The sequence below is a fragment of the Pleurodeles waltl genome, chromosome 11, assembly GCF_031143425.1.
Source record: "Pleurodeles waltl isolate 20211129_DDA chromosome 11, aPleWal1.hap1.20221129, whole genome shotgun sequence".
Lineage (NCBI taxonomy): Eukaryota > Metazoa > Chordata > Amphibia > Caudata > Salamandridae > Pleurodeles > Pleurodeles waltl.
Window position 1 is genome coordinate 273816390 of NC_090450.1, and position 288358 is coordinate 274104747.

Genomic DNA, 288358 nt, shown 5'->3' on the forward strand with positions numbered 1-288358 from the left:
CGTTTACGCCAGTTAGAGATGAAAGTAGGACTATTTGAACCAGCGAGGATGTGGATCACTAAAAACAATGTGTCCAAGGACTTCTATGATCCAGAGGACCTGCGCTTTTTTCTCGACATCCTACAGACCCGCCCCCTGGATAACGCCACACCGCTCCAACCCCAGAGCTTGTCTATGGCGACTACGACCCAGTCACCACAGGACCCTGCCCGAGAGACTGAAACGGTATGCCATGGACTTTCTACCCAGGGTTAGAGACCTAGAGAGGCTGTCGAAGATTTATGACGTCAGGGGGCAGGTGCTACACGCGGTGACAATGCACACGCTAGTGGCAGACAGAGACACATCTGGCTCCCCCCCTCAAACCCTCCATGGCTCCCACATGAAGGCAGAGACATTTGGTGCACAACAAAAACACTACCACTGGCAACACCAGTACCCTACGTGTGGTATAACTAACTATCCACTGCGTTAACGGACAGATGAGTAGTGTTCATACCTATATTCTGCCTTTCTTGTTCTATGGTCACAATGTACTCTCACAGGTTTACAGGAAACGGCAAGTAGACAACCCTGCTGTCAGGAACCTGTCCAGACTATGCGAACCCTGTATCTCATAGACATGTTGACCCTGTGGATTTCCACGATTTGCCTGAACTCAGTAAGTTACTGAGAGTTGCTGTTGTTTGTTTGATGTTTTTTCAAGCACTACTGTTATACTATTCGAGTGGCTGAGAGACGCCTTTTTCTTCCTTGTTCTCCTCTACTTCCCCCCTCCACTCCCCCTTTTTCCATCCCCCCCTCTGAGACTATTTCACGCGTCTCTGCAGATTCGACTACGACCCCCTCCCCACCCCCCTACACCATTCTTGCTAACGGCCCAACTCCCTTACGGCCGCAATGTTGCCCACTTGTGCTCTGTAGCCACTGCAGGGTATCGGGACCTCCGCCCGGCCCTTGAACCCACCGGGCCCCGAGGAGAGAGAATCCCGACTGCTGGGTCATCAAGATGCACTCCCCCCCCCTTACCATCACCTTACCTTCCTCATCATGACATTCCACGGCCACTACATCCGCACGCCCCACTTCCGTGGCTCACCACTACATCTACAGCATTGACCAGCTGCCATATGTTACACATGCAATAACAGCGCTCTAGCCCTTACTGTGAGCTCTACAACCTGGCACTACTACTGATATACCACTGAATAGAGGGGGCGATGACCTACTTGGAACATCCTGTGCATCCCCTCCCGGCCGGAGGCCCACTGACTGTGGCTAGGGGCTCCGTGTCCTTAGGTTTAGACCCATAGACTACAGTTAACAACTAGCGGGGCTATCGTGCTCTGCCCCCATTCCTCCCTCTTTTGTTTGACCCTCCGGTTAGAGGTTTGTATCATCATCTTCCTGTTTTCTGCATTTGTTTCTAGCACCTCTGTTCTTCCCCCCGCACCTGTCCCCTCTCTTCTCCTCCTCACCCTCTCGACCTACTTTCCTACTTCTCTCTCCCCTGGTATCTCTTTGCTCCCCCCCTTTTTTACCACCTGTTCTCCCCTCCTCCGCTTCACCTCCTACCTCTACCCATTCCCCCACTACCGTCTCACCTCCTACCCAGGTCCGCCCACCATACCAGTTACCAGCACCCTATTATCATCCCCCTCCAATTCCCTTCCCCCCTGTTCCACACTCACTTTACCCAACTCCTTTCAGTTGCCCTCGTACTGACCCTCACCCTCTCTCACACACATACACCGTCCCCTACCGCTGCCCATCTCCACCTCCATTTCTTAACTCTGCCATGGCTGGACCCCCCTCGGCCCACCTACCCCATTACAGATTCTATCCTGGAACATCAACGGCCTGACCCACTTCATAAAGCGCAAGAAGATACTCTCATACCTTCACTCGAAACGGGCAGATATAGATCTGTTACAAGAGACACACCTTGACAGAGCGGAATCTGCTAAACTGCACCGTGACAGGGTAGGAACATCGTTATTCAGTTGCAGCCCCACTCCCCGAGAAATGGAAGGAGGCGTCCCAAGAAAATGTGGCGTCGCGATACTTTTGTGGAAGAGCATACCTCTCACCATCACTAAAACATGGGTGGACCCGGAGGACCGATACGTGTTGGCCAAACTAAAGCTGGGTGACTCGTCAATATGTATGGGTTCCGTCTATGCCCCTACAGGCTTAAATCGACTGTTCTTTCTACAAATCAACCGCCTCTTGTCGGAAATGGGAGCTACCCGATACGTCATAGGGGGAGACTGGAACCTGGCTAGGGACGCAGTACTAGACAGGATTGGCCCCCTAGATGCTGCCAATAATGGTGACAGAGCCCTCCAGTCTGATGTAACGCAGGTTAATGGTTTGTGAGACCACTGGAGATGAATGCACCCTACCGACAGAGAATAAACCTTTCTGTCACCAGTGCATGGTACACAATCCCGACTAGACTATTTTCTAATCTCCCACAGTTTAGTGTCACAAGTCTCGGACGCTCGGATATTGGAAAGTGGACTCTCGGACCACTTCCCAACCCAATTAGCTATCCCAAATGGGCCTAATGTCCCCGGGCCGCAAGCCCTGGAGACTTGCGGTTCACCTCTATCGCTCCCCACAAGGTAAAGTGCAATTACGAGCCCATGCATCCACTTATGTCCAGAATAATTTAGGCTCCACAGACTCTAAGAGGATCGTGTGGGCAGCGGCCAAAGTAACCATATGTGGACAGATGATGAGAGATGCAGCATTGTCAAACAAAGAAAGGAGAGCACAACAAGCTCTGGAAGCTGGTATAAGGCAACTGACGCGGCAATACATGGACCACCCATCCTTCCTCGTGCATAGACATTTGGAACGTGCTCACATGGCCTTAAACGAGCTGTATACCTCCCAAGCCGATTACGCGTTGCAGCGCATACAAAGAAGACATTACGAGCAGGGGGAGAAAGCAGGCAGACTGCTGGCGGCGCAACTCCACCAGAGAACGGCAGCCCTAGCCATACCGGCCTTCACCGCCCACACAGGAACGACACTCACATGTCCTCAGGACATAGTCAACAAATTTGCATCATACTACCAACAACTGTACACCCCCGACATCCACATCCGAACAAATTGAGTCCTTCCTAGCCAGCGTAACACTAACCTCTCTCTCTGAAGAGGGCCGCAACCTTCTGGAAGTGGACATTAGCCGGCTAGAAATAACGCAGGTGGTCATCTCTGACCTCGCCTACCACAAATCACACGGTGAGGATGGATTTCCTGCTGAATTTTATAAGTATGCAGGAGAGGAGATTGTCAATGTCCTCCATGGAGCACTGGATGAGGCCTGCCGGGCTGGCTCCCTGGGTGGGATCTCTAACACGCCACAATAGCAGTCATACCGAAACCAGGTTGAGACCCCCTACTCTGCAGTAGTTATCGACACATCTACCCCCTGAACGGGGATATCAAGATTCTGGCCAGCGTCCTAGCGAACCGGCTGCGCAAAGTCATACCCTCCCTTATACACCATACTCAAGTGGGGTTTGTGCTGGGTCGCACCTCCAGAAATCACCTACGTACCCTCCGCCACACCCTATGGGAGTCTAGAAACACACCAGAAGCTGCACTGGCCCCTTCCCTGGATGCTGAGAAAGCGTTTGACCGCATAGCATGGCCATATTCATTTGCAACCCTGGAGAAATTCGGCTTGGGAAACCAATTCATTTCCAAGGTCCGCCTACTATATGACCACCCCACAGCACGAGTTAATTGCGGGGGATTCCTCTCTGACCCTTTACCCATTCTCAGAGGGACCAAACAGGGATGCCCCCTATCGCCCCTTTTGCTCTTGCTGGCTATGGAGCCGCTTGCAGCTGCTATCCGCGACTCTCCCTCGATACGGGGTCTAACCATACCGGACGAGACCTCCAAAATTTATCTCTACACTGACAACATCCTCATCACCATAGCCAATCTTGAGCGTTCCCTACCTGCTCTACTGGGGATCATTGATGGCTTTGCACCTCTAGCCAGCTACCGAGAAAACTGGGAGAAAAGCGAGGCCCTGCCCCTCTCGCAGGTGACAACAAAGGCTGCTCTCCACAGTTTTCCATTGCGATGGACTCCAAAGCACCTTAAATACCTGGGAGTACTGGTCAACCGAGGCCTGGACCATATGGTGACAGACAACCTTAACCCTTTCATTACGTGAATGAGGCTGGACTTTGACAAGCGGACCCACCTGGACCTTTCCATGTGGGGTAAGGGACAGGCGGTGAGAATGGTCACGGTGCCACGTTTCACCTACGTTTTAGGCCTCCTACCCCTCCAAGTGCCTCTTTCCACATTACGATCCATAGACACATCAATTAGAACCTTTGTGTGGGGCTCTATGCGCCCACGACTCACACCAGCTAAACTAATGGCGTGCCGCTCCCACGGGGAAATGGGACTCCCCTCGTGGAACATTATGCCCTGGCTTTGCACCTGCCTAAATTGGCCAGTCTACTGCCTGGACCGACAGAATCACCACAGTGGGTAACAACGGAGAGAGCGATGCTCAGCGAGGCCTCAGTGGACTATCTCCTCATCCCCCAAAGCCACAAATCCAATCTTGAAGGTGACATGTGGCGGGAGAAGGGCTCACCACCTACTTGGAGTTCACCCTTTCCTGTACGCCAAGGCCCCCCTATGGAACAACAATAGCTTGCGTATAGGGGGAAGGGTTCTTAATTGGCCGCATTGGCGGGACGCTGGCATCGTCCATCTGGCCCAGCTCCTAAAGGATGGAGCGATCAAACCCTTTGCAAAAAGAACAAGTGATGGACGGAATGCTGAACAATGTCAAACATTCACCCCCAGTACAGAGATCTGGGCCTAAATCCATATTTTTTTTGCTGCCCATGCCATTCCAGTTTGGACCCAGCCGTATGCAAATCAGTCTTGACCCTGTTCGCCATGGGAACAGTCCAGCCCGAACTGCCAGGCTAGGTCTTCCCTGGACTAGAAACAAGCATCATCGGACCGGTTTCGGAGTTTTACCCCGCATCAGCCAGGCTAGCTTGAATCCAGAGGCATGGGCATACCCTTCCCACTTAGGGCAACAAATGCAAAAAGAACAAGTGACGGATGGAATGCTGAACAATGTCAAACATTCACCCCCAGTACAGAGATCCGGGCCTAAATCCATCTTTTTATTTGCTGCCCATGCTATTCCAGTTTGGACCCAGCTATATGCAAATCAGTATTGACCCTGTTCCCCATGGAAACAGTCCAGCCCGAACTGCCAGGCTAGGTCTTCCCTGGACCAGAACAAGCATCCTGGGACCAGTTTCGGGGTTTCACCCCTCATCAGCCAGGCTAGCTTGAATCCAGTGGCACGGGAAGCACGGGACCCACGTCTGGGCATACCCTTCCCACTTAGGGCAACAAATGCAAAAAGAACAAGTGATGGACGGAATGCTGAACAATGCCAAACATTCACCCCCAGTACAGAGATCTGGGCCTAAATCCATCTTTTTTTTGCTGTCCATGCCATTCCAGTTTGGACCCAGCCATATGCAAATCAGTCTTGACCCTGTTCCCCATGGGATTGCGATCAAATCCTTTGCCACGCTGCAGGAGGACTTCAATCTCCACCCATGGCAGGAATGGCGCTACTTGCAACTCAAGCACTGCCTGCAGCACAACACGGACATCATTTGCGGGGGACTTCAGCGTTCGCCTCTGGTGACCTATCTTCAAACATGGGGGAAGCACAAAGGTGTTATGGCAGACCTCTATGGGGTCATCATGCGTCATAAATACTCGCAGCCTCTCCTGGAAAACCTACGCCTGCACGCCCGTCTGCGGCGGACCTTTGATGCAGAAGACTGGATAGACTTACTGGAAGCACTCGACAGGGGCATCGGTGAAGCTCGCTTAAAATTCTGCCTCTACAAGATCATCCACAACTGGTACTGGACTCTGGTGAGGTTGCATAGGGCAGGGTTCTTCCCGCATGCGACATGCTGGCTCTGTCCAGAGGCACACTGCGATTTACTCCACATTCTCATAGGATGCCCATCGGTCCAGCCCCTGTGGGAAGCTGTAGGACTCACTCTGCCTACCTCAATGCCGCTTCCAACACCACTACCTCTCTTGTCATAATGTACGATATGGATGTCCTTCCAGCTCTATCACGGCCACTCCAAAGACTGCTGCACATGGCACTAGCCACCGCGAAAATGTGTATCCTCCGTCAATGGAGATCGATGGACCTTCCCACTCTGGAAAAGTGGATTGCGACAATGACTCGCATAGCCACACATGAGAGAATCGTCTATAATCTTCAAGACCAGGCTGCCCTGTTTCATCAGGTGTGGGCTCCTTTTCTTGCAGACCCTCCACCACCTCTGGCCCACCGCTAGCTCCCACTGCTACCTGCCCTCCCCGTCCTTATTCTAGTCACCCCATAATGGCATTCTACCCACCTTCACCCCCCACTAACAAGTACTTTTACACATCTGCTCACCGTCTTCCCACCCCTCCCGCACACCCCTCCTGTCCCACCCCCCTCATAGCACCCCTCTCACCCACCTTCTCCCCTCCACCTTGTCCCCCCCTCCCCCTCTTGTCTCTGTCTCTATCCCCCAGACACCAGCTTCTAGCTTCTAGCCTCTAGATTCTAGCTTCTAGCCTCTACCCCTTCCAACCCCACCTTCCCTTCCCCATACCTATCCTCCTCTATTATCTTTCTCCCACCACGAATGAACGTTTTGTTGTTTAGCTGCTTAGCTTCAAAAATCATTAATACATACACCTCTAGTACCGCAGCCCAGTTGCAACAATACACCACCCCCACACTCACCAACATATGTTGCACCCTAAAGACTTGCCCCTCAGCCCGCATCCCCCCTTTTCCCTCCCCTACCCCTTCTTTCTCCTCCGTCTCCCTTCTGCTATCCCTTTCTAGCTTTTCCATTCATTAGTTATCACTGTCCTTTTAGAGTGCACTGGACTACGATTGACAGTGTTTAGCCCATCCCGTTACACATAAATTGCAGTTTTTACGATCTCCAAATTGCTACTGGGACTCTGTTCCCCCTTCTTTGTTCGGTACCATTTTGCATTATCAAAAAAAAAAAAAATTACAACACAAAAAACAAAAAAACAAAAAATTGCGACTCCGATTAGGGAATCGCAAATAGGTAATCGCAAATAGGGAATACCAATTTGAAATTACCTATTCACATGTATCGTGCATTTCCTAAATGCGAATTTGGCATTTAGGAAATGCAATTACCACAAACTCAAGTTTGGTGGTAAGCATGTGCAAGTTTTTTAAATGACATGTAGCACACACATGCCCCTTGTGTATGTGTACCCTCTACATGTCCACAAATATTTTCTTGGGGTGCATCAAAGGAGACCTTAGGCCCCCAGTACTCTGGGGTTTACATTACCTAATTTGCAAATTCCTAACAGTCATTCGGAAATTTGGTAATGCAAAACCATTTGTACCTATGGGCCTACAGGCCCATAGGGATGAATTGAGTCCCATTCACTAATTGTGATTCAGTAATAGCGATTGCGACTTTTAAGAAATCGCTATTACCGAATCGCAAATTTCATACATCCCATTTTGCATTTCTTAAATAGCGATTTCCTAAAATGCAAACCGGGATGATGATACATCTTGCCCTTTATCTCATGCACACATACAGAGCAATTGGAAGTCTTAACATCACCTGTGAAGCATAAGCAACATATGTATTAGACCTTAAAGCAAAATGTGATGCTGAATAACTCTTCTTAAAGACACTCTCTATTTTACGCTCCACAGCATCTGGAAGAGAAGACTCCTCAAAGGCTAAGAATTATGTGGAATCCATGCTTGCCAAGACAATATCAACCTTTGGCATCTGAGAAAAAATGTACAATAAGGACCATATTTATACTTTTTGACGCAAACCTGCGCTAGCGTAGGTTTGCGTAAAAAAGTTTAACACTGCGGCCTGGTTAGAATCAAAATAATTGACGTTAACTGGGCAGCGGAGGCGTAGGGAAGACTGGGGGTTGCGCGTCAAAGAATGGTGCAAGTCAGGTTAAAGTCAAAAATATTGACTCTAACCTGACTAGCGTCATTTTTTGACGCACAACCCCCATGGAAATCACTCCTGTCTTAGCAAAGACAGGAGTCATGCCCCCCTGCCCAATGGCCATGCCCATCAAAACACTTACAGGGGCTGGAATATCAGAGAACCCTGGTTTAGTAGGGGCAAAATTACTAAGGACACATAGCCTATCAAAAGCCCTTAGAATACTGTCCTGGGATGCCTCTTCATCCAAAGAAATCTGGAGTTCAGCCTAACAAGAAGAAGCCTACTCAGCGTTGCCTTTTAATCTCCATCCCTGATTTTTCAGGTTAACTGGGGTTTTTAAAAAATGAGTGAAATCTGTCTGCTTCTTGTACCAATAAAAGCAGGCAGAGAGAAGGTTGTGATCATTGAAAATATTCCAGTCCACTGAAAAACTATTCTGGGTGGAATATAAGATCCAGAACCAAGACCTTTAAATAATGGAGCGCTGTTTCCTGAATTTACTGCTCTTAAGTTCAAAGGTTAAACAGGTTAAAATCTAAGGCAAGATCATTCATTACATCCCCCTGTACCGAATGTTTAAGGTGAACTTGGTCATCCTTTTCACCCTCCTTACCTGCCAAAGCATATTAGTAACAATCCTTACGGGGTGCAAATTGAAATCTCCAAATATGACCAGTGCAGAATAATTAGGAGGACATGGGTCATAAAAATCATTTAAAAACTTGTCAAGGGTCACCACTACATCACTGGACTCCTTCCAGTATATAACATTGTATACATTAATACAAAGAACTCTAAAATTATTGACGAATAAGAGGAGAACCCCAAGAATACAGGGTGAATTGTTTGTAATTGCTTCCATTTTACAGTTGAAGTTCAATGTGATAAAAGTAACTAAGCCCCCCTTGCCCTCGCATTAGAGGACGGTACTGCATTGATGGTGAACGTGGCCTTACTGTGTAAATGTAGCTTCCCAAACATATCCCAAGTCTTCTGTAAACAAGTAATATCATAAGAGTTAAGAAACGTGGTCCAAGCAAGGCCACCAAATTTCACTTGCACCCCCACAATGTTCCTGCTTAATACCTTAAGCTCATTGGACAGAGTTGTCACGCTTTTAGGACCCTTGCAATTTAAGGCCCCAGTCAGTCTTGATTGTAGAGCCCATGTAGGAGGCTGGCCTGGCTTGTAGTGGGTACCAGAGGTACTTACACCTTGTGCCAGGTCCAGTTATCCCTTATTAGTGTAGAAGAGGTGTTTCTAGCAGCTTAGGCTGATAGAAGGTATCTATGGCAAAGCAGCTAAGACTGAACTAGGAGACATGTAAAGCTCCTACTATACCACTGGTGTCATATGCACAATATCATAAGAAAACACAATACACAGAAGTACTAAAAATAAAGGTACTTTATTTTTATGACAATATGCCAAAAGTATCTCAGTGAGTACCCTCAGTATGAGGATAAGTTATATACACAAGATATATGTACACAAACCAAACTTAGGTAAGTAATAGCAAGAAAAGTAATACGAACAGTGTAGAATTACAATAGATTGCAATAGGAACACATAGGTATAGGGGCAACACAAACCATATACTCCAAAAGTGGAATGCGAACCACGAATGGACCCCAAACCTATGTGAGCTTGTAGAGGGTCGCTGGGACAGTTAGAAAACAGTGATGGTTAGAAAAATAGCCCATCCCAAGACCCTGAAAGGTAGGTGTAAAGTGCACCTACTACCCCCAGAGAGCACAGAAGTTGTGATAGGGGGATTCTGCAGGAAGAACAAACACCAGCAATGCAACAACAGTGGATATCTGGACCTGAGTACCTGTAAGACAAGGGGACCAAGTCCAATAGTCCTGACAGTGTCGAGAGTGGGCAGGAGCCCAGGAAATGCCAGCTGAAGGTGCAAGGAAGCTGCCACCTGTTGGAAGAAGCTTGGAGTTTTGCAAGAAAGAAGAGGACTAGGAACTTCTCCTTTGGAGGATGGATGTCCCACGTTGCGATGAAGCTTGCAGAGGTGTTCCCACGCAGAAAGACTGCAAACAAGCCTTGCTAGCTGCAAGGATTGCATCAGAGGTTTTTGGGTGCTGCTGTAGCCCAGGAGAGACCAGGATGTCGCCACTTGGAGGAGGAGACAGTGGGGGCACCCAGCAAGTCAGGGAGCCCTCACAGAAGCAGGCAGCACCCTCAGAAGTACTAGAAAAGGCACTTGGAAGAGGAGTGAACTGGAGCTCACCCGAAGACACAAAAGGGAGTACCACGACGCCGGAGGACAACTCAGAAGGTTGTGCACTGCAGGATAGAGTGTCGGGGACCCAGGCTTGGCTGTGCATGAAGGAAATCCTGGAAGAGTGCACAGGAGCCGGAGCAGCTGCAAATCATGAGGTACCCAGCAATGCAGTCTAGCATGGGGAGGCAAGGACTTACCTCCACCAAACTTAGACTGAAGAGTCACTGGACTGTGGGAGTGACTTGGACAGAGTTGCTGAGTTCCAGGGACCATGCTCGTCAGGCTGAGAGGGGACCCAGAGGACCAGTGATGCAGTCTTTTGGTGCCTGCGGTTGCAAGGGGAAGATTCCGTCGACCCACAGGAGATTTCTTCAGAGCTCCTGGTGCAGGGAGGAGGCAGGCTACCCCCAGAGCATGCACCACCTGGAAACAGTCGAGAAAGCCGGCAGGATGATGTGATACAAGGTTGCTAGTAGTCATCTTGCTACTTTGTTGCGGTTTTGTAGGCGTCCTGAGCAGTCAGCGGTCGATCCTTTGGTAGAAGGTGAAGAGGGAGATGTAGAGGAACTCTGGTGAGCTCTTGCATTCGTTATCTAAAGAATTCCCCAAAGCAGAGACCCTAAATAGCCATAAAAGGAGGTTTGGCTACCAAGGAAGGACGATTGGCTACGAAGAGAGGTAAGAGCCTCTGACGTCACCTCCTGGCACTGGCCACTCAGAGCAGTCCAGTGTGCCCCCATCACCTCTAACTCCAAGATGGCAGAGGTCTGGGACACACTGGAGGAGCTCTGGGCACCTCCCCTGGGAGGTGCGGGTCAGGGGAGTGGTCACTCCCCTTTCCTTTGTCCAGTTTTGCACCAGAGCAGGGCTGGGGGATCCCTGAACTGATGTAGACTGGCTCATGCAGAGATGGGCACCATTTGTGCCCATCAAAGCATTTCCAGAGGCTGGGGGAGGCTACTCCTCCCCAGCCTTCACACCTATTTCCAAAGGGAGAGGGTGTTACACCCTCTCTCAGAGGAAATCCTTTGTTCTGCCTTCCTGGGCCAGGGCTGCCTGGACCCCAGGAGGGCAAAAACCTGTCTGAGGGGTTGACAGCAGCAGCAGCTGCAGTGGAGACCCCGGAAAGGCAGTTTGGCAGTACCCGGGTACTATGCTAGAGACCCGGGGGATCATGGAATTCTCCCCCCAATGCCATAATTGCATTGGGGTGACCATTCCATGATCTTAGACATGTTACATGGCCATGTTCGGAGTTACCATTGTGACGCTGTACATAGGTAGTGACCTATGTACAGTGCACACGTGTAATGGTGTCCCCGCAATCACAAGTCCGGGGAATTTGCCTTGAACAATGTGAGGGCACCTTGGCTAGTGCCAGGGTGCCCACACACTAAGTAACTTTGCACCCAACCTTCACCAGGTGAAGGTTAGACATATAGGTGACTTATCAGTTACTTAAGTGCAGTGGTAAATGGCTGTGAAATAACGTGGACGTTATTTCACTCAGGCTGCACTGGCAGGCCTGTGTAAGAATTGTCAGAGCTCCCTATGGGTGGCAAAAGAAATGCTGCAGCCCATAGGGGTCTCCTGGAACCCCAATACCCTGGGTACCTCAGTACCATATACTAGGGAATTATATGGGTGTACCAGTATGCAAATGTGAATTGGTAAATTTAGTCACTAGCCTGTTAGTGACAAATTTGGAAAGCAGAGAGAGCATAACCACTGAGGGTCTGGTTAGCAGAGCCTCAGTGAGACAGTTAGGCATCACACAGGGAACACATACAGGACACATACTCATGAGCACTGGGGCCCTTGCTGGCAGGGTCCCAGTGACACATAGACTAAAACAACATATATACAGTGAAATATGGGGGTAACATGCCAGGCAAGAGAGTACTTTCCTACACAACCCCCCCCCCCAAACGAAGGACAATAAGACTAGCCATGACCTGATGAGTCTTCATTGTCTAAGTGGAAATATCTGGAGAGTCCATCTGCATTGGAGTGGGTACTCCACTGTATAATCCATTCCCTGTAGAGATATGGACCACCTCAACAATTTAGGGTTTTCACCTTTCATTTGTTTTAGCCAAAGTAGAGGTTTGTGGTCTGTCTGAACAATAAAGTGAGTGCCAAACAGGTATGGCCTCAACTTCTTCAGTGCCCAGACCACAGCAAAGGCCTCCCTCTCTATGGCAGACCAACGCTTTTCTCTAGGGGTCAACCTTCTGCTGATAAAAGCAACCGGTTGATCCTGGCCCTCAGAATTCAGTTGTGATAAGACTGCCCCTACCCCTAATTCAGATGCATCAATTTGAACAATGAATTTCTTGGAGTAACGTGGGCTTTTTAGGACAGGTGCAGAGCACATGGCCTGTTTGAGCACCTCAAAAGCTTTCTGACAGCTAGCTGTCCATAATACATTTTTAGGCATCTTCTTACTAGTGAGATCATTAAGAGGGGCTGCTATGGAGCCATAGTTTTTAATGAATCTCCTGTAATACCCAGTGAGGCCTAAGAAGGCTCTCTGCCTGGGTTTCAGTTGTAGGGGGAACCCAATCCATAACTGTCTGGCTTTTCCCCTGAAGTGGTGCAATCTGTTCTCCACCTACCAGATGTCCCAGATAAACCACCTTTCCCTGCTCTATCTGGCACTTTGAGGCCTTGATAGTGAGGCCTTCCTTTTGCAGGGCCTCCAAAACTTTCCAAAGGTGGACCAGGTACTCATCCCAGGTGGAGCTAAAGACAGCTACATCATCTAGATATGCTGCACTAAAAGCCTCCAACCCTTGCAGGACTGTGTTCACCAACCTCTGAAAAGTGGCAGGTGAATTTTTATACCCAAAGGGCAGCACTGTAAATTGGTAGTGCCCTCCTATAGTTGAAAATGCAGCTTTAGATTTAGCATCCTCAGCCAATTTGATCTGCCAATACCCTGCAGTCAAATCAAAGGTGCTTAGATACTTGGCAGATGCCAGTGTATCAATGAGCTCATCTGCCCTGGGTATAGGGTGAGCATCAGTTTTTGTTACCTGATTGAGACCTCTGTAGTCTACACAAAACATTATCTCCCCTTTTCCATCTTTTGAGTGAGGCTTTGGTACAAGCACCACAGGACTCGCCCATGGGCTTTCAGAAGGTTCAACCACTCCTAGATCAAGCATTTTCTGCACCTCTTGTTTTATGCAGTCCCTGACATGGTCAGGCTGCCTACAGATGTTACTTTTGACAGGCAAGCTGTCTCCGGTATCAATTGTGTGTTCACACCAGGAAGTTGTTCCTGCCACAATTAAAAAGAGGTCAGAAAACTGTCCAAGGCGATTTATGCAGTTGTCTTTCTGTTCTGCAGTAAGACAGTCTGCCAAAACTACTCCCTCCACTAAAGCATCAGATTCAGTGGTAGAAAAGAGATCAGGGAGAGGGTCACTCTCTTCTTCCTGTCCCTCATCTGTTGCCATGAGCAGGGTGAGATCAGCCCTGTCATAGTAGGGTTTTAGGCGGTTGACATGAATCACCCTAAGGGGACTCCTGGCAGTGCCCAGGTCTACCAGAAAGGTAACCTCACCCTTCTTTTCAACAATGAGATGGGGTCCACTCCATTTGTCCTGGAGTGCTCTTGGGGCCACAGGTTCCAATACCCACACCTTCTGTCCTGGTGGGTACTGAAGCAGAACAGCTTTCTGGTTATGCCATTGCTTCTGGAGACGCTGGCTGGCCTGAAGGTTTTTACTGGCCTTTTTCATGTACTCTGCCATTCTGGATCTTAGGCCAAGTACTTAGTCCACTATGTCCTGTTTGGGAGATTTTAAAGGTTGTTCCAAACCCTCCTTCACAAGTGTTAGTGGACCTCTTACAGGGTGTCCAAAGAGGAGTTCAAAGGGGCTGAAGCCCACTCCTTTCTGGAGTAACTCCCTGTAAGCAAAAAGAAGGCAAGGTAATAGGACATCGCATCTCCTCCTGAGTTTTTCAGGGAGTCCCATTATCATACCTTTGAGAGTTGTATTAAACCTCTCTACCAGTCCATTAGTCTGTGGATGATAAGGAGTGGTGAATTTGTAGGTTACCCCACATTCCTTCCACATTGCTTTCAAGTATGCAGACATGAAGTTGCTACCCCTGTCTGATACAACCTCTTTAGGGAAACCCACCCTGGAAAAGATTCCCAGGAGGGCCTTTGCCACTGCAGGAGCTGTAGTGGTCCTTAGAGGAATTGCTTCAGGATATCTTGTGGCATGGTCCACAACCACCAAGATAAACCTATTGCCTGAAGCTGTAGGAGGGTCAAGGGGACCAACTATGTCAACCCCTACCCTTTCAAAGTGGACCCCAACCACAGGTAGTGGAATAAGGGGAGCCTTTGGTGTGACACCAGTCTTGCCACTGGCTTGGCAGGTCACACAAGACTTGCACAAATCTTTAGTGTCCTCTGACATCCTAGGCCAGTGAAACAGGGGGACAAGCCTTTTCCATGTTTTGATCTGGCCCAAGTGCCCAGCCAAAGGAATGCCACGCGCAGGAGTTAGGAGGACCTCTCTGTACTGCAGGGGAATGACCAATCTCCTGGCTGCTCCAGGTTTTCGGTCCCTTGCCTCGATGTACAAGAGGTTGTCCTCCCAGTAAACTCTATGTGAGTCACTGACATCCCCATTTTGCTGCTTAACAGCTTGCTGTCTGAGACCCTCTAATGTGGGGCAGGTTTGCTGTGCCACACTCAGCTCTTCCCTGGCAGGCCCCCCTCCACCCAAAAGCTCAGCAGTGTCTGCTGCCAGCTCATCTGGTGAAGGTTCTGCACAGGGAGGAAATATTTCTTCCTCAGAAGGAGAATCATCTGTAGAAGGAGGGATAGTGGGTAGGGATTTACCCTTGCTACCCCTAGCTTTAGGGAGCACTTGGTCCATTTTTCCAGGATCCAAGTAACCCTGTCCTTTTTGCTTTTTGGCCTGAGCCCTTGTCAATGCAAAAATATGCCCAGGAATGCCCAGCATTGCTGCATGAGCCTCCAACTCCACTTCTACCCAAGCTGATGTCTCTAAATCGTTCCCTAGTAGACAGTCTACAGGTAAATCTGAGGCAACCACAACTTTCTTTGGACCAGTAACCCCACCCAGTTGAGATTCACAACAGCCATGGGGTGGCTAAGAGTGTTGTTATGAGCGTCTGTCACTTGGTACTGCTGACCAAGTAGGTGTTGTTCAGGGTGCACCAGTTTCTCTATCACCATGGTAACACTGGCACCTGTGTCCCTGTAGGCCTGAACCTCAACACCATTTATTAGGGGTAGCTGCTTGTACTTATCCATATTAAGGGGACAAGCAACCAAGGTGGCCAAATCAATGGCAGCTTCAGAGACTAACACAGCCGCTGTGGTCTCCCTAACAAGACCAACCCCAACTAAATTACAAATAGTGAGCCCAGCTACTCCCTTGGATTGACTATTAGTAGGTTTGCTCCCACCACCACTGCTATTACTAGGGGCACTAGAATTTGCAGTAGGGGTTGTGGTAGTGGGAGGTTTGGTGTTTTTCTTTGGACAACTGACATCAGTTGTCCAATGGCCTTTGACTTTACACAAATAACACCAAGGCTTTTTAGGTTGATTATTGGAAGAGGGTTTGGACCCACCACCCTCACCAGAGGATTTTTGTGGGCCTGATGAAGACTCATTTTTACTTTTGTCCCCACCCTTGTCAGAAGACTTACCATCCTTCTTCTTGCTATCCTTGTTACCCCCCGTATGAACTTTTCTGTTCACTCTTGTTCTGACCCATTTGTCTGCCTTCTTTCCCAATTCCTGGGGAGAGGTCAGATTTGAGTCCACTAGATATTGGTGTTACAAGTCAGACACACAGTTATTCAGAATATGCTCTCTCAGAATAAGATTATACAGGCTTTCATAGTCAGAAACTCTACTGCAATGTAACCACCCCTCCAAGGCCTTCACTGAACAGTCTACAAAGTCTGTCCAGTCTTGTGAGGACTCTTTTCTGGTGTCTCTGAAGTTAATCCTGTATTGTTCAGTGGTTAAGCCAAATCCATAAGCCAAGTGCATCCTTCAAAACTGCAAAATTGTTAGCATCACTTTCTCTAACAGTAAGGAGCCTATCCCTACCCTTTCCAGTGAAAGATAGCCACAATATAGCAGCCCACTGCATTTGAGGGACCACCTGTACCATACAGGCCCTCTCAAGTGCAGCAAACCACTTGTTGATGTCATCCACCTCCTTGTAAGGGGGGACTATCTTGTGCAGATTCCTGGAATCATGCTCTCTAACAGGATTACTATCAGGAATACTGCTGCTGCCACCATGGGGTCCAAACCCCAATCTCTGTCTTTCCTTCTCCGGGTCTAGGGATTCCCTATCTAAGGCCAGCTGTTGCTGTTTAAGCTTCAGCCTGGTCTCTTCAACCCTCAACTTTTTGAGTTCCCTTTCTAACATGTTGTCTTCAGGGTGGGTGGGTTGGGAATGCTTGGACACAGAAGATAAATTGTAAACAACAGAGGGGGATCTGTCCCTAACTGACTGAACCCTAGCAACTTGGCCTCTAGGAATAAAGACTTCCCTACTGTGATGGGAACCTCCATTACTACCAACATTACTGGGTGTCTTGTTAGAGGGCAAATCCTGATCAGAACCCTCCCTACCTCCCTCAAGGAGATCCCCTGAGTCAGATTGGGAACCTTCTATTAACCTCTCAGTTGAAGTGCCTGCTTGGGACTCATCATTCACAATAATCATGTTAAATAGAAATTCTTTGGTAGGGTTCTTTCCTATCACTAAACCTCACTCTAAGCAGAGACTCCTTAGGCTCTTATAATTAAAATTGTCATAAGTAGTATTGACCATTTTAAGAGTAGAATCTTCTGTAGACATGACAGTAAAAGGTTTAGAAGTAGTGAGAAGGAAGAAAACGTTTCAGAACTTTTTAAAGAACAGAGAAAAAAACGTTTTCTAATTTTTTAGAAACTTTTTAGAAGTTTTAGAATACTTTTCAGAACTTTGTAAAAAGTTTAAGAGGAGAAAAGCAAAACTGTTTGGTTAGGTGTACATACACTGAACTGTTTTGTATATTATTCTCTTATGAAAAGTACACAATGACAAAGTGGTAAGTAGTTACAAGTACTTATCCCACCGCTGCACAACCAATGTAGGAGGCTGGCCTGGCTTGTAGTGGGTACCAGAGGTACTTACACCTTGTGCCAGGTCCAGTTATCCCTTATTAGTGTAGAAGAGGTTTTTCTAGCAGCTTAGGCTGATAGAAGGTAGCTATGGCAAAGCAGCTAAGACTGAACTAGGAGACATGTAAAGCTCCTACTATACCACTGGTGTCATATGCACAATATCATAAGAAAACACAATACACAGAAGTACTAAAAATAAAGGTACTTTATTCTTATGACAACATGCCAAAAGTATCTCAGTGAGTACCCTCAGTATGAGGATAAGTTATATACACAATATATATGTACACAAACCAAACTTAGGTAAGTAATAGCAAGAAAAGTAATGCAAACAGTGTAGAATTACAATAGATTGCACTAGGAACACATAGGTATAGGGGCAACACAAACCATATACTCCAAAAGTGGAATGCGAACCACGAATGGACCCCAAACCTATGTGAGCTTGTAGAGGGTCGCTGGGACTGTAAGAAAACAGTGAGTGTTAGAAAAATAGCCCACCCCAAGACCCTGAAAGGTAGGTGTAAAGTGCACCTACTACCCCCAGAGAGCACAGAAGTCGTGATAGGGGGATTCTGCAGGAAGAACAAACACAAGCAATGCAACAACAGTGGATTTCCGGACCTGAGTACCTGTAAGACAAGGGGACCAAGTCCAATAGTCGCGACAGTGTCGAGAGTGGGCAGGAGCCCAGGAAATGCCAGCTGGGGTGCAAGGAAGCTGCCACCTGTTGGAAGAAGCTTGGAGTTCTGCAAGAAAGAAGAGGACTAGGGACTTCTCCTTTGGAGGATGGATGTCCCACGTCGCGATGAAACTTGCAGAGGTGTTCCCACACAGAAAGACTGCAAACAAGCCTTGCTAGCTGCAAGGATCATGGTAGAGGTTGTTGGGTGCTGCTGTGGCACAGGAGGGACCAGGATGTCGCCTCTTGGAGGAGGCACTTGGAAGGAAAGTGAACCGGAGTCCATGCGAAGTCACAAAAGGGAGTCCCATGACGCTGGAGGACAACTCAGAAGGTTGTGCACTGCAGGATAGAGTGTCGGGGACCCAGGCTTGGCTGTGCACGAAGGCAATCCTGGAAGAGTGCACAGGAGCTGGAGCAGCTGCAAATCACGTGGTACCCAGCAATGCAGTCTAGCGTGGGGAGGCAAGGACTTACCTCCACCAAACTTGGACTGAAGAGTCACTGGACTGTGGGAGTGACTTGGACAGAGTTGCTGAGTTCCAGGGACCACGCTCGTCAGGCTGAGAGGGGACCCAGAGGACCAGTGATGCAGTCTTTTGGTGCCTGCGGTTGCAGGGGGAAGATTCAGTCGACCCACAGGAGATTTCTTCAGAGCTCCTGGTGCAGGGAGGAGGCAGGCTACCCCCAGAGCATGCACCACCTGGAAACAGTCGAGAAAGCAGGCAGGATGAGGCGATACAAGGTTGCTAGTAGTCGTCTTGCAACTTTGTTTTGAGGTTTTGCAGGCGTCCTGAGCAGTCAGCGGTCGATCCTTTGGTAGAAGGTGAATAGGGAGATGCAGAGGAACTCTGGTGAGCTCTTGCATTCGTTATCTAAAGAATTCCTCAAAGCAGAGACCCTAAATAGCCAGAAAAGGAGGTTTGGCTAACAAGGAAGGAGGATTGGCTACCAAGAGAGGTAAGAGCCTATCAGAAGGAGCCTCTGATGTCACCTGCTGGCACTGGCTACTCAGAGCAGTCCAGTGTGCCCCCAGCACCTCTAAATCCAAGATGGCAGAGGTATGGGACACACTGGAGGAGCTCTGGGCACCTCCCCTGGGAGGTGCAGGTCGGGGGAGTGGTCACTCCCCTTTCCTTTGTCCAGTTTCGCACCAGAACAGGGCTGGGGATCCCTGAACCGGTGTAGACTGGCTTATGCAGAGATGGGCACCATCTGTGCCCATCAAAGCATTTCCAGAGGCTGGGGGAGGCTCATTTCACTTTTGTTTTCAAGTGAAATGACATCAGAGCGACATGCACGCTGCTCTTAGTTTCAATGAAAACCAAAAACACCCTTGAGAGGTGGGGAACTTATTCCGCACCTCCTGAGCCTGTTTTTGCAGAAAGGCATTCCATCTGGTGCCTGAACCAGAGGGATTTCCTGCTTTCATTTCAAGGACTAAATGGTTCAATCCTCAGCACACAAGCACTGTGGTTGACTTACGGAACAGTTCCGTCCTCAGCACGGAAGGAGTTTAGAAAAACATTGAAAACACAGCTCCCTGCAGCTCAGCACACCCTAAATAGCATGCATGTTGTAAATTTCTTAAGCAGTTTAAATTTTTGTATACAATTAACAATGTGCAGCATGTGGATTTACTTTCAAATTTACATTTGCACATTGACATATTGCTATTGCATTTGAAAAAAATTTGCTGTGACTTATAGAAGTGTGTTTTTCTCACTTTTGATAACTAGGCCTCAATTTAGGCACTGGCACCATCTTGTTCAAAATAGGTATTGTTTCCTGCATATTCACTATCCATCATTTCTGAAGCACACAGTAAAGCTGAGTCACGTTTGTTTCTTTCCATTGACGTTGTTCTTGCTGCTCTTTCTGACATGGTCACAATAAGGTTGCATTTCCCAAGGACCTTACTCTAGCTAACTGTACCTCATTCATTCAAAATATTTTACTGTTGTTCTTGATAAGTTTGTCCTGCCATGTCCTGTATGACCATAGCATAGAGTGGACAGAATCAATATTCATGTCGTAGAATAGTGAGAGTGTAATTTGTTTGCTCATAACCATACAAATTTATTGAGTTTGATTAATTCCTATGCGAGAAAATCACAAATAACCAAGATTTGGGTGGTGGGCCAGAGCTTTCCTGGATGCTATTAGTATGCTGTCTGTTTTTGTACTGATTTTGCTGCTTACTTAGAATTCATTTGGCACTTTTTTATGCATATCCTATTTACTAAGAGCCTTCATGGTAGTGACCTTGTGCATTTGCATTCATGAACTCTGTACTGTATCTTTTGAATTTTTGTAATACAATTTTTAAAATATATTTCTGCCAAATGACTCAATCAATGTCTGTCCTTAAATAATTGACTGTAATTTTCTAGGGGATATATTGCCTCATGAAATTGAGGTTTAACAACATCTCTGATTCATCATCTTGTGGGCATGATGTAAGGTAATATTTTGGGATATAAAATTTAGGGGTTCCCTGCACCCACAACATATTTGGTAGCAGAGGATGGTTGTGAGATAAGATCACCTCATTTCTGTTTTAGGGATCTCTTTTCCCCAGTCCTTAGTTTTAGTGGATTGTCCAATGTGGATTTTTCTGATGGATTACTTGCTGAGTCCCTGACTTAAGGTGATGGTCCTGAGCAAGGAGGATTTCAAGTATAAATACAGTGGAATGATTGCTGTTATTTGGAGTGTTCTGATGTGTTTTTGAAATATTGTAGTTTGTATTGTATAATGGATTGCTATGCTGAATGTGAGGTTTTTGGTTGGACAATGTTGATTATTGGTTAAATTGGTTCTTTGATCACTGTGATACTGATGTACTTGTCTCATTTGTGATTTGCGTCAAAGATGTTTTGGTTTATTATTGGTTCTTTTGGTAAACAGATTAGTCAAAATCCAAGATCTTAAGATATTGTTGAATTTGTCTACAGAAAAGATAGTGTGTGAGGCACCACATTCACACAGATTTGGTATTATTCTGAATTAATCAGTTTTATTTCTAGGGTTTGTGTCTCCAATTAGTTGGTCATTTTTACTCATCCATGCACAGGAGTAAGTACACTATCCAGAGGTGGATTGTCACTGAACATGAGTCTGCTTTAGTGTGAGTTGAGTTGAAAGTGCTCCAGAAGTACTATTTGTGAGATCCTTTCAATTCTAATTTACTGATTTTTTCCCATTTAGGTTGAGCAGACAAGTTTTATTTTGTTTATTTTTGTGCATTCAATGAGAAAAGTTGTGCTATTGTTTTCTCATTCACGCGAAGATGTATGGTGATTGGTTAGTCAGCCGCGAAGTCAAGCTGGATTGCTGAGATGTCATTATAGTGTTGGGTTGTCATTGATTGGCTGCTGTTAAAGTTGCACTGTGATTGATTGACCTTTGGCATAGCCAACTGGGATTGATTGTTACTTGCTTGTGTTGTGCATTTTTTTTTTTTTTTGTGAGCAAGAATAATGGTTGCTGTGTTGAAAAAGCCTAAAGTCCATAGCGCACCTGCTATTGAAAAAATACCTACGTTGGGTTTGTCTGCTTACATAATGTTGACAAATGATGGGCGCTATATGTGGAATCACGATTGGCTTGAATACACTTCTGGTTATAAGGGCTTGCAATTTCCATTAGAAGGTATCCTTAACATTAGAAAGCTAGATTTCTTAAAGCAGACAATGAATAGGAGAAATTCATTACCTAGACCTACACAATTTAGGGTGTTGAATAAATAGGATCTGATGGCCACGGAGAAGGAGAGGAAGAACATGAAAAAGTAGGTGATGGGTGCTTTAGAGAAAGTTGTTTTAAAGCAAGGGGGACAGTCAGGAAAGATCAATAGAGAACAATCATCAGTTCATACTGTATGATTCAATTCTGCTGTGCAGAGTTGTGCTTTGCAAAATAGACTGTGAGATTTATTGCACACCAAATGGTGTTGCAATTGAAACTCGAGATGAAGTCTCAGTGTGCAAAATTGTACCACATGATTCAAGAGTTAAGTTTTTTCTAGTTCTTACTAAAGATGATCTACCTCTCGGTTTAAGACATACTGTCAAAGAAGAGGATTGGGATTTCACACGTAAAGAGATAGGGTTGATAAAATAGGCAAAAGCTATAAAAAATGATAGAACAGGCCATTCTGCAAGAGTTGCTTGGTAGTCCTTGCAACTCTCTGATAATGGACATTTAAAAAACACTAGTGATACTGGGAGAATTAAACAAGATTTGAGGAAAATTAATAAAATAGTGATAAAATAGGGATCCCATGTTGTCCAGTCATACCAAATCCTGCAGTAATAATGTTCTAGTTTCCTGCAGATGCAAATGATATACAGTCATTGATTTATGACAAGAGTTGGTCTCCATTCCTCTGCTTGAGGATGTTCAGTTTCTTTGCACATTTCAGTTCCAGAATAAAGTGTTTGGTTAGTGTTGAATTCCAGAAAGGTCATAGAAAGTCCTGCAATTGTTAGTCAGATTTTAAAGAAAGATTTGGAGAATCTAAAGTTGCCATGTTGCTTGGTCCTGGTTCAATATATTGATTAACTACTTGTGGCTTCAAAGACAAAAGAAGCCTGGAAGCTAGATACTAATGTACTTCTGAATCATCTTGCGGGCAATGATTACAAGGTTTCCCCTACCAAAATGCGGTACTGTAAGAAAAATAAGTGATTTCTCTTAGTCATGACTTTGAAAAGGTGCAAGGAGTGTCTCAAAAAGAATGTGTTTCTGCAGTTCTGAAGATGAGTCCTTCAGTCATCCAGTGGGAGGTGAGAATGTTAGCTCCTATTGTCAGTCTAATCCAAACTTTTCTCTTACTGAAGCCTTTAATACAGCTAACTCACAGTGATATCAAGGATACAGTATCATTTGATGATAAATGTGTAAAGGACTTCTGAGATTTTTTTGAAAAACCTTTATTTTTCATTTTCATGTGAACCAACTTTGCAGCGTTAAAAACAGTAACTACTATATGCAGCTGGCAGGTAAGGGGACCATACCAGACAGAGATGCAAGCATCCCCATTCCAGGCCTTCCAGGATTGAAGAGAAAAATGATGTACCCTCGCCCTTGAAATGCCTGATTACAAGAAGGAGTTCTACCTCTTTTGTCATGAAAAAGACATGTGTGCCCTGTTGGTATTGACCCCCAAAATGGATGATAATGAGGCCTGTGGCTTATCTATGTGCTGTGTTGGATCCACTGACTGTAGCTCTTCATGTTTGTCCGAAATCCGTTTCAGCTGTTTCCATTGCAATTGAACAATGTTAAGGGATTATAATTGGGCATATGCTAATTTTGCATGTTCCTCATTCAGTTGAGATTTTACTGACCTGAACTAAGACTCAACACATGACAAACAGCAGCCTTACCAGGTATGAGCAAATTATACTAGTGTCTGAAAACATCTCTATAAAATGAGATGTGTAATTTCTGAGCCCTGAAACACTGCTTCCTGTCTCAGACAGCAATGAAGACAGACACCTAATTGATGGTAATGATGGTCAGTGGTGGCTCCTTCATTAGGATGGAGAAGAATACCCCCCTTCTGCGAGTGCAGCAAATGTGAAAACTAAAATAGTAATAAGATTTTATTACCATTTTATTTGTTACTGTTGCAGCCCCAGATGAGTGTGAGGGCAGGGTGGGCCATTGCTGCTGACTGGCAGCAGAGAAGAGCAATCGCGGTCACTCAAGTTTGAAGTGTGCATGTCAGGTTGGCCCGCTGTCTTGCGAAAGCAACACCAACATTTGCACTTTAAATGTCTCCTACCTGTTAGACAGTCAGGTGGAGAGCAGACACTGGCCCTAGTGTCTCAAAGAGTAACCTGCCAGCCCACTCCAGCCAATCTTGGTGCTTCTCTTATGCTAGTTAAAAATAATAACAGCACAAAAGCAGCATCTGGATTGGTTGGGCGACTTGGCTCTGGAACCCCACGATGTTAATGTGATGCATGTCAGTGATTTAGTTACTGTTTATATTGCACATGCTTTATTTAATCTTGCATTCCCTAAGAACTTTAGCTATTTCCAGCATGTTGTGGGTTTTTTCCAGTGTAGATTATTCGACTTAGTGTTTTAACACCTACCTTCAGCCTCAACTCAGGAGTTCTCTGTAGCGATTTGTTATGAACACTGTTTATAATGAGTCATGATCAAGAGCTTTGGCACTGAGCCTAAAGGCATTGCTGGTTTCTAATAGTGCCTGTCAGTGGGTCAAAATATTTGCTTCCCTTGCCCAACTTCTTTCAAATGTCACCAGCCACGGCTGGGGAAGATGGTGAGCCAGAACATGATTATGTAAATGTCATAGAATTATTTATCAAATCAAGACCAGACATCAAAGACATTCCTCTTGACATGGCTGATCTCAATTTATATGTGGATGGTTCTTGTCTGAAAGATCATCATGGAGCAATAAAAGCTGCCTATGCAGTTTGTTCCATTTCTGAAATTGTTAAATCATCATACCTGCCTAACCTAACTTCAGCACAAGTGTCAGAGTTGATTGCACTGACAAGAGCCTTTTGCCTTGCAAACTATTTGAATGTAACAATTCAGATAGATAGGCAATATGGTTTTGGAGTAGTGTGTGATTTTGGGAAGTTGTGCTCGCAAAGAAGTTTTATGACATGCTCTGGTGCTCCTACAATCTTGATGTGGGTTGGAAGCAATACAGCAGCCAAAAGTAATTGCAGTGGTCATGTGTGTTGCTCATAAGGATGGAAATGATTTGGTCACTCTAGATAACAAATATGTGGACCAGGTGGAAAAATACTGTGCATTTAAGAATATAACTATGAGATTATATTAGCCGATTTCAATGCAAGAAACAGACCAAAATTAATTTAATGAAAGTTCTGCTGAAAGTGTATTAGCGAAGAGAAGAGTGGCACTCCATTGGGGTGGTTGGACAATACCTACTAAGAGGAAATGGTTGCTAGCTATGACATATTGTAAGTCACAATTGGAACCATATACGAAGTAAATACCAGGACCCTCCAGACCCAAAGATATCTGGGGTCCTTTAACAGCATACCTGCTATCCACACCGGAGGAGGCATAAGAAGTATTACATCTGGGTATTTGATAATACGTTATGGTGCTGCACATCTACTAACAAACGTGCACGTTACAACAAGATAATGAATATGTCTAATATCTAGATGACACTGGTGAAAGAAATGTTAATGACTTGTAAGTTGGTGTTATTGTTTTGTCTGAACATCAATAAAATGCTGTAAAAAAATGTTTGTTGAAAGTGCAGATAGTGTATTTCTTGTTGAGCCCACTACATACTTCATTCAGTGGATTGAAGGAACTCCAATATGAGCTACCAGAGAATAAGAGACAGCAGTGAGAGTAGGCAATCTGCAAAAGAAGTTACAATTATGTTTGGGCTCCTCCTGACTACAAACAGGTTCTTCCTGGCAGTATTCTATATTCAATGGCCTGCTATTTATATGGCCAGACTCATTTAGGAAGTGATTAGATTACTACAATAGATCAAACCAAAATTCAGACATGGTGCAAGAGATCTGGGTCAGAGGTATGTCATTTGTCAGAGCAATAATGAGGGAAAGAGAACTGTGCTTATGAGTCACATTGGCAAATCAAAGGGCCCATTTATGAGACTCCAGACAGAATTAATTGAGATGCCAGGTTACAAAGCTGTTAAATATAGTCTTGTGAATTTCTCCTTGTTCTCGAAATGGGTTGAGTCCTACCTTCCCAGGAGATCTGGCAGTATGACAGCAGCCAGACTCTTGTTAAGGGAACTAATACCATGGTTTGGCTTGTCAACCTTTATTGCGATGGACTGTGGAACTCATTTTAAAAAGGATATTCTTAAATTGATATGTACAGCTCTCTGGATTTGCAGACGGTTTCACTGTAATCATTGTCCACAATGATCTGGCGTTGTGAAGAAGATGAAAGGAACTATCAAAAATAAGTTGGCTAAAGTGTGTGCATCCACTAGTCTGAAATGGCCAGATGCTCTTCCTCTTGTACTGATGAGTATTTGAACAAAGACTAGCCTTGCGCCTCGTGAAGTGCTAATGGGCAGAGCTATGGGATTTGCCCATGCACCTTCAGCAACACTTGTATCTATAACAGACGACATTGTACTTACAAGATTACTGCAAATGTCTGGCTAATGTGGTGAAATCTCTTTTCTCATTGGGTAAATTTGGCAATGGCACCGTCAAAAAAAACTAATTGCCATTCCTTCCAACCAGGTGACTGGATTCTGATGAAGAAGCATGTCCACAAAAACTGCCTTGAGGAACGTTTGAAGGGTCCTTACGAGGTCGTACCTGTGATTAATACTCATGTGATGTGTGCTGGAGACATACAGTGCATCCATGCTGCTCAAACAAGGAGGGTGGGGGTCATGGAAGAAGAGGTGGTGACAATAACCATGGATTCACAGAGACAATCTCAGGTTTGCAGGTTGGATCTGGAGGGGGATGAAGAACATTTTCAAACTGGTTAAGTTGAGAGGTCCTGGAAAAGGTAACAGTGGGCATTTTCAAATTGAGGAACAGAGTGAAGAGCTGTTGCATAGTCATAAGCGGCAGCAAGACAAAATAGTATCTGATCCATCCAGTGAAGGGCTCCAGTTGAAAATTTGAGTCTCAAGAAACCTCAGATCGACAAAGTAGAACACAGTGAGTCGATGTGCTGATGTTGATCCAAGCACAAGTTCATTAGTGAGTGAAGAAAACCGACCAGTAGTCACAAGTGAATGATGCATCCAGGGCATTGAAAAGAATTTGCTAGTGGAAGCACTAGGAGAATGACAGGTTAGAATTTATCACAGATGAACCAGAACTGATTAAATATGATTCAGAGAACAGTGAGAGTGATATGACTGTGCTAAAAGACAAATAAGAAAGGGAATTGCAAACAGAAAGCATGCTTCACCTGAATGGGTGCACTTTGCAACTGTGCCTGGAGAAAAAGAAGAACTAGATACAGAGATTTACAGTCCAGTAAACGGTGGCCAACTTCTCTTTGAACATGAGTTAGAAGAAGCAGAGCCACCCTGATCTTTTGAGAACCTGGCACTGGTGAAATAAGTTCTGAACTCTGCAAAGAAACCATGTGAAGAAATAATGCTTTGAGATTGAGAAAGTAATGCATAAAAGGTTTAGGACTTTATAGTTGTATTTTTTATTTTAAATTATCAGTCAGAAGAAGAAGAAAAGAAAATGTATTAAGGCTTGGAAAAAAGTGATTTTTTAGAGTTCCTAGATTCCACCTCCCCTTTTCATTTTTGTTTTCACCTCAATAAAATGGCATACAGTAAAATAGCTGTAAAATTGTTACCATGATATTGTTGATAATTATATCAATACTCTTAGTTGGACACTGTTGTGCCTTATTTCTCTGGTAGGTTATGTCTCCATTGAGGCTGAACTAACTACAGCACATAATAAGGGTTTCTTTAATACTAGATTCATAGGGAAGGTTTTGTTGGCAGATTTAGTTATAATAATTATTCAAAAATGTTGGGTCAATACATTGCCACAATGGATATTAAGTATTGCATGGTGTGTACTTTTCTTCCTTCTTCACAGGTGAAAGCACTACATGTCTACAGCTACAAGTCTCATATTGTGTGTCTTGCAATGTTTTTCTTAGTATATTTAATATGAAAGAGTTTCCATCACCATAGATTTCAGATTTCAACATTTAGTGAGAAGGCAGCCTCTTTCTAGCATGGATATACCCATTTTTGGCCTGTTTGTCAGTGTTGACAGTGTGTTTTTACTGTCTCACTGGGATCCTTATAGTCAGGGCCCGGTGCTCATAGTTTGTGTCCTACATGTCAGTATGTTTTACTGTTTTGTCAGTATGCTTAACTGTGTCACATGAGTCCTGCTAACCAGAACTCCAGTGCTTATGCTCTCTCTGATTCTAAATTTGTACTTACATACTGGTAACCTAGTATTCCACTCCAAATTGGCATACTGGACCCCCCCTTATAAGTCCCTAGTATATGGTACCTAGGTTCACAGGGCATTGGGGTTCCAGGAGATCCCTATGGGCTGCAGCATTTCTTTTGCCACCCTTATGAAGCTTATACAAACACTTCTTCAGGACTGCCATTGCAGCCTGAGAGAAATAGTGTAAGCACTATTTCAGAGTCATTTTCACTGCACCAGGTCACTTATAAGTCACCTATATATCTAACCTTCAGGCTCGGAAAGTTAGGTGCACAGTACCTGTGTGTGAGGGCACCCCTACACTAGCAGAAGTGTCCCACATTGTCAAGGCCCATTTTCCCAGACTTGGTGAGTGCGGGGATGCCATTATCTACAAATAGGTCAATACATATATGTAGCTTCACTATGATAACTCTGAATATGGCCATGTGAGGTGTCTAGGAACTGGAAATTGTACCCCCAATCTGATTCTGGTATTGGGGGCCAAGTCCATCATGTACCTTGGGGGCTCCACCATGGACCCCCTGTACTGGCAAACCAGCCTTCTGAGGTTTTCACTGCAGCCCCAGCTGCTGCCACCTCACAGACAGGCTTCTGTCCTCCTGGGGCTTGAGCAGCTCCATCCCGGGAAGGTAGAACAATGCATTTGTTTTAGGAGAGGGGTGTTACGCCCTCTCCCTTTGGAAATAGGTGGTACAGGCATGGGAGGGGTATACTCCCAGAGCCTCTGGAAATGCTTTGAAGGTCACAGATGGTGCCCTCCTTGCCTAATCCAGTCTAAGCCAGTTCAGAGACCCCCAGTCCCTGCTCTGGCATGAAAATGGACAAAAGAAAGGGGAGTGACCACTCCCCTGTCCATCACCGCCCCAGGGGTGGTGCCCAGAGCTCCTCTAGAGTGTCCCTAGGTTCTGCCATCTTGTTTTCAGGATGATCAGGGAACTCTGGGAGCATCCGAATGGCCAGTGCCAGCAGGTGAGGTCAGAAACCCCTCCTGATAGGTGGATACCTGGTTAGGTGACCAATCCTCCTCTCAGGGCTATTTAGGGTCTCTCCTCTAGGTGTTTCCTCAGATTCGGTTTTGCAAGACTTCAGCAGGAATCCTCTGCAACCTCTGCTATATCTTCTACCAACAGATCAACCGCAGAACTGCTCCAGGAACTCTACAACTGCAACAAAGTATCCAAGAAGGCTTCTGCAACTCTGTAACTTCAGCTCCTGCCAGCAACTGCAAAGGTTTCCAGGGCGTGCACACTCCAAGGACTGCCTGTCTTTATCCCGCACCAGACGGACAGAAGGAATCTCCTGTGGAGTGACGGAGTAACTTCCCTGCTTCACCAGGCACCTCTCTGCAGCGATAACCGGTTCTCTGGGTCCCCTCTCCTGACGGCGAGTGTGGATCCTGGAACACAGGTGGTGGACCAAAGTGACCCTGACTGTCCAAAGGTCCAACTGTCCAAGTTTGGTGGAGGTAAGAGCTTGCTTCCCCAAGCCAGACAGTACCCCTGTGCACCACTTGTTTTGCAGCTCCTACGGCTTCTGTGTGCTTCTCTGAGGAATCCTTTGTGGACAGTGTAGCCCAGGTCCCCAGCACTCAATCCTGCGATGCTCCGCTGCCTGAGTTCTTCTCCGACGGTGTGGGATCCCTTTGTGTAGTGCTACGATGGCCACAATTTGAAACTCCTTCGTCCCAGTGTTGCCTGGTCTTTAGAGGGCTCTCTGAAGTGTTAAGAGACCCTCTGTCTCCCCAAGTCCCTCCTGGGTCCAGGTAGTGCCTTTTCCCGCCAACTGCGTCTTTTGCGTGTGCCAAGGCTTGTTGGCAGAATCCAATGATGAAAACCAGCCTGCATCCATCCATTCGGCGTGGGACATCTCTTGCACCAAGCAGGAACCTGCAGCTGTCTTATTGGTGCATTTCTGACTTTTTCTTCTAACCGGAGAATCCACTTTTGCACCTTCATCCAGGATAGCAGGGGCTCCTGTTACTCCTAAACTCTTCAGCTGTTCTTGGACTTGGTCTCCTGTCTCTGAAGGTCTTCAGGTCCAGGAATCCATCAGTGGTGTCTTGCAGTCTTGCCTGCTTTTTGTATAATTCTTTATCATGACTTCTAGTGTGTTCTGAGGAAACTTGCTGGACTTTACTTCTGTTTTCCTGGGCTCTGGGGTGGGGTACTTTACATACTTTTGGTGTTTTCTTACACTCCCTTCACCCCTCTACACACTACTCTTGCCTAAGTGGGAAACCGACATTCGCATTCCACTATTTTAGTATATAGTTTGTGTTCCCCCTTGGCCCATTGTAACCTATGGTGATTTTCACTATTTGCACTATTTATGACTGTTTACTTACCTGATTTTGGTTACTAGTGTATATTTTATGTATAATACTTACCTCCTAAGCAAGTATAGCCTCTAAGATATTTTTGGCCTTGTGTACCTTTATTTTTGGTAACACTGAGTATTGTCTTTCTTGTGTGTAAGTACTGGGTGACTACAATGGTACTGTAAGAGCTTTGCATGTCTCCAGGTTAAGCCTTGGCTGCTCTGCCTACAACTACCTCTAGATAGCCTGGCTTCTAGACACTGAAGACATTTTACTAATAAGGGATAACTGAACCTGGTATAAGCTGTAAGTACCTTAGGTACCCACTAAAACAAGGCCAGCCTCCCACAGTAACCTATAGTAAATATTTGAATACTGTTGCACAAACTAGCCATTCCACTAAACAGGCTACTCAGGAGTCTGTGTCAGTTTGAGTAAGCAAGATTGTACATTTGTTAAGAAATATAATGACAGCAGAGTGACAGTTTTGAGAGAGTGGAAAGATGAAAATAGAAACAACAAGCAAATTACTGCTGAGGAAGAATGTAGGTTTAGGTTTTCTAACTGGCATCCAAAACTGAGAATGAAGCCTCGGGGCAAGGAAGGCTTTCTGGTAGTCCTGAAATAAGGACTAGGGGCCAGATGTAGCAAAGGGTTTTACCCATTGTATGTCTATGGGAAAATGTGTTCGTACATATGGCCCTAGGTGTTTTACTCGGTCTTGCACGGGCTCTGGCAGGGAGGCAATGCATCAAGCATTATGATGAGAAGCGGCAATGAGGAGGCAATATCTAACTGTCTCACTTTACACTCCCATATCTGAACTGAGTATTTAATTTTGGGAGGCATTTCATATTTTGTTTAATGTCATCAGTGAGGTCGTGGGTCTTGTAATGTGCGTTTTATTCCACCAATGGCAGTTTTCTCCCATCATATGACTCTTTACTGAGACAGATAAAACTCAGTATCAAAAAAGTCGTTTTGAAGGCCATCTTATAGTGCGTTTTAAGTGGTAGATGGGGGCTCTGTTCTTTGCTTCGAGCCTTCTCCTGTGCATTTCTGCACTGAACTCTTCCTCTCGCGTTTCGCTTCAGACTTTTTCTCACATTTGTGTGCATTCCCAGTGCCGGCTCTCTGCTTACGGGTGTCATCAGGCACAAAAATAGATTATGTTCTGCTCTGTTTAATCACAAGTGACGAATCACTCAGGCGTCACTGCCTCGGAACCGCAAATATAGATTCCGTAAAGCCATTAAGTCAAACACAGAAGGACTTCGAGCTATGCTCGCGCTCAGTCAATGGGAGGCCGAAGGAGGCAGGCGCGGTATGACTGGACTGCCAGATGCCCGAACACGTTACTGCGCATGCTCCGGTTCTGCTTGCCTTCTCTCTGCCGCTGACTTTCATTCATCACTCTTTCTATTCTCCCTCCCTCTTCTCATACAACTATCTCTCTCATTTCCTCGTTTTGTCTCCTCTAATAAAATTCTGCATTATATAAGGATAACCAGAAGTATTCCTGATTTCCTCTGAGCCCAACACCACTCGCCCACCCCCAACACACACGCTTTACAGTCTCTGCACTTCGTTCTATGGACATTCTGTCTGTCTCCGACACGCGCTTTAGTTTAGTTTCTACGTCACGCTTTTCATAATGCTGGTAAAAATATCCAGGCGTTTTCTGCATCTGATACTGATAGCTGCCTATACGCCACAGCCTCCGTTACATGTTACAATTCCACTGTGGTCGGATAGATCTGTGGTTTGAATGTACTCGCTGCAGAGATCTGTGTAACCAGAACCCCACTAATTCACGTCTCTGTAAGAAAGCTCATCGGGTGAATGCAATTGCTTTCGAGATCTTTGGAAATCAGAAGGTCGTTGGGTTCGAAAAACGCTTAAATAGCTCAATTAAGCACGGCGCCTACTGCAGAGATAGTGCATACCGATTAGGTCACCATCTCAGGCTACACGTACACAATCGCAGTAAATGGCTCTATCAATGCACGTTTGCAAAATATCCGTTAAGTCTGTTGATCAGCTTTGAATGTCATTAAGATAGCTCACTGTGTCAATGCACATATATATATATATATATATATATATATATATATATATATATATATATATATATATATATATACATATTAGTAATCAGGTGTTCGCAGGATCGAATCTCAGCAACCGAGCGCAGTAGATCAGTGTGCCGGGTGCCGAGATCAGTGTGTAACTTCAGGTGTCAAGTAGACATTTGCGACGATCCAGTGGATTAATGCGTGTCCTCTGAAGATATGTGGGTGTGTGAGTTTCGGACAAATTTGCTTTGGGTCTCCAAGTCTTGCGACCTCTTCACTAGAAACCCGCTTTTATTATTTCTGTTTGCCTCTCTCATCTCATTATTTCCCCTATTAATCCATAACAAGTATACAGAGACTTCTGCAACCCTCCCTCCATCTCTGCCTCTCTCCCTCTGCGCAAGCCTCCGCCCCTCCCTGTCTCCTTTAAGTGGGATAAGCATTGAGTGCAATGTTCCCTCTGGCACTGGCTCTCTCCTCATCACAGACGGACTCTTCTGTTGAGTACACAGCTGCTCTCAGGCATTAACGCCCGCCCCCCCTCCCCACCTCCATTTCTCTCGCTCTCTCTCTCCCCCTCCCGCCTCTCTTTTCCTCCGCCTCCCTCTTTCTCACATACACGCACAGAGAAGACGTCTATTTTATTTCCCCTCGGAGTACCGCACGTCGCCTTCCTCGGTGGAGCCGTGGAGAGGATGGGCACGCCGGCTGGCGAGCAGGATGCCGTCCGTCACCTGGCCCTCTAGCAGCACCGCCAGCTGCCGGCTCTGAGAGAAACCCGCCAGCACCAACCGAAGCACAGGTACAGCTCGCGCGCTGGTTCCGCGCCTTTTGCCAGGGGCAGCATCTGGTCTGGGCTCTCAGACCACCGCGTTCCGGAAACCCATGGGTTGTGTTCCAATGCGTCCGTGAGGCGGGGACTGTCAGGGTCTGGGGTCTACAGTCCTAGATAGCAGCTGCTTGAGGAGTCATTCAGTAGCAGAATGATGCACAGAGACACCTGCAGCATGTTTGGGTTACTCTTACATATTATTAATGGACAAGAACAGTGGGTGCCTGGATTGCAAGAAAAAAACCAGCACGCTTCACTAAAGGCTACAGAATCGCAAGGGATACAGCAGATGTAATTTTCAAACAATGTATTTATTTATGTACTTATTGATTTATGTATTTACTTATTTTGTTTTCTATAGCGCCCGCACGTCCCTTAAACTCCAATTTGCAGCACTTTGTTAGGCATAATCAATGTACTGTGTTAGTATCCTCTGCGACATTAGGGATACGGTGCCTGAACTGAATAAATCAAGTTCAGCTTTCGGCTATTTTCAAAAGGAAAAAGAGACTCAAGTGCCCTTACTGAGGCAAAGTTGAACTACCTTAACGAGAGTTAAGGGTCATGGAAGATGCCCCTGGTAGTGAACGGGTTAATTGGTGTAGTTTTGAAGATTTGCTCTATGTTTTTGAAGATTCACACATATTTAGTTGAGGCTCGAGCACCTTTGCCCCTCCAGCTCAGCTGTTCTGCGCAATGATCGCATATATGAATGCCTTGCATTCACCCCTAAATATTTTCTGCAGCAATTTATGAATGGTTGGTGGAAATAGTAGATATAATTATATATTCTAGCTTAGTTTCCCGTTCCACTCATACCGTGGTGTGGTGGTGTTGGTTGTGGGGACGGGGGATGCGGGGGTGGGGGAGGGGGGCGTTTGGTGGAGGGGGTTAATAGTGCCGGGGTGCGGGAATGATGTTCGTCTCCCATTCATCTCGACGAATTCCATCGGGCCGAGCCAGCTGGCCATACCACCTCAGCATAGTATGTCGGTTTGCCAATAACAGGGGTCATGGTTTTACATTTTAAGACGCCTATTTGCAACACTTTATAATATGTAAACGTACACCGTATTTTGGATTTTGCAGTGTATTTGTAAAACATTGCTTCACGATCGAATATCTACTTGTTTCCAGTGTTGCTGGATGTATAAATCAATCCTTGGTTTTTCTGTTTGGTATGAATGATAATATGTAGAACTATGCAGCTCTGTGGGGTCCCACGTGACAGATGGTGTGACTTTCCAGTACCTCGATATGTGACGACGGACACTTGACAATGAATAACCTACCTTCCAGTGAATTGTCTATGTTCATTTTTAACTCCTTTTTGTAGCCAATTGCAATGATTTTTATTAATCCTGCAAATAAAATAATCAAACTTAGAACCCACCCTCATTCGCGTCCTATCTAGCCGCGGTCCAGTAAGAAATCTCTTGGGTGGCGGGGGCTTTGCTGTGGGCGTTATTTTACTCAAGATGCAGAACCCAGGGCTCTTTACACCGGGCCGTGCTACGGCTATATGGGAACAGAGAGGAGCTATGTGTAGTGTTAGCACATCACTTGAAGCCAGTATAAACATGTAGTTTACGGAGCCTCTTGCCACACGACCCCTGAACACATACTGACGCCTTCCAAATGTTCTACAGTGTTAATGTCTATTAAGTGCATGTTGATATTAAGACTCTTGGAAGTACCAGAGTCGTAAATGTAATCGTTACAGCTTGCTTCTGCCAGTCTATGTGCCCATCTCACCCCCTCCTGAGCCTAGTGTTTAGAAGCACACGGATGACTATTAGGTTCATTCTTACAGAACTGTCTGGGTATAACAATGCAGGGCTCTCATGGGGTCGGATAGGACGACGCTCTGTGCCCTCGGGGCTCTCATAGAAGCACGTAGACTTGTAATTAGCATCATTGCTGTTTTTATATTCAACGACCACATAGGACATTTGAAGGTTTTTGTTTGCAAAAAAGTGGGGAAACCGTACATTACATACATGGAGGCGGAAATTCAGAGGGGTTGGTAGTCTCAATATGGACAGGTTACAGTCCCAGTGGTTGCGTGGAGGAGGCTGGTTGGACGGGAGTGGGGGCAGTGAAAGAGAGAGAAAGAGTGGGAGACACACTGAGAAAGGGAAAAAGAAAGCTACAGTGAGAGAAAGAGACAGCAAAAGAGAGGGGCAGCGAGAGAGATACATAGATAGAGAGAGAGAGGTGGGGGGGCAGGCAAATATAGAGACAAAATATACAAAGAGGAATAGAGAAGCAGAAAGAGAGGGACAGGGCTAGAGAGAGACTGAAAAAGATAGAGACAGAGTAAATCACAGATAGAGAAATATAAAGAGTGAGGAAGAGTTTGAGGGGTGAGAGCCAGAGTAAGGCAGACACTGACACATGAACAGCGACAGGGAGGGGTTGAAATTGAGATAAATCTACAGAGACAGTACTGGAGTGAAAGAAAGGTATGAGAGAGAAAAATAAAGAAGGATAGCTAGAGAGAGAAAGGCAGAGAGGGAGGGAGAGAGAAGGGCAGTGGGAGAGGGAGCTAGACTGAGAGCGAGAGAGAGAGAGAAAAGGAGAGCGAGAGAGGGAGCTAGACAGAGAGAGAGAGAGACAGAGAGAAGGACATGGAGAGAAGGAGCTAGACTGAGAGAGAGAAAAGGACAGCGCGAGAGGGAGCTAGACTGAGAGAGAGCGAGCGAGAGACAGAGAAGGGCAGCGCGAGAGGGCTAGACTGAGAGAGAGAGAGAGAGAGAGAGAAAGAGAGAGAGAGAGAGCGTCAGCCCATGGCCACAAGGTAGACACAGACTCCACAGTCCAGTGGATGTGCACGGTGAGGGAGAGTCCGCGGTCGCAGTGCAGGCAGCGTCTATGCTCCCTATACTCAGTGGAATTAATGGGGATGGTTTTACAAGTATGGCTGTAAAAACAAATCCCTATTATCCCCGTCGTTGTTTGAGTATTATATGTTTTCTAACCTCGGATTTCAGTTTTGAATAAATGCATTCTGGGGGCAGCAGGTTTTTCTGGTGAAACAGTTATTTCTGGGAAAACGCAGCCTTATATATCATTCCCTAGGTGTTCATAAGGCGTTCCTACTTGTAATAATACACTGTAACATTGCGTCCTGGCTCTAAAATACCTGCTGGAATCGCAAACAATTCATAGCTCAGCTATGTTTTACTTTGAGAGGCACGTTTCATCCCTGAGATTTAACTGACGTGCTTTGAGAGAACTAATTTGCAAGGAGCGGTGAATACTAAAGAATGTCAAACATTTGATGGGTAAAAAAACACGTACAAACAACTTCACAATTGCTCCTGATTATCTGCACTAGAGGTAGATGGACAGCTCTGGCAGGATTCCGCTTCTCTCTCCCCGGACGGGATTTCGAGGATCGAGCTCTTGCATTAACCACCCCCCCCCCCCCCCCCCCCATCACACTAGACCGCCACGAGAGGCCTCGCAGCCTTCAAAACTGGAAGACCACAGGCGGTTTCGGCTGATATCATATACTAACCTACAACCAATCAGGAGGGCTCTGGATGCAGAACTGGTCTGTCCTGACCTCCCACATGTCACAATGACTGCAAAGACTGGTTTCTTGACTGTTACATGAGCAGGGGTGGCCTCTTTGCAATGGTGAAGGAGCGTCGCCTCCCCGGCCAAGCCAGGAGCTGAAAGAAAAAAATGGGGCATATTTCAAGAAAAGTGCTGATGCGCCAGTTTTCTTGCGTCGCTTCGCTCTACTTTACAACACAATTTTGGCACAGTACTTACAATACGGTGGAACACATTAGGCCAATAGAACAACAATTTTGATGATATTACGGCGTTCTTCTGCACTAGCATCAACATTTTTGACGCTAGTGCAGCAAAGTGAAAGGAGGCCTATTGATTAAAATGGGTGAGTCACTTTAACCACTCACTACTTTGAGCAGGCGTTAAAAATGACACCACAAATGCAGATTTGACTGCGCTATTTTTGCGGGCCTCCTAACACCGGAACATTACATTCCGTCATGACTGACGCAGGCATAATATGACCCAAGGGTTGTAAAGTGGCGCAGCAAAAATTGCCTTCTTGAGCCAATTTTGCATTAAAAAAATGACACTTGTGTTGCACAAGGAGGCGCTAGGGGCTTGTAAATCTGACCCAATATTTCTTTATCATTTTATGTTTTAGCTGCGGATACAGCCAGCAGCATGTGAAGGGAGGGACAGGGCCATGGGAGAGGGGAGAGAGGAGAAAGTGCAACTAAGTGTGCATTTGTGTTGGCCAGCCGTCTAAGGCCAGCCAAACCCACGTGTACTTAGGTTTTTCCAGTCCGGTTGTGTTGAGCAGCCGGGCTGGAGAAACTGCACAGACCCCCGAGGGCAGTGTCTGAGTGGCAGTCCAAGCTGCTCAGACCAATGATGCTCCTTTCATGCTAGCGTTAGCATGAAACTAGCGCCAGGATTGCTGGGGAGCCTGTGCTGGTGTCCCAAAGAATGCTGGGACACCAGAAGAAGAGGATCGAGGCTGCAGGTGGTGGCAGCGACAGGAAGATGTATGCTTTTTTAAGATTATTTTTTAATCCCCCCATCCAAGTCCCTCCCCCCACCCACCCTTCTCCTTGAGATTTGCTGCTGCCGCCGCTGACATAAGTTGCTTGGGCCTGTTCACTCTTCTGTCACACTGACCGCCAGGGTTGGACTGGGACAAAAATAGGCCTGGGAACCAAAATAAAAATGACCCACATTAGCAAATAAGGCCAGTTTTGAACTTTTAAAGGCACGCTGTATGAGTATTTTGCAAGGTATGGGACTCTGCAGGCAATGTTTAGTTTAATATTAGGGAAACCAACAGTAAAGAAACAGCCACAAAAAAGGCCCACAAACTGCTAGAAAACTGGCCCACACACTGATCTGTGAGACCAGCCTATCAGGCACTGCCTGATTGTCCTACAGGCTGATCCAAGCCTGCTGACTGGAGTCTGGATCAAGGGTGTCACCAGAAAATCAAAATAGCCCAGCTCAAACTATGCCTATAATTGCACCGAGCATGCCAATTAAGCAAACCTGACCCACCTTAGGATAATTCCCTTCACCCTTTTATCCTCCTTTTATCTGTCCTTCCATCCGTTCAGCCTTCTGTCCAATAATCTATTCCTCTATCCATCCATCCACCCTTTCATCCATCATAAATCTATCCTTTCACCCATGCATCCATCAACATATCCACATATCCAACTTTTCATCCATCCTTTCACTCTTCCTCTGTTGTCTATTCATCTGTTCATCTATTCACCTTTTTAAGTACCGTATCAGTCCTTTCACTCTGTGTTCTATCCAGTCTTTCACACTTCGTCCATTTATTTCATAACTCTTCCTTTCCCCTTTCAATTCTACCTTTCAGTTTTTCTTTCTTATTTCCTTCCTTCCTTTCAACCTTCCTCCGCCTCAAGTTCTTTCTTTCCTCTTACTATCTACCCACCTTGTTTGTCTCATTCCTATTTTTTCTTTCATAACATCCTCTCAAGATCACCTTTTTAATTTAAACCTCTTCCTTCCTTTTCTTCTATTTTCCTCATTTAATTATTTTTAGGTCAAGTCTAGACAGCGCGCATGCGCTGTCTGCAAGACCTGTTGGGTGGAGTATAGGACTTTGTTTCCGCCTACCGCTGCCTGCCACTTACCTTAGGTTTAAGACAGTCTTGCTCTTGTTTTCCTGCCTCCCAACTGATTTGGCAGCGGTACGTCACTTCCTGTGCTTGGCTGAGGAGCTCTGGCCAAATACAGTTTAATTACGCCTGGAATATTTTTCTGTTGCTTGGCCGGACTATTTTTCTTTGTTTCCTGCCTCTTGTGTTTGTCAGTTAGCACTTGCATTCACGCGCATGGTTCGTTTTCCGCGTTTGCCCTCCTCTTGGTCCTTACTTTACATAATCAATAATTACAAGTAGTTATATCTTTCCTGTGTTTTGTAAAAATATTGTGTGGCTTTATATAGCATGAAATCAACCCAGGAATGAATCCTCAGTCGCTCTCCCCGCACAGCGGGAGAACCGCTACTACAATATTCACTGCACTCGGGGAAACTCACCCTATAATGCTTTGCAGGCATTCCTTTTGCAACTCATTTTTGCCCATTACTCAGCCTGGGGTGGTCATAGGACAATAGGATCACCACCAAAACATTAAGAATGGTGTGCTTGTTCTTGAGGGTCACACTAAGTAAGAGGGGCACCAAAATCATAACTTCGTCCACCATTCACTATATGCTTAAGTTTTCTTATATCCAGAGCTTTTCCTTTATTATTCTTATAATAATACTATAAGTATAACTATAACTATAACTGATAGTGGTTTGCGATCAAAAGGCTTTGTTTGTAATCATATTCTGATAGCCTTGTTTATCCTGTGAATGTGTAATGCACTATGTTCTCCAAGGGCTGAAAGATGATAAGTGTCTCAAAGCACTACTAATTCTGTAGGATACACAGGGACATCTAGTCACAACCATTGGTATTCCACCTTCTACTAATTCACAAACACAGATTATTTCTGATAAAGGTTTAATGAATGCACAAACACAGTTTGTTTCCAATAAAGTTTAATGTATAGCATGGCTAAATATTTCAGGCATTTACTGAGGACCTGGTACTTCCCCAGCCCTGGGTTTGGAGGACATTCTGAGCGTCTGACATCAGAAGAAGTTATGGAAGTGATCTGTGGCACTCTACTCTGAGTGCTTTGGCTCCACATGGACATCTAGCCACAGCCAGTGGTACTGCACCTTCTGCTGTTGACTCTACAGGATCATCCAGCCACAGCCCGTTGTACTGCACCTTCTACTGTTGACTCTACAGGGACATCTAGCCACAGCCAGTGGTACTGCACCTTCTGCTGTTGACTCTACAGGGGCATCTAGCCACGACCAGTGGTACTGCATCTTCTGCTATTGACTCTACAGGGACATCTAGTGACGACCTGCAGCACTGCACCCTTGTGCCACTGACTCCACAGTAAAATATTTGAAAGGCCTGCTAGGCGCAAAAATGTGTAATACACTATGGCCCATAGTTATACTTTTTTAGTGCTGCATTTGTGCTGCTTTTTCAGGCAAAAGCGGTCCAAACTTACAAAATACAATTGTATTTTGTAGGTTTACTCCGCTTTTGCGTCAAAAAATGACGCAAATGCGGTGCTAAAAAAGTATAAATAAGGGCCTATGTCCTCAAGGGCCTAATTATATGGTTACGCTGCAATGTTTTTATTGTCATTCTTTTTTCATGTGATAATGCCCCCTTGAAGGTGACTATATGGTTACATGACCGTGTTTCTTCCGAATGCTATTTTTAATGTGTCCTTCTGTAGAGGCTGTTCAGACCATTACAGTCTAATGCCAAGTGTATGAAGAAATGCACAAACAGTTTATTTCTGATTAAGGTTTAATGTGCTACATGGCTAAATATTTATAAGGTCTTAAATGTGAGGTTGTCATTATCATTTACAATGCCAACACTAATGTGAGACCTAGTGCATTGCAAATGCTGTTTGTGTTTACTTTCCTGTGCATGCTAGCCACCCCACACACCTCTCGATCATGCTGTTCCCTAACAGTAGGATTCATGAGAATTTTATGAGCAGAACTGTAGACAGAAGTGGCCTATAAACATGTAATTAAGAGTGTAGTGGACCCAGTTCCCCAGCACACTGTGCTCACTGGCAGCCCGAGTATAAGATTCTTAAGTGGAGTGTTCACTACGCCTCTGGTCTGGAATCTGTCTCTTTCCTATGGTAAACTGGCTGCAGAGGAAGAGCCCTCTGAGGCAGTCCTAATCCGCTGCTTGCTGACTGGGATCAATAATGTTTATCCAGCCATAGAGTCTGGCCTATTTAGGGCTCATCCTTCTTACACTGACTGCAGACACTACCTGAAATCATATGGGCTCCTTCCTCTCACAATGACTGCAGAGCTGGACCTTAATGCTACCACTTTGTTTACAGACCCTAGTCTGTCTCAATCTCTCATGGTTATTTCCCTGTAGAGCTTGACCAGACTTTGCTTTAGCCTTGTTACAAAATACAGCTCATGCTCAGCGTTCATTTACCTTATTACACTGACTGTAGAGAACGTCATGCTTGGGATTTACCATGTTACACTGACTGCAGAGCATATCCTCTCTGAGATTTACATATTTCATTGACTTTAAAGCTTGAATTCTCGGTGCGGTACCTCTTTACCTGACTGCGGAGCATGTTCTCTCAGGGATTTACCATACTACACTGACGTCAGGGCACCCCCTCTCTGTGATTTACCTCGTTACAATAACTGCAGATTATGTCTCATCTGGTATTTGGGGGCATATTTATGCTCAATAAGCCGGATTTGCATCTTTTATTTTTACGTAAATCCGGCGCAAACTTAACTCCATATCTATATTTTTTGGCGCTAGACATATCTAGTGCCAAAATATTGGAGTTAAAGCCATTTTTTGCCTATGAAAAACTACCATGCGTCAATGAGATACAAGGTAGGCATTCCCAGGCAATAAATTATTTAAAGGCCCTGTCGCCTTACTTATCCTGCCGTGCAAAAATGGCGCACGGGAGGTAGGCGGGCCTAAATAATGGCACTCAGCTTGCTTAGCGCCATTATTTAACGCCTGGGTCAGGGCAGGGGTTAGGGGACCTGTGGGCCCATTTCCATGGTGGAACACCATAGAATAAGCCCACAGGTGCCCTCCCCAGGCCCCAGGGACACACCCACCAACACCAAAGGGACAGCGGAGGATGGGGGACTCCATACCAGGTAGGTACAGGTAAGTAAAGGTAAGTATTTACCTTTTTTTCCTTAAAGTGCCACAGGGGGCCCCATACATGGCACTGGGTGCAATGGCCATGCTCAGAGGACCCTTGTCCCCTGTGCTGGCCATTGGGGTGGTTGGCCTGAATCCTGTCTTTTATAAGACAGGAGTCATGTGGTATGGTAGGTTTAGCGTCAATAAATGACACTAGGCTGGTTAGAGTCATCTTTTTTTACTCTAACCAGCCTAACATCATTTTTAAAGCTAAACCCACTACTCCCATACCGCCACCTCCACCCGGCTAACGTCATTCTCATGGAGCCCCCCCTGTCTTGGCCAACCTGCCACACTTGTGTCTCCTCAATTTTCAGTTTTCTATTTGAGCTTTCCCCTTTTTCCCAGTTCCACTTATTGACAAATCCAATAGATCTGCCATAGGCGAAAACGTATTTATTTGCTTTGCCAATGTTTGTTTCTTTCAGTTTGAGCACTCTATAAGCGTGCATGTGCTTCTGGGTTTTTAGCCTGTCATCCTTCTTCCCCCTCCCTCCGCTCAGTGTTATTACTTGCCCATCCAGTACTGTCTGTGTTGTCGCCTCCCCCTCAGCCACTCCATTATTGCTTATCCCCTCACACCATGTCTCATTGTTCCTTGCCCCTTCCCATCCTCTCGTTCTGGGAGAAACAAAAACAAGCTTTGGCAAATCCAACTGGTCTCACCAACATGGAAACTACTGGCTTTGTTAGTGTTTTATGTTGCCATGCTCTACAGCAGCATGGCTGAAAGCAGAGAAAAACAAGCAGAAATGCAATGAGTCTCCTGTTTGCTCGAGTTCGAGCTGTTAACTTTGTGAATTCTTAACTGGACTTTTCTTGCCACTTTAATTGAAAATGAAAAGTAAAACAGTTGACATAACCGAGCCGATTCGAAGCACCACGAACATGAGCGTGAAGGAGAGGCACAATAAGAAAAAGACATTTGCCCGCAATCAAACATATCGGAAATCGTGCAATTATCCATGTAACAGGATTGATGTCCAAGGTGATAACAAAACCGCCTCAAGGAGGGACAAACTTAAAGCATTTACCAATGAAAACAATGGATTTTTGAAAGATTAACCCATGAACGAGTGATAGTGATGGCCCGGCGGTGAGCGTGGTTAAAAGCCCCACGGATAGATTACAAAAGGTCAGAGCACTTGCGCGCTCGACCTAAAACCTGATATGACGTTGCCAGCACTGATTGCTCCATAGCACTTTTTCCTTTACTTTCTGCCATGCTACACAGCAGCTGCACTGCTGTAAAACATGAACAAAAATCTCATTGACAAAGCCAATAGCTCTCGCGTAAGTCACACCGATTGGCTTGTGCCACTCTCCACTTGGGAAAGTGGCGCAGTATACCAGAAACAGCTTCAATCATATGCCACAATGCTTCAGTTTTATGCCACAACTATTTTTCTACAGTGCATCAGATTTTCTTTTGTGCGCACACTTTTCTGACATATATATGTATATGATTTGCTACACACGAGAATTAAAGCTCCTTCCAAGAACCTATTGCAATATTTCACGAGCAGCCCTTCAGTGCTGACTTTAAAACCTATAGCATTTTGGCCCATATGTTTTACGTTTTTTGCTACAACATGCACATCTGTGTTTTTCAAAATTTGGAAGCCCCTCTATGGAAGAAGATAGGTGCGAACACCCTCTATATTGATCACCCTTCACCCCATCGTTATTTCTAATAGTGTTTTAATCTGAAGCCCTAACCCACCACCGCAGGTCACGTCTGTTTTCCTGAGATAACTCGGTAGTCATGGAAATTAAACCAGCTGAAAGCTAAAGGGTTGCTGATGCTTGGTGGTGGCACTTGTGTTTGCTCACGCGCTTGGGGGCTGTGCGCTCAAACACACGGTTTCACAGAAGCAGCAACTAACCCACCATTCCTCATTACCTTACGTGGGTTTGTACTGTGGTTTCCATTACGAAATGAACACAACCGATGCCAAGGACTCTTCAAACCCCCCCCCCCCCCCCCCCACCCCAAGGCACTAATGAGTTAAGGAGTTCGGGTTAATGTATTCCTGTTGAAACAAAGCTGCCAAATAGCCTATCAATAATTAGATTTATTTTATATCTGAGCCTCAGAGCAAAAAAACGCCCCTTGCAACTTTGTGCTGTATTTTAATTCCTCGACTTTTTTCCTAGAAAGACGATGTAGCGCTGTGCGCCTGATGTATCGGGGTGATTTTGCTAGTCTGCGTCTAATTGAATATACGTGAGCAGCTTATGAGTCTTCCTAGATAAAGAATATGATTGGCCAGTTGTATGTGGACATTATAAGTTAACTTGTATCTACGACATCAATGACGTGTTTCCTGTAGGAAAATAAAATCCGTGAGTCCCAACAGCACGAGAACAACCTCCCAGTGGGGACATTAACCCAGTGAGAAGCCTTAAGGTTATCTTGCATGTATCATACTGACTTTATCTCTTGTGCTGGTGTCCAGTGCTTAATTTGTGTTCGAGTTTTCAAGTGGGCGGGACGGGCACTCATTTTTGGGTCACAGATTTATTTTTGATCATCAGGCGCAGAGCAAGATGGAGGAAGGGAGAAAAGGAAGAAAAGAGACAAATAAGAAAGGTAGGAAAACAATGACACATGGTGGGGGGGTAGCATGGATGAAAAGGAACACGTAAGTGTGAGATAGAGAGAAAGAAAGTGTTGGGGAGGAAAGAAAGAGACGAAGTGCGAGCTAAAATTCATCAGCAGTGGGCATTCCGCAGTGCCAGCGGCAGGCTCATAGAAGAACGTTGGGCCTAGTTACTTATTTATTTTTACAGTTCCGTCACTGTCTGTATCTCTTTAGCTTCCAACATGCAGAGACCACTAAAGACAACATCCATCCAACCACATACACTACACGGTGTAGCATGCTAGCCAAGTATGCAAGCGCTTTAGTAAGAGCTACATAAGTGCTGCAATATAGTACATTGTCCTTTATGTAGGTGTTCAGGTAAGCCAAGGAAAAGGGTGCAGCAGTTGCAGACCTCTGCTTCCTAAATCCTATGGAAACAATTTAAGACACTATGGGCCTGATTACAAATTTGGAGGAGGTGTTAATCCGTCCCAAATGTGACGGATATACCACCAGCCGTATTATGAGTTCCATAGGATATAATGGACTCGTAATACATCTGGTGGTATATCCGTCACTTTACCGTCACTTTTGGGACAGATTACCACCTCCTCCAAAGTTGTAATCAGGCCCAATGTGGCCATTGCAATGTTTGTAGTGTTTTCATTTCAGATGAGCTGGTGGTCCTTTAAAACTAGGTCATGTCTGTATAGACCTTGAACAAAAGGCTTGCCATAAAAGGGCACCAGCAATAATAGTAGGCAGTTCCTTTCAGACTGCTGGTTTGAGCATAGCTCTTCAAGTCCGGTGCCTTTCCTGGTCCCAGATCTTGCCCTACAAACCTCTCTAGCATAATCATACTTGCTTGCAGACCCCACAAAATTTGACCATCAGTAATACAATTTCAGTTTATGGGCTGACTTTCTTATGCATGGAAGTGTGAACTCTGTGGCCAAATATATTTTCCTAAAGTCAATCAACAAGGGCAGAACCGAGTTCTCATTGTTAATGCCTTGACTGTTGCTAAAAGTCCCATTGTCTCTTCACTGAGAGAAAAACTTTGTCTAATTGAGGCAATATCTTAAGTCAAGATGCTCATTGTCAGCTCAAGACCAGCCCATATTGGAGGTAACCCAGAGTATCTGAAATGTAGCAGCGGTTCAGTGATGTATGGGAAATAGCTTTAGTGATTTCACATCAGAGTGTGGTGGAAGCCCACCCCCCAAAACCACCATTATCACTGTTTGGTACTCAATGACACACTCATAGGCAGCCTCACGGAAGATGAGGCTACAACGAATCACTGGCTCAGAATTATTCCAGCATTTCAGAAGAGGACAACTGGCAGATTGACACAGATGGCTGTGGTGAGCCTTGCACTGACATAATACTTGTTGTGCCTGATTTGTTGATTCACACATGCATGTGTGTTTGCAAGCGAGGAACAGGGCAAAGGTGTAGCCATATGTATGGAAGACAAGACGTTAGCTGCTCAAGTGAATCATGTCTGTTCATTGTCCAATCACCATTAAGAAAACAAGAGAGAAAGAACGAACAATTTTAAAGGGCTTCTTACCAGTGCAATAAAGAAAGTGATTTTAACGCTCAGCAGGACAGATTATTATATGTGACTAGAGGTTTCCAATTCAAGACTACAGCTCTCCATTTTATTAGAAGGTTCTGTATCATGCTCAGCGAGGGCATTATTCCTACATCCGATGTAAGAAGTGGGATGCATATTAAGGGGCATATTTATACTTTGTTTGCGCCAAATGTGCGTCAAAAATTTTGACGAACATTCGGCGCAAACTGTGTACCATATTTAAGCTTTGACGCCCGAGCCCGCAGACGTCAAAATTCGACCCTGTGAGTCATTTTTTGGATGCGGAAACTGCCTTGCATTAATGACATGCAAGGTAGGTGTTCCTGCCCAAAAAAATTACTTTAAGGCGAGTGCGCCTTATGTATACTCCCGCGTCATTTTGACGTACAGGAGGGGGCGGGCCTTAAAAAACAGAGCACAGCCTGATGTGCGCCGTTTTTTAACACCTGGGTTAGGGCATGCATTTAGGGACCTGTGGGCTCGCTTCCATGGTCTCTGACTGGTTTGCGTCAAAAAGTATAAATATGGGCCCAAATGTTCAGGTAAAGAATTGGCTACATCCCTTAACTGAAGAGAGCATAAATTCATTAAATGATATGAGATACAATATTGGTCAAGAAGCTCCTTTTGTGAACTGGAGGCTACTGGGAGAGGCAGTGCTCGTTGTTTAAGTTAAATGATGACCTTGCCCAACACAATTTGATAAGAGGCCTCCAAATGTTCTCCTAAGGTGGCCACCTCACAGATATACAAAGACTTTGGGTTGAGCAGTTCCTCTGTGACAGTGAGCCACCCTCCACCAGTGTCACCATAGGAGCCCTCTTCAGATCTCTGATTGAGCCAACAATAATGTAAGGGTGCGTCAGAGCTGAAATAAGTTCCTGTAGGAAAGCCTAATGGTCTGATTTAGATGTTGGCGGACAAGTTTTTACTCTATCAGGATGATGGAGTAAAGTACTCTGTCACCCTGCCAAATATTGAGATGTCCGCCAAACCAGTGGACATCTCTCACATTGGCAGGAACCGCAGTCATGGCAGTTCCTGGCAGTGCATTGTAAGTGTGGCGGACAGCTCTGTCAACAGGACGGAGCCGCAGGGCAAAATTATAATGCTTTATTATTTTTCACAGCAAAAACCCTAAGTGGGATTTTGTTTGGGGAAATAAAAAAAATGCCACAATTGCCAGGGGAGTTTTCTTTAGTCTGTTGGGCTATTGTAGGTTTATGTTGTCGTGGGAGATGGAGAAGGTTCCGCCATCGACATAATGAAGGTCCGCCCAACTCTAAATAAAGCATGCTGACCTTCTGTTTGGCGTAGAGGGTACTTTGTCACCCTACACTCTTTTCCAAACTATAAATTAGGTCCTAAGACATGTGCTGCTTTTGCTCACTATTCTGGCTACGGAAAATGGGAGCAGGAGATTCCTGATTTAATTCCTAAGATTGATGTACATGAAAAACATAGGACGAGTGCTTAATTTGTACAGGTAGTTGTAGGAAGTGGGCACCGGCACCCATATTTAGGGAACCAGACTTTTTTCTGTCATCAGATTCTCTAACAGACCAACAATGGAAAAGGCAAAAAAAAGAAAATTAATCAAGGGAAAATAGGGAAACAGTGATAAATGCACAAACCGGGGATAAAAAAGAACCTGCAAGAGTTAGATAAATAGACAAGGAATGAAGGGTGGTCGAAGAGAGAAGCTTGAGGTGAAATTGAGACCATGGTGTTCAGCAACACCTGCATTTGGCAACCCTAAAACTGACATCACTGGTGATTGCTCCTAAGAAAAACTTTGGGCCCCAGAGTCTATATTTTTCATTTATATTATTAGCATTGGACAGACCTCAGGTCATAGGTCACGAGGTATAATGTGAAACCTAATCTTTGCAATATGATCAGGAATGTTTCTTTGCAAAAGCTGTGCTCCTTGTGCAGTATCAAGAGCTGTCATGGCACAATCATTGAACTGGATGGAACAAGCAACTGGGACAAGCAATGTTAGGAAGTTGAACTAGTAGATTCATACTAGTAGATTCATTTCTTCACAACACTAGTGCAATTCCTTTGTTCTTTAGGAATAATGTAAAGTGGTGGTTCTGTCAAAAGTCCACAGTGTGAAGAGCTCATACATTTGGTGGTAGCTGGAGAAGGTACTGCTGCTTGCAAGTAAAGTTAACCATCAAATTATATGCCAGTGAGGGCCTGAGGACTCATGTCTGTGAAGGGGTCATGTTCAAACCATGTTACTACTTTAGAAAAACTAAATTCAAGAAATTGAGCTTGTGGCAAGAATAGATCATTAAGAATTAAAGGACAGAAGAATATTGCGCTAAAAACAAACAAATGTAACCAAGTTCATTTTGAATCTATTTTGACTTCTCAGTCCCATTGTTTCAAATTCTTTCAAATATTCATAGAGTGGGCTTTGGTTCCACCCAGAAGTATGGGACTGATTTGGAGTTTGGTAGGCTCGTTTCCTCCTTTACAAACATGATGGATCTTCCATCACCCTGATTACAAGTAATTATGGCACTTGTAATAAGGCAGATAGATGGGTTACCAGTAACATTCAGAGGCATGACATAGGCCCCTGTAGTCCCTGCGGTGCGGGGGCTGGGCTCCTGGGGGCCCCCCTCAGCACAGTACATTGTGCAGGGGCGGCAGGCCGCTGACTGGGTCCAGATACTTTGCAGGCCCCCCCCCCCCCTCAAGTTTCGTTACGACACTGGCAACATTTGTGACAAATTAACCGCACCACCAAACTTTAAATAAGGCCCTATATTTCTTTCACCTCATGATTTTGGCTTTTTTACTTTGTCATTTTGTCTGCTATAGAGTGCTAAGGTAGCAATGCACAAGGGACTATTTGACATTTCAAAGGTACACTAAAACATACTTTAAGTTCTTTGTTTCTTCATTGCATTGTATGCAGAAAGCAACTGTCATATGATTTGTTTGTTTTTTCACTGCACCGGGCTCTTTTTTAAAACTTACTCCGGACTCAAAATGCCAGCCAGCTATGTTGACTTTGCCAGTGCTTGTTTATGTAACTGCACAGAGTATATTGAAAGGAATCTAAAAGAGGCGTGGCAGATACCAATATTTCCCACTGGTGTAAACTACTGATTTTCTTGGTGAAAGGACCCTCCCTCCTGTCTGGTTCAGAGTGATTTTTTTCTAACTACGTACTCAATAATATCGTGCTGATGCGCGGTGGTTATGTGATTTCCTTTCTGATGCAAATGGATGTGACGGCTGCGCTCATGCAGCGGAAAATGAGGAGAGACAAGAGCGTGAGCCATTTTGGGGTTTACAACCGCACCGACAGCGCGCCAGCCTCGTCTGCTCAGTCAGCCGAAGACAGCGCTGCGGCAGGCCGAAGGATGCAGGGCTCGAACTGTAGTCGGTGGCGTGCACCCTTGTATGGGAAGCAGCGCTTAATTGTGCCGGAAGTGGGAACCGGCACTCATTTTTGCGATACAGGACTTATTTTTTATAATCAGACGAGAAAGAGAGAAAGGAAGAAAAGGGAGAACGGAAGAGGGAACGGCGATAAGTAAATTGACAAGGAGAGAAAGCAGGGATGATAAAAAAAACTGCAAGAGTGAGATAAAGATATGTATGGTTAGGGGAGAAAGAGGTATGAAGTGGAATTAAGACTAGACATTCTTGGTATTGCGCAACTCTAGCATTAGGCATCGTAGCAAGATCCCAAGATCCTTAGAAAACATTGGGCAATTGTGATAGATAGATAGATAGATAGATAGATAGATAGATAGATAGATAGATAGATAGATAGATAGATAGATAGATAGATACTTTTTATTTTACAAATGACTGCCTCAATTCTTATTTCATCTAAGTATTTTGGCCCATATTTATACTTTTTGACGCACAACTGCGCCAATGCAGTTGTGCGTCAAAAATTTTACCGCCAGCTAACGTCATTCCAACGCGCCATGCGGGCGCCTTATTTATGGAATGACGTTAGCCGGCGCTGCGGACTGGTGTGCGTAAAAAAAAATGACTCACACCAGGCAGCGCCGGCGTATGGGAAAATGGGGGGTGTGCGTCAAAAAATGGGGCAAGTCAGGTCTGAGGCAAAATTCAGGCCTCAAACCGGATTTGAGCCATTTTTTTTTGATGCCCAACCTCCATTGACATGACTCCTGTCTTAGCAAAGACAGGAGTCATGCCCCCTTGTCCAATGGCCATGCCCAGGGGACTTATGTCCCCTGGGCATGGTCATTGGTCATAGTGGCATGTAGGGGGGCCCAAATCTGGCCCCCCTATGACACTTAAAAAAAACCGAAAAATAATACTTACCCCAACTTACCTCAACTTCCCTGGGATGGGTCCCTCCATCCTTGGGTGTCCTCCTGGGGTGGGCAAGGGTGGCAGGGGGTGTCCCTGGGGGCAGGGGAGGGCACCTCTGGGCTCCTTCCGAGCCCACAGGTCCCTTAACACCTGCCCTGACCCAGGCGTTAAAAAACGTCGCCCATCAGGCTGTGCGCCGTTTTTTAAGGCCCACTCCCTCCTGTGCGTCAAAATGATGTCAGAGTATAAATATGGGGCACAGGGCTTAAAGTCATTTTTTGGAAGGGAACGCCTACCTTGCATATAATTAACGCAAGGCTGGTTCCCCCTTCCAAAAAATGACGCACATGGTGGAATTTTGACGCCCGCGGGGTCGGACGTTAAAGTATAAATATGGGGCAGGGTTTGCGCCGATTGTGCGTCAACATTTTTGGCAAACATTCGGCGCAAACAGAGTATAAATATGCCCCTCTGTATCTTAAGTTCCACCTTCCTCTGTCAGGCACCACATAACCTAGCAGAATGAAAAAATATCTCCCCAGGCTCCCTTCTTCCACGTTCTTCCCTCTTTCTTACCTGTTGAGCAAAGGGAGGAAAGGCACTGAATACATCCTGTTTTCTTCAGTCGCATTCCACGGATATTGCATGGACATGGTTGAGACAGGTTCATAGATCGAGCTGTAGGAGGCTTCCCAGTCCTTGGCAAGTTCTTAGAGTTGCAGGGCATTCCGGAAGGGCTGAGTCACCGTGATGTTTCTCTGGTACCATAGTAGGTATTGCAGTGACTTGGCTTTCCACTGAGTCCGGAACGAAAATGAAGCATTCTGCAACCGTGAGCTGACATGTGGAAGGCTCGGTGTTCTGGTGATTCCAATCTTATCCTCCTGTCTGACCCAAGCCCTGTGGTATGTGGTGGTATGGTTGGCTATTCATCGGGGTTTGTTCAGGTGTGAGAAAATGAACCGTTCTACCTCTGGAAAAGGCAACAAAAGAGTCACTGTTTGGGTAAACTTTAAAACTTTAAAACAGCACACTCTGGAATTTTTGTTCCTCACTTTCCTTGAGGTCCTTTTCTGAGGGAGAGCCTGTTTTTCATTACTTTAAAGACAACTCCTCGACAAGGAAGGATCTTGAATTCATATTTGGGGATGTTTTCTGATTCAGGATCTGAAGATTTAAAAATATTTGTGAATATGTAAATGAATATTTTAAAACACTATCTCATTTTTGTTATTGAAAAAATTGAGAAATAGATTATTTAATTCGGTCATTAAGTTTAAACACATATAAGGCCCTTGTGAGGGGATATTTGTGGGAAGAAATTTCTTCTGCTCGTTGTCTGCTTGTTCTTTTACAAGGGTTAAGGACAGAAGGTACACTTGACAAAGACACCATTGCACCATTTTTACCAGGGTTCTGTGGAAACTTGGGACAAGAAAAGGGCACACAGATGAGAATTCCTATTCACCTGCAACCACCCCTGTTCAGTTTAAGAATCAAACCATCATTTTTCCCTTGGCTGATGCATTTCATAGCTCCAGAGGCAATACACAGGGACAGCGTGTGCCTGAAATCACTAATCCTACTTCCTAGTTCCCAGGGGCAAAGTCTGGTCTTCCTGTACTATTCAGACTCTCAGAAGACAATCTTCAGATTCCTCTGGGAGAAGGCCAGGCAAGTACCAAATAATGTAGGTACCAACATCTTCTATTTCATCCTCCTCCCTTCCTTCCTAGTAACCACGAGATGTGTGAGTTATTACAAAGAGAAGCAAAGACCTCAGAGAAGGGAGACCTACCAACATGTTTACCCTATCTATATAATTTGGCAAAGTGTGAATTCGCCTTGCATTCTTCCCTAAAGCTCTATCCTATGTGGGCTAATTTGGCAGGACATACTTCTGTTACTTCTGAAGAAATACCAGCGTCTGATTCATTAGAACATACGACATAAGCAGCATTAAAGAAACGTTTTTCTGGCCTGGCCCTTACCATGAGTGCTGCCATCTGTGCTGGCTATATCTCTCTATACCTTATGGATTTTCATTCTGTGGCTTCTACTATCCAGGCATGTGTGGCCTATGCTAAACAATTGTCTGACATGAAAAAATGAAGGTTCTGATATTATCTGTGATATTTTCAAAGCGTTGGCTTTTGCTACTGTTTTCAAGGGGGATACTTATTATCATCAATTTAATCAAATTTTTTAGAAAGACCAGAAGGAATGGCTACTGCGTATGTGTAGGAAATCTGCCTTTTCTGTCCGGTTATCCCCTGATTTTTTTTGTATTTAGCTAGAACCTACATTTTTGCTGCCTTCAGAACTCTGTGGATTTACTCTTGCTAACGAGTAGTAAGGTGCCTGTGCTCCCCTTTAAACATGGTTAGACTGGCTTATTGCTAATAGGAACTTTTAACTTGTCTATAAGTCCCTAAAAGCATAATATCAAATCACACAATACATTTAAAGCACAGTTTTGTACAGCAATGTAAATACACGCATCAGCTATTATAAATGAATAATTACTTATATAAACTAAAACCTAACTGAGCCCCCAAGTAAAATACAATATAAGGGAACTCTTAGTAGATATATCAGGCAAAATACATCACAGCTTCTTCCCTCAAATTTTAACAGAGAAGTCTTTCTTTATCTCCCTTCTCCATTTGTTGTTACTACAGACGCAAGCAAGAACGACTGGAGAGTAATTGGAGGTACCCATATAGTTCAGTAAATGTGGCTTATGTGAGAGAGCCTTCATTCATTGAAAAGGATGGAGATGATGGTTGTTTTATGCCCTCTTTTACTTTGCTCCTCTTTTGAAGGGTTAGGTGGTCTTGGTTCAAACATAAAACTCACTTACCAGAACTTATTTTAGGAATTGGGCCTCTGAGTCTAGCTTTTGTATCTTATCAGATAGTGAGGTGGAAAGAAGCTATCAGCCTCCCATATTTAGGGCAACGTGGTAACAGATATATTAAGCAGAAGTCTTCATTCTTCCCACAATTGTTGCCTAGCTCATCATATCTTCTCCAGGGTATGTGAAAGGCTGGAGGCTCTGCATGTAGCTCTATTTGCCTACTCAAAAATGTTCTGCTTTATCTTTCTGTTCAGATTCCTGGAGGTTGTGTCCAGGGTATGGATGGTGTAAAATCTCCAAGGCCTCCATTTCTTATTTATGCATTACCTCCTTTCCTTTTGGTATCCAAATTACTTGATTCTCTTTGAAGGGAAAGGACAAATCTCATTCGGGTAACTCTTTTTTGGGCCAAGAACAAGGTGGTTCCAGGATCTGGAATCGATTTTCCCTCTACATCCTCATCTTCTGCAGAGTCCTCTACTTTCCCAGTCCTCATGCCATATCCTCATGCCAGTAGATGCATCTACTGTCTTTGCTGTTGAAAAGAATTTAGTTTGGGTAAAGGAACTGGGTGTTTGCTCTTCTGTTGTAGCTTCGCACCAGAAATCTCTTCATTAGTCTACTACACGATTTTGTGATCATCATTCAGCATATTTTAATTCATGGTTTGGTGATAGGTCCATGGACCCCTCTGTGACCCAAAGTGGTGTAGCTTTGACCATAGTTTAGCAGCACAACATAATCAATGTGCACCAATTAAAGCAATAAAATATTCTTATTGGGGTGAAGTGTTCCCAAAATTGAATTGTTCTTTCTTAGTGGTTTCACTCTTCAGCCTCCTCCAACTAGACCAACAGTTCTATCTTGAATCTGTCTCTAGTCTTTAAGGTGATGCGATCTCTCATTTGTGCTTCATGCAGATATTGTCCCTAAACTTCTGCCATGTAAAGCATGTTTTTTGTGGTGCGCATCATTTCAGACTGGAGTTTGGAGAATTAGGATCCTTATGAAAAACACTTCAGTATTTAGACATTATATACGTATTGCACTCTTTGCAGTTAAAGGATCAACTCAATATGGTGATGCAAGTGACACAATACTGTGTGACATTGTTATACTTTTGTCTTTCTGAAGGCATGGGTGACATGTCTCCCCATGGCTGGCTCACTGAATGATGCTCTGAAACACTACAATATGTTGCTTCTATGCTTTTGTCCTTCCTCTGTGTGAATGCCCTTTGCAAGACCCCATCTTGTTCTAGTTGGCTGGCTCACTCTGGGACATCAAGCTGCTGACTCCTCTCACTGCCTTCTTTCCCACCAGCTTTGTTCACTGTTCATGTTCTTGTTCCCTGTTCTCCAGTCACCTCTTGTATCACTGCCTCCTACCCTGTGGCATCTGCATGACCTCTTCTTGATCTCTGATACCTGTAGTTTGTCCTCCTTCTACCCTACCACATGTGCTTGGTGTGAGAGGTGTGACACACACGAGGAGCACTTCCATAGTGATAACTCATCTAGGACATAACATGGGTTGCTGGGGTGCAAGAGGGCCCAAAACCTTTAGGGGTTCCCAAACCTTCATGGGGCCCAATTCAGCAAAAGGCCAATGAATATTTGTAAGATACAGTAGACTCAAGGGGCCATCATCACATTCTGCAGTAAGCTTCCATGATTTTGTGTTTCACCACTGGCCCCACACGCTCTTGCAATAGAAAGAGTGAAATTGTGTGGTGTCTGGCCCATCTCTCACTTATACCAGTGACAGACATTGCACACAGAGTAAGTTTTGATGTGTCAGTGCATACTAGTAGTTTTGAACTTCCAATACCAGGCATGTGTATGTGAATGTACATTTTTGTCAACTGATTTATACTAGTTGATACTGCCCTGAGATCTCTTTTTACCAGCACAAACGCTCTTAAAAATTTACCTGTGGTAGTTTGTGTGGTTTGTAAGGCACTTTTTATCCAAGGAAATTAAATATTTTAAAGATAATTCACAAAAATTAGCAAGACAAATCCTTCTTGCTTGTATGGGCTATTGTGTACAAACACAGAAATATACAAAGAAGAACGCTTGTGCTTGCATGCGTTAGCACATTAAAACAGGGCCTACTGTATTTTCAATGCTTATTTTTCAACAGTCAGAACAAACAAAAGCAGGACCAGCAATACCATTTCACGTTTTAGGTAAGAGTGGGATATGACAACAATCTATTTTGTAAAGCATTCTGAAAAGGCACATGATTTTCAAATAAATAGTGCATAAATGTGTAAACTAGAAAAACTATAGGAGCAGTAAAAATAACTGCAAGATGTGGAACATCCACTGATACAGTTAGAGGCGATAATACGATGTACATTCAAATCCTCATCATAAGTGGTGTATTTTGTGTATATAAACTGCAACTATTATTACACCAATAATGGTCATACATAGGGTATATTACTTAAATTAAAATGTTCCCTGACCCGTGTTGGACTGGGAATATAAAAAAGGTCTGCAAATCAGGTCAGTTTTGAGCTTATAAAGACACACTGTATAAGTGTTTTGCGAGGCATGGAAGACTGAATGGATTTGAGTTTGCTGCTGGCAATGTTTGTCTTAGCATCAGGGAAATAAACAGTAATAAAAACGGGCTTATCAGACCATAAAAGATGCCCCAAAACTGCCAAAATAAGGCCCACACACTGGCCTGTCAGTCCAGCCCATCGGGGACCTCCTGATTGCTCTATAGGCCAGTCCAACCCTGTCCTTGACATTGAATAGTGGATTAAATTTACTACCAACCTCAAAGGTTCTCATTTTACTGAACTCTGTGGAATTAACATTTGAGGTAGATCTCCTGGGATTTAAACCTACAATTACAGGTCATCTTTGTATGGGCCCATTAACTCTGTAAGCTTCCCAAGTTAAATTTAAACTTGTGACGTGCAGTTTACACATTGGTCTTTGTAACAAATGCATACACCGCTGTGAGTAGGTGAATTATTATTAGTTGGGATACAGGGTAGCCCATCACAAGTAATAATGTCACTTTTCCTTTTATGTTCAGTAAAGATTGCAGTAATTTAAAACAGAGCTCAACCTGTGGTTTCTATAGAATAAAGCGGACAGGCTTCACCTAAGAAAATGTGTAAGGCATTTAGAAGTAGCAAAACAGTTAAAAAGCTACAGTGAACATAGCTTTTAGGGAATTGTAAGGGCACGTTTAACATTAAACTTTTACATGTCTTTCTTTTAAATATCAAGTGCCTTGCCTTATGGGCATTGAAGGCCTACTTAGGGGTGACATTAATATTAACAAGGCAGGTTTGGGGCTGGCAAAAGGGTTTGTTTTGACGGGTCGAATTTGCAGTTTAAAAACGCATAGCCAGGTTACCAGTGGGAGCCCTGCAGTCAAGTTTTTAATTTCCACTTTAGTGGTAGCACAATGAGTGATGCAGCCCACTGGTGATATTAAACTTAAAGGCCCTGGGTACACTTTTTGTGTACCAAATACTAGCGACTTAGAGGTACGATAAATATGCTAAATAGGTGTATTTCAATTCAGCATGTTTTTAAGGGTCTGAGCACATGCACTGAGCACTGAACATCGTTGTTCCAGTAAGAAGAGTACAAAAAATGCCGAAAAATCTAGCCAAAAGGGGGAGACCATGCAATAAGGGGCATTCTTCTAGCCCTACTTTTAGTGGGAACATTGTTTATACCTGTAAGTTGCACAGAATGCTCTTTAGCAGGCCTACTAACCCCTGGATTGTCCTTTGAGAATTCATTCCTTTTACCAGTAGGTTAAATATCTCTCCAGTAAGCTCATTCAGGGGCTGACATTTTTACTAGGGTTCAAAGCTAAAATTTGCAGACAACACCCAGCCATCTAGAACTGGCACACTAACAGCACAGTGCTTTGTTACTAGCATTACAGTCGGGGAAGGGCACAATGCATACAGATTTCTGATGTGTTTTCACTCCTCCCCCTGAACCATCTTCCTGCCAGAAGCAACTGACACTCATTTACAGATTGCTGGAGCTATAATTCATACACACATGTGTATCAAGCAAAATGCTTTTTATGTAACATGATTTTTCTATTGATAATACTGCATTACAAATATAGTAATACCACCTTACTACATGGAAAAGCCTGTCTCAGTACTAGCAAAAAAATGGTACTGACTGTTTTAAATTAGTAAAACGTATGCAAACTGCATGCTATTCTCATTTAAACCTCCCTTTCTGGTGCTACCATGGTTAATGGGTGCAGTAATGGAATTGCACATTTGTGTTACTACCACACTTTTTGCCACGTTCTCTAAATGTATGAGTTGAGAAGCAGATACTGCTTGCCCATAGCTCAGTGGTTTAACCTTTTGAAAGATTCAAGGTCGTATGATTTAAGCATGGTGTAGTAGACCTCGCCTACACTCCTTTTAAAGTTGTTAAAAGGAGTGCAACTAATTTGAGAAATCATAGCACTTCTTATTTAAATTGATAAGTAGTAAGAAGTGCTACATTAAAAAGTATGTGTGTTTGCAAATGTGTGTGTGGCCCTCTGAGCATGTGTACCTGTGTGCGCCCTATATCATAAAGGCTGAGGTATTAGATTCAAATTTGCTCTAAGTAATACAGCAACTCTCAGGATATGAGATATACGCCGCGTAACAAGAGATTGTGCTATCTACTGCCAGTCAGTGCGTTCATCTACTGGTTGCTCTGCAAGTAGCAGCTGATGTCGTTAATAGGGAAGAAAACATTACTGTCTCGGGATCTGCATTTAAGGTTTCCTTCCTATTGTTTTTCGTGTTTATTAGTTATACACAAAGTTATTTAAAGTAAAACAGGAAAAAACAGATTAAATCCCTGCGGTGAAATAAAAGCACATTAAATAAGCATTGTCAGTAATGGCAGAGGTCTTTTCCACTCTAAAGCCATTTATGCATGCAATATGCGATCAATTAAGCAGTGTGTGTTCTTCCTTTAAGCAGACAGAGCTATGGTAACTTGGAATTTGACAGATGCACTGTAGTAATACTGGTGGAACATTCAGTTGTTACTAATCTTTTTCAAAATTACATACATTGTGAGGCACGCCGTCCTTTAGGGTCGAGGGGCCACACTCTGAACAAAGGTCAGCCTGACAGACATTCTTCATGTTTGCGCAGACTCCTGGCTGCCTGAGCTTTGCTTGGCTGAGGAGGTCACAGCTCCTATGGGCGTGACCTCCTAGGCTCAGGAAAGGTGCCTCGAGGCCCTCCTTCAGGTGACGAGGAAAGCGTCACCCATTGACTTCGAACTGGACGCTTCAGGTTTAAGCCCCGAAGCGCCCAGGGCGAGTGTCAGTCAGTGAAACTTCGTCACAGGGTGGGGTGGGATCAGCAGTCTCACTGACCCTATCCCACTCTGTGACGAGGCTGGGACTGCTGCCTTCCCTCAGGCAGCAGTCCCAACCCTCCTAGGACCTCTGAGGCTGAAAGTAAGTGTGTGTGTGCATGTTGGAATGTTATGAGTGTTGTTAATGGATGTGCGTGCATGTGTTTGTGAAAGAATGCGTGTGTGTGTGCTTCCCGCCCGCCCCGCTCTCTCCTAACGCTGCCGGCCGCCACTGTACATTGTTGAGTCACATTTATTTTCACTGACAAGTCATGGACATATACAAATCGATGAACCAAAAATTAAAATGTTGTACCCTGAGTTTTTGTGTTACACTAGGTTCAAAAAATACAAAAGATCATTTATCGTCTGCTAAAGAGGAGCCCTGAGTCATGCAGTACCAAAGCCATCACTGTTCCCCCATCACCCACTGCATCAGTTGGTTGCATCAGGAAGCTCTGCTGAATGTTATGATACGTACTACTACTGTCGAGGGACCGAGTCAAGGCCACTTAGCAATAAACAACATATCACATTCTACATATAAAATATGTGTTCATCTGAGTACACACCCATGTGCACATGTATATGTGTGCAAGTAGGAGTATCTTTATGTTGCTGGTGGTATGTGTGTATGTCATGTTACCATGTGTTATTGGCATTCAGATAGCATACAGACTTTGTATGGGCTCCTAGAGGTATCGGCTGCCTGGATGGGCACCTTCACACGGGAGACCGAGTATTCTGGTGATTAAACGTACTGGTTATTGGTTTAAGGCATCTGTGAGTGCCAGTATTTTATGCATGTGAAGGTACATACAGGTGTGCTTGTAAGTATTTAATTGTTGACTAAAGGTTGGCACTAGTGAAGACCGTTTCTCTGATTTGGAAAAGACTTCCCTAAATGGAGTAACCTATCCCTCTCTGGAGTTATGCTAGGAATGTTTAATAATTCAATTTTGCCAGATTGACCTTCGTATTTCAAAATATTATAAATTTTTAAATGTTTTAACATTTCTTTTTCATGGTCCTGAGGTCTTTATAAATTGTTCTTATCATGTACTAAAGTTGAATGATGCATAGGGCTGATAAATAATATGTTAATATTTTGCGATTTGGGTGAATTTTGTATTTGATTGAGGTCGCCGCTGGGTAGTTATAGTTAGGGCCACATTTCCACAGCAAAAACATGTTTTGTTTGCTTATAACTTTGGTGCTGTTTTGAAGAATCTTCACAAAACTTTAAAAAAAAAAATGTTTATCCACCTTCATGTGAAAATTGAATAGTGAGACTGCCAAAATGGCTAATTGGATTTACACCACATTTGACAGTGGTGTAAATCCATTCAGTAGTTTGTGTGAAATTAAGGTTTAAAATGTATAAATACATCAGGCAGTGGTAGAACCGCAAGACTGACAGATCAAAATACAAGATCAGATTGGCTACTTCACATCAACAAAGATATTTGCAGCCATTTAGGCCTCAGGGAGTAAGTGCTTGTGTCCCGAAAAAAACTGTAACATATAGGGTTAGGGATAACCTTACCCTCTGGGTCTTATGTTGGGGTTTCAGAGGGACCCTCATGGGCCCAAAAATGTGTTTTTTGTTTTACCGGTTTTGCAGTAGTACTGTGATGAAATGTTTGGTAGAAAAAAAAGGGTAAGCTCCCGCCCTTTTGGATTTGAATCTCTTTGGGCAGGTCAAGGCCTGGGGGAATGCCACATCATGATTATAAAGGGAGGGGCGTGCAGCACCTCTCCCAGAGCCATTTAATGGTTCAGGTAACCCCATTCTTTAAAAAAAAACATTCATCCACCTCAGTCCATTCCTGGAAAGTTTCTAGGTGATCAATCAAGTGGGAGCCGAGAAAAATGGTGAGAGTCCCAAAACATGTCATCCCCATTAAATTTTACATAGATAAATTGGACACAACTACAGTAAAAACCACTGAACGGAATTACACTAAATTTGGCAGAAAGCTAGATCTTGGTCCAGAAAGCATACTTTTTGTGATTTGGTGCAATCCGATCAGTAGAAATTAAGATTCAATATTTATGTATAGTTCATGCACTGAATGATCAGCAGATCTGACAGATCAAAATATATGATTTAATTGGCTGCCACCAAATCAAGAAAGATGAGGCAAAAGCCATTTTAGGACAGGAGACTGGGTCCTCTGAAAAAAGTTAAGAAATCATACATGGGGTAGGGTAGGTATACTCTGCCATTTAGGCCTGGTGTGGGGATCCAAGGGGATCCCCGCACTCTGGGGCCACAAACTAATTTATGTTTTTTTAATCAGAGCTGTGGATGCAAAGAATATCTGCAGTCCAATAAGAATAAGCCCCATCCCCTAAGGCCTAGGAGTTTGTAGTAGTTTTATTTTAGGGGGTTGGAAAGTGTGGCATCCCCTCTGAGAGCCAATATAAAGGCCCCTGGTATGCCACCCCGAGTGCTGATTGCATAATTACGGGGGTGGGGTGGTAAAACCCTGCTCCCTGAGCCTCTCGATGGCCACAGGGACCAAGCCCCTTCGGCTGGAAAATTATTTTTGAGAAGGTGGACATGTGGCAACCTTTCCTGAGCCTTTGTAGGACTTGAGAACAGCATCCCTTGGGCCAAAGTGTTGTTATAATATGGGGGGCAGTGCGTGCACCCCACAAGCCATTAAAAGTCCTTGGTGACCCCATCCTCTGGGAATTATTGTTTAATTTATTGGCACCCCCCCTTCTCAAAGCCTCACAGAGGCCTCGGGCACACCATTTTCTGGGGCCCAGGGAGTGCATTGGCCCCTCCTCCCCGAGCTTTAGATTGGCTGCAGGGACCCCAACCACAGGGCCAGATCCAAGGACTTTCCTGGGGACCCAATCCCCTAGGACACTGCGGTTCCCTGCCTCAAAAAGAGTGCCGGTATACCATGTCCACACTCTCCCTGGCAAGAAACACAACTTTTCTGACACCAAGACAGAAGCACCGAAAATTGCTGCTCCCACCAAGGCAGGAGCAAATAAATTGAGCCGGCTTCCACTAGCTTCACAATGGGTACTGACTGGGGAGCAGCCATGGGCTCTGGTGGCCTGGGGCTGCCTGCATGGCACCTGCATGGCACCTAACAATAGGGTGTTTTGAGTTCACATAACAGCATACATTTCCCATAATGCACTGTTCGTGGTCTCTTATCTTGTTGCAGAATGCGGCACTGCAAATATGGATGTGAATAATGATTGTGGAGTTCTATTAACGCTATTCAGCATGATTATGATAAAACTCTGCACCGAGATAATAGACCACGAACAGTGCATTATGGGAAATGTATGCTGTTATGTGAAAGTCATGGGATATGTGATTTGAAAGCACCTGATTTGTGAGCATTTTGAAACCACCGACCTATGATTAAGGCATGTTGCCGAAACGCGTCAGGATTCTGGTGTTGCTGCTGTTCAATTTGAATAAAACCTCGGAAGCCAACTGGAACTGAGAATCAGCATCCTGTTTTTGGTGTTGTTATATTGCTGGGACACTCCACCCTTTGCGCTGAGGCCGCCCTGCAGGGTTGGGGGCCCCTGATGGAGGATTTTGTAATTTTTCGTATTGAAATGAAGGGGCATGACCCGCTGGCCTTCGTACAAGTTAGGCATTTATCCTGTTGTATTTATAAAGACGGAGGTCAGAAAGGGATAGGAGAGAGGTATTTGACCCCTCTTTCTGCAGTAACAGACTTCCTTGTGTTCGGTAATACACTGATGGCAAGAGCTTTGATGGAGTGGTGTTATAAAAGCATGCGAATTACACCGAAAAGCATGTGGCTTTTGTACTTTGATATTTGTTGCACTGTAAATATGGATGTGAATATTGATTGTGGAGTCCTTTTAAAGCTATTCAGCATGATTATGATAAAACTCTGCAACAAGATAAGAGACCACGAACAGTGCATTATGGGAAATGTATGCTGTTATGTGAAAGTCACAGGATATGTGATTTGAAAGAACCTGATTTGTGAGCATTTTGAAACCACCTATCTATGATGAAGGCATGTTGCCGAAACGTGTCAGGATTCTGGTGACGCTGCTGTTCAATTTGAATAAAACCTCGGAAGCCAACTGGAACTGGGCCTCAGCATCCTGTATTTGGTGTTGATATATATATATTCATATACATATATCCATTAAAAAAATAAAGGTTACAAGGACGTTATAGTTAGGCTCAGTTTTTTAACATACAAAACCATATAAATTCACCTGTACTAGGTTGAGTTATTTCAAGTAACTATAACTTGCGCCCTTGCCATGCACAGGTATGTGATCAATAATTTTACTGCAGATGTTACAGTGACATTATCAATTCTGTTATCAAAGATGTCTTCAGTGTTCTCATTTGTGGGATAATTAGGAGTGCATGAAAAGGGCGCAAGTTATAGTTACCTTAGGGTGTGCTCAGCGGAGGTTGGCTGCAGTGCCTGGCCTACGACCAGGCCCAGCGGCCGCCCCTTCTCCATGCACCCACAGCCAAGCTGTGCACCGCCTTCGGTCGTGTGCAGCATGAACTTGGATGCAGTCGGTCTTTTTTTTTTGTGGATCCGTGAATCGGGCAAAAAAAATATATTGGGCAATTTTTTGCCCATGAGTTGACCCTAAGGGATCCCTCTATATGTCCTAGGGGGTCAAGTTACCTTTATCCTGACCGCTAGTGTGTTTTTTCACTGATAGTTTCCCACCCCGAGTCAATGCAACAAAAGAAAATGGCAGACGCAACTTTTCTGTGAGGTTGCTTTTCCCTGGGTTTTTCAGATTTGCACCCTGATTTGGCCGGCGGGATCCACAGAAGATCTGAGCCCATATATATATATTTTTTTTGGACCTTAAATTACTCCAAACCACAAAAAGTGTGATCTGCGCAACAGGATCTAGCTTCCTGTTAAATTTGGTATAATTCCGTTCAGCGGTTTGGGCTGTAGGCATTTCTAAAGGTCCCATGGAAAAATAAATGGGGAAAATGTGTTTTGGGACTCCCCCTTTTTCTCGGCCCTCGCTTGACGGATCACCCCATATCTTTCAAGACAGCAGCTGAACTGACCAAAGTATATAATTTAATATAATTTTTTTAAAGTTCGTAAAGATTCGTCAAGTTTCGCCAAAGTTATAGGCAAAACAAAAAATGCCCCGTCTATGGAAACTAGATCCTGACTATACCTACCTAGAGGTGAACGCCCCTAGGTCACAGAGAGAGAGAGAGAGAGATAGAGAGAGATACATGGATACTTATAGATATATATTTATGTCTATATACATATATATGTGTGTGTTTGTGTGCATGTTTTTGTGTGTCTGTGTGTATATATTTATGAATGAAAATTGTGTGTTAATGGCTGTTCACTTTTTTGAATGCTAGTGTGTTCTTATAGATGTATGTATGACAAGATTATGTCACAAAGGTCAAATTAAATCTGAAAAAAACTAGAAGCAGTATATAAAATAATCTCATTATTGCTATACTTAAATCTTTGGAGTGATAGATTACTTTGAGATCGACTTCTGAACTCTGGTGTATCAAAATGTTTTTAATACTACTGATGATCTAACTTTACTAAATTAATTTGCCTTTGGTTTCTTGGTTATCTGAATCATTTCAAATGGCCTGGCAGATGATGATAAAGAATACAGGAGAAATTAGATTCGGTTGTTAGATGTGTTCAGTTGAAACACATGCATGTCATATGCTGCCTACAATGCAATTATGCTTCCTCTATAATCTTATACAAGGTGGAGCAAATTATCACAGAAACATGATACTCAGCTCGCTGAAGATTTATCCCGAATATGCATTTTCTACACAGAAATAAATGAGTTCCTGAAAGAGAACTATTAGTATTCACCCAATCATAGTTGTAATAATGTACTTTAAGTGTGATGCATCCTTTGCTTGACAGGAGCTTATTAAGTTTCTGAAGTCTATTTTTGAGATAGTACAGTGTATGAATCCGTCCTCTTATATCATTATTCATTTAGACCATGTTAAAGAGCTTTTCCTTCTACAGTATATATTATCTAAAGGTACTTAGATGTGGAGCTAAAAATAGAAAATCAAAACTTATCTATAAATACTTATCTCGACCATATACTAAAAGTCAATTTTCTGGGTTCAATATTTTTGTGAGTTCAATTAGAAAACTCATTGTGGCAGAACACTAGTATGGAATCCGCAGAAGAAAGGTAAAAGGCAGCATGACTTATGCTTAATACAAATAATATTGAGCAAAGACAAACACCCAAGCTCTAAGGACTAATAAACAGCTTAGTGTATTCCATTTTTATGGAAGAATGAGTATAAGCAACAAGCAACTTTGTATAGTGTCACATTAGACTGCAAGCACAAAGACAGCCCCATATTGAGTGCTACCCCAGGAATTGCCACTTTAGTATGCAAAGGTGGTGCACCAAAATTATTTACTTAAGGAGTTCGTTCAGAGCCACACATCACCTTGGCTATTTCAGAGCATAAGTTAGAACACCTAGAGAAAAGTCCTGGACACAGTAACTATCTTTCAGTCCCCTTCACATGACTGTTTTTAGGCACTTGTGTTATGAACTACCATTTGATAGCATGACCCCCTTGTTTGCCAAATTTGCTCTTGTTACTTTGATCCAAAATATCCACAAAACAATCTCAGAACGGGTGCAATCTTGGAATGAAGTCCAGCACCTTAAATGGGATCTGAAAAAACCCTTTTCTTGTGTTCTAGACTTCATTTCAAAATGACACTCGTTCTGAGACTATTTTATGGATTTTTTTTATCGGAGTAACGCAGGCAAATTGTGACTAAAATGATAGCTATGCTATTGAATTGTTGTCCCTAACTCTATATAGGGTGTGCCAATAACCAAATGGGAATTTATTTGGACCTCATGGGCTTGCCCCCACGTTTTGATAAATATAACATGCCCAGTTTTCGATAGTGATTGGGAGATGTAGGTAACTTACCTAGCAGTTCTAAGGGTCCAACACATCACAAAAACCATATGAACCAAATGGATGTGAGTTTCCTAGTAACCAAATGCAATGTTTTTTCACCACATTGGGTTGCGTCAGATGGTGAGGTTTTTGTAAAGTAGACCAAAAGAGTCTATTATATATAAAACCTCTTAAGAATTGGTTTTATTGGAAACCTCTCGATAAAAACAGTAACATATTTTGTTTGCTGATCTTAATTGACATCTTGTAGATGTACAGTTATATGGGCTGAGCATGAGAGACTTATTTATGAATTCCTGGTGTATTTATACAGAGTTCATCAAGGTGATTTAACAGAATAAACTTACATGTTAGTGTGTATACTGTTGTAACTAACTGTTATCGTTTTATGGGATGAGTTTTGAATTGATCATCTTTTTCAAATGATTGATTTTATCTTCATAACCATGTAAAGTTTTTTATGAAATGGAACACACTATGTTACTGAGGATGAAAGAATGGAACTGCAATCTCATATGACATGACTGTTTGGTATGTTCTTTCATCATAACTGTGACTAATGGGTTGATGGAATTTTGTGGGTTTGTAGCACCCTTCTTCTTTTAATCAATATGAATTATTCGAGGCATTTAGAATTCATGTGTAGCAATTGTAATTGTGTAATAATTAGGAGAATCACCAGACTCTGGGAAGTATTTCGGATGCTATATATCCGTATGTGTTGGAAGAGTGTTTTGATTCCAATATTGTTTGTCGTATGTTTTTAACATATAATTTGGCATTTGTCTGTGGTGTGTATAGGAGTTTAAATGGACAGCCCTGAAAAAGTTCGAAGTTTTGCAAATTCTTGCTTGATTTGTTTGACGTTACAGGTTAAGGAGGTAGTCCCAGACTTTAGCCACTGTCAGGTTTGGTGATGCAGATAGCTTTAAATGTGGTCCTGGTCTTTGTCTGATGCCAATGTAGTACATCTAGAGCCACCTTAAAATGTTCACATATATAGGTGTAACTTCAGGCACTTTCTGGCTACATGGTTCTGGTGGTTGGTGATTCTTTTGTTTTTGGGGAGGCAGGTATAGATTGCATCATAGTATTAAACCAGGCCCAATAACTGGGAGAAGTTGTAGTTTTCTTGTAGTTGTCTTGAAAGTAGTGTTATTGTGCAAGACAAAGATAAGTTATGACTTGAAGAGGATCCTCAGATTTCTGATTAATGTTTGGTGAGCAAAGGAGGCCCAAGCTTGCAAGCCAGTCTAAAGGGAGAAATGTGGGCTTATCCCCTTGCAGAATTTCGATTTTATACTCTGCTCTTATCAGGCACAGGAAGCTGTCCATCTTCCAGTGATGGGATGATCAAGACATACACCAACACTCACTAGACTTCTGGAGTAGTTGTGAATCTGGTTATCATCAATGTACATTCGGAAAGCACACTGCACCTGTTGCCTATCAAGTACTTTTGCGATGGAAATCCTGTCCTTATGAAAGATCAATGGAGACAGTTGGGATGTCTGTCATACTCCACACTGCTTTATTAGGCAGGATGACCTAGTTCAATGTATTTCTATTTGTTGAATGCATATATGGAGGAGTGAACGTATCCAGTCTAAAGTCAGCCTTGACACTGACTCCACGTCATCAGCCACCAAAGTAAAATGGTGAGGCCAACTGTTTTATAGTCTGCTGAGACATCAGAGAGTGTAAAGGACACAGGCTGGCCTTCATTAAGGGTCAAGAGGATGCCTTTTATGTTGAAGGGTCTGATAATTAGCCGAAGGTTATGCATTGTGTGGTCCTGCTCAACACACTGTTGAATTTGTCTGACTCCTCATTCCATGATTTTATGGTGGTACGGAAATGTAAAGATTGTTTTTGTAGGAATATCCTAAGGGTCAGCCGAAGGTTTGTTAAAAAGGCAGGAGATCATCATGTGTTTCAGTTGGACCGGAAAGTGTCTGTTTCCCATGGAAGTTAGTAATATTCAGAATGTTAGATGCAAGTGTAGGTAAGAGCTTCCTCATTCGTAGTGCTAGGCAAGGTAAACTTAAAAGTTAGAGGCTTTGATTTTCAAAGTTATACTTATTGCATCCTCCTGCATCATGGGTTTAAAACTGTGGAATGACAGAGTTAGGAAAATCAGAGGGAACTGCTAAGGTGAACGTGTTGCATTGCTCATAATTACTTTGTGTAATTTGGGGATCATAGTCTGCTAAAAATATAAAAAAAGATCATAACAGTTTTCTTGGGGTGTATGGCATATTTTTAAGAACCTCTGGCTTAAAGGTTCACTTAAAAATATTAAGGTTTCATAGTTATGTTTGCAAGGGAAGCCTTTTGTTATGCTTTACCACTTTTCTTAACCCCTCATCAGTCACCTGCAGTTGGCCTTGTCTGCTTCTGACGGTGATGTGTGGCATTTGCTTTCCAGTGTTCCGGAAGTCCACATGCAGTTCTTCCATGTCATGGGTGATGCATTTATTGTAGGCTTGTGCCTAAGCTTCAATGCCAACTTGTCAAGTTTTGTTGACATTTCGAGGTAAAAGCTATCTTGAAGAACCCCTTCAAACAAATTGAGTCACTTTTGAGCTGTTGCTTTATAGAGTTGCTCAACCAATTGTCTCTATTGTTTTAGCTTCAAAGACTTAAGCATTGATGAAAATGACTTACCGGATAGCGTTTGCCTCATGCCTGACATGCTATGATCATTAAATGCTATGAAAGCACATCAACATCATATTTAAGTCCTTAAGATTTCAAAGCAGTCGGTCTCGGGTGGTCCTGGCTGGGATGCATCCTAAGATGGCAAACCTCTATTTAATGTGGACCGCTGCCTTGAGCTGAGCCCTAAGTGTTTTCCATATCTTTCTTGGATCCCATTTTCTCTCACACTGAAGGATTGACCAGTGCCTAAAAGATGAAAAAAATGCAGAAGATAGTTTGTCCTGTGTGCAGATGACCTGTGGATTCTTGTTGTCCTTATCAATGAAGGTAATTGTTGTAAGGAACAACATGATGCCGTAGAGATGTAACTCCAAACCTCTATGGAAATACACGGACAGCACATGGCCACTTCTGTAGTCTGTCACAGCTCCTGTCAAACGTCCACGGGCCTTGACAGACTGCCGGAATGGAGACAGTGATAAAATCTGATGTTCTAATACATTACCCAGCTACAGAACATAGCACATCTTGCAGAAGAGCAACGCATATTTGATAATTTACCTACTGCCCTCCAACCTCCGGACACAGAGTTGGATGCTTACACAAAAGCCATCAATAGACTTAAGAGTCATTTTCAAGATGACACCAGTATAATTGTAGAGTGGCATTGAGTCTTCACCAGAAGGCAATCTTAGTTTGAGTCTATCAACACCCTCCTTGCGGAACTAAGAATTTTGGCTTTGCCTTGTGAGTTCAATGGTAATTTGGACAACTATTTTAGAGGTCAGATTGTAGTCAATTGATGCAACAAGCACATTCAAGAGCAAATATTGTGCTGTCGTAATCCCAACTTGCATGAAACATTAGAAATAGCTAGGGGAATCAAAAGGTCCATACAGGCATCCAAAGAGTTGATTTAAAACAAGGAGCAGATGGCAACCAGACAGGTAAGTGCTATAATCACTAAACCCAGGTAAATCTACAGTGTGAAGGACAATGGAAAAATAGGTAAAACAACTAACAATTCCATTGTATGCTGCAGATGTGGCTCTAGCTCTCACTATGCTAACACAAAAACCTGTCCCGCTATTTGTAAAACCTGTCTAATATGAAAAAAACTAAGTCGTTTGCTAGGATATGCAAGCATGCACAGAAAATAGCATTCATCATGGAAGAAGACGTCACAGGGAGTCACAACAGTTCAGTGGAGAAGGACTTAGATCGCAGAGTTGTGCTGTCCATCAAAATGATAGGGTCCAAACGAAAATTGTCCAAGGGTGGAGAACCAGTTTGTGATGTTATTACTGGCAAAGTTGAAACTAAAGTTACAGTGGACTCGGGGTCCCTAATCAGCATTATCACTGATGACTTATATTGGTCGAAATAGAGGTCAGTTTCATTGTTGCCTCCGGACATACGTACTGTGGCATTTGGGGAATGCAGTACTGATCTGTTGAGTTACTTTACTGAAACACTTTCTTTTCAGGATAGACACATCTCTACAAAAATATACGTTGCAAAGAAAGGTTATAATATTTTGGGGTAGGAAAGACAAGGGTGCCTTTGGCATGGTTTTGAGACCAGGCACTGACTGTCCTATTTCTTTAAAGGGTTCCTGTCCTGCATTTATCACGTTTCCAAATTGTTACATAGACATAAAGCTCTTATTGAAAAACGATTAGGCTTAGTCAAAGGTTTTAAACATGAAATTGTTCTGAAAGAAAATGCTGTACTAGTGGTGCATAAGGTTAGAAGCGTTCCTTTGAGTATAAGAAGTCAATTGAAAGATCACTTAGCTTGCCTTTGTTCATAAAAAGTAATAGAACTCATTGATTTCTCCCACTGGATATCACCCATTGCCGTGGCCAAAAAAAAGAATGTGGAGATAAGACTCTGTATTGCACTCAGGTTGCTTAGTAAAAATATCTTAGTGGATTGTTTCCCTGTTAACACGGACAGCACACTGCCACTCCTGTAGTCTGTCACAGCTCCCACCCCACTGCAGAGGGCTGTGATTGACCACCAGAATGGAGACAATTGTAACATTATAATGTTCTAATATACTACCCAGCTACAGAATATAACAGTGACAAATACACGGAGACAGGTACCTCACTGTCTCTTTCAGTTTGGTTTACATAGTACAAAACATTTTAACATGTGGCTCCTCTCTGTCCATTGATGATTAGACAAACAGACACACTCCCAATCTAGCTGTCTGCGTTTCCTATCTCCCAAGAGGCAGACACTTTGAGTGCTATGAGCATCTGCCTTTGTAGCCATTAGAGAATTTCTTTGTTGCGTGTTAGGTCAGTTGACCTTTCTCATTTTCCAACAGAGGGCCCTGCTGCATTGCTTTGTATGAACATCACCATGTTTTGATCTCCCTCCTTATGTAATAGAAAGACTAGCACATAGGGGGTCATTCTGACCCTGGCGGTCACCGACCGCCAGGGCCAACGACCGCGGAAGCACCGCCAACAGGCTGGCGGTGCTTCCTGGGCCATTCTGACCGCGGCGCCGGTTTGCCCCTGGCCCAGGGAATCCTCCATGGCGGCGCTGCTTGCAGCGCCGCAATGGGGATTCCGACCCCCTTCCCGCCATCCTGTTCCTGGCGGTTTTTACCGCCAGGAACAGGATGGCGAGAACGGGTGTCGTGGGGCCACTGGGGGCCCCTGCACTGCCCATGCCACTGGCATGGGCAGTGCAGGGGCCCCCTAACAGGGCCCCATAATGATTTTCAGTGTCTGCTTTGCAGACACTGAAAATCGCGACGGGTGCCACTGCACCCGTCACACCCCAGCAACTCCGCCGGCTCCAGTCGGAGCTGGCTTCATCGTTGCTGGGTCTTTCCCGCTGGGCCGGCGGGCGGCCTTTTGGCGGTCGCCCGCCGGCCCAGCGGGAAAGACAGAATGGCCGCCGTGGTCTTTTGACCGCGGTGCGGTCATTCGGCGGTTCCCGCCAGGCGGGCGGCGGACCGCCATAGTCTTTAATGGCAGTTTAGGGTGAGAGGGTGAGTGGTAGGTCCGATATGTGTGTTTTAGGTAGCTAAGTAAAGCGGTTGCTGCTTTGGACACAGAGATCCTTTTCTTACTTCTTATTCATAATCTGGAATCCTTCTAAAAACACAAGGTGTGCTATTAACCAGCATCAAGGTGCTGTATGGAAACTACAAGTCATGGGTTTCGTATTTTTTCTCAATTGGCTATTATTCTAAGTTTGCAAAGAAGGAGTCATTTGGATGGTAATAAAGTCTTGTTATTACAGACAACCCAACCTTTGTGTTATGTTTTAAATCCTGACTTTGTTGTTCTTCCTTTCGTGTACTCAACATATAATGCCTACAATTATGGACGAAATATGACCCCTACACCTTCCAACCTTCATTGTCTTGTGCATCATTTGCTGTACATTGACTTGCACACTAGTATGATTTATTGTCTCTGTATGTGTGATGTAAAGCACTCTGGTGCCATTTACTGGGATGAGTAGTGATATAAAAGAATTTAAAAATAAATTAATAAGTGCCAACTAAAATAATTACTACTTGTGTAATTAAACATACACAAAGTCACTTCTGGCATTCTTACAGTGTGACCAAATCTCTTCCATGGGGGGTTGAAAAACTTGTCTCCATATCATAGTTTCTCTTAAGTACTTGCGAATTGATAATAAGCCGTAGGCCTTTTTTTCCTTCCAATGCATTAGCATCTAGGTTTTAAGCTCGAAAAGGCACCCTGCCAGGATGATAGTCAAACCTCAAACAAAAGGACAGCTGATGACCCTTTAAATCAGGCCTTTATTTTGAGCCCAACTGGAAGAGAAGATAAGAAAGAGCCCTCACCGCCTCCATATTTCAGCAGGTCAGTTGGAGATAGATCCAGCTCGAAAATAGCTGCCGGAACTGGGATCCGGCAGGATCTCCCTCACTTCCTGCACAGCCTGGAATATAAGGAATGAAATAGTTGTTTTGTGGTCTCAGGTAAACAATATGATCCCAACAGTGGTTTGATGCTTAAACACCAGAGGTACTGACAGTTGTATCCTTGTTTCTGAGCTTTGCAGGTCAGCTGCCAGTGGTATTTGAAAAATATCCTCCTAGGACCCTCCCGAATACACAGAGTTTTACTATCTATGAAAAAGGAGCTAGTGGCTCCTTTTCATTTATGCTTGGATTAATTCTTCACAGAAATTCCTGAAACTTTTGATCCATTTATAATGGGACATTTTGCTTGACAACCCCTGGTCAACTGCCCTAACCATGGTTTCAAAAGTGATGGGTAGGCATCACTTCTGGTTAAATAACTTTCTAGCTTGTCATAAGTGGATGTTATCAAAGCTCCCTTTTCATGGGCCACATATTTGTTGAGCTACACCTAAAAAGGTTAGCAACGCAGACAGTGAAGGACAAGGTTTTGCCACTGCTGTTCACTCTTAGCTCTCTTAGACATTACACTGGCCTACTTGGAGATTTCCAATTCGTCAGACAAACTTTTTCAGGTTACCTAAAAAGGTTCAGGAGTTGAATGTCCAGTTTGTGACGAAGAAGATGCGCTGCTCTTGATCTACCTAACCAGGTCTTTTAATCATGCCAGTTAACTTTTGCATTCTCCAGGTGGTTCTGCAATTCAAGTTGTAGTCCAGATCAAGAACTTTATTGCTGGCTGTAAATAAGCTGTTTCAAACAGGCTGATCTTATCAGTAGTCCAACTAGGGTGCCCAATTGAGTTTTTATAGACTTGAGCAATATTGGAGATGCTCCTAACTCCTTTGACCAGAAGTCCAATAAAGAAATTAGTTATTTTTGAAGGGACCAGGGCCTTCTGACACTGGAGGAAGTAATCTTGCCCCTTGAAAGAGCGAGGATCAGAAATTTACTTCATTACATTCAAGGTCAGCAAAGTTACTGAAGGTCATATGCCAGTAGGGTCCCTGAAAAGTGAATCTGGCACCACAGTATTATTCAGGGTGGAGATAAAGTAGGGATTTGTCACAATGGTAGTGCCAAAGAGTAGGAGGACAACTGCTTTAATACCCCAGTTTTGCTGGAACTCCAAAGCCTATTCTCTTTATTCTTTGCTGTTGTGAATGATTGCTTCTAGTTCAGTGTAACCCTGTTTGGGTTGAAGTCACCATACTATGTTGAAGTTTGCTGGCATTTCTCCTCCATACTTATTTGAGTAAGTGTCCAGTTCATGCATGGTCTCATGAACCATCAGATAAGTACGTTCAAATGCGTGGTCTCATGAACCATCAGATAAGTACATTCAAATGATTTGTTATCTGCTTCTAAATCAAGGATGGCTTCTGGAAGTTTCAGCTGTTCCCTGGAAACTCGTAGTATCCCTATTTGATGCACAGCACAACAGAGTTATGTGCTTCCCTAGCAAATCTTTTAGATTCTATTTTGCCTATCATACGCTTTGATCTCAGCAGGCGCACCAAAGCTTACGGTGCATTGGGCCACAGCTATAGTTTTTTGTGATCCCTTTGACCAGACTACACAGTAACCTGTTGGAGCTGAGGTAATGCAGTGGTGGCCGATGGAAATCAACATGGCCATAGGGGTTGGATCCTGCTGTAGCAGGTCTTCGGCTTCATATGAAATTGTCAGGATCATTCAGCTAGAACAAACTAATGGTCATGCTGTCTACTGTTCAGGTTTCCTCCACTTTTTGAAAGAACAGATGATGGTTTCAAAACAAACTGCTAGAAAAGCTGTATGTGAACAGACCAATGAGCCAATGTTCCCTGGTATATGTGTCCCATCACTTTGGACAGGGGACAACTGTCTTTTCATTAGGCTGGCCTAATTTCACAAGAGGAGAATGTGTAAGGATCTCTGAAATGCTCCTCGAAAGCGGCTCTATTCTCACAGATTTACAGCAGACATAGGACTGCTCTGAAGGCTAAGCATTGTTTCAGGTCTTGATATTGTTAGGTTTGGATGATGCGCCTACTGCTTTTTTCATTAAAGTAGGCAAAGATTCTGTCATTGCTTCCTCTGTAGTTGTATTAATTGTCAAGGTCCTGCTGAAGATCATGTGTGAATGAGCACTTGTCACCTTAATTATCTAACATGGACTGGAAGGCATTGGTTCCGTCTTCTTTTATCAGTGAGAGGAGCAGGATAGATTCTTCCTTGTCCTCCCTTGCTTTTCAAGTGGCCCTGTCTTCTGAGTCCAGTAGTCCCCCTGAGAAATAGTTATTGCCACGCAGCCCTGTTGTTGGCTGTTAGACTTGGCATTTTTGGCGTGGTCCCTCATAACTTTTTGCCTCTGCTTCCCAGGTTGTTTCTGTGTGCTGGACTCTGTTTTTGCTGTTTTGTTTACTCTAGAAACTTTACCACTGCTAACCAGTGCTAAAGTGTAAGTGTTCCCTGTGTAAATTATATGTGTAATTGGTTTTCCATGATTGACAAATTTGATTTACTAGTAAGTCCCTAGTAAAGTGCACTAGATGTGCTGAGGGGCTGTATATCAAATGCTATTAGTGGACCTGCAGCACTGGTTGTGCCTCTCACATGAGTAGCCATGTAAACATGGCTCAGACCTGCAACTGCAGTGTCTGTGTGTGCAGTCTTAAACTGCTCATTCGACCTGGCAAATGTACCCACTTGCCAGGCCTAAACCTTCCCTTTTTCTACATGTAAGGCATCCCTAAGGTAGACCCTAGGTAGCCCCATGTACAGGGTGCAGTGTATGTTAAAGGTGGGACATGTACTGATGTGTTTTACATGTCCTAACAGTGAAATACTGCTAAATTCAGTCTTCACTGTTGCAAGGCCTATCTCTCTCATAGGTTAGCATTCAGGGCCACCTTTAAATAACTTTAAAGGGCAGATTTCCTTTGGGAACAGAGAGAAATATGGAGTTTAGGGTCTCTGAACTCACAAGTTAAAAAATACATCTTTTAGTGAAGTTGTTTTTTTAGATTGTTAGTTTGAAAAGGCCACTTTTAGAAAGTAGGCATTTTCTTGCTTACACCATTCTGTGACTCTGCCTGTTTGTGGATTGCCTGTCTGGGTCAGTTTGACAGTTGTGCTGTTTTTGAATCCCTTCTAGAGAGTGAGACAAAGGGAGCTGGGGTGTAGCCTGCATATCCTGATGAGCCATCTGTGCTAGAGTGGAGGGAGGAGTGGTCACTTACACCTGAATGGGCTGTGCCTGCTGTCCCACAATGCAGTCTCCACCGCCCTGGTGTGTGTCTGGGGCCAGGCCTGGTCAAGGCAGGATCTTGCGAACAACAGAGACTTCCCTTTGAAGTAGGTCTACTTCAAAGGCAGAAAGGGGTATAAGTATTGGACCCAAAACCTCTGAAAATCAGATTACTTCTGGAACGAAGAGGAACCTCTGCCAAGAAGAAGAGCTGGAGGAGGAGTACTGCCCCTTTGCCTGTGACTTTGTTTTGCTGGGTTGGCTTGCAGTAGCTGCTTCTGCCTGAACAAGGACCAAGACTGATTTTTGAGTGACTTCCCATTGGTGAAGAATCTCCAAGGGCTGAAACTGAGCTTGCCTCCTGTTGTTGAAGTCTCAGAGACATCAAAAACCTCTCTGCCAGCACCTGGGCTCTCTGCTGAGACTCCTGCCCCATCAAGTGGTGCCCTAACCTGTCTCTGGGCCCTTGAAAGGTGAAGCTGGTGGAAGCAGACAGAAATCCACGCACAGACCGCCTTGCGGGGAAACTTTTGACGCCCCATCCGCAATGCGGCTAATAAATTACGCCTCCACAACATAGGAATTCGCCACAAAGCCTTAGACTGGCTCACCTCCTTCCTCACCAACCGGACCCAGAGAGTCCGCCTTTCACCCTTCCACTACAACACTACCAAGATCACCTGCGGAGTCCCCCAAGGGTCCTCCCTCAGCCCCACACTGAAGGAGGCTGGCCTGGCTTGTAGTGGGTACCAGAGGTACTTACACCTTGTGCCAGGTCCAGTTATCCCTTATTAGTGTAGAAGAGGTGTTTCTAGCAGCTTAGGCTGATAGAAAGTAGCTATTTCAAGGCAGCTTAGGCTGAACTAGGAGACATGTAAAGCTCCTACTATACCACTGGTGTCATATGCACAATATCATAAGAAAACACAATACAGAGAAGTACTAAAAATAAAGGTACTTTATTTTTATGACAATATGCCAAAAGTATCTCAGTGAGTACCCTCAGTATGACGATAAGTTATATACACAAGATATATGTACACAAACCAAAATTATGCAGGTAATAGCAAGAAAAGTAATGCAAGCAGTGTAAAGTTATAGTAGATTGCAATAGGAGCACATAGGTACAGGGGCAACACAAACCATATACTCCAAAAGTGGAATGCGAACCACGAATGGACCCCAAACCTATGTGAGCTTGTACAGGGTCGCTGGGACTGTAAGAAAACAGTGAGGGTTAGAAAAAATAGCCCACCCCAAGACCCTGAAAGGTAGGTGTAAAGTGCACCTACTACCCCCAGAAAGCAGAGAAGTCGTGATGGGGTATTCCGCAGGAAGAACAAACACCAGCAATGCAACAACAGTGGATTTCTGGACCTGAGTACCTGTAAGACAAGGGGACCAAGTCCAATAGTTGCGACAGTGTCGAAAGTGGGCAGGAGCCCAGGAAATGCTGGCTGAGGGTTACAAGGAAGCTGCCGCCTGTTGGAAGAAGCTTGGAGTTCTGCAAGAAAGAAGAGGACTAGGAAATTCTCCATTGGAGGATGGATGTCCCACGTCGCGATGAAGCTTGCAGAGGTGTTCCCATGCAGAAAGACCGCAAACAAGCCTTGCTAGCTGCAAGGGTCACAGTAAAGGTTTCTGGGTGCTGCTGTGGCCCAGGTGCGACCAGGATGTCGCCACTTGGAGGAGGAGACAGAAGGGGCACCCAGCAAGTCAGGGAGCCCTCACAGAAGCAGGCAGCACCCGCAGAAGTACCTGAGCAGGCACTTGGAAGAAAAGTGAACCGGAGTCCATCCGAAGAAACAAAAGGGAGTCCCACGACGCCGGAGGACAACTCAGAAGGTTGTGCACTGCAGGAAGAAGTGTCGGGGACCCAGGCTTGGCTGTGCACAAAGGAAATCCTGGAAGAGTGCACAGGAGCCGGAGCAGCTGCAAATCACATGGTACCCAGCAATGCAGTCTAGCGTGGGGAGGCAAGGACTTACCTCCACCAAACTTGGACTGAAGAGTCACTGGACTATGGGAGTCACTTGGACAGAGTTGCTGAGTTCCCAGGGACCACGCTCGTCGTGCTGAGAGGGGACCCAGAGGACCAGTGATGCAGTCTTTTGGTGCCTGCGGTAGCAGGGGGAAGATTCCGTCGACCCACAGGAGATTTCTTCAGAGCTCCTGGTGCAGAGAGGAGGCGGGCTACCCCCAGAGCATGCACCACCTGGAAACAGTCCAGAAAGCCGGCAGGATGAAGCGATACAAGGTTGCTAGTAGTTGTCATGCTACTTTGTTGTGGTTTTGCAGGCGTCCTGAGCAGTCAGCGGTCGATCCTTTGGCAGAAGGTGAAGAGGGAGATGCAGAGGAACTCTGGTGAGCTCTTGCATTCGTTATCTGGTGAGATTCCCAAAGCAGAGACCCTAAATAGCCAGAAAAGGAGGTTTGGCTACCTAGGAAGGAGGATTGGCTACCAAGAGAGGTAAGAGCCTATCAGAAGGAGCCTCTGATGTCACCTGCTGGCACTGGCCACTCAGAGCAGTCCTGTGTGCCACAAACACCTCTGTTTCCAAGATGGCAGAGGTCTGGGACACACTGGAGGAGCTCTGGGCACCTCCCCCAGGAGGTGCAGGTCAGGGGAGTGGTCACTCCCCTTTCCTTTGTCCAGTTTCGCTCCAAAGCAGGGCAGGGGGATCCCTAAACTGGTGTAGACTGGCTTATTCAGAGATGGGCACCATCTGTGCCCATCAAAGCATTTCTAGAGGCTGGTGGAGGCTACTCCTCCCCAGCCCTGACACCTATTTCCACAGGGAGAGGGTGTTACACCCTCTCTCAGAGGAAATCCTTTGTTCTGCCTTCCTGGGCCAGGGCTGCCTGGACCCCAGGAGGGCAGAAACCTGTCTGAGGGGTTGGCAGCAGCAGCAGCTGCAGTGGAGACCCCGGAAAGGCAGTATTGGCAGTACCCGGGTTCTGTGCTAGAGACCCGGGGGGTTCATGGAATTGTCCCCCCCAGACAATTCCATGATCTTAGACATGTTACATGGCCATGTTCGGAGTTACCATTGTGACGCTGTACATAGGTAGTGACCTATGTACAGTGCACGCATGTAATGGTGTCCCTGCACTCACAAAGTCCGGGGAATTTGCCCTGAACGATGTGGGGGCACCTTGGCTAGTGCCAGGGTGCCCACACACTAAGTAACTTTGCACCCAACCTTCACCAGGTGAAGGTTAGACATATAGGTGACTTACAAGTTACTTAAGTGCAGTGGTAAATGGCTGTGAAATAACGTGGACGTTATTTCACTCAGGCTGCACTGGCAGGCCTGTGTAAGAATTGTCAGAGCTCCCTATGGGTGGCAAAACAAATGCTGCAGCCCATAGGGATCTCCTGGAACCCCAATACCCTGGGTACCTCTGTACCATATACTAGGGAATTATATGGGTGTACCAGTATGCCAATGTGAATTGGTAAATTTAGTCACTAGCCTGTTAGTGACAAATTTGGAAAGCAGAGAGAGCATAACCACTGAGGTTCTGGTTAGCAGAGCCTCAGTGAGACAGTTAGGCATCACACAGGGAACACACTTAGGCCACAAACTTATGAGCACTGGGGTCCTGGCTAGCAGGGTCCCAGTGACACATAACAAACATACTGACAACATAGGGTTTTCACTATGAGCACTGGGCCCTGGCTAGCAGGATCCCAGTGAGACAGTGAAAACACCCTGACATATACTCACAAACAGTCCATAAGTGGGGGTAACAAGGCTAGAAAGAGGCTACTTTCTCACACACACTCTTCAACATCTAAATGATCCCCCTAGCCAACATCCTCCGAGTACACGGAATCACCATCCTCTCCTATGCAGATGACACCCATCTAATCCTCTCCCTCACCCGCAACCCCACCACCGCCAAAACCAACCTACACGCTGCTCTCCTCGACACCGCCAACTGGATGACCACTAACCACCTCAAGCTCAACTCAAACAAAACCGAGATCATCAACTTCGGCCCCAACAAAACCACATGGGACGACTCCTGGTGGCCCACCGCCCTAGGCCCGCACCCACCCCTGCAAACCACGCACGCAACCCCGGCATCATCCTGTACTCCTCCCTCTCCATGACACAGCAAATCAATATTCTAACCACCTCCTGCTTCCTCACACTCCGCACTCTAAAAAAATCCTTCAAATGGATTCCCCCAGAAACCAGGAAGACAGTCACCCACGCACTCATCAGCAGCAGACTGGACTATGGTAACGCCCTCTACGCCGGCACCACACTCAAACTCAAACGCAAACTCCAGAGAATCCAGAACACAGCCGCACGCCTCGTCCTTGACCTCCCCCGCCACGAACGAATCTCACCACACCTCAAATCCCTTCACTGGCTCCCCATAGACAAGAGAATCACATTCAAGATCCTCATCCATGCACACAAATCCCTTCACAACACCGGCCCAACCTACCTCAACGAAAGAGTAAACTTCCACATTCTCACATGCAACCTCCGATCAGCCGACCTCGCCCTAGCCACAGTCCCCTGCATCCAACGCACCACCACAGGAGGCAGGTCCTTCTCCTACCTCGCCCCCAAAACCTGGAACTCCCTCCCCACCAACCTTTGCAAAACCAAAGACCTCCTGCTCTTCAGAAAGAACCTCAAGACATGGTTGTTCGATCAGTGACCCTCCATGCCCCCCACCCTAATCCCCCCCAGCGCCTTCAGACCCTCACGGGTGAGTAGTGCGCTCAACAAATTTTTTTGATTGATTGATTCAACAATGCACTCCAGGCCTCGCTGCAAAAATCGGCACCCTACCTGCATTGCAGCTGGGCGGTCGACTCATTGCGGCTAGAGAATTAACGCGCAACACGCAACAGGGTTTCCTGACACCGTGGGACCGGATTTCAACGCAACATTGCTTTGCGAGAAAAATAAACGCAAAGCCTGCCCGGACCTGAGGTGTCCATTTGGGAATCGATGCATCACTCTCTTGCGGGAGAGAAGAAATGACGCACGCCGACCCAACCGGAGAGGGAACAATGCACGGTCTCGCTTGCAAGCAAGAAACTGAAGCTTCGCTAGCCTTTTTCGACGCACGCTTACCCGTGCAGCTTTATTTTTTACATTAACCAGGTACTTTGTGTAACAACAGCAATTGCACTGTTTTCTAAGGATTAAGACTGGTATTCTTTTTAAAATTCATATCTTGACTTGTGTATGTTGGATTTTTGTCGTTCTGGTCTTGTTTGATTTAGATAAATATTACCTATTTTTCTAAACTGGTGTGGTGTCCATTTTGTAGTGGTTCACTGTATTACTATGTATGTTGGTACAAATACGTTACACATTGCTTCTGACATTAAGCCTGCCTGCTCGAGCCGAGCTACCAAGGGGGTAATCGGGGATTAACTGAGGGTGATTCTCTTTTACCCTGGCTAGAGTGAGGGTCCTTGCTTGGACAGGGGATAACCTGACTGCCAACCAAAGACCCCATTTCTAACACTGGCCAATTTGAAGCCAGATGTTCACCTTTGGGTGGTATTGTTTGGATGTTGTGAAGGGAAATTCAGGGGACTGCATGGCATTATGTAAAGCCATTTTTATATGATACAGCGCTGTCACACGTTGACCCTCACTTCATGGGATCCTGGAGTATTTTTTTCTCCATTTACAGCACTGCGCTTGGTGCAATATGGGCTATTTAAAAAATGTTGACAGGCTTGGATTTGGTACCCAGTCAGGTGTTAGCTTTATGAACAAGAAAACTATATGTTAATTTGACAGTTTATGATAGTCCAGGAGGGCACAGGGTTACTAGCAGTGTAGTCGAATTATTTTTTATAGAAATTCATCAGTACTAATGAAAGATGTGTTTTTCGCTCGTTCTTTATTTATAGAGAATCTATTGTGCCCTATGGGTTTCCGGCCTGACAGTAATTTGTGAGTAGGGCAGGCACTAAAACGTTCATTCGGAGAGTAAAATGGAAGATCAAATATGTAGGAATTTACCGTTTCTTGAGTTGAAGGAATAAGCTCGCAATATGCTAATTAAAAAGCCTTTCGTCGAAAAATCAACCCCGTTGCTTGCAGGTCACAAATGAACCGCCCCGCAAGCAGGAATGGCCAGACCAGTCCTACCTAAAGCTTCCTCCATTCACTGAGCAATAAAATAACATTTTAGGATATTGAAATCAATAATCGACACAGAACATACTGTCCAAGTCCGAGTAAAGAAGCTAAAAAGCTACCAGGGTTGGTACAGAAGGGCATTTTTTCACCAATTGCGGCACCAGTCTGACTGTGACCACACCAGGGGCTACTCGAGGCAGACTGTAATTTTGAGAGAGCACGGTAGTTGCATAGGAATGAAGGGCCAGATGTAGCAAAGGTTTTTACCCATTCTGTCTCTATGGGAAAAAGTGTTCGTACATATGGCCCGAAATCACATCAATGGCTTCAGCGCCTCGTACCGGATAGAAAGCGCTGCATAAATGCACATATAAAACCCAACAAAAGATTCACAATTTACTTAGCATGCGATTGTGTGAATGCAGAAATAGAGACAGCAGCAATCTAATGGATCTGTCTCCGAAACTGCGAGGAGGATTACGTTTGTGCAGCAGAAGTGTTTTCATCCTGCTCCCTGCGGAGCGAATGCAGAGAGGACATCGCGGGTTTGATTCAGCAGATGATTAGAGTGATTAAGGATTTTCTTCCTGTTCCGCGCGCAGCGCCGTTTCAGAGGATTTCTCCAGCAGGGGGTTTTGTAGCGGCATTAAAATCCCCTCCCCTGGCATTTCTTCCCGCGTTCCTCTTTCTGAGGGCTTTGCATTAATTCGGTTTTACCCTTATCCAGCGTCCTCAGTCATACACTATATTCCCCCCACCAGCCCCCATCCTATCGATATTAAAAACAATATCCTTGTGCTTCTGTTTGGAAGCCTAAATAAATTAGGGGGGCGGGTCTGTTTCATTGAGATAAAACAAGAAGGAAATTCTGGCAGGCTTCGAAGCTCGTCCAAGAACGATGATAATTAAATGAGCATAAGGACAGCTGCAGCTTAAACAATGTGAATTGGCTTTTGGTTCTTTTGATCTTTTGTAAAACAAACAGCATGATCAGAAAGAGCATAGTTATGGCAACACGTTTTTACACCCTAAAGGTCATCACAAGAAAATTATAATCTATCTGCTGTTTTTGTTTACATATTCGGAACCCCAACACCTTATCCATCTGGTTTACATTAAACTTCTAATATCTAATATATTTTTGTAATAAGTTAGTGTTTTGGAGTGTTTAATTTCACACTAGACTCCACGATTATTAACAATTCCTGCATTCATACTATCTCTTTCATATGAAAGAGCAAGGTATGGAGGATTCAAGTGGTTTGTGTGAAGGGTGATAGTATGAACATGCATTATAAGGAATAAAATACCCTCTGCTGTACATTTTAAAGATGTTACCTCAGAGTTCAATGACCTTATAAAAAACTCAACCTGCGGCCTTGTTCCTCGATATAGTCACAGAACTCCTTGATGGCTTGCTTATTCTAAAAATGTATGGCGACGGTACTTTACCCCATAAGGTAGACGAAAGTGAGTGACATTATTGAAGCGTGTTCACACTGTAGATCAATGGCAAAACATCAACATAACATTATAACCTATTGTCAAGGGCTGTACCTATGTTATGTATATTTGTAAAGGGCAAAATCACCCGCAAGGGTATCCTGGTGCGCAGCAGGTGTGAGCGCCCAGCCCTACTAATGTTAGGGTGGTTCATTGAAAATCCAGGTCTTCAGCTTCTTGCTGAATTCAGGAAGTGGGAAGGAGGCTCTGATATAGAGAGGGAGGCTTTTCCACGCTTTAGGAGTGATGTAAAAAGTGCTAGCCCTTCTGCACTGGTTTTGTGAATGTGTAGGATGTGTGAGAGTAGGAGTCCAGTAGAGTGGAGCTGTCTAGGTAGCTGGTGGAAGGAGAAGTGACCATTCAGGTAGGTGGGGCCTCAGTTGTGTAGTGTAGCTCCTTTGCATATGGTGGAGCTCCCATGGGCGTAATTTAATGTGAGTTGTGTGTGGGAGGTTAAGGATGAGTCTGGCTGCTGTGTTCTGGATGGTGTGAGTGTGAGTTTTTGGGTGATACTGTCAGAGAGGGTGTTCCGATAGTCCAACTTGCTGGTGACTAGGGCGTGTGTGACAGTTGTTTTGTGTCATTAAATGATCTTCATCAGCATCCTCAGGGTATGAAAGCAGGATACAGTGACAGTTTGACTTGTGTGGTCATGTCCAGTTTGCTGTTCATGATTACTCAGAGAACCCTGGTCTGGCATGGTTGCTGGGTGTGGGTCGAGTTTGGCTGGTCAACAGATGGAGTCCTGGGGTGAGGTGTTTTTGCTGAAGATCACTATTCCTGTCTTGTTGGTGTTGACCTTCAGACAGTTGGCTTTTATTTAGTTAGCTATTTCAGTCATGCAGGTAGTGAACTTGTTTCTTCTGTTGAGGGTCTTGTCAAGAGGAAGGGTACGAGTTGCATGTCATTGACATAGGAGATGATGTATATACTGTGTGCGTGGATAAGGTTGGTAAGGGGGATCATGTATAAGTTGAAGAGTGTGGAACTGAGCAAACAACCTTGAGTCACTTTGCAGATGAGTTGTGGGCTTCCGAGGAGTAACGTGTCGGGGTGACAGCTTGTGTTCTATGCATTTAGAAGGAGCAGATCTAGTGGAGTGTGGGTCCTTCAATGCCAATCTCATGCAGACGCCTGATGAGGATGGGGTGTATGATGTCAAATGTTGCACAGAGGTCCAGGAGAATAAGGACCACTGTGTCTCCTCTGTCAAGGATCATGAAGATGTTGTTTATGGCAGTGATGAACGCTGTTTTTAACCTATGGTTGGATCTGAGTCCAGATTGCGTTACATCAAACAGCTGGTGGTTATAGGGATAGTTGGTGAGGCATCGTTTAATTCATTTTTCTTGGACACTTGCTGGGTGTGGCAGGAGGGAGATGGGTCTGTAGTTGGAAAGCGTGGCTGGGTGCAGGCATGATTTCTTGAGCAGGGGCATGAAAGGCATGTGTCCTGGAGTCTGGGAATGTGGTGGGAGTCAACAGAGGTATTGAGAATGGGTGATGGTGCTTCATTGATTATTAGTAGTCCTTTGGTGAAGGCTTAGTGTGGGCAAGCATCAGATGGGGCCCCTAGTGGGTAGTCTTCATGGCTGTAGCAATTTTAATGGTCCAAGAGGTCAGGGTTTGTTCTTGGTCCATGATAGGAAATTGAATTTTCACAGTGACAAAGTTCAGTTGCTGTGGAGAGGTGATTTTGTTACAAAGGAATTCTGAGAGCTTGTTGCAGAGCTCTAGTGAGTGAATGATGTTGCTGGAGGTGGCAAAAAGTATGGTGAAATTCTTGATGATGATGAAGAATTCCTTGCTGCTGTTAGCGCTGGTGTCCATGTGATTGCAAGAGCTGTGTCCTTGGTGTTCTGCATCTACTGGTGGTACCATAATAGGGCTGATTTGAAGATGTCTTATCCTGTGGTGTTTTGACTTGTTCTCCATTTGCACTTGAGTTGCTTGCAGTGGCATTTTGTCATCATGAGTTCCTCTGTGTACTGTCGGAAAATGCCTCCTTATGACATGGTTACCCCCCACTTTTTGCCTGGTATCTGATGTGATTTCGACTGAAAGTGCACTGGGTTTCTGCTAACCAGGTCCCCAGTACTAGATCTCTGTCTCAAAACTGCACAGTGGTTTCCTCATTGGGTAAAACCTTTAGCAAACCCCTGTAAGTCTCTAGTAAATTGTACTCCTGGTGTCTAGGGCCTAGGGTGCTAAAGAGGGTTCCTTAGGACTGCAGCACGAATTGTGCCACCCTAAGGGATCCCTCACCTAGCACATAACAGGCTGCCATTGCAGGCTGCGTGTTTTGGTTTAGACAAAAGGGAAAACATAACATGGCACACAGCCTGTGTGCCATGCTCCCTAACAGTGCATGCAATATATGTAAGTCACCCCTCTAACATGTCTTACAGCCCTAAGGCAGGGTGCTTTATATCTCATGTGAGGGCATATCTGCATGAGCAGATATACCCCTGCTATATCTTTGTCGATTCTCAGGCATAGTAATTGACCAGAGAGGCCATTTTAAATACATGTGCTGGTCACTGGTCAATATGAGTTCCCTAGCTACATGATGGCTTCTCAGAAGATTAGGATGTTTGGTATCAAACATCTCATATTGGTGAACCCACACTGATGCCAGTGGTGGATTTACCAATACATGTACCCAGAGGGCATCTTAGAGGTGCCCCCTGAAGCCCTTCCAACCTCTGATGTTCTCGATGACCAGTTTCTGCAGCCTGTCACCTGAGACATCATTCTGGACCCTCAGGGTGAGAGCTCTCTGCTCTCAGGAGGTCCAGAACAAAAGCCTGTTCAGGAAGAGGGTGTAACACCCCCTTCCACAGGATAACTTTCTGGTTAGCCTTCCTAAGGCGGCAAGTCTCAAAGGGCTGCCACCTTTGAAATGTGAATCTGGCTCCCCCAGCAGAAGAGGATGCCACTCCCCTGTCCACAGTCCTGCACAAGTGGGAAAATTAGCTAGTCAGGTAGGTGTGCCACCCCCAGGCTAGTACTACCCCTATGGTGGGATACTGCGCTGTGGACACAATGTTTCAGAAGTAGCCATCGTGGTGATGGTATACTTAGGAATTCTGGGACAGGGTTATACCCACTTCTCACAGGAAGTGCTCATACAGGGTGTGTAGTAACCCCAAGGGTCATTAACCCATTGGCTACTACCCTACACACCCCTAACACCACTACATTTAGTATTTAGGTTTGCTCCTGGTATCAGAGAAGCCAATCCTGTTGCCCTAGGAAGAGAAAGGACACTGAAGAGCCACAAAAGCATAAGAGGAGAGAAGAAGCAGCAGACCTGGTACCAACCCTGACGGTCTGTTTGCTTCCCTCATCAAAAACTTCACCAAAGTCGACTTGTCCTGCAGCTGTTGACTGTAGAAACCTGGGAAGACTGTCTGCCTTCAAAAAAGACTCAAGACCTCCCATAAACAGCAGACCTGTCCTAAAGAATCTCCAAAAGAGAAGACTCTGAGGCCTCTGGAACCAACAAAACCCGACACCCGAAGCCACCACTGCACTGGTCACCTCCGGCCCGAGTTGAATTGGGCTACCAATTCCAACAAGGTTCTCCAGCCCCCCAGAGCTCAAGTCCATTGTGGTTTCACCCCTCCTGGACTATTTTTTAATCCCTGCTTTCTGATCTTTCTCTTCCTTTTTCTTTCTTTCTCTGCTGCCTTTACCAGTGCTTTAAATGGGCCGGTACTCACCGGTACTAAGTACCGGCACTTTTGAATTTCCTGCCCTTGAGTACCGGAACTTCTCCATGGCCAAAGAGAGTACCGGTAGTCACGGGGCAACAAGGCAACCGCAATCAAATCGGTGTCTCAGAAAGAAGCGCAAAAAAGCAGAAAAACAAGTCGGCCCGTTTTCGTGCAGCACTCTGATAATCGAGTGCTAATCTACCCTTAGACTGTGCTAAGCAAGCAGCAGCCCCATGCATTTGATTCATAGCTGCCAGGGAGTCTGGGAGGGGCCCACGTCACACTGTGACTATTAACACAGTGTCCAGTCCGGCTCAATGGAGTCAATAGCACTTTAGGTGTGTGAGTAGAGCCATCTAACAGCCATACATCGTAATTGAGGTAAATCTAAGTGAAGGCTTCCTGCTGTACAGCAGAGTAAACCAGCACTTGTTTGGTGCCATGGTGAGGAAGAAGGTGGTGATAGTAACTCTGTGGCAGAGGGGGTGGGAATCCAGGTTTAGTAATGTGGACAGACATCAGCTTATGTAAGCGTTTCTAAAAACAAAACAATTGCATGCCCCGTGTGCATGCATGAGTGCTTGTAAGTGACTGTGCGTGTTCTTGTATGTGAGTGTTGTCTGCAGTGTTCAGCACAGTAACTCTATAGCTGCCAGCCCGACAAGCCCTGCATTCACACAGTTTGGCTGTGAAGCAAACGTAAAAATGTTCGATTGTAGCAAGTGCAACGTCACTCTCTCTCTCAAGTGCAAATATGTTTTTTTCTGCAGTGCCGCAACACCACTGTACTTTGTTTTTAATAATCCGTTTTCTCTTGGGTTAATGGAGTAGCTGGGAGAGGCAGAGATGGGCACCCAACAAATTAACAAGGAGAGCCCGGTCAGAGCCGAACTAAGAGTCTGGCTTGGCTTTAAGAGAAGTACAGAAGTAGAGCCTTGAAAACATTAACATTTTAAATAAAATTGTAATTTTTAACATGTTTGAGCATTTCACCTTGGTACATAGGCTTATAGCCTACCATTGACAGGAATTTATTAAAATTGATAGTGAAGTTAGAAATGGTTGTGATCCCATCATGATGTCAATCCCACTATTAAAATAAGAAGCAAGTCAATTTTCATGTGTACATTATATATGGCCTGTTTTATTTCCATGAATGAAACAACATTATAGTCTATTAATTCTAACACAAGATGTGATTGTACGGCATACATCGTGAATTCGCGTATTTGAATATATTAGCATGTGTGATAATGAAGAAAAAGGAGGTTTGGTGACATGAAATATTTGCCTAGGATCACACAAATTGGGAAAGTGGGGAAGCTGGGATTGATCCCAGAATTTCTGGTTTCACACCGTGAAACTCAGTCACCAGATGGCTATATTTTAATTTCCCTCATGTTTTACAACAAAGGTCACTGTTTTGTCTTTATAGTTTACATTAAGATTAGAGTTTGAGTGTTAGGCAGATTTTACAGTAGCTAAGGAGCTTTGAAGCAAAGCAGTACCATTTAGGAGCAACTGGGTGATGTCTCCTAGGAGGCAGTGAGACAATAGGTTTTACCATAGATAAACGTTTCCAAAAAAATTTATGGAAAATAGCTTGTGCAAGTTATATGTAATGTAAGTGTTGTACCATGGGAAGCCCACTTCTATTGTGCTATGCAGCCATAGGAAACAAACATATATGGAAAATCCAAAGAAGTTCCCATAATAAGGACCTCTGTTGCCTGCAGAGTTGGGGATGTATTTGCTGACATGTATGCTTGGCTTTTTTTAAAAAGATGATGGTGCTTCCTTTCATTGTAGTGCTCATTTTCATGCCCAGACAATATCGCTAAAGGATTTTTCCCTCAATAACAAAATGAACCATGTCAACATTGGGTGATGCCAAGCTTTCAAAGCTAGGATGTGGTTACATTCATGCAGTGTCGTGAGTAGGCATATCTTTGAAGGCTAAAAGTTGGCTCATGGGATCTGGAACCCGCAGGAGTGAAGGTCGGGCGTAAATTCAGTCATAGACATGTTTTCTTTTTCAATCTGCAAACTAGAAGTAATGTAATAGGAGTTTTCATCAGGCATCCCTTTAAATGTGTACATTTTGTTGTTTAATGTCCCCTAGAAGTTCGTTCAAAACCAAGGTCTCTTTACTGGAATCTACAACTTCTATGAAAAAACATCCATTGCCATACTTTGTCAAGGGTGTGATGCTGATTGGTGTGCAAGAATGAAATTACATTTCATCTTAATGCCAAAAGAGAGAAAATGCCACTGGCTAATGTAAGGGTCATAGAGTGGAGTAACATGCTGAAAGACTACGTGGTTGATGTAAGGTGGTTTGAAGTTTTTGAGCACTGAGTACTATGGGTCTATAATAATGCTATATACAGATAAGGCTGTTTTTAAATAGAATGAGATTATGGAGTCTAATTTTCAAGGTTTCTTTCTTAAAAGTGACCAGTGGCGGCTGCCATGTATTTAGATTGGGGGGGACGGGCAAAATACATGTAGCATTCAAATAATAATAATTAAAAAAAAAAGAAAATGGCACTTACCTTCCTCACTTGCAATAAACGTCCTCCTCGCTCCGGTGTCTTCTCTCCTTGAAGCTCTGGACCCAGGAAAGTACACTACTCAGTCCTGGTGCTGCTTTCATGCTGTTAAGCAGCATGAGAGAAGTGTCAGGATTGGAGGGAGTGGCCTCTCTCAGCATTCTTAAGAGCACTGGAGGCTTGTGCTTTCTCTAACTCAGCGTCTTAAGACCGCTTGGTTAGAGAAGTTTAAAATGCCCATGTCAAACTGGCTGTTGCAAGATTGCTGGCCAATGGGACATGTGCACTTTAAGCATAAGTGCAGAGCTCCCTGCTGCCACTCAGCAGCAATTGCCCTGCCCCGTCCTGAAACTCGGTTCAGGATGGGTTGTTGAAAAATAAAATGGTGATAAATAAACTTTATTACCATTTTATTTTTCAGCTGCTCTGGTGCATTTTTACAGTGGGGTGACGCTCCTCCGCTTTCATGGAGGTGCCGCTCCTGAAAGTGACGATACTATACATTACTCCACATAATGTAAACATTCAAAATGTCCTTCATGTGCCTAGCACAGAAGCAATCTATCCACATGTAAAATTCAAAAGATAATATTAAATGCAACCTGTTGTATAAAAAAAGGACAAATGAAATACTCAAAAGATACCAAAAATGCATCTGTATAATTATGCTCATCTGCACACCAAGAAAATCGCAATCAAATTAAATATGTGCTTCTGGCCACGCCCCTTAGCACCACCCATAGCCCGCCCCCAAGCCCCACCCCTAACCCACAACTCAATTTGGTGAGTACCTGCACTTATTTTTTTCCATTTAAAGCACTGGCCTTTACCTATGTTGCTTTTGGTCATAACCTGGCGAAAAAAAACTTGCACCTAGTCCCCAAAAATGTGTGCCAGTGTCAACCACCTGCAATCATCTACACAAATTAGGTAAGCACTACATCCCAGTAAAAAGCGTTCAAACTGATGGTCTGAATCATGATTAGCATTAACCAAAAAAGTCTTCCTGCTAGAGATATTCCTGATTTTGCACATGCATTTCCTGTACCTAATTTAGAAGAAAAATATTATCTCCTTTAATTCACACGAGACTGGACGTCTTCAGTAAGAAACACGTGCTGCTTCATATACATTTTGTGACGTGATTGGTTAAATAAAATTGCCTCTCTTGCTCTTCGCTGCTATTGGGTGACCTACTTTATCCATCCTCATTCTGTCTCCATGGCACATCCTCAGGCAAAGCAGCTCATTAAGGCAGTAACAAACCAGCCCTTCTCCGGGAATAAAGATTTGCAGTTTATGGAATGCCTGATAATTATTAATTGGTTTCCAAATGTCATGTCTCCTTGGAGAAAGGCTCTTTTTAGCTGAGGCCTGGGCAGTGAGAAAGTGAATTTAGTTTATAATGGTTGTCCACAGTTGGAATCCATCCATCATGTATTACTTTCGACTGTGCCTAGGGCCTGCGAGACTCAGCCAGATGAATTCAAGAACAATTCAATTTTCAATAGTTTCCGGAAAAACAGGCAAGCCAGCTGTGCGCTGAAGGCTTGTTGAGAGCAACCGGTAGGTAGTGTGAGGCGCTGTACTCAATGAGAGCCGCACTTTGATTTACAGTCAGTCTGAGCCTTGGCTCTTCAGAGAGTCCTTGTTTAAACACAGACTATGACCGTTTTATGCATGTATCGAGGACCCTGTTCCAGAGCCCCTTCAGCATGGTGCATAGAACTTTGAATTTAATTCTCAAAGCTGTTGTGAAGCATTGGAGTACTCTAATTGCAGATTTCAAATGATCACAGTTCTTTCGGTTTCTATATTGTCTGTCTGTTATAGTTCCATAATGAGCTTATTTGATAGACTTAAATAGTGGACATTGTAATAGACCATTTGGGCTATGACCAGTAATCTGGTTAGCCCTCCTTAATGATCAGTGTGAATTTGTAGTACACCCTAGTGTGGTAATGCCAATTGGCATTTGGGTTGGTCTACTTTCACAATAGTGTTTATATAAGAGACGAGTGGAAAATGATTACTATATTTATTTTGCTTTAGGCTGAAACCATGACTATTAGTATGGCTGACGACCATGCAAAGAGGATAGTTTTCGTCCAGGTACTTGCAGAGGTTCTGTTAATGTGTCACTGAACCGAACAAGCTTTTCCACATCCAGTGGTAGATGAGGCTCAGGAAATGTGTGATTTTGGCTCCCACCTTCGTTTTCCGTGAAGGGGTGGATCTGAGGGTTATTGATGGGAAGCTGCAGGCAGTGCGTTCAATTAGCTGAACCCATGGAAACATATATATGTTGAAGAGTAGTGTTGATATCAATGTACTCTACAGCACACTTTAGCAGTTTCTGATCAACAAGATGTTTTTTTGGCCCATACCTCCATCAAGCACTCTGATCTGCCTGCTGCCTCACATGCCACTCTGTCCTGCCAGTCAACAGCCCCTGATCCTAGTGTTTTCTCTTTTTTTGCATGTGAGTGTGCCCACCCTGCTTTTACGATAACCATTGCTCCTCTTACCAAAAATATATGTTAAACAAGGGCTTTTGCTCAACCCTCTAAATCTATCAATCTGTTCAAGTGGCATTTTCATTTTACTTCTGCCCTCCAAAGCATGGGGCAGGGGTCAGCATACTTCAGTCATTGGCTCTCTTGCCAACTTATTAAGTGTGTCTTTTGAGCGACAGCATTTTTCCTCATCACATCCATCTGCAAAGGAGCACAGTTCTGTGCTGGGGCGGATGTGCCTGCACCAATGAACCATTCCTTTATTTTTTATTTTATACATTTTTGCCATTGTTTGTATATTGTATACGTCTCAAAATAAATGAATAAATTGCATGCTTGCCAAGGCCAAACTATTTGGCTTTGCAATGGTTGTTCCCTCATGTGCTTCCTTCTTTTTCCTTCCTTCCTGCATCAGTTTCCACTCTTGCTCTATCTCTCTTTTCAATGGTTCACTTGAATACATATATATAATTGGCCTTCAAGTCGGTAAGTGCTGCTGTTAGCAAAAAAAACTGGGGCAGGACGGGGGATAATAACAAAAAAGCATAACTTATCTGTCGCACACCGCCTCGGTGCTCTGCTGCTCCTCTGCTGCTGGTGCACAGGCTCTCAAACTCTCCTGCGCCAATCCAGATGCTGCTGTCATGCTAGTTATACTATTACCCAGCATGAGAGGAGTGCTTGGATTGGTCTGAGCAGCCTGGTGTTGTGCTCCCACAGGGAGTCAGAGCCTGTGCCTGCTGCTCTCTACCCAGCTGTGCAACAGAGCTCGGGTTGGAGTCTGAAGAAATCTAAGTGTGCATGTCGGTTTGGCCGTCCTTAGACAGTCAGCCAAACAGACATAGGCACTTGCAGTGCCCACCCTCTCCTCCATGCTTGCTGCTGTCATCAGGATGGCCCCACCCCCAAGACTCTGCTCCAGCTCCGTGATGAAAAATAAAGTGATATTTATATAATAACACCGTTTTATCGTCATTTTATTTTTCATGTTTGCAATTCCATCTGCTGGCTCTAGCAGTGGGGCAAAGGTCCTCCGCCAAAACAGAGGAGCTGCTGCTGCTGCCAGTGTCTTTGAGACACAATAATTCACAGATATGTAAAAAGGCATGAGCAGATTGATCATGGGTCCAAAAACAAACTATGTGCTAGAGACAGAGCTGTGACTTGAATACATGAAAGCTGACTTCAAGCAGTGCCTTAAGACTACTAGCATCCCACTGTAATCCTTTGAGTTTCTATACCTTTGCTCAGTTGTCTTCTGCTTTTACATTATTTCCCTCTTTGGCTCCACAAGTTCTCCCTCCATTTCTCCCTCTCTTTCTTCTGAGCTGTTGTCTAAATATTTAATAGGGCATGAAGGTAAAAAAATATAGTGGAGTATTGACAGTGTGTCCAAGATCACAGTATATGCTATAAGCATATTTGTGCCATTAATTAATGACAGCAGGCAATATCTGTGTCTTATCTCTTTCCCTGTCTCTCCCTCTTGGCAGTTGCTAGTCTCTTCCACTGCTTCTCACTCTGCCACATCTATCTTTCGCTCCCATCCTATCCCGCAGTAATTGCTGTTTTTGCCTGACACACATTTTTCTCTTCTCAACATTTTCCTTCTTACACCTTTCTATACCTCCTCCGAACTAGGGCACATGAATGTCAATTCAAGAAAATGCTAGGGTTAGAAGTGACACCTCTCCCCTAGAAGCTGCTGTGACGGCACTGTGTTCTCCCCTGGTTCCATCTTCGGCCCCTCAACAGTCTCATATTTGCTGAGGAGGACTTATGGATAAGGCAAAGACTGGAACCTACAGCAGCAAACAGGTTCTGAGAGCCGTGTTACCTGGATGTTTCTGCCTCTGACTTGATGATGCCTGAAAATGGGGATAGCAAGTGTTGTAACAGGTGCGTCAAAGGACAATCCAAGGGTGGTGCCTGTTAGCCCTGGATGCCCTTTAATTTTAGGGACCAGTCAATAAACGTATCCACTTGAGTGCATATCATCCATAGTATATGCTTACTGGTCTATTGGTAACATTAGATTTCCCAATTGCTGGCACCTCTGTAAAATAGGGAGGGGGGGAGTGGCATGGAGTCAGTGGTAAGCAGTGGCCGGACACATAAATTAATGTAATAAATAATATGCAAAGTGGTGGCTGAGGCACTAGAGCACACCTCACTTATCACTTTTGTTGCCAACAACAACCATCAAATTCTAAATGGTGCACAAGTTAAACGAGGATCAGCCACCACTATCTCCTAATAAGGGACAACTAAAGTTGTTCCATCACAGAGGCTTGGTAAAGGGTGACTAGATTGAATGTGAAGCAGGCGCGGCCCGTCCTTTACGGCAGAGGGGCCACGCACTCCCACCTTTTGCCCCTCATAAAGGTTGCCTGTCAGGCTGAACAAAGGTTCAACCTAACAGACACTCTTCATGTTCAGCTTAGGCAACCAGGAGCAAGACATGCGCGATTTGTGCAGACTCCTGGCTGCCTGAACTGAACTTTGCTGGGCTGAAGAGGTCACAGCTCCTATGGGCGTGACCTCCTCAGCTCAGCAAAGGTGCCTCGAGGCATTCCCCCTCGGTGACAAGGGTAAGCATTACCCATTGACTCTGACCTGGACTCTTCAGGTCTATGCCCTGAAGCGCCCAGGGCGACTTTCAATCAATGACACCTCGTCACAAAGTGGGGTGGGGTCAGAAGTCTCTGTGATGAAGTTGGGACTGCTGCCTTCCCTCAAGGCAGCAGTCCCTACCCTCCTGGGTCCTCCGAGCTGTGTGTTTGTTTTTAAATGAATGTTTGGTGCGTGCGTGTATGTTTGAATGTTTATGAGTGTTGTGAATGGATGTGCATGTGTGTGTGAATGAATGAGTGTGAGTGTGCTTCCCGCCCGCCCCCCTTCCTCCTAAAATTGCCGGCCGCCACTGATGTGAAGACTTGTAGGGCTGAGTCATATTCATCCATACAATTTAGAAGACATGTCAGCACTCACAAATGTGATGCCCAATCAATCCAGAACCCTAGCCATATCTTTAAATATCAGACTCTCCAAGTGAAATATGTTTCATGAAGATCAGGTGTAGGAATAGAATCAATAATTTTTTCAGAATTCAGCTTCACATCAAAGATACGTGGATGCCAAGTGTAATTGGGAGAACAATATGGACAGTGTACTTCGGCTTTTTTATAACATTCGGCGCCCCATCATGATTTGCTCTTATATGCGTCGTCCTATTTTCTTGCACTAGAACAGCTTTATTGCTTCCATTCACATATGGTAGGTAGCCCACACTACCCAAAATATGCTCAAGTAGTGGAATCACATCCCACAGTCATCAGTTAAACTATTCCTTGGGTGTTGTTCGTTATGGAACAATAGTTTTGAGACACAAACAGTAGAGAAGTTGAACTGTTGGTTAATTTATAAACAGCAGGAGGGTCTGTGACCCATAATATTCTATTACGCTCAACATATCAGCAATTTATTTCAGCAGATATGCACTTCACACACGACATAAATTGAGGCTAATAATTAAATTATCTGTGTCGTAAATCCACAGGTGATGGTGAGTGCAATACAGAGGAAGATGGCAGGCAGGTAAAATAGTTTCTGCCAAAGGTCACTGTGACTGCACTGCTTACAAGAGGGATGCAGGATCGGATTGGCCTTTGGTAGGACAATCTGACAGTGACAGAAGGGCTGGTCTGAAAGACCCTTGTGTCGGCCATTTTGTGGCTGTTTGTAGGGGGTGTTTAATGGCCTAGTGGGACGTTTTCACTGATGATTTCCCCAATAGTACCACAAACATTGCCTATAGCAAGCACAAATTGATTGTCCCCCATACCTTGCAAAACACTTATACAGCATGTCTTTCTTCCCAAGTTCAAAACTGGCCTATTTGCAAATGTTGGCTACTTTTTAGCTGCCTGATTCTCTAAATAGGGTCACTTTTATTTTTGCTGTCCAGGACTATTTTCTATCGCAGTCCAACCCTGGCGGGATGTGTGTTTATCTGCTGCTAAATGTAATAACTGCTAGATGGTTCTCTAATTCCACAGGGGACACCTAGGTATTTGGGGGTGGTTGGGACTTTCTCCATGCAGCTCGCATTGTCTGCCACAGTGTAAACATCAGCAGACCACGTCGCTGTGAGGGGTGAAGACCCAAAAACACAGGCCAATCTTTGCACAGGTAAAGGCGGGTCTGTTGAAGGACTGCCTGTCGCAGAAGGTCCCCTTTCACTCCACCTTGGATGGGGAACATGGCTAGAGTTTTCATTGTAGGGACAAGATATTTACTCGGCGTTAAGACTGAATATTGCATTTTTGCATTCCGTTGACATCACACCAAAGGTTGTGAAGCTTATTTTAATTTTGAACAGATCCCAAACATATACAATTCAGTATACATCAGTGGCTCCCAAACTTTTGACTTCTGTGGATGCCCACTTTATCATTACTGGAGCCAATGGACCCCCACTGAATCTTTATTGGAATTCGGGGACCTACACTAAGTCATTATTGAAAGCTGGGGACCTTGTCTTTTAATATAATTTAATTTTCAAAGCAATTGTGGACCCCCCGAGGAGGCTTCGCGGACCCCAGGGTCTCTGGGCCACAGGTTGGGAACCAGTGGTATACATATTTAATGTTGAGGCCTCCTGAGCTGGCAAAGTATGACCTGAATACATAGGACAATTCAGGTGAGGCGAGTAAAGGGTAAAGGGAAATGTTTGTTGAAGGGATGTTCCAGAGAGCCTGTGTGAGAATTGCCTTGATTATTTTTTGTAGCTGGGTACAATACAGATGTTTAATGGATAAGTATTCTATGGATAGGCACTCCGTCCAGATTCGAATCTCACTGGAAAGGTTAAAAAGGAGTTTTTTTTCATTCGCACCTTTATACACCCTCACTCGGGGCCGGACTGAGACTTTAACACAGCCCCTGCAAAAATGATAAATGTAGCCCCCATTTGCACTAAAAGAGCGACCACGACGCATTGGGCATTAGGATTTTTCCTTTGAGGATTTTGAAAATGTAAAGCAGAATAGTGTATTTTACCGGAGCAATTTTTGTATTTATATTTGCCATGTTTAATGGCTGATCCGAAAAGGATCAGTTGAAATATTCAAGTAAATATAGTGTGCCAAAGTAGTAACAGCACTATTTCAACAGAGCGCGTAATCATGCAGGCACCTATGCGAAAATAGTCTGCCTGACAAGAACTTGCTGGTACCATTGCGAAATGCTTTCTTCTCATCCATACATCATCAGTCTTTGAAATGGGCTTAATAACGTCATGCAGGCCTGTTATTTTACATAATATTATGCTGCAAGTAACTTTCTAATAGTTTAAAGACCAAACCAATGCAGAAAAGTAAAGCTAAAACGAATCACGCACCCCATAAATGGGAATGGTAAATATATATGTGGAAATCTCTCAATTAATTTTTTTTAGCTAAATACACTTGAAACCTGCTGATCAAATTATTTTACACAGACGCTCCATGTTTCAAGCAATCCAGCATGACTGTCACTTTGTCATCAGCTCTATGAATATGGGTACCTGAAAACCTTGCACAGAATTTTCTGCTAAAATGCCCTTGCCTAAAAACAGCCGCGAAATCCCATAGGGAACATGTATCACAGGCCCACTTTCAATTCAATTTATTGCATTTACAGACTCTTGGCCCTCCCTATTCATTTGCTGTCTTGCCCCCATCTACCACCAGCACAAGAATACAAAGAATGCACATCCAACACTGGATCAGGTATCCACGTGAAAATGTAAAAGCTACTCTGCTTAGCATAGAATCCCAAACACCTTGGCTATCCTTCAGATATCAGACACATTTTTACAGTCTTAACATATGTTTTAGGTAAGGTAACTCACTCCATTTCTGGGCTGACACATCAACTCTTCCACAGACAGCTTCACGTGAATGTTTAAAAACAATTGAAAACGTTCACACTCAAAGGACATCATATGTAATGCAAAAATCCAACACATATTTTTCAGTTTACTGGAAATGGCAAGATTCACGAGAAATGAGTTTGTACATAAGACTCCGACTCGTCTTGGTTAATTGTTTCTAACATTTGTGAACTAATAAATAGAATCGGAAGTTTATAAATTCTCGCAAATATCTCTTCCATTTGTAAAAAAAAAAAAAAAACAGCAAAGTGCATGCACATGATCGGCCCGGTTCAAAGTACCAATGGTGCTGCAATGAAGGCAGCGTGAGGCCTGCAGGTGCTGTGAATGCTGTTCACATGCCACTTGCCTCGTGGCCTGCAGGTGCTGTGAATGCTGTTCACATGCCACTTGCCTCGTGTCTGCATCCAAGCGCAATGGCATAGCTGCCAATGATTCAGATTGCTATGTGTGACATTTTCATAATTTCATTGTAATTATGAGTGACATTTGTAGGACTGTCTTCCGGGCACAATCAAGCAATGAAGACTACAGAAACATGTCAATACCAGAAATGACACCCGTTTGAGCAACGTGAAACTGTAAAAGGTTACCTGCACTACATATCGTCTCACTCTCAGCTAAGCACACTTACTTGACTTGTCAGGGAGGCGACGAGGTGGCGCGCGGCAGTTGGTGGGCCCACTGTGGCCGCAAAGAAATGACTCATGCTGTGGACCGTCGCCGACAAGCCTGACTGCATGTCCTGTGGTAATCGTGATTCTGCTTAGCCCTGATAATCTTGTGCTGCACACACACTGGCAGTGACGCAGGTGTGTTTGGGTCTGGTTTCATTGACTGTCCGCCACAGCTAGCCGCTGCGAGCGAGTTCACGACCAGGATCACATACCGCGTGGTAGCTGTGGCGAGCCGAGCTGCCATAATTGCCCACTGGCCAGCACAACAATCATTGAAGTCCGTGATGAGAAAACTGTGCGGGTCCTGCATGTTCGCGCTGCAGGAGCCTGACCTATCTAAATTCAAACTAAATGCACAACTCAAATTCGGCGGTGTTCGGTGCCCAGGGCACACTGACTCTGACCAGTCCTCCTGACATCAATCAAACTGCCGCGTGGTGCTGGGTAAGTTACATTGTAGTAAGCACCAATGTGCAGCTCAGCTCTAGCAGCTGAGCCAGGGAGCCCCCAAGCCCGCTGGGAGCAGTGCGCACCGCACACTTCCAATCAGATCGTTTGGTGCTTTGTTATATCAGCACTCCCCGATTGATAGCTAAGGAGGTGCTATAATGCATGACAATGCATTTCGGTGCAGTGATGCGAACTCTCACACTCAAATGTGCTAGACTAATGCCTGATGCGTAGTACTTGGCGGGGCTGCAATGGCATAATGTTATGCTGCAGGACTCGGTCCATTTCCGTTGCCATGCTCTTCTCGAATCCCGCTACTTGCTTTGTTGATGCTGAAGTAGCTGTTATGTTAGCGCGTCTGTGCAGACTTCGGCATGATTGCCAAAAACATCTTAAAAAATCAACAGCCAACTTTTACAAGCTGTCACTGGACCGCATAACCAGCCTCTAATGGGCAAAATTGGCATCCATGGACTCGAGCCTCTCCTGGGATTGCCCGCTTGCCCGGTGTGCCTGTACAGTCATGTCCATATTTCAATTTAATGGGGACCATCATAGCCATCTGCGTGCTATATCTGGAAACAACTGATCATGTTTTATGCATTTGTTCTCATGTTTACGACTATTGCGCTAAATACTTTAAATGCATATTTAATGATGAATGTAGCAGATCAGTTATGCAGCTGGTGTAGTCTGCTGCAAGGGCAAGACAAACTGAGCAATACGCATAGTCGTTTAGAGGTTGGTAGAGGCGGAGACCCATCAAACATTGGACAGAAACTTGTCCCACCAAACCCGAGGCACTCAGCCACATTTTAAAGTGAGAGAACTGCTGACTGCATGCTGGTAGAGACTCCTGACGTAATAAAGTTCCATCAATGCACAATCATTGTGGTAGTGACATATTCAGGTTGGCCCTCCAGATGTAGATTTTCCCTCTCCGGGTCTGCTATCCGAAGCATGTAGACCTAGCATGGAAAAGCAACAATGACCCCTAAAGACACGAGGGTCAAAACTCCCTGGATGTCAGGGCCATTGTTTCTTTTTAAGAAACAAACTCCTGAGTTGGCAGGAGGAACTTAGTGGCTCACTTGGCAAAAGTCCTTCCACCATAGTAGCAGAATTACGTTAGTCAAACTATGTCAATTTGATCTCCACCACGGTCTAATTGGCCCTCTAAGGTCCTGGATATGAAAGCCACCAAGTTATGAAAACTTTACTCGTTAGCCCCTACTTCAAGTATTTAGTGGCACTAGGTAAGGAAAAATGCAGTAAGGCATTTGATAAGCTTACATCGCAACTAGATTTGGTTATGCAATTTTTTATTGTTAAATAAGTTAAGACAAAATAAGACAAAATCATTATTTTGGTATGGTCAGATGAATTGATCATTGGTGATTTTAAATTCGGAAAGAGACTTAAATAAAGAAGCTTCATTATTTTATAGGTGAGGACTGGCTGTAATGACTGAAATGAATTAAACATTTCATCAAAGATTTTTATGTGGAAATCCATATTTTATTATTGCATGTGATATTTTCGTATACAATAAACAAATTTGCTACTAACCTAAAAATATTTGTCATTGGAGTTTTCCAGTCCTTCTACCTTTCAAGTCATGCTATTTTCCCCTTATTGAGCCCCTTTTTCAAGCCAGAAACATAGCGGGTCACTGTAATTATGAACAGAGTACTTCTGGTTTCAGGAGGCAGGAATTTAAGGTAAGCTGTCTGATACACGGAGCTGACTTGCACTGATCAGATCTGATAAAAATGTAAGGCAGAATCAGAACTTATCTCTGTTATGTCATGATTTGACTTGCCTGGAAGTCCCTCCTCTTGTAAAAGGTGAATTCTTATTTCGCATTTATGGCTATCATTTGTTCCATTAAAATTCAGAGTTATATTACCAATCAATACTTCTCCCATGGGCCTTATTAAAAAAACAAGGTTTGTTCACAGTGAGACATCTAAGATGTAAAACATATTTGGAACATTGGTCCCCTTAAAACTCAACTCTTCTGAAAATTATATTGTATCGTTATCTGCTGTTAGAACCCTCTGAATATAAAATGTCTCAGGAGTGGGCATGGTGGGTGATTTCAAACTCATTTGTGTTTGACCTGTGGGCCAAACGGAACTTTAAAAAAATTGTGCAAAGTTACCTCCACTAATATATCAGTTTTACATGTCCACAACTTAGATCCATATTTTACTCTTTGTCAGAGATTTAGCATTTTATACTCTCATAGCAACAGTCGGCAATCAATGTTCTATACGTTTAAGGGCTGCAAAGATACCACCATTCATGCATGTTACAGAACATCTTTCCCACAAAATTGACCACGTCTGTCTAAGGCCTCACCTTTACGGACTGTATACACAATATCTTCCTCTATAAGTCACCTGTACCCTCCACTCACAAACCAACTCCACCCACAAACCTTTCCACCCACAATTCCCTATGTCCAAACGTGATTTATAGTTTTTCCCCTTCTTCAAAAAGAACATCAAAACCATCACATACTACTCCAAAATCATCATCCACCTCCAGGACTGTCCACCAAGGATAACATTTACGTTGAATAATGACTTTATGACTAATTATCAGTTGGAGTACTCAAGACGAATGAGTGAATAGTACTGCTGATTCATCGTGTGGAGTCCCACTCATCACTCGTCAACGTGGTGCTGGCATTGTCACTTTACTTATTAGAATCAAAATAAATCCTTCAACAATAATGTTTCAACACAGAAGCACGCCTGGACTGTCAGCGTTTATATTAATGTACAGACTTGCCCAATGCTATAATTACTGCTTGGCAATGAAGTTTCAACTAATGACCACATCTTGGAGTTGGTATCAGGCGATTGCTCATAGCATTACTTCCTAAAATTACCTGACAGGGCATCAAAGATTTAGGCTTTGGGGGAAGAGGACAAAATCTTGATGTGAGTTATGACACAGGGCCTAATTTAAAGTTTGGTGAACGGGGTTACTCCATCACAAATGTGGTGGGTATCCCGTCTGCCGTATTACAAATCCATTATATCCTATGGAACTTGTAATACGGCGGATGGGATGTCCGTCACATCTGTTATGGAGTAACCCATCCGCCAAACTCTAAATCTGGCCAGAGTTTCCAGAAGGCCCAATCAATTTGACCTACAAAGGTAAACTGTTTGCTGTGACAAAAAAAGGGTCCCTCATGGTAGCTGTCTCAAGTAGAAACACTTCCTCAGAGAAAATACATTTAATATATGCGCAACATCAAGACAAATTGCAATAAAGTTGAAAAATAAGGAAGTTCAAAGTTCCAAAAGAAGTTTATTAAAATTACGATACTGTGAAAATAAACATGTTACAAATCAGAAGAAAGCTCATAAGTTATAAAGAGAACAATCGGCCCAATAATAAAGCAATAGAAAAAAGGGGTTCAATGTTATCCTCTTGCAAATTAAGTAACAATAAGACAAAGGGCACCCTTTGCGGCCAGCCCTCCAGTAAACATAGTCAGATAGAAGTTGGTGGTTGGTCCCTCCAAAAGGTTTTGCTTGCACATTTAACAGCTTTTCTGGATGTTGGAAGTCTTTAGTGGGGCAACCTGAAGATTGTGCACCCTAGTTCATCCCACGATTTGCAAATAGAATCTCCTTCCCTGAGCTAGCTCTTGATCTAAGCCTTCTGCTGGGCATGGCTCAATTAAGTCTATTTTTCTTCCAAATGTGGATTTTTGAACATGTTCTATTCTTTCACAAATGTCCCACTTGTGCGGGCCCCACCAGTTTTCGTTCTCGTACTCTGGGTGATTGTATGGCACCAAATTGTATGAGGAAATATTGATCTATAATATAAATCACTTGCCCAACTTTGACTTCCACAGTATTGTCCAGATTAGTAAACAAAGGTAAGTGTATATTTACTCCTCGTCTATGCACCTTACAGAGGGATATATCATCATTAAATGTGGGGTTAAGAATAGAAATGTAGTAATTCTAAACTTACCTACATTCACTTACATTAAGCACTAGTGGATCTTGCTGTTCTACACTCAGTATTTTAGTGGGTGGATATTAAAAACTCAATATTGTGGTGGAACACTATCCTAAGCATTGTTTCACCAGACCTTCCAAGTGCAAGCTAGGCAGTAGCGTCATCATAAGGTCTCAGTGTAGTACAGTCCCACTCCGAAATATTATGCCTTTGGAACACACATCTGCTGAGCTCAGGCAGAAGATATTTCACATTTTATAACCAAGATTGCATGACTTGAACTGTAACCTGGACTTTTCAGGCCTAATTATACATCCAATACGAATTTGGTTTATCAGCATTTTCTACTAAAAGGCTACTAATTTAAGATTACATTGTCATTTTACTGCAGGTTCTGCACCCTGCAGCATAAGCTGTTATAAATAGGCAATCCAAAATCATGTTGCGTTTTAGAAGTAAGTGGGTAAATTAACATTTCACTCTATCTGATAGTACCTGCTCTACACACCTGACAGGGGACCGTTATGTAGGCTGCTGCCTTATCCGGATTGATTCTTATGGGACTTAAGAACTAAACCCCGTCTATTTTTTTAACCAGAGCACACAGAGCTAAGTCTTAGCAGCAGGTTGGAGATTCTGCAGAAGTCAACGTCCTGGTCAAAAATATATTTTCCTACACCTCTATTCCACGAAAAGAAAAATACATTAACATTTACCACTGTTAGCCTTTAGCTTTTAGTGGTAACCCTCATGAATATTTGATATTTTTGACTTCTTTCACCATCGTCTGTATTTAAGGGCTTCTAAACTGTACTGATGAGCTTCATGTGGTGAACAAAATCCTCAGTGCCACAAACCACATTGTACTTTACTACTCCCCAAACCCAATCACAACTAGATTTGTGGTTGCTGTTAAGGAGGAGCCTGCAATAACATACAAAGCACCACTGATTTTGCAGTCATATACATACATAAAATTACAACACTCCATCATGTCACAGTGTAATTTGGTCTATTACAAAGCTTCCTCCCAGTTAAATCTGCCTTAGCATGGCATGTGTTATTTTCACCGTCAACCTGCAAATATGGTGTCTGTCTCACCATCCTTCAGCCAGTTTAACAAATGTAAATATTCTTTCATCCAATAAGCTGCAAGAAATATTTATAAATGCTAATTTGCCTTCCTGTGAATACTTGAACCAATTTCTATCTGTCTGCAGCTTCGCCTCTCATATCACTGTGGGCCGGAGTGTAAGTATGAGCTAAGGTACTTAGCTCCAGCTAGCAACACAGTACAATGTAGACTTTCCAAGTAAACTATGAAGGAAAGTCTTAATTTTATTAAAGACACGGAGGCGAGTATTATGCTTTAATTTAACAGCAGCCACAGTCAAGAAAAATTCCCCAATCCCTGAAGGCTAGCGAACATGCTGCTAGTGGGAAAAAAGAACGATACAATGAACCAATCAGATATGCGTGGCACGTATAGTATACCTAACCTGACTTCAAGCAGCCCTCTTTTCTTGTGCGAAAAAGTCATGAATAAGATTTAAACATTGGGACTATACATGTAATAACACAGATAGCTAAGATTATTGTTAAAAGGTATTAAATCCAGTCCAAAACAAAAAACTTTGCCAGTCATATCTGGAGTTGGAAGAAATGAATCCTTAGGAGTCACAGGGGCAGCCAGGAAATCCCATCTTGGAGAGGAGATGCAACGAAGAAGCTTGTTAGGTGGAAGGTGATGTAGCATTTGTTGAAACTATAGGGTGGGAAAGAGACAAAAAACACAGTTAAAGAAATCACAAGGTGGGATAATACTCACCTCCATGTCTTTAATAAAAATAAGACTTTCCTACATAGTTTACTTGGAAAATCTACATTTTAATGCAAGATCAGGGGCTCTTAGTCTGCATTGTCAAAGCATATCAATTACCACAGAAGATGCTGTATGAATAGGTTTGCAATAGAAAGTGCGAAAAATAACATCATTAGACGAATCAGCTGATCTCAGAATGTCCTCTAAACGGGAACCAGCCCAAAAGGCTTTGGAAGCCATGGCTCCCTGGGAAGAGTGGGCTCCAAATTTAGAAGTATCAATTTCAGCTAGGGACATGACCCATTTAACCCAACGAGCCAGCGTGTGGAAAGAAACTGGTTTGTGGGGTCTTCTGATGAAATGAAGAGTTGGGTGACAGAGGACGTTCTGAGATGGATAGTTCTTTGTTCATAAGATTTTAGACAGTTTCCTACACACAGTTTTGGATGATTGGGGAAGAAAGGGTTAAAATCAGCAGAAATGTTGGTTTGGTACATCTTGTAACTTTAAAAAGAACACCATTAGGGGTGAAATGACGGGACAAGATATCAAGGGCCTTGACATCTGAGAGTCGCTTTATAGAGATTAGACACAATAACATAGTTAATTTAGCAGAGACCATTTTGAGTGATAACGAGTAATTATCCGGCCAAGACAAAAACAACTGTAAAACGAGCTTAACATCCCATAATTCACTATATTTGGGAATAGGAGGATTAGAAAATGTTACTCCCCTTAACAAACGGCATATGAGAGGTTGTTCGCCAACAGGTTTACTATTAATGAAAGGGTGAGTTGAGGAAATAGCTGAACGATAGAGATTGATAGTCCTATAAGAACTAGCCTGAACTAGCCTGAGAGGCAAGAATGTTAGCTATTAGGGTGACATCTGCTGAAAAGGGATTACCAGATATTCCCAGACACCCGCTGGACCAAATTGACCAGGCTGATCTGTTTGCCTTTATTGTGCCTGGAGCCCATTATTTGTTGATATAGGGCAAAGCTTTGATCGAAATTCCTGGATAAGATAGGGAAGACCTGTTACTTTCCAGGCTGAAAGATAAAGGGTGTTGTTGAGCACTAGGTCGTGGGAGAGACCCTGAGGGTTGAGGCGGAATTCGGGAAAGGAAGGGAGAAGGACTGGGAAATCCATTGCTAATTATAATTTGTCGTCAATGACTAGTCTTGAAAGAAGGCATCTGTTGCTAAGGCCTGGGGATCTGGTCTCCAGCTGAAAAATTGAGGAAGTTGGGAGATCAGCCGAGACACAAAGAGATCTATATGAGGAGGACCCCATTTGTGGTAAAGCAAGTTAAACATTAATGGATGGAGTTTCTAAACGCTGGAGTTGAGTAGGTGACGGCAATACCAGTCTGCTACTGAGTTGAGTGTTCCTGGTAGATGTTCCGCCCATACTGAAATTTTATGCCAGAGGCAAAACTCCCCAAAACTTCTGCCAGAGGTCTTGATCTGGTACTGCCAAGATGATTGATGTATCTGATGGCAGTGAGATTGTCCATCCGCAGAAGTACTGAAAACTGAACCTTTTTTTGTTGTAAAGCTTCTGATCGCAAAGGAGCCTGCAAGCATCTCTAAACAATTGATGTGCAATAAAGACTCCAGAGGAGACCATGTGCCTCCAGTCGATATTTGATCACACCTTGCTCCCCAGCCTGTTAGGCTTGCATCGGATTCTAACAAAAGATCTGGGGCTGAGGCAAAGATGGTCTTGCCATTCCAAGCATCTAGGTGATCTAGCCACCATTGAAGTTCTATGCGGGATTCTTGATCTAGGGGGATAGAATCTGAATAAGCAAAACCCTTGCGTAAGTGTCGGATTTTCAATCTTTGAAGGACCCGATAATGAAGGGGTCCTGGAAAAAACACTTGAATCAAAGAGGAAAGTAGACCTACAAGCCTTGCAAGAAACCTCAGGCAGAAAGAGTGGGTTATCTCTGATTTTATGGAGTTTACTTTTGACTAGTTGAAGGGTGCCTTGTGTGGAATTCACAAGAAACCCAAGGAACTCCATGGTTTGAGACTGAATTAGGATAGATTTTTCTTTGTTTATTATAAAGTCCAAGTCTGATAAAAGAGAAGAGGTGTAGGAGATTTGTTTGTGAAGAGTTTGGAGATTTTGGTTCATGAGAAGGATATCGTCCAGATAAATATATAACCTGACATCCTGGGCTCTAAGATATGCGACTACCACGTTTCATTAGTTTGGTAAAACACCAAGGGGCTGAAGAGAGACCAAACGCAAGTCAAGAAAATTGATAAGTTTGGTTTGGCATTGGAATTGGATAAATTTCCTGTGTTTGTGGTGTATAGGGACCGTAAGGTAAGCGTCTTGGAGGTCAAGACGAGCCATCTAATCGTTTTGTAATAAAGCATCCCTGAGATGCAATATCATTTCCATTTTGAAGTGACAATAGACTACGAATTGGTTGAATTGTTTTAGGTTTATGACCGGTCTCATTTTTTTGTTTTTCTTGATGACAAGAAATATGGAACTTAGAAACCCTGATGCATGTCAGTGAGTGAGTTGAATTGCGTGTTTGTGAAGGAGTGTTTGAATTTCTTGAGAAATCAGAGAAGTCATTTCCATAGAGACCTTTAGAGGAGGTGGGAGGGACCTTTGAAAAGGTTTTTCGTAAAGTTCTGTGGAATAGCCCTGGACTGTACTTAAGACCCAAGGATCGGAAGTGAAGATTTTCTAATTGTGAAGAAAGAATCTTAGGTGACCCCCTACAGAAAGATGGCCAAAATCTGGACTTACCTGTGGATTGATAGGACTTGAAATTTTGTTGGTTTTGACCTCTGAAGCCTCTTCCTCTTTGGGGATTGAATTGTGGGCAAAAGTCTTGAGAAGGATTGGAGGAGCCTGTGTAGCCTTGGTATTTGACATAACGACCGGTAAAGTGACTCCTTCCTCTACCAGCCCTGGCAAAAACACGATTATTGAAGACTTTTTTAAGTGACTGCTGAGCTTTGTCCAATGACGCAAAAGTTGTTACATATTTGCCTAATGAAGGAATCACCGAATAATAAACCATCAGCTTTGGGGCCTGGATCCATCACTGCTAGATTAGCTAGCTTAGAGTCTAATTTAAGGAGTAGACCTTTGCATCTCTTGTGAGTCATCACAGAGTTTGCGTACCCTAAGAGGCAAAAGGCTAGTTGAATCCAAAGAGAAGGTTCTTCTGGGTCGAATGTATCATGCTCCAATCTGGCTATCTCTGCCATATCGAAAATGCAGGATAGAGGTCTGACAACATCCAACATTTTGTCTTGACAGATCAACCAAGCTCTGTCCACACCTTTGCTAGGGTCCTTGCCAAATTTAGAAAAGAATGTGATCACAGAAGGATCTATAACAGGGGTAGAAGTGATATGAAGAGGAAGGACAGGCCTTGGATATTCAGAGCAGAGTTTTTGATCGAACTTGTTGATCAAGCGGTAGGCGTAGTTTAGCAATAATATAATCTGCAACGTGATCTGAGGGAAGCCATTCTGTACAGTTGGGGTGATTATTCAGTTTAGAATCAAACAGGGGATTACCTTCTGAATCCAGAATGGGTTTGGAATAAAAAAATTAAAAGGATCCAGAGAGGGAACTAGTTTTTTTTTTTAGAAGGTGGTGCAAACCAAAAATCTGAATTACTCATGCTATCTGCATCTTTCTCTGAATCAGTGTCATCAAGGTCATCGTCAGTATCTTTAATATTTGAAATCACTATCTTTTGGGCCGAAAGTAAGTGTTTTGTTTTGGACTTACTTTTAGTGCCCGGCGTTTTCCCCTCCTGACTAGGAGGCCGGTGAGGAACTTCGTCCTCCATCCTGTGTGAGGAAGACTCCCTGTCCAAAAGTGCAGAATTCAAGTTAGGTTGAGTACTTTGAGAAGCCTCCGTGGCTTTGCACTTTCTGCTTTCCACTGCAGATAGGGCCAGATTGGATTGTGACAGAAAAGATGACACAGTATTTTCAAATTGTTTGGAAACTTTACTTATTGAGGCTGACACAGCTTTCGCGACAGAGGAAAGTATACATTTATTTAGGTTGTTTTTTAAATCCTCTTTGCTATCATTATTTTCTTGTAAAAACAAGGAAAAATCCATTTTAATTATAATGAAATAGAAAAAACTGGTATATACGGGGTTTAAATACAAGGAAGAGAAAGGGAGGAGATTCAAGAACTGAGGGGAGGGGAACAGTATTGAAGTTTCCAAACCGGGCGTGACAGGCCGGTTGAAGTCGCACCCCCTGGACAGAAGAAACTCGGAGCGACATGGGCAAACAAATGGAGGACTGCAGCTACCATGAAGGATAGAGCCACCCAAGCCGTGGTTCCTTCAAAGGAAGCACTCAGTGAAAACTGAGAGCCGCTCGCGACACACGCTTGTGATCGCGGGGGTAAGGAAACGAACGTTAGCGCCGACCAAGATGGTTCGAAGGGGAGGGGGGCCCAAAAGGTCCAAAGGAGTGCAGCCAAAGATAGAAAACCAGCTGCCAGGGGAATGGGAAATATGAAAAATATAAGTAAATGTTTCTATATAGAGTAATATTGAAATAAACATGTAAAGAAGTTGCGTAAGGTATACTTATCTTGACTGCGAGCAGCAAGAAAAGAGGGCTGGTTCCAGCCAAGTTCGGTATACTATACGTGCCACGCATATCTGATTGGTTCATTGTATCATTCTTTTTTCCCAGTGGCAGCATGTTCGACAGCTTTCTGGGTTTGGTGAATTCTTCCTGACTGTGGCTGCTGTTGAATTAAAGCAGGAAAAGAAAGCATAATAAGAGCCTCCAGACTTGACATAAACTTAGTGGCTCTACAGCTATTACAGTCAGCAAATTTGTAATTGCATCTCTAGCCTAGCCTACTAGGGTTACTAGAATGGTGATGTTGGGTTTAGACAAAGCAGTAAGGTTTCACAGTCAGCCTAAAAAGGGCTAGGTTTTCAATCTAAATGAATGACAACCTAAGTCCAGCATTCAGGGTGCATTTAGTATTTCCTTTGGATATTGATAGGCATCCTCACCTTTCGGATTGGTGTATATGGTGAGTATACTTTGACAGAGTGGGAAGATCTTGACGAAAGGCCGAATTGGCACACCATCTTTGGATCTTGAGTGGAGAGCCTAGAGAAATACACCAGCACGTTGCCTAACAGACTCAGTGGGAAGAAACCAATTCTCAGTCTGTAAACATGCTAGCAATGAAAGATGCATGTACAATAGTCCAGGGAAACAAACACGGGCATGCTGCAAAACAAAGAGTTTATCAACTCTTTGAGCCAGGTAGGGAAGACCCCACACTTCACAGCTTTTTTGTGATATTCACCTCTGCGGCCTGTGTCTCAATACCACACAATAGCTGACAGCCTCTGTTTAGAAAATCTTTGAAATAAGCCCCTAGCTTACCAGTGTCAGTCACCAGTGAGGCTGACAACATGGAGAAACGATCTTCACTTTAAAACTATCTACATAGTTCACTAAAGTAACTGTACTGAGATAAGTTATATTTATGTGATGATACTCAGCTGTGAAGTAGAAGCTGTAGTCAATTGCAGAGCTACATAAGGTGATGTTAACAGAATCAAAAAGAAAGGAAAGATTTTTGTGGAGTTTCTTCGTGACTCAGTCAGGATGATAGGCGTTTGTCTGGTTTGTGTAGAACTGGCAACAGTCTCAGACAGCGTGGGAAGAGATGTATCATGAGGCCTTTCTTGTGGATGAAAACTGGAAAATGTCTCTACAGAATCCACTTTTTCTTCCAATTTGGGAGAAATATCTGCCCCCACACCAGGTTTATAGCATCCGGTTCTAAGCAGTGTGAAATGGCAATGCTCCAGTTAGAAAAATAGCCTGCCTACTTCGCCTCCTCTCTTTCTACTGCTTTTCAAAGTCCTCTTTCAATTTATGCAGCCAACTGTTATCAGAACACCACATAATCAGTTGATATTATGCATGCACAGACATTGTCATCAAGAGGCTGTTTTGGAAGCAATCTAGTGTCTGTTTCAGAGCCTTCAGCCAGTCATATGCCTCTGAATAGTCCTCCATATTTCTTCATGTGTCCTTCCATTTTATCCAGTCAAAGACAGGAGGCAAGCCAGAGCCTGAGTTACCCAAAACAACAATGAGCCTGGAGATAAAATGGAGGCACATCCTAATAAAAGACTGCAAATCAAAGTACTTCAGCTCTCTCTAAAATCCAGGGTGCCTTCTTTCTCATCTGCAGCAAAAGGACCTTTCAGAGATTCATCTCAGCTTTGTGACTCAATAATCTGCCTCTTTCTCATCGAAGAAATACCAATCCCCACTTTCTCCTACACCCACATCCACTTTAGGAGCATCACAAGGGGCACCCAAGGAGTTCAGAGAGGAAGAGAGTGTGGTGCAGCCGATTACAGCCGTGATACAAGCACCATGGAAGGAAAAGAACACATAAAAGACGTAAGTAGCAATCGTGCTGCAGCTCGGCCATTTACAGCATGGTTAAGATATACCCCGCAGCCATGATGCACTCAGGCATAATGGTATAATAGTAATCCCCCTACATATAATAAGTACACCTGTAACACATGAGGACTACAACCATCAGCTGTTTCTTATACACCTACACCTAACTACGACCATTGTTTATGTGTCAAACATCTAGAGCTGACCAGGATAATTAATGTATCTATGCATATAGTGGTACTTGCATAACACAAACTTAGCTGGTAATCCATGAAGTGCTGAACCGATGCCAAGAGCCCAAGGTACCTCACAGAACATTAACAATGAGTAAGAGACAGAGTAATTACCTAACAAGAGCCATGATTTCTGAAAAAGGATACGTTTTCCGTCCCCCTTTTGCTGGTGGGTTTGTTGTGGAGAATATTGTTCCAGGTCCTGGGTGCATAGACTGAAGATGGTTAACTTTTGCTTCTTTTCTCTCTGCATTTCTATAGTATGGCATTCTTTTCTCCTAGTACCAGCCTGAACAGCTATTATCTCTGATGAGTATGCAAGGCTTTTCTTTTACACAACCTTGTACATGATGCAACTTGCCTACCTTCATGGGGGCCACTAAGGTTTGTTTACGGTTGGGGTGATGTGGTTGAATTTCTTCACACCTCAATACGGTGAGACACAATGTGTAGAATGCCTTTCAACCATGTTAAATTGGAGTAATGGAGAATGCTGGTCGAGCATTGTCCCCATCCAGGTGGGAAAGGGCAAATGATCGCACTGTGGCTCTCAAGTAAGATTCAGATATGACAAATTTCACTTTTTTCATGTGGGTGAGTTGCTGGCTTGGTTTCTTGGTTTTCATAGTTATGTGCTCCTTGAAAGTGAGGTCAGTGTCGAGAGTGAATACAAGTGATTTAACATTTGCTGGCAGCTGGGGTGTGAGGAAAAACAACAAGTGATGGACGGAATGCTGAACATTGTCAAACATTCACCCCCAGTACAGTGATCTGGGCCTAAATCCATTGTTTTTTTGCTTGCCATGCCATTTCAGTTTGTACCCAGCCATATGCAAATCAGTCTTGACCCTGTTCCCCATGGGAACAGTCCAGCCCGAACTGCTAGGCCTGGTCTTCCCTGGACTGGAACCAAGCATCCTGGGACCGGTTTCGGGGTTTCACCCCTCATCAGCCAGGCTAGCTTGAATCCAGTGGCATGGGAAGCACGGGATGTGAGGCCATTGAGACCAATGTCTGCTGGCCACATTTGAATCGGAGATTGCTTGTCACTATTGGTGAACAGGAGGAATTCAGTTGTACTTGGGTTGGGCCTTAGGGAAGTACTTGACATCTATTTCAGAAATAGCTCGAGGCTGGTTTTAAGTCACAGAATGTTATCTAATGAATAGATTTCAGTTCCATGTCACTAGCGTATTAGTGGATTCCAAATTTTTCATCAGAGAGTAGGGTCCCAAGGGTTTCCATGCAAAAGTTTAAATGAAGGTGGAGATGATCGATCTGTGGGGACTCCAGACTGGACAGGAGCTTCTAGGATCTTGCAGCTCTCTTATATGCCTGTTGAGGTAAAATGTGAATGATTGCAGGAGTGAGTCAGTGAGACCGATGCAAAATTATACAGTATTGATGTTTTGACAGTGCTAAATTCAACTGAGAGGTCAAGTAAGACCAGAAGGTTGTTGAAGTGGTACCTGTCTCTGTGATGCAACATAGTCTGAAGCCGGATTGTAAGATCTGTAAAACGTTGTTTTTGATAATGTGATCCTGTAATTTAACACTTTGGTTTAGTGATGGTTTTGTAATTGGTAAGGATGTCTGCTTCCACAGTGGGGTTTTCTGGCAGGCGAGGATTTGTCCTGTTTAACGGTCATCTGAAAATATTCCTTGATTGACAGACTGAGTGATTGATAATCTTAAAGAGCTATGCTAGGGAATTTGTATGCAGAGTTTTTATGATAGATGAAGGTTGTCTTCATTGGAGGTGGCAATCAGAAATCTATGTCACGATGACCTGTGCTCCCTGTTTTTCAAGAGAGTATGTTGCTTGACCAACACTTTCAATTACAATTCACTTTTACTTATGAAGCCTAGTGTATTTACAACACAAGTGATTTTACAATTGTCAAATAATGGAGCATTATATTTCAAAAATATGTTGGGCTCACTTCATAATGTATGTGGTCATTTAAACGTATAGGGAAGTTTATCATATTATAAAAAGTCATGCAATATATCACCAATACAGATGTTTATCACCTAAAAGTCACATTTGCCAAAAATTCATACATTGAAAATATGACCATAAAAATCTTCCTTCCAACGCAGGTTAATAAACATAGCGGTGCACCCAAAATATTGAACACAAAACCCAGTAGAATTGTTTTGATTTCTTGTGTCTTCTTTATTAAACAAGTTTCCCTTTTTTTGCATAAACATAATTACAGCCAACACGACAATTAAATACATGTGTGTGTGAGAGAATATATATATATATATGCTATATTGACACAACCCACAACCACAACCATACAACATATACACAAAGATGTATACATATAAACATGACTAAAATCAACAATCCATCATCCAATAATGTCCTGATCTTACATTCAATAAATTTTATATTTTGAACAATTTGATTAGATATCAAAAGAAGAGATGAGAACATTTGATCGCGGTCCAATAATTAATATATAGAAAAATGCATAAAGTTAACATCACATACCACATTGATTCAAAAGTAATTAGAATCCTCTGAATATCCACAAAGAACACCATTTGTATAATATAGTCACAGCTGTGTCTCCACTTCTCTTTCTTCTACTACTTTGTTCGCCTACTGTGTGCTTTTCAAAACAACGCATCATGTAACAGTATCACACTGTGCAAGGTGTATTCCCCACCTCAGTCCACATATTCAGGATTGGGTTTATCACATATTGACAACTAATGAGCAAAATACATTACATATATTTGAAACCTATGTTAGGGAAAGTGAATAAGGTTTACAAATCACTATGTCCCCATGAGATATCATACACACAGAGGGGTATCCCTCAACCACCTGAACAGTGCACCATTCATGACCCTCCATGACATAAGATTCACAAAACCTCATTTAATTTCCAAAGTTTCTGTCATTAGAGCAAATGTCTGGTAACCACAACAAAGAGAGAAGAAGAAAGTCGAAAGGATGATCCATATTTGACATTATTTCTCAAGTTCTGATAATGCATATTTGGCAGAAAGGCAAAAAGAAAGAAAAGAGAAAAAGGCTAAGATAATAATCTATGCTTGAGATCGTTCTTCAAGCCCCAAGAGTACACATTGAGAAACACAAAAAACTAATTAAAATACTAATTTGGCTCACCAGGATCCGTGTAGAGCGTCAACAAAGGCACAGAATGTTTTTACAGAAAGAAACGCTGCCATCAAATAGTCTCTCTAAATACTTTGTAACAGAATTAGTGATGTTAAACACTTGGGTAAACCAGGAGTCAAAGGCCGATCAGAAAATGAGCCACTATGTGGTCTCCATTTAAAAGTCTAATGAAAAGCATGAGTATTCTAACATACCACTACAGTTAACCAGTAAAATACACCCAAGGACCAATATTTTACTTATCACGTCTCATTCATATTATATTACAAATTAGGTGTTACAATGGGCGCCATCTTAGTTGTTTACAAGTCCAGCCCGTTGTACAGCCTTACAAGTTTATTGCATACCATGATCTTGTTTGCATTACAATGTGAGTACGATATTCAAACCAAAATAAGTGCCATCTTGGATGTATGTTAACTGAGACAAATCAACAGTGTTCCAAATCGAGGCAGTGAGTTAGACACAATTTCCGAGTATAGCCATTTTATGTATATCACCTCAAATAATGTGTACACAAAACCCACATCTCATTCACCACATTCTTCAGTAATTTTACAATCCGGATACAGTATTTAGAAGGAACAAATATGAAATAAGCGCCATCTTAAGCATGTCTAAGTCAAAACCTGTGCCACAACCTTACACGTTTATCATGTGGCACTACCTCTTTTATATTGCAACACGAGTGTGAGGTATGAGGAGGGAAAAAAGAAGACAAAAGAAAGGAGGGCTCCAGTTTAGGTGTATCTCCATGAGAGCAATTCAACAGCATTACAAAGCTAATTACCTTCTACTTGTCGACCATCATGTCTAATTTAGTCAAATGTTTAACACCTGTTTGCAAAAGTAGTGACAGTAACACCCTATACTGGATTGCAATCTGAGCTACATCATCATTCGGTCGAACGAGTTTTCATTATCTCCAATATCATTTGATGATCTGTCTTTACTATCATGAGTTGAGGTAAACATGTCTCATTATTCAGAATGTTGCAAGAAGACAAACACCTTCAACCTCAATCCTAATTCAAAGATAATAAAATTCACTATCAGTGTTAATGCCTTTTTCTATTGGTTTCAGGTGGCATACCCATTTAGATTCAGTTTGTCTAAGGAGTAATTTCCTAGCTCCACCTCTCACAATTACCAGCATGAGATCAATTCCTCGGCACCACAACTTTGGATCACCCCTGTGTTTTTCATTGTAATGAAGGGTCATATGATATTTGTAATGTTCATTTTTAATGCTCTTGCATGTTCTTGGATCCAAGACTTCAAAGTGAAAACTGTGCTACCAACATAAATTAAGTTACACTCCTCTCAACACAGGTAATGTTAGTGTTCCATTGTAGCATGTGATATTCAGAAGTACTTCTGCTAGTAAAATGTGATCTCAAACTGTCATGAGAAGGGTCTGATTCTAGCCCCCTTATGCCTCCGATTGACATTATTAACAAATAGGTAAATATATAAATAAATATGACTTTTGCCTGATGCTCCGATGAGGAATTCAGATACAGACACCCTATACTGGTATACAACTACAAGTGTGATTGTATGGAATTGTTTGTAATCTTTTTTCCTAATTTGCCCTTCACAATCTGGTATGTGAGAATTTTTCTATATGAGCTTTATTCATGCTGTGAAGCCAATACACACACCTTCCTCTCCCGCCACCCTTCAACCTTTAACTAATCATAATAGAAGGGCAAAAAAACAGCCTTAAGAAAGTGAATGGAGTGAGATTCATGTTCGACCTGTCACTGTCCAGGCAACACACGCTTATGCGTCCAACATACTACATTTCCCCTTAAAACCAGCATCCAAGCAACAACAATCCTCCCCCTCTCAGTGAAATGTGGCGAGCACAATGATCTACATAAGGGCTTAAACACAAGACTGATGAAGAAACTGCAAAACCTTCACAACACTGCAGCCCAACTGGCGCCAGAAAAAAAGAGCAAATGTGATCACATAACCCCAACTTCTAGAAACATCCATTGGCCCCTTTGAAACAAAAATGTTAGTTTCAAAATCCACATTAATGTGCACAAAGCAGAACATGGGGGTAGGACAGTGTTAGTGAAAATGACGCTACTACCTTTGACATTCAATGCAAACACTTTCTTTAATCCCACCTCACACCTGTTGGGAAAACTCCAGCATATGGTGAGGGCCTATATATGGAACGCGGAGAAATCCTGCATGAACAGAAAGTACACATACCTCTTCATAGCGGACAGAGGCCTTGGCATTCCCATCCTCACTCACTACTGCTTAGCCACTCAGCTCTGATACATGGTTGAATGGAAAAGACCTCTTACAGAAAAACAATGGTGCTTTATTGATCAAGCCATCACAGGTGTACACATTTGGAAAATCCTGTGGCTCCCCAAAAAGCAGCACTTCAAGGGAATTTACATTTAACCCACTGCACGGGAGACCATAGCGACATGGGACACGAGGATGAAGGGTCTGTCCACCCCCATTCTCCCTGCTCACATCCATCCTAGGAAATCCTCCATTCCCCCCATCCCAAGCTGTCTCAGACTGACTTGCGTGGCACTTGGCCATTTGCAAGCGAATTGGCAATCTATTCAATAGTGAAGGGCCATTGGACTACCTAAAACTCCACGCCAGTTACAGTCTTCCTGATTTTAAATACTGACGCTACATAGCCATCGGGCACTGGGTTACTCAACCAGTGGCGTGAGAGGGCCCCCCCTGCCAAGTACCTGGAGGGGGCCTCCTCCCCCTGGTCCCAGCCAGGAGCCTGCCTCCTGTGCACAGTGTACTGTGCTCATGGGGCCCACTGCAGCTCGAGCCCCCCGCAGGTGCTGTGGGGACCTTTGTTACACCACTGCACTCAACTGACAGCCCACCCACATGCCTCCATGCTGCTGACGAAATTCGAAAAATGTATGTTTACCAAAATCAACGACAAACACACACTCTCTGGCATTCACAACTTCTTGAACGCAGAGTCTGACCCCAGCAAATCCTCAGCCTCTTATGTCGGTGGGAATTAGAGCTGGATCGTACCTTCACACCCGAGGAATGGTCCAATATCCTACATAGAACCCGCATGTTAGCCTACAGCGCCGCAGGAAAGGAATTCCTATTGAAAATCAAGCACTACTGGTACTACACACCTGCCAGACTGGTGAAGTGGAAGCCCAACACCTCCAACACCTGCTGTTGGAATTGCAGCCAAACAGGCACTCCAATGTCCTAAGCTAAAGAGATACTGGGAGAAAGTACATACAGACATTTATGAAATGTTGTCCACAGAGATACCCTGTTTTCCTGACTATATTCTACTGGGACTGCTGAATCCCATGACCTACCCTCAGTGCTCTGCCAGGGGGAAAGGCATGACTCTAGTCCTTAGTGCTGCCAGACAAGTAATCTTAGCTAAATGGGACACAAATTTCACACCCGCCCACACAGATTAGCTACATAAATCTTGGGACACAGTGACTATGGAGCACAAGGCCTCCCTCGAAAACACACTCCCAAACTTTGACAGCATGTGAGGACCCTGTATACGCTTCCTTGTTCAGGAATTCCTGAGAACTTGCGTGCCCCTAATACCTTCTGATGCTCAGACTGACAGGAGGCGAGGGTCACGGCCACTGAATAGACAAAAACGTATTGAAAGGCCAAAGGAGCACTCATCTATGCCCCCCTACTAGACTCTGGGACCCCAGGCTGCCTACCCACTCATGCTTTAGACGACATGTCCCCCCGCTCCCTCCACAACACCCCACCAAGTTGGAGACCCTTCCTCCTTCTATTCCCTCTCGCTCTCCGTTTACCTTTCTTCCCCTTCTTGCTCCTACCCCTTCTTCCTCCGCCATCCAGCATTAGCTCACCAGCCACGGGGTGTAGGTGAGAGTATGTGTTTTACATAAAACCAAAATAAAGAGATTTAAAGGGCAGAGCGGCACATGGAAGATGTCAGAGAGGTCTAACATGGGACATCAAACACCATGCTTCACCCTGCCAGTTAACAGCCGGTGAACAAGAACTACCTGGCAGTGCTCACGACTGTCTTCTGCAGGATGAAAGGACGATTATTTCTGATGAGAGAGCCCACTCTCTGGATCACTCCATTCTCAGAAATACTTCAAAGACCTTTTCCGCTTGAAAATACAGACACATTGCTGTTACATCAAGCTTTCAAAATCCACAAAGTATGGAACTTCACAGTCCACTCAGGCCTAAGTGCTATCTGCTGTTCATTTCTCAGCTCCTTTGAGTCTTCCTCGATATTCGGAACTACAAAAAGCCTACCTTTGTTTTAAATCAGGCAAATTTGCTTTTTCCTGCTATAAGCCACATATAGATGTAGTTGCAGGTATGTGGCTCTTAGAAATGTTCACCTTCAAAAGCTGCCTGAAATAGGGATATATTTTTTATTTTATTTTACAGTTTTATAAAGTGTGAACTCGACCTGAGGTTTTAAATAAGCACCAATTAAATTGCACAATGTCACATTCATTTTTTTGGCTCAGGGAGAGTAAGTGACTTACCCAGTTGAGCCGACAATGAAACTCGAATCTGGTTCCCCAATTCCAAAGTCAGCAACTCTAGCTGTAACACACAATCTCTCACCTCTCATTTGTCAGAAATGGTAGGTTTATCTGAAAATCAGTGCGTTTTTCATATGATTCACTGTGGCTTCAGTAAGGTCTGGCTGATAGACCATTGAAATGGTGTTGGCCCAGATTGCAAAGGAATACCCTCAGTATACTGCATGCGTCATATCGCAGGACAATAGCATCAAACCCACTTCCTCGACCTAATTACTGCAGTGAGTGTTAGGAATAGGTAAACTGCAACTAAAAAAGTAAATATAAATTTACCATGATGACATAGTTATCGGAAGTGTAGCGCATGTGATGGTACTGTAGGCCAATCAGGGGCGGCTCCTCCATTAGGGCAGAGGAGCGTTGTCCTCCCGCCAGTAGCGACAGCTGCAAAACCTTTTAAAGAAAACGATTATAGACTTTGTTTATTATTGTTTTCTTTCAAAGGGGTGGGACAACCGTGGTGACAAGCAGTGTCCCCCTCACTGCGCATGTATGTTTGGCTGTCCGCCTCAGGCTGGCCAAACTCACATGCGCAGTGTGCTCTCTCCAGCCTGTCAACACAGCCAGCCAGGCTGGAGAGAGCCTGCATAGGTTCCCAGTCTGCCTGGGAGCGCCCTTGCTGGGTGCTCTCAGCCAATCCTGACGCTGCTCTGAGCAGCGCCAGGATTTGCCGCAGGGCAGGCTGGGAGCCTGTGCCTGCTTGCAGCAGGGGAGCAAAGGAGCGGCGTTCTGCGGGAGCGGAGAAGGTGTTTTTTTTTTTAATTTAATAAATTTAAAGTTTAGTCCCCCTTCCCTAACCGCGTGCCACCCGCCCCGTCCAAAGCCCGCGAGCCGCTTCTGAGGCCATTGTTATTGCCTTCAATATGAGATACATTCCTTACAGCAGGGCTATATAGGCCATATGGCAATAACAATGTGAGCAGTTCCTCTACCCTAATTGTTTATCCCACTTGTATTAGTTCCGTCACACTGTAGCAAGGCCTGGGCCTGGTCACAAGGGATCTGGTGGCAGGTGGTCAGAGCATGCGTTCTTCTCAGAATGTACAGCGTGTGTCAGCAACGCCACTAACTATGATCCATTAGCGCATAGCTCTTCCATTCTGGATTGCAAGGCTGTATTTGCTGTACAGCATCTGGGAATTCCCTGAACTAGATGAACAGGAATACAACTCAGAATATGAATGGAGGTGAGAGTCAAGACAGTCTACATTCTTTTCTTTGAAATCTTTTATAGTTGCGTATTATTTGTAATTAATAAAGCATTTTTATTTCAATGCATTTTTGCAGACACCCCTCAGTCACATTGCTATGTCTCTAATGACCACTGTAATCTGTAGGAAAGTAGGAAATTCTAAACGGTAAAATGAACTGGCAGAGGTATCTTCAAGACAATTTCTATTTAAAAATGATATAACACGGTTCTTGTGTTCTACCAAGCAACAATAGTGTCACTTGAATGTAGTGCAGCTCTGCTGAATGTAACCAAAATAACATACAGGAAGCAGTAGGTACTTTCTCCTAATTTCCTTTGGTATATAAACCTTGCATGCACACTCAGCAATTAAACTGATAACAGAAGTTAGTCACTTTTGAAAAAATATAGCTGGTAAAAAATGTCATAGAAATACAATGGTCTTGCTACAAACGTTATTGCAAGATTTTGTTGTTAAAAGTGGGATAGAGTATGTGTATTCCCTCAAAGCCTCCTTTTGTTTTTTGCCTCAAATTCTTTTTTATCCTTAGCAAGCTTTGTGAATATCATAACGGTTATGACATTGTAAAAAATACATCAGTTTTTAGAGGAAGCACCCCTTCATCAGAGACTATTCCACTAAGCCTTATGTGACTGGATAAGGTACATCTGTATGTTGTAGATATTGTGCCTTTTTGTAAATGCTGCTTACTGTGTATTTTTATTGTCCATTATGCATGCCACATTTAACAACTATATTTCCTCACTCATAACGTGTCCTTTGTAAACATAGTTTTTTAAAATTATTGCTCTCTTTATAATTTCATTATTATGTTCATTCAACAAGTATCAAATATGAATGTAAAAATGAAAATCTACATAGTTTATATATGTCAATTGTTAAAGAAAATATGACTTCAGACTTTGCCTCAACACTTACCCTTCATTGAGCTTATATTTACTGCAAAATGTGCCAATATTCTCACATTGACTAGCATTTTCAATTTGTGAGATACAGTTTTCAACACCCTTTGCTACTCTTCAAGACTCTTGAGGTAGCATTCCTTCCGCCACTCTTCCAGAGTCTTCGGATATGGGAGTGTGGTGGTGATAGCATGTCAGAGCCTTGATCAGTAAACTTACAAGGAGACACGCCTAGGTCGATGAACCTTTGGACCACGTTTGGAGACTTCCCAGTACGAGATATTCTCTTGGCATAATCAATCAACAAATCAATATTCAAATCAATAAACTAACCATTAATCAATAAACAATCAATAAGAATCAGTAACTGAACACACCATGACCCTTCAGTCACGAATAACCACAACAAGTTAGTTAAGTGTTAGGATATTTATTTCCCTATTTGTTACAATCTAATATCATGTTTATTAGTCTCAATTGCAATAAGCTTATCAAAACCACTATTATTTAGCAATCAGAACACAACTTAATCAATGCATAGATTATGATCATTTAGTATTTAAACACATCATTAATATGTATCAATTTAGCAGAGTCTCATTAGTACATGATTCAACAAAGCAAGAATTCAGTCATTTGTCTATTTACGTAAAATATTAGTGAACACCTTAACTAACCTCGAATTAGCATAAGCATGTTGGGCTTCATGCAAAACATTTAGTGAACACGAATTTAGAAAAACATCTAACTATGGCCTCTATCAAAAGAGCAGTTGGTACCTAGAAAGGAAAAGCAAACAATTACAATTTTGCATCAGATAGTTATAAATCCAACAGATCAGCAAACAGCGTCAGTCTTAGTCCTCAGGACATTAGTCGATTCATCATCAGCAGAGATAGGACGGGGCAAAGTATCACAATAACATAGCTAAGGAATAGGACCCTTCCCTCATATGGAGAAGAAGTAAGCATCAACCAAGGAATGAATAGAGGATGTTTTAAAGTATCAGGACGAATAAACAGCAAAGTCTCAAAACAATGCCCCCTTCCTCGTGTCGTGCGGTTAAATAAAACTACCTAATTAGTCCATAATTCCTGATTGGATAATAATTGGTGCATCGTTATCTCTGTCCAATAATTTTCCACGCACTTCACCAGAATTTTCCACAAACCACAGTTCTCATGTTACTGATTGGCCCTTGTTATTGACGTCTTCATCGGTTGGAATGTCAGGTAAGAAAAGTTACAGTTTACACTCCAGTCAGTGTCCCCATTGTGTTTTCGTACTCCAGGCAGCCTTGCACCTGTTACGAATTACACTGTTGCATTCAGCAAGAATGTCTCCTTGAGCAAGTCCAGTCTCATGAGAAAGAATTTACTACAGCTGCACACATCTAACTTCTGGAAAAGTACAGCTTCGTGTCCTTCAGGAAAACAGAACATTACACGTTTAGAAAAATACAGTTTAATATGAGACCAGGCAGCTAGGCCCTGACCCTCGCTAAGCTAAGACCTACTGATTTAATAGGCAAACTCCTAATATATGACTTTAATTACGATATGTTAATATAAATTCAAACCATTAGTACAAATTTATTTCAGCATTTATAAGTTTCATTAGTCTTCGCATACATTGGTAGCCACTCCCCGTGGGCACATTTCAAACACGTGCATTATTTCTATGTTAACACATTTTCTATGCAGCTTCATCAGACAATATATTTAAAGCTTTTTGCATGTTAATATTGCTTTTAAAGACAAACTACAACAGTGGTACGCAGTTAGAATTCCTAACATACTCTGCAGCTGAGTTTTATGTGAAGGATGGATGCACAGCTCCCATCTTGACGCCTGAAACAAAGATCAAACCACCCTTGTTTAATGCAGCGAGAAAGACACCATGATTCTTAAGTCCAGAACTAACACAGATGTAAAACCCCTGAAGCGTGAGATTGCCTTTCTCCATAATTCACACCTTTAAAATGTTGAAACACAAAGGGTGACGAGGTGAAGCAGTTTCTTTATTTCCTGCATGGCATTATGACAAGCTCCTGATCTCTGCAGAAGACACTTTAAATGTAAATTTCAGAGACATATTTTGACTTAAATGAAACATTTACATCATTTCCCAGTAAGTGTGTGTTCCCCCGTGGTTACCTCCTATCGTTAATAGCTGAACCTGTAAGGCAGCCCCACCCTTTCCCGAACACCAGGATTAAACATCCAATGGTGTAACACATAATGATAGCGCCCCCTGCAGACTGTGAAGGGTGGGAGGCTGAGTCTCCCTTACCTCACAGATATTCACTGGGTTCCTTTTGGGTTCCAGACTAGCGTGCTTCTCGACAAAAAGCGATTCGATGCCACGTCAGGGGTAGTAAACGCTATATAAATCCAATTACAATACAATTACAATTGGTCTCTAGTTAAATGAGGGGAGGGCGGAGGATTGCAGGCCTGTGAGAGATTGGGGGCCCATGGCAGCAGAGGGATTGTAGTGGTCTGCGTTACACCCTTGAAAATACCCACTCTTCTTCAGGCTCGCATTCCTGCTCTCTTGGACACCCTCAGACAAGAACCTCTTTTATAACATAAAGCACGATGCTTCCATCCTTTTAGATTGTGATTGGAAAAATGGGTAAGTTAAGCATTCACACAGCAAAAGGGTGTCCATGTGAAAAAAGAGCCTCATGATATATGTCTGTAGTAATATGGTTAGTTTGTACTTTCATATATATTTATATTTAGTATCACATTGCTCAGCATAATATTAATGTGACGTTAGGTTTGTGTTGATTTTACTTTAAGGAGCTGCGAGGTCGTGGGTTACGTGGGACGGGTTCTGGAACTCCGGTCACGTAGTTCTGTATTGGACCTTGTTGCAGGAGCCGTTCGCCGCTGCTGAGGTCGTGGGTCCTCGTTGGCTTCCAAATTAAACCTCATCAAGATATTTACATCCTGCTTGGTGTTTCCGACATTTTATTATTCCACTGCTCATCGCGAGGACTTCCAGCACACTACAATGTCATAAATCAAAGCAAAACCTTGCGCCTGTACTGTACAAAAACAATAACTGGCATGTTACTCTAGTTTACGTTGTGGGGTACAAAATAGACCAGTCTTCACCCTCATTCACCAAAGATGCAGATTCTGTTTGTTGTCTCTCTCTCTCTCTCTCTCTCTCTCTCTGCCTCTCTCTCTCTGTCTCTCTCTCTCTCCGTTCATTTCCTATTTTCACAATATCTTTAATTTCAGTTGTCAAACATTCGTGGATGTCCTGCCCAAATGCATGTAATATGAGGGCGCTGAACAATAGCTCCCACAAAGGCTGTGGTTGCTTCCAGCCTTTGAACTGCACAGTGGCGGCCCACCCTTTAGAGCGGAGGGGCCACGCCCCCCCACCTTTTGCCCCTCATGAAGAGTGTCTGTCAGGCTGAACAAAGGTCAGCCTGACAGACACTCTCCATGTTCAGCTCAGGCAGCCAGGAGCAGACATGCGCGATTTGCGCACAATCCTGGCTGCCTGAGCTGAACTTTGCTGGGCTGAGGAGGTTACAGCTCCTATGGGTGTGACCTCCTCGGCTCTGCAAAGGTGCCTCAAGGCCCTCCCCTGGGTGACGAGGAAAGTGTCACCAATTGACACTCTCCCTGTGCGCTTCAGGTTTAAGCCCTGACGTGCCCAGGGTGGGTGTCAATCAGTGACACTTCGTCACAGAGTGGGGTAGGGTCAGAAGTCTCACTGACCCCATCCCACTCTGTGACGAGGCTGAGACTGCTGCCTTCCTTCATTGGCTGACCTAAGGTGTGCGTGCGTGTGTGTGTGTGAAAGAATGAGTGTGTGCGATCTTTTAAAATGAATGTTTGGTGCGTGTGTGCATGTTTGAATGGTATGAGTGTTGTTAATGGATGTGCGTGCGTGTGTGTCTGTGTGTGAGAGAATGAGCGTGTGTGTGTGTCCCGCCCGCCCCCCTCCCTCCTAAAGCTGCCAGCCGCCACTGCAAAAGTATTGTGCTGAGCGCCATGGTGTTGAGGCTAGAGTGCGTGTGGGCGGGGTAAGACCCATGGCCAACAAAAACCACAATGCTCTGTAACTGTTTTGTTGGTTTTTTCACCTTCAGGTAACTGAAAGTACTTATTAGCATTATGAAACCTTGATTGGTTAATGCGGTCACTGCAGAAGTCAGTGTGTGAGTCCAGCAAATTGAAGACTGAATCCTGGTTGGCGCAGTGGGCATAGTGACTTGAATTTATAGTGCTCAGAGTGTCAAGCCTGCGACAAAAACGAAATTACTGTCAATAAGTAGTAACTATTTTAAAATTGCATCATACACAATAAGATATGCCCCACAAAATATGGAAAACGATTTAGTGTTTAAAGATAAAGCAAGTACTTTCCAAATCGATATTCTAGTAACAGGCAATGAGTGTTCCTATTGTACACATTTTTTTATAAGTGCCCACTAAAAGGGCGCACTCCAGAACTAAGCTGGTAACACCCTTACACTGCCTCTCAAAAATTAAATCTTTGTCACAGTGAAGTTTTAAATGATGCTATCAGTTAATGCCTATGCACCCTCCCAAGCAGCCATTAGATTTGCTGATTAACCAGCTGTACACATTTACATCTCTTTCAGGTAGCGGGCACCCTGGCTAAAAGGCGTGCTTCTTGGTTAGTTCTTTGCTCCTCTGGGGGATCTACAGCAGAGGAGCTCCCCACTCATTTAGCTTTCAGTCGTAGGCACCTCAAGATCGGCATCAACCATTCAGGGATTTTAATAAACAGTATGGGAACTGTTCTTGTAAAATGTTAAAGCATGGACACGTCATTGCCATAGATCCTGGCCTGTTCAAACTCTGGTTGCTTCTTTCCCGGTTAGATATTTTAGCTGTTTGATTGGTTCCCAACATACCTATCTGTGGAGATATTTCTCAAGTTCCCAACATTTACGCTGTATACAGTATGTAGGAAAATCCAATTAACTTTCCAGTTTCAAGTACCTTTCCTGTACATGTGACTCAATGATTTCCCAGATACTGGCAAACCATGTTTGCTTTCTTTTGTCAACTGTTATCTTCTACCTTGGACAGGTCACTTGCCAAAAGAGTGTGTGATTTACCCTATGTGTATCAAATGTGCCCTCAGGATGCAAAGGAGAGGCAAGACACATGTTACATCATCTCTATCAGTGAAGAACTATGCTTTGTTTCTGCTCCCTAAATTCACAAAAGAGGATCAGCTTATATGTCTCTTATATGTAAGGAGATGCCTCTATATAAAACAAAGAGGCTGGTGGTTAACACAAAGAAAATTGAAAAGACCCTGGATCAAATGGAATCCCCGGACAGTTTAATAAACTCTCTTAAATGAGGCACTGCTTCACATATGTGTAATCATAAAAGAAACTATTTTTTTACAATCAATGACAAATTTCAACATAACCTATCGCATCGCAGAATGTGAAAGAGACTCCATGATGCAAACACAGCACCTAATATATCTAATGAAGAGAAATTGAAGTAGGAAACATCTTAGCTAAATTCACCTTTGCAATCAATCATGTTTGTTAAGAGAAGGCAGCATAAGAATAACATAAAGCCTATACTGGACCTTTTGTCATCTACCACAAAACTATTTGCACTGGAGCGCTAGATCCTATTACCAAAATTGACAATCCTCTAGTACTTTGACCTAAGTTCATGTCACTCTTACAAACACATCGGTATAAGCACACACTAAACATTGAGTACATCTTCTGTCACACACCATTAACTGTGCCCTGATCCTTCAAATTCTTCAAAGGTGCACCCAATTGTATTCATTTTTGAGTCCAACAGAACATGTTTTATGATTTTTAAAATATTATTTATTCCCTGAATTAATTGACTGCTTATTATGTTTCATCCAAATGTTCATACTGAAGACCCAATTGCATTTTGGGGGAAGCCTTTCATCAGACAACAAAAACCGATCATAAACACAAAAAAGAGCTGTGAAGCTCTAGCATACAAAATAGTTCAATAAAACTGTTAGCAAAACAATCACAAGTGCTTGACCAATATTGATTACGTGAGTCTAAATGCAAACCACTAAAATTGATCACTTCATCAGATATCTAGGGCTGTCGAAAAAAGGAGGCAGAAAGTGGGAGAACTCATCATGAACAGTAGTAAGGTATCCCATCATAAACAGTGAACAGAAGGCTGCAGTAAAGTAGGGGATCACAAAAAAGTGGGAACCCTTGGGAGTAGAGGGAAAAACTGTGGGAAAGTATAAAGAAATTGGAGAAGTAGTTGCGGCATGCACTGTTCCTGTATATCCAATATTTGGATACTATCCCAGTTTTTCACACATTGAAAGCCAAGATAACAATGTAAGATCTGGGCAACAAGCATAAAATCTCATACATCTACAAACCAATAGTTATCAATACACCTGATACTTTGGGGGAATTAAGCAAGGCATGAAAAGCTGCTGTAGGTCCCCTCAATGATTAGAATGGAAAGGATGCTCTGGCAGCACCTAGAGAAATATTGTCTCATCCAATTTAAATACCAATATTGAGTGTATTACACCTGAGAATGGCTCTGGCGCATAAATAATGGAAGTAGGAGGGCAGAGTGATACCCCCCCACCTGCTGGAGTGCAGAAGGTAAATGAGCAACAAAAGAAACATTTACATTTTGATTTTATCTTGTCACATTTGTTCTTCATATAAAGACAGAGGTCAAACGTCAGGCTATGTCTTCTGGCAAATTGCTGTATTCTTTTCACATAGTGAACAGTGTTTACTCTTCTTTACTGCAAAGGTTGTGGGATTTGTGAAGTTAACTATCTGACAATCTTGTTAGGGTACACCTACAACTGGCTTCATAAAACACCACAGGGCTGATGAAAGACCAAATGGCAGGCATGTGAATTGGTATATCTTCCCGTTCCAACGGAACTGAAGAAACTTCTGACTCTCTCTGTGCATCAGAAGCGTGAAATAAGCATTGTTCAAGTCCAATTTCACTAACCACTCTTTCTCTTTGAAAATGTCCCTCAGCATATTTATTCCCTCCATCTTGAAGTGGAATGAGCTGTACGTTTCGTTAAATCTACACCTGCTTCTTTCATCCAACATGCAATAGTAGCATTCAAAATCCCTTTAAATGGTTTCAGACAGGATATAAGCAATTGTTCTTCCCCTGCACATCCTCTTTTCTAATATTCAAGACACATATTCTTTCAGGCATCAAACCACACACAAATACAGAATTGTATTAAAATATGGATAAAATATAGAACTGGACATAGTTTTCCTTTTTTAACAAATCTCAAAAAGTAACCTCTTGTGATTGATAAAATCTTTTAGACATCTCTAAGGCTCTAACATCAGAAACCCTTCTGAACAAAATTAGACATAATAAAGTTGCCAGTTTCCAAGACAGTTCATGAAGTCCTATGGATTGCTCGGCCAAATCTTAAAAAGTTGAAGTACAGTATCAACATCCCACAAAGTCTGATAATTTGACCTCAGAGGTCTTTGGAGCCTAATTTGTTTTGATTACCCTGCATACAAAAGGGAAGGGCTTCTACCAATAGAGATGCCTTAAACTAAACAATGTCTAGCTGCTAATGCTGATCTATAGCAGTTAACAGTCCTATACGACATACCCTCTCGAAACAGTTTTGCTAAAAAAATTGTAACTTCTATTTCATCATCTTGTACAGGATCCAGGTCCCTTTCCAAGCACCAACGTACCCATACTGACAATGCCCTTCTGTTTCTTTTCCTGGTACCTGGTGCATACGGTTCATTAAGTAAATATGTTCCCGAAAGACCTGAGAGTCTTCCAGAGTTTCTGAAATTTCATAACAAAATAGAAACAGAGTTTAGATTAATCGAAGATACTTGAGAAACCTATCTATGAAGTACAAGGTTGCCCACAAAAGCACATGGGGGGGTGGAGTTGCTGGCCACAATGTCATTAGTTCGCTGACTAGTGGTTCTCACTTTTATCATTGAAATGAAGTCAGACCACCAACGCAATAATTCTTATGTGCGCAATTGAGGCAGGAACATGTGAAATGCAATGTATGGACACAAGAGACTTTACTTTGCTTACTTTAATGTTTCTAGCATTGTCCAATCAGTTATTATTAATTATATACTTCTGGAGCCAACCATACTAAAATCTCCTCTAACCTGTACACCATGCATCTATGCTACTTAATGTTGCAAATAAAAAATACATTTATAAAACCCAGAGAAGGCATACCTTGGTTAGTAAACTGAAGGCATTAGTTGGCATCCAGTGGAAGTAGAGGAATGGTGCAGGTAGTTTCTCAATTGGACTGAGCAGGCCCTGAATGGTAACTCATTTAAAAGAAGGAATAGACTGTGAGCTACCTCCTAGAGGTGTGATCACTGCCTTAGAAGGAAGGAGAAACAATCTTATGGTGTGGAGAAAGGAAACAAAAAATGAATATTGGGCGTGATCATGGTGGATGCATGGCACCCAAAAATGAAACAAATAAGGACACCAACTTGGAAACATCTAACAGCCGAAACAGGAGCTTGACATAGGAAGGTGGTGCACAATTAACACAAGGAGTGATGTGAAAAACAGGGGATACAGTAAACTATAGATGAATGGTAAAGGTTGTGAGGAAATACAACCAGGGAATACGTTTGTGACAGATTGAACAAAAATGATACTGGAAGTCAAGTACTCAGAAATACCCACATGTCCACACAAGGAAACAAATAGACATAGGTCAAAGCTGTAGATTTTAGGAAACATGACATTTGAGTTCTATCATTGAGCCCCTTGGGTTGTCAGATAGAAAGTCTATTGATACAGAAGGTCTCTCTTTGTAAAATAATTTTGTTGTATCTGTCTAATCTTGCACTTCTACCTCCTGGAATCCACTTGGGAAGTTTTGTGGCCATGATCATTAAAGTGCTTAGAACTCCTGACTTTTCGGAGTTGTTCCTAATGTTCTTTTTCTGTTTGTATAGTAGTGTCTTGATTTTCCATTCTGTTGTGCCAATATAGATTTGTGTAAAAAAGCATTTCAGAAGATAAATGCATTTGCTGGTATCACAAGTAAAGACATTGAATTATTTTCTGTGCTCAAGCCTTACAGCTCTTTGTTTGGTTTGTGTACTGGGCAGTGCAGGGGCGCAACTAGACTCGAACTTTGGGAGGAGAGGGGTTGGGGGCTATCTTCCAAACTTAATTGAAAAATACTTCTGGGGCCTTCTTTCACTGTTCTGGGCCAATGTGTAATAGTGGGGGGAGGAGGGGTCTCATTTACTTGGACAATATGTGGTGAACAGTGTATTTTAAAGCACACCGGGCCAGCAGGAATGATCTCAGCAAAACTGCTTAATAACATTGACAGGGCGTGCTGGGCTCTACATTAAGGAAAATTATCAAGGATAATTAGCAAGATGTATGGCAAACGTTGCATTTTAAAATATATTGGGCCAGTAGACCTGGCAGGATGTGGAAGTTTTTTCTTGTGTCTGGCATTATCAGTGATTTTTTTAAATTCTAAATCACACGAGGCCAGTAAAATATGGCTTTCAAAATGATTGCAAAATATCTGAGCATCCTTCCCTCAAAGGCGTTTTGGAAAAGTGGTGACAGGTAGCATAGCTTAGCCAAAATAAATTTGAAGTATTTTCATACTGCACTTACATGTATATAATTCCTTTACACTATTTTCAGGATGGGTGTTAGTGTAGGAGAACATTTTCTTGATGTTCTGTGGGAAGGATACCTGCATGAAATAGGAGAGATAGGAAGTGGGATATGTATTCCATGGTATTACATGATAACTCAGGGTGACACCTTATATACAGTATTCCTGGTTTTGGTATGATTTGTCCCTCCAGTTTGAAATCTTACCCACATTTGAAAAGATATTGGATGAAGAAAAATGCATAAAGCACAGAAACCAAGCACAGATTGTGAGTTTCCATGGTGTTGTTACAGCACAGAACTTATACCCAAATTTACAACATACCCATGAACACTGGTTAAAGCAGAATAAAAAATAATAGTACTCTCTGTGAAAATAAGTGGCAGCAGTGCATAAAGTATAATTTGGCTACTAGGTGCAATTATTGTGGAATTTCTACATATGGTTTTACAAATAGGCTTGTGAGTGTTTTCTGTCGATTATTTTGTGAAGCAAAGGGATCATGAAATAGGACCTCTTGGAGAAATGTTCACAAGTAGCATAACAAGTCTTGCAGAAGGAGTGGTGGGGAAAATCAGAAACAAAACCAACAACATTTGTAGACAAATTGGAGCAAACAGTGTGAGGAAAAGAATGAGTTGTAAAGGCATTTTATTTTCAAAGGTAGGGTTTTGAGTAGGAAGCAAGTACTCCAAAACACTAATTACATGTGTTTGTCATTATCCTTTTCATGGACTGTCCGCTAAGCTAATCCTTTCCCTTCAACCACTGTAAATCCTTGTAAAGGATTTGGCTTTCCCAAACATCATGATATTTGTCTTTATAGAAACCAAATTATCTCTCCCTCAACTGAATATGTCTATTAGGAATCTGCAGCATGTAGACACTTTCTTGCTTCTGAGTGGCTTGCTAGAGCCTGCCCTTTAATATATTGAAAAATTCAATGTGTTTTTCTGTCAAGCTCTTATTCCTCTTCCTGTCACCAAACAAGTCTAGCTTCTTCCCTCTCTCATGTTGACCTCCTCTCCTACTTCCCATTATCTCTTTTTCCTTCCTTCTGTGTTGCTCAGGCACTTAATGAAGAATATTTTCTCTTTCCAGTGAGAAACCTGAGTGTTGAGGGATGATCACTCAATTCACAATGTTCCTTCATCATTCCCTCTATTTGGTCTCATCCTCTCTTGGTCTCTCTTTTCTGGTACTCCTGTTTCCTCTCCTCCAGCTTACCACTATTTCCCATTTTACACTCCCATCTCCCCCCTCCTCTCCATCCCACTTTCTCTGCCCTCCCTGTCTCTCTGGGACTCTCCCTTTCTTTTTTGCCTTGGTTTCTCTATCTCTTTCTAGATCTCTCGATCTCACTAGGTTTGTTTTAGGAAGTGTTGAAAGGACATTGTTAGGTAGGGGAAGAGAAGAGCACCAACAGATTAAGAGAAATTAAGTTCTGAGAGGACAGTGTGAGGAAGGGCTATTTGGCAGAGGATAGGGGGGGAACACCGAAAGCAAAAGTGTGGAGTGGGGGACGCGATGAGTGGGGATAGATGAGGGATAGGAAAAGCTGAGGGAAGAGTTGGGTAATGTGATTGTGGGATCAGCCAAGACACCCTCCCTGCTGACCCTGCACCCACGTAGCCCTTCCTCTCACCTCATCCGTCTTCAATTAGCCTGCCTCCTATGAGTATAGGTCTAGACCCTGTCATTTGTTTTCTTCTGCGGAGGTACAAAGTTATCCATTGCTAGTCTTACTGAGAATGATTCTGATATGAGTGTTCATGAAAGAACATGCTGTTGAGGTGCCAAATATTAGGCTTTGGTGCCTTCTTGTGTGTGATGACTTCAGAAAATGTGTCCAGTGTGTCCATTTGCTGTGGGGGTAGAAGGTATGAAGGTAACAGTGTGGTTATCTTGCTGAGGTGGCAATGCTTAGCCAACTATGTGATTCTGGTGTTGTGTTGTGTGTGATAATAAGTGCTTTCAAAAAAGAATCATGGACCTTAGAGTTTACAAGCAAGGTAATGTTTACTGTCCAAGAAAACTACCGAAACTGGAGTACAATATTGTCCCTTTAAAGAAAATTTGGCCAGCAGTGCTAATATAATAATCATACCCAACATTCTTACCTGTAGCTCTATATTTTTTCTTTTTTCTGCCCCTTCCTTTTCTGACGTTTTCTCTCTCCTTTTCTCCCTTTCATACATTTTCTGCATGTCCTCCACATTATATCCTTTTGTTCCTGTATCCCCTCTTTCTCGCACTTACAATTTTGTTTCTTGCCTTTCTGTTTTTACCCTCATTTCCTCCTCTCTCCAACATATTCTGTTTTCTCTCCTTGCCTGCTCTTTTCTGAATACCTTCTTTCTCTTATTTCTTTTTCACTATCCTTAATTCTTCACATCCCATCACTTTCCTCATTCTTCCTCAACGTCGTTCTATCATTTCTATGTAGCTTCAGCTCTTTCTTCCGTCACTCTCTTCTGTCTCTCTTCCTGTTTTCTCTTTCTCTTCTGTTTCCTGGCTCACAATCTCTTTTCTTTCAATCGCCTCCATTTTCTAGGCTAACCATTTTGAATATAACTCGTAGTAGTGCTCTCCAAAGCCCTAATTTGCAATGTTTACCAGTACATCAGAAAAATACGACTTGACCATGTACAATTTTTAAAAGCATTTTATCTGATATATTTAAATTCTTTTGAAACGTTTTCTTTTATTTTTTCGGTCTGGCGTTAGCCAACACCTTTCGATTTTACTAAAATGTGTATATACTGTAGTATACTTACTTGTGGGGGCTTTCAGTCATCTCTCTTCAGCTATTAGTCATTTTTATCTCTTCTGCTCACTATAGCATAGAGCATGAACACTGGGTCAGCGTACTTTAGCCATTGGCTAACTTCACTGCGAGCATCGGCATTGTGCTCTTTCACAGTAGTTCCATTCAGTGCCAGAGACTGCTATGGCGATGTGTGCTTTTGAGACCCAACCATATTAGCTGTTAAACCTTTTTTTAATATAGTGGCTATTGTCCAGCAGCTCACCCAGCAAAAGGTTTCACAAAAAATGACAAAACAAGCATTTGACAAAGGCGTAAGGCTGGTGGCCAATACCATACCTATTCATTTTGCCAATGATTGTTATGTGTTGGACTTTGGTCCTGTTGCAACCTCAAATTCCACAGAAACATGTTTCTTGATTGCACAATTGTGATGACTTGTGCTTTATGTAGCACTTGCTCCAGCAGATTCCTGCTGTCCGTTCACTGATACACATTTTATAAATTTAAGAAGGATGGAAGGCTGTGAAGCCCCTGCTGAAATTAATAACTGTGCCCTATAAGGTAGACACAGATTTCTGCAAAAGTCACAATAGATAACCATATACCCACTCAAGGCCTTTTCAAAACTACAGTAGAGGTACATTTTTTCTCAAACCAGTCTACTACTGGATTCTCGTGTGGCTCTTATACACAAGGCAGGTCCTCACATCCAATTTCTACTCAAGATAGGGGGCCAGCTATATGCAAATATATTAAGCATGTGAAGGGGTGAAGGGGTGAGGCTGAAGCCCTTGTTAGCCCAATGGGTGTTGCGGCCCTGGGGCAGGGCCGAATTTATCACTGGTGGTGACCTCTGCAACAGACTTTTTTGGCACCACCCCATGACCACCTTCCCCACGGATTCCCTCACTACACTTTCAAACAGTGCCCCTCATCTGTCCATAGTCCCGGTCTAAAATACATTTAATCTTGGAAAGCACTACTCATTGTTCACTCATACTCAGTTTTGTGATCTGCATGGTACATGTTCTTTGCAGCAGGCACATTATCCCTCGGCGCACGTTTGTGAGGATTCCAAACTGGCACTGGAAAAAAAAATGATATCTCACCAGCTGTAAGATAAATCCCCAGAGCTATCTAAACATTTTTATTGTTGCTGGAAAGTGATGGATGCACAAGGAAGTTAATGCTTTTACACCAATTAGTTATTTTTAAACACAGCGGCATCCCCAACTAAGCCAGTGCCAGGTGCAGCTTCACCGGTCGCACCACCCTAAAGCCAGTCCTGGTCCTGGGGATAATTTTGGTCTCCCGATAAAGGGTTTCCCCTGAAATACTTTGTTGCCTTCACTATGACATTTTGGCTGTTACATAGCAAGCAATACATTATTTAAAGGAATAAAGACTGTTTCAAAATGATGTGCTCTTTTGGCAGCGGCGGCTGCCGCATAACTCAAGGGGAGGTGTGGGAGGAGGGTGTGGGGGAGTTGGGACAGAGACGAGGTTAATATAAAAGTTAAAAAAGCACTTACCCTGCCTCCGTCCCTGCCGCCTCCTGCCGCATCGCACTCCTCTTCTTCTGGTGTCACAGCATTCACTGGTGGGACACCATCACAGGCTCCCCAGCAATCCTGGTGCTGCTTTCAAGTAAAACCTTGCATAAAAGCAGGGCCAAAATTGGTCTGAGTGGCAGTGACTGCTGCTCAGACACAGCCCTGGGGTGTGTGCAGTTTCTCCAGCCCGGCTGTTAAACACAAAAGGGCTAAAGAAACCTAAGTGAACATGTGTGTTTAGCCAACAAACACACATTCGCAGTTAGGTGCACTCTCCGCTCCATCCTCTACCTCCTGTGGCCCAGCTCCAACCCTCCCTGCACTGTTGGCTGTGCCAGAAGCGGAAAAATAAAATTGGAGTAAACTGTCTTTTTTTTTTTCTGCTTTTGGCACAGCCAGTGGGGTGACGCTTCTTTACTATAGTGAAGAAGCCACCCGTGTCTTTTGGACTCATGGGTTGAATAAAATTGGGAACATATATGAAGAATTTTAAAACTGTGAATTTAATCCACACAGACAGAAACGTGCCGGTGAGCACACAAATGGGCAATCTGCATTGGTATGCACTGTAGTTAAAAACAAAGGCCCTGATTCACAAATTTAATTTTGTAGTAACTGAAGTAGTACAACGGTAGCATTATATACTTGTTACAAAAGCAATTCACAAACCGATTGGAAATGTTCACCTCTCCTGTATTTTCCATGGGGAGATCTCTGCACATGTAAGTTTCCAACTTAGAAGTAAATATGGGAGCAGCTAGTGGAGTGGTGGGGAAAATAGGGAATTTCTACTACAGAGGAGTTTAGAGAGGAGTAAGGTGAAGTTTAGGGAGGTACATTGTAAGGAAATGCCTCCTTGGCATGGTTACCCCCTGGCTTTTTGCCTTTTGTTGATGCCAGTTATGATTGAAAGTGTGCTGGGACCCTGCTAACCAGGCTTCAGCACCAGTGTTCTTTCCCTAAACTGTACCTTTGTTCCCACAATTGGCACAGCCCTGGCACCCAGATAAGTCCATTATAAATGGTACCCCTGGCACCAAGGGCCCTGATGCCAGGGAAGGTCTCTAAGGGCTGCAGCATGTCTTATGCCACCCTGGGGACCCCTCACTCAGCACATGCACACTGCCTCACAGCTTGTGGGTGCTGGTGGGGAGAAAATGACTAAGTCGGCATGGCACTCCCCTCAGGGAGGAGGCACAAAGAGGGTGTAGCCACCCTCCAGGACAGTAGCCGTAAACACACCCCTAAATTCAGTATTTACGGGCGATCCAGAACCAAGGAAATCAGATTCCTGCAACCTACAACAACAAGAAGGACTGCTGACCTGAAAGCCCTGCAGAGACGACAGAGACGACAACTGACTTGGCCCCAGCCCTACCAGCCTGTCACCGGACTCAAAACTCAAAGAACCGGCAGGAACCAGCGACCTCTGAAGACTCAGAGGACTGCCCTGAACCGAAGGACCAAGAAACCTGCGAGAACGGTGGCACTGTTCACAAACAGCAACATTTTTGCAACTTTGAAGCAACTTTTAAAGAAATCACTCTTCCCGCTGGAAGCGTGAGATTTCACCCTCTGCACCCTATGCCCCTGGCTCGAGCTTCAGAGAACCGACACTGCAGAGAGGACTCCCAGGCGACTACGACCTCATGAGTAACCTGAGACGAGCCCCCTGCACCCCTACAGCGATGCCTGCAGAGAAGATCCAGAGGCTCCCCCTGACCGGACTGCCTGGAGCAAAGAACCCGACACCTGGACCAAGCACTGCACCGCAGCCCCCAGACTCGAAAGGAACCGACCTCCAGTGCCCTCTGAATAGCCTAGTCGGTGGCTGGCCCGAGAAGCCCCCCTGTGCCCTGCCTGCATCGCCTAAGTGACCTCCGGGTCCTTCCATTGCTTTGAATAGCAAACCCGATGCCAACTTTGCACACTGCACCAGCTGACCCTGTGCCACTGAGGGTGTGTTTTGTGTGCCTGTTTGTGTCCCCCTCAGTGCTCTACAAAGCCCCACTGGTCTGCTCCCCGAGGACGCAGGTACTTACCTGCCAGCAGACCGGAACCGGAGCACCCCTGTTCTCTGTAGGCACCTATGTGTTTTGGGCCCTCCTTTGACCTCTGCACCTGACCGGCCCTGTGTTGCTGGTGCGGTGACTTTGGGGTTTTCTTGAACCCCAACGGTGGGCTGCCTATGCCCAGGAAACTGAACTTGCAAGTGCTTTACTTACCTCAAGAACCTAACCATACTTACCTCCCCCAGGAACTGTTTATTTTTTTGTAGTGTCCACTTTTAAAATAGAGTATTGTCACTTTAGCCTATACAGTGTGTACTACTGCTTTAATTGAAAGTTCATTACTTACCTGTGTGGAGTACCTTGCATTTTATATATTTACTTCAAATCTTGAATCTTGTGCTACTAAAATAAATTAAGAAAATATATTTTTCTATATAAAAACTATTGGCCTGGAGTTGAGTCTTTGAGTGTCTGTTCTTCATTTATTTCCTGTGTGTGTACAACAAATGCTTAACACTACTCTCTGATATGCCTACTGCTCTACCACACTACAACAAAATAGAGCATTAGAATTATCTAATTTTGCCACTATTGACCTCTAAGGGGAACTCTTGGACCCTGTGCACACTATCTCTCACTTTGAGATAGTATATACAGAGCCAACTTCCTACAGCAAAAGCAAACACCCACTCACAAAATAGTAACACTATTGGGGTCCAGAACTTAGACTTCAAGGTGCTAAACCCTAAGGGTGACAAACAGAAGTAAAGGGACTCTGCCCAGCCTTTGAGTAGCTCTTCTAAACTAATTAATTTTTTTCATACATTTTAAGTTTGCATTATTTCAACATATACATATATGTATTTATGGGCCTTGGTTTGATATATATATATATATATATATATATATATATATATATATATATATATATAATCCACAGTATCTTAAAAATCTAGACACACCTGGACACTGCTAAAGTTGTGACACATAATTTATTGCTGGCGACTCCCAATGCATTTCTGCCCCGCCGGGCCTTGATCACGGATCTGCAATTGTGTGCCATTATATATATATATATATATATATATATATAGATGATAGATAGATAGATAGATAGATAGATAGATAGATAGATAGATAGATAGATAGATAGATAGATAGATAGATAGATAGATAGATTTCCAAGAAAGAAGTACCTCAAACAGATGGTCTCACCAAAGAACGACAATATATTTCCACTACAACTTTTCGGCTTCTGCTTTCCTCAGGTAGTACAAGATGGTTGTGAGATTAACAGAGCCCTTATGGCTAGTAAAGGTGGAAAAGCACCAGGTCCCGACAGCATCCCTGTCGACCTCTTCAAGGCAGATACATCCTTCTGAGGTCTCATGCTGACCCTGGTGTTGGGGGCATGCTGCAGTTCTGGTTTCATGAGTTCCTAGTCAGAGCCACTTATCGTTCCCATTTATAAGAAGGGAGATTGTTCCAATACAGCTTGTTCCATCTCACTCCTTGACTCTCTGGTGAAAGTTATTGGCCAGATCATACTGAACAGGTTAGAAGAGTGGGCAGAAAACAATGACATTTTCTCTGATCTTCAATATGGTTTCCACAGTGGCTTATGGACGATTGAACAGGGACTTATCCCTAACCTTCTAGTGGAAGTATACTTTGATTAAGGAGGGCCATATGTTTATAGCTTTTGTTGATTTATTTGGTGCAGTTGACTGTTTAATGCACAATAAGCTGTGGTCCATTATGACGGAGCTTGGTGTGAACCCACCCATTATATTATTCTTAAGAGAGTTGAATTCGGAGAGTATGGCCAGGTTACGGTACAGAATTAACGGAAAATGTACCTGTTCATTTGGTATAGAGAGGAGTTAGACAGGGTTGTGTCTTGGCCTCAAGGGAAAATGCACCTGTTCATTTGGTATAGAGAGAAGAGTTCGACAGGGTTGTGTCTTGGCCTCTTTTCTGTTTACCCTATATCTTAACAGTTTGGGTAATGTTTTGGTGGAAAATTACAGGGACCTCCCGCAAATTAGTCATAGTCCAATCCCAGCCCTCCTCTACGCAGATGATGCTGTGCTCATGGCCCATACTTTCCTAGGTCTACAATGGTGACTTACCTGCTTTGCCCATCACATGCAGGATTCAGCTCTTACAGTTAATTTGGGTAAAAGATTTACAATTAAGTGTGGGAGGGGAACTCCGAAGTGCAACAATCTCATGATTGGTAGCACAAAGAAAAATGTTACCTCCATATTTTCTTATTTTGGTATTTTATTTGAGAAGTATGGTTCTTTGAAACAGACTATCGACTCTAGGAAGCTATAGTTCCTGAAAGCCACCATAGCACTGTTAGATTTTGCCACCAAACTTGGTAAGAAGCCCTTGATTGACATGTAAACCATCTATAAGGCCATGTGTGTCTCGACTGTTCTGTATGGGATGGGAATTTGGGTAAATAGTAACATTCATCCCCTCCAACTGGCAAATAATGTAATTTTCAGGAATCTCCCTCAGTTCCAAAGAGCTGCTTTTCTTTTGTCTGCCACTCCAAACTAGGAGCCCCTTTTATTTCAGATACAGAAGAATCCAGCCAGGTTGTTTATGGCATAAGATGTGGTTTTGCGATGGCACCTTATTAAATCACAAGGCCATCAGCCATTGTTTTCAATTGTCTTCTCCTTTACAAATTCCTTAGCTGAATTATAGTAAAAGAACTGTCTGGATTAGGGTCCAGCTGAATACTTTGACCATCCTGACACACTACAGTGTTTTAGTAGAAAGGAACTAATGACCAATCAGCTGATCTAAGAATGCCCTCTAGACGGGAACCTGACCAAAAGGCTTCAGAAGCCATAGCTCCTCTGGGAGAATCAGCACCCAAACTGGAGGTAGCAATGCCCACTAAAGACATGATCCATTTGACCCAACGGGTGAGAGTAGGAGAAGAAACTGGTTATAGGGTTTTCTGAAAGAAATTAGTAGTTGGGACAGTGAGGGCGTTCTTAAGTCAGCCGTTTTTTGTTCTTAAACCTTCAAATATTGTCCAACACAAAGTTTGGGATGGTTAGGAAAATAAGGATAGAACATGGTAGGTAGGTTAGTTTTTGTATGTGAATAAAATAACTTTTTGGAGTAAATTATAAGATGAAATATCAAAAGCTCTAACGTCTGAAAGCCTTTTAATTGAAATTAGACATAACAACATAGTCAGTTTAGCAGATTACATTTTTAGAGAAAGAAAGTCATTGCTAGGCCAAGAGAAAAATAATTTTAATACCACGTTTACATCCAATAAAAAATGTATTTTGGAAGAGGAGGATTACAAACTTTTACTCCCTTCAAAAGTCGGCAGAAGAGTGGGTGTTCCCCCACAGGTTTTGCATTATTGTACAGATGTTTGGTTGATATAGATCAATTGTGCGATAAGTCTTACCTTTGCTAACTTCTGCAGCTAGAAAATTGATAATAAAAATCACATCCGCTGAAAAGGAATTAATGTATTTTTCCACCCACCAGCCGAGCCATAAAAATGAAGCTGATTTGTAAGCTTTTGTAGTTCCTGGGGCCCAGGAGTGTCTGATATAGTTTGAAGCTTCTGACGAAATGAGTGGGACTGGTTGAGAATTCCTGAAATTTCCCAAGCTGACAGGGTAAGAAGATTATCTATGATCAAATTGTGAGGGAGACCTAGAGGGTCCAAAAGAAGGTTCGGGAATGGAGAGAGAAGAATCAGAAAGTCTATGGACAACTCTAGAAGGGGTGGGAACCACACTTGGGATTGCCAGAATGGAGCAATGAGTACTAGGACTGCTTGTTGATGTATTACCTATTCTAACAATCTTGATATTTATAAACAGAGGGAAAGCGTAAGTCACTGAAGTTGACCGATCCTGTAAAAAGACATCTGAGACTAATGCTAAAGGATCTGGCCACCAGCTGTAAAATTGAGGAAGTTGGGGATTGAGGTGGGAAGTAGAAAGATTTATATGGAGAGGGCACCGTTCGTGTTGTAGGGACTTGAATACAAAGAGATGACGTTTCCAACCGCTAGATTCTTGAAGATGACGAGAATGTCAGTCTGCTATGGAGTTTAAATTGCTTGGCAAATATTCTGTAGGTACAGAAATTCTGTTTTGGAGACACAATTCCCAAAATCCTTTTGAAACTTCTAACAGTTTGCATTTTGTGCTTCTTAGATGGTTGATATAGCGTACTGCTGAGATGTTGTCCATTCTGAGCAAAATAGAACAACTAATTCTGTTTTTTGCAAGGCTTCTGATTGCAAAGGACCCTGCAAGCATCTCTAAACAGTTGAAGTACAACTTGGACTTCTCTAATGATCATGTACCTCCAGTTGATATTTGACTATACCGGGCACCCCGACCCATGCGGCTTGCATCTGATTCAAACACAAGATGTGGGGCTGATGCAAAGATGGCCTTCTCGTTCCAAGAATCTAAATGGTTTATCCACCATTGGATCTCTAAACGAGATTCTTGATCTAAAGAGATGGTGTCTGAGTAAGCAAGGCCTTTCTGTAAATGTCAGATTTTTAATCTTTGAAGGACCCGGTAGTGTAAGGGACCTGAAAAATGGCTTTGATAGAAGAAGATAGAAGACCTCCAATCCTTGCTAGGGATCTGAGAGAAATAAGCGAACTGCGTAATGTTTGAAGAATCTCAGGTTTTATGGACTTTATTTTTGCTGAGGGAAGATGTAACGAAGCAGAGACTGAGTTTACCAGGAAACCTAAGAACTCTATCTGTTGGGACGGAATGAGAAGGGATTTTTCTCGATTGATTAGAAAAACAAGATCCGATAGCAGAGAACAAGTTACTTGAATTTGAGATTGTAGAGAGGGAAGATTCTGGCTCATGAGTAGGATGTCGTCCAGATATATAATCAGTCTGACTCCTTGTTCTCTGACGGAGGCTACCACCAGTTTCATGAGTTTGGTAAAGCACTATGGTGCTGAAAAAAGACTAAAAGGGAAACAGGTAAAATGAAAGATCTGGTTTAGCCAGTAAAATTGTAAATACTTCCTGAAGTCTGACTGTATAGGGACAATAAGAAATGCATCTTGTTATTTCAAACGAATCATCAAGTCATTTTGGAGCAAGGAATCTCTGAGATGGATAATGGTCTCCATATTAAAATGTTGGGAGACTCCGAAATGATTGAAGTGTTTTAGATTGATAACTGGTTGCATGTTTAGTTTTCCTTTTGTACAGCAAAGACAGAGCTGAGGAAACCTGAACAATCAATATGAGAAGGGACAATTGCTTGTTTTTGAAGAAGAGATTGAATTTCCGCTGAGATGAGATTGGACATTTCTGCGGAAAACTGAGGAGAATGAGGGAAGACTAACTGAAAAGGTTTTGAGTAACATTTCATAGCCTAACCTTGTACAGTGTGTAACACCCATAGGTCTGAGGTTATTAATAGTCATTTTGGGAGAAAGAATCTAAGATAACCCCCTACAGGAGGAAGGCCAAGAGGGGGATGACCTGTGCGATATATCTGGAACTCTTGCTTCCTCTGAGGTGGAAACCTTTTCCTCTTTGGGGGTAGAATTGTGGTCTGCATTCCTGGAAGGAGGAATTGATGGAACCTCGGGAACCTTGATTCTTGTAGCCTCGTCCGGTAAAGCGGTTCCTGCCTCTGCTGGCCCTGGTGAAAACCTGTTGGAAAACACCCTCTTTAAAGACTGTTGTGCCTTATCAAGTGAAGCAAACATGGCCATGTGTTTGCTGAGCTCTTTTATGAAGGTGTCACCTAACAGAAGACCTTCAGCCTTGAGTCCTGGATAGGCCTTTGCCAAGTTCATCAGTTTTGGTAAGAGCTGAATTGGCATTGACAAGTAACAAAAAGCATGTTAGTTCATCCGGATTAATAGGAGTATCCTCAATTCTGGCTGCTTTGGCAAGATCAAAGATATGGGTTAATAGGCCAACAATGTCCAATAGTTTATCCTGGCATGTGGACTATGCCTTGTCCGCACCTTTTCGGGGATTCTTTCCAAACTTAAGGAAAAGGTTAGGAGGGATGGCTCTATGGTTGGAGGGGGTAGTGATTTTTGAAGGAAGGGATGGGAGAGGGCACTCCGACTTGAGTTTGGCTCTTGTCTGTTTGTCTAGAGGGGTGCATAACCTAGATGAAACATATTCTCCAACATGGTCTGCTGGCAGCCACTCAGTGGAGTTAGGGTGATGCATATCACCAGGGTTAAACATTGGAGCTCCGTCTGAATCTGTGACCAAATCAAGTTTTGAGACCGCTTGCGGAGGAAGTTTTATTTTTTGGGGGGGACCAAAGAGATCTCCTTATTTGTTATCAGGATTATCATTATCAGAATCAGTACCTCCCAAATCATTGTCAATGTCTGGAATATTAGTTATTATTATAGGAGAAGCAATATGTTTTGCTTTTGTTTTACACTTGTGAGACCATTTGTTTTGGATATTCCCCTCCTTTAAAGGAGGCCTATGAGGAGCCTCTGTTTTGTGTGAGGGACCCTCACCAATCAATAGTGCCAGTTTGTGGGATTTTTTTGGTTGACGTATAGGGTCATTCTACTATCCCTGCAGAATTGGTCAAAATCGTCTGAGACACAATATTAATCACTGAATTTTCGAAATATTTGGTTAATTTATCCATGGAGGCAGAGACTGCCTATTCAACAGAGACTTGAATAAAGTAATTCAAATTGTTTTTCACAGACTCTCCTTGCTCATTAAATTAATATCCTGCATAAGCAAAGAACTATCAATCTCTATGATATGCAACATAAAGCAGGAGCTCAACTCAATGATAAAGTAAAATTGGCAAAAAAAGGGTTAAAAGAGCAAAAGTAGGGTTAGCTCCACCCATGGGCAGTTACAGAGGGAGTATCAGGCTCAAGGAGAAGGTGGAGACTGAGTAGGGTGGGGACAGGCACTCCCTCAACACTCAACAGTACCCGGGAGACAGGCGAGTTGAATTGAAGGGCAGCAGTGCTTGAAAAAGCACTAACTGTATAGCTAGGTAAGGAAAAAACATTTTATGGACGCTGTGAGGAAAATGAGGCAAACGGTGAAGTTCAAACGCGATGTTCCTCCTGACCGGTATTAAAATGCTACTGAGAAAGAACGCAAGAGATGCGGCCCTCGCATGCAAATAGGTAACGTGCCAACTGGGTGAAAAAAACTGAAAATAGAACGACAAAGCACACTAACTAAACAAAGACAAATACTGTACATCAAATTATATAAATACTTGTATAATATTATGAGTATGGAAAGAAGATATTTATCTTGACTGCGAGCAGCAAGAAAAGAGGGCTGTTCACAGTCAAACTAAGAGTTATGCCATTTATATGTTCGTGATTGGTGGGTTACTTTGGACTACGTTTTTCTTCCCATTGGCCTTGTAACCTTCGCCCCATGGGATTTGTAGACTTCTACATTATCTTAACTGCTGCTATTAAAAATCTGCCAGGAAAAGGAATCATAATCATAATGGGAGCCTCCGGTCTTGAAATAAAATTTCCTCATATTGCATTACTTGCACTAGATAATATTACATTGTATATTTTACATTGTACTTTTAGCTGATTTTTGTATTTTCTTTTAGTTGATTTATGTATACTCATTCTTAAACACAGTGTGATATATTGTACTATTTCATATGCGTTTTTGATTTTTAAAATGAAAATCAAATAAGGCTGATTTGATTCGACTCAACTGTCTCTGTTATGAGTAGTAAGAGTGGAAGTTGTTGCTACCACTGAAACACATTGGATATGACTCTCAAAGATTTTGCTGTGACTTACTTTTGTAGTACTCCTGCTTACTCCTAACAGGAGTAACTAAGGTGTACTCCTGTTTCACTCTTAGAATTCAGTAGTAAGCCTGGGGTACTACAAGCATAAGTCACTTCTACTGCAATAAAATCTTTATGGAGCAGGCCATAGGTATTCCACTGCTTGAAGGAGACAGAAGAAAGATTTGAATTTAGAGACTCAGTTTACTTCACACTTTGTGATTCCTTAAACTCTAATAATCTGAAGGCATTTGAGAGTAGGGTAGGTGTAAATTTCACAATATGCTATAGCGTAATTATGCATAAATACATTAAAATTAAGGGAGACAACATGGAACTACGCAAAGAGCGTAACTCTGCATTTAGCTCTATTAACTTATCACAAAATGTACCTTTGTGTCCAAAATGAACCCAAATATGCCTTTTGCTCTAAAAAAAAGTACTAAATGCAAAAGAACATGAACAGCAACAGCTAGGAGTCTCTTATACTCACTAAATGTATTGTTCCAGTGCTTCTGTGGTATGATTTTTGCCCCCATTACTTTAAATTATGCAAACGCGTGTAATCCGTTATTTTCTGTAATTTTGCATCGCAAAAGTTATGCAGAATTACTCTGATAACTCTGGTGTAATTAAAATGTCACCCAGACCTAGTTCCGTACATATTATTAGGTGAAAACAGTAAATTATGTATCCAGATGACGGATAAACATGTGCAGGTATATATTTTTGATCAGTAAAAGAATGCATCTAGAGCATGGGTACTCACAAACTTTTTCTCGGGGGCCAAAATTGCAGTATGGTTTGCGGCCGAGGGCCGCACTGAAGTGACAGCAGGGGGCGGGGCTTAGAGGGGGCGGGGCTTAGAGGGGGAACAACCACCCCACCCCCTTTTTCAAAACAATGCCCCTACCCCAGTAACACACACAGCGCGCACACATACAGCGCCATCTGCTCTCACCCCTACCCCAGAAACACACACAGCGCGCACACATACGGCGCCATCTGCTCTCACCCCTACCCCAGTAACACACACAGCGCGCACACACACAGCGCCATCTGCTCTCACCCCTACCCCAGTAACACACACTGCGCCATCTGCTCTCACCCCTACCCCAGTAACACACACAGCGCCATCTGCACACAGCGCCATCTGCTCTCACCCCTACCCCAGTAACACACACTGCGCCATCTGCACACAGCGCCATCTGCTCCCACCCCTACCCCAGTAACACACACAGCGCCATCTGCACACAGCGCCATCTGCTCCCACCCCTACCCCAGTAACACACACAGCGCCATCTGCTCCCACCCCTACCCCAGTAACACACACAGCGCCATCTGCACACAGCGCCATCTGCTCTCACCCCTACCTCAGTAACACACACAGCGCCATCTGCTCTCACCCCTACCCCAGTAACACACACTGCGCCATCTGCACACAGCGCCATCTGCTCTCACCCCTACCCCAGTAACACACACTGCGCCATCTGCACACAGCGCCATCTGCTCTCACCCCTACCCCAGTAACACACACTGCGCCATCTGCACACAGCGCCATCTGCTCCCACCCCTACCCCAGTAACACACACAGCGCCATCTGCTCTCACCCCTACCCCAGTAACACACACAGTGCCATCTGCTCTCACCCCTACCCCAGTAACACACACTGCGCCATCTGCACACAGCGCCATCTGCTCTCACCCCACCCCAGTAACACACACACACAGCGCACACACACAGCGCCATCTGCTCTCACCCCTACCCCAGTAACACACACAGCGCGCACACACACAGCGCCATCTGCTCTCACCCCTACCCCAGTAACACACACAGCGCGCACACACAGCGCCATCTGCTCTCACCCCTACCCCAGTAACACACACACACAGCGCACACACACAGCGCAATCTGCTCTCACGCCTACCCCAGTAACACACACTACATTTAAAACAAATAAATAAATAACCAAAGAGCCTTACCTGACTCAAAGCACTGTAAAGATGCCACAAATGTGGAACAGCAGGCAGGCAGGCGGGCAGCAGACGTGGAGCCGGTGACAGGAAGCAGACGACCAAAGCCCCATAAAAGTTAGCTGCAAGCGCTGACTTTTATGGGGCTTTGGCTTCCAGGATCGTCAGGGCAACGCCATAAACAATGGCCGCCGTATGTAAACATAGAGGAGGGCCGCGGGAGCATGCTCCCGCGGCCCTCTTCTATGTTTACATACTGCTGCCATTATGATGTGGCGTTTGGTGTGCGTCTCGCGGGCCGCCAAGCTAGGTCCGTGGGGCCGCTGGCGGCCCGCGGGCCGTACTTTGAGTACCGTTGATCTAGAGTGACGTTTCCCTTCGAACCCGTAACCCACTTTATTGAGAACATCTTAGTATTGTTTCAGGTGAGCCAACAAATTTTGGCACCACTATTGTCAGGCAAAGGAAGCTGGGATTGCTGCTGCTAGCTCATCTCCGCTCTCTCAGTGGTGGTGTATCACTACATCTGCCATACTGTTAATTTTACCGCCAATTCCTTATTTCTTAGTGGACCCTGAGCGCCCAACTCGCAATGGGCTGGACCTTCCCCACCCCCAGAGTTACTGTAGACCAGTACCAGCATTGCTAGCTCCAGGGATGCAGAAAATCCACCCTGTTTACTGAGCCACTCATAATGAGGGTCTGATGTTTGTTTAGTGCGACAGAAAATATCCCATCCCTCACATTATCCTCCTTACACAGAGGAGTATGCCAGCCCCTCATTTGAAATTTGTTTGTGAAATGTCGCCTACCTTGGAATGAGTTACAGGGTTAAAGACAGTACTGAGGGACTAACAACACATTGCAAGGCACAGTTTAAAAATCACAGCTGAGGAAGGCGTGAAGCTGTAAATGTCTATACTTTCTACATTCTGGTGGTCTATGGCCCGCCATTAAAAAGACTGGTTTAATGTTGCCTCCTAGTTTTTGTATTTATTACCATCTGCTTCTATTTACATAATGTGGGAGCGGGAAGCCAAATACAGCAAAATAATAAATAAAGCTGTTAATAAGCACAGCACATTTGCTCAGACAGCCTGTGAAACTCTTATTAAGCACAGAACATGGAACTGTGTAATCCAGTAGATGGTCTGGAACAACACAAAACGGAGTCTCGCTGTTGGGCCCTCTCGCTCTTTCTCCCATGCACAGTTAGTCTTTCTCAAGTGCATTAGGAGTATTTTTTCTATGCATTCTTCGTTTTTCTCCCATGTACTTTAGTTCATTCTCTAGTCATAGTGGATGTTATTTCCTTGCATGACTACCTTTTCTCTGATGTACTCTGGGCCTGTGAAACTCTCTCCCATGCACTCTGGGTGTTGCCCTTTCTCTCTCTACGTCTGCCACTGGTCCCAGGTTTGGTTTTGTAGCATATGTTCAGAGCAGGGTTTGGTTTTGTGGCAGGTGCACAGATCTGGGGCTGGTTTTACAGCATGTGCACAAGTCACACTGTTGGCTTCTGCAACACAAACACAAGCTTGGTGATGGGGTCTACAGCATATATTATAACCTTTTAGCCCGCTTCAGAGGGCTATACTGATTGAAAAGACCCTGAGGGCGAGGGCCTTTAACAACCAGTATTGCCAGAGGTAGAAGGGCTATACGACTATTAAAACATTCCACCCACTAAGGGTAGAATGTTCTAACTTAAAGAGGGAGAAACAAAAAGGCAAACATTGGAATGTTGGAGCAGAAGGCTTATAGCAGCTATTATAAGCCTTCAGCCACTCCATTGTCTTCAGTGGAGCAGTCAACGTATCAATGTTCTAATATGAGATACTCTGCACGTGAATGAATGAGTGAGTTCACACATTGTGAAAGATTGTAAGATGTGAAAGACTGATATCCTGGGAACCTTGAAAGCTTCACTGAGCACATACAGTCCTTCATAAAGCGCAAAAACCTTATCCTGTGTTCTCCATAGACAGAAAATAACTAAACCGTCCCTGACATACTTCAACCAAGCTGTTTACATTGTCATCCTCCTCTCAAGACCGTTCCTGTCTGCACCTTACACCTAATCCTCTAAGAGCTATAGCGGCTCTTTTCTGAGCCCTGCCTGCTTGCAATGTACAAATATTTTCCCTGGCCCAGTTCAATCTGTTTCCTTGCCTCTTCCCACACCACATTCTTTCAAAAGCGGTTCTTCTTCGTCACATTGTCTCATTGTCTCTCAGTTGGCTCTTTTCTTAAATCTCCAGATTTCTCATGAACACGATACAGGCCATTTGAACTCAATTCCTTAGTAATCTTACCCCTGAGCAGATACTCCCTGTCACCATGTACGTTGAGTCTAAGAAGCTAGAAGCAGGAAAATAACCCTTGAGATTAGATAATGCTGCTGGTGCCTTTCATTTGCCCTGAACCTTGCCGTTAGTTAGTGTTTTCTAGTGTACATCCTCTACAGCGCTATCCATGTGGCTAAACTGATGTCACTGTATAGACTTCGCCAGCATCTCAACAGAGCAGACTACTAGGCAGCCTTGGGAAAGGCCTAGAATGCTCGCAGCCTAGGTCTGACAGTCCTCGAACCAAAAATGGACAGGCCATGTCCATCTGGATCCCTTTGCGATGATCCTATCCAGGTGCTAACTATTGTTTTCCATTTGTTCTGTTGTTTCTGTCATCCGGTTATGAATGTATGAGTTTAGTCCCTCAGTAGAATTTATTTACTCCTTTGTGCTATAAAAAAACCTCGGAAAAAATCATTAGATAATACGGTAATATTTAATTTGCCATTATGCTGACGATAGTTGGCCGATAAATATCTTGTTATACATGGGTCTGATAACCTTTTATTGTGAACGGGCTTTTTCAAAATACAGCCATTTACTGTATTTACCACACACTTGTCTTCAGTTTCTGTGATGTAGCCATGTTCACCTGACAAACACCTTTTACCTTACAGGAAACAAAAAGCAAAACCAAAGATCTAGCTTCATTTAAAGTCACAAGTGACTAAAAAATAGCATTTTCACTAAGAGACGCTCAAACCCTGATACCTCTGCCCTCCCCATATCCCCAAGGAAACAGAGAAATGTGTAAGCAGAAGTTCCAAGCTCTCCCTTCCTTCAGTTCAGCAAGTACATTTATAGTAGAGGAAGGGCATGTCCCTGTTGTCTTCTCAGAGTTCTGGGAACATAACAGCTCAGGTTCAGGGAGTAAACCAGTGCTGAGACAGAGGAGACAGAACTCACACAGAAGGACAGGGAGACACTGATGAACACCATACCAGAACTTAACACCGACTGATCACATTCACAAAGGTTTGAGGGAAGGCTCTACGACCGCCCCCTTAGGAGCCCCTGTTCATTGGGATAAACCACAACAATCTGACACTAGTCAGCATGCCAAAACATACAACAATACCAAGAGGACACGGCTGATTGGTTCATTACACCAAAAATGCGTAACATATCCAGAAGACAAAAGTTTCTTTTACTTAGTTACTCATTATAGAATACAGAATTAGTGATAAATATGTTGCCCCTCAGCGTTATATCCTTTGAGTTACATGTTAAAATAATTATCAAGTTTCAAATCGATTACATTCAATCATTCTTTCAGGAAAAATATTCACCTTCGAACTATGGTTAACAATGCACCACTTATGTGGTTTCTAAACACTTGCTGCACATTAAATTAATGATAAAGACTTGAACACCCATATCTCTTATGTACATCACCCACCTAACAATATGTGGCATGGCCTGTATGCCAATGTTTCCTCCACTGATGACTGGGAAAGCTTATTACATTTGAAAAGTTTAATACAATAAAAGAAATACCATCCACAAATCACCAAATATGTATGAATGAATGTATGTATGTATGTATGTATAAAGTATTTCTCTGGTGGGATCCTAGCCAAAAGGCTAGCTAAGTCATGAATAAAGAGCACAGCCAAGGTCTGCAAGTTAACATTTCTTTCTATCCTTAGCAACCTTTACCTCCCGTGACTGGGTAGCACACATGCATGAAAAGCAAAGCAAAATAATGTCAAGCCACAGACATCACCAGGCAATACTCTCAAGCCATATATTGTCAATTAGCTGTACTACCCAATGCAGACATCCTGTTCAGTTATCGCCAGCGACATGATTAATGACCATCTCATCATCTAATGTTGTTATCCTCATAACAGAGTTATGGTGGACAGTTGCTGTCACTCCCAAAGGTTAAGAAAGAACATTTCCAGGAAAGACCGAGACGGGAGTAATACAGCGTTTGATAATTTGAAGTCCCTAGATGGAAAAGGGCATTGGACAATGCTTCCATTCCAGGGCAAGGTAGACAGTGACTCCAGTGCGGGCAGTGTTGGGGGCATGCACTGCGCCAGTGCAAGGAACACTGCAAACAGTTGTGGAAGGTGCAATGAAACCATTGTCATCATGGTGAGACATGTGGATCCAGCTGTCCCTTCCAACTCATTTTAACCCTTAAATACCATGGACAAGGATATGGTATGACATTAGTAATGAGTAGTATGTCTTTGAACTCTGTACTAGGCTGACTGCGTGCTTAGGCGCAGCAGGGTCCAATGGAAGCAGAACACAGGGTTTGGGGAGTTCACTGCATCCCAATTATGACCCTATTTTACTGTAGAATCTGGTGTCACCAGGCCTCACTTTTCTTGCTTGAATAAGGGACCCAAGACATTCTTACCACTCCATAGCATCTTCAAAATGCCCAAAACTATTCTGTACCATTAGCATTCATCTGTGCACTCCGTTTATTAGGTCTCGCATGAGCCAACATCTTTTTAATTTACTTATAGGGGCTTTCAGCAGGTTCTCTTCATCCATTAGTCTGTTGTGCCATTCACAGTTTTTGCTCCACCCACTACAGCATATAGCTTGGGGTAGTGGGTCAGCCCATTCAGCCAATGGGATTACTTCACTGCGAGTGATGACATTCTGCCCTTTCACAAGGAGCACATCCACACAGTGACAGGGACTTCAATGGCAAGGTGTGCTTTTTGAGACCAAAAACTACTTTTGCTTTCAGCTAATGTTTTTATTTAGATTGATGAGGGCCTGTCAGGTTCCTCCACAATAAGGTTTTGACAATACCATGACAAAATAAAACAGGCGTTGCCAAAGCTGAAAGGTTGGCAGCCAGAACCAGAATTACTGACTTTCCAATGATTGTGTGTTTTTAAATAGTTTGCACTTCAATATGCACAGAAAGCAAAGACATAAGATTTTGCCTTTTTCTGTTCATAACAGGACACCAGATAGATGTTTCCAAGGAAAGTACATCTTGGAAAAATAATTTATTTTTACATATTGACAAGTAACATATGGTCCATTCACTGTCCAATGACGAATAGTTAGGGTGGTTAACTGTCTGAGCACTGTCTGCACTTCAACCAAGAAATACGACCAAGCAAAGTTATGTTTTGCTTGGTCAATATTCACTTCATTTATCAAACCCAAAAATACATTTCTAGGTCATTTTCTGTTATGGAGGTTCAATCAATGCCCATATACAATTATTAACAGACTTTAAGGATGTTGGAATTGTATGGTTGTGTGAATGTATAATATGGTCAATCATATTGTAAAATAGTACAAGGCGTGGGAGTGAAGAAAGGTCCGTTCACTTGAAGCTCCCTACGGCGTTTCTTAGTGAAAATGCTACTTTTTTTAGTCACTTGTTGCTTTAAATGAAGCTTGACCTTTGGTTTTGCTTTTGTTTCCTGTCAGGTAAAAGGTGTTTGTCAGGTGGACATGGCTATATCACAGAAACTAAAGAGAAGAGTTGTGTGGTAAATGCAATAAAAGACTGTATTTTGAAAGGCCCGTTCACCATAAGTGACTATCAGACCCGTGTATAACAAGAGATTTATTGGCCAGCTATCGTCAGCATAATGACAAATGAAATATGATGACCGTATTATCTAATCATTTTTCCGAGGTTTTTCTATAGCACAGACGAGGCCATAAATTCTACTGAAGGACTAAACCCATGCATTCATAACTGGATGAGAGAAAATACAGAACAAATGAAGAACAATCGTTAGCACCTGGAGAGGATCGTCGTGAAATGGCCAGAGATCAGAACACTGTCTCTGCTGGCTAAATTTAGCCCACCCGGTGGCTGGCCTTAGGCCAAGATGTGTGCTCAGGCCAAATGGAGAGATCTGCGAAGCAAAGCACGGGCAGCCTCCTTCCTTCCAAAGCGTCCGGGTTTCTGCCCTTGCTTTTATGGAAAGGGAATCCCAATCAGCAACAGAAAAGGAGAATAAATGTAAGCAAATTGTTTTTACTTTTCTTTGGCTGATTCTGCTTCCCTTTACCAAATGCAAGTGGATGAGCGCAACGAGCTCAGCAGAGAAAAGGCGGAGGGAGGATGGAGCCTTTTTTTCACACAAAATATCAGGTCAAAAGCTGCTCCTGCTTCCACAGTGCTCCTATTTTTTGGTGCAGGGGCGTTGGGGGACGACAATAACCTTATTGCCCTCACCTAGAGGGAAATATGGGCAGTTAAATAATCCTGATTGTTCAGACCTCTCACCCGGAGCTCGAGCTTATTACTAGGGGTAATAAACAGTTGTTAGTGCCCAGAGGGGTAGGCAATGATAAATACATGATAACAGAGTGGTGAGAATGAAACGTGAAACAGACACCAGCAGCGGACATTTCGGTAGTGCTAATATCGGCTGTGAACAAGAAGCAGCTCGTCGTAGGGGTCTAGCCTTCATGAAAAATGAGAGAGATGGGTGGCCGGTGTCTCTCCGCAGCCCAGTCTGGGTGACTGCCACGAAGAGTGGTCTTAAACATGGAGGAGAGGCTGTAACCGATATATGCTCCTATCACTTCGCAAAAGGAAGGGCTGTTCAACATTTGTGGGCAAGATGGGCACCCAACAACTAAGTTAGAGGGGTGTGTCCCATAAAGCAGAATCTTACTTGGTGTCTCAAAGTGCTCTTATGTGCTGTAAAGGCAGCTTACTGGAACTTTACAAAATAACAATAAATGTATATGGCTACTTTCCATTCTCCCACCCCACTTCATTTTACTATCAGGCACATTAATTATCTCTTCTTTGCAAAATCCCTGACAAACATCAGCAGCACACATCTTCCATTTCAGTGGCAAACCCAGCCTGTGCAAATGTTTCCCACTCACCTTGGGCTTATTGTGTGATATCAGCTCTTCAAATAGATACTGTGTGAATGGAGTGTATATTGTGCAACCCACAATGCGAGTTGGCAACCCTGGGTAACCTTTTGTTACGAAAGAATCTCAAAAGCAACTGCAGCAAAGAGGTAAAAAAATGAATGTGTTCAGGACAACATGAGGAGCAGATACGAGGACTCATAGGGAGTGTGAGGAGCTAGCAGGGGAGGCATAAGGGTGAGAAGCTGGCATTGATTGACCATAGGAGTAGCTGGCACAGGTTGGACGTGTTAGAAGATGGCACTATGGGCTGTGTGCGAAGCAATCACTGGCAAGAGGACGCCTTAAAGAGGCCATCCAAGATCCCTAAGATTGAACTGAGGCAGGGTAATGATAAAGGGCAAAAGGAACAGAGAACCCACTGTTTAACAGAGATATTGATGGAATGGCTGCTCATTTTTTATTCAGGCAAAAGAAGAAGAAACAAGAACTTTGTATCTCTACAAAGCTCTTTAAATTAGTTAAAATAAAAACGTTACATCCTTGTAAGTGTCACGAATATATGTGTTGTAGGTAAAGCTTAGTGGTAAATCCACTTCCAACCATTCCACCCCTCAAATGCAAAACACCTCAATTAGAAATTTAGAACATCACCCCTTCCAATGTACCTCATGGGACAGGGACAAAATATATTCTACTTGATATCACAGAACAATAAATATGACAATGCTCATACAGCATGCCAGGGACCCTGGGAACAAGTCTCATTTAGAGCATGGAGCATAGCCTGTGAATCACCTCTCTGGGTGCCTCCTTGCAATCTTCCACAAGAGCTTTCTTTCTCAAAACTCTTTTTTTTGTGGGAGTACATGTGTTTTCAATTGTCTCCCTTATGTTAGTTCACAGCAGTAAATGTGCTGTATTTCATTGACAAGGTTTCCTGTCTCCTGTCTTTCTGCATAACTGATTATCTTTATCTCTACCTGTACCAGCCATAAATCTCACATGCCTGTGAGAAACAATGTTCTTTCTACAAGCTTATTTATTTTGGTCAGTGTTCTTTACTAATGGCATAACTTAAATAATCATCTAACTTAAATTCACACCTATACCATAGGTGCTGGAAGTTGGACAGTGGGGGGTGCTGAAGCACCCACAAAATAACCCTGCTGGAGTTCAGAAGTTAATGAGCAACAAACAGTCCTTTACATTTGGTTTTTATCGTCCATTCTCTGTGCATTCAAAAACAGAGGTCAAATGTTAGGCTTTGTCTCCTGAGGGATATTGGTGTTTACTTTTCTTTCTCTGCCACCAAACTGAGAAGATGTATGAGATAATATTTCTGGGTATCTGAGGTTGAAAGGAAAAGCTGTAGGAAGTTATTTTCTTCTAGCACACGCTAAAACATACATGCCAGTAAATGAACTGTACAGATTTTTCAGAATATATTAGAATTAGAAAAGCACAAATGAAGCACTTTTTCGGTCCTTCTGAAGTGTGGTGGAAACAAACATGTTAAGAGGATCAAAACAAACCAATACACTAGGTGATGCTGATTTCACCTAACTGTCTTTTTGGGCTGTGTAGTTGAAGCAGTAAAACTGTATGTCTTTGCAAATGTGATGGTAATTTCAAATGAAAATGTGTTGTCTGTTATGAAAGTGCACTACTACAAAATGCATACTCCACTGTATGTCTCTACTCTTATCCACTTGACTCTACAACACTTTACTCCTCTCTATGGCACTCTACCTCAATCCACTCTGAGACACTATACTCCACTCTGTGCCAATATATGCCCCTCCATTTTACGCCACTCTCCTCCACGCTACGCCACCCTACTTCACAATGCTCATCTATACTCCATTTCGCTCTACATCACTCCACTCCACGTCACTCCATTCCACACCACTCCACTCTACACACCTCCACTCTATGCCACTCTACGTCACTCCACTCTACACCACTCTATTCCACTGTGCTCCATTCTACACCACTCTATGACACTCGACTCTGCAAGATTCCACTCTTCCACACTCCACTCCACTCTGTGCCTCTCCACTCCATGGCACTCCACAGCACTTTACAACACTATACTCAACTCTATGCCACTTTCCACCACACCATTCTGCACCTCTCCACAGCACTCTACTCCATGTCACCCAACAACATACTACTCCATTCCTCTCTATGACACTCTCCTCCACACTACACCACTCTACTCTACAACACTCTGCTCCACTCTACGCCACTCCAGACTACACCACTTAACGCCACTCTACCGTACTCCACTCTACACCACTCCACTCTATGCCACTCCACTCTACGATACTTTACTTCACTTTACGACAGCCTACTCCACTCTAGGCCACACCATTTTATGACAGTCCACTCCACTTTACTCCACTGCCACTCTACTCCATTCCTGACCCTGTACAACACTCCACTGTACTCCACCTCACTTTTGCCACTCCACTCTGTGCTACTCCACTCTATGCCACTTTACTCTACAACACTGAACTCCACTCTGTGCCTTTCTACCCCTCCACTCTATTCCACTCCACTATACAAAGCTCCACTCTAAAAAACTCCACTCTAAGACACTCTCCACTGCTCTACTGTACTCCACTCAACCCTACAACACTCTACGCCACACCATTGTTTGCTGACCCACTCTACGCTTTTCCAGTCAATGCTACTCCACTCTACAACATTTTACTCCACTCTACACCACTCCACTCTATGGCACTCCACTCTACCCTCCTCTCTGTCACTTTACTGTATGGCACTCCACTCTTTGTCATTCTACTCCATTCCACTGTATGCCAATTTGCTGTATTCCACACCACTCCATGCCACTCCAACCTACTCCATTACACTCTATGACCCTCTGCTCCACTCTATTCCACCCCACTCTACTCTATGACACTCTACTCCGCTCCACTCCACTTTATGCCTCTCCGCTATATGTCTTTCTACTCCACTCTACACCACAATACACACTCTATTCTACTCCACTCTATGACACTCTTTGACACTCCACTCTGCAAGATTGCACGCTTTGACACTCCACTCCAGTCTTCACCACTCCACTCTATGCCACCCGACAACACACTACTCCATTTTACTCCACTCCTCTTTATGGCACTCTCCTCCATGCTACACAACTCTACTCTACAACACTCTGCTTCACTCCACAACACTCCAGGCTACACCACTTAATGTCACTCTACTGTACTCCACTCTACGTCACTCCACTTTATGCCACCCACTGTATGAGACTCTACTCCACTCTATGCCACTCCACTTTATGACGGTCCACTTACCTTTACTCCACTCCATGCTACTCTACTCCATTCCACAACCCTGTACAACACTACTCCACTGTACTCCACTACACTTTATGCCACTCCACTCTGTACTACTCCACTCTATGCCACTTTACTCTACAACACTCTACTCCACTCTGTGCCTCTCTACCCATCTTCACTCTATGCCACTCCACTCTACAAAGCTCTACTCCATGTCACTCTAAGACAATCTACACTGCTCTACTCCACTCCACTCTACTCCACTCAAACCTACAACACTCTATGCCACACCGCTGTATGCTACTCTACTCAGCGCTCCTCTAATCTTTGCTACTTAACTCAACAACATTTTACTCCACTCTATGCTACTCCACTCTATGGCAGGCCACTCTACCTACTCTACGCCTCTCTGTGCCGCTTCACTCTATGGCACTCCACTCTTTGACACTCTACTCCACTCCACTTTATGCCAGTTCACTCTACTCCACTGCACTCCATGCCACTCCACTCTACTCAACTCCACTCCATGACACTCTGCCCCACTCTGCTCTACTCTATGACACTCTACTCCACTCCACTTTATGCCTCTCCACTCTATGTTACTCTACTCCTCTCTACGCCACTCAATGCCATTACAGTTTAATCTACCATACAACACTCTGCTCAGCTCTATGCCACTCTACCCCTCTCCTCTCAATGCCTCTCCACTATATGCCACTCTACTCTATGCCATTTGACTCCACTCTACATCACTCTATGCCAATCTACGACTATCTACTCCACTTTATGCCACTCTACTCCAATCTATGGCACTTTAGCCCACTCCACTCCACTCTACTCTATGCCACTCTATACCACTCCATTCTACTCCACTCCACTCTATGCCACTCTACTCCACTCTATGTCACTCTGCTCCACTCTATGCCATGCCACAACATCTACACCACCCTACTTCACTTTATGCCACTCTGCTCTATGATACTCCACTCTACGCCACTCAATGACATTCCACTCTACGCCACTCCACTCTACTCCACTTTATGCCGGTCCACTGTATGTCACTCTATGCCTCTCCACTCTATGACACTCTACTCCACTACGCGACTCCTCGCTAGACATTCTACTCCACTCTATACACTCCTTTCTATGACAATCTATGCCATTCCTCTTTACAACATTCTACTCCAGTCTAGGCCACTCCACTCTATACCACTCCACTCTGTGACATTCCACTCCACTATACACTACTCTGCTCCACTCTACACCACTCCACTCAACTCCACTCTGCATCTCTCACTCTACAACACTCTACTCCTCTCTATGCCACTCCACTCTACAACATTCCACTCCACCCCACTCTATGACACTCTATTCCACTCTGTGACACTCCACTCTACTCTTCATTCTATGACACACCACACCATGCCACTCCATGCCACTTCCTCTACAAGACTAACATTTAGCCATGCTGGTGTACAACATGGCTAAATCATATTGGCAAAGCCAATAGAGATTGCATAGACGAGACCTATTGACTTTGCCAATGCTTGTTGCTTACTGCAGTCACACCAGATGCAATGCACATCCCATTCTTGGCATTTTCAAGGGCAGTCTTTCCATATGACCCATATATCATTATTAGATGCAACTTCTTCTTGGCCTTGGAGCATTGAGCAGAACTTACATTACTAAACGTGCTGAAGATCTGTGTTCCATCCAGCTACACACTTGTCCAATTGGATGCCTTAGAAATTATAAAATCAATTTCTAATTTCAAGTGCTTTCACTATAGTTTTATTTAAAATCAGTGTCTGGCTCAAATAGTTTCTTCCACAAGCACAGCACTGGAGAAGTTTATCAGCACATCTGTATTGCTGACACAGGAGCAAGGTTCACCAAATTATTGGACGGACTCGTGTGAAATTAGCAGTTTCATGGGGAGGTCAAGTAATGAGCTTTCCCTTCAGGATGCCTTTTTATACAAGATTGTACATGGAAAAGGCCCTACTATTGCATAAAAGAACTCAGCCGAACTCATGGTTAATAATTAGGCAACTTATTATTTTTCATTTTGGTGTGGCAGCATCCAACCAGTGGTGGATGCCCAGGCATGCCAGCACTTGAAAACCAAAAGGAGGGACCAAGTCCTAATAAAAACAGAGGGGGGAAATTAATTTTGGCAAAGTGCATCAATTTCACTTCACCTTAGGAAGTGGTGTCACAGCCTTAACGCGACCTTCTTTACAGGCATTGCTGAAGTAAATTGTTACAAATATGCATTTATGTATACATGTAAATATACGGTTGAAAATACAAGTTTTCATAAATTTTCCACATGTAGTGATCTAAGAGGTTTATGATTGTGTTTTTATTGGTTTCTTGAAGAGAACTCCTGACTTTTTGAACGCTATAAACATATTCTCAATATTAGCCCAAATGGAAATGTGAAAGAACATTTAGGATATTCTACTAATGTAAACCACATGCATACTTTCCACCTGGTGAGAAGTTGACCTTTGTAATGAATTAAAATGACATTTAAAACAGGGTGTTAATCTGGTTGGTGCATTTAGGAAGCACAGTTTTCAAATAAGTAAAGTAAATCTTCAGCCTTGATAGTTATAATGCTTTAGTGGTAAATATATGATAAATGAAAGATGTCTTTGAATTGCTGCCTTATTTGTCTCTGACATCCCACCGTCCCCTTTAGAAATGATGGTCACTCTATCACACAACGTCTTACTTAAAGCAAGACCCTGGCAATTCAAAAGCCTTGTGAATGCTAAGCCAATAAACAATTTGCAAGGTCCCGGTAAAACATTTGGACACTTATCATAAATTATTGGTGGGGGCAAGTCACATAAACCCTTCTAACCTGGCTTCTGTGCTTGCTGTTGTGCTGGTCACTGAGTAGAAGTGGTGTGGTGAAACAATGTTAACTTTTAAATACCAGCCAATATCAGCTTGAACAACATTGTCTAGGTACGTAAATGTGGAATTAGAACAGTAACTCTACAATCCCCTTTGTATGTTTACCTAAAAAGTATTAATCAACATCTTGCAGTCTACTTTGTTGCAGGTCAGTATTTTGTATGCAATAGTTTGACATATAACCATAGAGGAGCATCTTTCTCAAACTGCTGTATGTGAATTAATGAAAGAATGAAAATTGAGAAACCACATTGGAGGAAACCAAATCATGGAAAACCAATCTTAAGGGAAGACAACGTTGTGAAATCACAAATAAACTGATAATTAGAAGAAGCATTTAAGGGGAAATAGTTTTAAGGAAATATCCAAAACTACATTAAACATGGATGGTGTTGAGTGGTTAGAAAGGGTTTGTTGAATTCTGGGATGGGAGATGTTTAGGAGTGATGGTGGATCTTTAGGGGTCAGGGATGGTGGAGTTCAGGGATGTTGAGGGTTTTTGGGATCAGAAATGAATGGAGTTTAGGGATAGTGAGAGGTTTTTAGGGTTCATAGATGAGTGGAATTTTGGAGTGGTGAGGAGGTTTTAGGGATTAGGAATGGGTGAAGTAACTGTTTTTTGGAGTTCGCAGAAAGGCAGAGTTTAGGGCTGGTGAGGGTTTTTAAAGTTTAGTTATCTGTAGAACTTATGGGTGAAGAACGGTTTTTAAGGTTCATGAAAGGCATCATCTTTTGGGTGATGAGCAGTTGTAGGGGTCAGGGATGGTTGCTGTTTAGATCTAGAAAGGGTATTAAGGGTTTAGGAATGGGTGGATTTGAGAGGTAGTAAGGGGTTTTTAGTGGTCACAGATGTTTGCTGTTTAGGAGTGGTGAGAGGGTTTATTAGGTTTCATAAGGGGTGTAGTTTATGAGTTGTGGGGGGTTTTAAGGGATCATGTATGAGTGGGGTTAGGAATAAAAAAGAGGTTTGTGGAGTTCATTGGTAGCGAGGAGTCTGAGGGTTCATGAATAGGTGGAGTTTAGGGGTAGAAAAGTCTTTTAACGTTCAGGGATAGATGTACTTCAGTAGTCAAGTAAGGGCGAGGTTTAGGTGTGGGTGTGGTGAGAGGTGTTTAGGCTTGAGGGTTGGGTTGAGTTTAGAGGGGAAAAGGCTTTAAGGGCTCAGGGATTGGTGTAGTTAGGCATGGTAAGGGTTTTTTTAGGGGGTAAGGATATATGATGTTTGGGGGCTGTAACGGATCAGGGATGGATGGTGTTTAGAGTAAGTGAGGGGACAGCAAATTAAAAACATCCAAAGTAATTGTGTGATAGTGTAAAAAATATAAATCCATAACATTGTACCCTGAAGTAAAGCACTATAATAAATACTTCAGACAGAGATGTTGCTGAAAGTATGTCTAGCTGTCATTGCATTAACACCTTAAAAATTAGGATACAAAAGCCAATTTTGAAAAAAGAAAATGTATGAATTGGTTTCCGTGAAATAGTAAATGTCATTTGACCTTCAAGTTTCCATTAAACAGTTGTGGTGAAATTGTTTCTCTGTAATGATATTCCATGAAATTGTTGTTCCATGAATTCACATACAATATTCTCAAACAAATGTGCCTCGTGTAAGTTCCTTTCCTATTATGCCTGGGGTAGGCCAGAGCCTAGAAAGGAACTCTATCCCGATCCCCATTACAATGCTTCTCACCAACTAAGACGAGCCTTGAAATCCACCTCCTCCAGAAATTCCATATTCCCTCTCATAGTGAGTTCAAGCACCCACAGAGAGAAGTCTCCATAAACAGATGTATGTTACAATACTGTAGTTGCAACACTGACCTTCAAAAACATTGACTCCACATTATCAACTACCACTGTATCAACAAGATAGGCCTATTTGGAGTAGTATAAATTAACCGTTCTTAGCTCCACATTGTCTTACTTCGACAACATGATTATAATCAATATTGTGGAGTTGATATTGTTGAAGTTCAATATTTTGAACTCAGTATCGTACACCACATACACATACGCTATCCTGTGCCACAAGCATCTGAATCAATCTTTGAAGATCACTTTTCCGTACTTGGATCTCGTTGAATTTAGCCCTGCCTCTAAGTTAGCCTCAAAGTGACGTGTTTAGTGCCACACAAAGTCCCTTAAATTGCTCCCCTAATTTAAACAGAATAAAAAATAAATATATAGATTTCCCCGTATTCGCCGTGCCTTAGAGTTTATTAAGTTAGATTTGTGATTATTGTTGGAAAGAAACCTTGGGAATATTAGAGTGCTTTACCTAAAATAAATGACTGTGATACAGTAACACATTTACAGTCTTCAGTGACACCAAACAATTAAACTAATGGAAGTGATTCAATAACAGAGATTGGTCCGTAAAATATGAATGAAACATATTTACCCTCTGAAAAGCAAGGAGCCACTCCGAGTTGTGCAGACATCAACTTTCGTAGTCTATTTATTTTCAGAAATTAACACAGTAATCTTTGCTATTCCAAAATGCAGAACCGCAAGTGCCTCCTTCAGGCGAAAAGAAACATTTCATTCATGCTCCAGCGTCATTAAACGCCACCATTCCACAGAAAACAGCAGGTCTTTCAGGCACTGGGCATCAATTATCCTGGAAAAGGCAAGTGAAGGATTTGCTGTCCGCCTCTGTTGATCACTGAGAGAGATTTACAAAGACGCTGCTCTAATCTATTGTAAATGACGGCTGGGGGAATTACTGCTATAGTGCTGAACGGGAGGCCTGGCCGCGGATTGATTGGGCTCGTCTCTAGGGGACTGACTAATGAAGCCAGTTTAGTGAACATCTTCTCGAGCTGAGCCAATCACCACTGAAATGAAAGCCTCAGATCAGCGACGACTTTGGCGAGATTGGAGTCAGGAAGGACATTTCAGACACTAACATCTGATGTCCCCCACTCTGGAGGATCGTCCCGAATGATTTATTAAGGAAACATATTGGCTTAATCCGTGGTTTGCTGATTTAGGAGAAAGCGCTTTGAGGCCAATAGGCAATGTCGTGTCGGCGCTGAGGTATTGTTACCTCTGTGCAAGGGCCTAACACAGCCCACTGCAGCCCACGAGGCACATGGGGCCACCAGTCGTTCAAGGACCCTCATTCAGCCCAAGGCCAAATAATATTTGTGATATGGGAGACCAAGAGATCACTTATCACATTCTACAGGGAAGTCCCATAATTTGCGTTCTGCAATGTTTTCAGCAGTTTATTTTTCTATAGAGATGCTGCACCGGAAGGTATTAATATGCTTTACAGAGAACACTGGCCAGGGTTCAATTGATAGCAGCAAATATTGAGACTTGTAGGGGCGAGCGATTTACACAAAAGTGTTAGCACTAATCTGATGCTGCCCAGGGCTGACAGTGTTGGGTGCGGGAAACACACCTAATGTGCGATTTATGGCCCCAGGAAATATGCAGTAAGGGGGGACAGAATAATGCGGCAGGGCTGATTGTGTGGCAAGAAAAGGTAAATTGTGCTGCATAATGTTTTACATTTTACGCGACCCCCAGCAATCTTGTTCTTCTCGGGACCTTTACTGCCAGCAGGAGTGCCAACACCAGGGCCTGAGGATGCAGCAGTCCCTCTGGCACTTTACATTTTCAGCTAACATGTAGGAAAGAGATATTGTGGTGACTATAATACGGCCTGAAAAGGGGTGATGCCATTAAAGACAAAGTTTTGATGTAGTTTCCCGCAAAGCGGGCAAGTAAGGTCCTCCTTCTAGCACTATCCTGATGAGGCCAAGTTATGCAGGCCGAAACACATCAACACTATTTTGGAGGAGTCTCCAATAAATTAAAAAGGTTACCATAGGAATAATTTGTGGTGTACAGATCCAAGGAGCAGAAGGCGTAGAGGTATTCAGTCTGTGCCCTGCACATAAGGACTACCTCATACTGTTGACTTTGTGCAAAAAACTGCATAAAAGCCAAAGAGATATATACAAACTTTTGGAAGAGCGGGAACAAATTATGTTGTTGGGTCCGCTTTATTGTATGTTTTGATTGTGTATATATTGTGACACATAAATGTGTTCAAATGTGCAGCATAGGTCTGACATATGAATATATTTGAGTATGCTAAGATGTACAATAGTGTTATGCTGTATGCATGGTGAGTCACAAAACTAGTACAGCCAAGAGTATTAAGAAAACAGGTCTTGAGCTTGTGCATAAAGACTTAGATGGACGCCTTTGGCTATTAGTATACCAAGAAACAGGTGAACAGTTCAAGTGTTTGTTGTGAGCATTGTTGTTTTCTAATTGGTTCCCACTTTTTGGCTTCTTTTAATATTGCCTGTATACTGCCCAGGAACTGTGGGATTATTTGGGCGAACCCCATTTGTAGCATAATTACATTTTGTGACAGCATCATCTTTCAGTTTTGTCAGCTAATGCAAATACTGTCTGGGTAAAATAATACGAGCCAAGTACAGCAACAATCAGCAGCTGAAGTTTGTCCAAGTGATCTTTAGAAAAGGTCTGCTAGTACAGGGCACAATATTTGGTCCTTTTTGTAATCTTTGATTCACATGAGCTATATTTGTTTGTAGAAATCTACAAATCATGCAACAAATGTTGGACTACATGGAAATTTCGGCAAACCCATACCTATGCAGAAATTACTGCAGTCGCCGAATCGGATAAGTCAAGTGTTAGTGAGTGAACATCTTGTATTGGATTGACAGAGTGAGCAGTTGATATGCATTGCAGGACTGACCGTGGTAGGTATGACGTGTAGCCCTGTTGGCAATGGTAACTGTACAGTAACAGTGGTGTAAGAAATTGTCTTTCTGCTTCAGCAGGCAGTGTGAGCAGTGGGAATACCGCTAGCAGTGGTAGATCAGGTTAGCTGTCCCTGTAACTCTGCACACCCAGATATTTGCATGCAGTGGCAGATAATAAGGAACAACACAATCTTTTCATCCAAGAAAATCAATTCAGCCCTGGTTGATTGGTTTATTGCCAGGGATGAGGTGCATAGGTAGTTGTGATCCAATGCCACTTACTTTTACTATACAAAACTGCTACTTTATGAAAAGCAGGACATTTCATTTACTCCATGACAGTAAAAATAAGCATGGCCAAAGCAAATAGGTCTGACCTCTTTACATAAATGAAGAACATAGCCTTTTACACATTCCCACACCTTACTCTCTCTTACACATGCCATGCTATCACACACGAACAGACTTTGTGGTGGTTGTAGGGTAAAGGTGGTCATGCTGCTATTAGTGGTCATAGTAGTAGCAGTGGTAGTGTGATGAGGGTGAGAGTGTTTGTAGCAGCAGTGTTTATGTAAGTAGTGGTGGGAACAGTGGTGGTGGTGTTAGTAGAGATGGTGTGGTTTTATTGGTGGTGATGTGATAGCTGTGGATATGCTGGTAGTAGTGGTGTTTGTATCACTGGTGATGGTGGTAGCAGTAGTGATGGTGATGGTGGTAAGAGTGGTGTGAGAGGGAAAGTTGTGGTGGTGGTAGTTGCAATGGAGGTATTCGTAACAATAGTGGTGGTGATGCTGATACTAGCCATGATGATGCTGGTGATTGCAGTGCCAGTCATGGCGAAGAAAGCCCAACATAGCAACAGAGCCAAGGCTGTCCCTCTGAACTACTTTATTTAAATGTTTTGCGATTACACGAGCGCTGGCAAATAGGTCCATTGTCAAACCAGTCCTAACCAAGGTAACTTGATTTTTGTGCAAAGTCAATATGTGTCTTACAAGTGGTACAAACGACATCTAAATGTTATTTATACAATTATATATGCATTGCTACTTATTATATGTGTTGCTTTCACATAGCAAACAATCAGTCTGGAGGCTGCTTCAAAGTGCTAATAAAAATCACAATTATTATAACGCTACCTGAGTCATTAATAACTCTAAAATCAAGTTGAGGAGTCTGAAATATAAATGATACCAAATTACAAATAAATTCATGGAGATCACGGCTGCGGCACAGATATGCTTACTTGTGGATAACTTTAAAGTCTTCATGAACATTGCTAAATAAAATATGTAAAAATGTAATATTCCAAATAGTAGTAGTTATATGACTGACATGGTTCTAGAAACGGGTACACACTTTCTGTAAATGATAGCAATGACTTTACTGCTCAGAGCTGGCAGTGTTACCAGTGGAGATACTGCTCAGAGCCAGTAAGGTTAGCAGTGAGCATACTACTCAGTCTAGCAGTTTTGGCAGAGGTATTACGGTGGCGCAGTGGTTTTCATACTATGGGGTGTACCCCTCTTAGAAGGGAGGTGCAAGTTCACACACACCCAAGGTTGCACGAGTTCTACAACAATAAAAAACAGTCATTCTTTTGTGGGTTTTGTGCAACATGTTGTCTGTTTTCAGCCTATTTTTTAAAGGAGGTAGGCTCTGTACTGTAGTTTGCTCATTTTCAATGTGTACAGTGCCCATTGAAAAAACAAAAACGAGATTGTTAGAGGCATTATGCTTAGAAAGCACTTTACAGCTAGTCTGTTTACAGACTTTTTATTTTTAATCTACAGACTGTTGTCTACAGAAGTTTTATTTTTAATAAATATGATTTACAGTAAACGCATAAAACAGTGTTATAAGTGGGATCATGTCAATGTGTGTACAGGGATCTGAAGTCTGGTTGGGGTTTGAAAGTAGGTAGGGATTTGATGTGGGTTGGATTGCCACCTCTCCAAAGGTAAAGTACCACCATATGATCACGTTTTATGGTTCTGCAAAGGCCTGGGCATGATACTTAAAAGAACTTTACTTACAATCATCTGTATTCATTTTCTACACTGCTTTTTTATCATTATTTACTTTTTCAGTCACGTATTGTTACTTCAGCTCTAGAACACAATTTAATGTGCTTTCTTCCTATGTTTAGTGTTTAACACATGTACTGTTCTGGGAGAAACTACTGGTTTTTGGCAATTTTCTAATTTTTGTACAGTGCATGACATTAAAATACTGGTCATGCAGGTAAAAAAGTCCAGGTGGCAAGCCCTAGATGTGGGGTGCTTTACTGGGGTTCTGGATAGCCTTGAAGAGAAGCACTTGTACAGCTTTCAGTAAGTGGGGCAGGATAGGGCTTAGAGCTGAAGGCTGCTGTGTCAGAATTTCAACAATGGGAATTCAGGACTGGCAGTGATTGAAATGGAAATATAAAAGTGCACGTACGTACTGCCCCACAGTAACTGTTTGCTACTGAGAAGTGATGCTATCCGGCTGTTAAAGGTATTGCACCACTGTTGGGAAGGGTCGGTATGCTCTCTTTCAAATTAAATAAGTCCAGCTAGTCAGTACCTGATAGTCAGAAGGTAGGGGCTGGTTATGTCTCCGAAGAAGATACCTCGGTGGGGAGTTGTAGCTCGAGCTTTCCATGGGAGATGAAGATTTGAGTTTTGAAGATGGGCTCTAAACTGTGTCTTGCAGACTAGTGGTTGAATGGTGCGCTGTAGAGTGTGGCCTGGGTAGAGCTTCTCTGGTAGTGCCTGGGTAGGGCTTTGCAGAAAAAAAGTCGATATTGGGCTTTGTCTAAGTAAAAGCTTTGTAAATTGAGTTTGGATCGGAATTTACAATGACTCCAAAACGTTGCACAGGGTGGCTCAGTATAATAAAGATTGAAGACCACTGGTTGCAGCTCCTATGAGGACAACAACTCTGGAGCCTGCACAGGTGTAGCCCACACAACATGAGTAATACTTGCACACTACGTGCCTCACTGTTATTAAATCTGACCAAGCTCTATTGCATTTTGTTTCATTTAGTGATTAGGGGTTGTAGGTCTCAGGGTATCATTCACCATCCACCATTTTAGGGAATTAACATTTATTTTAAATTACATTAGCTTTTCCACCATGAACTGGAGAATTGAAATGTGTTTTAGTACGAAGACACTGTTTTAGGCATGACTGAAAACAAGCTCTCAGACATTGAATTAAATAGAATATTATGGAAGTGGCATCTATGAGGACAGAGTGCGTTTGAAAATAAAAGCTTAGCCCAACATGGATTGTGTTCCATATGTTCATAAGCCTGTTAAAATGTAATAAACAAAATAATATTTAACACCCATGGAAACTGTGTGCACAATTTTTTATAGCAGCAGCTGTGAACCTTACATTCAGAAAAGATGTCTTTGCTGGTCGTCCAAAAAATATATAGACTTAAATATATATCTAGAACCCGGCTGTGGAGTCAAAATATTTATTTAATCATAAAATGAAGTTATTACTTCAGGGGGAAATGTTCTGCTTTCTAACACTCATATTTCCATTCATACTTTACAGAGAGTTCTGGTCAACATTGTCTCAGCCTTTTTTGCTGAAACAGTGGGACCTCCCCTTCTCTTGCTAATCACAGTACAGTGCCATTGTAAACATGCGCTGGCAATGGTTACATGTCTGACTTGTAACTGAATGTGCCTTAATGATTCCAACCATCACTCACCATTAATCACTCACCCATCGATCCGTGCACTCAATCACTCCTCACCTATGTTTTCTCCGGCTTTCACCCATTCTTGCATTCATCCACTCACCCATACAAACTACCACACACATACACTCCCCAGTCATTGAATGGGCACTTTTACTTATTACTTACATCAACAAAACAAGCATTGGCAAAGCCAATAGCTTTCACTTTTGGTTTTTCGTTGACATTCTATCTTAGTAACTGGATTATACATAATAGAAAAAGGTTATAATAATGTTTGTTTTGAATTCGATAGACCGTTAATAGTTGTTTATGTTGTGATACATGTTGAATTAATATCCCAGGGTTACAAACTCGAAACTTGTACCTTATTTAATATGACATTGTATTCGAGTATAGTAATGTGTAGTTAGTATAGTGACAGAAACACTTAACTTCGGCAATTCCCTTGCCGCTCCTAATCGCCAATGGTGCCTGGATAAGACGCGCGCCACCACGTCTGACATACAAACACAACCTTATTTTTTAATAAGGCAACCGGCACTCCGTGAATGTGCAGATCTAAGGTTTAATACAAACAAACAGGAACGCGTTTCGGCGTCTCCGCCTTTCTCAACCTGTGTGGGCCGCCATTTTTGCCCCATTTAAATACAAGTGCATTTCTTAAAGCAACAAAGTAACAAAAATACTGATAGTTAAACTTATAATATTTACAACATCCATTATTACGCCTAATTGCAAAAACATGTATAAATGCATATATAAATAAATGCCTATGAATTTTACCTCCTATTTTACATGTTTTGTCTATGAAAACCTTTTTCTTATCCAAAAACGAATCTAATCTAAGTAGTGAATAGAAGCAAATATGTAGGCAAAGATAACAAAAAGAAATTGAATTGAAACTCTCATACTAGTTATTAACTAAGCATAATTCAAAGATTAATTGCATACCTTAATCAACGATTTACCAACAACAAAAACAAAGCTATACTATACTATGTAACCATGGAAAAATATTAGAAGAATCGTTAAACATGTTGGAAACACATATAAATACTGCAACGACCATGATATAACACAATATCAATAACTATGTACTAAAACCTGTGGAATATTATGGTACCATTGTTTTCACGACAGTAAAGAAAATATTATTAATTTTTAATTTTTAATTTTTGTGAAATGGTACCATATGTCTCATGCAGAAAAAAATTTGTGTATCAACAGACAGAACATGTGACTAAAAAGGCCTAAATGAAAGAATATACTGAATAAGGAACCCACTTAGTTCAAATGAATATATAATTCTTCACTGGAGTTTAATCCTACTGGCTCTATAGAATCAAGTGTCAAAATATATCTGGATTCCAACTTTCTCAGGTTTTTCTCCCTGTCCCCTCCACGTACATCTTTTTTTATTCCGTCAATTACACTATATTTGATACTTTCCATTCGTCCTGCATGGAACTCATGTACATGTCTAGCAACAGGGTATGAATCGTCTTTGTTGGTTATCGCCCTAAAATGTTGGAGTATTCTTTTGTGCACTTGGAGTTTAGTACTACCAACATATATCTTGGGACAACTGCATTTTAAAATGTAAATGACATATTCACTCCTGCAGTCGTATCTGCCTTTTATGGTGTGAATAGTTCTGTCTCCTGACACTGCACTTGCTGCACCATTCAAATCATGCCCCTTTTAACTGCAAGGTAACCACAATTGTGACTGCCTCTTTACTAGTAATATAGCAATATTTGGTGTTTAGAGGACCTATGACAACTTTTGGCCATGGTGCCACTGCACGTGTTGCACTATTCAAATCATGACCTTAATGCCTGCAAGATAACTGCATTGGTGTCTGCCTGTTTAGAAGTAAAATGAAGTAATAATTTGTATTTAGTGGGGCTCCTAGAGCTTTGGCTCACAGTGCCACTGCACCTGCTGCAGCATTCAAATGATGACTTTAATGCCTGCAAGGTAACTTCACTTGTGACTGCCTGTTTAGTAGTAAAATATATCAAAATTCTGTGTTTAGAGGGGTTCTGACAGCTTGTGGCAGCAGTGCCACTGCACCTGCTGCACCTGCTGCACCGCTCAAATCATGACCCTATTGCCTGCAAAGTAACCTGTTTAGTACTAGAATATAGCAATATTTGGAGTTTAGAGGGGTTCCTAGAGCTTTTGTGCCTGGTGTCACTGCACCTGCTGCACCACTAAAATCATGACCCTATTGCCTGCAAGATAACTGCAATTGTGACTTTCTGTTTAATTGTAAAATATAGGAATATTTGGTGTTTAGAAGGGTTTCTAGAGCTTTTGGCCCCGGTGTCACTGCACCTGCTGCACCATTAAAACCATGACCCTAGTGCCCACGAGAGAACTGCACTTGCGACTGTCTGTTCAGTAGTAAAATATAGCAATATTTGGTGTTTAGAGGCGTTCCAACAACTTTTGTCTCTGGTGCTACTGCACCTACTGCCCCATTCAAATCATGACCCTAGTGCCTGCAAGATAAGTGCACTTGTGACTGCCTGTTTAGTAGTAAAATATTGCAATATGTGCTAAGAGTAGTCATGACAACTTTTGGCTCCGGTGCCACTGCACCTGCTGCACATTTCAAATCATGAGCTTCCTGTCTGTAAGGTAACTACGTTGGTGATTGCCTGTTTAGTAGTAAAATATAGCAATATTAGGTGTAATGAGGGGGGGTTCCTAGAGCTTTTGGCCCAGATGTCACTGCACCTGCTGAATCACTAAAATCATGACCCTAGTGCCTGTAAGACAACTGCACTTGTGACTGCCAGTTTAGTAGTAAAATTCAGCAATAATTTGTTTTTAGAGAGGTTCTTACACCCTGTGACCCAGTGCCACTGCACCTGTTGTACCATTCAAATCATGACCCTAGTGCCTGTAAGATATTTGCACATGTCTTGTTAATAAGTCACTGAGAGAATAACAATTCGAACTAAAATGTTGCCCAGCTATACAAATGACTTTTCTTTAAAAATTAGTGACTGGTAATTTAAGCAACTAACACACAAATAATTTTATTATCTACAACTGTTATTCGTCAGAAATGTAATTACTAAGCAATGTAAAACACTACATAATGATCCCACCTGCTGCTTGCTTTACATCTGCACTCAGTGCTCCATTGCAAGATGTCCGACATGTTTACACACATTTCAGCAAGAACTGACTTGCCGTCAGTTCATCTTTTTGCATACAAACACTAACAAGTAACCAATGACCAACAAATAGAAGGTGTACCTCGGGCATGTTCCAGCAACAGCAAAAGCAGAGCAGAAAAGCAAGAAGTGACCTGGTAGCCAATGAACAGCAAGTACATTCAAGCGACGTTGTAGGGACGTTTGAATGAACAAACAGAAAGTTCAGTTAAGTAAGGGGCGAAGTAGGGGTGGGTTCTAAGTGCCTTTTAAGATTTGTTTTAGTAACAAAAGACTTCAAAAGCACAGCACAAGTGCTGTGCAGGCAAAACCTATAAAAAAGTAGTCTCCTCTAACATGCGCCAAACAGCTGCCCCAGCGACTCTTGATGAAAGTGTGACTCCAGAGCCTGTCCTCTGGGACAATATTTTACCCTTTTTTGGGATGATTAATTGAGTCTTCCTACAATGCAAGTGTGCGTGAGTGTGTGTATCTTGTGTTTCTCAATAAGTTTGCAAATTATAAATCACAAATGGATTCAGATTATATTGTTTAGGGGAAACATCATCCACCGGAGTACCAAACGGTACTTCTGTATTTTTAAGCCTCATTGGATAACATAAAATAAATGTATTCACTTAGGTAATAACCAAGATAATTTTATAGATTAGATCCCTACAATATTAGGAGTTCTACCACCAAGTTGAACACATCCTGATATTTCATCATTCCGGGTAAGGGTCCCAGTGATGAAGCATGCCACAAATAAGTTGTGGGTGAGAGTCTCTTTTACAACCTTTTAGGTCTGCTTTAAACAGGGTCACTGAACTGTTTAGAGTTATTCCCCAACTTTTTTGACATATGAGGGTACCGTACCTTTATTGTTTAAAATGTAACTATCACTTAGCAGTCAGGCCTATTGGTTTTGCTACTAGTTTATGGAGGCTATAAATATGCTGTTGCCAGTGTGAGATTGCTACTTTATGAGGGGCCTGAAAGTGTGTGGCATCTAGTCTATGTAGGGTGTGAGTGCTGTTAGAACGTGGAGGTGAGTGCTGTCTATAGTGTGTGTCTGCTACTCTGTGAGGGTGTGAGTGCTGTCAGTAATGTGTAACTACTGGTCTCTAAGGGATTTTATAGTGCTTATAGTAGTGTAAGACACCTTCTGTGATGAGTGTGGGAATGTGGTCATTAACGCAATACTGCTAGTATGTCAAGGAGGTAAAAATTCTTCCTGTGATCTGTGACTGATGCTCTGCACGTGGTTCTGGTGTTTCCATTTATGTTTGACTGCTATCTGTGAGAGGAGTGGGAGTGTTGTTGGTATCTAGAGCTTTTTGCTTGTCCACCATATGGGCTTTAATACTTTGACTCATTTTTAGGTTGAGATCGCAAGCGCTTTGATCTGTTGTAAGTATTGTGGGCTTTTAACCACACACAGGTCACGATCTTCACTTTCACTCGTTTGTGGGCTTGTCTTTTAAAAATCCCTTTATGTCATTGGTAATTGCTTTGTGTTTGTCTTTCCATGTGGCATTTTTGTTACCACCTTGTAGTCTGACCCTGTTACATGGATAATTGCATGATTGCAGACATACTTCAGCGTGGGTGAACTATTTTTTCTTTTGTCTCTCCTCTTTGTGCTCCATGACTGCCCTGGCCCTCACAGTGCCAACAGTACAAACTCCACCGGAGGAATTGGGGCACTGGTCACATTGTTCACACTGTTACCTAATTAGAGTCATTTCTTTTGGCTCTCCTCTTCACGCTTCATAGCGTTCCCAAAATCACTTATAATTGATGAATGCTTTACCAAAAAAACAGAAATCCGCAACGCGGCTCTCCAGCATAGTGGGAGAGCTGATACTACAATATTCACTGCACTCGAGAAAAGTCGCCCATAATGCTTTGCAGACATTCTTTTTCAAAAATGTTTTTACCAATGACTCTGCCTGTGGTGGTCCTAGGACTATGGGACCACCACCAAAACACTTAGCAAGGCGCACTATTTCTGTTTATGTCATCTCTGGGTCCCCATACTAGGTTAGTGGGGACCCCAAAATAATAACCCGTCCTACCATTCTGTCTGTTTTTAAAGCTTTCATATGGCTTGGACTTTTGTCTTACAGCTTGGAGTTGTTTGTGTTCTAAGGGCCTTAGTATTGCAGTAGATCTGAAAAATATATAACGCATTATGGTTTCTATGGGTTGACTATATGGTTGCAATATATTACTGTGTGCCATTTTATTTCTGTGTAGTTATGTTCTTTAGGAGCTACTTATATGGTTACAGGGCTATATTTCTTACAAATGATATTTGTAGTGTTGTGTTCTCTAGGGCTTCTTCTGACATACAATACAGTAAACATACAACAATATTTAATGCACTTCTCATAATGCTTTGCAGGGTGTTCTTTTGCAAAACTTTTTTGTCCCTAACTCAGCCTGTGGGTGTCATAGGACAAAGGGATCACCTTCAAAATGTTCACCACACCCTGCTTTTTCTGTCTGGATCATCTCTGGGTCCTGGATCCAAAGTAATTACACCTCCCTCCATTCAGAGTCTTTTTAACCTCTCTCGTGGCTCGAACTTTTGTTTTGCAGATGAGACTAGCTTGTATTTTAAGTGTCTTGTTTGTAATATCATTGCTGTAAGTCTGCTAGCCCTGAAAATGTGTAACGTACTATGCCCTCCCGGGGCAAAATATATGGTTAAACTGCAGTACTTTCAGTCATTTTATTTTCCTGTGTTTATGCCCTTCAGGGGCTAACTATATGGTAACACGACTATGTTTCGTACAAATGCTATTTTCATTTTGGCGTCCTCTAGGGGCTGTTCTGAGCATTACAGTCTAATGCCAAACGTTTATTTCTGATAAAGGTTCTTATTGGGTTTATATGATAATTGTATATGTTTTATTCATAATCTCTCCTTATTGTAATTTTAACCATGATTCAGGCCAAAGTAAGATCCTTATTACACTATGACTGTTTGAACACTCTTGATATGTTTGGGTGACCATTCTAGTTTATTTCTCTCGTTACTACTCCAAGGCTGTCTTGTTTTGGAAACTGTGTTAGCCAGCCAGCAACTCTGATGGTGGTATTCTATTGGAATTAGCATGGCATATTTAAATTAGGATGCTATATGGCAACATTTTTACTTTTGGCTGCAGATAGAGGAAGAAGGTAAATGGAAGTGCTTTAGTTATATACCGGCCACTGAAATTATGTGGCAGTAAAAGACCAAATTATGAGGCAGGGTTTACCAATCTATGTGGGAAGAAAAGTCCAGTAATGATTCTACAATGCCAATCCCTTTAACTCAAGCAAATGCAAGACCCATTGTATTGCAAATACTTGTTGTTGAGAAAAACATGTGTGAGAGAGAAAGAAAGAGAGGGAGGGAAAGGTAGAGAATCTTCATAGTTGCTACATTTAATGTGTGTGAAGCTTGCACTGTTACGAGCAATGATGTGTCAGTTCTTGTGTATTAGAAGAGTGTGGAAGGAGAAAAGCCCCCAAGTAAAGTCTGCAGAATGGATTGGGATCTAGGCAGGTAGACCAGTTGAAAGTATCTGGGAAGCAGAAAGGGAGCCCTTGTCAATCATAATATGAAAGTAAGAAATCAGTGGGAGAGACTCAACAACACAAACTCCATCAGCCGCAACTAACCCCTTTCTGTGCAGGAAGAAATCTGAAGTCTGTCTCTTCAGCCCTACGGGAGGGAAGAAGATTGTTGACTGACTGATTTAAGGCCGCCTTACAAAGTGTGTTTTGATGCTCCAGATCTCCTCCATTTCTACCTACACCTGTTCCCTCTGTCTGGGTCTTTTCTGCCCTTGGCTCAAATCAACTTTCATTGGAGTGGGTAAAGTATACTGCTGGTCTCTCAGGTAGATCTCCATGGTCTCAACACTGTTTACACATGGCAGTGCTTCACCAGAAAGGGCTGGGAATAAACTGTTGAACAAACGTTAAAAAATCCAAGGGTGACAAATCTGAGACTATCTTTAGATAACAACCACCCATCTCAGAGAATATGCACAAAAGACTGGCACCGGGCCTGGGTTGCTGATCTGATGTCTGGCCTGCAGCCCTAGGTATAATAATTCCACCTGGTGCCTGCAGACCATTGACAACAAGGAGATTGTTCTATTTGTCTATTCTCTACTTCTAGGAGGTTTTTCTAATGGCTCTCATGTCCACTACTGTTTGCTAAGAAGAATATCACATTAGAATAAATTCCTAGTGCTTCCATTCCTTCAATTCTGACATGTAATACTTAAAGTTTTGTCTTGTTTAAGTTTGCTCATTCAAAGAGCTGAATAGGTTACAAATGCAGTTACTTAGTCAACACATATCTGCTTCTTGAAAGGAGGTGTTAGTACTGTCCCATTAAATGTATGGTCGTCATGGATGTATGAAGGAACAAAACACTTTCCACACATGCTTTTACTGCGTGGTAAGTACAACGCATGGTCATTACCAGCCATGCACTTACCATGAAATGATTTTACCACTGATGTCTTTAACACAAGAATTTTGTAGTAAAGGCATATGCGTGGTAAAAAGTAGAGGTAAGTATAACATACATAATATATATGTGGATATATATATATATATATATATATATATATATATATATATATATATACATATATATATGTGTGTATATAGAGACACACACACCTTTCCACCCAAAAACCCTACCTACCATAAAACCTAAAAATTACCTACCACCCCAAAACACATGCACACCCTAAACCATAAAAATGCCCTTACCACCCCAAACCCATACCCACCCCAAAACCTAAAAATGCCCGTACCACCTCAAATCCCATACCCACCCTTAAACCTAAACACCCTTTACCCCCAAAATCCAATACCCACCCTAAAACCTAAAAATGCCCTTACCACCCAAAAACCCCACCCTAAAACCTAAAAACACCCTTGCCACCCTAAAACCTATACCCACCCTAAAACCTAAAAATGCCCTTATCACCCAAAAACCCATAGCCACCATAAAATCTAAAAATGCCCAGAAAACCCAAAAAAACCATGTCCACCATAAAACCTAAAAATGCCCTTACCACCCCAAAACCCATACCCACTCTAAAACCTGAAAATGCCCTTACAACCCCAAACACCACACCTACCTAAAACCTAAAAATGCCCTTACCACGCCAAAACCTATACCCACCATAAAACCTAAAAATGCCCTTACCACCCAAAAAGCCATACTCACCCTAAAACCTAAAAATGCCCTTACCACCCAAAAAACCATACCCACGCTAAAACCTAAAAATGCCCTTACCGCCTCAAACCCCATACCCACCCTAAAACCTAAAAATGCCCTTACCACCCCAAAATTCATACCTGCCCTAAAACCTGAAATTGCCCTTACAACCCCAAAACCCATATCCACACTAAAACCTAAAAATTCCCTTACCACCCCAAAACCCACACCTACCTAATACCTAAAAATGCCCTTACCACCTCAAAACCAATACCCAACCTTATACCCAAAAACCCCTTACCACTCCAAATCCAATACCCACCCTAAAACCAAAAAATGCCCTTACCACCCAGAGACCCATACCCACCCTAAAACCTAAAACCCCCTTACCACCCCAAAACCTATACCCACCCTAAAACCTAAAAATGTCCTTACCACCCAAAAACCCATAGCCACCATAAAATCTAAAATTGCCATGAAAACCCAAAAACTCATACCCACCCTAAAATCTAAAAATGCCCTTACCACCCCAAAACCCATACCCACTCTAAAACCTAAAAATGCCCTTACCACACCAAAACCTATATCCACCCTAAAACCTAAAAATGCCCTTACTACCCAAAAAGCCATACTCACCCTAAAACCTAAAAATGCCCTTACCACCCCAAACCCATACCCACCCCAAAACCTAAAAATGCCCGTACCACCTCAAATCACATACCCACCCTAAAACCCAAAAATGCCCTTACCACCCAAAAACCCATAGCCACCATAAAATCTAAAAATGCCCTGAAAACCCAAAAACCCAATGCCCACCCTAAAACCCAAAAATGCCCTTACCACCCCAAAACCCATACCCACTCTAAAACCTGAAAATGACCTTACAACCCAAAACCCACACCTACCTAAAACCTAAAAATGCCCTTACCACGCCAAAACCTATACACACCCTAAAACCTAAAAATGCCCTTACCACCCAAAAAGCCACACTCACCCTAAAACCTAAAAATGCCCTTACCACCCAAAAAGCCATACCCACGCTAAAACCCAAAAATGCCCTTACGATCTCAAAACCCATACCCACCCTAAAACCTAAAAAGGCCCTTACCACCCCAAAATCCATACCCGCCCTAAAACCTGAAAATGCTCTTACAACCCTAAAACCCATACCCACACTAAAACCTAAAAATTCCCTTACCACCCCAAAACCCACACCTACCTAAAACCTAAAAATGCCCTTACCACCTCAAATCCCATACCCACCCTTAAACCTAAAAACCCCTTACCACCCCAAATGCCATACCCAACCTAAAACCTAAAAATGCCCTTACCACCCAAAAACCCATACCCACCCTAAAACACCCTTATCACCCCAAAACCTGTACCCACCCTAACACCCTAAAAATGCCCTTACCGCCCAAAAACCCATAGCCACCATAAAATCTAAAAATGCCCTGAAAACCAAAAAACTCATACCCACCCTAAAATCTAAAAATGCCCTTACCACCCCAAAACCCATACTCACTCTAAAACCTAAAAATGCCCTTACCAGGCTAAAACCTGTACCCACCCTAAAACCTAAAAATGCCCTTACTACCCAAAAAGCTATACTCACCCTAAAACGTAAAAATGCCCTTACCACCCAAAAAGCCATACCCACACTAAGACCTAAAAATGCCCTTACCACCTCAAAACCCATACCCACTCTAAAACCTGAAAATGCCCTTACCACCCCAAAAACCATACCCACACTAAAACCTAAACATTCCCTTACCACCCCAAAACCCACACCTACCTAAAACCTAAAAATGCCCTCACCACCACAAATCCTATACCCACTCCAAAACCAACAAATGTCCTTACCGCCCCAAATCTCAAACCCACTCTATAACCTAAAAATGTCCTTACCACTGTAAAACCCATACCCACTCTAAAACCTAAAAATCCCCTTGACACCCTAAAACCCATACCCAAGCTAAAACCTAAAAATCCCCTTACCACCCCAAAAACTATACCCACCCTAAAACCCAAATATGCCCTTACCACCCAGAAACTTATACACGCACTAAAAACTAAAAATGCCCGTACCACCTCAAATCCCATACCCACCCTTAAACCTAAACACCCTTTACCCCCAAATCCAATACCCACCCTAAAACCTAAAAATGCCCTTACCACCCAAAAACCCATACCCACCCTAAAACCTAAAAACACCCTTGCCACCCTAAAACCTATACCCACCCTAAAACCTAAAAATGCCCTTACCACCCAAAAACCCATAGCCACCATAAAATCTAAAAATGCTCAGAAAACCCCAAAACCCATGTCCACCCTAAAACCTAAAAATGCCCTTACCACCCCAAAACCCATACCCACTCTAAAACCTGAAAATGCCCTTACAACCCCAAACACCACACCTACCTAAAACCTACAAATGCCCTTACCACGCCAAAACCTATACCCACCATAAAACCTAAAAATGCCCTTACCACCCAAAAAGCCATACTCACCCTAAAACCTAAAAATGCCCTTACCACCCAAAAAGCCATACCCACGCTAAAACCTAAAAATGCCTTACCGCCTCAAACCCCATACCCAGCCTAAAACCTAAAAATGCCCTTACCACCCCAAAATTCATACCTTCCCTAAAACCTGAAAATACCTTTACAACCCCAAAACCCATACCCACACTAAAACCTAAAAATTCACTTACCACCCCAAAACCCACACCTACCTAATACCTAAAAATGCCCTTACCACCTCAAAACCAATACCCAACCTTAAACCCAAAAACCCCTTACCACCCCAAATCCAATACCCACCCTAAAACCAAAAAATGCCCTTACCACCCAAAGACCCATACCCACCCTAAAACCTAAAACCCCCTTACCACCCCAAAACCTATACCCACCCTAAAACCTAAAAATGCCCTTACCACCCAAAAAACCATAGCCACCATAAAATCTAAAAATGCCATGAAAACCCAAAAACTCATACCCACCCTAAAATCTAAAAATGACCTTACCACCCCAAAACCCATACCCACTCTAAAACCTAAAAATGCCCTTACCGCACCAAAACCTATATCCACCCTAAAGCCTAAAAATGCCCTTACTACCCAAAAAGCCATACTCACCCTAAAACCTAAAAATGCCCTTACCACCCAAAAAGCCATACCCACACTAAAACCTAAAAATGCCCTTACCATCCTAAAACCTATACCCACCCTAAAACCTAAAAATGCCCTTACCACCCAAAAACCCATAGCCACCATAAAATCTAAAAATGCCGTGAAAACCCAAAAACCCAATGCCCACCCTAAAACCCCAAAATGCCCTTACCACCCCAAAACCCATACCCACTCTAAAACCTGAAAATGACCTTACAACCCAAAACCCACACCTACCTAAAACCTAAAAATGCCCTTACCACGCCAAAACCTATACCCACCCTAAAACCTAAAAATGCCCTTACCACCCAAAAAGCCACACTCACCCTAAAACCTAAAAATGCCCTTACCACCCAAAAAGCCATACCCACGCTAAAACCCAAAAATGCCCTTACCACCTCAAAACCCATACCCACCCTAAAACCTAAAAATGCCCTTACCACCCCAAAATCCATACCCGCCCTAAAACCTGAAAATGCTCTTACAACCCTAAAACCCATACCCACACTAAAACCTAAAAATTCCCTTACCACCCCAAAACTCACACCTACCTAAAACCTAAAAATGCCCTTACCACCTCAAATCCCATACCCACCCTTAAACCTAAAAACCCCTTACCACCCCGGATCCAATACCCAACCTAAAACCTAAAAATGCCCTTACCACCCAAAAACCCATTCCCACCCTAAAACACCCTTACCACCCCAAAACCTGTACCCACCCTAAAACCTAAAAATGCCCTTACCGCCCAAAAACCCATAGCCACCATAAAATCTAAAAATGCCCTGAAAACCAAAAAACTCATACCCACCCTAAAATCTAAAAATGCCCTTACCACCCCAAAACCCATACTCACTCTAAAACCTAAAAATACCCTTACCAGGCTAAAACCTGTACCCACCCTAAAACCTAAAAATGCCCTTACTACCCAAAAAGCTATACTCACCCTAAAACCTAAAAATGCCCTTACCACCCAAAAAGCCATACCCACACTAAGACCTAAAAATGCCCTTACCACCTCAAAACCCATACCCACTCTAAAACCTGAAAATGCCCTTACCACCCCAAAAACCATACCAACACTAAAACCTAAACATGCCCTTACCACCCCAAAACCCACACCTACCTAAAACCTAAAAATGCCCTTACCACCACAAATCCTATACCCACTCCAAAACCAACAAATGTCCTTACCGCCCCAAATCTCAAACCCACTATATAACCTAAAAATGTCCTTACCACCGTAAAACCCATACCCACTCTAAAACCTAAAAATCCCCTTGACACCCTAAAACCCATACCCAAGCTAAAACCTAAAAATCCCCTTACCACCCCAAAAACTATACCCACCCTAAAACCCAAATATGCCCTTACCACCCAGAAACTTATACACGCACTAAAACCTAAAAATGCCCGTACCACCTCAAATCCCATACCCACCCTTAAACCTAAACACCCTTTACCCCCAAATCCAATACCCACCCTAAAACCTAAAAATGCCCTTACCACCCAAAAACCCATACCCACCCTAAAACCTAAAAACACCCTTGCCACCCTAAAACCTATACCCACCCTAAAACCTAAAAATGCCCTTACCACCCAAAAACCCATAGCCACCATAAAATCTAAAAATGCCCAGAAAACCCAAAAACCCATGTCCACCCTAAAACCTAAAAAATTCCCTTACCACCCAAAAACCCATACCCACTCTAAAACCTGAAAATGCCCTTACAACCCCAAACACCACACCTACCTAAAACCTAAAAATGCCCTTACCACGCCAAAACCTATACCCACCATAAAACCTAAAAATGCCCTTACCACCCAAAAAGCCATACTCACCCTAAAACCTAAAAATGCCCTTACCACCCAAAAGGCCATACCCACGCGAAAACCTAAAAATGCCCTTACCGCCTCAAACCCCATACCCACCCTAAAACCTAAAAATGCCCTTACCACCCCAAAATTCATACCTGCCCTAAAACCTGAAAATGCCCTTACAACCCCAAAACCCATACCCACACTAAAACCTAAAAATTCCCTTACCACCCCAAAACCCACACCTACCTAATACCTAAAAATGCCCTTACCACCTCAAAACCAATACTCAACCTTAAACCCAAAAACCCCTTACCACCCCAAATCCAATACCCACCCTAAGACCAAAAAATGCCCTTACCACCCAAAGACCCATACCCACCCTAAATCCTAAAACACCCTTACCACCCCAAAACCTATGCCCACCCTAAAACCTCAAAATGCCCTTACCACCCAAAAACCCATAGCCACCATAAAATCTAAAAATGCCATGAAAGCCCAAAAACTCATACCCATCATAAAATCTAAAAATGCCCTTACCACCCCAAAACCCATACCCACTCTAAAACCTAAAAATGCCCTCACGACACCAAAACCTATACCCACCCTAAAACCTAAAAATGCCCTTACTACCCAAAAAGCCATTCTCACCCTAAAAATGCCCTTACCACCCAAAAAGCCATACCCACACTAAAACCTAAAAATGCCCTTACCATCCTAAAACCTATACCCACCATAAAACCTAAAAATGCCCTTACCACCCAAAAACCCATAGCCACCATAAAATCTAAAAATGCCCTGAAAACCCAAAAACCCAATGCCCACCCTAAAACCCAAAAATGCCCTTACCACCCCAAAATCCATACCCACTCTAAAACCTGAAAATGACCTTACAACCCAAAACCCACACCTACCTAAAACCTAAAAATGCCCTTACCACGCCAAAACCTATACCCACCCTAAAACCTCAAAATGCCCTTACCACCCAAAAAGCCACACTCACCCTAAAACCTAAAAATGCCCTTACCACCCAAAAAGCCATACCCACACTAAAACCCCAAAATGCCCTTACCACCTCAAAACCCATACCGACCCTAAAACCTAAAAATGCCCTTACCACCCCAAAATCCATACCCGCCCTAAAACCTGAAAATGCTCTTACAACCCTAAAACCCATACCCACACTAAAACCTAAAAATTCCCTTACCACCCCAAAACCCACACCTACCTAAAACCTAAAAATGCCCTTACCACCTCAAATCCCATACCCACCCTTAAACCTAAAAATCCCCTTACCACCCCAAAAACTATACCCACCCTAAAACCCAAAAATGCCCTTACCACCCAGAAACTTATACACGCACTAAAACCTAAAAATGCCCGTACCACCTCAAATCCCATACCCACCCTTAAACCTAAACACCCTTTACCCCCAAATCCAATACCCACCCTAAAACCTAAAAATGCCCTTACCACCCAAAAACCCATACCCACCCTAAAACCTAAAAACACCCTTGCCACCCTAAAACCTATACCCATCCTAAAACCTAAAAATGCCCTTACCACCCAAAAACCCATAGCCACCATAAAATCTAAAAATGACCAGAAAACCCAAAAACCCATGTCCACCCTAAAACCTGAAAAATTCCCTTATCACCCAAAACCCATACCCACTCTAAAACCTGAAAATGCCCTTACAACCCCAAACACCACACCTACCTAAAACCTACAAATGCCCTTACCACGCCAAAACCTATACCCACCATAAAACCTAAAAATGCCCTTACCACCCAAAAAGCCATACTCACCCTAAAACCTAAAAATGCCCTTACCACCCAAAAAGCCATACCCACGCTAAAACCTAAAAATGCCCTTACCGCCTCAAACCCCATACCCACCCTAAAACCTAAAAATGCCCTTACCACCCCAAAATTCATACCTGCCCTAAAACCTGAAAATGCCCTTACAACCCCAAAACCCATACCCACACTAAAACCAAAAAATTCCCTACCCACACCTACCTAATACCTAAAAATGCCCTTACCACCTCAAAACCAATACTCAACCTTAAACCCAAAAACCCCTTACCACCCCAAATCCAATACCCACCCTAAAACCAAAAAATGCCCTTACCACCCAAAGACCCATACCCACCCTAAATCCTAAAACACCCTTACCACCCCAAAACCTATACCCACCCTAAAACCTAAAAATGCCCTTACCACCCAAAACCCCTTAGCCACTATAAAATCTAAAAATGCCATGAAAACCCAAAAACGCATACCCACCCTAAAATCTAAAAATGCCCTTACCACCCCAAAACCCATTCCCACTCTAAAACCTAAAAATGCCCTCACCACACCAAAACTTATACCCACCCTAAAACCTAAAAATGCCCTTACTACCCAAAAAGCCATACTCACCCTAAAAATGCCCTTACCACCCAAAAAGCCATACCTACACTAAAACCTAAAAATGCCCTTACCATCCTAAAACCTATACCCACCCTAAAACCTAAAAATGCCCTTACCACCCAAAAACCCATAGCCACCATAAAATCTAAAAATGCCCTGAAAACCCAAAAACCCAATGCCCACCCTAAAACCCAAAAATGCCCTTACCACCCCAAAATCCATACCCACTCTAAAACCTGAAAATGACCTTACAACCCAAAACCCACACCTACCTAAAACCTAAAAATGCCCTTACCACGCCAAAACCTATACCCACCCTAAAACCTAAAAATGCCCTTACCACCCAAAAAGCCACACTCACCCTAAAACCTAAAAATGCCCTTACCACCCAAAAAGCCATACCCACGCTAAAACCCAAAAATGCCCTTACCACCTCAAAACCCATACCCACCCTAAAACCTAAAAATGCCCTTACCACCCCAAAATCCATACCCGCCCTAAAACCTGAAAATGCTCTTACAACCCTAAAACCCATACCCACACTAAAACCTAAAAATTCCCTTACCACCCCAAAACCCACACCTACCTAAAACCTAAAAATGCCCTTACCACCTCAAATCCCATACCCACCCTTAAACCTAAAAACCCCTTACCACCCCAAATCCAATACCCAACCTAAAACCTAAAAATGCCCTTACCACCCAAAAACCAATACCCACCCTAAAACACCCTTACCACCCCAAAACCTGTACCCACCCTAAAACCTAAAAATGCCCTTACCGCCCAAAAACCCATAGCCACCATAAAATCTAAAAATGCCCTGAAAACCAAAAAACTCATACCCACCCTAAAATCTAAAAATGCCCTTACCACCCCAAAACCCATACTCACTCTAAAACCTAAAAATACCCTTACCAGGCTAAAACCTGTACCCACCCTAAAACCTAAAAATGCCCTTACTACCCAAAAAGCTATACTCACCCTAAAACCTAAAAATGCCCTTACCACCCAAAAAGCCATACCCACACTAAGACCTAAAAATGCCCTTACCACCTCAAAACCCATACCCACTCTAAAACCTGAAAATGCCCTTACCACCCCAAAAACCATACCCACACTAAAACCTAAACATTCCCTTACCACCCCAAAACCCACACCTACCTAAAACCTAAAAATGCCCTTACCACCACAAATCCTATACCCACTCCAAAACCAACAAATGTCCTTACCGCCCCAAATCTCAAACCCACTCTATAACCTAAAAATGTCCTTACCACCGTAAAACCCATACCCACTCTAAAACCTAAAAATCCCCTTGCCACCCTAAAACCCATACCCAAGCTAAAACCTAAAAATCCCCTTACCACCCCAAAAACTATACCCACCCTAAAACCCAAAAATGCCCTTACCACCCAGAAACTTATAAACGCACTAAAACCTAAAAATGCCCTTAACCCCAAAAAGCCATACCCACCCTAAAACCTAAACATGGCCTTACCAGCCAAAAAGCCATACCCACCCTAAAACCTAAAAATGCCCTTATCACCCCAAAACCCATACCCACCCTAAAACCTAAAAAATCCCTTACCACCCCAAACCCACACCTACCCCAAAACCTAAAAATGCCATCATCACCAGAAATCCCATACTCACCTCAAACACAACAAATATCCCTAACGCCCCAAATCCCATACCCACTTTACAACCTAAAAATATCCTTACCACCCTAAAACCCATACCTACCCCAAAACCTAAAAATGCCCTTATCACCCCAAAACCCATACCCAACCTAAAACCTAAAAATACACTTACCACCCCAAAACCCATGCCCACTCCCAAACCTAAAAATGCTGTTACTACCCAAAAAGCCATAGCCACCATCAAATAAAAAAATGCCCTTACCACCCCAAAAACCCATACCCACCCTAGAACATTAAAATGCCCTTACCACCCTAAAACCCATACCCAACCTAAAATTCCCTTACCACCCCAAAGCCCATACCGAAGCGAAAAATGCCCTTAACACCTCAATACACATACCCAGCCTAAAATATTAAAATTCCCTTACAACCCAAAAAGTCATATCCATCCGAAAACCTAAAAATCCCCTTACCACCCCAAAAACCCATACCGACCCTAAAACCTAAAAATGCCCCTATCACCCCAAAACCCATACCCACCCTTAGAGCTAAAAATTCCCTTACCACCCCCAAATCCCTTACCCACCTAAGACCTAAAAATGCCTTCACCACCAAAGGAGCACCCTGCAACACCAGTGACATTCTAGATTTGCTCACCTCAAATGTCTGTTTATCTAGGAAAGTTTGTAAGCATAGGATTAGCACAGTGCTATCCACGCCGAGCTAGATAGTGACAAAGTCTTTTGCCATTTGAACAGCAAAGTCTTTAAGCATAGGTTTGACACAATGTCAACCTTGCCAAGCTGTAAAATGACAAAAGCCATTTACCACTCCAGGCACAGTATTACAGTTTTGGACTAGTAAAATACCGTCCATGCCAACCTGGTATGAGTGAAAACAACCCCTGACACATGTTTCGCTCTCATTAGAGCTCATCAGAGAGGTTTCGCTTTTTCCAGACACAAGGGAGCACCCAGTATAAGTGAAAACAAATCCCTTTCAGGGTTAGAGTGACGCATAAAGTATGCAAAATAGAATAGTGAACTCTGGGTAGTTCCCAAGCTTAGGTGGAGAGCAGCTCTAGTAAGGAGCATTCTGCAACACCAGCGATACTCCAGATTTACTCACCTCAAATGTCTGTTTATCTAGCAAAGTTTTTAAGCATAGGATCAGCACAGTGCTATCCACACCAAGCTAGATAGTGACAAAGTCTTTTGCCATTTGAGCAGCAAAGTATTTACGCATAGGTTTGAGACAGTGTCAACCTTTCCGAGCTGTAAAATGACAAAAGCCATTTACCTCTCCAGGCACAGCATTACAGCTTTGGACTGGTAAAATACAGTCCAAGCTAACCTGGAATAAGTAAAAGCAACCCCTGACACGTGTTTCGCTCCCATTAGAGCTCATCAGAGAGGTTTAGCTTTGTCCAGACACAAGGGAGCACCCAGTATAGGTCAAAACAAATCTTTTTCAGGGTTAGAGTGACACATAAATTATTAAAAAAGAATAGTGAACTCTGGGTAGTTCCCAAGTTTAGGTGGAGAGCAGCGCTAGTAAGAAGCACCCTGCAACACCAGCGACACTCTAGATTTGCTCACCTAAATGTGCTGCAAACTCTGGGGCATATTTATACTCTGTTTGCACCGAATTAGCGTCATTTTTTTTACTCTAGTTCGGTGCAAAACTAACTCCATATTTATACTTTGGCGCTAGACATGTCTCAGGCCAAGGTGTGCTCCCAGGCCCTAGGGACACCCCCACCCACACCAGAGGGGACAGCAGAGGATGGAGGACCCCATCCCAGGTAAGTATTTTATTGTATTTTTTAAAGTGCCGTAGGGAGCCCTGAAATGGGCCCCCATACATGGCACAGGGTGCAATGGCCATGCCTAGGGGACTCTGGTCCCCTGTGCTGGCCATTGGGGTGGTGGGCATGACTCCTGTCTTTTCTAGGAGTCATGTGGTATGGATAGTTTTGCATCAGAAAATGACTCTCGGCAGGTTAGTCATTTTCTTTTACTCTAACCTGCCTACCGTCATTTTTTGGTGCAAACCCCCCTTCTTCCATTCATTTACTAAAGGGAGTTCAGGTTGGCAAGTAGTCTTACTTGCCTAGTCAGCGTGGCAGGAAACTGCACATGGAGGCTGTAGGAGGCTGGCCTGGCTTGTAGTGGGTACCAGAGGTACTTACACCCTGTGCCAGGTCCAGTTATCCCTTATTAGTGTAGAAGAGGTGTTTCTAGCAGCTTAGGCTGATAGAAGGTAGCTATAGCAGAGCAGCTTAGGCTGAACTAGGAGACATGCAAAGCTCCTACTATACCACTGGTGTCATATGCACAATATCATAAGAAAACACAATACACAGATATACTAAAAATAAAGGTACTTTATTTTTATGATAATATGCCAAAAGTATCTCATAGAGTACCCTCAGTATGAGGATGCCAAATATACACAAGATATATGTACAAAATACCAAAAATATGCAGTAATAGCAAAAGGAAGTAATGCAAGCAGTGTAAAGTTATAATAGATTGCAATAGGAGCACATAGGTATAGGGGCAACACAAACCATATACTCCAAAAGTGGAATGCGAACCACGAATGGACCCCAAACCTATGTGAGCTTGTAGAGGGTCGCTGGGACTGTAAGAAAACAGTGAGGGTTAGAAAAATAGCCCACCCCAAGACCCTGTAAGGTAGGTGTAAAGTGCACCTACAACCCCCAGAGAGCACAGAAGTCGTGATAGGGGGATTCTGCAAGGAAAACCAACACCAGCAATGCAAGAACAGTGGATTTCCGGACCTGAGTACCTGCAAGACAAGGGGACCAAGTCCAAGAGTCGCGACAGTGTCGAGAGTGGGCAGGAGCCCAGGAAATGCCAGCTGAGGGTGCAAGGAAGCTGCCACCGGATGGAAGAAGCTTTGTGTTTTGCAAGAACGAAGAGGACTAGGAACTTCCCCTTTGGAGGATGGATGTCCCACGTCGTGAAGAAGCTTGCAGAGGTGTTCCCACGCAGAAAGATTGCAAACAAGCCTTGCTAGCTGCAAGGGTTGTGGTTAGGGTTTTTGGATGCTGCTGTGGCCCAGGAGGGACCAGGATGTCGCCACTTGGATGAGGAGACAGAGGAGGCACCCAGTAAGTCAGGGAGCCCTCACAGAAGCAGGCAGCACCCGCAGAAGTACCGGATCAGGCACTTAGAAGAGGAGTGAACCAGAGTCCACCCAAAGTCAGAAAAGGGAGTCCCACGACGCCAGAGGACAACTCAGAAGGCTGTGCACTGCAGGTTAGAGTGTCGGAGACCCAGGCTTGGCTGTACAAGAAGGAAATCCTGGAAGAGTCCACAGGAGCAGGAGCAGCTGCAAATCACGCGGTACCCAGCAATGCAGTCTAGCGTGGGGAGGCAAGGACTTACCTCCACCAAACCTGGACTGAAGAGTCACTGGACTGTGGGAGTCACTTGGACAGAGTTGCTGAGTTCCAGGGACTACGCTCATTGTGCTGAGAGGGGACCCAGAGGACTGGTGATGCAGTCTTTTGTTGCCTGCAGTTGCAGGGGGAAGATTCTGTCGACCCACGGGAGATTTCTTCAGAGCTCCTGGTGCAAGAAGGAGGCAGGCTACCCCCAGAGCATGCACCACCAGGAAACAGTTGAGAAAGCCGGCAGGATGAAGGGATACAAGGTTGCAGTACTTGTCTTTGCTACTTTGTTGCGGTTTTGCAGGCGTCCTGAGCAGTCAGCGGTCGATACTTTGGCAGAAGGTGAAGAGAGAGATGCAGAGGAACTCTGGTGAGCTCTTGCATTCGGTATCTGAAGAATTCCCCAAAGCAGAGACCCTAAATAGCCAGAAAAGGAGGTTTGGCTACCTAGGAAGGAGGATAGGCTAGTAAGACAGGTAAGAGCCTATCAGAAGGAGTCTCTGACGTCACTTGCTGGCCCTGGCCACTCAGAGCAGTCCAGTGTGCCAGCACACCTCTGAATCCAAGATGGCAGAGGTCTGGGGCACGCTGGAGGAGCTCTTGGCACCTCCCCTGGGAAGTGCAGGTCAGGGGAGTGGTCACTCCCCTTTCCTTTGTCCAGTTTCGCGCCAGAGCAGGGCTGGGGGATCCCTGAACCGGTGTAGATTGGCTTATGCAGAGATGGGCACCACCAGTGCCCATCAAAGCATTTCCAGAGGCTGGGGGAGGCTACTCCTCCCCAGCCTTCACACCTATTTCCAAAGGGAGAGGGTGTTACACCCCCTCTCAGAGGAAATCCTTTGTTCTGCCTTCCTGGGCCAGGGCTGTCTGGACCCCAGGAGGGCAGAAACCTGTCTGAGGGGTTGGCAGCAGCAACAGCTGCAGTGGAGACCCCGGAAAGGCAGTTTGGCAGTACCCGGGTTCTGTGCTAGAGACCCGGGGGATCATGGAATTGTCTCCCCAATGCCAGAATGGCATTGGGGTGACAATTCCATGATCTTAGACATGTTACATGGCCATGTTCTGAGTTACCATTGTGACGCTATACATACCTATGTATAGTGCACGCGTGAAATGGTGTCCCCACACTCACAAAGTCCCGGGAATTTGCCCTGAACGATGTGGGGGCACCTTGGCTAGTGCCAGGGTGCCCACACACTAAGTAACTTTGCACCCAACCTTCACCAGGTGAAGGTTAGACATATAGGTGACTTATAAGTTACTTATGTGAAGTGTAAAATGGCTGTGAAATAATGTGGGCATTATTTCACTCAGGCTGCAGTGGCAGGCCAGTGTAAGAATTGTCAGAGCTCCCTTTGGGTGGCAAAAGAAATTCTGCAGCCCATAGGGATCTCCTGGAACCCCAATACCCTGGGTACCTCAGTACCATATACTAGGGAATTATAAAGGTGTTCCAGCATGCCAATGTGAATTGGTGAAATTGGTCACTAGCCTGTTAGTGACAATTTATAAAGCAGAGAGAGCATAACCACTGAGGTTCTGGTTAGAAGAGCCTCAGTGAGACAGTTAGGCATCACACAGGGAACACATACATATAGGCCACAAACTTATGAGCACTGGGGTCCTGGCTAGCAGGGTCCCAGTGACACATAACAAACATACTGACAACATAGGGTTTTCACTATGGGCCCTCGCTAGCAGGTTCCCAGTGAGACAGTGAAAACACCCTGACATATACTCACAAACAGGCCAAAAGTGGGGGTAACAAGGCTAGAAAGAGGCTACTTTCTCACAGAGGCCCTGCAGTGGCAGGCCAAAACAAGTTTGAAAGGCTACTTCTGTGGGTGGAGCAATCAGCACTGCAGGCCCACTAGTAGCATTTAATTTACAGGCCCTGAGTATACGTTATATCACTTTACAAGGGACTTACAGGCAAATTAAATAAGCCAAACAGGTGTAAACCAATTATACCAAGTTTTAGAGGGGAGAGCACACGCACTCTAGCACTGATTAGTAGTGGTAAAGTGCCCAGAGTCCTAAAGCCAACAAAAAGAGGGTCACAAAAATAAGAGAAAGGCAAACAGTTTGGGGATAACTCTTGTGGAAGGTCCGTTTCCAACAAGCATGTGTAGGCTTCCCTTCCTCTTCTTGAGTTTGTGCCTTCTCTGGAACATGGATGCATTACTTATCCCTTACTCTGCTTCCTTTGCAAGTGCTACTTTTTTTTTCTTTTTTATTGAAGCACTCCATGATTTTCTTTGTGTTTTCCAGCTGTATTCCTCGTATACTTCTCTCCCCCATGCTCGGGTGTTCCTATCTCTCACTCATGTTCATCTCCCTGACTCCCTACGTTGTTTTCGCCTGTGTGCTTTATCTAGCCAGCTCCATTTTGCTCTTTTTACCTGTTTGCTCCCCCTCACCAGCGCTCCACTGTCCTCTTTCTCTCCGTATCCCTTCCCAGTGCATCCTCCATGTAGATTTTGCAACCCATCCATGCCCCCCTTGTGTTGTTCCCCAACCCCAGTCCCCTGTGGTACTTCTGCCACAGTCATGGGTCCACCATGCTGCTTCCACCTCTATTACTTCTGTCGCCTGTAGTGCTTCTCCTACCTGCTTTAAAAAACGTTTTGTGATTTTTTTTACATTTTTCAGTTACCAATCCAATTTAGATTGGTAACTAGAAAGGTTAAAAAAAGGTTGCACAAGTTGATAAGAACGCACGTTTAGTTGCAAGCCTACTACCAGGTGCAGCCGCTTTTAAAAAGCGTTTTTCATAAAATTCTTCAGCCGTACTGGACAGCATTGGAAATGAGAAGGTTGCTGAATTCGAGGGATACCTAATGTTGACTTCACCGCATTCATGTTTCTTCCACCATGCTACCCTTAATTACCTTTCTTTTTATCACACTTTAGCTGGTTCTTTTTATTACTTGATTTTGAATGTCACTTTTTCCTGTCTTTCTCACTCTCCTCCCTTTTAAAATTGCTGCTTTTCTTTCTTTTTCCATGGATCAAAGTCTGACAATGAAAGATAACTCCCGGGGCTGTATTACAGATAGTGTCCCCGGTTGCAACAGTCATGTGTGTCTGATTTTTGAACCCTTGAGCACTACGGTATTAAAAAATATGCCATAAAGTAGCCCACACATAGCTCCAGCTCTATCCGAAGAGCGCGTGCCCTCATTTGCATGGGGCAGTGACCCCATGTAAATGAGGGAATCACTTTGCCTCGGAACCCACACCATTCTACGGATGTGGGTGTACTGATAGTGTGTCAAAACAAGCTGGTGCACTGTCATTGCACCCCCTGAGGGCAGCCCTCTCATTGGGTGAAAGAGGGGCCCTTGAACCCCCCAGACAACCCACTGCAAGCAAGTGCTGTCACCCACTGCACCTGCCTGCAGGGGGATCTCTGACCACTGTTTGTGTTACATGAGAAACATGGAGTGGCTTTGAAGCAGCCGCTGAACACACCATTAGGACAAACAGTCCCAGATTGTGCCCAGTGCACCCGTTTAAAGGTGCATCATAGCACAACCAAGGACAGTGCGCCCTAGCTGCAATATGGGCCCTGGTCTTAAAAAATGAGTGCCAGTGCCCACCAGAAGCAACTACTTGTATAAAGGGGGTACTTCTGAAGCATCAATGTTTCAAGAAATTGATATGGTACTGAATAAGTCTGGCTGGTGGTGTACGAAGCCAAAAACCATATGACATTGAAGAATAAGCATAGGAGGAATTCTAGAACAAAGGTGAGGCAAGAGAAACGGATACTCGAAGATACGTAGGCTTGCTGCAACTCTCCTGTGTTGTTGTTAGCAGGTGACTACATGCCACGGGATCTTGGAAGTATGCATACAGAGGATGTAGTCTTGTTTTCACTGAAAGGGACCCAGCACACTACATTCGTATGGGTTGGAAAAGCATGCAAATGGCAGTCATCCACTGACCATATTTTAACCATGCTTATTTCAATTCCCTACGAACCACACCCTGTACACTGAAGGATGTCATCCAGCCCCAGTGAGGGGAGGGTGAGAAATATTTCAGGTAAAGGAAGCACTTTTTCACAAACTCTCATTCCTAAAAGCAAATAAAAGTGGAAATCATGCCTTAGCCCTTTGAGTTTTTAAAAATATGCCATCGGCTTCACAAATCTGTTTACAGGACCATTCCTATTTTCCTGTTTCATCTTCTCCTTGCATTCTCAATGACCTCGGTCAGAAGGCAGAGTAATTAGAAAACATCTCTGCCAGTGCTAATTAGCTTGTCTTGCATGAGTGCCTTTTACTGGTTGGCAGATTTGAAATCATGCTCCTTTGTTTTAGAAAAGCAAGGCCTCTGCATATCCTTCATAAATTGTTTTTTGTAGAGTTGGGGGACTGCTCGGGGGGTGGGGGGGTGGGGGGGAGGTGGGGGGCGTACTTTTTTTATCTATGCAGTGCTTGTCATAATATCTCCTACACCTTTACATTGCGAGGTGATTATATATTTAATGGCCAATTAGTGTAATTTCCTTAAACTCTTGCAAGCACTGCTCTCTAACATTGAATTTCTGTTCCTATAGGAACTTTCTCTGGAAATGTATTGCATCCCAAGAATTCTCAAATAAATAAATCAGTTTTTTTTTATAGCGACGAGGTTCTATGGTTTATGATACTGACTTAATTTCGCAACATAAGCTTTTGGGAACAGAAAATGCTGAGGGTGCTGTTTTTCAGTCACATTTCACTGCTGACAACATATTATTTCCGAATAGACTCTTGCAAAGTGTCAGTCTCGCCTAACATAGCCTTCTCGGGCAGCAGTGCGCCCTCTGGCAGGAAACGTTTTGCCAAATGCTGGCACAGCTAATTTACTATTCAAACACAAGTCCTTCAATGTTTTCCCCTAAATAGTCCAAGTGACTTATTTACTGTTCTAACATCGGTTCTGAAATTGTGCGAAATATAAAAAAATCCAATATTGTACAGATTGTCGAAACGTTTTAATTTAGAATCTCAGCACAATTCTGATTCTGATGGAGCAGCCAAGGGGGTGAGTGGGGGGAGAATTAGGAATATCAACTTTCCCCAGCAGTGCCTTCTCGGTGCTTTAGGGTCAGTTAATATGACCACTGAATAGCAGTGCCCATTTGACATCATAGTGCCTCAACTATGAGTCTGAACCAGACATGCACGAATAGTGACATTATGGGGAAAGCAGCTTAATATTTATTTGTAGTCGAAAGTCTTTCTTCTGTCTTGTTTGTGAGGCACAGTGGTGCCTCAGGGAGGGTACTGTGAGATCCATCCTGCTCACGACGAAGCACGTGCCCTGCAAAGAGTAGCCGGTTTTGCTGCAAGGTTATTCCTCCCCCAACCCTTCCACCACCCAACCCACCTCGCCCCGCCCACCCCTGTCAGGTTTCCTGGCGTAGGTTGGCTGGGCTGAGGATACTATCTTGCCCTTTAGCCATATCTACAAGTATTCTATGCAATGATGGTTAAAGCCCAACAAAACAGGTGAGTGTTTTTATTGTTTCCATAATCGCTGCTGGCTTCCTGTCTAATGATATATAATATGATCATTTCACTGCCATAACAAAAAGCAATGACATACCCTATTTAATGTGGACAGGTGGACCTCAGCAGTGTCAAAAATGCCATTATCACATTGCATGCTCACCAACATGTAAATCGCATCCAGCAATACTTCCACTTCAACATTTGTGCCACAATAAATACTAGTCACACTGGACCCAGGATGTTTGTTTCTGGTTCAGGGAGGACCTGACCTGGCATTTCGGGCTGGACTGTTCCCATGGTGAACAGCGACAAGATCGATTTGCATATAGAAGGATCCAAACTGGAATTACATGGTAAGCAAAAAAAACTGATGGATTAAACCTAAATCTGCGACTGAGGGTGAATGTTTGATTGGCTGTGCATTCCGCCCGTTTTTGCATTTCCAAAGATATTAGTCCACTGAATTGAATTATATCATAAATTATAATTGAGTTTTGTTTATTTCTTTATGCTGTGAAGCCAGTGTATAATGCACAAAAGAAAGATTACGTTTTGACATCAAATAAATCAAAAGAGCCTTCCATCTAAAAAACCTGCTTACTTTGCATTATAGGAAGCTGGGTGTATGTAGGTAGTTATATGTGCATTTTTTTGTGTTATCTGCAGACATCCTGCACAACCAGAAGACTTTTAAGTTCAGGGGTGTCCAACCTTCCATCTTTTTGAGGCTGATAAATTGGATATTACTGAGTTAAGGATAGAACATGATATTCATAGTGAAGCAATATTTGCAGCAGGTCCAAGGCTGATTTGCATATGGCTGGTTCCTGTCAGAGGTGGCTTGGTGGTCAAAAGATTATGGATGGAAATGTAGCCTCAGGCCAGAGTACCAGAGGCAGAGATTAATTTAAACTTTGCACTCATTGCTTTCTTCAGTGCCACGCTCTAAGAGCCCAGACCTGGGTCCTGTGCTCGCCCTTTTATAGGACTCAAGCACCCTAATGACCATGTCAAATGAGCCAAAACTGGTTTAGGGTTGCATGTGGTCTTGTTCAAAGGGGTCCTGGCATTTCAGTCTGAGCTGAACTATTCCTACTGGAGCAGGGTCAAGGCTGATTTGCTCATTTCTGCCTGGGTGTGTTATGGTGGGCAAAAAATCATGCACTGGAATGTGGTCCTGGGTAATTGCCACTGGTTGACATTAATTCAAAGATTCCACACAGCATTTTTCTGCTTTTGGCAAAATCTGCAGTTGCAATCACTAAGCAGAATACAACGTTATATATTTGTTAAATGGCATTCAAAGGTTCCATTGATTTTGCTGGAGTTTGTACCTTGGCCTTCTGAGTGCATGTGGGACTATTTGTGTCTTCCTGGCCTTCAGATGTTTTGCCCTCTGTTCCACTCCTGACACACAGTGAGAAATGTGTGCTATTTGTAGCAGGGGTGGCTCCTCCATTAGGGTGGAGGCACGTCGCCCACTGCCAACAGGAGAAGTTGCAACCCTTTTCAACACAAAGGGATAATAAACTAGGTTAATTATCCCTTTGTGGTGAAAGGCGCGGGAAATTGGGGATGACAGCCACGGAGGGGAGTGCACAGAGCCCTCCCTTCAAAGCGCATGTGTGTTTGGTCGGCCGTCGCGGGCTGGCCAAACACACATGTGCAGTAGGCTCTCTCAGAGCCTGCACAGGCTCCAAGTCTGCCTGGGAGCACCCTGGCTGGGCACTCCCAGCCAATCCTGACGCTGCTCTGAGCAGGATTGGCCACAGGGCAAGCTGGGAGCATGTGTCTGCAGCTGGAGTGACGAGGGACAGAGGAGCGGTGACACAGGAGGAGGTAAGTTGTTTTTCTATTTTTTTTATTAACTGCCCCCCGTTCGCCCCTTTTCCCCGCACACCGCACCCGCTCCTTTAAATAGGAGAGAGACGTAACTGATCTGTATTTATCATCTGCTATGGGCTGGGTGTTTTAGCTCCTACCTTGTTGCCTTCTGTGGGCCTTATAACCTTCACAGCCAGACTGTCTATACCACCTTGACTTTCTGCCATCTGAAAGTCTTCCTCTATTTTCATGTGATGGGATGTACCACCACACCTCCCAGCTGACTAATGGTGTCCTTGGGACCATAAGTAAACAAATGTAACAGACTGGCTGGGTTGAAGATCAGCATTGAGGGAAGACAAAGGAGTTCTGGGCGATGACAGAGGTGACAGCAGGAGTCCACTGATCCAACACTCTGAGCTGGCATCTACCCCTGTTCTCCCATTCTTCATATACTGTTGAGGACCTCGAAGTAGATTCCTGCACTTATCCTATCCTCAAAGATAGACTTTAACACTGAGATGATCTCCATAGCAAAGACCTGTCCCTCACACCAGCCTTCATACACTGTTGGTGTCAGCAGGCTCCTAGGCTCGTATTTCTGCTGCTCATGCTATATCTGTTCTGTCTGTGAGGTAAGCAGGTATTGCTGTTGTCAATGATGTACAGATTTTGTGTGGGAGAAAAACGTGCATTAATGGTACTGATTGTGCTGTGCCTGCTTAATGTGTTTTTGGAAGGTGCAACACTCTTGCGACCTTTGAAGTAGCATTTCATGTTCAGAGGGTGCAGTGTGGTAAAGTACCCCATAATATTGTGATTTTAATTTGGACCAAGTTGCTGGCAGGGAGCATGGTGACCACCATGCATCCATGCAGGCTGGGTTGTCCAAAATACTGTCTTTGTGGGACATATTTTTGATGCAAATAGCACTTGAGCTCACCTGAGTGACAGGTTGTTTTGTAACAGGCCTAGTGGTCCAATGTGATGAGGTCTAAGGGAGAAATTGATAAAAGAACAACATTTTTTGGGGGTGGAGAAGAAGGCTGGAGAAAAGTAAGAGGGGAGATGAGTGCAAGGGACTGTGCTGGAGGAAGGAATAGTGACCAAGTTGGTAAAGATGCAGATAGTGATGGGATGGGAATGGCTAAGAAGAGGTGAAGGAGGAAAGGCTTTTTGGTGGATTTAAAGAAGAAAGTATGAGTAGGCCAATGGATAAGGGGAGATTGAAAAAGAGGGAGAGGAAGTGCGAAGTTGTAAGGGAATGACAAACACAGGAGCAACTGAGAGAAGGATGAGGAGGTGAGAGAGAGAGCGAGAGACTGAAAAAATCCTAGAAAGAGAGCTCCAATGAGAGTGGCAAAAACCTATAGAAATTGAAAGACCATGAGAAAGATACCAGGGAAAGAGAGAGAGAAACAAAGTGTTCCAAAAGGAAAAACATATATTTTGCTTATTTTTCTCTGATTGTCTTAAGATGTATTTTTGATTTTCTGCATAGTTTTTTAAGCCACCATTTAATCACTGTGAAGCACAGAGGGGGTTAATGAGAGAAAAGAAGGAGAGAGAAAGGAAGAACACAAAGCAGAGAGAATAAACCTTTTATATGAAGACAGTATTCTCTAAGACATTAGTCTCTCACCAGGGATTTTTGGGTAACCAGCTTTAAGCATCTGACCAACAGCTATGCAGTACAGAATACTAGAAACAGTCAGGGGCAGGAGAGCTCAGTGAAGAAGGTTGTTTATTTGTTGAGGTGACGGTAAGAAGAATCAGATGTTGACAGTTTTGTCAATCTGTAAGAAATACTAGGGTAGGCCAGATAGAGTCCCACTGAGGCAGGAAAGTGTCCATCTGCTCCACAATATCTAAAGCCCAACCTCTCATGAGTTACATTTCACTGTGTGCCCACTGCTGAAAAAGTGTTGGAGGAAGATCTGACCTGCGAGGGCAGAGGACATTAGTGTTGGAGATTTTATGTCTAATAGTTTTTAAAGAGCTAGAAGGAAGCATTTTAGGTTTGCCAGAGGGGCTGTGCAAATTACACCCGTTCATCCAAAACCTTTTTCTCAATTAATCTTATTTAGTAGCCTCACTGCTGTAAGATGCCAGACTATCCTTTTTTCTAGAAGTACATTGTTATGCTTTCACTGAGCATTACTGCAAGAAGTCATGTTTCATAATCATTATGCTCCTACTCAGGGGTTTCAATTAACTACATACACCATGCCCTGTGTACAAACATTGTGTAGAAATTCTACAGACTCAAGGCTGTAGCATCTCTTCCTCTTGTACTGTTACTATTTTCAGAAATCATTACTATTTATTACTCTCCTGCTTCTAATGTTCATATATGTGATGCATGCTTGGGTGTTGGGTGTGTGCAGTTACAGAAAAAAGCCAAAATGGACCTGAGATTACATACCCTGTAACTGTGGATGACCATACATGCTTGATCCTTTGACTCATCCTGAGCCTCTCACTGCTCCATTTGATTGCTCAGTGCAGGACTTTTAAAGTCATGTTCAGTTTCTGATCCAGCACAGCAACTGCCTTGATGAACCTGAAAAGCAGCAATACCAAAAACACTGCCAGGGTTAGCAAATGTCCTGAGAGCTGTAGTTGCTGATTCCGCTAGATAACTCTAATTTTTGTGCAGTAGATGCACCATGGATAATCATACTTTATATTCAGTTTCTGTGCTTCATCTTGTGCTGTTTGCACCGTCATCTTTAGAAATATGGATTGCTTTCAGGCCTTGGTTTTTGCACAGCATATCAAAAGCATGAACATGCCATGGAAGCTGAAATTCAGGGTTTCCATATAGTACAACTGAATACAGCTTCAACTTTCTGTTTGTTATAGTGCTGTCCTGATTATGCAGTATGCCACAACCGTAGAGGTAGCGCAACTAGCCACTGTGACCCAGGTTATGAAAATGGCTATGCTGCCATTGATCAAAGTGGTAGCTCCCCGAGCTCTGAATCCAGTTGCGCCCCTGCCGCCGGGTTTGTGCCACGGGGCAGTCAGAGTTTGAAGACTGTGCGGGATGTTTAGGGAGCTGCGCTGAGCGATCAAGCCTCATTGTTTCTAAATGCATAAGAAACAATTCTCTAGCGACTGTGAACCATGGGTGCAGATAGGGAGCGGCAGAACTGGCCTGGGCCCAAGTGCTTGACGACAACCCCAGTCATAAATCTTTGTAGCGGTAACAGAAGCAGGAGGTTATTAAACTGCATTACAGTGGAGTGACATCGCTCGCCGTGCCTTCAGTCCACCTGGAAAGAAAGCTTTGAAATCGTCTCAACGGTCTTCCCTCACACGCACTTTAATTTTTCCATTTCAAGCACTGCTCATAGGTATATAATCGCCTTCTGTTGGTGAAGGAGGCCTCTGGCGGAGGGGGTCTTGTTCTAGTTGTCTGTACCATGTGTCTCTGTTATCTCTCAAGGACGTGCAGCTACTGCACGGAGAGCCTGCCGAGCGCGAGACACCATTAGCCTGGGCTGTGAAGCACCAGCAGTGCTGTGAGAGGCGGAGGTAGCAACAACTGAGAACAGGGCACCCTGAGCACAAGTAAGTGTATCTCCAAACCAGCTGTCTGCATCTGCCTGACAACGCAAATACCCACTCACACACACTAAGAGAGGCAGCGTACACGGACGCTGTGAGTTGCAGGGGAACATCCAGGTCCAAACTGGGACAAAAAAAAGGTCTGGGCGCCAAAATAAAAGCGGCCCAGGTAGCGATGCGATAAAAAAGTGGTAAATCACTGAAATCATCAGAAAACACCAGCGCAACTGGCCATAAAACCAGCCCACACACAGACTGATTGCCCTTTAGGTCAGTCCGCCCCTGGAAAGAGCCATGCGTGAAAAATTGGTAGGGACTTGCATTTGCCGAGAGTTGAACACGCTGCCTTACTGGTATAACCCTCACCACTGACCTGTAATCTGCAGGACGCTAGTTCAAATTCTGGAAAGAGCAATCTTTCCAAGGTAAATTAATTTAGCATCATTTAATTTCGGTAATAGTGCCTTCTGTCATAAGCAGCTTTCTAGTAGATGCATGTAAACCTTGTGACAGGGCAAGGATGGCACTGCAGCGCAAAAGTCCCACCTTTACTGGTAGCAAAGAATATTCATTGGACCTCTATCATGGCCTCTGCCATACGCTAATTTCCTGCTACTGAGACACACCGAGACACACCGAGTGCACCTCTGTCCTGTTCTCCACCATGGGTTACTCTCCGAGTAATGAAGCATCCTGGCAGCTCTGGCAGTGTCCCTCTACTATGCTCCATCTGCTGACATAACAGTATTGAGACACCCTGAGTGTGGATGGTTCTTCCAAGAGAAAACACACTTCCTTCTAATGGCAATAAAGATGTGGGTATAGCTGGAGAGTGCGGGCTATTTGGTGCCGGGTGAATGTGAGTGAGACCAATCGACCTCATGGCAGGCAGGTGCAGAAGCCAAGATAACGTGCCACTTCAGGCTGAGACTGCCCCCTTGAAGGACTGCGCATGTTTGAAGAGGGTGAGAATAGTAGATGACGTCCATAGAAGTCCATTGTCAGCTGGAAACAGGTGGTCGCTGTTGCAGGGATACTCCATGGCATCTGAGTACTAAGAGGAACCTAGGTTGCCAGTAGTCACACCAATGATCGTGGACGATATAGCCTAAGGAATGGTGTGCCTTCGGCGCTCGTCTGGACAGGATTAGCTCTGAGGGCTGTGATGGCATCAGAAGTGGGACAAATGTCTGGTCTGCCTGCAGGGCGGAGACTTGCAGAGGCGACATGCCCTCCCCTGGCTTCCATTAGTGGTGCGTAAGTTAGCAGTAAAGTGGCGACAGGCACCATGGGCATTAGGGGAGTTGGCAGTTTTAAACCCATTGCACTAGGTGAAGAGGGGGTAATTTGGGGGTTTCTATACAATACTATTTCATGCTATCAACCCAACAGGGTCTTGTAATAGATCGCAGAAGGGATGTTCCAATTTGACTTCACATGTCAGGCACACTGGGCTGGGATAAAAGAGGTGACACCCGATTAAAGGCTTTATTATGAAATGTAAACAGGCTGGGAAATAAAGTAAAGAGAGGGGTGGTTATCCCCAGACGTGGTCCTTCTACAAGAGGGGCAATAACTACACTTTTTTGGGTAGAGGCAAACGCAAGGGTCTGGAACATGCGGGACACTCAGCAGAGGCCAGTGCTGTGAGTAGATTGGTGTGAAGGTCTCTGCTATTTCAGGTGATCAGGTCGTGGTATGACCCCCAGGGAGGTTGGGCGGTGGTGCAGGGTACGTGCAGGGTACGTGGCATGGAGAGGACCTGATAGTAACTACTTGGTACTTGCCACAAGTGCTACAAACCACAGGATTGGCAGAGATGGGAGACTGGATAACCACTGCCAGAGGCCCTCTTGATAGTGGGAGGATATCTCAACTTGATTTTACAAAGCAACATTAACAGAATGATCAGAGTGGGGAATGCCCCATGGAGGAGGTGCAGCTACAGTTCTTCACTGAGGTACTCATCCTGGTAGACCCTTAGCGAATCACACTTTCTGGAGTACGGCAATACTCTTATACATCAAATTCAATGCATTCCGTACCATGCTTGGACTATGTCGTGGGGGTGCCAGAATGCTACATACATAGAATTAGTGAACCGACATACCTGCCAAGGGATATATCTCACCATTCTCCACTCATTTTTCAGTTCAGTGGGAGGTGTAATATGTCAGATCCCCTGAAGTAACCCTTGCTGCCCAGATAGAGGATACAAGGGACAAATACATTAATGTGTCAGGAGATGACAGTGCTCTACAGGAATAAACTGCATAGACTTTATGGAGCTGAAAATAAGGAGGGGAAACTCCTGACAAAGAGACAGCAAAACCAGCGGTGGGTGCAGAAGGTGTATGCAGGAGACAGTCAATTGGTGGAAACGACCAGGGAGACTGCACAAACGTTTGCAGACTTTTTAAAGGAACTGTATTCCTCAACCATCTAATGCAGGTGAAGGGGGGATCCGGATGCTTTTCTTAATGACCTTCTGGTCCACAAACTGGTAGGGGAGGCGAGAAAGCTCTCAGAAGTGGAAATCTAGAAGGGTGAAATGGCGGAAGCCCTGAACTCGATTGAGGAATGGAAGTACTCTGGGACTCTGGGTTCTGGCATTGGTAATATCTAAATTGGACTATTGTAATGCCTTGATGCTCAAGTTGGACAATGCATCACTTCAGCTGATTCAGAACACAGCTGTCCATTTCATATTAAATCTTCCTCGCTCGGCTTGTGCCAGTGGCAGTCGGAAACAATTGCATTGGCTACTGGTGGCAAAGCGCATTAGGTTTAAAACCTTATGTCTGACCTATAAGGCTGTGCATGGAAGTGGATCTGAATATCTATCCTCAAGATTACACTGGTAAAGACCCAGTCGGCAACTCAGATCAACAGAAGCCTCCCTGATTCAAGTCCCTCACACCTATAAAGCTAGATGGGGGGACAAGGCTTTCACGGTAGCTGCTGCCAAATGCTGGAACTCACTCCCTCTGTTTATAAGGGAGGAACAAAATGTCTTGGCCATCACGAGGTTAGTCAAAACTTGGCTCTTCTCGCGTTAATCTGGTCTTTTAATTTCTGCTTGCTTTGAGTCACTTACTTTGTTCTTTTTGAGCGCTTCGATGCTTCGGCCTAAATGCGTTTTATAAATACCAAATACAAATGGACTGCTGGCGGAATTTTTAAAATGCGTACGAAGCAGGGTGGTGAAGTCAATTGCCACCATGATTCATTAGTCCAGTTAAAGGTATGAACTCCTCCAAGATCTGCAGTGTGCAACCATAGTTGTAATTCATAAACAAGGTAAACAACTGGATAACTGCTCCTCCTATAGACTGATATTCCTCTTCAACATGGAAACGAAAATTCCGGAGAAGGTGCCAGCTGACTGCTTAATGCAGGTGATACATGCCATTGTGGTGATGGATCAAAAAGGCTTTATGCCCTATGATTCAACTAGACATAATCTATGGAGGGGTTTCTGATGGTTGGCACAGGAGGCAAAGCTGAGGAAACCAGCAGTGCTGGTTTTGCTGAATGCGGAAAAAAACATTTGATACCCTAGAATGATCACATATTACAGGATGAGTTTCGTCCCCTCCCTCCTGAATTGGTGCAGCTGCTCTACACACGCCCCTTGCCACAAGTTCGGGTAAATAGTATGCTTGCGGGGGACTTTGAATTGAGGAGGGTGACTAGGCAGGAGTGCCCCATCCTGTTCATAGTGGCGATGGAGCAGGTGGCTGCCTGGATCTGTCGAGAGGCACTGGTGAAGGGCACGGGTGGGATTATAGCTGGGAAGATGTCATCTCACCATATGCAGATGGCATACTACTGTATTTAGCTGAACTCCATTGAACGAATTCTTCAGCTTCTTGACATACTTGGGGGTTACTCCGGAATTCTCGTTAATTGAAATAAAACCCTTCCTGTACCCTTGGGCGGCATGGCAGCCCCGCATACGGATGGCATCGTCCAATACCGTGAGAAAAGATGGGTTTCATGTACTTTTGGATCTATGTAACTCGAGATCAGAAATCATTGCATGAGAGGAATCTGTGTTGGGAAATACAACATTGACTCCGACTGCCTCTGTCTTTGCTGGGCTGAGCGGCACTTTATAAAAATTATTTGCTGCCCAAGTTCTTGTTTGCGCTCTAGAAATCCTTCTTCGAAGTCCTAGACTGCTTCTTCGCGAGAGTAGAGGCTGGAATGAGGCTTCAACAGTGGAATGGAGGGCAGTGAGAATAGCGCTGCCCTAGTTGATGAGGAAGTCCTTTGATGGGCGTATAGCCTTGCCAGACATGCGCTTCTACTACTGGGTGCCACAGTTGGTGGCAGTTAATGTCCACCGATTATTTGATATGTTGTTGTGTGGGGTTGCCACACTTGTTTTTTCGCACTTTATCCTTGCACTATTGAACTTTGACTAATGGAGAGAAAATAAAATAATTGGGAACCTTTATTTCCCTGCAGTCTGTGATAACTGGGACACTGAAGATTTACGAGTGTTTTCTGCGTTTTGTTTTTCATTTACATAAGCGGTGGAAAAGCATTAAAAACAAGTATTGGGAACTGTGATGCTGTACGCAACGGACTGGGGAAAGATGCGTGGTTAAAAACAAACAATTCTGTAACTTTCTGTAAGTTTGTTCGGTCTTTCACCTTCATGGACCTACATAAAAAATAACCCAGAGCTTGAATATAAAATAGATGCAGGGTAAGTTAATCAGTGGGAAATGCACTGTCATACATTATGAAACCTCTATAAGTTAATGGACCCCAGAGGTCTGAGAGTGTAACCAGAGAGCCATAGAATTGAAACCTGGTAGGTGCAGTGGGGGGAAGGTGACATGTTTAGTGCTGCAAGGTCAGCCTGTGACAGAAACCACTATGAATATGTAAGTCATTTTAAACTTTCATTATACACGTTATAAGAAAGGCTGATGCAAAATGTGGAAAAAGTTTTAAGTTAAAAAAGTGTTTCCAAAGTAGAGATTTTGGTAATACCCAGACTGAATGTAATGCTGGTTTTTAGGGTTTAGCGCAAAGCACTCTGTCCCTGGTGTAAACTCTCTACGGGCTTTTAACTACGCCCAACAGTTTGGTTGGTTCGTGGGCTTACCTTTTAAAATTTGCTTCATTTCATTAGTGAACAGCATGCATATGTCATGCCTTTTCGGTGTTTAGCCCTCCTCGAGCGCACTGGCCAACTACTGAAAACATACGAGGCTCATGTTTTCCATATGGATTCTAGACTACTTTTTCTCTTTATTTCGTAGGCAGTGCGATATCGCTGGACAGTAGTCAAGCGCTGTGCATGACATCGACCCTGTTACATGGAGATTTGCACTTTTGCCCGTTACATGCATAATTGCACTTTTGCAGATACGTTTCACTGCGAGCGAACGTCTGTTTCTTTTGTGTGTCTCCTTAACGCTTCATGGTGGCCATGGGCTCGCTTATGTGAAACTGTTTTACTTTTCAGGTAATGTGGCAAGAAAAGTCCAGTTAGGAGTTTAAAGTGCAAATACCTCTAACTCGAGCAAACACGAGACCCATTGCATTGTAAATGCTTGTTTTATCACTGTCTTTTCACAGGTGAGATGGTAACCCCTTTGCACTGCCACTCAAAAAGAATAAATCTGTGTACTGAGAAAGCTTCAAGTGATTCTGTTAATTAAAACCAATACCGTTTCCAAGCACTTTTTCCATTTACGATTGACCAGTTGTGCATATCTACATTTCTTTCAGTCAACCGGGCACCTTGGCAAGAAGACTTGTTTACTTGTTTGCTCCTCCCTCGGTTTCACAGCACAGGAGACTCCCTGCCTTACACTTCAGCTCAAACATTTCATTTGTGTAATTAACTGACCCAGGACTGTTGTCTTTTCACAAAAAACAGTGGTACTGTTTTTCTTAAATTGAAAAAAGCATGGTCACATCATGCTCCTCCGATCCTGCCCACTTTGACCATTGATTGACATCCTCTCCATATAAAAGTTTCCAACTTTACCAGCTCAACCACTTGGTCACAGCCAAATTGGTGTGATATTCCTGGATAAGTCTTTGCCATGAACTTACAAAAGTTGAGGGATAAGGGGTCTTAAAAAGAAAGTCATATAATGATTGATATTCTAAACCTTCCCAACGTCATTAGTGAAGGTGGCAGTATATGTGACTATGCTAATCTTCCCTCCTGTCAGACTTCTAAAAATGCTAAGAAGGTACTACACTAGCCCCTCTTTAAGTTGTTTGACTGCCAGAGGGAATTTATTTCATTCTAGACTTTCATGAAATTTTGAAATGTGTTATATGATTAGGTTACAGATTGTTCCATCAGGCAGCCTGGTATGTGGCTTGACGCACCAGGAGCTGTGTCACCTAAATAAAGGTGGGAGATTCAAATCATAGAAATGCCCCATTATGTTGGGAACATTGCCAAAGGGACATTCCACACCAGTAACACACAATTCTCACATCAAAATAAGAGACCCTGGTCTAACAATGTCCTGTATATACCTTCCAGTGCATATTGGATCCACTGGGGGTACCTACAGTATCCCCCATGATACCACTGTAAGAGCCATGCCGCATCAAGGGGTCAGAATAAGCAGAAATGTGGCACAGGTGTTGTTAAGTGAACATAGCTTCCACGTGGAATGAGCTGCAAACCCATCAGCCACATTTGCTACCTCAGAGGAGGACTACACCCATGGACGTAAAGCACACCATGCACAATAACTGTGGTGTCAGAGAAGTAATTTCACACACTTGGGGAGGCGCATATAGTATCCTGTTGTATATAGCTGTCGAGCAGGTGATGTAAGTCCCTCAATGAAAGACACATTGGTCTTCTGCATATTCTGCCCCTCCACTAGGATTGGTCGAATACCTTCTTTGAAGGATCTGGACCATTAAAGGTCTAGTTTTTGTATTAATGGCCTGTGCTACTTTCACCCACACCGTGCATATGTTCGTGTTTAAAAAGATAATTTTTGGAAAAGTACCTGGAGGAGTTCCAGGAAATGTGGATAGTAAAAGGCAAACTGCTGGAGTTAACGAAAGTGGAGGGCTCAAGGAAGCGTGGGAAAAACTTCCCTGTGAAGAAAAAAAAGGGTATACCTCAATGAGGCTAGCCATAAAGTGCAATAATGAATTAATGGTTCTGGATCATGTTGGCGGTTGGTGTTTTTTTAAACATATTTTTTTGCTTTTTGGCACAACATAAACAAAATAAATAATATTTCCAATAATCAATGTCAGGCAAAATACGCAGGAGAATATGGCAGCATCAATCAATATACATATAATCGGCTCGTGGAGTGTTCAACGTCAATGAAACAGAATTTCACGTGTGCTGTCAAGTCACTAATAGCCCTAAGCAGGTTCCCTTCAAAAAGATCTGTGGCTGATCTATAAACCTGTATGTCCAGATATAGAAACATGTGGCGTACAACTGGTATAGTGTGTAAATCTAGGGGAGCTTGTCTTGGTAATAGGGTCACAAACTGAGAAGGCATGTGATTTGGTATGATTGACCTGGAGTCTCGATAAAGCACCAAAGGATTGAAGTATAGTAGAAATAGGTGTAAGGTCTATGCTCGGGTCCGAGTGTATTCTATCATGTCATCTGCAGATAATGAAACAGCATGGAGCTGAGGTGCTTGTGGGATACCCCAACCCACAGTTTCTTGTCTAAGTTTCTGTGCCAGAGGTTCTATTACCAGAACAAACAGGAAGGGGAAAGGTGGACATTCCTGTCTTGTTCCACGGAAAATCAGGTGTTGTGAGGAGATATGCGCTCCTGTTTTGGCTCTTGCAGTGGGCTTAGTACAGAAGAGTTTCATCCAGGCAATGAAGTTGGGTGGAATATTGAAGTTGGAAAGACAGCCTGTATTCGGGAAGGTGTCATCACCAATCTCCATCACTCAGTAAAGTCTACTGATATTTAAAAGAGGTACTTCTGCACATAATAAAGCTGCATTGGTCGATGTGGATTAAGTCAGATAGGAGAAGGAGTAAGCTATGCCCTAGCACCTTACTCAGTATTTTGTATTCAGACGTCGAGAGGGAGAGTGGCCTGTAGGAGGATAGATCTGTGTGTACTCAGCCAGGATTCAGTAGGTGACTAATGCCTGGCTCGTTGTGGGTGGCAATGAGCCTACCTCTAATGAGGTTTTGTAGCAATTTTCCAGGTAGGGGACCGAGCGGGAAGCAAACATAGAGTAGAATTCAATGGGCAATCCATCTATTCCCAGTGTTTTATTACGTGCCATATCGCTAATAGCTTGGTGTATTTCAGCATGGATCAATGGGACTTCCAGTTCTGCCCGAGATGCTACAGAGTCCTGTGGTAATCTCAAATCACGCAGGGAAGCATCTACGTTTGTGGAGTACCGGGAGGGCCTAGCTGCATACAACTGGGTATAATATTCTCGAATGGCCTTGTTTATCCCTAGTTTCTGTTGCAATGCAAGTTTGGGAGCAGTACTATTGGTTTGGGGGACAGTGGTGGTCTGATCACATCTCACTCTGAATGTATCTTCTGTAAATAAGTTCTGTGATCAATAACCCGCAGTCGCTCAAGTAGGTCAGTGTGTTGAATTCTAGTGTCCTGCAAATAATGTAGACGTGTTGGGTCATGTATCGACCCCAGAAAAGTTTCTTTGTTATGTAAGTCTCGTAGAACTGATTGCTTACACCTGTGGCCGTGCTTTCACCACACCCGGATCACTGCCTTGAATGCTTCCCATTCTGCGAGTAGTGAGGATGCTGTGCCAGCATTCTCGGTGAAATGTGTATCTATTGTGGTAGCTAAGGTGTCCCTGAATACTACCTCTTTTAACAGTATGGGTTGCATGTACCACATGGGAATCAGAAAGGGAACTCAGCCCCAGGCCATTTCTATTTCAAGGGTGTCATGATTGGGTAATGTTTTGCCTGGATATGTCATTTGAGTAAATGTCTCTCACGTGCGTTGGACAGAGAAAGTAGTCCAAACAGGTATGTACTCCATGTGGGGGGAATAGAAGGAACATTCCTATATTTCTGTGTTAAGGGCACACCGTATATCAAAGACCAATTTGATACCCATGCAGAGAGGACCTGTGTGTGCCTAACAGAACCTGCACTCGGTAGAGGGGGATGAGAACAGTCTACGTTAAAACCTAAAACGGTATTGAAATCCCTCTCTATGAGACAAAGAAGATGTGATCATTCTGCCAAAACTGATAAAATCTGCTGTAGAAAGATGTCTTGGTCTGTATTCAAGGCATATATACCTAGTACCAGCAGTTCCCATCAAACAGTCCCTGGACAAAATCATAAAGGCCATAAACATCAATTTTAGTGACTTTGGCGTCAAACAGTACTTCGGCTCTCAGCAAGTTAGCCGCTCCTTGGGCAAATCCCGAGTAAAGTGGTTGCAAATAATTGACCCCTCCATTTTGCCTGTAGTTTATGGGCCTCGAGAGCAGAGAGATGTGTTTCTTGTAAGTAAACTATAGTCGCCTTACCGCTATGGAGCTGTGTTTTGGAGTTTCAAAACAGTGACTATCTACTCAAGCTTAGATGGACCTTGCTCTGCGATATTCTGTAGTTTAGCCAAGGAAAGAACTATCTTGCTGTTAATATTTGTGCAATGGACAAATTGTTCCAATCAATTACTTTAATTAACCTTACAAAGTGACTGGATTTCTAATGGTCTCAAGAGTTGATCTCAATTTAATAGTGATCAATTTATATAAAGTAGTTGTAAATGTAAGTATTTTTTGGCAGCAATGTTTAATGTTTTAAAAAACGTATAGAGAGTCCAATATTTTTGAGGGTGCTTGGATTACCCCACTATTCAAGGAACGTGAGTGAAACTTACCAGCAATCTATCACTCAATTTTATTTGTTTAGTTCCTTTGCTATGGTTTACGAGAAATTATTGCTGCTGCATTTATTGGAATGCAAATTAATCCATCTCACCAGTCCAGACAGGATTTAGTGAGGGAAGTTGTATGGTTGACAAAGTCGGCACCTGTTAGACTTAGAGGTATACATAGTCAAGTATGATCAGGTGAACAAATGCTCCTTTCCCACTCGCCTAAGTCAGGAAGTTTTGCTCCTACGATTGTGGATGGCCATAAGGTGGGGTTTTTGAGATGGTCAGTCAAAGAAGTCTATTCCCCGTCTTATGTTTGTCTTCCCATGGTATGCTCTTTTGTACTAGTTTAAGCGACCACTTCTAAAGTGTAGTGGTGTGGAGCAGCATAAAACAACTAAGTTTATTTTGAGTGCATTAGCCAGGGATGTTGTCACGACTATGTCTCTATTTTGAGTACAGGATTTTAAAAAACAGAGGGCTTGATTTAAGATCTAGCGGACAGTACTTAGTCACAATGACTCCTTTGACTGTACAAAAGGTTTGGAGGACGGCTGCTTTCAGGTTTGACAACTGTTCACCAAACGTTTTGAAAATGTATGTTTTTCAGAAATAAAGCCTCAAAGCAGGATTTTGTTTCTGAAAAACAAAAAGTAAAGACCCCCCCAACCCCTTGGAAGATGTTTCTCAGGGTGTGGGGGTCATTATTGTGCCCTAAACTGGTAGGTTTTTCCTGGAGATAATGGACAGAAAAAAGTCATTAACCCATCCATTCTAAATAGGAGAGCGGTGTAACGTCCTTCCTTACAAGGCTTCTACTATTTTGAGGGGTGTTTTCTGTTGATGGAAAAGTTAGGGTCCCGCACTTTTCTAAATGAGGCAGGCAGATTAGGGGTTTTCGGAGATGGGGTACTTTGTCATGTTTGCAACAGAGTACCTGTCCATCAAACTCTAAATCAGACCCAGAGACCTTCAGTTAGTGTTTTAATGTAAGAACTGTATCCCAGTTTATGTTGATTACTATCTCTACCAGAAGGAGTGTATTTTATTGGGAGAAATGGCGCACCAAGGAGAACTAGCTTATACTGAATTAGTCTAACACCTATATCTGCAACGGTGCACTACAATGGGGAATACATCCTAAAACCCCAAATATTGACTAAATGAACAGTCAATTATCCTTATGCAAATACTGAGGCACCCATTGAACAAGTGTACAATTGTTCCAAAAATGCATGCTTTCACCCTTATGGTAAGATAGTATATATATCAAATGATTTTTTTCAGCAAATATTATTATAGTACACGGCTCAATGAAAAGCAGTAGAACCAAAAACAGTAATAAATTATAAATTACCTAGTTTTTTTATTTCCAAACAAATACATGCATGCTCCCCCTAATAATTCATTGCACAATCCCTAAAACAACACAAAAGGTATATATAATTCCAATGTCTCTCAAGTTTACTGAACGGTCAAACCGTAATCCATATTAACTTCCAAGTCCATTATGTTTGATCTTGAGTGTTCCTCCAAATTTGTTTACGGCCTTAAATTTGAACATAGCATCCAATAATCCTTACAGCGACCTCTCAGCCAACAGGTGTTTCGTCGTTTGACTTCTTCAGGGCTGGAATGTAGTCGCTTCTTATATTTGCATATCTAAATCCCAAGGATCATCAACAACCAAAATTACCTTCAATCAAACCATATTTAAATCACTCAAGATATATATCATCAATGCATAGTGGAATCCAGAAAACAAAAGCCTGTTAAGTGAATTAGTATCCAACGTCCCAGTCAAAAACTCAGAAAATCACCCTATTTATCTGTACAAATACCCACAGTAATGACAATCCCTATACACGCTGCCATAATCACCCTAGTGTACATGCAAAATGATTTATAAGAGTATGAAGTATAATAGGAAAACATATAAAATAGCACAAATGAGAATATAGTGTAACCCTTGTGTACTGTCACGTTATAATTAGCAAACCACCTGGTGATATCCCAATTTAATGTGTGCCATTAGCACTTTACCTCCAGAAACACTGTATCACAAACTCCATTAAACTTCATCTGACTGCGAACCCACAGTCAAAGCGTTTCAAAGGACTGCTGCCCCAGTACACTGAACTTCAAACGCTATCCACTTCCTATAAACAAATATATCATGAGCCATTTCCTCGTCTTGTTAAGTAAGAACATTGATGCCATATCTACATCTTAAATATTACGTAATGTAGCTCCTCCGTAAAGCCCAAAAATAATACCTTGTGAAAAAATAGTTGTTCCTCCAGCAGCTGTCGAAGTAAACACAACCTGCGTATGACCTTGCAGAGAGACACGCACCCGCTATATGCGGCGCGTCCCTGTAACTGGCATATTTAAATCTTACTTCATCAGCGAAATAGATGAAGGACCAAGATTTCTGACCTCCTTCACTCAAAATAAAAGAGGGACTATGCCCCACATTCGAGTACCAAGTTTCTCTTGTCATCAAAATAAATGAGGTACCAATTAACCATCGTCCTTCATTATAAATAAATACAATAGAAAAAAAAACTGCAAATCATTACCCCAGTGTAATTCCTGAATGTCCCCAAACCACCATAATTATAACGTGACAGCTACAAATGTTAACAAAGAAAGAAAACCCATTATAGAATAGAGAAAATAAATAAAGTATACATTGAGACCCAAGAAGATGTATGTGTGCAATACTGCCCATATAAAGAATTAAACAGACATAACACCTAACTATACAACCATCCCAATATATATAATATTAGCTCTGATTACCAATATCCCACAATAAAAAAATAAAAAAAATATATTTTTTTTTACATAAAATATAACACAAAATAAATATAAGCAATGTCAATACAGGACAATTTCAATCCCACAGAGGTCTTGATGTTAGTATCATTCTTCTCCCATGAAAACTATCATATACACAAGAGCTTCCTTCACCATATTAAAGAGTATATTGCGAAAACAGACATTGTATTTGCTGGTAAGTTCATTTCCCCACATCATTTCATTGGTACCACAAATACCAACCATAACACAGTCATTTTGATAAAATTCTTTGTTAAATGAAACAGAGCATAACAAAATAGAATATCTTTCAACTTAATTTGTGTCAAAATCAGATTCCTAACACTAAAAGTATAACCCATTTACGTGTCAGTGTTTAAGTCCCCAAAAAGTATTCCAATTCCCTATCCGAATTCAACACATCTTCCATTGCCCTTAAGTGCAATATCCACATTGCTTCTCTTCTACTTAATGTAAATTCCCTATTCCTGCCTCTCGGGTCTTTCAATATCTGTTCGCACCCAAAAAAAGTAAAACCAGTTCTTGCATTCTGAGACTCACAGTTCATCATATGTACCAGAGGGTATCTAGTGTCTTGTTGTCCTAGGGCTCTTGCATGTTCCCCAATTCTCACTTTTAAAGGTCGAATTGTACTACCTACATAATACCGCTCACACTTGCAAACAATTATATACACCACAAAAGGAGTGTTGCAATTCATACTCAACCTAATATTAAATATTTCACCTAATGAGTTGGAGACTTCTTTCTTCCCGTGACAGGCCCATTTAAAGAGTCCACAATCTCCACATTTATAAAAGCCTACTCTCCGTGCTGACAGCCAGTTAACCTTGGAAATGGTTTTAGGAAAGCTAGGACTTAGAATTTCTTTTAATGATCTACCCTTACGGAAAGTAAAAGTCGGTTTATTAGTCAAAAACTCAGTCACCATTTCATCTTGGAGTAGAACATGCCAATGTTTAGTGGCATATTTCTTCAAAATCCCAGTACAACCTGTGAAGTCCGTTATTAATCTCACTTTTCCTCCATTGTCCTTCCGTTCATTCTTATTTTGAGATTTAAGTGTCATCTGTCGTGGAACATGTCTTATTCTGTCCTGTGCCTTTTTAATCCTACCTGGCTGATATCCCCTTACTATAAAACGATTCCCCATTTCCTCAATACATTTTTTCAAATTCCAAATCATTACTGCAATTTCTCCGTGCTCTGATCATCTCACCATAGGGAATTATCTAGGACAGAATTATTGAGGAGGTAAATGAATATAGGTAAGTACAGATTTACTATTCTTAACTCCACATCTATGTACTTTGAAGGTACATTTATCATCAAGGTACATATATGTACAGTTAGGTATGGAAAATCTAATTATACCTGTGATCTGCATTATTTTGATTACGATATTAAGCTATCTCAATATTGCCTAATCGATATTCTGTACCCACACCATCGGGAATAGATTTTGTATAATTAATTCCAGCGAAGCAAGAGTTTTGTAACAGTATGTGGGAGAACCTTTTTGTCAGGTGATATATGTTTAGTCCACAATATTCCTGTCAGAACAGAGTGTGTACAATGAAAAACTGAGACAGTTCTCTCATTGTGGGCAACATAACTATACCATGCTAAGCAGTTCTGTCAATGTATCCCTAAGTTAAATAACTTATTTAAAATGTATGATTAAAAAAAGGAAATTCTCTTACACAGACACATGACAATGATTTTTTTACAGGGTCAAATGAAACTTGTGAAGGAACATTGTTATGAATTTCGAATGTTTTTTACATGTGAATTTCTTTTTCTTACAGCTTTTTTGTCCTTGTGGAAATGGATGCATCTCCATCCAAGCCCTATGCAGCCAAAAAGAGAGTCAAAATACACCCCAACACAGTGACCGTGAAATATACGTCTCATTACCCCCAGCCTGGAGATGACGGCTATGAAGAAATCAGTGAAGACAATGGCAGCTTCATTGAAGAAAACCCAAAGAAAAGACTTCTCGGGGATGGCAAGAGGAAAGGAAGAACTTTCTTTGGAACAATGGATGGTAGATCTCGATCAACTGAAGGCAAAGATAGCGAGCTAGCACAGCAGTTTCAAAGTTTTGCAGAAAGCACCATCTCCCAGTCAAGGAAAACGTGGGCAGTGCTCTTTGGGTCTGCCCTGGCCCATGGATGTGTTGCTTTGATCACAAGACTCGCCGCCGACCGCTCCAAAGTACCCTCACTGGAGTTGATTTTCATCCGTTCTGTCTTGCAAGTGTTGTCTGTTGTGGTAGTGTGTTACTACAAGGAGGCACCTTTTGGCCCCCCAGGGTACAGACTGAGGCTTTTCTTCTATGGCGTGTGCAATGTAATCTCCATAACATGTGCATACACATCATTCTCCATTGTTCCACCAAGCAATGGAACCATACTCTGGAGGGCCACAACCACTGTCTTCAGCGCCATCTTGCCATTTTTGCTGGTGGATGAACGAATGGCTTACATTGATACCATAACCGTGGTGAGCAGTATCTTTGGAGTTTGCCTAGTCATGATTCCAAACATCGTTGATGAGAACACATCTTCCTTCAACATTTGGAAGGAAGCCTTTGGATATACTATGACAGTCATGGCTGGTTTGACAACAGCTCTTTCTATGATAGTCTACAGGTCAATCAAAGAGAAGGTGAGCATGTGGACAGCTCTCTTTACCTTTGGATGGACTGGGACCGTGTGGGGTGCCTCCAGCATGTTTTTTCTCCAAGAACCTATCATCCCACTTGATGGGGAAACCTGGAGCTATCTCTTGGGCATCTGTCTTTGTTCTACTGTGGCATTCCTAGGTGTTTACTATGCATTAAATAAGTTCCACCCTGCTCTGGTGAGCACTGTTCAGCATATTGAGATTGTTGTGGCCATGATCCTTCAGCTCATTGTGTTGCGCATGTTTCCCAGTGTTTATGACCTCATTGGAGGGGGCATCATCCTAATCAGTGTTTTTACCCTAGCTGGATACAAGCTCTATTGGGGCAAGATGGGGAGGCAGGATTATCAAGAAATACTGGACTCCCCCATTAAGTGAGCTGCCACGTGAAGCCAGGGGCTGTTTGCTAGCACATCATGGGATAAATAACATACACTGCCATGTGATATGAGTGTCTGTTTTGCCAAAGTCTTTTGTATTGTGGTGTTGAAAGAGTTCTCTGATGTTTCTGTCTGTTAATGTGACATGTGACATGAATAAAATGCATTCTACAAATGTCAGTGTTGGGTGATAAAAAAGAAGAACAGTTATTATTTTTATTTTTTTCCATCTCTCCAGTCCTTGTTTTTTATTTACAAGCAATCAGCCAGCCACCTTGTGTCTCCACCACCAACAGCCAAAACGTTCATTATTTGAAAACCGAGACCCAACATCAGAAGATTGCCAGGACCCTGTCAGTTATTGACCAAAGCCCTCTATTTTAATCTCTTTGCACTACCAAAGCAACAGTACATGCAACAGGTTACAAAAAATAAAATAGACACCTGCTTTTGTTTTTTTTCTTTACAGTATCCAAGTACTTCTACTGTCAAGCTTATGGTGGTAACCTATTTGTGTTTTGCTCTTTCTAGAGCTTTATCCAAAGTAGTTATTAAAACGTTGAATAAAATGGTGTCACAATGGGACCTGCAATGAGATAACTAGTAACCAGGCATGAAAAAAGCACTAAACAGCACGGCCCACACATTGGATGCCTCAGTATGATTGGCAGTTGTAAGACACTCAGGAACTGTCCTTGAAACTTAAGCGTTTGCCCTCAGTTTTTGTACATTTTTATTTTCACCACTATCTGGCATATACAAATGCCAAATAAGAACAGTATGAGTGGTTGAATAGAGCACTTTATCAAATATTCATCCAAAGGTAGCAAGTGAGTCTGAAGAGTCATCCTAGTGAGCCACACAACCTATCACATTCGAGCATTGATGAAGACACCTAAAGGTTAGGTTGGAGGTCCTTCCATACTTCACTGTACGGTGACAAGTCATCCTTCATCATTCATTTTCATTTCACTTTCTGTACACTTAGGGCCTGATTCCGACTTCGGTGGAGAGGGTTAATCCGTCCCAAATGTGACAGATATCCCGCCCGCCCTATTACGAGTTCCATAGGATATAATTAACTCATAATTCGGCGGGTGGGATGTCCGTCACATTTTGGACAGATTAACCTCTGCGCTGAAGTCGTAATCAGGCACTTAGGGGGTCATTCCGACCCGGCGGGCGCCGCCCGCCGGGCGGCGACCGCCAAAAGACAGCACTGCGGTCAAATGACCGCGGCGGTCATTTTGACTTTCCCGCTGGGCGGGCGGGAGACCGCCAAAAGGCCGCCCGCCCGCCCAGCGGGAAAGCCCGAGCAACGATGAAGCCGGCTCCGAATGGAGCCGGCGGAGTTGCTGTTGTGCGACGGGTGCAGTGGCACCCGTCGCAATTTTCGACGAAAATCTTAATGGGGCCCCCAGGGGCCCCACGACACCCGTTCCCGCCAGCCTCTTCCTGGCGGTGTAAACCGCAAGGAACAGGGTGGCGGGAAGGGGGTCGGAATCCCCATGGCGGCGCTGCTTGCAGCGCCGCCGTGGAGGATTCCCTGGGGCAGGGGAAAACCGGCGGGAAACCGCCAGTTTCCCTTTTCTGACCGCAGCTTTACCGCCGCGGTCAGAATTACCCCTGAAGCACCGCCAGCCTGTTGGCGGTGGTTCCTCCGTCCCCAGCCCTGGCGGTCCATGACCTCCAGGGTCGGAATGACCCCCTTAGTCTAAAAGCAGGACATCACAATAAGGCAATTTTATTGCTTTGGCAAATTTTTCACAACCATAGATCTGTTCTGATTTCAATAAAATAATGCTTCTGGCTAAATAGATCACATTTAACGTTTAGTGTTTGATGCATTTTACAATTCAGCTTCTTTCAGTCTTCAATTTTTGCAGGCACAAATTTGGCCAATTGATTCACTTTGGAAAGGTGGACATACTGCTCGCCTGATGTCCGTTTTCCAACAATGAAGATGACATGTGTTTGTGTGTTTGCAATGTTTGTTTCAACAGAAAACACAAACACTATTTTTTAATAGCATTTAAAATGCTGTATGAATCCAGTCATGACCGCTTTTGAAAGGTCTTTTTCCAAACATTTTATCAAGTTGTACATGTAAGGCTTAAATGAGCAACTGACGTATGTATTGTGATGATCTTTGAAAGTTTTGTTTCAGAATTTAAGCTGATTCCTGTAGGCAACGTTTTTAAAGTAGCAGACAGCAACGGGAATATAAACGAAACCCAACATTAAAAATATGCTTTTTGAGATCTGACGTCACCAATTTTGAAGCCCTTTGAGTGAGCTAATAATTTGATAACTGACATATTGTTCTTCAGCTCTTGTTCTTGTTTGAAAGTGGTGCTTCGAGAAGATCCTCAGTGCAAATACACAAAAACGTAAGCTTTGGCAAATCCAACACATATGGCGTTGGCTTGGTCTGACTGTGCCAATGCTTGTTTGTTTCATCATGGCTTTTCTAGGATTTTACTTTTGAGGGGAGCTGTTGGGTACTGCCCAATAACAAAAATGGCTAAAAGTAAAAATATTTTTGGTCTCAAGAACACACATTGCTATAGTAGTCCCTGGCACTGATAGGTACTACTTTGTGTTTGGATGTGCTCCTTGTACAGTGAATTGACCTCCTGTCCAATGCTGTATGCTGTTGTGGGTGGAAGAAAATTGTGAATGACACAACAACAGACCAATGGATGAAGAGGTCTGCCAGGAAACCATGTAAGTAAGTATAATATATATATATATATAATTTTAGTAAAATTAAAAGCTCTCGCCCAAAACCTAACCGAACAAACAGCGACCAAATGGAGGTAGGTTTTGAAATACAGCTGTATTGTCAGAATATAATGGCCCGTATTTATACTCCGTTTGCGCCGAATTAGCGTCGTTTTTTTCGACGCAAATTCGACGCAGAACTAACGCCAACTAACGCCATATTTATACTCTGGCGTAAGACGCTTCGGGCGCCAAAGTGCCCGGAGTGTGCGTCATTTTTTAGCGTGAACCCCTTCCTTGCGTTAATGATATGCAAGGGAGGCGTTCCCGTCTTAAAAAATGACTCCCAGGCCTTTACGTGGTATTTATTCTCCCGGGCAAAAGAGACGCCCGGGAGTGGGCGTGGCCAAAAACGGCGCATTTGCGCCGCTTTTTAACGCCTGGGTCAGGGATGGCGTTAAGGGACAAGTGGGCTCAAAATGAGCCCAGAGTGCCCTCCCCTGCCCCCAGGGACCCCCCCTGCCACCCTTGCCCACCCCAGGAGGACACCCAAGGACGGAGGGACCCATCCCATGGACATTAAGGTAAGTTCTGGTAAGTATTTTTTTTTTTAATTTTTGTGGCATAGGGGGGCCTGATTTGTGCCCCCCTACATGCCACAGTCCCCTGGGCATGGCCATTGGGCAAGGGGGCATGACTCCTATCTTTACAATGATAGGAGTCATGTTGATGGGGGATGGGCGTCGAAAAAAAATGGCGCAAGTCGGGTTAAGACGATTTTTTAGCGTCAACCGGACTTGCGCCATTTTAAGACGCCCTAACGTCATTTTTTCCCAACGCCGGCGCTGCCTGGTCTACGTGTTTTTTTTCCACGCACACCAGGCAGCGCCGGTCTGATTGCGCCGTCTAACGCCATTCCATAAATACGGCGCCCGCATGGCGCTTCAGAATGGCGTTAGACGGCGCAAAATATTTTGACGCTAAACTGCGTTAGCGCAGTTTAGCGTCATAAAGTATAAATATGGGCCAATATGTGTATATTGTATTGCAAAAAATATGTACTTGTTGACTAAACATTTTTTTTTGGCTACCTGCTTAATGTCTATGGATTCGTTTCTTTAAAACTGTATATTTTCTAAATCATCGATTTCTTCTTTGTATCAAATGTTAAACAGATCCCTCAGCAGCATTATGTTTGTCCAGCAGTTGCTCTTAATTCAAGTAGGTTGTGAGGGGACTGTAGAGACAGCACAAGCAGACGTGAAATTTGACATTTGTTCTGTTAAAGGAAATACAAGATACTTTCTCTACAATGATCATGTGAACTAATGCAAATAATTTTGAGCATTAACCTTCGGTGAAACTTGCTCTTTAAAATATTTGGTAGTGGTATTCATTTTGGAGGGCTTCCGGAGTCGCACTGGCCTATAAGGCAATCTGGCACGCAGAGGGGCTGATCTGACAGGTCAGTGTATGGACCAGTTTTTTGGTTGGTTGTGGGCCTATGTTATGGCCTGGTGGGCTGGTTTTTACTCGTGATTTCCCTAATATTACTACACACATTCCCTGAAGCATACTCTAATGTAATGTATGTTGAATTAATAAACTACTGTTGTTGTGCTGATCTATAAATTAGAGAAACATCGCCACCATGTGGTAGATTTTCATGAGTGCCGATGTTGACAATTAAGTGCAGGTGCTGACCACCAGGAAACCACTGCCTCAAACTAAGCATAGATGGTTTGTCTTGGAGAGATATTTGCTTTATGAGTGGAGTAATGTTGTAACCTCAGAGTAGTGCAACTATGTGATGCCTCCCGAGCTGTGTTGGATTTATGTGCATTTTCCAGTGCTTAATTTGTAAAAAAAATAAAAAAGGAAGTGCCAGGGACCAAGCTATTTCTCAAGAAGCCAGTGCTGCTTGCACCACCTGTGGTCCCTGACAACACAGCCAAATACCAGTACCAATGCCAGCTACTAACTGTTACTTCCTAGAAAGACCACATGAGCTAGAACAAGTGACCCAACACTGTACGAACAGCCTGGGCACACTGGTATTATCTTTAAATTGTAATTGTATATTAAATTGTTTAACTCTCTGCTCATGGACGTATGACAGAACAATGCATGCCTTTAACTCACGTGCCTTTATAATGTGGTTTCTATAAAGCACCACCAGTATAACACATGTCTTTACCACGCATGTCACTACCACAAACCTACATAGGGGTACACAACACATACCATTACCACGCATACCCATTACCAAGACTATGGTTAGAATGCATTTTTAAAATATCTGAAAATATATAGTTTTACATAAAAAAAATACGAAATTGTAGTAAAATGAGTAAAATGAAGTGCAGTAATAATTTACAAAGCATATTTTCAAGTAAAACATTAAAAAATTAATGTTGCAGTACAATTAAAAACTAGATCTGCACATTTACATTGTTTGTGTTTGCACTGTAGTCCTTCCTTTGTTTTAACCCTAACTGTGTAGCTTGTCCCCTATCAAAATGGCTGTCGTCATATGTTATAAAGGTTAAAAAAAAAAGTATTTGTTCACCAAACAAAATAAATATACATTTAGGACCTCATTATGCGTTTGGCAGTCGGAACACCAGACCACCATGTTGGCGGTCCTGAAAACCCTGCAAACTGGCAGTCTTCCAGATTGCCCTATTACGAGTTATATTGGCAGGACCGCAGACTGCCAAGCAAAAAAGGCAGACCGCCAGAAGTGCGGCGGCCTGGGTCTAGGCAGTCTTGATTCCAGCACTGTCAGCACCGTGGCCAACCATCAAGTTTATTACAAGCACAGTCTCCGTGAAGGTCCCTTCCCGGTGGTCAGCCAATGGCTGCCAACTGCACATTGGATGAATTAAAAAACAATACAGCTGACACACATTGGCAAAGTGGACACAGTTGCAAAGGACACTATAAAAAACACCCTTTCACAGACAACAATCGTTTGCACTTACACAGCAAGACAAAGAATCCCAAGCAACTGAAATCTGTGGAGAATATAGATTAGGCACCCCCTTTTTTCACCATCCCTTTGAACACCCTGCACACACTTTTGTCCATTCACACCTACTGCACTTCCCCTGTTAAGTAAGTCTCTGTCACCCTCATTAGTGCTTTTTCCCACCATGTCACCTTCCAAAAATCCCCATTTTTCTAAAGATGAGTTAAGAGCCATGGTGATTGAAAGCATAAGAGTAGAGCCACAATTGTTTGGAGCACAAGTCCAGGACAATCCTCTTAGTAGGAAAATTGAAATGTGGGGCACGATCATCGACAGAGTGAATGCTGTAGGTCCTACCCTGCGTACAAAGGAGGAGATTAGGAAGAGGTGGAAAGACTTAAGGGGCAAGGTGCGTTGCTTGGTCTTCAGGCACCAGCTGCAGACCAAGAAGTCTGGCGGATGCCCTCCCAGGGCCGCATTAATACTCTTCCCCTGTAGAAGAAGGTCTTGGCCATCCTGCATCCTGAGGGCTTGACAGGAATACCTGAGGTTATGCAGTCTGATAAGTCACAACACAAAAAATGTCAAAAAAATTCAATGTCCTGCATGCTCACTGCTCAGCTTTGCCCACTGTCTTATTTATGTACCTCACCAAAATTCAATACCCAGAGTATCTGAGTTTGAACACTCTCAATGAGTATCATTGGACCCAACATCACAGTTACTGAGGCCCATCACATGCCACATGTCCAAATGAGGCCTGGAAATCTCACAATATCAGAAACACATTCTATGATCCATGGCATGTCCAAAATGACAATACATGCACAAACATAAATGCAGCCTGCATACAGCTATGTAAAACAAAACAGTTGACAGGTGCTGCGGAGTAGGGAGAGTGACCTGACTGCAACTCCCAGCAGGCCCTCTTTCAGCAAATCCAACCACTAGCTCAGTGTTCTCTTGTCCAAAGAATCCTGTTTGTCAACTTGTCAACTCACAAATCAACTTCACTCACTTGGGGGGGGGGTAACATTGGTCAAGAGTGTGTAGTACAGGTAGTGACCTGACTGCAACTCTCAGAAGGCACTGCTTTAGCCACTCCAACCAACAGCACAGTGTTCTTTTGTCCGATGCCCCATGTTTGTCAACTCACAAATGAACTTCACTCACCTGGGGGGATAACATTTGTATATTGTGTGTAGTACAGGGAGTGATCTGACTGCAACTCCCGGAAGGCACTGCTTCAGCAACTACAACCAACAGCACAGTGTTCTCTTGTCCGATGCCCAATGTTTGTTAACTCACAAATTAACTTCACTCTCCTGGGGGTATAACATTTGTATAGTTTGTTTAGTACAGTGAGAGATCTGACTTCAACTCCCAGGAGGCACTGTTTCATCAACTCCAACCACCAGCCCAGTGTTCTCTTGTCTGATGACCCCTGTTTGTCAACTTACAAATGAACTTCACTCACCAGGAGGGATAACATTTGTATAGTGTGTGTAGTAGAGAGTGACATGACTACAACTCCTAGTAGGCCTTGATTATGTGACTGCACCACCAGCCCAGTGTTCAACTGTCCTAATATCCCTGTCTGTTAACTCCCAAATGAAGTTTACTCACCTGGGAGGATACCATTTGCTAAGTGTAGGGAAGTAGAGGGACTGACCTGACTGCAAAGCCCAGCAGGCCCTGTTTCTGTAACATCAACCACCAGCACAGTGTTCACTTGTCTATATACCCCTGTTTCTTAACTCTCATATGAAGATTACTCACCTGGGAGGATACCATTTGTCAAGTGTTGGGAAGTAGAGGGTCTGACCTGACTATAACTCACAGGAGGCCCTATTTCAGTAACCCCAACCACCTGCACAGGGTTCACCTTCACAATTATCCTTGTTTGTTAACTCACAATTGAAGTGTACTCACCTGGGAGAATACCATTTGTACAGTGAGTGTAGTAGAAAGAGTAACCTGACTGCAACTCTCAGGAGACCTTGTGTCTCTAACCCCAAACACTAGGCCAGTGTTCACTTGTCCAAATACCTCTGTTTCTCAACTCTCAATTGAAGTGTACTCACCTGGGGGATACCAATTGTCACATGTGTGTAGTACAGAGAGTTCCTTGACTGCAACACCCTTCAGGCCCTGTTTCTGTTATTCCAATCACCAGGATAGTGGTCACATGCCCCAATAGATCTGTTTGTCAGCTCTCAAATTAAGTGTACCCCCGGGGGGGGGGGGGAACATTGGTCTAGTGTCTGTAGTACAGGGGGTGACCTGACTGCAACTCCCAGTAAGCCCTGTTTCCCTTACCCCATCCACCAGCACAGTGGTCGCACACCCCATTACATCTGTTTGTCTACTCTTAAATGTAGTGTACTCAGTGAAGTGAATAACATTGGTCTAGTGTGTGTTGCACAGGGAGTGGCATGACTAACTCCCAGGAGGCACTATTTCAGCAAATCCAACCACCAGCACAGTGTTCACTTGCCCATATACCACTGTTTGTCAACTCACAAATGGAGTGCACTCACCTGGGAGTGAGGAAGCACAGATTATGCACAAATCAGAGACGTGTCTGTCTACCTAGCTTCATTTTAACTTGCTAACCCAGGATGAAACTATTGAGGACAGGATGGACAGCTTACCCAGTGTGTGCAAGAAGTATTCCTAAGGTCTCAAGATAAGTCGTCAGATTGGCAGCAGCAGCAGACACATTGACTCAGCACTGTGCACATGTGACTCCAGTCACATATGCAACCAAGTCCTGGGTCTGCCTTTATCCCAGTCAACTAGGCCTCCAAATAGTCAAAGGCATATGTTGCCTCTCTACTGTGTTGGCTTCACTGGTGCTAAGATGTCATTTTCAGGCCGTCCTCCTAAGTGCAACTGATCTTCATATCTCAGCAGCTGCTTGAGTCTAAATTAGTTGGCATGCTTCACGCATGTCATGTCAAATCACCCAATACCATGGTTACTTGCCTCAAGTGGTTCATCTACAACTTAACTTTGTACAAGCTCTCTCCTTACTGTAGGTCTAACTCGTTGATTGTAGATGTCACACCACAACCAGTAACAATGTATGTTTTACATCAACAGGTGGATCTGCTGCTGGGCACACAGAGGCCACAGAACAGATTTCCACTACTCTCTTGGATGAAGTCCTCAGTGACGGCGAGACTCCTGGGCGTTCGGACATGGAGAACGGATCTGGCCCATTTGGACATCCTGGGAAGACAGTAACAGTGAGTCTCACTGTGCCCACAACTTCACCTCCCAGCCCTGTTCCTTCAACATCAAACACAACCATTTGCCCGCTAATCTGTGCCCTGAGCACAGTGTCTACCATCACAAGTCTCCCAGTCCTGGATCCTTAGGTGCAGCTCAACACTTCGGACAGTGAAGGTTCAGGAACAAGTTGGACGGGGCACCCTCTGGCACGGGAATAGGCCTGTGGGGGGAGGGTGCATGGGAGGGATGCTGTGAGCCAGCGGGGTGAGGCAACTGGGGCTGCTCTTGGCAGGACACCATCAGCCCTTTTTTAAGGGTCTATTAGGGATCCCAAGGCGTGATGGGCCAGGTGTTGACCAAACTCTGGGAAATCAAGCAGCTATAGAGGGACAGATGGAAGCCCACAATAACAACATGGCCGCCCTAGCAGGGGTGTTGAGGGGCATACATACAACCTTGAGCAGGGCTTTTCAAAAGCAGTCTACCGCTTCCTTTGGCCAATCAACAGCAGGCCCAGAAATATCGGTGCCAGCCAGTGGAAGGGAGGGCCTCCCAGAGGAACACCAAGGCCCAGACACCCCTGCCTCTGTAGCAGCAGAACCCCCCTCCCAGGCCATCCAGGAGGTGAGGATTGCAAGATTCCCACCACTGCCAGTAATTACCCTCTTCCTTAAGGACCTCCTTTGTGTGCTACACATTCACTCTGGACTGATCCTGAACCAACTACCGTTTCCAATGGGAGGAGTACTCTGGACTTTGGACTCCCAGTGGTGTGGCATCTACTCCAATGACTTCATTCACCAGGACTGACTCCATCACATTTGATTTTTTGTTGAGTCGTGTTACATATATTTTCTGTTAGTCATAGCTGCACAATAAAATCACCCCTCACTGACTCTTTGTCTGCTGATTTGTATTTCATAATTAGCCATGAAAATATGTGAGACCACTTGAACCATTCAATGATGATCCAAGGTACTTGTCCAAGATGGGATATGTTTAATGTACACAGTGTCCAGCTCAGGATTAAAACCCTCCCACAGAAACATTTACATACAAGTGTCTGCTCAAACTAAAATATTATTACAGTGTTCAGTACATAGGCTATCAATTTGTCAGGACTAGTGGAAATCAAAATTGATTGACTCATATTGAGTAAATTAACAAGTTGACAGCTACAGACCTCCAGACCATGGTAGGAAGGGAGTTCTCAGACATTGTCCTGTAGAATAAGCAAACATTGATGTAGTATATGTCAGCAGCCTGACTCTTATCACATACCACACCAAAATAATCCAACATCACATAATCTAAGATACAGACAGATGGCAGTACAAAAGTCCCTGATCACAGGGTCATCATAATCCAATATCCATGAATCTGGTGATATGACACAAACATATGTCAGTGCTGTGGCAGAGGCACTATAGCCTACAATGATGAAATACTTCTACAGCTAGATACAGGTCAGACAAAAAGAGTGTGAAGGAAAAGTGACTCGGTCGTCAGCTAGGACTACATATTTCATGCCCACATAATACACACATTATGCAATCGGCCCAACACAGTACACAAAACAAGTCCAATGAGCACGTCTGACCTTCCACCCAAACACTGTGCAAGCTGTCTTGGCACAGGTATCATACCCCCAAACTCTGTGACCTACATTATCTGGAACAATCCATGTCCACTTCGTATATCACAGCAGTGTCACATACCTGCCAATGTCACAACTCTGAAATGCCCACATGAAAATGTCATGGTGAAGGTATCTGTACAAAAAGCAAAACAAGGAGTATAGCATTGAAACCATACATATGACACAAGTCAGATAGCAAGCATTTGAAAAACAAAGTACATTGCAAGGAAACTGACACAAACAAAGCAACATCATCAAGGTGGGGATGCGTCAAAAGCTATTGCATCAAGCAGCCTTTTGCTGATTATTGCAGAGTATTAGCTCCCTAGCTGTATCCAAAGCACTCAACTCAAAACATTCTCACAGCTACAGATCATCACACAGTCACAGCCATGACATCACAAGGCATACTTACACTCATGAGAAGTAGCTGTGCAAAATATCTTCTCACAAGTCAGCTCCTTCATCTTCACCACTGTCATCCTCATTTGGCCTTTTTTAGATTCTCACCCTGTAGCACTGCAGGCTCATCCTCCTCTGAGATGTATGGGATATTCCTCCGAAAGGCGATATTGTGGAGTATGCAGCATACCACAATGATCTGACACACTTTCCCGGGTGAGTAGACGAGGGTTCCGCCAGTCCCGTCCAGACACCTAAATCTGGCCTTCAGGAACCCAAAAGCCCTCGTGGGACCTGGGATCACTATGCCACTGGATTCAAGCTAGCTTAGCTGATGAGGGATGATACCTCAAAACCAGTCCCAGGATGCTTGTTTCTGGTCCAGGGAGGACCTAGCCTGGCAGTTTTGGCTGGACTGTTCCCATGGGGAACAGGGTCAAGACTGATTTGCATATGGCTGTGGCCAAACTGGGGTGTATGGTGCGAAAAAGTATTGATGGATTAAACCCCAATCTGTGACTGGAGATGAATTGTTTATTTGTTCTGCGTTCTGTCCATCATTTGGTTTGTTTGCTGTTGTTGCAGTCTGTGTGGAGTCAATAGGATGGACATTGTGCAGGGTTTGGTGTCCAGTTCTATATGTTAAGTTCATTCACATTGTGTTGTGTGAGTTTTTTGCGTGGTCCTAGATCCTCCTTGTGTTGGATGCACATACCTAGGTAAGGACACTTTACTGCCATCCAATGACATCTCTTTCTTTGTGATAATTGTAAATATTGGGCAACATGTCTGTGTATGACAGCATGAGCTATGTATGCATTTTCACTGAGTCATTTGAGGATCTTGTAAGCAATGTGCATAGTACCACAGAGCATTTTACCTACATCTGGCCTTGCCATCCACACCATTCTGCCCTTCAGGTTGCCACACAAACCACATGCCAAATTGCTGATGGCCACATGATGTACTGTCATGCATGGAAGTGACGGAAATGAGAGTGACATGTTGGTTCTGTATGCTCAGCCTGCAGAGACCAAGACCTGTCACATGTATTTCCCAGCATGGGACATAGTCCAGGCTGTGGGAGAGTCACTGTGGCTATACAACTGAGGCACTGTGCCCAGTCCCTGTACACCAGTAGATCTTGTCATGTGGACAACATGATGCTCTAGTGGAAAAACTTGCCCTGAATGCTTCGGTCCATTGACTAAATTAGGAATGGGTACTGAGGTACATCCCAGAAGTAGTCCATATGTGCATTTGGTATCATTGTCAATGTGTGTCTTTAACTCATAACTGGTCTCTTACTCCCACATCTCTGTTGTCACCTTCACATAAGTCATAATTGTACAATACAGGCCTATTGCACAAATGACAGTCCTACAGTGTAGACAGTGTGTTGATCCCTGGGAAGCCAGGACATGTTAGCCAGTAGCTTGCTCACATAGTTGAAATTATACAATGCATACCTTTGAATGTTGGATGCCATCTCTTTAAGAAAGACACATATGTCCAAAGGAGTTTCCTGTGGTGCAGGTACATACCACAGAAGCCCCCCCCCCCGAAGCGGCATGAGTCTGAATTTAGTAGACCACTTGTCCATACATGCACAGGGACGACACTTTCTGAACCCATCATGCCAGCCCCTTCGTTGTCATTCAAGTGCAATGGTGAAGTCTGTACCATGGAATTTGCCTGTAGCGACTCTCTGCAGTAAGTCAGTCTCACAGAGTGTGAATGTGTTGGTCCATTCAGACCTAGGGAGTTTACCCTTCAGAAACCACGTATGTGTGTAGTGTTTCATTGTGGTCACATCACAGCACATTTTGCTGGAGCCTGGTAGGCCCATAGCAGGGTAGTGGGTTAGTCTGCAGATGGATGCAAACATCTATAGTCATGTTCCTGTTATTGGCATGTGTGCTTTACACTTGGAGTGTGAAGACAAATTGAAAATTTCTAGCTTGGTGTTTCTGACATGTGTGTGACTCAACCAGTTGTGCCAAAACTTGTGATTGTAATCTTTTGATGTGTCTCATACATCCATACAGGTAAACGCCCATCAGTAGAAGGAGATGTGGATGATGGGGACCCTCTGGGTCCACAGATGGCGGAGCACCCATTGTCGCAATAGGTGGAGGACCTGAGACCATGGGCCAGGAAGATCACAGAAGTACAGCTGGGGCTGTCTTCCCAACGTGGGCAGGGTGCACATTGGACATGAACCCCCTAATGCCCTGCATCCTGGTGGTGGCATATCCATACCTTGATGAGCATTTGCGGGGAGCACATCAGCAACAAGCGGATGAGTACAGGACATTTTCCTGCTCGTCACATTGTCAAGTTGATTTGTTAGGTTTTGACATCTCCCCCTGACAATTAGGGATGAGCCATGAGTGACACAGTAGATGAGTGACTGTTCATGTAGATATGTGATGTGGTGCATACTGATGTGCCTTGACTTTTAGCCCAGGGAACTAGGACACAACTGGGTACAATCGACAAACAAATTGCTCTCCAGGGACAACACATGGCTGTGTACATTGATCAATCATGTAATGTTTGTTTTGTTGTGGGTGCAAATTCTACGCAACAGACCACTACTCCTCAGTGTTACAGGCCATAGAAAAGGAAGTGATGAATCACTGTCCTCAGCCATGTATCTGGTCAAATGAGTATATTGCCATCTGCCATCCAGAGGCTGCTTGTCTTTAACATGTGACGGGTGCTGGAACCTCACTACCGTGGGTAATGTGAAGATGGCCATCATACATGTGACAGGGCATACACTGTTCTTTGGGTCAGCTATATATCAATACTTTCCCTTGGTAAATGGGGAATGTCCATGGACATGATTTGTGTGCCATCACTGTTGCCAACATTCCTTGTGCCTGCATGTTAGCATGTGTCCCTTTCTCTTTTGACAAAATTGTACACTGCTGTCTCATGCATGGTCTACCTGTGTTCATGGGATGATTTCTGTATTCCCTCACATATATGTACATGACAACCTATGTTTGGAAAATGACATTTGCAATTGTAGGTAAATTTCATGTGATGCCACAGACAGGAGTATGTCACCAATGATTGTTGACTGACACATACCCTCAGCCATCATTACATGTCATTTGGCATGTAAAGCTACAGCAGCAATGAGGGACATGACGTGTATGACTGGATTTTGCATGCAGCCACAATGTTCATTTTCATGCCATTGATGTGGCATCATCTGTGAAAGTGCACTACATATGTATAATGGGGAAGGTTTGCAACCTGACTGTTGGCATGCATCGTGGTGTGAATTGCAGTTATGTTTGAATCATGTGTGTTTTGGTACACATATTCATCCACAGACATATGGGTTTGTAGGACAAAAATGGAGACAGTGATGTAGCTTCCCATTAGGCAACATGTTGAGGGCCTTCTACAGGTACTTGCAAATCTCTGTTGCTCTCCAACATGCAAAGGACTAATGGCTCCTACTGATGCAATCAGAGTATGTCATTGTAAGAGGTGCCAGACAGTGGTGATTTCCCTGGGGCTTGCTGATTCATTGTGTTGTGGATTTTAGGGACATGTCTCTCTGTCAGTTTGCACATTTTGTCTACAGTGTCCATTTCCATGCCAAATGTGTGCAACATTAGTACTACCTCCATGACTCCATTGGACACATTTCACTTGGTGAAGTATGCTTATGTTTCCATTGTGACATGATTATTTCCATGTCACCTTCTCCAGGCTACTGTACTGTTGTCAGCAACATGGCATGTCCTGGAAACATCATTTCACATTGTTGCGTTATTGTGTATGTGACAAATAGATATCTGCATGACATTGTGTGGGATCTGTGGGAATTAAGTTGGCCTGGGGCTAAATTATATGACAACAGGTAACTGAGGTATGCTCCAGGAGGCAAAGCATTGAAGGTGATGAGGCCTTCTACTTGTTCAATGTTTATTGTGATTGCACAACTTCAGCCATGCAATTGTACTTGTCTGAGAGCCTGATTTTCCTGTGGGCAACTGTTGACAGTTACAATGGCATGCATATGGTATGGTACATGTAGCAGCCACTTTGATGTAATTTGTTGCTGGGGCCTACTTGACATCATGGTAATGTTTCCCAATCAGAGCTGTTGTTCAAGTGTGTTCATAAATATGTTGATGACCCTTTTCCTCTTTGTTTTTTCATTATCATCCCAGGCAAGTGAAGGAGATAGGACACAAACCAAGTGGGGAAGCATCTGGCCACAGTACCTCCGGTCAAGATACCACCGATACAGAGGGACACACTGGGCCAGAGGGTGTGGAGAGTGATTCGAGGTGACTGGATCTACATCCTCATCATCGGATTCAAACTCCAGTGGCCACTCCCTAGTGGTGGTGGACCCATCGGGACCTACTCCTGTACAATCTTTGTCCACCATCCCCAGTTGTATCGCCACCCTCCTGGTTGCTCTGCACCCAGTTGGCTGTGCCTGCTCATCCAAGAGGGTGGGCGTCACATTTGCCACAGGCACCTCTGCCCCAGTCCGTGTTACCCCTGCTGCCCTGAGTAAGGAGGCTATCGACCTCCTGAAGAGCATCTCTGTGGGTCAGACTGCCATTGTGAATGCCATCCAGGGGTTGGCCAGCCAACTACAGCAGACCAATGCTCTCCTGGAAGGAATTCATAGTGCCAAATCTGGCCTTCCGAGATCTTTTCAGGCTCTAGCCTTCTCACTGGCGGCAGCCAGTCGCCCTCCACATTCCTCCCCCCTTTACCTCCCTCTTCCTAATCTAAATCCCCTATTTCCCTACCTATTCCAAGCACACAGACACATCTGTACACACCCGCCTCAACTCACACAAGCAGCACAGATAAACACAATCATCATAAGACACACCAGTACACAGGCACTCAACATACACCCACAAACACATCAGCCACCATTTCACCAGATACCCCCACCACCCCTACCAATGTAAATACCACATCCAGCATACCCACAGGTACCACCCCAAAAGAAACACACACATCTACCACTCCATCACCCAGAACCTCCACCTCCCAGCCCCCCAAGACATGCAAACGCCCCCACTCAAACATGCAACAGACACCACCCAAACAAAAGCATACTTCACACACGCACACACCCAAGACATCTACACCTATACACCAGATGACCACTCCCTCAGCCTCCAAATCCTCAACCCCTTCTGATGACTGTCCCCGTGTTCCAAAGGAGAGTTTCCTTTTCAATCTTGCCCTTTCCCCTGTTCCCTCTAAACCCCCTCCCAAACCAAAGAGGCCCCCACCCTCACCCCAACTTATCCCTTCCACATCCAAGCCCTCCCATGTCACATCTGCCACTCCTGCAAGCATCCATACCCCTCCCCTCCAAGAAGAAGCCACCCCTCCAAAGAAATAGTCCTCCCTTAACGAACCCACCCATCCCAAATCTGATCCCCCCAAGGATGATGCCTGAGGTGCCTGCCTGCCCACTTGATGCTGCTCCTTCCTGTGGAGGTTCCCTGGCAGTGATAGCAGCCAAATACAAAGGAAGACATCACAATTGAACACCCTCCATGTCTGCACAAAGAAAACTCAAGCTGCCACACATGAGACAAATCTAAAATCCATATCAGGGAAACAAGTCTATCACCATACATGCAGACATTGGACCACGCAAGATGAAATACTTACCATACCAAACAGAACACAATGCAATGACACCCTAAGTGCATTAACACTATTATATCCATACCGTCAACATATACCCTTGTCTTGGGGGACACTAGCAGTGCCCACAAAGTCAGATACTGCAAACAACAGCAAATGGATCAGCAAGGAGGCTGACATACACACAACTGTAGGCAGACAACACAAGTCACTCAGAAACAACATAAAGGTTGAAAAGGAATTGCAGGACAAATGTGTGGCCAACAAAACAAATGTTTGGGTTTATTAAACTTAAACTTGAAAAATAAAAGTCCGTTGGCCATTCCATTTTGATATGCACAGGCACACTATTGTGCTGTCCCTTGACTACTAACTGCCAGGGAACCTCCACAGGAATGGGTATCAAGTGGGCATGCAGGCATCTTAGGGGTCATCTCTGGGGGTTTGGTGGGGTCAGACTTGGGAGGGATGGGTTTGGGTTTGGGTTTGGGTTTGAAAGGGGTGGACTGCTTCTTAGGGGGGTGGGCTTCTTCTTGGGGGGTGGGTATGGGTGGTGGCAGGGGTGCAGATGTGACAGGGGAAGACTTGGAAGTGGAAGGTATGGGTTGGGAGATGGTTAGGGACCTCTTGGGTTTATGACGCGGGTGGAGGAAACAGGGGAAAGGGCAAGATCAAACAAAAAAACTTTCTTAGGAACACAGGGACGATCAGTAGAAGAGGTGGGGATTTGGAGGTTGAGGGATTTGTTATCTGCTTTGTTGATGTGGATATCGTGGGTGTGTGCATGTGGGAGGTAGACTTGTGTTTAGGTGGTGTCTGTTGCATGGGTGAGTGTAGATGTTTGTGTGTCTCGGGGGGCTGGGAGATGGAGGTGCTGGGGGATCGAGTGCTGGATGTGTGTCTGTTGGTGCGGTGTCTGCGGGTATGCTGGATGTGGTGGATGTCTGTGTATCTGTTTGGGTGGTATCTGCAGGTATGCAGGGAATGGTGGGTGTGTCAATGACTGTTGTGGTGGTGCCTGGGGGTACGCTTGATGTTGAATGTGGGCAGCTGGGGGTGGTGGAGGTGTCTGGGGAAGTAGTGACTGATGTGAGTGTGTTGGTGTCTGTTGTTTGCTTGCCTTCCAGTGTGTTTTGTGGTGCTTGTGTCTGTGTGTGCTGCTCTTGTGTGTTGAGGTGGGTGGGTGTAGATTGGTCTGTGTGCTTCGGGTAGATGTGGGAATGGGGGATTTGGATTGGGAAGAGGAAGGTGAAGGTAGGGGGTGACTGACTGCTGTCAGAGTGGAGGCCAGAGCCTGAAAAAGACTCTGGCCCTCATTCTGACCTTGGCGGTCTTTTCGCAAGACCGCCGAGTTACCGCCGCGGTGAAGACCGCCGACCGCGGCGGTATGCCGCTGTGCGCTTTCTGACCGCTGGGAGCGTTCCGCCGGAAAACCGCCAGCAGCCACACTGGCGGTCGGCGGGAAAGTGGAGACTGGTCAACCTCCACCGCCACGCCAGCAGAACACCGCCCACAGAATTACGACCCACATTTCTGTGTGGCGGTCTTCTGTTGGCGGTCTTCTGTTGGCGGTCACCTCCCCATGGCTCCTGTCACCTCCCGGAGGACCAACGCACAAGGTAAGTTGATCGTCCGTGAGGGGAGGGGGTGGGGGGGGTGTTGTGTGATGTGTGCGTGCATGAGGGTGTGCGTGTGAGTGTGTAGAGGGGGTGTGTGAGTGCGTGCATGCGGGCGGGGAGTGCTGCTGTGCCTATGGGCAATGTGTTTAGTTCGGCGGGTGCGCATGTCGGCATGTATGTGTGCGGGTATGTGTCCCCGTTGTGTATGTGTGTGTGTAGGGGGTGTGTATATGTGCATGTTGGGGGTGTGTGCATGTCGGGGTGCGTGTATGTGCATGTCGGGGTGGGGGTGGGGAGGGGGTTTGTACCACCTCTGGGGGGTGGCAGGGGGGTGGAGGGTGTGGGGGGAGGACTCGGGGGGCAGTGGGGGGTGGGGGAGACCCCTATCAGTGCCAGGGAAGGAATTCCCTGGCCCCGATAGTGCCTACCGCCATGGTTCGCATGGCGGTTCCCGAACGCCAGAAACCGTGGCGGTAAGCAGGGTCATGATACCGTTGGCGGTCTTGGGTCGACTGCCGGACCGGAGTGCGCAGACTCCAGCCCGTCGGTCATGACCGCCGTGGCTGTCGGAGTGGGGAAGTGGCGGTCGGTCGCGGCGGTGACCGCCGCGGTCAGAATGCCATTTTTAATACCGCCGGTCTGTTCGCGGTCCGACCGCCGCCTCTCCGCCGACCGCCAAGGTCAGAATGAGGGCCTCTGTAGGCCAGACATTACATCATGGATGCCTTCCAGGAATGCATTTGTCTGCTGCAGTTGGGTTGCCAATCCCTGGATGGTATTCACAAGGGCTGCCTGACCCACAGAGATACTCCTCCGGAGGTCAATATCTTCCTCGCTGAAGGCAGCAGGGGTAACAGGGGCAGAGGCGGGGTGGAGGTGCCTGCAGCAAAGGAGATGCCCACTCTCTTGGGTGACAATTGCAAAAAAGAACAAGTGATCAACGGAATGCTGAACAATGTCAAACATTCACCCGCAGTACAGAGATCTGGGCCTGTTACCCATGACATTCCATTTTGGGCCCAGCCATATGAAAATCAGTCTTGACCCTGTTCTCCAAGGGAACAGTCCAGCCTGAACTGCCAGGCCTGGTCTTCCCTGGACTGGAAAAAAGCATCCTGGGACATGTTTCAGTGTATCACCTCTCCTCAGCCAGACTAGATTGACTCCAGTGGCATGGGCGCAGAGGACCTACTTCTGGGCATACCCGCCTCGTTTAGGGCAACAATTGCAAAAAGAACAAGTGATGGACAGAATGCTGAACAATGTCAAACATCCACACCAGTACAGAGATCTGGGCCTAAATCGATTGTTTTTTTGCTACTCATGCCATTCATTTGGATCCAGCCATATGCAAATCAGTCTTGACCCGTTCCCCATGGGAAAAGTCCAGTCCAAATTGCCAGGCCAGGTCTTCCTTGGACTAGAAATAGGCATCCTGGAACTGGTTTCAATGTATCATCCCTCCTCAGCCAAGCTAGCTTGGCTCCAGTGGCATGGGGAGCACAGGACCCACGTCTGGGCGTATCCGTCCCAATTAGGGCAACAATTGCAAAAAGTGATGGACGGAATGCTGAACAATGTCAAACATTCACCCCCAGTACAGAGATCTGGGACTAAATCCATAGTTTTTCTGCTATCCATGCCATTCCAGTTGGACCAAGCCATATGCAACTCAATTTTGACCCTGTTCCCCATGGGAACAGTCCAACCCAAAATGCCAGGCCAGGTCTACCCTGAACTGGAAACAAGCATGCAGGCACCGGTTTTGGGGTATCATCCCTCCTCAGCCAGGCTAGCTTGACTTCAGTGGCATGGGGAGCACAGGACACACGTCTGGGTATACCCGTCCCACTTAAGGCAACAAGTGATGGTCAGAATGCTGAACAATGCCAAACAATCACCCCCATTACAGAGAACAGGGCCTAAATCCATCGGTTTTTTGTTACCATGGCATTTCAGTTTGGATCCAGCCATATGCAAATTATTCTTGACCCATTACCCATGGGAACAGTCCAGCCTGAACTGCCAGGTCAGGACTTCCATAGACTGGAAACAGGCATCCTGGGACCAGTTTTGGGGTATCACCCCTCCTCAGCCAGCTAGCTTGACTCCAGGCATGCCACATCCATCATTTGTGTTTGTTCACCCTCTTGAGTGAGCAGGCATGGCCAACTGGGTAAGGAGAAACAGGGAGGTGTAGTGGATCCTATTTAGTTTTAATGGAAATCAGGAGTGTATCTTAGCCTTCTGGCTTTCAGGCCTGTGCCCCCGTCACCTAGCGACTTTTAACCTACTTAGCTTGCTCAGTTTTAGCACGTTTATTTAATTATTTCTTCCAAAATGGCTGCTGTAGTTATAGTTAGGAAGATGTTTTAGTTTCATGTTATTAGTGCCACTCTGTAAAAGCGTCACTATCAGCGTCAAAGATAAATGATATACATAGGTTGCATCGTACTTTCCCATGTGTAACAGTAACATAGTGTACCTTTTAAGGGAATTGTTTATATAATTGCCGCCCCAAGCATGCCTTCTCATCTATTGTTTGGGAACATACCTGGGTCAGAGGTCCTACAAGATCTGTATAAATACATCTCACACAGTCAAGATTATCACAGGGATTCCTACCAGATGCAATTGACACTATCTATGCTACACATTGCCTTAATGCAGACCCAGCCATGGAGTCTGATCGAGAGACCTAATTTCAAGGTAACATGGATGAGAAGGCTCTTCTCATGGACACAGTACTGGCAGATTAGGTTTAAAGCACCCAGCTCTCTTTAGGTTAGAGATTAGGTTCTTCATAGGGAACTAGGGCCTATTTCACATCTATTTCAAATTACATGATATTGCAAGATGGTAGGGGTCTTTGTATTCATGACTCATTTTTACCATTCTGTTTCTCACATTGTTCATTATCCTAATCATTGCAGCCCTTGCAATTTACAGTAGATTGCAGTCTTGTTTCTAAAACCTATTGAAAACTACGGCACCTACTTCATTGCCTATGTTTAACTGAGACATGTTTCTCATGTGAGAAAAGGGTAATCTTCGTTTCACCATGACTTCCCTGAGATGTAGCACTGTTGAGTCCATGCATAAAGGCTGCCACAAATCACCTTTTCCTGTTTGGGTTTTTGGTGAGGTACTGCTTGTGAGCCGGGGGTTAGGCCAACAGTTGCGACTTGTTGTAGGATTGGCCTAGTCACCTACAAACAAAAGTGCTGTCATCCCTAAACCAGCAGTCATGCCTAGAGCAAAAGTCCAACTATGACAGAAGGTGGTAATAGAATGGGGGTGACAGACAAATATGATACAGTGGTACGCCTGATGGATCTGCCACCAATAGAGAGCATCCACTGGAGGAAGATTTCAGTGATGTTGGTCGGGTCTCCACCCACCCTCTGGGCCACTGGGTCCATCTGTGTTGGTGGTGTCTTGACCCAGGGTCCCATGGCCAAATATGTCCTCACTTGGATGTGCTCTGTCTCCTTTGCTTCCCTCAGCTGATGTTGCAAATACAAAGAGAAATAGATCCATTGCATGTCCTTGATCACACTTGAACAACAACTCTAATTAGCAAACATAACCAATGTGTCAAGTAGGCCCCAGCAATAATCTCTACCTAAGTGGCCTGTACATGTGCCATCCCATATGCATGCATGCCATCTGAACTGTCACCAGTTGCCCACAGGAAAATCAGGATCTCAGACAACTACAATTTCATGACTGAAGTTGTGCAAGCACAGTAACCATTGAACTAGTAAGAGGCCTTCTCACCCTCAAAGCTTTGCCCATGAAGTATACCTCAGTTACCAGTTGTCATACGATAATAGGCCAATGCCAACTGCATTCCCACAGATCCTACACAAGGTCATGCACTCATCTATCTATCACCTTTAAAATGACCCAACAATAAGAAATGATGCTCCCAAATCCTGCCTTGTTTCTGACAACAATACAATAGCCTGGAGAAGGTGACATGGAAATACTCACATCACACTGGAAGCAGTTCCACAATGCAGACTTCACCAAGTGATATTTGTCCCAGTGGAGTCATGTAGGTAGTACTAACGTTGCTCAAATAGGCCACACATTTGGCATGGAAATGGACACTGTAGACATCATGTGCAGTATGTCAGGGATAGATTACCTTAAACTCCACAACACAATGAATCAGCAAGCCCCAGAGAAATCACCACTAATGTTTGGCACCCCTTACAATGACGTACTCTGAGTACATCAGTAAACGCAATTAGTCCCTTGGGTGTTGGAGAGGCCCAGAGAATTGCAAGTACATTTTAAAGGTCCTCAAGCATGTTGTCCAATTGGAAGCAACATCATAGTCTCCTTTACGGTCATGCAGACCCAGCTGCCTGTGAATGAATGGTTGTACCCAAATACATGTGCTTTCAACAAAACTGCAGGTCACTCAATGATGCATGCCAATAGTCAGGTTACAAACCTTCCCAATTTCACATGTGCTAAGCACTTTGCTACATGATGCCACATCAATAGCATAGAAATGTGCATTGTGTCTAACAACTCCAGGCCTACCAGTCATGTCCCTCCTTGCTACTGCAGTTGCACATGCCAGATGACTTGCTATGATGCATCAGGGTATGTATCAGCCAATAGATAATGGTGACACACTCCTGAATATGGCACAACATGACATTTATCTCATTGTAAATGTCTTATTCTACACAGAGGCTGCCATGCACATATTTGTGAGGGGATGCATACATCATTCCTTCAACACAGGTAGACCATGCATGAAACAGCAGCTTACAAATGTTTTGCTAATGAGAAAGGAGCACATACTGACACGTAGGCACAAGGAATTTTGGCAGCAGAAATGGCACATAAAACATATTGATGGACATTCCTCACTTACCATGGGAAATGATTGATCGGTAGCTGCACCCAAAGAACAATGTATGCCCTATAACGTGTATGATGGCCATCTTCATGTTATAGACTGTAGTGCGGCACCAACACCTGTCATACGCTGAAGATAAGTATCCTCTGTGTGGCAGATGCCAAAATACTCATTTACCCAGACACGTCTGAGGACAGTGATCCATCACTTCCTTTCCTTCGGCCTGTAACATTGAGGAGTAGTGGTCTGTTTTCCACCCACTATAATAACAAACAGTACTTGATTGTACTTGAGAGCAGGTTGAGGCTTGTACACAGTTGTGTCCTAGGTCCTTGGGCCAATAGTCAAGGCACATCAGTGTACAACACATAACATGTCTACACAAACAGTCACTCATCTACTGTGTTACCCATGGCTCATCCCTTATCATCAGGGGGAGCAGTCAGAACCTAACATATTCACTTGGTAATGTGACAGGCAGAAATATGCCCTGTACAGTTTCTGCTATGTGACCAAGCTGCTAAATCACATATCATGGCCTTTCACGAATCAACACAATGTCCTCCATGTGAGACTGTCATTTATGCAATATGCCTGTACTGGACAAATATGACCTGTGTGAAGGTGACAACAGAGCTGTGCGCATAAGGGACGGTTCATGAGTCTAAGACACACATTGATAATGATGTTAGATGCACATATGGACTAAATTAATGACTTACCTCTGAACCCATTCCTGATCTAGTCACAAAAATGAGGTATTCAGGGCAGGTTTTGCCACCAGAGCCTCATACGGGCCACATGACAGCATCTGCTGGAGTACAGGGTGTGGCACAGACCCACAGTTGCATAGCATGACAGTACATCATGTAGCCAACAGCAATTTGTCATGTGGTATGTGTGGCAACCTGAAGGGCAGAGTGACTCATGATATGCTTTCCACACAACAGTTTAGCAAGGGCTGATGTGGGTTGAAAGATCTGTGGCACTATACACGTTGTTCACATGACTCTCAACTGACGCATACCTCATGCATACCCAGCTCATTCTGTCATGCACATACATGCTGTCTAACATTTATAACAATCATAAGGAAAGAGATGTCAGCGGGTGGCAGTAATGTCTCCTTACCTAGTTATGTGCATCCAACACAAGGAGGATCTAGGACCCCAAAAACCTCACACAACATATTGCGACTGAACATAACATATAGAGCTGGCCACCAATACCTGCACATTGTCCATCCCATTGATGCCACACAGACTGCAACAACAGGCACAGAAGAAGTCTAACTGGCACACATGGGCACATTCTAACCTGTGAGGAGGAAGTGGATGGTGAAGTACAGAGAAAAGTGTGCACGTGAGTTACCTACCTGCTCCTCTGGTGAGCCACAGAGCTGTTCATACAGGGGTAGGACCTCAGTTACCAGCCTCTCCAGCTCCTTTGGTGGCCTTATTACCTGCTGGTCACGGCATTATTGCTTTCAGAGTTGGCCTATAGCAGCACAGTCCGTGGAAGTTTTTCCAGCAGCAGAGTCAGAGGTCAAGTGAGTGAATCTGCAATACATGCCAGTCACATCCACCACGTACACAATCGTCACCGCCAGCGGACACAGTCAGTGGCCCGTAACCACCACTGGCAACAATGTTAGCCTATGGCCTATGGCTGTGTGGCAAACACCTCTGCCATGATTACTTCCACAAGCGGTCACGGGCGGGTCCTTATGTCCAGTGGAGTAGGTCAGGCTGTCACCATTTTGGCAGTCTGAAATGCCGTATTGGGCTTTAGAAACGGCGTCATACCTGCAAAAAATGATTTTTGACCTCACAAACATCCTTATCCTGTCTCGTCATGTAGGTCCTTCTACAAGCACCACTGTATATTGAAGGGCACAGTTGGCAATTAACAGTAGGGCACAGTCCATCACTGCCGACGGTCATTTTGGAGGTCAGGATATAGAGACACATTTTGAGGGGCAATTGTGTTGAACATCTTTGAATTTGATCCATATACATGTTGTGGACACGTGTGGAAAACCATGGGGGTCTCATGTGACCATTGTGTTATTTGCAGCTGTGATGTGTACTGGTTGCCATGTCTATCCATTTAGAAATGCCTTGTCACATGATATCATTGACATGCATCATACATGTTGTTGTGCGCATACTGACTAATGTTACAAATCATGTCTTGTCATACATAGATATCCAGGAAGAGGGAAGATGTGACAACCTCCTGTCTACCATTCACTGCCAGATCTTCAGACCATGGAGCAAAAGCACATAATAACATATTACCACCTGGATAGGCAAACAAAAGTAGACTTATGTCGACAGTTGGAGCCAGATCTGATGCCAGCTGTTAGTTAGTCAACCTGCATACCACTCATTGTACAAGCAATGTAGGCATTGCATTTCCTAGCCACAGGGCCTTACAAGATACAGTGGCCCTATCTGCTTGTATGTCCCAACCTATGCTCAGTCTGGTGTCGAAGGATGTCCTCACAGCAATGTTGAAACACCTTGACATCAATATCCGGTTTCCCTGATGTGAGGATTTAGCTATTGTGACGGGAACTTTTATGGTTTTGCACACATCCCACATGTGGTGGGGGTCACTGATGGCACACATGTTGGCTTGATCCCACCGCAGGCCAATGAACACGTTTATCGCAAAAGAAAGAACTTCCATTCCATCAATGTTCAAGTTGTCTGTTCGGCGGATCTGTACATTTCACATGTCTGGGCCCATTATCTGGGTTCAGCCCATGATTCCTTCAAAATACAGAACAGCACCATACCCCAGCTGATATCAAAACTGTAGCCAGAGAGGGCCTGGCTGATTGGTAAATCACATCTGTCCTGTTTGTGTGTGTGTGTGTGCAATGTGTGGTGCTACAATCATGAAGTGAGTGGCTCATTGTTGCACATATGTCCCATTCCTTAACAAGGACCTCCGCATATCCAAACCATCCTTGGTTGTTGATGCCACTAAGGAATCCAACTTCACCAGGGGAAGTCCGATTCAATGAGGCCCATGGAAGAACATGATGGGTAGTGGAGAGGGCTTTTGGGCTCCCGAAGGCCAGATTGAGGTGTCTGGTCAGGACTGGTAGAGCCTTCCTCTACTTACCTGGAAAACTGTGTAAGATCACGGTGGCGTGCTGCATGCTCCAAAACATCGCTCTGCGGAGGAATATCCTGTACATTGCAGAGGAGGTGGAGCCTGCAGTGCCACTGGGTAAGAATCCTAAAATGCCAAGTGAAGATGACAATGATGAAGTGGAAGAAGCTGACTTTCAGGAAGATCTCTTCAACAGCTACTTTTCATGAGTGCAAGTATGTCATGTGATGTAATGACTGTGACTGCACAATGAACTGTAGTTGTGAGAATGTGTGAAGTTGAGTGTTTTAGCAACAACTAGGGAGCTGTTCCTCTGCAGTATTCAGCCAAAGGCTGCTTGAAGAGCTACCCTTTGACATGTCCCCACCTTGATTATGTTGCTTTTTTTCTTTCAATTTCCTTGCAATGTAATTACATTTCCAGTAGCTTGCTTTGTGATTTGTGTAATGGGTATGTTTTCAAGCCTATGCTCCTTGTTTTGTCTTTGTACAGGTACCTTCACCATGACATCCTCATGTGGGCATTTCAGAGTTGTGACATTGGCAGGTATCTAGTGCTGTTCTGATGTACAAAGTGGACATGGATTGTACCAGGTAATGTAGGTCACAGATTTGGGGTGTATGAAAAATGTGCCAAGGCAGCTTGCACAGTGTTTGGGTGGAAGGTCAGAATTGCACTTTGGACTTGATTTGTGTGCTGTGTTGGGAGAATTGCATCATGTGTGTCATTATGTGGGCATGCAATACGTAGTCATCGTTTGCGAGCAAGTCATTCATCCTTCACATTGGCTAAACACTATTCTTGTGTGACCTGTACGTAGCTGTAGGTGTGTTTCATCATTGCAGGCCACCGTGCCTGTGCCACAACACTGACATATGTTTGTGCCATACTACCAGATGCATGGTCATTGGATAATGATGGCCCTGTGATCAAGGACAGTTGTACTGCTATCTGTCTACATCTTGGATTATGTGATGTTGGATTACTTTGGTGTGGTATGTTATAAGGCTCAAGCTGCTGACACAATCCCCTTTAATATTTGTCTATTTTACAGGACAATGGCTGACAAATCCCTCCATTCCATGGTCTGGGGGCTGTCCCCAGGAATATGTACTTTGACTCAGTATGAGTCACACATTCTTATGTCAAAAACATCCACACAAATGGACAGCCTATGTGCTGTACACTTGAATAAAATGTTTGATGTGAACAGACACTTGTACGTATGTGTTGGTGTGTAATGGTTGTAATCGTGAGCAGGACACTGTGTACCTGTAACATATCCCCCCTTGCACAAGTAAGTTATGTCTTCATCATATGGTTCACATGATCTTATATCTCTACGTAGCCCAATGTAGAAATTAAGCAAGCAGACAATGAGTTTGTGATGGGTGAATTTATTACAGTGCTAATGCAGTAAATACAATTTTGACAGAAAATAAGAAAAATAATAAATCAAAGGTGACAGTCATGGTGAATAAAATCATTGGAGTAGATGTTACTCCACTGGGAGTCCAAAGTCCAGAGTATGCCTCCCATCAGAACTGGTAGGTAGTTCAAGATCAGTCAACATAGTGAATGTGTGGCACCCAAAGGGGTTCCTTTAGGAATATGTCACTTCTTGGCAGTGGTGGGTGTCTTGCCATCCGCACCTCCTGGCTTCTTTGCCAGACATCCCACCTTGCGTGGTGGGAGAATTTGATGCCACAGAGGCAGAGGTGTCTGGGGCTTGTTCCTCTGGCAAGACCTCCCTTCCAGTGCCTGGCACCAATGAAGAAGGGCCTGGTGTTGATGCACCAAAGGAAGGGGTAGAGTGTTGTCGCAGAGCCCTGCTCTGGGTAATGTTAATGTCCCTCATCCCCCCTGTTAGGAAGGCCATGTTGCTATTGTGATCCCCATGGATGTCTCTCTGCAGCTACTTGATTTACCAGAGTTTAGTCAAGAACTGGCCCATTACACCTTGGGACTCCTGATAGACCCCCACGATGTGGCTGATGGTGTCCTGGAGCAGTCCCAGTGGCCTTACCCCACTAACCCACCACATTCCTCCCCCACACTGTACCCCCCGGAGCCTGTGCCCTTGCCACAGGGTGCCGGCTCCCTCTAGGTCCTGGACCATCATTGTCAGAAGTGTTACATTGCAACTCAGGATCCAGGACTGGGGGGGCACAAGATGGTAGACACTGTGCTAGGGACACATGTTGGGGCGAATGGTTGCTTGTGATGTTGAGGGAACCAGGCTGGAAGGTGTTGATGTGGCCACAGTAAGACTCATTGTTTATGTCTGACCAGGTTGCCCAGATAGGCCAGATCGTTCCTCCACGCCCAGACATCCAGGAGTGTCTTCTTTACTGAGGGCTCCATCCAAGGGGGTAGTGGCAGTCTCTTCTGTGGCCTCTGTGTGTCAAGTAGCAGCTCCACCTGTTGATGTGAAAGATACAATGTTACTGGTTGTATTGAAACATCACAAAATAAAATGATGGACGGAGTGTTGAAACTTTTCAAACACTCACCCCCAGTCACAGATCTGGGTTTAATCCATTGTAATTTTGCTTGCCACGTCACCCCAGTTCAGACCCAGTCATATACAAACTGTTACCAGGGGTGAGTGTTTGAAAAGTTTCAACACTCCGTCCATCATCCTGTAGTGTTGCTAAAGTTGCCTAAGTGGGAAGGGTTTGCCCAGACCTGGGTCCCTTGCTCACTGTGCCACTGGATTCAAGCTAGCCTGGCTGATGAAGGGTGAAACCCTGAAACTGATCCCAGGATGCTTGTTTCTGGTCCAGGGAGGGCTGGGCTGGACTGTTCCCATGGGGAACAGGGTTAAGACTGAGGTGCATATGGCTGGGTCCAAACTGGGGTAGCATGGTGAGCAAAAGAACAATGGATTAAACCCAGATCTGTGACTGTGGGTAAGTGTTTCAAACGTTTCAACACCCTGTCCATCCTCCTTTTGTGTTGCACTGGTTGTATTGTTACATCTACCTCCAACAATTTAGTGTTACATTAAGCATAGACCTTGTACAAAGTTTCTTTGCAGTTAATCTTATTGTGGCAAGTAGCCATGATCTTGGTTGTATTTGTCGAGACGGTGCCCCTCACCTGAAAAGCAGGATGTCTGCAGGGGCGATGGTGTGCCCCCCGACCTCCTGCAACACCTCTCTGCACTTCCTGGTGGACACAGAAACCCCGGCAGGTGTCCCAAAAGGAAAGGGGGAGTAGAAGAGAAAGAGATAAAACACTGCCATGTCTTGCCAGTCCAGCCAGGCACCCTGTATCTTCGGGGGCAGGTCGTTGTTGACAGAGGGATGGTAGAGTTAGTGCACTCAACTTCCTTAAAACTGAATCTCTCTTTCTGATATGGGCCGGGGAGCGGTTGAAGAACACCGGGATGCTCCAGCACTTTTCTTGGATGATGATAACTGTTGGCACAATTACTAACACTGCATTACCAAAAATGCAAACTGAGTACCATAACAATAAGTACTGTGACACTAGGGCTGGCTTCACAGAGATTCACTTTTGCACACTACAATTAGAATTGTGGTTGCACTTATCATGCACAAGAAAGACAAACAAGGGTATTAATCATATCATATATAACTTTCCTGCATGCATAGGGTTAAACTAAAAGTAACAAAAACAATCCATGAAATACATATGTCCACTCTGGGTTCAAACAGGTAGGGTAGCACAGTTTGGTTTGGTTTCACTCTGTGCGTGAAAAACCCTTCAAAAAGCAAATTCCTCAAACCTGAAACACAGGCATGAATGACACAATTTAAATCCAAGAGTTATGTTATTAGAGAAAGAAAAGTCACATAAATGCTCTTTTAGAATTGCACTGTCACTTATTGTAGTACTTGAGCTCAGATTTCCTGAAGCACTTTTAGGCAAGTAACTTCAATAATAATGTAGAATGTTCAGAAATGCATTTGTCTCTTCAAGATAAGCACTCTGCCAAAATACGAGGTCTGACAAACACCAGCTGTTCAAGGAAAGCGCGACACTCAAAGAACAAACTCCCTGGAGAATACTAGTCACTTAACTGCAGTCTTTTCCGGAGTGCTGGAGGAATGCCTGGTGTCAGCTGGTACAGGAACAAAGAAAATAATTGCCTCAAAAGTCCTGAATATGAGGATGACAGCAAGGGCTGGACTGCCAAATCAGATGCTGAGATCAGGAAGCAAAACAAAGCCAAGCAGGGAGGCATGCTTCACTCTCCTATTTATAGCCAATCAGGAAAGCAGTTGACTTTCCACGTGTGGTGAGTCACCACACCCAATTAGAAGCACATGTCTACGCCTGCTCACATTAGCAAACAAGCATTGGTAAAACAAGCATTGATAAAACCAATTGTGTAACACAGCACATTATTTTTACTTAGAAACATGAAGGTTTAACCAAGAACAGAGATATGATTTAACCCTAATCCCTCGGGATGCTGACAGATAACGCAGGAGGCACCTTGGGGATTCCTGACAGTCCTCCCCACCAAGGGCCCTGTAGCCAGTTGTCTTCTAACCCGGCTCTGGACACCACCGATTGGCGCTGTTCCCGCGCTGGCGAGGATAGCGTCCCCCGTTGCCCTGGCAACAAGGAGGTCGACACCTGCCCCATGAACCCGAATATCCGGGTTCCGGACAAACTAAATAGAGAGGACGGACTAAAAGGAGGGGCCGAGGAGCAGGACGCGGAGGAGCCTGGAGAGACGGCGAGCGGAGAGCAAAAGAATGACGACCGAAGGTCTGGGAACCCCGGCGTTCCCAGAGAACCAGCGGATTCCGAGGAAAAGGAAAGGACCGAGGACACGTTCAGAGACCGCCACGTCCCCGGAGGGGCAGTGCTGAACAAGGTACAGTACTTTTTAAAGGACAACATACGAATAAAACGGGAGAACTGCGGCAGGAGGGGAGAGGGTAGGGAAAGTGCGGAGGGTGTTGGAGAGGGGAGCAGCTGGGAGGGGGCAGGGAAGTGACAGGAGAAACAAAGAAAGGGTCATTAAAACCCACTCTAATACTGCCCTTAAAACTCAAAGTTATCCTTCACGGCAAGACACAAAAAGGGTGATTGTACACACTATCTCATTCTTACCTTACCACACACTCACCCGGGATCTCTCTCTCTGTCTCTCTCTCTCTCTCTCTCTCTCTCTCTCTTCCTTCTTGACTAACTCTACTATGGTCTGTTTAACTACATGCCCCTTACTTACCTTCCATTTTGTTCCTTTTCCGGTGATTCTGGGAGTTCGACGGAGGATCTTCGCCGGTCAAGAGGGGAGCTGGGAAGAAAAAAAAGGAGAGACACTTTACGGGACAAAGGACACCCCAACTTGCACTGTTGATAATATTAGAGACTATAAATAAATTACCACTTTCACCCACTCAAGCCTTGGAGTCCTTCTTATCACCTAGCCCACTGTAACAGGACCTCTCAAAGGGCGGGGCTTGGAAGGGTGCAGGAAATGGAATTCTTTAGTAAGACGTGGAGCATGAACTGTGGATGCGGGTTCCCAGGAATTGTCCTCAGGCCCATAGCCTTTTCAAGCCAATAAATAGTGTAGAACACCACGGACGCGCCTGGAGTCAAGAATTTTGGCCACTTCAAATTCCTACTGCTCATGTACTTTTACTGGGGGAGGTGGCGGGCCATCGCAGGTATCAGGGGAATAGGGACAGAGTAATGAAACACGGGGTGTACCTTCAAATCATCTGGCAATGTCAGTTCTACTACCACAGGATTGATGATTTTGGCAATAGGAAAGGGGCCTTGAAATCAGGGCTTTAATTTTCTGGATCCTGCAAGATGGAGATTTTTTGATGAGAGCCACACCTGATCTCCTATCTGATAAGAGGGAGCAGGTCTCCTTCTTTTGTCTGCTTGATTTTTTATGTGAGCTTGGTAGAGTTTTAAATGGTGTTGCACTTGTTTTTGAATCTCCTGTAACTCTTTATGGTGTTTCTGTACTGATGGGACTCTTGTGGATGTTTGGGACCCAGTTATAGGTAGCATTCTTGGGTGCAGACCAAACAAACAGAAAAATGGGGATACTCCAGTAGCCATGTGGACACTGTTGGTATATACAAATCCAACAAGAGGTAAAGCCTTATCCCACTCAGTAAACCATGTGTCAGTGTAACATCTCAGGATTTGCTCCAGCGATTGGTTGGCACGTTCCGTCTGGCCATCCGTTTGTGGATGATATGCAGAGGACAAGTGGACCTCCATACCAACAGAGGAACAGAAGCTATGCCAAAACTGTGATATAACTTGGGGGTCACGATCGGAAACAATTGTGGTGGGCAACCCATGAAGCCGTACAATGTGTTGGACAAACAAATCAGAGAGCTTGGAAGCCGTAGGGAGGCATTTTAATGGAACAAAATGAGCCATTTTAGTTAGGTAATCTACAACCACCCTTATGACAGTGTATCCATTGGAAGCTGGGAGATCGGAAATAAAATCCATACTTATGGGATGCCATGGGGCCACCAGAATTGGCATGGGAAGTAACAATCCTGTGGCTGGAGTACGTGGGGTTTTAGCCCGAGCACAGGTGGAACAAGTCTGGACGTAGCTTCTGACATGCTGCACAAGTGTGGGCCACCAAAACCATCTTTGACAGAGATCTAACATCTTTTTTTCACCAGGGTGACCTGCGAGGACAGAATCATGTCCCCAATGTAACACTGTATCCTGTAATTCTTTGGCAGGGACAAACAACTGATCTGCATGGTATAGTAAACCCTCTTTTTCATACACATCAGTTGAACAGGGAACCTTGTGTTGGGCTACCCGCATTTTCTCAAGGAACTCTTGGGAAATGCACACAGCAACAGTTTTTTCTGGGGGTATAATGCTTCTGACCTCTTCTAGTGCAACATCAGAGGAGAAACCCATCCTAGACAACGTATCTGCCTTTTGTTGTGTAGTACCAGGCCTATAGGTCAAAGTCAAACTCATTAAAGAATGGAAGCCAGTATAATTGACGAGGTTTCAGGGCCTTGGTCGCTTGAAAAAACTGTAAATTACGGTGATCTGTGTAAATAGTTACGGCGTGTCTAGCTCCGAGTAGGTGGTAACGCCATTCCTGGAAGGCATGCTTGATGGCCAGAAGTTCCTGCTCCACCACCGTGCAATTTTGCTCTGCGGGTAGCACTTTCGTTGAGAAGTAAGCTACTGGATGGAAATGAGCAGACCCAGGATCTTGTTGGGACAAGACCCCACCCACTGCCATTTGGGAAGCGTCTGCTTCCACGTAAAATGGCTGAGCCGGGTCGAGATGATGGAGAATGGGTGCTCCAGTGAATGTGTTTTTAAGATGTTGGAAGGCTTTCTCAGCTTCTGCATCCCAGAGGAACTTAACCCCCTTTCGTAGGAGACAAGTTCTTGGAGATACCATGGTAGAAAGGTGGGGTATAAATCTCCGATAAAAATTTGTGAAGCCCAAAAACTGTTGCACTTCCTTGATGGATGTTGGGGCTACCCAATCCAGTATGGCCTGTACCTTGGACCTATCCATGGAAATTCCATCGGGAGTAATCACATATGCCAGGAATTCTACAGTTGTAGCGTGAAAAACAAATTTTTCCAGCTTGGCGAAGAGATGATGCTCACAAAGCGGCTGTAAAACCGCTCTTACATGCCCTATATCAAAATGTCGTCTATGTATACCACTACACAGACATCCAGAAACTCCTGCAACACTTCATTGATGAAAAATTGAAACGCTGCAGGAGCATTACACAACCCAAAGGGCATCACTATGTACTCGAAGAGTCTGAATTCAGTTTGGAACGCCGTCTTCCACTCATCCCCCTTCATCACTCGGATCAAGTGGTAGGCTCCCCAGAGGTCGAGTTTAGTATAAATGGTCAACTGACGTACCTGATCTAAAAGTACTGGGATCAACGGAAGTGGATACCGATTTGATATGGTCACTTTGTTCACTGCACGATAATCTACACAAGCGCGCAGCTCGTGATTCTTCTTGGGCACAAAGAACAAAGACAACGATACTGGTGACGTTGAATGACGAATGAAACCCTTAGCCAATAGATCATCCAGGTAATCTTGCAGGTATCAATTCTCAGGCTCAGAAAGAGCATACACCCTACTACATGGTAGCATTGCCCCTGGAATCAAGTCTCTATGACAATCGTATGACCTATGTGGCGGCAGCTGGGTGGCCTTCTGTTCACTGAAGATATCATGGAAGTCTTTATATGGTGCATGAATGGCCAGTGTGTCATCCGGCTTGATAGCCGTACTATGTGTGGACCCACAATGCAAGGGTGTCACTAGTAATGGTTTGTCTTGGTAACAGGAGTGCCAGCAATGTTTAGAGTCTAATGTCACTGTCCTTACTGCCCAGTCAATTTCGGGATTGTGAAACTGAAGCCACTGTATCCCCAAAATGGCTCCAAATACTGGGGTATCTAGTGGTCAAACTGAATTTGTTCTGTATGGTTGTTTGCACAAAGCATGGACAAGGGTGTTGTTTTCTAAATGAGAAGCCCGGAGGACAATTCTGAGCCATCCACGGCTCTGACTGGTTGAGGGACATCTTCTCTGACAGTCATAATATTTAGGGTTTTAGCCAAACCCAAGTCTAAAAAGTTTCCGGTAACCCCAGAGTCAAGCAATCTGGGAATGACCTTATGAACCTGAGGGGACAACACTAACGTCACAATAAAAGTTAGATGTCGAGGTACTGGACTGGTGGAATTAGCCAGAAGATGTGAGACCATATTGAAAGAACCTCTCGATAAAATGGAATCAGAAGTTATCGAGCCAGTTGGTTTTCCACCTGGTCAGGAAGAGAGAATTCAGGCCCTGTTACCACTCCGATGGCTTTCTTTGGAGCAGTAGGCTTGTTAGGACATTTCCGAGCAAAATGCCCTGCCTTACCGCAGTATAAACACAGTTTAAAATGTTCCTATGTTCTTTCTCTTCCTTAGATAGTGGGCCCGCACACTGACAATTTGCATGGGCTCAGGTGTGTCATGAGTGGAAATGGTGGACTCCTTTTTCTCAGTTTTGAGTACCACTAAGCGTGTGTCACCCTGGAATTTTTCTCCCTTATGTTCACTCAAGCGGTGATCCAATCCTACCACCAGGTCAATGAACTCAGAACAAACTGTAAGAGGTTCCACAATTTGGGCTAGAGCATCCTTGAGATCGTCCCGAAGGCCACAATAGAAGAGGGAGGTCCTCTTCTCATCAGGCCACTCAGTCTCTGCCACCAACCGATTGAAAGAGTTGATATAGGACAGTAGATCCTTGTTTCCCTGGCGCAAATTCAGCAACTCATTGTCACTGGCTTGCATGAATAGGTGTTTGGCAAACAGTTTCCGCAAGGCTTCTTTGAACCGGTTGAAATCATACAGTATAGAGCCATTGCGCTCCATCAGCGGAATGGACCAATTAGCCGCATTGCCTCCCAAATAAGAGATAATAAAAGCTACCTTTGCAGCATGGTTGGGGAATGCAGCTGCCCGACACAAAAACTGTAGCTGGCACTGGTTAAGAAAAATGTTGAACTTGGCACTATCTCCAAAAAACCTTTCCGGAGAAGCTAAGGGCGCAGGGGTTGGTGTTGTGACCATTACCTGCATGGGTTGTGTGGTGGAAGTCGGTGGGCCTGAGTCGGGTCTAGGAACATGATTAGACGGGTCAAACCGAGGGGCCTGTAGTACTAGAGATCTTTGTTTTAGTTTGACTCCTCCCCAGGGGGTGTCTTGTGGTTTATGCGCTGTAGCTCAGTGTGCAACTCCAGGTTCTCTTGCTTTAAGGAAAGAACTTCCTTCTGTAATCCCGCTAGAGTCCTAGTTAAATCTAATAAAGATGGAGCAACCTGATCAGCTGGTAAAGCCTGTGCTAAACCTTTGAAAGTACCCATTGAGAAATCCATTGCCCAAGCAGCCCTGTATGTTGTGGCTTAGCTTTATGTCGAGACGGTGCCACTCACCTGAAAAGCAGGATGTCTGTAGGGGCGACGGTATGCCCCCAACCTCCTGGAACACCTCTCTGCACTTCCTGGTGGACACAGAAACCCCGGCAGGTGTCCCAAAAGGAAAGGGGGAGTAGAAGAGAAAGAGACAAAACACTGCCACATCTTTCCGGTCCAGCCTGGCACCCTGTATCTTCGGGGGGCAGGTCGTTGTTGACAGAGTGATGGTAGAGTTAGTGCACTCAACTTCCTTGAAACTGCATCTCTCTTTCTGATATCGGCACAGGAGCGGTTGAAGAACACCGGGATGCTCCAGCACTTTTCTTGGATAATAATAACTGTTGGCACAATTACTAACACTGCATTACCAAAATCTCAAACTGAGTACCATAACAATAAGTACTGCGACACTAGGGCTGGCTTCACAGAGATTCACTGTTGCACACTACAATTGGAACTGTGGTTGCACTTATCATGCACAAGAAAGACAAACAAGGGCATTCATTATATCACATATAACTCTCCTGCATGCATAGGGTTAAACTAAAAGTAACAAAAACAATCCAAGAAATACAAATGTCCACTCTGGGTTCAAACAGTTAGGGTGGCACAGTATGGTTTGGTTTCACTCTGTGTGTGAAAAACCCTTCAAAAAGCAAATTCCTCAAACCTAAAACACAGGCATGAGTGACACAATTTAAATCCAAGAGTTATGCTATTAGAGAAAGAAAAGCCACGTAAATGCTCCTTAAAAATTGCACTGTCACTTTTTGTAGTACTTGAGCTCAAACAAATTTCCTGAAGCACATTTAGGCAAGTAACTACAATAATAATGTGAAATGTTCAGAAATGCATTTGTCTCCTCAAGATAAGCACTCTGCCAAAATACGAGGTCTGAAATACACCAGCTGTTCTAGAAAAGCGCAGCGCTCAAAGAACAAACTCCCTGGAGAATACTAGTCACTTAGCTGCAGTCTTTTCTGAAGTGCTGGAGGAATGCCTGGTGTCAGCTGGTACAGGAACAAAGAAAATAATTGCCTCAAAAGTCCTGAATATAAGGATGACAGCAGGGGCTGGACTGCCAAATCAGATGCTGTGATCAGGAAGCAAAACAAAGCCAAGCAGGGAGGCATGCTTCACTGTGCTATTTATAACCAATCAGGAAAGCAGTTGACTTTCCACGTGTGGATGAGTCACCACACCCAATTAGAAGCACATGTCTACACCTGCTCACATTAGCAAACAAGCATTGATAAAGCAAGCATTGATAAAACCAATTGTGTAACAGAGCGCATTATATTTACGTAGAAACATGAAGGTTTAATCAAGAACAGAGATATGATTTAACCCTAATCCCTGTGGATGCTGAAAGATAACGCAGGAGGCCCCTTGGGGTTTCCTGACAGTATTCGCCTGACATTTGTGAAGCATGCCAATTCCTTCTAAGTCAAGCAGCTGCTAAAATGTGCAGATCATTTGCATTTGAGAGGATGGCCTGAGAATGACATCCTCCCACCAGTGCAGGCAAAACAGTGGATATTCACAATACGTCTTTGGCTACTTTGAGGCCTAGTTGATTGTGGTGCAAGCAGACCCAGGACTTTGGGCCTGATTACAAGTCTGGCGGTTCAAAGACCACTATATTCGCGGTGGCAGTTGGACCGCGGCACTGCAGGAGGTACAACCGCCACATTATGACCCTGCCAGTCAGACCATCAGGGCACGCCATCACCACCAGGAACATGGGGCCAGATGTAGGAAGCCTTTGGCGCCTCGCAAACGGCGAAAAACGCAGTTTGCGAGGCGCAAAAGGCATTACGTGATGCAGAGTCACATTTTGCGAGTCGGTACCGACTCGCAAAATGTGATTCCGACTCGCAAATAGGAAGGGGTGTTCCCTTCCTATTTGCGACCGCATCGCGATGTTGAGTTGCTTTGTGACCGCGAAAGCGGTCACAAACCAACTCGCAGTTACTATCCACTTGAAGTGGATGGTAACTCATTCGCAAAAGGGAAGGGGTCCCCATGGGACCCCTTCCCCTTTGTGAATGCCCAAAAAAATATTTTTTCAGAGCAGGCAGTGATCCTATGGACCACTGCCTACTCTGCAAAAACCGAAACTAAATGGTTTCGGTATTTTTTCTTTTTGCAGCTCGTTTTCCTTTAAGGAAAACGGGCTGCAAAAATAAAAAATAAACTGCTTTATTAAAAAAGCAGTCACGGACATTGTGGTCTGCTGTCTCCAGCAGGCAACCATCCCTGTGAGTGCCTAGACTCGCTATGGGGTCGCAAACTGCGACCCACCTCATTAATATTCATGAGGTGGGTCTTTACAACCCCATAGCGAGTCGCAGAAGGTGTCTGAGACACCTTTCTGCATTTCATTTTGCGAGTTGCAAATTGCGAGTCGCTAGTACTCGCAATTTGCAACTCGCAAAATGAAACCTACCTACATCTGGCCCATGGTTCCCGACAGGCTGATGGCAATTGAGCTCATGTTCAGCCACGGCAGCAAGGGACTCACAACTCCTGTTTCCACCAGCCTTTCCAAGGTGCAGACCCCGCCATGAAAAGGCTGGCGGAAGCACAGTGTTGGGGGCCAAAAGGGGGCCCCTGCCCAGCACCCTCAGAATACACACTGTCTGCTACAGCCTCTGTGTGACAGCATTGGCCTCGGCTCCATGAGGAGACAAGGCCAATACAGATGCATGGTTTCCACTGGGCTGGGAGTTTTCCGCCAGTCAGCCCATTGTAAATCTTACAATTGAGCCAGGGGGGAGACCGTCAACTTTGTGGTGGTCTCCTCTCCAAGGAGCTGGCAGTCCAACGATTGGTTCGCCAACGTCGTAATGAGGCGCTTTATTGTATATGTGACTCGAGTTATCATGTGTCATCTGTCAATACCATTCAGCTGATGCATCTTGAGGCCTTTGGGATCTTAGTTTTGCACACTGGCTAAGGCATCCTTCCTGTCCTCAATAGTTTCATCTTGGGTTAGCTGGTCAAGATGGAGCTAGGTGGCCAGACACATCTCAGAGTTGAGCAAGATCTGTATCTTGGTCACTCCCAGGTGAGTAAACTTCAATTGAGAGTTAGCAGGCAAGGGTTTTTGGACAGGTGACCACTGGTCTGGAGTTTGAAATTACTGAAACAGTGCCTCCTGGAAGTTGCAGTCAGGTCACTCTCCATACTACACATACTTGACAAATGATATCCTCCCAGGTGAGTAAACTTCAATCGAGCAATTGAGAGTTCATAAATAGATTAATTTGGGCAAGTGAACATTGTTTTTGTGGTTGGAGTTAGAAATACAGGGCCTACTGGGCTTAGCATTCCGGTTACTCCCTCTACTTCCCACCGCCATAGAAATGTTATCCTTCCAGATGAGTAAACTTCATTTGAGAGTTAAGATACAGGGGTATTTGGGCATGAGAACATTGGGCTTGTGTTTGGAATTAAAGAGACAGAGCCTCCTGGCATTAGCAATTATGTCACTCCCTCTACTCCACACACTGGATAAATGACGTCCCCACAGATGAGTACACTTCATTTGTGAGTTTCAAAAGAAGGTTTTTGGAAAACTGAGCACTGGACTGGTGTTTTGAGTTAGTGAATAAGTGCCTCCTGGCCTTAGCAGTCATGTCAATCCCTATACTACATGCACCTTCCAGGTGAGTACACTTCAATTGAGAGTTAAGACACAGGGGTCTTTGGACAAGAGAACACTGGGCTGGTGGTTGGAGTACAGAAACAGTGCCCGTTGGGAGTTGCAGTCATGTCACTCTCTTTAGTACACACACTTGACCAATGTGAATAAACGTCATTTGAGAGTTCACCAACAGATGTATTGTGGCATGCGACCAATGTGCTGGTGGCTGAAGTCACAGAAATAGTGACTCCTGGGAGTTGCGGTCATGTCACTCTCACTACTTCCCAATACATGACAATGTTGCTCCGCGTGCCGTTCCGCTAGCCGAAGGTTCGGCTCGGGACGCGGCACGCAGGAGCAGGACGCGCCACGGCCCGAGCCTTGCATATGTTTGTCGAGGCCCCAAATCGGGCATGGGGCCTCATTTTCTCTTCAGTGCGGCGCTTCCCCAGTAGATCCTGATCCCTCACTCACCTCTTTTCTTTCTTCTTTTCTTTCCTGTCGCCCTTGCTTAAAGCTCCTTATATACTTACAATCTTTCCCATGTTTCTTGCTCTTTTCCCAGCATGCTTCCTTTTTTCCCTGCATGCACTGGTTCCCCATTCACTATGGTATTTTTTCTATAGCATTCTAACACTGGATCCCAATTCAAGATGGCACCTTTTAACTTCCTGTCGGTTACTTCCTGTTGCGCCGGAATTGCGTCGTTTTTTTTTTACGCAATTCCGACGCAAAACTAACTCCATATTTATACTTTGGCTTAGACCCGTCTAGCGCCAAAGATCTTGGAGTTTGCGTCATTTTTTAGCGTGGACACCTACCTTGCGTTAATGATATGCAAGGTAGGCGTTCCCGTCTAAAAAATGACTCCGAGGCATGTGCACCGTATTTCCACTCCCGGGCAAAAATGACGCCCGGGAGTGGGCGGGTAAAAAAAAATGACATCCAGCCGTTTTAGCGTCATTTTTTAACGCCTGGTCAGGGCAGGCGTTAAGGGACCTGTGGGCTCGGAAGGAGCCTAGAGGTGCCCTCCCATGCCCCCAGGTACCCCCCTGCCAAGCTTGCCCACCCCAGGAGGACACCCAAGGATGGAGGGACCCATCCCAGGGAACTTAAGGTAAGTTCAGGTAAGTATTTTTTTTATTATTTTTTTTGTGGCATAGGGGGGCCTGATTTGTGCCCCCCTACATGCCACTATGCCCAATGACCATGCCCAGGGGACAGAAGTCCCCTGGGCATGGCCATTGGGCAAGGGGGCATGACTCCTGTCTTTGCTAAGACAGGAGTCATTTCAATGGGGGTTGGGAGTCAAAAAAAATGGCGCAAATCGGGTTGAGGCGAAAATTTTGCCTCAGCCTGACTTGCCCCATTTTTTGGCGCCCAAGCTCCATTTTCCCCTACGCCGGCGCTGCCTGGTGTAAGTCATTTTTTTTGACGCACACCAGGCAGCTCCGCCGGCTAACGTCATTCCATAAATACGGCGCTCGCATGACGCTTTGGAATGGCGTTAGCCGGCGTTAAATTTTTTGGCGCACAACTGCGCCTTAACCCCAGGAGCTTTACTTATTGGGTCAGTCTCGATTCAGGCTCTCCTCTGGTACGTTTTGCTCTATCCACTGGAGGCTGCTGTTGCGACCTGTGCCGGGAGGACTTCGGTGGAGCTTTGCTGGAGGATCTGAAGTTCTTCAAGACATGGTGATTGAGGGAGAAGCAGTTACCACGATCTCACACATTCACTGTATGGATGGGAGCAATTAGGTCTTCTGACTTAGTGGGGCCCACAATACAATGGCAGGCCAAAGATGCCTACATTCCGCCCACCTCCATTGTGCACTCCATTTCTACTCTGTGACCGCATGAGGCTGAAACAGTCCTGACAGCTACGTTAAGGATTGTGAGGCTTAAGATACTCCGTGGAAATGTTATGTTGTAGGTTTCTGGCAGAAGGTTTTTAAGCCAAACGTTTTGGCTGTTATTGTCATACTCACTATTGTTGTATCTTGTTTAAAGAAATGTTATTGTTGTTATTTCTCTGCTGCTAGTGGGTACTGAAGATGAGAGGTAGCATAAGAGGAGCCTAAGGCCCTCATTCTGACCCTGGCGGTGTCTCACCGCCAGGGCAGAGGGCAGAGGAAGCACCGCCAACAGGCTGGCGGTGCTTCCGTGGCATTCTGACCGCAGTGGTACAGCCGCGGTCAGAAACGGGAAACCGGCGGTGTCCCACCGGTTTCCCGCTGCCCTGGGGAATCCTCCACGGCGGCGCTGCTTGCAGCGCCGCCATGGGGATTCCGACCCCCTTACTGCCATCCTGTTCCTGGCAGTGTTCGCCGCCAGGAACCGGATGGCGGTAACGGGTGTCGTGGGGCCCCACTATGATTTTCAGTGTCTGCCAAGCAGACACTGAAAATCGCGACGGTGCAACTGCACCCGTCGCACCCCTTCCACTCCGCCGGCTCCATTCGGAGCCGGCATCCTCATGGAAGGGGGTTTCCCGCTGGGCTGGCGGGCGGCCTTCTGGCGGTCGCCCGCCAGCCCAGCGGGAAACTCAGAATAACCGCGGCGGTCTTTTGACCGCGCAGTGGTATTCTGACGGCGGTACTTTGGCGGGCGGCCTCCGCCACCCGCCAAAATCAGAATGAGGGCCTAAGTGTCTTGCTTATAGTCCTACCTGCCATTATGGGCAATCTTGAATTCATAGTTGTTCAAACTAATACCCTATCCTTGAAGTCAGATTCTTTGAGACATTTTTAAAATAGAAATATTTTATACACCTCCAAACAGAATCCAATAGAGTTTTCATTATCAAGTGATGCAAGGTCGGTACACAGTGAAAAAAACATTGCCACCCCACAAACCAATTGTGGGCTCTGGGTATTGTGGATTTTTGAACACGCTATAACCATCACATACATGTGTATGCACAATACTGCCCCAGCAAGAACTTTATACACTGTTTGGATTTAGTTTTAACTTAATACAAAATCCAATCAACAACTTGCTTCAAGCTGGGGCACAGTCTTGTGGTGTGTATGAAGCCAATACGGTGCTTTCTGACCGATCAAAAGCATCATTAATACAAGTGAATGTAAAGGAAATGAGGACAAGTGGTGGGCTATAGGCTATCAGCGAGGTTAGTGTGGACATAATAGGCATTAGCTTTTGCCCCAAGGACTGTTTCAGATTGCTGGCCATTGTATGGAAGTTAAAGAGGCTGCTAGTTGGGATTAGTGGAGAGAGCCATTGGTTAGTACAGAAATGCACATTCAAGTTAATCACATACAGCAAAATTCAGCCATCATGTGCTGTTCCTTGCCACCTCTGAGGATCTTGTTTCCCAGTGTCAGTCATACCACTGCCTGAGTAGCACAGATGTCATCAGTTTACTAAAGAGTGGGTCTTTCTGTTCTGTCATCCTGACCTGAGCGCCAGGGGGGCTATTAGCAAATGTGAGCTCTAAAAAAACTCATAAATAAATAATTAATTAAATAGCATTTGACACAACACTGATCTCCTCCTACCCTTAGGTGCATCCGAATCTTATTGTCTCTGAAAGTCCTCAACTCAGCATGAAGATATTACCAGAATGACACTCAAAAGAAGCCCACTTCAGTTGCCACTGCTGGTGCATTCTACAAGCAGATCACAAAGCATCGAAGACCGAGGGAAAGTGCCTATTTGCACCATTCTAGCACATCTGCACCTTTTCTTAATCTGGAATCACTTTTATACCTCAAGCATCCCACAATATATTCGAATATGATGCCCTTCCCCATCGCCACAGTGCTGAATGTCCGGTCAACCACAATTGTATCCATGTTTTTATGGAGAGGACAATACAACTGGTGGATCTGCTTTACACTGCATACAATGCTTCTCCATCAAACCAGCAAGCCAAGCTCACTGCGGCTTTCTCAAGATGGGATGCGAAGTCGGATTCACTCGTTCCAACACCTGACCTCATTCCTGACCTCAACATAGATTGGTTAATCATCCTTCTCCTGCATAATCACTCTAATCCAGACACAGACACCATCATAAAAACAAGCAATCACTGCTCACATTGTTGGCTATGACAAGTTAGTTGCTAGCATATTCATTTTCTCTGACATTTCCAACCACTCTAGATTACGTTTCTCCTTTGTTCTCAGAACCACACTAATTTCCTTCCCCGAGAGGAAAGGTCTCAAGCCTTGCTCTCACTGCACGTTTTAGTCGTTTCTAATTTACTAAGCAAAAGAACGATGGATTAAGCCCACATTTGTGACTGGGGGTGAGTGTTTGCATTGTTCAGCACTCCGTCCATCATCCTTTTGTGTTGCTGAAGATGAAAAATAACCTGTTAGTGTCAAATATTTATACAGGAAGTGTCAGCGGTGTAAGAAAGAGACATGAGGTGGAATAAAGACCATGGTCCTTGGTATTTGGCAACCCCAGCACTTGACAGTGTTAGTGGCAGGCTACTAAGAAAGCGTTTCACCCTTATACTTATTTATTTTTATAAATTGTGCACTGCACACCTCCTCTTGTCCGCTGCCACTTTTACCAAATCTCACTGTGTTGTCAAAACTATTCTTGGCAGCAGCTCTATACCTATAAGTAGGCAAACATCTTCCCCTGCCAATGTGGTGGCACGCAAGTTGAAATCACTTTTCCTCAACTCCTGTGAGAACACAGGTCATGTGTGGAGAGACACTTTTAACAGAGGAGAAACCAACTGCTATGGGTCGAACTGTATCGCAGTTTTGTTTCATGTGTTAAATGTATTGTGGACGTTAGAAATTGCATTTGTCATCTGGTAACTAGGGTTTGTTTGCACAGGTGGTGTGCACTAGGACTTTTATTTTGTGGACTGGGACGTATTTTTTTATCACAGGACTTTGACCCAGGGCAAAAAGAGAAAAATAGAAAAAGGAGTGGCGGAAGCGAAAGATAGGAAGACAAAGTCAGAACGCATACATTAAAAAGAACTCGCAAGAGAGAGGTAAAGAGAAAGGAAGAGTAGAGAGGTGTAAGATAGAGGCTTGAGGTGATTTCAAGACTGGACAAACTTGGGCCCAGATTAAAGAGGGCCTAGCACCTCCTTGTGCCACATTGACATCATTTTGTTAACGCTAATGTGGTCCAACGAGGTCTAAATCGCTGCGCCAGATTTACAAAGTGGCGTAATGCATGCATTGCGCCACGTTGTAACCCTTTGCGTCACATTATACCTACACCAGGCATAATGTACTCAAGGGGCGTTCTTTTAGATTTCTCTGCAACATTTTTTGCAACATTTTTAATGCTTCAACAGAGCAGGCATTAAAAGGAGGTGCATCTTTATTTATAATAATGGGCCTCAATGTGCTTTGCAGGATTGGCAACAACATTTTTGACGATAATCCTGCAAAGCGCCAAACTAGCATAAAAAATGTTGTTCTAGTTCCTAACTACCCCCATGGTGCGCTGTATTTTTAATACGTCGCACACATGGTGATATTAGGGAGGGGCGCTAAGGGGCACAAGAAAAGTGGCGCTGCATTGAATGCAGCGCCACTTTTCTGAAATCTGCTCCTTGGTATTCAGCATAGCATTCAAAAGCGCTGAAGACAAGCTTAGAAGAAAAACGTTTAGCCTCTAAATTTTTGTTTTACTTTACAAACTAAGGATCATATTTATACTTTTTTGGCGCCGCATTTGCATAATTTTCTGACACAAATGCGGCGCAAACTGTCAAAATATAATAGTATTTTGTGAGTTTGCGCCGCTTTTGCGCCAAAAAACGATGCAAATGCGGAGCTAAACAAGTCTAAATATAGGCCTAACCACTTAAATGTACACGACAGGAAACAGGAAACGTTCAGTGCATTTACTCGTGGCTCTTATTTGCACGAACACCCTTTCCAAGTGCAGCACGCACCCTACTCAGGCCATTCTATGTAAATGTCAGCCTCTAGGCTGACATACCTAACATTTTAAGACATAATAGCTGACGCTGAGCACCGGGAAAGGAACAATCGCTGCACATTTGAACACCCGACCTTCCCTTAGGAAGATTAACAAAGGAAAGCAAAGGCTCAGTATACTAACACAAAGTGGGCTCAGGAAATAGTATGTATGCAGAAAACGACATAACTACACCCATACACGACTAAATCTACACAAGGACCAGTCACCACGCCCTATCATTACAAAACAACCATACAAATACACCACCACCTAAATCACACAGGACCTGGGAAAGCTCAACCTCCACTGCACACATACCAGGGAATTTTACACATCACCATCATTTCTATGCAGAACCAGGGATTACCTATCAAATCACCCTCATCTGCAGAAAAAAACAGGAGAAATTACACAACATACATAGGGGCATATTTAAGAGCCCCTAGCGCCATTCTAACACCACATTAGCTTAAATTGTTTTACGCTAATGTGGCGTTAGAAGGCCAAAAACGCCATGCCATATTTCAAAGTGGGGCAATGCATGCACACTACCACTTTGTGACCCTTTGCTCTACGTTATGCTTGCGCCAGGCATAATGTATGCAAAGGGGGTGTTCACCCATTAGGGTGGCCAGAAAAATGGCACAAGGAAATCTAACAGATTTACTTGCATCATTTTTTTTGGCACTTTTAACGCCTGCTTGAAGCAGGCGTTAAAAGGGGGCACACCATTGTTTATAATGGGCCCCTATGTACTCTGCTGGAGAAGAGCCAACATTTTGGTGCTACTCCTGCAGAATACATCAATAGCGTCATAAAAAAGGATGCTATTGCCCCCTATCCTGTGCCATCATGTGCCTTTTTTTTTAAATATGGCACAATCATGGTGGCGGTCGGGAGTGGTAAAGGGCACAGAAAAGTGGCGTTGCACAGTGTGCAGCGCCTCTTTTCTACAATATGCTCCATAGAATGAAAACTCGCAATCCCATTACCCAGTACAGGAATGCAACAGAAATCTCATATCAATGAATCCAACATAGGTTGAAATTCTTTTATACCATAAATCTGAGTCATTAAAACATGGCGCACAAACCACTGCAACAAATCAAGAAGATAACAATGTTGTGAACAAACATTTATTCGCAATCATTTTTTGTCAACCCTCTACAAGAAGGGCGTGGTCCCCTTGGTGTAAGATGTTTTTTTGTGCCCCTTTACAAGCATCTTTTTGCTGCACGTTAAGGGCTATTCTACCAGGCCACAATTGAGAATTAGGCACTGCGTTCACTTTTTTCTTTTTCTCTTTATAGATCTGGTTTTATGTATTGCCTTGTTTTCTGTGATGATTGCAATGATTTTAATTAATTATGCAATAAAATGTATTCATTCATACAACAGTGTTGGCATACCATATGTTTCACCATGTGACACGGTGGCTGATCGTTTCTTGACACCTCAAGCAGCTATAGGGGTTTATAACTAAAGCTCTTCATGCAGCCAAAACTCTGCACCACAGTTTCAGTTTCAATACATCCTACAGGATTACAGGAAACAGTATTTGAGCAACCTGTTTAGCCTCATCTTGCAGTGCACACTTAGGACATGCCCATGAGGAACCTCACAAAACAAATGATTTGAGAATCATGATGATGCATCATTTATATTTTTTAACTATGTTTTGATGAACTCGAGGTTCCTAAAGTTAAAAACAATAACAACACACCCACCCCTTCTATTTTGATCTTCTGCTCCAAGTCTCAACCTCTGACCCCAGGGCAGTCTCTCACAGACAGCATGCACAAGCTTACACAGTCTAGGAACGATGAGAAGCATGTTGGAGTCAAGCAAAACCTCACAGCAGCAAGGCAATTTGTAAACACCACAAGATAGGCAAAGGTAATACTGAAACTCAGTTATGCAGATGCACTCATGGAGTTCTCTTAATTTAAAAAAATTGCCTCTCACACTAAGCTCCCAAAAGGCTGAATGTGTCGCAATCACCTGTAAATAGGGACTGCCACACTAAATAACATGCATAAAAAGGCCATTCTCCAACAATTGCTGCTCCACTTGCCGCAGTCTAGTGTGTCGGAAATCCTGCAAGCTCAGTAAGGATATTCGTAGATCTTTCCTCTTTTGTTACTATCTGAATGAAGGGTATTTTTAGAGCACGAATGATGCAGTTTGCTCTTTAAAGAAGTGCAACAGATTAAGCTGGACATCACCACATTACAACATATCAAACCACATGTCACACCACACCAGCAAGGAGTTGCATCAGTCAGTACCAGATCGCTCCACCCTGTAATACATCACTATGGGCCAGATGTAGGAAGCATTTTGCATGGTGCAAACTGCGAAAATCGCAGTTTGCGCCATGCAAAATGCTCATCACAATGCTCTGCGACTCACAAATAGGAAGGGGTGTCCCCTTCCTATTTGCGACTCGCACCATGATGCCAAATTGCTTTGTGACCGCGATCGCGGTCGCGAAGCAATTCGCAGTTACCACCAGTGTCACACTGGTGGTAACCCATTCGCAAAAGGGAAGCGGTCCCCATGGGGCCACTTCCCCTTTGTGAATGTTGCCAAAAAGGTTTTTTCAGAGCAGAAAAAACTCTGAAAAAACGAAACCAAATGGTTTCGTTATTTTTTTGTTTTGCAACTCGTTTTCCTTTAAGGAAAACGGGCTGCAAAATAAAAAAAAAACTGCTTTATTTAAAAAGCAGTCACAGACATGAAGGTCTGCTGTCTTCAGCAGGCCACCATCCCTGTGAGTGCAGGGACTCGCTATGGGGTCGCAAAATGCAACCTACCTCATTAATATTAATGAGGTGGGTCTTTGCGACCCCATAGCGAATCGCAGCCGGTGTCTGAGACACCGTTCTGCACCCGAATTTGCGGTTCGGAAATTGCGAGTCGCACTGACTCGCAATTTCCGAATCACAAATTCGGAACTTGCTACATGTGGCCCTATATCACATGGAGCCGAATATCAGTTTCCACCAGGCCACAATACAAAATAAGATCCACATCCCACTGGACAACACCACATAACACCATCCCACGCTGCAACATTTAACACCACACTAGGCAAAGCCACTCTGACTACTTACCCAATACACAGCTCCACATAAATAAGTATTGAAATAAGTAACACTATCACACACTGCTGTGCTACTTCCAGTATCACTGCACATCACCACGTCACAGGAGACCACACCATCTAATAGCATACAGCACCAACACTCACAGTATCATATCATCCAGCTGCGTGTCTGACCATATCACATCACACCATGCAACAATATTCCATATTGCACATGAAGTACTACCACATGATATCATCTTTCACCATACCATATGTAGAAAAGTACCATCTTGCCTGGCACGTTACCCCCATTTTTTACTTGTGTGTCAGTTTGTTTTTGCCTGTGTCACTGGGATCCTGCTAGCCAGGACCCCAGTGCTCATAGTTTGTGGCCTATATGTGTTCCCCGTGTGGTGCCTAACTGTGTCACTGAAACTCTGCTAACCAGAATCTCAGTGCTTATGCTCTCTCTGCTTTAAAATCGTCACTGCAGGCTAGTGACCATTTTTACCAATTCTGATTGGCACACTGGAACACCCTTATAATTCCCTAGTATATGGTACCTAGGTACCCAGGGTATTGGAGTTCCAGGAAATCCCTATGGGCTGCAGCATTTCTTTTGCCACCCATAGGGAGCTCAGACAATTCTTACTCAGGACTGCCACTGGAGCCTGAGTGAAATAACGTCCACGTTATTTCACAGCCATTTCAAACTGTACTTAAGTAACTTATAAGTCACCTATATGTCTAACCCTCACTTAGTGAAGGTTAGGTGAAAAGTTACTAAGTGTGAGGGCACCCTGGCACTAGCCAAGGTGCCCCCACATAGTTCAGGGCAAATTCCCCGGACTTTGTGAGTGCGGGGACACCATTACATGCGTGCACTACATATAGGTCAATACCTGTATGTAGCTTCACAATGGTAACTCAGAACATGGCCATGTAACATGTCTAAGATCATGGAACTGTCCCCCATGCCAAATCTGGTATTGGGGTGGCAATCCCATGCATCCCAGGGGCTTCAGCATGGACCCTGGGTACTGCCAAACTATCTCTGGGGTTCTCACTGCAGCTACCGCTGCTGCCAACCCACAGACAGGCTTCTGCCCTCCTGGGGTCTGGGCAGCCCAGTTCCAGGAAGGCAGTACAAAAGATTTCCTCTGAGAGAGGGTGTTACATCCTGTCCCTTTGGAAATAGGTGTTAGGGGCTGGGGAGGAGTAGCCTCCCCCAGCCTCTGGAAATGCTTTGAAGGGCACAGATGGTGGCCTCCTTGCATAAGCCAGTCCACACCAGTTCAGGGATCCCTCAGCCTCTGCTCTGGTGCGAAACTGGACAAAGGAAAGGGTAGTGACCACTCCCCTGTCCATCACCACCCCAGGGGTGGTGCCCGGAGCTCCTCCAGTGTGTCCCATACCACTGCCATCTTGAATGCAGAGGTGTGAGGGCACAGTGGAGGCCTCTGAGTGGCCAGTGCCAGCAGTTGACGTAAAAGACCTCTTGATCAGTATAGGGAAAGGTGCGGAAGACATTGTGACGCGAAGGGTTAATTAGCTTGAACAGTGTAGATGAGTGTGATGCCTGCCGAAGCCAGAGCAACGTGGAAGAAATTCACGATGTTCGCTTTCAAGCTTGTTTTCTTTTGACATTCCGTAGATAAACTTATTCACAGCTGCATGTGTGAGAAACAGGCTGTGAAGGTGATTCAGTCTCAACCTTGAGAACGAGACCACAGTAAAAGATGGAATGAAAACAATGGCCAGGGGATGGCAAGGCAGCCAAGAGACATATACTGATAACATAGCTAGAAAATACTGGAAGGGGATAGAATCCAAGCTTCAGGTTACTTAAACACTGAAAGGTGGGTGAGGGAATTGAAGCTTGCGGATGGAGTTGTGAAACTGTTATCTTCAGACCCAGAGCTGCCTCCCTGTTTTGCTGTTCCAAGACCGTGACGCTCGAGGGGTAGAGAGGTCCATGCGGGCGGTAGAGGGCTTCCCAGCATTTCGTGGACTAAGTTAAGTTCCACCCAGGGATGAAAGGCTTTTGTTTCTCTGCTCTATTATTATGATTGATTATTATGCTTGCACTGTGCTTATAATCTGAGAAATTCAGCTCGTTTATAGTTTTTTTTCTTATTGAAAATCGTAGTATGAGTCTGCTACAGTAATTGAAATATGCATTTTAGTGTGCAGTAAATCAAAGCTTATCTGAAGTATTCAACTTGTTTATATTCTGCTCCCTGAACATCGTAGTGTATCACATTTTGGTATACAGTTATTCCAATGAACTCTTTTGCTCATACGTATACATAGATGCTCTTTGTAGTGTACTTATATATGAATAGATGCTTTTCATTGCTATTCTTATTCCACTATTGTTGATGTGCTAAATGCCTGCAATTACCTGAAATTCTAGTAAAACTAAATTGTATTCATAATTGGCGTGTGGTCCTTCATTGAGCGTCCTTATTGACTTATACCGAACAGGTGGCAACCAGCCACCTGGATAAGACATTTGGTACCAGAAGTGGGGTATAAGTCAATAATGCCTCTTTGGGGATGTAAGAAAAGTGAGGTAGAGAGCGGAAGGCAGCATGGGGCAGAAGCCAGATCCATTCCCGGGTGGTTAGCAACTGACCCGTTCTCTGGTGTGGCAGGACTCCTGAACCGGTGGGCAGCGCCGGTGTTATGGGAGGCATTAGATGAGAAAGTGACTCCTCTCTTAGTGGAAGATGCGGTTGAGAGGGTGAAGCTAAGAGGGGCGAAGCTGGAACTGAAAGCAGCAGGGCAAGTGGGATGGCTTTTCCTGTCTGCGCTCCGTACGGTATACAGTAAAACAATAACGCAAGATGCAGAGATAAGAAAACTGCACGAGGAGGTTGTAGCCTTGCAGGAAAGGCAGTTACTTATGAAAGAGACCATAGAAAGTGCTGTGACTCGGGGTGATCAAATGGAGGCAAGGTGCACTGCATTAGCAGTACGAGTAGCAAAACAGAAGAGTAGGCAGAAGCCTAAAATGCCCTCAACTGTGCAAGTATGGGCACTGGTACGCAAACAGAAGAGTAGGCAGAAGCCTAAAATGCCCTTAGCTGTGCAAGTGAGGGCACTGGTACGCACACAGAAGAGTAGGCAGAAGCCCAAAATGCCCTTAGCTGTGCAAGTGAGGGCACTGGTACGCACACAGAAGAGTAGGCAGAAGCCTAAAATGCCCTCAACTGTGCAAGTGAGGGCACTGGTACGCAAACAGAAGAGTAGGCAGAAGCCTAAAATGCCCTTAGCTGTGCAAGTGAGGGCACTGGTACGCACACAGAAGAGTAGGCAGAAGCCTAAAATACCCTCAACTGTGCAAGTGAGGGCATTGGTACGCAAAGAAAATTGGGATCCACATACTTGGGAGGATGAGGCGGAAGCACGTGCAACAGAACTAGGTGGAGTTGAAAGTGGAGAAGGATGTGTAGGTGAAATTGAAGGTGAAAAGGGAGTTAATGGTGGGCAAATACAGAATTCTCGTTTGGTAAGAGATTATATGCAGAGTGAGTTGTTGGAGGGAACCCGTATGTTTAGGCAGATGCCTGCAGAGCCTTTGTTTAAATGATTGGTGAGATCGTGGGACACTAGAGCAAAAGATGCACTACAGAATCTTTTTACGTTAGGTCCCATCACAGAAGGAGACCCGTTTGAGCTGGAAATGATAGTACAGGATGATGTGGATGATGTACTGATGTGGAGCCTATGGCAGAGGCAGGGAAAAAAGAGGGTGCCACAAGATTGGGCTTTAGTGGAAATAGAACACATAACTGATGATCGGCCGGTCACTTTAAAAACATGGGTCCTCTTACTAGGTTGGACAAGAGAAGGAGGGGTTGGCAATAAAGTAGGCAGAGTGCAGGAGTTTGCCATCGTGAAGTGGAAATGGTATCTGCAGCAGAGGGCAAAACCGGGACCAGCAGGAGTGTTGAATTTACAAGAAGATAAGCTAGGGGCAGTGGACTTGCAGGCAATAGCCCCTGCGCCAGAGCCCTCTGAAATGGAATCCTCACCATTTAAGACAGCCCTGCCTTTTGAACGACTCATGGAAGAAGAACAGCAAAATGCATGGTTCACAGATGGTATCGCCCGGTACTATCAAGGAAAAAGACAATGGCAAACAGTCGCATTCCAGCCTGCTACAGAAACGATGTTGCTGCGAGAAGGGGATAATGAATCAAGCCAGCTTGCAGAACTGCAGGGGGTAGCAGCAGTGATCGAACAAGCCCCCATCAGAGAGAAAACATTTGTGTACACTGACAGTCAGGCCACTTACCAAGGACTAGTAAGCTGGGCCCCGACTTGGCGCAAGGATGGATGGATAACCAAAGACACCCCCATTTGGGGAGGCAAGCAGCTATGGAAAGAGATGTGGGAGAAAAGGAAAAAATGTCACATCTATGTGGGACATGTGGATGCCTATTGCCTATCAGACACCTCACTTGCATCTCTATTCAACAACACCGCAGATCAGATGGCCAAAACACGAACAGTGATCATCAATGAGGAGGCTGAAGCTGCTCTAGCAAACTGGGCCCATGCAACATCGGGACATCTAGGAGAGGATGGCACTTATGCATGGGCACAGCAACGACAGATTCCAGTTACTAAAGAACAGGTCCAACAAGCAGTAAAAGAGTGCCCCACATGCAACCAGATAAGACAAATACCCCTGCAAAAGAAGCCTAGTGGCCATATCAGAAGAGGAACCGCAGCCGCTACAGTGTGGCAATTGGACTATATTGGGCCGCTACCAAAGGAAGGAGGAAAAAGCTACGTATTGACCATGGTGGACACCTACTCTGGCCTTATGTTGGGTATGCCCTGTAAGTCTGCAGACCAAAAGTCCACTTTGCGAGTTCTAGCCTACCTGATAAAACATTATGGGGTACCTGATGAAATCCAAACAGATAGGGGCACACACTTTTCAGGGAAAACAGTGCAGGATTGGGCGCAGGAACAGGGAATTCTGTGGATTTTACACCTTAGTTAATATCCACAAGTTGCAGGCATGATTGAGAGATATAACGGATTGTTGAAAGAACAGCTAAAAAAGTTATCAGCACATCAGACTCTAAAAGGATGGAGTAGTAATTTAGACAAAGTCTTGTTCGAATTGAACAATAGACCAGTTTGGCAGCAGACTCCTTTCATTCAGATGACAGGGCATGATAAAGAAATCACCCACACAATGATTGCCTGGAAAACAGACCCTCGAGCTCGATTACCTTTACAGGCTACTTCTGGCAATATAGGACTGGACCTTTTTGCTCCAGAGGATGGAGAAATACCCGTAGGACAGGTGAAGACTGTTCCCCTAGGAATAGGAGTGAGAGTACCACCTGGAACATATGGTAGAATTGCCCCTCGATCCAGCCTAGCCATCAAGGGAGTGTCGGTGCTAGGGGGAGTCATAGATCCAGATATTAGAGGAGAGGTTAAAGTAGTATTACTGAACCAAGGAGATGCTACTGTATCGTATCAAGCACATGACAGACTTGCCCAATTGATTTGTGAACAAGCGTATACCCCCCACATTGAAGAAAGATCTGCCCCCCCGATAACACTCAGAGAGGTGAAGGAGGATTTGGAAGCACAGGAAGAAGAGTATGGGTGCATCATCCAGGGAAAAAGCCAGAGGCAGGAGAGATATTGAGTAAAGGGGTGGGGAGTATGTATATTGTACTTTTAAAGAATTCTAATGTGCCAGTATTTGTACCTGCAGTGATACTTACCCCACGGTCGTAAATGATGACATCTGCATCGATGACGTGGTTCCTGTTTGCGGTCATGATTATAACCGGAAAAGGTATATTAGTCCGACCGAATGTAGCAGAGAATGTCATCACGGACCTTCATGTCACTTGTGCACCTCAAGCCGCTAATGTAACTGATGACCAGGGAAATGTTTCACTTTGCAACGTGAAGGTACCTGGAGGTAAGTGGATGGCTGCCATAGCTGTAACCTGGAAGGTAACTGGACAGCAAATCCGACATGCCAATGGACTGAACGAGTTGCAGGGAATGCCCACAACGGTACCGGCTTTGAATTATACGCTAAACATGATATGTAAATATTGTGTTCCCATTGTACCTTTTACACCAGTACAGACATATCCATGTAGATCTTATGATTATTCTAACAAACAAGAAGTTTTACCAGGACATATGATGGTTGTTACAATGGCTAATAGAACTAAAGGAGTTCGATAATCCAAACCGCCTGCCTTTATGTTTTATGAAGCCGAAAGACGCATGGTCAGCAATTTAGGCAAGGTTTCCATAGTTCGATATAGAATAGGATGTAAGCAAGCTTTGCATGCAAGCATAATTACCCATATTGTGTTACAGATAACTATTGCCAAGGGGAATGTTTCTAAGTATGATCCATTATGCACACCATGGACACTACAGTTATGGCCCTAGCCGAAGTTACGCATCAGAAGCGATCTAGGATCCATGATAGCCGGAGCCACCGGAATTGGGGTAGGGGCCCTGAAAGCTTTTGATATTGAAGCCATCAGGAATAAGCTATCTTCTACAGGATATAGTACAGGGGAGGCCATAAAAGTAATTTCACAATGGGGGCCCACACACTCACAAGAAGTATGGAAGGTTCTGCGTGGGTTGTATCGTGATTGGCAATGGCATAATTTCACTTATGAACAATTTGGAAAAAGCTTTCAAAGCACACAAAAAATGTCCAAAGGAATTCAGTGCATACTATGGCAAAGCATTGTTAATCAACAGTATGTAGACTTCAAAGCGGAATGGGGACAGCTTCAAGGTGAATATTGGAGACAACAATTGCATTTACCAGAGGATATATGAGTAAAGCCCATACAATTTCATTGTGAGGGAGAGATGAGTTATGCTCATTTTGATATAGCTAGAAGTGATCTTCCTCCTGAAATATGGTGCCCCTTTATATTGCTCCCTGTAGTAATAGGTTAAGAATGGTAGATACCTCACACTGACAAAAAAATTGATTGATCAAACAAATCACACCGTAGATCCCACTAGATGTGCAGATTGGTCCAAGGAGTGGGTATGTACCCACACTGGATGGGTGCTAGATCCATGCCTTCACCCAATACCAGGAGAATGTGAATGGTTACCTTATCCTATTAATGGCACAGACTTATATCAGATAGGAAGAGAGAGTATATGTTATGTTACTAATCATCCCTTACTTATTAACGGATTTGTACAAACCACCGGAGAGCAGGTAATGTGTATGTGCAATATTATCAGCATTATTGACATAAGTACTCACATCCTATACCGACCGACTAAGTTCACCACAACCACATTACAGACGCAAATGCAAGCACAGTTAGAATGGAACATCCCGCTTGTTGTGAAGCTACCTAGACTAGAGGCATCAGGCGCTACGCACAAATCACATTTGCTAAATTCGGCATGGCAGCTAAATATACCAAGGATACTGCCATACAGATGACCATAGACGCCAAACAGCTTATGCACACTGCTTCACGCATCCAGCAAGTAACTGAGCACCATTGGTATGACATCTTCTTAGGTTGGGCACCAGGAGCTACGAAGACGCTAAATATAGTGTTACATCCGCTAATCTGGTTATTGATTGTCTGTGTCACGCTTATGATTATACTATGTAGATTATATGTACGCACAAACCAGCTTTATACTAAAATGCAGGCGCTTAGAATAATGCTAACAAGTATTCGTAGCAATCTAGCTAGCGAAGTGTTACAATAAATACTTCTGGTTTCGCAAGCATCGCGCTCATCTAAGGGGTGGAGTGATCAGTATAGGGAAAGGTGCAGAAGACATTGTGACGCGAAGGGTTAATTAGCTTTAACAGTGTAGATGAGCGTGATGCCTGCCGAAGCCAGAGCAACGTGGAAGAAATTCACGATGTTCGCTTTCAAGCTTGTTTTCTTTTAACATTCCGTAGATAAACTTATTCGCAGCTGCATGTGTGAGAAACAGGCTGTGAAGGAGATTCAGTCTCAACCTTGAGAACGAGACCACAGTAAAAGATGGAATTAAAACAATGGCCAGGGGATGGCAAGGCAGCCAAGAGACATGTACTGATAACATAGCTAGAAAATACAGGAAGGTGATAGAATCCAAGCTTCAGGTTACTTAAACACTGAAAGGTGGGTGAGGGAATTGAAGCTCGCAGATGGAGTTGTGAAACTGTCATCTTCAGACCCAGAGCTGCCTCCCTGTTTTGCAGTTCCAAGAATGTGACGCTCGAGGGGGAGAGAGGTCCAAGCGGGCGGTAGAGGGCTTCCCAGCATTTCTTGGACTAAGTTAAGTTCCACCCAGGGATAAAAGGCTTTTGTTTCTCTGCTCTATTATTATGATTGATTATTATGCTTGCAAATTCAGCTAGTTTATAGTTTTTTTTCTTACTGAACATCGTAGTATGAGTCTGCTACAGTAATTGAAATATGCATTTTAGTGTGCAGTAAATCAAAGCTTATCTGAAGTATTCAACTTGTTTATATTCTGCTCCCTGAACATCGTAGTGTATCACATTTTGGTATACAGTTATTCCAAGTTTATATCTGTTAATGAACTCTTTGCTCAGATGTACACATAGATGCTCTTTGTAGTTTACTTATATATAAATAAATAGATGCTTTTTTTATTGCTATTCTTATTCTGTCAATGAACTCTTTTGCTCATACGTATACATAGATGCTCTTTGTAGTGTACTTATATATGAATAGATGCTTTTCATTGCTATTCTTATTCCACTATTGTTGATGTGCTAAATGCCTGCATTGACCTGAAATTCTAGTAAAACTAAATTGTATTCATAATTGGCGTGTGGTCCTTCATTGAGCGTCCTTATTGACTTATACCAAACAGGTGTCAACCAGCCACCTGGATAAGACACCTCTCCTGTGAGGTGCTTACCTGGTTAGGTGGCCAATCCACCTCTGAGGGTTATTTAGGGTCTCTCCTGTGGGTTTCTCTTCAGAAAACGAATGCAAGAGCTCACCAGAGTTCTTCTGCATCTCCCTCTTCAACTTCTGCCAAGGATCAACCGCTGACTGCTCCAGGACACCTGCAAAACCACAACAAAGTAGCAAGGAGACTACCAGCAACATTGTAGCGCCTAATCCTGCTGGCTTTCTCGACTGTTTCCTGGTGGTGCATGCTCTGAGGCTGTCTGCCTTCACCCTGCACTGGAAGCCAAGAAGAAATCTCCTGTGGGTCAACGGAATCTTCCCCCTGTTAACGCAGGCACCAAACATCTGCTTCACCGGTCATCTGGGCCCCCTCTCATCTCGACGAGCATGGTCCCTGGAACACAGGAGCTGGATCCAAGTGACCCTGACAGTCCAGTGATCCTTCCGTCCAAATTTGGTGGAGGTAAGTCCTTGCCTCCCTACACCAGACAGTAATCCTGTGTACTGCATGATCTGCAGCTGATAGGGCTTCTGTGCACTTTTGCAAGGAATCCTTCGTGCACAGCATAGCCCAGGGCTTCAGCACTCCGTCCTGCATTGCTCAACTCGCTGAGTTGACCACCGACTTTGTGGGACTCTCCTTTGTAGTGTTGAGACGACCGTCGTGCTCAGATTTCATGAACGCCTGTTCAAGTGCTTCTGCAGGTGCTGCCTGCTTCTGCATGGGCTCTCTGTGCTGCTGAGCGCCCCCTCTGTCTCCTCCTCCAAGGGGCGACCTCCTGGTCCTTCCTGGGCCCGGGCAGCACCCATTTTCTTCAACCGCAACCTTTGCAGCTAGCAAGGCTTGTTTGTGGTCTTACTGCATCATCCAGCATGCCGTGGGACATCTTCTGAGCAAAGAAGAAGTTCCTGGCATCTTCTGTTGTTGCAGAATCTTCAGCTTCTTCCACCCGGAGGCAGCCATTTTGCACTGTTTTAGTGGGCCCCCTGTCCCCCCGGACACTTTCGTGACTCTTGGCCTTGGTCCCCTTCCTTTACAGGTCATCAGGTCCAGGAATCCGTCTTCAGTGCATTGCAGGCAGTTGTTGTCTGTGCAGAATCTCCTATCACGACTTTAGTGTGTTAATGGGGAAGTATGGTAACTTTACTCCTACTTTTCAGGGTCTTGGGTTGGGGTATCGTGGACACCCTTGGTGTTTGCTTATACTCCCAGCGGCCCTCTACACACTACACTAGGCCTGGGGTCCTTAAGTGGTTTGCATTCCACTTTCTTAGTATATGGTTTGTGTTGTCCCCAGGCCTATTGCATCCAAGTGTTTTCTACAGTGTTTGCACTACTTTTCTAACTGTTTACTTACCTGATTTTGGTTTGTGTGTATATTTTGTGTATTTTACTTACCTCCTAAGGGAGTATATCCTCTGAGATATTTTTGGCACATTGTCACTAAAATAAAGTACCTTTATTTTTAGTAACTCTGAGTATTGTGTTTCTTATGATATAGTGCTATATGATATAAGTGGTATAGTAGGAGATTTGCATGTCTCCTAGTTCAGCCTAAGCTGCTCTGCTATAGCTACCTATATCAGCCAAAGGTGCTAGAACACTACTAATCTACTAATAAGGGATAACTGGACCTGGCACAAGGTGTAAGTACCACCAGGCACCCACTATAAGCCAGTCCATTCTCCTACACCATAATATGCTGCATCATATAACATGAAATACATCATACTACACTGTATCATGCAAAAAAACATTATATCAATCATTCTCACACAGCATTACACCACATAATATACAAACAATACCACCTGCGGAATATTATACAACCAAAGCCTTCTAAAATTCATCACACAATGCCAGATCACACCACATCCTTCTACAGAGTATCATCATAGACCAGGTCATATTAATAAAAATGGCCCCAGACCACAGCACGCTAAACCAAATGTCAACACAACACACCATAGCATACCATAGTACACCACAATTCCTCAACGCATCACACAATCCAACATCTTACCACACCGTTCATAACAATATACCATCTAACAGCATGCTACATCACGCAAAGCTATTATGATCATGTGATATGCCTATCATGTGCAATACAGAAAGAGACAAGAGTTGATGTAATGCTTCATCAGTTGCACCACCATGGTTTCACCCATCACTTTGTGGTCCCTACGCCTGTCCCAAGCAATGTATCTACAAAGATTACATTTTTGGCTTCCATTTTCCACAAGGTCGCAATGACTAGAAAAGTTCTACTAATGCATTATTCAGTTACTTTAACAGAGGAAAAATAAAAACATAGGAAGATGAAGAGCTCATGAGATCTGTCAGCATGAAAATCTGAAGAAATATTTTATGAGGAGACGGGTCATTGACAGACATTAAGATCATCAACTCGTCTCTGAATCAAGGGATTGCGGCTGAGCCTTTCACATTTTGGCAAGCATTTTTGCTATTAAAAAAATAAGAAATGGACACAGATGTCTTACACAACTTCTGTGCTGTAACTAACCTACCTTTCTTAGTGAAAGTACTAGAATGTATTCTAGTATTCTATATTGAAACACAGGTCAAACACATCTTATAGAACAATGAACTCCTTGAGGAACTTCAGTTAAGCTTCAAACGCCAGTGTTGCATCAAAACACCAGCCTTGAAGATCATCAAATATTCACCACACTAGCCTTGCTAAACATGCCTGCAGCTTTTGAAACAGTACATACTGACTTCTTTCTAAGCATCCTCAAGGATTGGATTGGCATCAATGATGTGGTTCTTAAATGGTTCTCATCTTTCCGTGACAATAAGAGACATGCTATAAAGATCAATATTTACTTCTTTGACAAGACATCAGTGAGATAAGGAGTCCTCAAAGGATCTACACTAACTCCTACACTCTTCAACATCAACCTTGAACAGCTAGCCCACTCCTGAAGCTTATGCAACATCAGCTACAGGTTCTACGCAGATTATACACAGCTAAACATAAAGATGTCCTCTCCCAAAGAATAGGAAATGTATTGTAAGCCCTGCATATGACCCACTCCTAGTGTTCCGAATATCACCTTAAACTTTCAAATCAAATTTCTTCTCATCTCCCCCAACTGCAAACTACTAATTACAAAAATGACTCAAAGTTATCAACCTTCTGAACGCCACTCCCAACAACATGGAGTCTGCAAAATCACTGAGATGCTACATTGACAAAAATCCAAACATACTCGATCACGTCAACAATATTGTCAAAAGTGCTCAAAGTCCTAAGAGGAAATTAAACAGTACATACCAGAACAAGACATTCAACAAACCACAGAGGCCCTAATAACTTTTAGGATGGATTATGGAAATTCCATCCTAGTTGGATTTCCTAAAACACACTTGAAACCCATCAAAGTGATTCTGCATTTTGCTGCTAGACTAGTAGCATGGACCAGAAACTTGACCATATCTTCCCAATTGTGCTCGCTCTGAACTAAAATGGCAAATTTTGAAATTATTGTGCATAACCCACACATCTTACTTCTGAGCTATGTGGCAAGAAAACAACACATCTCTGGATGGCAAAGACATCTAAGGAGCACAGATTACTTCCTTCTAGTAATTCTGAGGATGAAAAATATACAAAAGAATGAAAAATACTCCTATGGGAGTGGTCCCATGCTATGGCTTTCCATTCACACAGAGATAAGAAAAATCACTCCTACGAGGTGTTAAAGAAAAATACAAAAAATTGTTTTGTTTAAACTCCACCTATTTCTTTGAAGGATTCATTCTCATCTCGAAAGAAGGAGCACACTGTATTCACTCCAGAAATGTAAGACTATTTGGTGCTATCTCCCACTAGGCTAGATTGAATCCAGTGTACACTTACCTACCTACTCCTTACATGGTTTCCATACTACCAAGTACATTTATTGTGACTGCAGGATACTGTTCCCCCCATCCAAAGCAGACAAGTACTCTGATTTTACCCAGAATTGACTATCTATTATCACCCCAAAGCATATCTTATTTATTCCGCAGGCATATTTGGTCAACCTTTTGTTTCAGATTTTTGTATTTTTGCAACTCTAAAGCCAAAAAGCATCAACAGACAGTGAGTACCGAGAGAAAAGCGGCCCCACTTGGAGTTTTAGTGATTAAAATTATTGAGGACAAGGAAACACAGGGACAATGAGACGCAGTAGCATGAGACAGAAAGGTGTGGAAGAAAATGATTCAAAGTTTTAAAAAAAGGGTCATTCAACCTATCAGAAAACCTTCCAACAAGAGAGAAAAAAAAATGATGCAGAAAGATGAGACACAAGGAGACTCAGAAACCATGAGTGGTGACCCCAGCAATGATAGAGCGAAGATAGGAAACCTCCTTAGTGAATTGTCAATAAGTCACAAGGAATGTTCCATGAATGATGGTAGGAATGACGGTAGGCCTTTAACTTGCAAAGGAGCCTAGAACAACAACAACCAACAGCATGGCTTTTTCTAGCATGGTAAAGGTGATGGGACATAACAGACAAATTCCAGAGGTAAAAACCCACAGGAAACACCAATGACACATATCACACTCACTTTGGTTAGGAAGAAGGTTGCGATAGACCCTTTTTCCACCGCCCACAAAGTAGCCACAACATCTATCCCACACAGTAAATCAAATCCCGCACTCTATAGACCATATCACCCCCACTTACCGAGATAAAGCTCAGATAACCCTTAAGCATCACCCCCAATACTCACGCAGGCCCTCCACCATCTGTAAAACTCACAAAATCCCAGACTTCAATCATATCACTAACAACTAAATGCACAAAAGGGCCACAGAACTAGTAAGCAGTGTACTCCACGAAACAGCATAACATAACTATAAGTTTCTAAAGTCAATGATATTTACTTGCAACAATGTCACGTGATTGGGTAATTTAAGTGACCTGGCAAAGCAGATCCTCGGCAATGAGTTTAGCATGATTTCCTGCTTTTCGTTCTGTGTAACAGATTTATGTAATCTTTTTATCTTCAGATTGTACATTAGGAATAGCATCTGTTAGCTGGTAAGATTAAATATGCACTCAAGTAATTGCATTGTCTTGGCTGTTTCGGAGCATGTCTGGCTTGTATTCAACCAACCACGAGATATTTCACATAACGTAATAACTTACAATTCAATAACAGTAATTGAATAAAAAAGTCAAGGAAATAGCATCCTCTAGTTAACATGCTGTAGAAAAACTATGCTTCTTGTTCTAATAAACGTATCCACAAGCTTTATTCTCGCATTTACTTAAGGATTGGAATTCAAAATGTAAAGCATATTAATACATACTTTCCTAAATATGTCCCAAATTGTTTGATGCTCAATTTTTGCAGTTGTAGAGTTGCTTGAGAAGGAAACCCGTGATTTATCGAAGTCCGCAAAAACATCAACCATACTGAATGGTATTATAAGGGCCGTCGCTAGAAATTGCTCTTAATAAAGGCTCAAATATATTTAGGAGGCCATGGTTCCAAAAGGGCTGAAGAGTAAAACACGGCTGCATATTTTGGAGTAGACTCACGTTTAAAAATAATGCACATTTATTTAAAATAAATGCACTAACATTTCGTTATTTGGTTCACTTTTCAATGAAGAGAGAACATTAGTTATAAAACCTCAGACCCAAATGTCAGTGTTATGAGACCTTATGGGTCTGTGCGTGCTTTACAAACACTGCAAGGAATGATAACAAAGCAAGTATCATTCCTTTAAGTGGGTCATTCAGCACCTTTTGAGCAATTTTGATATGTTACACTGTCTACTAGGGCTTATAGGTTCCTATTTTCAAATGTTACTAACTCCTTCATGCGGAGGTCTCAGCTTCAGCCTCTCATATCGTTTCTCTGTAGAGATCTCCATCTGGATCGTGGAGATCCCTGCATTTGTATGCACACATTTGTGTTGAAAATGTGGGAGGGATTAAGGGAGAGGACGGAAAAGGGGAATACCTAATCAAAAACGGGAGGGATTTAGACAGGAGTAAGAAGGGGTTTAAGGACCAAAGACCTACCAACAAAAGAACGAGACAATTGCTACTCACAAAATGCACTTCCAAAGTTACTACAGCCAAACATGACCCAAAACAGTAGTAAACGTTCTCCAGCTCAGACTTCTATCTCAGACCTGGAATAAGTACTGCTCCACACATGGCCAACCACTGGAACTGCAACACCCTCCCATGAAATATTTGAATTAGGACCTTAAAAATCAAATCTGATAGGAATTAGGGCAACATGTTGAAAATACATTTTTTAGTTAGACTGTTTAAATATGTGTGGGTAAATATAATATACACATTAAAAACAATTCTTAGGTTTTTTTAAATATTTTTTATTATCCTTTGTTAATTTAAAAATAAATTGCACTATTTTTAAAAAATATTTTCATTATTTTAAATCAATTCTATATTTACCTTTTATAGCTTTTCATACATAAACTTTAATTTGTGTTTTTTCTTTTTAATTCATCTTTTAAAAATAATTTACATTTAATTTAATATTTTTAAATCAATTCAATATTTACTTTGTAGATTTTTTCATTATGTCTAAAACAAATCTTTTTTTAAATTTTTGTGTCAATTTGATTTAACTTTAAAATCTTTCCCTATATTTTACCATAGTGAGATCTCTGCTGCGGTGGCAGAAAACTCCACCTTTATGTGAAAAATTAAAAATAGTAACTTTACACTACGAATTAGGCTCCACCCCAACGTGTAAGCCTACACTTTGTACTAAATTTACACTTGTAAATGGCGAATAGTCAAAAGTAGAAAATTTACCACAAAGAGTAAGAGTAATCCTTTTGACAACTCACATGTAGTATTGGCACTGAGCAGCTCCTACATCACTGTGTTACGGAATCCATGGAATGTAAATTTGATTAGATAAATTGTCTGTTGTGGAGTTTGAGGACAGTTACATGGAGCTCTAGTTGGTGACAGTTGAAGCTGTAAGAGGGCTGGGAGACACACAGTACTACAGAGTTGTAAATAAATGTCATAAAGAATGTTGAGTGTTGAATCAAAAACTTCACAAGCATTTCCATTGATACCTAACGTAACTGTGCATATTTTTTTGCATTCTGTAAATACCAGGAAGAACATCAAAGCTTATTCCTCTTTTTATAACCCTACTCTTGTGTAAATTCCTCATTGGGTAACTGATAAGTAAAACTAGGAAATGTACATTTCTCTTTTAGACTTTATTTTTCTATTGAAAACAGCCCTCTGCCCTGCCCGTGGGATGCTCTATAGTTTCCCCACTGTCATCTTTGAGGGCAGAAGTATAGTAAAGGGCAGGGAATGAAGTAGGATGGACAAAAGGTCCACTTTAAATGTTCATAGCTGCCTTGGTGATATTGCTTTCTTTTTAATTCTTGAGCAGTGAGCACTTTGTGAACATTGTTTGCTGGGTCTTCCCTTACCAGAAAATGTGCCTCTATACTAAGGTAGGATTCTTACAACTTCCTAGCTAACCGTCTGTGGTCTATGTTGAGAGCGTTAGCAGAGGAAGAGGTGGGGCCAGCAATAAGATCACTATTCGAGCTGAGGGGGTGCTTTAAATCTGTGTTTTATCTGTTGTCAATTTCATTAGGTTAAATTGAGCTCTATGTTGAAGAATCTACATATCACTTCTTGCTCACCGATTGCTACCAAGATGACACAAATTAGAGCTTAGTGTTAGGGGCAGACTAAGAAGGAACTCTTAAGTGGGCTCACATTTACCATTGCCATATATATTGAAGATTGTCACAGAGTTTTGAAATTCTAGTTTTAAACAGAGGTCGACTTGTAGTTATTTTTGCAACACAATAATAAGACTTAGGTAGGTTAACATGAGGGTTATCTCAATGGAGGAGTCATGCTTAGCTGCCTCACCTTTAGGTAGTGAGAAATGTTTCTTCTATATTGGTAGAAATGGTGGTGATTGAGAAAAATAGAATCTTCCAATAGTTAATAGATCCAGCAGGTCTAACTTTGTCTCAGGGACTCACCTCCGGACCATCATATCACTTCCAGGATTCCAAATGACCCTCAAGACATGGCTGTTCTAATAAGCCTCAGGGATATGCAAGTGCCTTGATACCCTATCGGGTGATTAGCCGTGCTTTATAAAGCCTGATTGATTGATCTCATCCTCGTCGCCAGTGTTATAATACCTCCAAGAATCCATGTAGTTCCTAGTAGTTTGATGGGTATACTATCAGCTCCTGAGTCAGAGATAACTCAGATAGAATGTTGACAGGATTTGATTAGACCTTCTGGTTAAATAATTACAACTGTTGCCTCATTACATTTAATAAGTGGTAATTTTTGATTGAGAGTAGGTAGGAATATCGATGGGAATTTCTGAAGAATTGTAATTAAAAAACCTCTTTAAAGGTAAAGTCGGATCATAAGTCACAGTTCTGAAAAAGCCTATTTAAACAGTGGCATTTTCTTGTCCAAATCACTTGGTGCCTGCAGCCTGTTCCCTGGGTCACATGACTAAGTGTGGTTGTCATTTGGTCTGTGTGTTTGCCTCCCAGACAAGGGCTGGGTGTTGGAAGTTTGGGCTATCCAAGAGAGAATGGCAGGGGGAAAAACTGTGCACTTCCAAGACACTGCCTCAACTCACACTCAAAGAACTTCACACTAGCCTACTGTGACTACAGACAGGCTGGGTCCTGGGCAGAGAGGCAGGAAATTGCAGACACTGCTGTGGGTGGAACACTCCAGAGGTTTCATCCACTTGAAACAGGGCACAAGGTATAAAAATAGGGTTCTCAGACACACTTTTCTGTATACTCCTGGACCTGTGGATACTACAGAAGAAAGTTTGACCTGCTGCTTGAGGCATTGCCTTCTGTCTGAGAAGGAAGACTGGACCTGCAACCTTAATTCCAGGCTGAAGTGACTCCAAGGGTCAGCTGACTGACCTCCTGTTCTGAGGTACAAGGATGCAACAAGGTTCAGAGGCCTCTTTGCAAATGTGCAGCTGACCTGCTGCACTGGACCAGCCTGGACCTGCAACTGGACCTCCCTGAGCCCCTGCTGCAGTGAGTTCCTGATGGCCAAGAGGTGCCTTCCAGGCCCTGGACCCTTGGTGTGGCATCAGTTGAGCTCCTCCTAGAAGAAAATGAAAAGAACCTAGGGTTTTTGCCACCTCTGAACCTGGTCCTTGTATCTGGCCTGCACTCCATGGAGGTCAGCCTGAGCTTGTGACTTTCACCTGATCTAGCATGCCCAGATAATAGCGAGTGGCACTTTGTGCTTTTAGGCACTATAATGACCTTACATTTTTAACATTGCATATCTATGGGTCTACTGATTGGCTTTTTGCCATTTTGGTCTCAAATCATTTATTACAATGTGCTCTATTTTTCTAAATTGTTGTGGGCATTTTCTTGTGTTGTGGTTTCACTTTATTACTGTTTGTGTGTTGCATAACTACATAATAAACAACACCTAATGATTCTGGGAAGTATTACATATGATGATGGAAGAACTTGAAATGAAGAAGAACTTCAAATTCTACTGTATAAGAGAAAAGAAGAGGTAAAAGAATCACTCTCTCCAATGCATTACTCTCTCACCCTATACATCTGTCAATCTATCCTCTAGCTCCACTCTCTGACTCCTCCCAAACTTCATTCTACTACTATGATCTCCAAAATGACCCTTCCTAGACTCTTCTCTTCTCTACATCTCCTGGCTCACCCCAAACCTCAGTTTAGTGCTATGATCTACCAAACAACCCTACAAAATTCTACTTCATGTACCTCCCCTTTGAATCATCACAAACCTCATTTTGCTACTATGATCTCCCTAGTCCCTTACTACAGACTCACCCCTCTTCCATCTCTCCTTTACTCATCCCAGGCCTCATCTTACTACTTTGTTCTCCCAATTAACACTTCTGGATTCTTCCCTCTTCTATCCCTCCATTGTTCTATTTCAATCTAACTAACAGACTCACATGTCCTCTGCCCAAATTAACTCATACCTCCCTGTACAAACACTAATTCTATACTCATATTTCCCTATACTAATCCACCACTGATCCTTTTGGGTTCTAAAGTAGCGTGCTACTCGCCGAAAAACGCTTCAACACCTCGTCAGGGGTAGTAAGCGCTATATAAATACAATTACAATGGGGGCAGAGAGATCTGCAGCTAGACAGAAGCCAAAAAAGAGCGAAAAAAGAAGTCTGTACTGGCATGTTTTCTGTGCCTGGATTTTTAAATCTAGAACAAGAATCGTAGCAGCGCAAGTCAGAAAATAGATGCTGGTTCTTCCCTCATAGAGGATGTGCATGATCTGGAATGAGAGCCCTTTATGGGGCACACCTGCTTTCACCTATGTAATTACAAAAGGTATGTAAATGTGCTTGTGTCTTTTACTATACATGATTTGGTTTAATTATATTACCAACAAATAACTGGAGTAGAATATGCTTACGTTATGCTTTAATGTTGTGGGACAACACCAACCATTGAAATGTTTTGAATCTAATTGAAGATTAATGCATTGTAATCGTTTCTGTTTTTTTTATTATTATCTCTGATCTTAGCATAATTCTAATTCATCAATTGCTATTATAAATACTACCTAATATTCCTTTTAGACCCCGATAAGAATCATTTGGTATAGTATTAGAGGTGTGTACACCTACTTCAAGAGCCACTAAGTCTGAGGTTCCTTGTATGATAAGTAACCTGTGAGTTTCTGATGGGTGTGCAAAATACTTTGTTCAAAGAAGCAACTTCTATGCATGTGGGACACAGGAAAAATACCCACCTGCGTGTATTCTTTTCTCATCAATAGAGTAGATGTCTGTGAACTACTACTCATGTGGACTAAGAAATCTAGCCTTCTTCCCTAAAAATGGGATTGGGGGTAAAGGTCATGACAATGGGTCACAATCTTGGTATGAAGTTACTAGAAATGCCTATTATTCATCAAAAATAGACAATGATTTTTAATGCCTACCAATGTGGCCAATGGAGGAATCCCTATTACAGCCTTTCCTCTTTTCGATGTCCTAATTTTGTTTCAAACAACATAATTCATTGCATTTTTTGGAACAGTGCAGACCTTAATAAACACTCCAGTGACCTGACTTTGTAGATCTGATCACCTCAAACAAAATTGTGATGTGGAAACAAACATGTGAGTGGACTCCCTTGACATTCACTCCTTTATAAGGTTTGGCATTAAAACTACTAAAAGAAGAAGAGGTTGACCTATGAGAAAAGTGATAAAGTGTGTAAATGTTTTGCTCAGAAAAATACTGGTCAGCCCCAAATAACTAATTCCCTCTCAAGTTTAGGTATTAGCTCTCGGTAAGTCCATGATCGACTATGGGGGTCATTACGACCCCAGCGGTCGGTGTAATAGTGGCAGTAGTACCGCAAACCGGCTGCCGGTACATACCGCCACTATTATGACATTGGCGGTTTGGCCAAAGCCAAACCGCCAAGTTAACACACCGACCACCACGGCAGAAACGACCACCGGGCTGGAGACTATAGTCTCCAGCCCAGTGGCCATCACTAGGCCGCCCATGGCATTTTGACCCCGCCCACCGCCATGGTTTCCGTGGTTTCTGTACCACCACGAAAACCACGGTGGTAGGCACTATCAGTGCCAGGGAAGGAATTCCCTGGCACTGATAGGGGTCTCCCTCGCCCCCGCCCCCGAGCCCTTGCCCACCCTCCCCCTCTCGACCCCCCAACATATACACACATACATGCACATACATACACACCCATACACACACACATTCCCACATTCCCACAAGCATGCATACATTCATGCACACTCACAGCAACACTCACTAACATACATCCAAGCTCACACGCAATCACAAGACACAACATGCACGTACACACACCCATTCATGCACACACGCATGCACGCATTCAAACATAGTCACACACACCCCCACACACGCACACAACACCCCCCTCTCCTGTCGGAGAACCCGACTTACCTGCTTGCAGGGGGTCCTCCGGCAGGAGACGGGATGCGGCGCTGCTACAAAACACCGCCAGGCCATATCTTGGCTCATGATATGGTCACAGGGTCCTGCTGGCGTGGCGCTGATGCTGGAAGCACCGCCACCCTACCGCCGTCCGCCACCATAACCGTGGCCGGAATTCTGCCAGCCTTCTTGCAGAATTCCGCCTACGGTCATAATTCGGTGGTTGGTTAGTAGCCACAGCGATGGTATGTTGGCGGCCATCGCTGTGGCGGTAGGCGGCATTTGCCGCTATATCTTTATTGACTTTTCTTCTTCGGAAAACAATGTTTGAGTTACAATCAGTTGATTTTGTGACTTTCAGGCCAGAAATATTGTTCTATGAGAGAAGGCTCTTCAGTTGTACCATTAGTTGATCTGATAAAAGCATTTGCCAGACTTTGAAGAGCTCATCTATGGAGCAAACGAGTACCTTACAACTTCCATCAGTGCTTGTCAAGCAATTCATTTGCTATGTAGTGGATCATGTATCTTGGTTCAAGTGGGGACTAACTCCTTCTCAAAGTGTTTGTAAATGGATATCGATCTTCACCATGGGTGTATGTTGACTCCTCTGATGGCTTTATTTGATCTAACTGCAAGTGTGAATATCAACCCCAACCTAGGTGATATTAATTTCTTACCTTTGGTGTACCCAGATGGCACTGCCCTAGTAGATCATCCTTCAAAAGGACTACAATCCCAATTAGATAATTAGAGAGTACACAACTGAGAATCCAATACTGGTCAATACATGAAAAACTGTAATCATGATTTCTAGGGGGAAAAAAAAAATACTTTTTAAACTGGAAGCTTGATAGTATGCAAATATTTGGAATATTATATGACTCTTGTTATGAAGTGCAGTTCCCATATCGATGTCTAACAGAATTATAAAGCTTGTGTGTAAATTTGACTAAAATTTTAAAGGTCTCACTCATAGATCTGTATTGTAGCTTATGAGGGCAAAGTCATTGTGTCACTAAAATTTAGAGCAGAAATCTGAGAAGAATTTGAGATTACTGAGAGACTGAAGACCACAAAGGAAAATGTTTAGAGAAGTCTTACTGGCTAAACAAAGCAATTCTTCTTATAACACAGGTGACAATGACTCATAATTGATTATCACTGGTAAGCCACTGCAAAAAGCCTCTATGTAAGCCCAGTCCTGAGCCTATTTTTTATGTCCTTCTTCTTTCCTCATATAGGATCAGATCAGATCTGTTACCATACTCTTTGTGCCTCCACCTGAAGACAGTTGTTTTTTTTAAAGGCAACTGTGCAATCTGCTATTGTCCACTGCCATTACTAAATCCCAATAAACTAATATAGAGTTAGCACAGGTCATAACATTTAGAATATAACCATTTATGGGGAACAAGAGGAGTTGCTACTCTGTGTGATCATTATGCAGAGAGCTGCAGAGAGTTAGAAAGAGCCATTTGTATCACTAGAGATGCTCTATTTATGTGTAAACATAAAGATCCAGTATCACAACCAGTGTGCATGACCACTCTTGGAAACTTGAGTAATGGTCTGATCAGAGTTATTTAAAAAAAGCACTGGCATCTTCTTAAATAAGGTGTTTTCAAAACCCCAGAATCCC

General features: G+C 43.7%; 1 protein-coding gene across 1 annotated transcript; it reads left to right on the plus strand.

The window, feature by feature from the left end:
* Positions 1-33081: 33081 nt before the first annotated feature.
* Positions 33082-217075, plus strand: SLC35G2 (solute carrier family 35 member G2). Its single transcript, XM_069213545.1, has 2 exons — positions 33082-33353; positions 215636-217075. The coding sequence occupies exon 2, from the start codon at positions 215655-215657 to the stop codon at positions 216891-216893; it is 1239 nt and encodes a 412-aa protein (XP_069069646.1). The 5' UTR covers positions 33082-33353; positions 215636-215654; the 3' UTR covers positions 216894-217075.
* Positions 217076-288358: the final 71283 nt, after the last annotated feature.

What these genes read in the sequence shown, in the direction of transcription:
- SLC35G2 (XM_069213545.1), top strand. Translation starts at nt 215,655, where the DNA reads ATGGATGCATCTCCATCCAAGCCCTATGCAGCCAAAAAGAGAGTCAAA.